Source organism: Arctopsyche grandis, chromosome 7 (genome assembly GCF_051622035.1).
Source record: "Arctopsyche grandis isolate Sample6627 chromosome 7, ASM5162203v2, whole genome shotgun sequence".
NCBI classification, from domain to species: domain Eukaryota; kingdom Metazoa; phylum Arthropoda; class Insecta; order Trichoptera; family Hydropsychidae; genus Arctopsyche; species Arctopsyche grandis.
In genome coordinates, this window is record NC_135361.1 from 6,407,774 (window position 1) to 6,696,131 (window position 288,358).

The window sequence follows — 288,358 nt, forward strand, 5'->3', positions numbered from 1 at the left end:
AATTTATTATTTATTTTAATACATATATACGTATGTATATGGTTTATATTAGAAAAATAATAAAAAAAATCACAACTGCGATACCTAGAGTGTGTGGGCGACTTTCGTCCATAAGAAACGAGTATGTACCTACAATATGGCCGGTCAACGACTTTTAAAATTGCCACAAGTAAAAAATAAGCTTGCAATCCCTGAATATTTTTTTCATATTCCATTTTATATATGTATATTATTGCAGGTTCAAATAATTAAAAAGTGAAACCAGGTTCCATAAATATCAAAATAAATAAATAATAAAATCAAAGATCAAGAAATAACATGCTGATTTAATATAGAAAATATATTTAACAGTCAAAATCAATACAAATACAAATTATAAGTGTCATATAAAACTAAGTCGCTTTAATTGCTTTGTTTTTCTTCTTGTTCCTCTTTTTGATTTTGGTTTTTGTTTTTGTTTTTTGAATTGTAGTCGTCTCAGATTTATTATTATCAATATCTTTGTCCACACTGACTGTTACAAAAGATAGTAATTTATTTTTCTTAGGTTTTGAAACAACACCTTCACGTATTTCCTCAGTAACATTGACTTCTTCGGCATTTTTCCTCTTCTTTTTCTTCTTATTAACTGATTCGCTATCTTCATTGATCAACTCAACCTCAGACTCTCCACCAATTTCCTCATCTTCCTTTTTTACTTCCGTCGCTTTGACCAAAGTGAGGCAAGTTATCCGACATCCGACGTTTACACATTTCTTTTCAATCAACGTCTTCTCGTCTGCATCAAATTCCCAAACTTTAATATCTCCTGAACTGGATGCTGAATACAAATACGGACTATCAAAAGCAATTCCTTTAACTCTTTGATTATGCGCATCGAAATCGTACTTCTTTCCGGTACTTAAATCGAATATGATTATCTGCCCATTTTCCAAGCCAACGGCAGTCAATTCTTCTGTAATCCAAACCATACATACGGTTTTACTTGGACATTTTAAGACACGTTCTACTGCTGCATTAGATATGGTCCACACACTAACGTCGTTATATCCAGTCAGAGAGAAGTGTTCACCTTCCGGACTCCATACAACTGATAGAGGATTAGCAGTGCCTTTACTGTTCAGATTGGTGACGTATGCTTGTCGTCCTTTTATGAGATTCCATGTTCGTAATGTTTTATCATCGCCGATAGTAAGTGCAAGTTTACTACTAGGATGGATAGAAATACACGTTACAGCAGACCCTGGAAATAAATATATTATATGAGTTTTTCACACAAATCACACAATAATATTACTTAGTGAAATAGTACCTTTGTGGGCTTTAGACCAATGTTTTTCAGTTTGCCAGTTCCCAGTTCTAATTGCGCTGAAAACACCATCAAAGCCGCCGGTCAATAGATGAGAGCCGTCTGCGGTGAAAGCCACAGCACTGACGGTTGCTTCATGATGAACTAATACTTTGTTTTCGGTACGCGTTTTCATATCATGGATGACAATTTTATCATCGGCACCACCAGAAGCTAGGTATCGGCCAACCGCTGCAATGCTCTTCACAGATCCGGTGTGAGCTCTCGTTGCAAAACTCTGTACGAGATCGACATCGTCTTTCCCCTATAAATATAAATTGTGTTGTAAAAAAAAATTCTATGATGTTCGATTAATTAAAATTTATGAAACACGAGTTAACGAAGTAAACGTACCAAAATGTGTATTTTATATCCGACGAGGAACTCCTCGTAAGTCCCCACGACTACTTCCGTCTCGTAACTCATGTTGAGAGAAAATAAACCGGCATCACCACGTGCTCCGCGCGACCACACTTCATTGACAGTTGTCTTAATCGCCATATGTACGACCATAAAAAATTAAGTATAAAATTGATGTCAGTAATTTTACATGTTTTAATAATATTTAAAATCAATTGAGACTCGCAACTCTAACATAACTATAGTTAATTTCAAATTATAGCAAGGTATTTGCGATGTAAGTTTGATAGGTACTAGTTAATAAAGACAAAGAACAATTAATATTCACAAATTTTTACATATTGAATACACTTATTGATTGCTCAATACACACACAGCACGAGTTAAATGTTTCATTTTTATCATATTCACCTTAATATAATATTTGGATTTTCTTTTATGAATATTATCATCTATATAGTTGTCATAAAATAAATATTGTGTATGGTACTGAGGGGAACCATCATACAAGTATACAAAGTTATTGGATACTATAAGCTGGTAAACGGACAATTTCGCACACGACAATTGTTGTCACGAAAATCGTGAACACGAAATATCTAGAACTCGAATTTCGCTAGTGTGATAATTGTCGTGGGTGACTATAAAAAAGTACATATTTACTTGTAATCATTGAAAAAATGGAATAAATGTTTAAATTCCGGTAGGGATTTCAGTTCATGAACTCTCTATAAATAAACAATAACTAAACCAGTGAATTATGCTGTGGCTCACACGGTGACCGGAAAAATGCACTCAAGGTATCCAAACTTTCAAAGATGCTCAAGGAGAACTAACCCAATAGAATTCTACAAAAAAGCGTCAAAGGGTATTTGTATGTTATCCGACGGTGCTAACCTGTTTTTGTGGAATTCTATTGCGTAAGTTGTTTTTGAGTTGTAAGTTGTTTAGTAGCGCATCGAAACTGCGCTACTATTCATTAAAATTTAGGGATCACACTTATTAACCCTTTGATGCTGACGTATTTTCTGTTGAAAGCCTGCCACGCTGATAATTTCACCAACATTTCCACTTAGAATTATTTAGAAATCCAATAGAAAGCAGGTATAAAAATTGTAGCTAATCCAAACAAACCCTAGATAACTATCGTCGAGAATTTCGAGTTTTGTAAAGGTGTGTTTAGACTCTCTAATATATCTTGCAACAATATAAAACAAACAAAAGAAGTCTATTAATGAATGTATTTTTGCAAAACTAGTTCCATCTTCTTCATTGTTGTTAAAATGTAATGCTCAAAATCTAAATGCCAAGCCAAAATCTAAAATACTCAGCAGTTAGGGATTTCCATCGGGAAATTCTGCTATGGTTATAGATTCAGAAATTACGGTGTAAACCAGTCTAGATAAACATTGAAAAATTAATAACATGGATTTAGCGAAATCACACAGCGCGGTATGTGAGACGTTCTTTTTAGATAGTTTTATACATATATAAAAAAAACGTGGCATATCTGGCACGTACGCCCCGCCCCTTTAGACCTTTTTATTTATCCTTGCACGACAGTGATCGATAAGAAATATAGGAGAACTTGTCGACATACCACATACCGCATACCATGCTGTGTGATTTCGCCCTTAGGGCTGGGCCGCACCGTGCAACTTTGTCAGCCGACTAGTTGCGCGACACGAAAAAATGTATGGAAATGTGTGTGACAAACAAGTTGACGGGTGTAGCATGTTCCATCTATCTGCATGTATGTATTGGTCTCGTCACTCTTAACCAAGTCGCTCGCAAGTCGCACGGTGCGGCCCGGCCCTTACACGACCCATGTTCAATGCTTTTTTTTTCAATGCTACCTGGAAAGGGTTAGCGGGTAGTATTCTTGTTTACTTTGTACATGCTCAAAATACAACGCCTATCGGCGCTTTTCAGTTCCGAGGATTTGTTGGCAAAACACCGATCAGCATTCGAAGGGTCAATGCAATCTGAATATTTTTTTCACTCGGCATCCCAGAATCCAATTGGAATCCAACTCGCTTATAATCGAAGTATTATTTTGGCTTTAGGTCATACAAAAAACGGGTAATTGGATCTGAAAACATATTTTGAGCAGGAAATAAATGTTGGCATGTTTTTGAAATCGTAAAATAGAGAGGTATAGAGGTTTTATCGTGTGGAAAAGCGGACGAAACAGATGGCCGTGTATGAGAGTGCTAGGTGCTGTCGCCGTGTGGCCGAGTGGAGTTTGCGGCGGCGGCGGTGGCGGTTTGACAGTTGGCGGCGCCGCCCCGCTCTCCTCTCCCTCCACACCCCTCACCCCGCCGCACCCCACCTCAGCCCGGGTCCCCCGATCGCCCCACCCGTCGTTCTCCACCTCACTCGTCGCGCTCGACGCCCCGCACTGGTCAGTATATGTCTTTCTCTCTTGCTCTTTCTCTTTCCCTCCGTCTCTCTGTGTCTCCGTCTCTCTCTCTTCGCCCCCAACCAACCAGCAATCCAAAAATCCAACATGCTGATCCTCGCTCATTTCCACGGCCTCTTTTCACATTCCACATATCCTGCCTTGTTTCATTCAACTCTACAATATTGCAGTGCGTTTTGGGCAAGCAACAGTAATTCCTCCATCCACATTTAGTTCCACTCTAAAACAATCCCTGTCCAATTTTAATTGAATCACTACTTTAAATATACACAAGAAAGTATTGAATGGCTAGCTTATTATTATTTGATTGAACCATTTTTTTTATTTTTTTAGAATTAATTTATATACTAAAAATATAAAAAAATCACATACATACATATACATGTATATAATGAAAAAAAATAGCCTTGAATTTTAAATAATATTCACATATGTACAGTCATGATTATGCGATGAGTTTTTTTTTATTATATACATAAATAACCATTAAAAAATACATAAAAAATTTTAATAATAATCATTCAGTGTCATTTTGAAATATATTCAATACTCAATTGAAATATACATACATACCATATTGTTCAAAATCAAAATTTAAAAACATTCACTGACCCGATATATGTATATATTTTTTATTTTATTTTATCTTTAATTTTATACTAGGAAGGCCTAACAGATAACCCAATGCGCCTTCCTTGCCACAAAAATAGTACATTTGTGACAAATATTATTAGTATTACATATCAATTAATATTCACAGAGACATCTTTTGTCAAATTTGTAAATTTGCAGCATTTTATACAATTCAGCGAAATTAGAGATCGCTGAAAACTCGAGATTTTGCGAGAAAATCGGTAAGGTTGTCAATTTGTTGGAACCGTTTCAATGAAAATCAGATAAATTGGAAAACTCTGATAGGATACGATCTACCTGGAGTCATAAATCCAAGGTCTGGTCAGCAGAAATCAGTGGAATTTGAACCCGTAACCACTCTGTTCAAAGCTAACAACTAGTATATTTTGCTGGTTTATAAGCGTTTGTTTTTTTTTTATTACAGGATTCACAAAAGCCCTCTTATTTGGATGTGTACAAGATGGATCTAGCTGAAACGATGAAGAATGTTTTGTCGAAGAGCGGCACAAACGTCGCGAGTTCAGCTAGTAGCAGTGGCAACGGTGCTGCATCAGGCGCCGAGGGATATGTCACCGAAAAGTTGTACATGCTCCTGCAGCTATACTTGCAAAATAAAGGATGGCACCCCAGCGTCGAGCTGCTGCAATGCTTCACCGAGTTGAAGGAATCCTCGATGCTGCCCAGCGCAGCATACCTACAGTAAATTGAATGACTCGCATTGTATGTAACGTTACTGAAAATGTAATATTTAACTTGGTTTAATACTTTTCAGACTGATGGCGTCGCGGGTGGCTCTCGATACTCAAGGACGATTGATCCTGCGTGAGAATGGGAAGATTATTCTTCCATATGAGCATTTCGCTAATGCTGTGATGTTGAAACATATGAACGGACCTCACGGTCTGCATTTGGGAATCGAAGGAACTGTTCGAGCGGTGCGTAAACGACTCGGTGTAATAGTTTTATTATAATAAGTTAATTGTCAGGCTTGAAATGATTTGTTTTTGTGTTTTGTTTTAGGTCGTTGATTCGTATACAATAGGTCGAGATCAATTCGGAATGGAGAAAGAATTTATAATTGAGGTTGTACAAAATTGTCCCAATCCGGCATGCCGTTATTACAAAAGTCAGTTAGAGATGACTCAAAAGTCTATCCAGCAACATTTATCACAACAGCCCACGTATATTCCAGGTTGACAAGTTGATTTTATTTATATTTTTATAATCTTTTATTATATTAGCCCTTTTTTTATATTTTTGGATGTTACACATCTATGTATGCATAAGGTAATGGTACCGTTTAATGTCTTATATTCAATCTTATGGCGAAATGCTTGGAGCAAAATTTTGGAAAGTTCATGGCATAACCGTGTCGACGAATATACGTCTGGTCCGAGCTTTAGTCTTCCCCGTATTTCTATACGGAGTAGACATGAACAGTGTGAGCTTGAGAAAGGAAGAGAATAGAAACTTTAGGGATGTGGTGCTGAAGACGGATGCTTAGAATCCTCTGGACGACGAGAAGAACCAATGCATCCATTGTGCAAGAGTTGAGGGTTGGCGACAGGCTATCATCCATTTCTCTTAGCCGTCTCCTATAGGTCTTTGGGAACATCACAAGACGAGATCAAGTCAGCCTGGAAAAATTGATCGTTCTGGGAAGTGTTTATGGAAGCAGAGGAAGAGGAAGATCCCAACAAGAAAGTCTTGAAAGCGAGAAGAACCAATGCCTCCATCCTGCAAGAGTTGAGGGTTGGCGAAAGGTTACTATCCATTTGTCTTAGCCATATCCTCCAGTCAGTCTGGGAAAAATGGTCGTTCTGGAAAGCATTGATAGAAGTAGAGGAAGAATCCCCAACAAGATGGAGTGACCAGGTCATGTGGTGTTGGAGACGAATGTTTGAATCTTCTGGATAGCGAGAAGTACCGATGCTTCCATCCTGCTAGAGTTGAGGGTTGGCGACAGGCTATCATCCATTTATGTCAGCCGTATCCTCAGTCTTTGGGCACATCGCGAGGCTAGACCAGGTCAGCCTGGAAAAAAGCGTTGATGGAAGCAGAAGAAGAGTAAGATCCCTAAAGAGATGAAGTGACCAGGTTAGGGCTGCTATTTGGAAAATGGTTGAGAGAGCCAGAGGACCATAACGGGCCGCATTATAGAAGTCAGCAGACTGGAAAGTCACGATCTTCAGATATGAGGAAAGTGACGGGGAAAAAGACTCAATCTTCTGCTTACTATTTTCATTAAAAATCAATTGAAACAATTCGTTGTTAACTATTTTTTTCAAATTTCAAATATCAAAGTTCCTGCCATCTTGTGAGTTGAAACTAATGTTGGTAGTTTCCACTTTACTTCCTTCTTAAATAGTTGTGCATTAAACCACAACATTTCATTCCATTCGCTCCCATAGTACCATTACCTTAGTCAAAAATTTGTATTAGAAAAGAACATGATTGATAAAATAATTTCATCAATTCTGTCTAGGAAGGGTTACTACGAAAGTACAACTAACAATGTAAATATAATTACTAACAAAAATGTTTTAGTCTTGTTCAATTATTGATACTATTTTAGAAGCAGGTGGGGGATCGTTGGCCGACAGTCAAGCAGTTGAACGTTTACTTCGAGGCACTCCGCTGCCTCAAGATTTTCAATTACCTCATTTAGCGGCTTTAGGTATATATTTCATTGCACAAAATAAATCCACATATACATTTATAGACACTGTCTGAATTTCAAAATGTATGAACGTACTGTAACGATGTGTGTATTTAGCCGCGAGCGGTATAGACTTGGGATTGGACTCGTCGAAAACACAAGGAACTTCAGCGCACGCTTCGCAACACTCGGCAGTTCACGCCGCTGCAGCGCTGCTGGACCGAGAAAGAGTACGCGACAAAGGCCAACAGCAGATCCGAGAAGCCATCATTCAACAACAGAATCGGTATGTTGATCACTGTGTCTCCGTCAATGCGGGAATTGGTTTTTATATTTATATTTATAGCCCGCAGCAGTTAGCATATATCCTTTCGAACATACTGATCACTGGTTTGAGTCCCACTGCTGGCCAGACCTTGGTTTATAATTCCAGGTTAATCTTTTCCTATCGTTTTCAAACCGCTTTGACAGCTAAAAGTTTCATACAACATCTGGTGAGTCTATTTGAAGATGACTTTTGACTGTTGGCACTCGAACCATCAGCGTGGACTAGTGATTAGCATATTATGCTATCGAGCTGAGTAGTCACGGTTCGATTCCCACTAGTAGTTGTTGGCCCGACCTGGTTTGTGACTCCAGGTCCTGTGATATCTAGAGCGATATATCGGTATAAGTCGGAATTCTCGATAGGGCGGACCCTCTAGGCTCGGAAGCGAGGCTCCGTCGACCCGCTCCTTCCTATCATTGGTTGCCGTGACAGGAAGGAGATTTTACTATCATTTGGATACACGAAATTATTCTGGTGAACCATTTTTACCGGAATTCGGAATATTTCCGTACGCTGCCCAACCGTCCGAAATTATATGCGAACCAGGCAGTATATGTCGGAGTATTTCATCAGGTAAAAGTCGAGCTATTTCAGGGCACGGCAATACTTAGAGTAGTCGCAAAGAGCAACCAATGACATGAAGGAGCAGGTCGACCGAGCCTCGCGAGAATTCCGACTTTTACCGATACATCAGCTCAACTGGGGTGCTGGTGAAATTGATCTCTTCAATGTAAACTGTGCTAAACTGGTTGAGTGGTTGTTGAGCAACGCCGGTGGCCGATTTTATCAATTATAAATGTCAATGATTTTTCTATCAAGATACAGGTTGTTGGTTTGACGACCGACCGCTCGGAGTGAGTGCCGGCCTTGCACCGAATGGCACCCTCGGGCAATTTTTTCTAAACACCCTTAGAAAAAAATTTCGCCTTTGGCGCTCTAATCTAAAATTTTGTATGGTTTTTGGCGCTCTGATTTTAAAATTGAAAGTGCCTTTGACGCATCGAGTGGCGTCCTAACTTATTTGCCCAACCCAGCCGCCCCCCCCCTTAAAACCGGCACTGCTCGGAGTACATGTCTAACTGCTACTGGCGGTTACATCTCTGTCCCTTTCATCCCGCACCCCACAATCAGTCAAAGCATACTCTTTCTCAGTTTCAGTGTCGTTCAATTCCAACCCTACATGTATGTAAAAGTAATGTAAAGTAAAACAATATGTTCGCATTGTAGTGCCATCGCTCAGCAGAATCTAGAAAAATACGGACTGGCGAATTTGGAAAAACAGCGTGCGATTCAACAGCAGATCGAAACCCTAAACCAACAGACCAAATCGAAATCTACAAGTGGAATATCAACGAATCCGTTGGCACACTATGAAGCGTCCGATCATAAATTGAACGACTTTTTAAGGTATATGTTTATATATATTATATATGTATATATATGATGTGTATTGTTGAATGGTTTGATTGTATTTCGGTTTTCATTGTGTTTCAGAGCAAACCTTGAAACTTTGGAAGGTTTGTCGGCGAGTGGTTTGGCCGGATTGACTTCGGCAGTCGGAGCAAGCACCACGTCTAACAGCAGCAGCAGTGGAGGCGGCCAAGAGCGTGTGGTGCGAGCTTTCGCCGAGTTGGCTCGGAACTTGCACCGCATGCGGCCGTGTGTGCGTCCGGCGATGTGCAAACCGTACGGAAAGCAGAGCGAACAGTTGCAAAAGATCCTCATGGACACCATTCAGTTGGTTCAGTCGTTGAGAAGTTACTTGCCGCCGCCGCACATACAGGTCACGTCGTGGAAAAACGACGACAAGTTAAGGTAAATGCCGCTCCAGTACGTACATTTATGTTTTTTTCCTTTTTTGAAATATATGCACGTCCATCCATTTGTTTGAAACGCGCTTGTTTTTGTGTTTCCAGATCCGGTAGCGTCGAAGACCTGACGGCCGAAAGTAGAAAAATTGTAACGGGAAATTAATGTGTTTAATATCAACAAAAAAAAGAAATTGAATTTGAATAGTAACGACTCAAAGAATTGAGTAACTGGCAATCAGAAGTCGCTGATTATGATCCAAATTTTTTTTATTATTATTTTATTATTATTATATCTCAAACTCGTAACATGTTTTGTGTTATTTGTATATATTCCTTTTCTAATGATCTCTATTTTTTTTTTTGTTCTTTATATTTTTAAGGTTTTCATCATATCAATCTTAATTGGCAGATTTTGAACAGGGATATATAATGTAAATCGATGCGCATTTAATTATCGTTTATCGGTGATCTTACTATATATATACATATAATACATACGTTCGGAGCATTCTAGTCGGAATTGGATTAATTCGTTTATTGATATTAAGAGGATGTGTGCACATTGTCGTATTCTTCCACTTTTCTCAGAAAGAAAAACATTGTAAAAAAGAAAAAAAATAATAAATAAAAAGGTATATCGTCCAGGTTTTATGATTGACAACTGTGATATTGTGAAAAAAAAATCAAAATAAAATTTTGACCTAATTGTTTTTTAGACGAATAATGATGCTAAAACAATCCAGTGTTTTCATTATTGTTAGTAAATAATTCGTAGACATGGAAAGTATGTTGGATAATATTTATTATAATATTTTTTCCCAGTGAAAGAATCTTGTGTGTAGTCAATATTTAATGTTTATATAATGGATATATAAATAATGATAGCGTAAAGGAAGCGAGCGTTAAGGAATAATTGTTTTTTTCGAATGTAGAATAAATAATGTTTTATTTTTTTTTGCATTTTACTTTGGTGCGGTGAAGACACGTTAGTAGAAAATTTTATTTTTATCTGTTTTATAAAACGAAAGAGATCTAACTTGTATTTATTTTTTATTTAAAAAAAAACTGGCCTATTCACATGTATGTACGTCTCATTTACTATACGTAGCTTTATTATAATGTAAACAAATCGTTGCAATATTACTCGTGTGCTATGGATATATCATTTTATTATATATGTTACTGACAAATAATTCTATTTATTATTTATACATATCGTGCATCTATTATTATTATTCAGTTGCAATTCTCATTGTTTTATTATTTGATATTTTAATCTAAATATTTTTTTATACATTCAGAATAGATCTGTTAATATTATTGTATTATTACGTCTTTTTTCAAAATGATGTCTTTTTATAAAAAAAAAAATGTTCATTCTATAATAGAATTGTATTATATTATACCTTTAGAGATACATAGTTGAAATTAGTGAATATGATTGTAAACCTTCTATCGAATCTACATATGACGGTTCGTATTGTTATATTAAGTTTATGATTTTCAATTGTGAAATTACTCAGTGGCAATTTAAATAGTTTTATCTTTCTGTTTTTATTTTTAATATTGTATTTAATAAATTTAGGTTGCTCCCTATTTTTTTTAAATGTTCTACGTATTTATTGATTTTTAATGCAAAAATTAAAATGTATGCTGATTTTTTTAATGAAAACTTTCGAATGTAATCTCAAAGCAACACAGTATTATTATGTTTTATAGGAAGTAGTGTGACTGATATATAAATGTAACAATAAGTTTTTTATAAAAAAACACCAATGTTTAGCTGCACACGCTTTCTTTAATATATATATATATATATATATAAATATATATTTAGCTCAGGATTTAGCTGAAACTAAGCCAGTTACCATCCGAGAGCAACAAGTAGTTTCTAATGTTATCCCAAGACTGTTTATTAGATAGCTTTACTCTTTTTTACTCTCTCTATAAGCTTTAGAGTCTAAAAAGTGAATGCTCGGAGCGCAAGAACGCTCCGAGTGACGTTTATCTTCGTGTAATCAATCGTTTTGCGTAAAACAAATGGAGGGAACAAAAGTCATCCATTGCAACGTTTAAAACCCTAACAACAACAAAAAAAAAAACCACTTGTAAATTGCATGCTTTTCGTTTAGGAAACATCGTAGTATAAACTGCTGTTCGTGAATTGTAATATATATAATATATATATAAATATATAAATTTTTCCTTTTGAAATGAAAACAAACAAAAAAAAGAACAATCATTTGATAAGTGTAATTAAAAAAGATATACACTGAATGTTTAGATGTTAAGTGCTCAATTTTAATCGGCCGATAGTGAAAGGAATCGTCGGATACACTAATAAATGATTGTTCACTATTTATCAAGTGGATTTGCACGGTTTAAATGACAGTCTTCCTTATTTTAACGAGGCTTTGTTAAGAAACTAATTTATAATATTACATTTTTCTTCACCCGTCGTACTATCGGTAAGAGTGCATTAAACGCTCTCGCATCATCGTCATCATCATCGTCGTCCGAACAGCGAGACTAGTTACATATCGCCGTATGTATCTCGATAGAGGATTCTATATTGTATTATAATTGTATGAATTCGTATTGATTTCGTGTGGGACAGTTTCGTTCGGTTAGTAAACGTAATGTGTAAGTGTGTATAAAGTTAATTGTAAATTTACTCGGGAGCGAGCTCGGCAGCAAACTTAGTACAATGGATGTGTAATGTTAATCGTATAAGGTTCGTGTGTAATATGTAGTTACATATGTGTATGATAGTTACGAGATTTTGTCCCGCGGCTCTCGCACCCCTCTTCCTCGTCACTGTCGGCCGATGAAAAATTAAATCTAAGGATATTTTTTATGATCTATCACCAAGTGATATGCCTATATACAACATTTTGTCTATTGTAAGAACTGCTTTTATGTGCAATAAATACTTGAATAATTGATACGCATTTTATTTTATTGTTTATATGTATATAAAACATCACAAGTACGAGTCATACATTATTGTAATTTTCTAAAGATGAAGACGGCATCGTCCAACCAATAGTACGATTGGTTCATGTCTCCCTCGCAGAGGTAGGGCACTTTGGTCCAGGAGACTGTTTCCAGGCCGACGTCTGATCTGGCGTAGCTTATGAATGACTCCACTTGCTCTTCGAAGGTCTCGCCGGAGATGGGGAGGCGCTCCGACGGAGAGTGGTTGCTGGAATCTGCAATGTATGTAATACGTAGGATGATATAGGATTCATTTCTGCAATGTATGTTGAATTTATATATGTATGTGTGTGTGTACATTCTACGTATGGACGGAATGGCAGAACGAGTGCTATTATCAGTAGTCCGTCGTCTTTGAGCGCTTGTCTCGCCGTCATCAGCATGCTGTGTGGCTCCGAGCATCTGTCTAGTAGATTGAGCATGCTGATTACGCTGAAGTCGCCTTGATTCCACCAGTTTTCGGTGTCTAGGATTCTGAAATGTATCGAATGGATGATTGTTTCAGTGAGGGTTTGGAGTAATTGCATTGTAGTGTATTCGGGTTGGTATTTCTTACTTATATTATATGTACTAGATGTATTAACCGGCTTCGCTCGGTATTTGTAATATAAACCGCTTAAACATGACTAATCTAATAGTAAACATTTTATTAAATTTATTTGAATAGTTTTATTTTATATAAATTTATTTGAATACTCATTTGTTTTTTTTTATTAAATTGACTGTCACGAACAAACAAACATATATAGTAAGTCTCTTATAAAAAATTATATGTACTACCCCGGCGTCTGCGCCCCCTAGGGGGCCGAGTCCTAGGGCTTCGCCATCGGCGCCTACGCCCCCGAGAACGAAGGATACATACATACATATATACAAAGTCTCTTTTCATATTATATATTAGATATATTTGGGAACAATTTAAATGCGCATTATATAAAACAAATGCGCATTTATCGTAAGCATTTCGTAAAATTTTGGTGAGTTAAAAAATATATTATAAAGGTTTTTCATTCCAAATTGATCCTATTTCATTTCAAGTTAAACCTTTTTCATTTCAAATTGACCCCTTTTCGATGTCAATTAGAAATGAAAAAGCTTTAATTTGAAATGAAAAAGGGTCAATTTGGAATGAAAAACCTATATCATATTATATATCAACCAGTGGTTAGTATACATATGTAAATATATGCTTTCGAATATAGTTTCCTGTCTTTCCTCGTTATGTATTTTCTTCGTTTCCATTAACTGCTCTCTTTTTAATTGTCAAATGATCGAAACATTTTTTTATTTCATACCACAAATGAAATTTTGCTCAATGTAACAAATTTTTTATTTAACAAATATATCTATTTGATGCGAAATTTTTTTTATTCTAATGCGCAAATGATTCGTTCTAAGGAGCAAAGATATTTTTACAAAGTTAATTTCGCTAATCGGTCATACAATATTCTTACATGCTTCCAATCGTTTTAAAACTTTGCCATTTTGCGAGGTTTGGCCGCCAATAGAGGTTTAAATTGCTTCAGCATTGATTTCGATAGTGAAATATAATTGAAATATAAGTGAAATATAAATTGATAGTGAAATATAAGCATTGAAGTAGAATGGGTAGAAGCGCTCTCAGCTTCCAAAAATGTTGCTACAAAAACTCCGTGCAGATGGAGATTTCGGCTGTTTTGCTCAGTTGTTTGTTAAGCTCTGTAGCAGTAGGATCTCTTTGAAATAGGCTCTACTAGTGAAATTGTGTGGTAGTATTAGTTCGACAAAGTCCGAACATCTGTATGTGCACGTGCTAGATGTTCGGACCAGCCTCACTCATTGAAAAACAGTTATTATTACTAAAGAGCGGACCCAGAGCGCGCTGTTCATTGTTCACATGTTGTAAATGCATTGTTAAAGGTTTGCCGAACCTTTTTTACAAAACATTACAAAAATGGAACAATAGACGGCGCGCTTCCGGTCCTACCTCTAATTATTACTTTATCTACATTGAAGAAGTATGCATAGAATTGCTCTCAGCCCCTAAAAATGTTGCCACAAAAAATCCGTGTGCCCGGAGATGTCAGCTGTTTTGTCCAGTTGTTGTAAGGGACGATCACTTCCACGAATTTTTTTTCCTCACTCTTTTGTCTCTCTTCTGACTTTCCGTCTCTCTCTTCGATGGCTCGCTTTTAAGCGATACTTTTGTTAGGAATGACTATTCTATACATTATACTTCAATGAATATAAGTGATATAAATATGACGGGCCTGAAAACCAGACTGGTACAAGTGCCATTTAAAAAAAAAAAAGCTGATTTAACACGTTCAACCCGGCGTGTTGCACCGGTGGCCACGCGGATAGTGCTATAGCAGACTATAATTTTACGGTTCCACTTCATTGAGCACCCCAACACTAAAATTCCTATAAAGCTCTAAAGATTTAGGGACAACTCATTATATATGTAAAGTGATTTAATGCCGTCACGCGTAATTGGGTGCCGATACGCGTGACAGTGCCGCCACACGGGCAAATGTATGAAATCATGCGCCGGGCTGAATGTGCTAAGTGCTAAAATATTATTTTAGCAATTAAACCAGCTTTTTTTTAAATGTCACTTGTACCAGTCTGGTTTTCAGCCCGTCATATGATAGTGAAATATAATCGTAATAAACACGATTGAGAACCCAAAAACTTCAGAGACGATGACAACTAGCCATTTGCCTCTAGCCTTGCATGTTTGATTTTCCGCCCTTGTCGAACTTTAATGTTTCAAAAGCCTATAAATATAACTTTTCCACACTATATCTTATAAAATTTGAATTATAGGCTCTCATTATCTTTCATATATTTTTAGTTCACTAACTGTAATGCACCGTTAAATTATACCTCTTATATTTCGGTCTGGAACTTTTGGTTTGATTGCTTAAATTTAGTTGTAGACTGTACAAAGTGGTCTAGCGATGTTTTCACAGCAGTTTTGACGGTAGTCGAGGTATTGTCTATCTTTTCGTTGGTAAATGTACCTGAATCCTTTGGAAAGCAGTAGTTTCTTCATGGAGTTGCTCATTTCGGTGGCGTACAACTGTTGAAAGAGTGGTGACCATCTGAGTGTGACTTCTCCGTCTCCAGCTCCGACGTCGACGAGGGCCTCCATCTTGGGTCGGAGATGTCTTGGTGCAGCCACGTTAATTAGTTGCGATAATTGTCCCAGGGAGAGGACGAACATGGAGCCGCGACCCAGCCACCTGAAAAGCGTTCCAGACAAAGTGAATATTTTAGCATATCGCAAAATGGCCGGCGAGAACAATAGAAATTTACATATACTCCACGGAGATAGAAAATCAAACGTCACATTATAAACGCCTAAACGCTGCTTCCAGATCTTATCTTGGGCCGGTGGCCGTGGAAGAGGCTGCACCCGCTTATATATATATATATATATATATATATATATATATATATATATATATGTGTATAATTTAAATTCAATAAACTTTTATTCAGGAGTCAGAAATCGCGCTTAAAATCTCGGCTCTCCGTGAAAAATATACTGCTCTTCTTCGATGCTTTTTATTTTCGTTTTTTTTTTGTTTTTTTTTTGTTTTGCATTATTATTATTTTCTTGGGGAGATTCGTTTCGGCGCGTATAAAAACATTCGTTTCGACGCGTAGTTTATTTTCGGAATAATTTTCTCGGTTACAGCGGAAATTTTATGCCTTTTTGATTTTCGGCGTTATTTGTGAGTATAATATAATAAGGGTTGCGGTTTTTATCATTGGACAGGTGCAGTTTAAGCTTAGTTTAAGTATACTTTTTCTATATATATATGTATGTATATATATATGAAGATTCGTAAACAAGTTCGATATTTTATTACACTGAGCAATATAAAAAAATTACCAGAGCTGAGACTAATCAATCTGTGCTAAGTTTGACCCACTGAATTCGAATGTGATAATGATTTTTGTTGGTTCGCTCTCGTTTATGAGATATGAGCGTTTAAAAAAATGCGTAATTTTTACAGTTTTTTGGCTTTTGCGGTCTTTAACTCAAAGTCTAGTATTGTTGTGTTAAAAATGAGTATTGGAATCTATAGTCAGATGTTTTTCATATTGATTGTGATGTTTCATTGCTTTAAAATACTTATAATTAATTATTTAGCGAATTTTTAAAGTCAAAAATATTTTTTTTTCATGCTATTATGCGTTTACTTCTATGTACATATAAAGCAAGTTATGGTTGGCTGGTTCAATTCAACCCATTGATAACTATCTACATACATAGTTCATTCTTATACTTATATTTATAAAAATATATAATAATATACATATTATATATTTTTTATCTATACCAGGAAGGCCTATCAGGTAACCCAAATGCGCCTTCTTGGCCAAAAACATTGTACATTTGATACAAGTATTATTAGTATTATACAAAGTAAATACATATCAATTAACACCCACAGAGACATCTATGGTCAAATTTGTAAATTTGCAGCATTTTATACAATTCAGCGAAATTCGAGATTGCTGAAAACTCGAGATTTGTGAGAAAATGGGCAAGGTTGCCAATTTGTTGGAACCGTTTCAATGAAAATCAGATAAATTGGCAAGCTCTGATAGGATACGATCGACCTGAGACACAAATCCAAGGTCTGGCCAGCAGAAACCAGTGGGATTTAAGCCCGTGACCACTTTGTTCAAAGCATTATATGCTAACCACTAGTCTATTTTGCTGGTTATGATGATTTTTGAACGCCAGTCTTCGGAAATTTCATGCCGATCTCGACTCTTTGAAATAAAAGGAAAATAAGTCGACGTTTAATGGTGTCGGTTCAAAACTTTCATACTGATTATCCTTATATACGACGAAGAGTCACAAATCCAAGGCTGGCCAGCAGAAACCAGTGGGATTTGAACCCGTGATCAGTGTGTTCAAAGCATATATGCTTTGAACCACTTACTCGCAATAAGCGCACCGGTGCGCGCTATTTCGCGTTTAACCCTTTGAATGCTGACCAACGCCGATCGACGATTTGCTGACAAGTCTATAGGCCTGCAAAACGCTGATGGGCGTTGGTCGGCATTCAAAGGGTTAAGCCCGAAAGAGCGTGCACCGTTGCCCTTACGGCGATTAAGTGGTTAACCCTCCCTCACCGAAGTGGGATATACAAATGCCCTAATTTTTACGTTTTTCGTAATAACTATGTGGTTTTCGAAGTTATACACCCTATATTTCTTGTATTCCTAGAATGAACTACAAAAAAATTATTTTAATAGATTTTGTATGATTTAGAAAAGAGGTACATCGTTAAAAATACATTTATACATTTCTACGTTCCAAAGTATGATTTAAAGGCTGTAGCGATAAGTCATGTTTTTGACTGTTCGCTTGCATATTCTTGTTGATCGATGAATCAATGCGAGAGAAATAGACAGCTATACTTTCGTAAGCTATTGTTTTCGTCGCTTTTGGCGCGTGGCTATTGAGTCATGCAGTCGCCTGTTGGCCTTACCTATGTACGTTTGCGTGTTGATGCTTGTCGCTATTTTTTAATACACAAAATAATCAAAAACATGCTATAGGGCTAAAACTTTTTTATGTTGATGTATAAAATGATTAATAAGATATATGTATTGAACCCATTTGTATTGAGAAAAGCTGTATTTTGATTAAAAAATACTGGGGTCTTACTCGACCCCGGTTCGGGTAGGGTTGCCAGATGATAATTTGATAAAGGAGGGCAGATGGGTCTAAAAAGGAGGATTTTCTGTATAAAAGGAGGACATTCAGAAATTAAACGAATTTTTTATATTATTTTACTATATTTTAATCATATTTAGCTGAGCTGCCAATTTTGGAAAGAAGTTCTTGGTTTTTTAACAAATAATTATAAAAATCTTCACACGTCATGTTTTTAAAGTTGTATTGGGTAAGAATTAAAGATTTAACTGACTGCACACTTAGTCTATTCCTCTCTTTGTTCCACTGAGTATTAATCAGTGAAAAAACTCTTTCCACATTTGCGTTATGTGCGCTTATACGAAAATAAAACTCGCAGATCATGAGCAGTTCTGAGAAACATTCGATGTTTTTAACACTTTTGAAGTATGTAGATTGTCCACTGCTCGTGCAACTTCAAATCATAATAGGCTACATCTTCATCTGATTTTGATTTAAGAAATGAAATCAAGTTACAGAATTGATCGTGTAGCTTAACATCGTCAATCTCTACACCTCTGATGCTCAAGAACTCAATGCATGAAACTAAGCCATCATGCTCTGCCCCCTTTTTCGCCTCCCGCCAGTCCCGCCCGATGTTTAGCCAAACGGAGGACTTACAGTAGGTAAGGGAGGACAAAACATGGAAAAGGAGGACATGTCCTCCTTTTGGATACCATCTGGCAACCCTAGGTTCGGGACACTCGTTCGATCTCGACGCTCCGTCCTTCAAAGGTTAATCTAACCAAACTTTGTTCAATGCATTATATGCCAATTATATTATAGTCTATTCTCCTTGATATATGTACGTATGTTGGTTTTAAAGAGCAGAAAGAAAACTTTCGAAGTGGATCGAAAGCTTCATGTATGTATGTATGTATGGGGAAACGATTCGTGCTGTATGAAGTGCTTGCCAGTAGGGTGGTTGTAAACCTCAACACGTAGAGTGGAGTAACAATGGCGGAATGAAATGTGTTTGTGTGTAATTACTAGTCACCGGAGCCTGAGGGGGCCGTGTATTGTTCAAAGGTTGTAAATGCATTGTTAAAGGTTTGCCGAACAATGGATAGCACTGTGACTATCCTACCTCTAGTAATTACCGTTTGAACCGCAGCTCTCATTACGACAGTTTATGTACTTTGACAGGCGTCACGATACGACAAGACCACAATTTAACCCGTCGGAACGTTACGGGTTAACCCGTTCTATTATACATAAGAGACGCGTCTCTAGTCGCTCTGCTTAATCCTGAAAAGTGCCCATAAAATATCGGCACACTATGTGAAGTATTGTAATTATCGCTCGAAAATTATAATACGTATATATATATTAAAGCGAAACCGCAAGTCCGAGGCAGGAACTTGCTTGCGGTTGGACTTAAATTGATATCGGACGATATAATTGCGCTAAATTGAGAGTTTTTCTCGTCGAGATGAGCCTTTTGTTCGATCCGATTACAGTTCCCATACCCCACAGACAGATTGTTCAAAATGTTTCCCAACAACTAGCCAGTGTGCACTTATTAATGCTGTGTGCAAGTATTTGCTTCGTTGCTAATCGATTTTGAGCGTCTGAGTATGGGTCTAATCCGTCATAATACAGAGCAAGCAGTTTAAAGTACATAGAGAATCAGAATAAAAGCACATATTTTTGTTTTATTTATGTACGTAGTAACAATAGATTAAATCAATATGATGAAAATAAAAAAAAAAATCCACTATCAGAACTGTATATCTTGTTTTTCTCAGAAACCTTTTGGTTTATTGAACTGAAATGTATGTGTGTCTGTGTATTTTGGGGATTTTTTGAACACCGATAGTTTAGTCCTATCGAACTGAAACTTAGTATTGGTTACTGAAATTCTTATGGACACGACGTTAATTTTTTTCAAATTTTTAAGTTGACTGGTGTCCCCTTTTACATAGGTGTCCCCTTTTTTTAAGTTAATTTATCTCCCAAACTGCTAACAAAATCGAACGGAATTTTGTAATAGAAATTATAAATTTTATAACCTAATATTTTTTAAATATTTTTATCTGAACCGGAAGTAGTACTCTTACTCTAGAGAATCTATAATCTATTGCCAGCAGTTTGGCTTAGTGGTAGCGTATATATTTAGCACCACTGAGGTCAAAGGTTCGAGTCCTCGCCATCTGCTGGTTAGATTTGGGGGTTTTGTGACTCCAAATCGATCGTTTCTCTATCAGAGTTTGCCAATTTTATCTGATTATTGCTGAAACGGTTCCTGAAAATTGGTATTAGATCTATTCCTGTTGTCACAAAATCTGCCTGTGTATAATTTGTAATAATTATACACAGTAATCTGAAATCTATATATATATCTCTATAGACATCTCTATAATTTCGTATTTATTATATGTAAAAAAATTGTACACAAAAAAAAAATAATCTATAGATGTCTCTATGATTATTATTTCTGATTAATTGTTATATGCTTTATATTCTGATTGTATATGTATTACTGTATTTCTGATTTCTGATTGTTTATGTATTCTGTATTTCGTTAACGTACACCCGTCGCATTGGAGCAAATCTGTAATGACGAGTGTATATTGATTTGTAGCAATAAAAAAAAAAAAAATCGACCTAACAACACCAAGATATAGAAAAATCGCGCGATTTAAAAAACACATATATCTCCGAATCTCGAGCCAATGAACATTTTTTATTACCAGATTCGCATTCACTGGGCATAAATCTATAAGAAAAGTCATATCTCGTCTCTGAACCAAAAAAAGTCGTCATTTGTCGAACAGTGTTATAAATGCTAACATTTCTCGCTAGAATTTTGTACGAAAAACATCGTAGCAGCAAAGGGTTAGCCCTTTGGTAGGCAGTATAAGGCTCCACGCTATCAGTTAGCATCCCATAACTACCCTTCATACAACTCAAACAACTTCAACAGTTCAACTTAACAACCTTAAACGGACTCCTTTGATTATTTGCAATATACATATGTATATAGTATGTGTTTTATATATCATTCGCTTCGGTTTTTTTTTTACTTGAAAGTTACGCCTCATAAGTCGATCGTCCTACCACATGGAAAGTTAAAACTACCCCATTAATACACGTATGTGTGTGTATATCTCCAGAGATAAAAGTCCGTTTCTTGAAACGAAAGAGTATATAGAATTATATTTGCGTTTGAAGTACATAGTGCAGACAATGGCGCAAGTTGAACGATCGATCGGTACACAAGTAGTTGAAGATTTTCAAACTTTGAATCGCGAAAAATACACACACATACATATATCTACCATATGGGTCGTTATTTACCATTTGCAGGGCGAAAACTCTAAACGTAGGTATATACATATATACCTATCAGCAAATGGAGTTTAGCTGTAAACTAAAACTTATTTCCCTTCCTGTATATATTATATCTACACCAGCATCCATATTCCAAAAGTACAACACCAGCACTTTTGCCCGATACAACTCATATTAATAATACAATAAGAATGCATAGCGGTACTTACTAAGCTCATTTTTTTTTTGTTTTACAATAAGTTTCGTACACTAGTGTTGTGCCTGTTGATATTTAAACGGTGGCTTTGGAAAATAGTTGATTCATTAACCCCACTCGAGGCTAATGCCGCTAGCAGTTTCAGTATGCAGTCAAATTTGCATTCCATCCCCACACTCTCGCCCGGCCGTCCGCATACAAATGAGCATGTGTAGCCACAACGCGATCTATCATGAATATTTTTAAATTTTCATTTCATCCCCGCGACTCGACCGGCCGTTCAAGTACAAATGAGCATGTGCTTTCGTACATGTGTATTCTTGTCAGTGGTCAAGGCGAGATCTCCCTACTTTTCATACAGGGGTTGTATGTATTTTTAAAAACGTTGATTATGATAGAGTTACGTACGCCGCGGATAAAGCGAATAGAATCCCAGAGATTATGTGACCGTTCAAGGGTTATCTGTTATCGGATTAACTAAGTGCTTGCACTTAGACCAACGGATATCTGTTATCGGATTAACTAAGTGCTTGCACTTACTTCCAGGATTATATCTGGACTCTAAGTGCATTTAGGCTAAATAATGACCGTTATTAGGCTTTTTTCAGAATCGGTACGGGGAGACCCAATGTCGTGGAAATACATATCTGAATACGTGACTATACAACAGGTAAACAGATTAGACGTCCTGAGAGATCGACCCTTTATAAGGCGGTACGTAGGCGATATCAGGTCATTTTGGACTGAGCACTGCCAGTGCGTGTATCTCCGTAATCATCAATAAATGCTGTGAAACGACTGTTGGCCTTTTACTTGGATCCTCCACCCACCCGTACGCAACAATAGTGACGATTCAGTCAACATTCTGATCAATTTTAAAGTTCCTTATATTGTGTTTTAAACAATAGCAGGTTTCTAAAAAACAAAACTGTTTCTTTTACTGTTTAATATAAGATTTTGTACCTGCCACAGATGGATTGAATAGTTTACTCAATGTTTGGAGGAATAGATTTGTCTCATTTAGTCTTGAATGCGATTCTAGTTTTAAAACGCTTTTTTGAGCAGCCTTTTGGATACACAGCTCCAACTTTTGTTTACAGTAGTAGACAAAAGCAGTTGCTTGGTTTCGACAGGAAAAACACCGTCTATGGTAAACTGCAAGCTCTGTTTTATCCTCTCAATTTCTTCACATAATAAATAAGACCCTTCTAAATTGTCTATTCATTTTATAAATTTTATGCAAATTTCACTTTTGTTTGTTATTTTAGCATCTATTCGCATATTTTACGAATTTAGCATCTATTCCAAATTTTAGCATCAATTAAGCATTAATAGCAAAATGCCCAAAAAACGTGTCTCTAGTGTATAGCTTTGAAAACCACATTGCCTCACAAAATTGGGGCAATTGCATACCCCACTTCGGTGAGGGTGGGTGTTAAATAGTTAAGCACGCCATTCGCGCTACTGACATTTTACGCATGACGTCTATAGCGGTCATCCGCGGGGTCAAAAGGGTTAAAGATAGAGAAATTCGGCCATATTCGGACCACTTGTATGATGTGAGTCATATCTAATATAGACAGCTTCTGCACCCTGATGCATTCATGTACATTGCAGACGCACTGGCCTACCAATGCGTATATTATATAATTTATAAATAATAATGCAATGCATACTTTTGAGAGGGTCGATTCTCACGGCTGGCCCTCGGGACGATTACCAGCATTAAGGCCGTTTATGAATGCAATTATTCCTCGCAGAATTCTGCGGTTTCCGACGCGGCCAATCTGCAATATGCACGAACTCAACCAATTATTTATCGGCCAATACGTATTATGGCCAACTTGTACACACACACACACACACACACAGCATCACAGAATAATGACCTCACATACACTATTCTCGTCTACAACAATCAATTCATTTCGTTTCGATACGACGACGGATTGTGTGGCTTGTCTGCGACAATAAATACCTGCGATTGTTCACGGCTTGGATTCCTAAAGTGTTGTTTTTTTCCAACGGAGCACATGCGCTCGGTGTATCATCAATTTTGGCCAAAAGTCTCTGTGTAATCTAATATATAATTTCGAAAGAGACTTTGTCTGTATATTGTTGGTAATCGAAAAACAAGTCAAAGTTTCTATGGCGACGATTCGATATTATTATTATTTTTACATAGATATATACCAGGAAGGCTTTACAGGAAGACCCCAGTGCGCAATTAATTACAAAGAATGCAGAATTTTTTTATTACATAAATCACTGTATTTCCAGAAGCTGAAGAACACGAAATAACAATTAATTAATTAATTAATCCATTGAGACATCTATGGATTTAGATTTTGTGCATAATTTTTACAAATTATACACACAATAAATACAGAACATTTGTGACAGCAGGAAAGGTGATTTTTTGCCAATTTTGAGGCACTGTTTCAACAATGATCAGATAATATTGGCAAACTCTGATAAGAAACGATCGACTTGGACTCACAAACACACAAATCTTACCAGCAGTATAGCGGGTCCAAACCTAATAATCACTTGGTGCTTAATATAAACGCATACTGCTGGCTAATGGTATATGTTATATGTACATATGTTACAGTTGAAGTATATCTTCTAGTTGTAATATGTCTAGAGTAGTTGGAATATATTCCATCTATCCTGGCACCAACTATCGTCATAGTTTAAGTGCATTTTCAGTTTTAATATATTTTGACTAGTTGGTATATGTTCTGTCTAACCCACTTAAGTTGATTCATATGGCGGATTACATTCCAACTGGTCAAAATATTTTACAACTGAAAATACAGTTCAACTATAAGTGGGTACCAGGTTAGATGTAGAGGTTAGGTTTTCGTAAAAACGTCACTCGATTAGTAAATTGAGTTGGAAAGTCACTTTTTTGTTTTGAACACACTCTTAGAGTTATCGTAATACGGTACTCATTGTCTTTATTCGTAATATCTATCAAATTTTAACGCATTATTCAATTCTAAAGCATTTATAAAAGCATCTGAGCTGCCAAAACTCAACTGTTATATTACAACTGGCGCACATTGTTGAAAGTGTATTTGCTCTTGTAGGGATTTCATTTACTAGTTGAATTGCATTCGAACATGAATGACCTAAAATGACAGTTATTACAAATGAAAATACACTTCGACTGTAATATGTATATATACCAAACTATCGAATTTACATTTTGATACGTGATCATATAAGCAGTATATTAAAAAATTTTGGCCCAATATTGAAACGACACAAACCAGCGCGCGCGTCGAACGGAAAAAAGAAGTATCGTGAACTTTCTTCGAAGATCGGAAGTTAAATTAAGTTTAACACCTTTGTTATATATAACATGGTCGCGGTGAAATACCGGCGTGAGGCCAATTGCAGGCCACATTCCGAACGAATCGGCTCCGGTGTCTAAAAGGGCGTAAGCGCCTCCCAACAATGCTCTAAGCTCAGGAATGTCGGAGTGCATTCCCCTATGAAATGCACCACCTGTTCACGACGCCATCGAATCCACGTAATATAGCCCCGTTATGCGAAACGAGCGAACAATCAACACCGATATTACATTTCAATAAAAAAAAATCAGATGTGACCAAGCAATGACTTTATCTATGAATTTGAGGATTATAAGAAGGTCACAAAACAAAATTCGATATTGAACCGTATATACACATTCACACATACCGACAGCATTATGAAATACTAATAGCTATAATAGCATTTTTGATACAAAGTGAGCGCAAATGTATGGCAACTTGAACAAGACAAAAGTTCTACTTCCGGTTGTCGAATTTTGTTCAATTTTTTTTTATTACTTAAAGTCACTATCAGTATTATACACAATAAATATCAAGAAGATTAAAATAATTTAAAAGGTCAAAATAATATAATGAAATATTGTTTTAAAAAAAAATACTACTTCCGGTTTACGAATTTTGACCAAAACCTTATCAGCTCTAAGTTAATACATAAAGAATATAAATATAAAGTTTCAGATTGATACGTTCAGGGGTGTTAAAAAAAAGGGGACAAAAGTTAAAAAAAAGGGACACCTACATATAAGAGGAGGTATTTACCATTTCCGGTCAACTTAAAAATTTGAAAAAAAAATTTCCGTCATGTCGATAAGAGTTTCAGTAGCCGATACTAAGTTTCAGTTCGATAGGAATAATGGTGTTCCAAAAACCCCCAAAATACACAGACACACACATTTTTTCTAGATCATGAAAACGTGATCAATGATCGATTCTGAGTTCGAATCAGTCAAAATCTCGAGTTCGAATTTTCGCATGATCATAAAACTTCATATATTGTTACTTACTATGTATATGTAGATAAAGTAAAAAATGACCGACAATTTCGCTGACGTTTTTAATTTCAGATATTGTCTCGGGTAATTTATAGTTACGGACGAGAATAAATGTAATAAAAAAACGTAGGTATATTTGTGGAAATTTATTGCATTTTCAGTTCGGACGTACGGTGAGTGTGTGTGTGTGTGTGTGTGTGTCTTTTGAAAATGGCCAATGGAGAACATTGCCACCCCCTACCCCTATCCCATCTGGATGAGAGATGCACCAGTAAATCACGTCAAATCCTCATACATAAGCAACAAAAGTTTGCAGACCACGTCGTGCTCCTAGTGAGAATAGGGATGTTCTACACTTGCTGCTTTTATTGCCTCTTACCCACCGGTCTTATTTTATTTATTTATTTTATTTTATTTTTTCATTTAATTTACACCAAGAAGGCCTAACAGGTAAACCCAATGCACCTTCCTGGCCAAAGACAATTATATAAACATATATGTATACCATCCATATATACACAAATTCTTACACGTATACACAAATACAGATACATACATTCATAAATATAAAAATACACATATATACATATACATACATACACACCTACATATATATATATACATACACACATACATATACATATATACATATACATACACACATATATATACATATATACATATACATACATATATACATATACATATACATATATATATATATATATATATATATATATATATATATATATATATATACATATATATATATATACACATACACATATATATATATATATATATATATACCCACACATATATACATACATATACATACATACACATATACATATACATATACACATACATTACATACATCCATAAACATACAAACATTATACATGCATATACACATAAACACATCAATACACATAAATAAAGATAAATTACTCATATATATATATATATACATATATATACATATATAAATAAAAAATAGCATACATATATAAATATAGATAAAACCAACATACATACACATTATGCTAAATAATAACATTACAAAATGAAAACAACATGTGTAAATATGTATGTAGCTAGAAGTCATTTAAAATATGCTGCCTGACAGAACTGTATGATGAAGTAAAAACATCAAGGCTCCCAGAAAGCAGGTTAAATAGTCGAATGGCTCTTGAAAGGGGTGAGTCATCAAGCACATTAGTCCTGGCCCGAATAGGTAGGAATAGAGTTCTGGAGCGAGATTCTCTCAGTTTCTCAGGTACTCTAAGTTTAAGATTACACAGAACTTCAGGAAGATGATATTCACCCCTTAGAATTTTTAGAAAAAGCTTACCAAGATGATTGTTTCTACGTGAAGCTAAGGAGTCAAAGCCCAAGGAGCCCATGACAAACTTACTAGGAAATAAGTAGGGATAGCGCCCAAACTCTCTCATGTAGAGATAGCGAAGAAATTTTCTTTGCACCCTCTCCAACATTAGCGTGTACCTTAAATGATTAGGACTCCATATGGCCGAACCAGATTCAAGCAAACTGCGCACCAATGTAGTATACAGTAAACGCGTCACTCTGGTGCTATTAAAGGCGCGTGAGTTTCTGATGACGAAGCCTAAAGTTTTTGTAGCCCTATTGCACACATCTTGGATATGAGAATTAAAATTCCAGATATTTGAAAAAGTAATTCCCAAATCCTTGATATGTGTGTGACGGGCAAGAATAGAGCCATCAATATTGTAACCAAATTCAATTGATGATCGAGATCTGGAAAAAGAGACAATGTGACACTTTTCAACGCTTATCGGAAGACAATTTGAGTGTGACCAAATAACGAGTGAATCTAAATCGCTCTGTAGCAGTAGAGCATCGGAAGAAGATTCAACGCACCTAAAAAGTTTTAGATCATCTGCATATAATAAGAAGTTGCAGTTGTGGAATATTTCCCTAATATCATTAACAAATAAAATGAATAGTAAGGGGCCAAGATTAGAACCCTGTGGAACACCAGAGCAGGTTGGGTATTCAACAGAAGAATAAATTCCATATTTTACAAACTGACGTCGATCCTTGAGATAATTTGTGAATAACTGAGAGAGACCATATGAGAAACCATAACCAATTAGTTTATTGATAAGGATGGAGTGATTTACTTTGTCGAAAGCCTTTTCGAAATCCGTGTAAACAGTATCTGTTTGAATATTAGCATCCAAGGAACCTGTTACAAAACCAGAAAATGACAACAAATTTGTGGTCGTTGAACGTTGTGGACGAAATCCATGTTGCTGATCAATAATCATACTCTGGCAATGATTGAAAATATACCTATGAAGTATAATTTCAAAAAGTTTTGCAGAAGAGGATATTATAGCAACCGGGCGATAGTTTCTAATGGAATACTTATCACCTTTTTTATGGATCGGAGTTACTTTCGAACACTTCCATGATACAGGAAAAACTGAAGTCTTCAGCATTAGATTAAAAATAAAAATCAATGGAGGCGAGAGTCCAGGCTCACTACCCTTTAAAATGAAATCTGGAATGAAATCTGGTCCAAAAGATTTAATATTTTTAATTTTACCAAAACCGTAGCGTAAATCAGATAAATGGAACTTGTCAACAGACAATAATGGAAACATGGAGGAATCTAAACTAGGGGAAGTCATAACAGTAGTCGAATCAAAAACCGAATGAAAATAGTTAGCAAAGGCATTTGCGATGCTGTCATGACCAATAAAGTCCTCATCCATATCGTGCATTTTCGTAAGTTTTGAATCTATAATTCGTTTGCTGTTGATGAAGCTCCAAAAATTTTTCGGATTCTGAGCAATTGAATTTTCACAATTAGTAATGTATTCCTCGTAAGCGGAAGTCGAGATCCGCTTAAAAAGAGTACGCAAGTTACAGAAATCAATAAAAAATGTAGGATCTTTATATTTTTTCCATATTTTATGTGCATTATTTTTCTTGTGCATTAATGAAATTATTCGGGAATTATACCACTTTGGGTAAACCCTTGCTTCATTAATTTGACGCTTTCTCATAAAACATTTATCAAATACAGAGTTAACGATACTATAAAAGGAATCAACGGCAGAATTAACATCAACGCACTCATATAGTTTATCCCAATTACAAGCAAAAAACAAACTATTGAGGATCACGAAATCAACACCATCAAACAACCATCCACCCGGAGCCGGTATATTAGCAGAATGAAAATGAGAGGAAGCCGAAACAAGTGTATTTACTTCTAACTCAAGCGCCGGATGGTATGGATCCTCAGGCAGCAAAGGAAATAGGCTTCTAGATACATTGCAAGAAATAAAATTTAAATTAGTGAAAATTAAATCTAATAAATTATTATTACAATTAGTTATTGAGTTCAATTGACTCATATTAAATAGTTCTGACATAAAAATTAATTCATTAGGAACATAATTCAAACTTCTAGGATTAAAATCACCCAAGATCATGACTTTCCTGCCAGCCAAAACATTAAAATTATTTTGCAAATTTGAAAAAAATGAATTTATAATAAGAGGAGATTCATTCGGAGGAAAATACAGTACACATATTAAAATAGAAAAATTCTTTAAGCGAAGTTCAACCCAAATATGTTCACCGATGGTATTGAGCTGATCAAAAAGGCGAACAGATTGAAAACTAGCAGCTCGTACAGCGAGAAGAACTCCCCCGCCTCTGCTGCAACGATCCCTCCGAAAAACTAAATAGCGGTCATCGAAAAGTTCGCCATTTAAGACAGAATCGCAAATCCAAGTTTCAGAAAAAGCAATTAAGTCATGATCTTGAGCAAGAACAGCAGATAAACAAATGTCTGTCTTTGAATTAAGTCCCCTTACATTTTGGTAGTAAACATTTAAGGACTCACAAAGGCGCGCCCGTTCCTTTCGGGTCTTATTAAATTGCGGCCTTTGTCTTCCGAAAAAGCCACCGACGCAACCCGACTCCCCGCGGCCAAAAAGCAGGATCAAAAACCACAGAAAAATCAGCTGTGCAGACTCCTATTTTGAATGAAGCATAACTGCCCCTAGCTGATAGTGATTGAACTGTGAAGTTCTGATCAATTCGTCCCAACTTCCTACATAAATAATCCTTTATTTGAGTTTCTGTAGACTCACGTTTCAGATAGAATAAATGAATAAAACGTTTATCGGAGACAGCTTTTAGATGCTCATCTTCAATACCCGAGCAACGGATGAAAGACTGCCTCTGAGACCGTTGAGAATGAATTGGAGATTTAGAAACTGCATCTATCAGAGAAGCCTTCCGTGGTGCAGGAGTTGACGCAGGTGATGGATAAGGTATTGGAAGGCTGGCATGCGACGCTCCATTGTGAGTAGCCGAGCAACGGATGAAAGATTGCCTCTGAGACCGTTGAGATTGAATTGGAGACTTAGAAACTGCATCTATCAGAGAAGCCTTCCGAATTGCAGGAGTTGGCGCAGGTGATGGAGAAGGTAATGGAAAGCTGGCATGCGACGCTCCATTGTGAACGGCGGCAGGAACAGCAGTCTTCGGAGAAGCGTCAGCAAGAGAAGCAGCTAAGTCCGGACGGGACAACAAAGCGCTCTTTGACACTTTGTTACGGCGCTTACGTTTGCTTATGCCCTGATCGGCCGGCCGCGCCGCTGCAGGTGGAGCATGGGTTGGAGACAAAGTAGAAACCATCCTTGCAGCCTCCATTTGAGCAGTCAGGGCACGTAAGGAATCTGCGAAGAATATCTTGAACTCACGCGAATCCTCCACCAGACCATCAATTGCTAGCTTGAGGTCAATCAGTCGCTGAGAGTCATGCGCCTCCTCTTCCTCTCGTGCGACCGTGACAATTTGAGAGGTGGCAACCAATATATCAGAAATCCTGGAATTGGAAAGGAGATATCCCCCAGATAGAACGTCTTTGATTGAGTCACACAGTCTGTAAATGCACTCAAAACGAGACATTGTGAAACTATTGATAACCGAAATTATTGAAATCAAACAAAAAACACAACACAAGCACTTTTTCACTATGATTAAACAAAAATATAAATTCAAATTATTTTTATTACACGTCGAAACAAATGACAAAATTTTATTAATTCTTCATGTTGAAAATTCGTCACAATTTTCAGATAAGAAATTAAAACACTTCACTATTATAAACAAGCGGGTTTTTTATCACACTATTAATATTTAATATTTACAATCTTGCAAAACACAGACACTTTAGAAACGGTTAAATTATCGTTAATTTAACCCGATTAACGGAAGACCGACACTGCAACTAGTTATCTGCCTTGCTACTTACTTGCCATACTTACCTAGACAATCTGTATGGTTTGTTGATTTTTTATTATAATATAAAACCTCTTCTATTTAAAATTTAAAAATTGCTATATAAATTTGTATTTTTTTTTCATATAATATATGCCATACTTAAAGGGCTACCATAAATATTGAGATGCCGACTGGGATGTTTGGAAATCTATTTATTTATTTACATATTAGCCACAGTGACATTACAGAATACTCTAACGCGTCCAGACATATCAGCATCATACAAATAATATATATTTATATAAGAAAATAAGCGAGACATCTATGTAATAGATAATAAATGTTTGAAATCATATTCAAATAGTGGTGACATAGTGGATAGGAAGGTTTTTGCCAATTTGATGGAGGAACCGGTGTTACTGGCCAGATCTTGGATATACATATGTATGTATGAATGTATTATTTGTTTATATATTAGCCACAGTGACATTACAGAATACTCTAACGCGTCGCTGTGACTAGACATATCAGCATAATACAAATACTGTATATCTGTATAAGAAAATAAGCGAGACATCTATGTATGTTATAGATAATAAATGTTTGAAATCATATTCAAATAGTGGTGACATAGTGGGTAGGAAGGTTTTTGCCAATTTGATGGAGGAAACGGTGTTACTGGCCAGATCTTGGATATATGTATGTACATATATATGTATTTTTTGTTTATATATTAGCCACAGTGACATTACAGAATACTCTAACGCGTCACTGTGACCAGACATATCAGCATAATATAAATAATATTTATCTATATAAGAAAATAAGCGATACATCTATGTTATAGATAATAAATTTTTGAAATCATATTCAAATAGTGGTGACATAGTGGGTAGGATGTAGTTTGCCAATTTGATGGAGGAACCGCTTCAACAATGAAATCAGATAAATTGGCAAACTCTTACATATGTATGTATGTATTATTTGTTTATATATTAGCCACAGTGACATTACAGAATACTCTAACGCGTCGCTGTGACTAGACATATCAGCATAATACAAAAACTGTATATCTATATAAGAAAATAAGCGAGCCATCTATGTTATAGATAATAAATGTTTGAAATCATATTAAAATAGTGGTGACACAGTGGGTAGGAAGGTTTTTGCCAATTTGATGGAGGAACCGCTTCAACGATGAAATCAGATAAATTTTATTTTTTATTTTATTTATTTATATATATTTTAGCTATCAAGCTAATTTAAAAAAAAATACATCTTAATTATTATACTTAACTCTAAAATTTATAATTAACTTATATGTACTGTCCCTCAATTGGCAAACTCTGATAGGAAACGATCGACTTGGAGTCACAAATATCCTAGTCTGACCGGCAGCATTTAAGATTATAGTCAGAATAAATTCTTTACAATCGAGGTCAGCTCACGGGATCGAACCTGGCATCCTCTTGGCGCTTAATATCATCGCAATCACCGAGTCACGCTGCTGGCTATGATGATAGTCAGCAGCGTGGCTAACAACATAGGAATCAACAAACATGCAGTTTTATTTTAATATTCTTAGCTCGCGAGTATTTAGACTAAACTATTTCTATAATAAAATGCTACAAAAATTTCTCCATTGATGTCACTGTCGAGGATGTTTGTATGAATTCGTATCGTATGAAAATGCTCGTATTAATTGTATTATTGTATTGTATCTGTATTAATACACTCGTCACGTTGAAGCGTTCTGTAAAGGCGAGTGCACACGCTCGATTGAAATAAAATAAAAATATATAATAAATAAAATATTAAAAATTAAATAATTTTCAAGTATCGCCGGGAATGCATTGAATGTGATTTTTTGAACGCAAAGTCAATTTTACGGCGTTCCATTGATCCGATTCACATTTCCCGACACACTGTGGATGAACAAAATGTAAAAGTGTGTAAGATCACACATGCCGGTTCGAAAAAAATGAAAAAGAAGACTTAAGTAGAGGTAATTGAGAGCAGGAATGTAATCTTTGGATTTAATTGTTGCGAGACGAGGCACGCGGGGGCTCCAAATCGGCGGCAACGATCAAAAGCTCTCATCAAAAACGCTCAAATACAAAAACCCTTTCACACGATCGCGGCCGGCGTTTAAGGGGTTATGTTTTGTAACCCTTTCGGTAGCGTTTGACTTTGTGAAATAAAGTAAAAAGCGATTGATCGATTTGTCACACGCCGGCGAAATATCTATGCCGCTCATTAACGCCGGAACGGTCGACCAACCCTTACGCTTTTTAATCACAATAAGAACACTAATCGGGGAAAACTCATTTTCGAATTTAACCATAGCGATTAGGGACGATGTGATGTTCTCTTTTGGTTAAGGCAATGTTCGATAGGTGTTGGAACGAATTTTTAAAAATTAAATTTTTGAAGGGTTTCGCCGAATGCTGTGAATCATCGTATTAACATTTTGATATTCAAGTCCTAAATTTCGACTAATTATAATATATTTATATAGTTTTAGTGCAAAATTTGTGCTATTATATTATTATTATATAAAACATTTGCACACGAATTTGTGAATTAGTCTCAGAGATTGCAATAAACACAAATTTCCAAAACACTACCTGCTTCAGATCGTCAACTTTGAAGAAACTTTAATTCAAAATAATAAATATTGTAAATAGGTTTATGAGCTTTTTTCCTATTATGTCATTAGCACTAATATAATAAGATAATATAAATATTGTGTCAACAAGAAAATTGACGTTTTAAATAGATAATGATGACTGAATCAGTAACTATTAAAATAGACTTAAGATAAATTGTACAAGAACATACATATGTACATATATTGTATGAACAATAAAAAGCTTTTAATAATAAATAAAAGCCTTGTAAAGACAGCAGTATCATAAAATGATAAGTTTATTGAAAACCTTGTTGTAAATTCAAGGTCGTTAAAGCGTTGCCATTTAATAGCTATCATAAAATATAATATATAAAAAAAGATATGTAATATCAAGAGTTGTCTATTTTCAATTCGATGAATTTATTTGATCGACTTAAATGTTTAATTAAATACATAAATTTGATATTTTTAATATGCCCAAATGATATAAATTTATATGATAGTCTTTTCGCAATATCGTCTTAGTGTTATTTGGTAGAATAAAGATTCGTAAATGGATTTATGTATAATATAAGCTTTATAAATAGCTGTGGCTTCCTCTAAGTAATTTCAAACAGGTAATTTGTTTCAGAAATTACATATTATGATCAAATTAATTTATGGGTTTTAAAGTCAACGGTCAATGTTTCGATAATGATGCTTAATGCTCGTGGCACTATTTTTCGAGAGGAAACATTGGTAGCAAACAGTATGTACATAAGTTACAGTGAAAGCATATTTGAAGTGAAAATATATTTTCACTTGTTATAATATATTTTCACAAGATAAGACATTTATGGAAAAATTTGCAGCATTTTTTATACGAATCAGCGAAATTCAAGATGCTGAAAGCTTGAAAATTGCGATAAATGGGTAAAGATTGCCAATTTGTTGGAACCGTTTAATGCTGACTAACGCCGATCGGCGTTTTGCTGACAATTCCATAGGCCTGCAAAACGCGTTGTAAATTTTGCATGTACAAAGTAAACAAGAATACAACCTGCTAAACCTATAAAGGTAGCATTGACAAAAAAATGCATTGAACATGGGTCGTATAATCCGTGTCATTCATTTGTCAACGTTTATAAAGTCTGTTTATAACCATAGCAGAATTACTCGATGGAAATTCCTAACTGTATTTTAGATTGTGATTTTGAATTTAGATTGAGCATTACATTTTAACAATAATGAAGAAGATGGAACTAGTTTTGGAAAAATACATTCATTGATAGACTTTTTTTTGTTTATTTTATATTGTTTTAGATATATTAGAGTCTAAACACATCTTTACAAAACTCGAAATCCTTGGCAGTAGTTATCTAGGGTGTATTTGGATTAGCTACAATTTTTATACCTGCTTTCTATTGGATTTCTAAATAATTCTAGTTGGAAATGTTGGCGAAATTTTCAGCGTGGCGGGCTTTCAACAGAAAAGACTTCAGCAATCAAAGGGTTAAGACTATGACTCGAAATTAATTTTGGTTTCTTCACAGTGACATCTAAAAATATCTTATGATGCTGATGAAATTGAAAAAAGTCAATATTTTTCCTTAGTTTGTTATATATTCAAGTGTCAAGGGTTTTTTTAAATAGGTTTTTGAGGTATTTTTCCTATTATGCTGTATATTAACATTAGAATAATGTAATACTATGATTACTAACAAATTAAAATTGTAAAATAGAAAATGATCAGTAGATCAGTAGCTATTAAAAAAGATACAAGATGAATTGTGAACATAATTTAGTAATAATAAAAAGCATATAAAAATCAAAAGTGTCAAGGGTTGGCACTAAACCCAAACATAAAATAATCGAATCGCTTTCTAAAAACACGAGGCGATTAAGTTTTCATCAGACGACTCCATTTTGTTTTCATTTCATATGAAAAGAAAAAGTAAATTACATTCGTTTGTTTCCGAATTGAATTTGAAAAATTAATTAACATTATTATTGTTCAGTCTTGTTTACGTACGAGAAACCATTTTCCTACTAAAAAAAAAAAAAAATCATAATATAATTTTCTGGGAATTTTCATATCAGTGAATATAAAAAATCCAAAGCATTTTTTTTTCAAAGAGGCTTTGACATGTTTCCCGCAATTCAGCAGACCAAACGATTCGGACGAGAGTTCAAGCGCGAATATTGACCACGAACTAAGGGCAACGGCACATCGGCGACGCTTGATTGGCGCCGCGGGATTAGCACTCTACGTTAGGGGGGCTGGGGGGGGGGTGGTAAGAGGGAGGAGGGGGGGGGGTAAGTAAGGACCCCCATGGAGGGCGCAGCACCCGACCCCCATAATTAAGGGAGCATTCACACGTAACGGCAGGCGAAGAGTCGGGAGGAGGAGTGGGGTCGATGGGGGGGTGGGGGTGAGTGTGAGGAGACACGAGGGGGTGGGGGTGGCGGTAGGTGTGCTCCGGAGTCGCGCGAGAAAAACTACGAGCCGTACATACGTAATATCATGCAAGGTTGTCCCGGGCCGTTGCCATGGCGACGGCGCCCCGAGATGACGTGTGGGTGGGAGGGCCTGTGGGGGCGAGGGGGGCTGCGACTGAGGCTGGGGGGTGTTTAATATGATTTCAACCCCCATTGGTCCCGCCGCCCCCCGCCCTCCCACCTCGAGGCGAGTTTCATTCTCATTTCTGGCGCGGCTCGTGGGGGCGCCGAGGCTTTTGCGCGTGTGTGGGTAAACACGCTCCGTGAGAGCCTCTGATACATATGGATGCGGCACCCGAGGATACTGTCGTTCCCTGGACTACCAGCTCTACCACACCAGCCAACCGTGTCACGGCGAAATCTAATAAATTCGTCACATACCTACCCCCCCCCCCCACACCCCCTTTGCTAAATTGCCTCGTTCGAGTTCAACCTGAAAATTATTCGGATTATAGATCCTAGCATCGTACGTATGTTATGTCTACAGTGGTTGAAAAGCCTTCTTGATTACAGTTGTGACGTAGAGTTATGTCTGACCGAGCTGCCTACGAAATCTGCAGTAGCGCGAAAGGCTACAACAGAAGTGACTTCTTGATTAATTTAAATATAATTTTATTCTAGTCTAGAAATTTGAAAAAATCGATTTTTTTTGCATATTTTAAAAAACTTGTTCTTAAGAGGGCTGTACACCTGAAATCTTAATTTTGTTGCCGTTCCTTTCTTCGATATATATATTGAATGAATGTATATATTGAGTGGATGCGACAATATATATCAATATAAATATTGAGTGAATGCGACAGTTGAGCTTCCACCAGAGAATACGTATTTAAAATCGTCAAGATCGAGGTTTCGTATTCTCCTATTTTCTCCTCCAAAACTGGACCAATTTTTAAAAAGATTTCATCATCGGTATAAGAAAGATATTTTCTGTGCAACTATCGGCGTATTTTTTTTTTAAATCGACCGTTAAATAAGCACGCTGGACTCTTTTCGTGGGTGTAAAAAAGAGGCGATTTTATAGATGTTTGGCGGCTCCTAGCTCCTATAAAAAATAATTAATCAAAAAAATAAAACGATAGATGCACCCCAATGGTGGATATCCATAGCATATTTAAAAATAATTTCTCTAGTGCCATAATTGAGGAAGGGAGAAGTATAGTGCGTTTGTATGGACAAGGCGCTGCTGTCCAGTCCTCTTAAGCCATAATGCTGGCTTTTTTAAATTTTTTTTTTATATATAAGATTACTAGGAGGGTTGCAATCGTGACAACCAGGGCGCGCCATTTTTTTGAGACCCCTCACTTCATCAGTCTGTAGCATTTTGAATTTTGAATTTTTTCCTTTGATTTTTTTTATGTAGTCTTCAAACATTAATGAATATTTGGTTTTATAAATTCCATCATGGATAGTCTAAAAATATTTAAAATATAAAAATAATAATATAACAATAATATATACTTTTATTAAAATTTACTTTCAATACCACAGAACGCAAACGCTAACTGGTGACTAAAAGTCTTTTAACCCTTTGGCTGCTACGAGGTTTTTCAATGTCCAAGCGAAAAATGCTAACATTTGTAATTATTTTGAAAAAAAAAAATATAATATTTTTTTTTTACATACTTACTTCGCCGAACACTCGTAATTTTTATAATACTTTATATACATTTTTAAGAAGCAGTCGTGGACTCGTGCTCTCTCTTTCTGTCTTGCTTTTACATGCGTGCGTGCGAAAGAGATACCTACATATATACACTAAATAAGTTTTGACGATTGTTTTCCGAGGCTTTATTCTTTTCAATAATCTATTTTTAGATATCGATGTATCCTTACAACATGCGATATATTCGAAACAGGTAGCGGTCTCTCTCTCTTTCTTTCTTGGTTTTAATTGTGTACGTATGAGCGAGACACACAAGGATGCGAAGTTTCTAATAATCAAATAATTTTTCAACATGTATCATAAACATTTTGTATGCATTTCAGTTGCATTTGATTGATTGCATGAATTCGTGACGTCTCGTGACCTATATAATTGAAAGCGGATTTCTATTGTTTTTTGCCATTTATTTTAACTCTGCAAAATGATATCGGACAGTGAAAGTGATGAAAGCGAAATAATAGCTCCTCGCCGAGGAACTCGACAAATCAGCAGCTCTACTGATTCTGAAAATGAATTTATCGATAATAATCAATTCCCAAGTAATAACTCCTTATATGACATTGACAACGAACCCGAAATTTACTTTGATGATGAACCCGAAATTGAAGAGCTTTTATTTAAAAAATTGATAAATATTTATAAAGCTTGATTGAAAAATAAATATAAATACGTATATAAAAAAAATGTTTCGTGCCACTGATGCGCTGGTGGCTCAAAGAAAGTATTGAAATACGACAATTAATGACGTCAACAACGATCGTCGTAGCAATCTTCGCCGATTTCAAAACAACGATTTATCGTTGTTGTAGCAGTCAAAGGGTTAAATTGATATTTATTCTATTTAAAAACAATAAATGGAAATTCAATATGCTCTACCACACTCAATTTATTCTTATTTATTACATTACTTTATTATTAATTATTAATTGTTTATTACTATTTATAAACAATTTTTATACATGGTGGGGCTTATTTGAATGGGGGGTTAGTGTATAGGGGGTTTATGGCCGTTGGTATGTATCCGGGGGGTACGTGTCCAGGGGTACTTGTCCGGATACCAACGGTTATTTGATTAAGCACGGTTTTGAATTTTTTTTTTTCATATTATACATTTAAATATAAATATTAAATTAATTATATTTTAAAGGTATTTCAAAAAAATACGGCCGCGATACCGATCAAACCCAGAACCGACAAATTTATTTAAATTTTTTATTATTTAATAACTTAATATGCCATAACCCATGCGATGATATTTCATCGGGCAAAACACTAGTAAATATACATATAAGAATATTGAAAAACATGTAAACTTGAACGTTTTTCATAAAAACCTAAAATTGTCCCGCATATTTACGATTAATGCAAATTTAATTAAATTTTCGATGTGATATTGTATTACATACAATATTGGATAGCTTGATAAAGAGATGGTCAAATAATATTATTTTGCACGTAAGAAAATTTCGCAAAGAGCGACGTAGTACGAAAAAACGCAATATTGCGAACAAAAATATTTATTTTGAATAACAAAAAAATCGCTACGGAACGACAATAGTCGTGCCGGGGGCGAGAAGAGGGGGTGGGTCGGTTTGCGCTCGAGGTGGTGGTTTTTTAGCTCCAGACGCGCGAGAAAAGGGTGGAAATGGGGGATGAAAGATGGGGGGGGGGTCGGAAGAACCGAAATGGAACGGGGATGGAGGAGGCGAGGGGGGCGCGGAGCTAATATTCTCTCTTTTCTCGCGCCCCCTACCCTCCTCTCAACACACCCCGAAGCTGGAGGCGGCCTCTCCCCCCCTCCCTTCTCGGGTTTTCTTACCCCGACGCTCCGGAAAATTGGTGCCGTGAAAATTCGTAATTTTCGCGCGCGAGAATCATACGCGCCATTCTGCGAGGCTTATTGAAATTGTTGTGCGGCTTCGGTGATTCGCGCGATCATCCCCATCGCCTTCTCGTGTCCCCCACCCCTTCGGTCTTCATCCCCCCCGCCCCGTTAGAGTCTTTTTAATAAGTGCGAAACAGGCGGGCGCGGACCACCGTTGAAAAAGCGCGCAAAGAAGCCTCGAAGAAAGCTCAATTCACGTAGAGTTACTCGTACGGTTTCGGGAAAGCGTGATTAATATTCACACAGTGAAATTTTCTTTTCACCGCGTATGCGAGACGTGAAAATCAATTTTCCGACGCGTGGATAAACCCAGTCGAAACTTTTGCGGCTACGGATAGTTTTCTAATCATAAAAATAATCTCGTTCAATATTACATATACATATACATATATAATATAAATACGGTTGATTTACTTTACGAATGTCTTTCACTGTAAAAAGCATGCGTGTGAATTCAAAGGAAATCTCAAGCCAAAGATTAAATACTGGCTGCATAAATGTTTATGGTTTGATCTCAAAGATTGAGGGATCGTAAAATTACATATGTTTGAATGATTGATTTATTGGCGGGTATAAAAATGAATCGTTCCATTCATTGCGATAAAATAACGAAGTAAATAATATATGTATGTATGTAAGACAAACCGCTAAAAGTGCTACAAAAAATGATAGCACGCCTGATCTATGTTATGACGACCTAGGCCAAAACTCATCCCCTGGAGTGTTTTCGGTGATATTTTAACCATGTATTGTCAGTAATGAATAACGGTGATCTCCATATTGAAAAAAATGTGGGAGAAACTTGTCAAAATAATAGGATCGTACGATTTAACAATGACATGAGGATACGTCCGTCACAGCTGGAGTCTACATAGGCAAGGCGTGCCGTGTCGTACGATTCAGTTTGCTTGAGCCTTAAGAGGGCTGTACACCCGAAACCTTAATTTTGTTACAGTTCCTTAGTTCGATATATATATTGAGTGTATGTATATATTGAGTGAATGCGACAATATATATCAATATATATATATTGAGTGAATGCGACAGTTTCGCTTCGACCAGATAAAAGGTATTTTAAATTGTCAAAATCGAGGTTTCGTATTCTACTATTTTCTCCTCCAAAACTGGACCAATTTTTAAAGATATTTTCTGTGCATCTATCGGCGAATTTTTTTTAAAATCGACCGTTAAATAAGCACGCTGGACTCTTTTCGTGGGTGTAAAAAAGAGGCGATTTTATAGATGTTTGGCGGCTCCTAGCTCCTATAAAAAATAATTAATCAAAAAAAGAAAACGATAGATGCACCCCAATGGTGGATATCCATAGCATATTAAAAAATAATTTCTTTAGTGCCATAATTGAGGTAGGGAGAAGTATAGTACGTTTGTATGGACAAGGCGCTGCTGTCCAGCCCTCTTAAGGGTTTGTCGTATGCAAATGATACGTTTGTATGGACAAGGCACTGCTGTCCAGCCCTCTTAAGGGTTTGTCGTATGCAAATGATACTTAAATGAAATTAGCATTAAAAAAAACACCAAGCAACAAAAAAATCATCACTAAATTCGAGCAATTGAATTCAAATATGACAATGATTTTTGCTGCTTTCTTCTCGTGTATGAGATGTGAGCGTTTAAAAAATGCGCAATTTTTACAGATTTTTGGCTTTTCCAATCTTTAACTCAAAATCTACATAGTATTGCTGTGCCAAGAAACAAGAAGAGTATTGCTATCAATAGTCGGATGTTTTTTTTATTAATTGCTTTAAAATAATTATAATTAATTACCTAGCGAATTTTAAAAGTCAAAAATATACTTTTTTCTTACATATTATTTAATTAATTTTTAATTTCGTAATTAATAATTTTTTTGTCGCTCGTTGTACATAATTATATTAGGTAGTGTGAAAAAACTTATACAACTATGTATACCTAGGATACGAATTAAGGCAATCCCAAATAACAATGTATAAAAAAATCTTGTAAATTATAGTTGTTTAAGCAATTAAAATCTGATAAAACCAGTGGGGGGTGGAAAGTCAAACATATAAGGCTACAGAATAGTTTAGGCAAAGGGTTTGCTGTCACGGTCTCCAAAAATTTAAAACGTGTTTATTACGATTATATTCCACCATCGAATTAGTGGAAGCAATTGAAATCGCTATCGGTGGCCAAACCTCGCGAAATAGCATAGTTTCAAAGCGATCGGAAAAATATAGGGAGTTTGTCAGACCGATTGGCGAAGTGAAACTAATAAAAAAGGGTTTTCGGAAAAGAATATTGCCCTGATCAGTATCCGTAGTCTAGTTATAACTATTGAACTATGTAAATATGTAACATTTGAAGTTGTTTGGGGGTGGCGAGAAAGTTGCCTGAAAAGCTAGTTGTCATCACGTCGATCTAACAGAAGATTTTGATGTAATATTTTAAGTTATGTGGGGGTGGCTACAACGCAGTCTTATAAGCTAGTTGTCATCACGTCGATCTTACAGACGATTTTGATGTAACATTTGAAGTTGTGTGGGGCTGGCGAGAACGTAGTCTTATAAGCAAGTTGTCATAACTTCGATCTTACAGACGATTTTGATGTAATATTTTAAATTGTGTTGGGGTGGCTACAACGCAGTCTTATAAGGTAGTTGTCATCACGTCGATCTCACAGACGATTTTGATGTAACATTTGAGGTTGTGTGGGGGTGGCGAGAACGTTGTCTGAACAGCTAGTTGTCATCACGTCAATCTAACAAACGATTTTTATGTAACATTTGAAGTTGTGTGGGGGTGGCGAGAACGTAGTCTTAAAAGCTACATAGTTGTCATCACGTCGATCTAACAGACGATTTAGAAGAAATTTCATTAGGATTAAAATCTTCTAGCGTCATGTTGAAGACATTTGTTTACTTTAATAACAGCTAACCGATGTATATTGGTAAAATATCAAAGCGACCTGAACAGTAAAAGTGGTTCAAAATCAACTCACTACATTTTGCGTTTAATAAAATGAGTATAATCGTAGCGAATTAAAGTTCGTGTTAAATCATGTACGTAATCAAAATGTAAGGGCACATTAAATAAATATCAATCAAAATTCATCACATCCAGGGTATGTTATATACATATATACAATATATGTTAGGGATAGGAGTCGTAATTTTACTTAGTGTGCGTTATTTTGTATATCCAGTTTCTTCGGAGACGGTGAGAAAGTGTTATAGAACAGTGGGAGGATAAGGGGCGAAATAAAAATACAGAACCACCCCCTCACACCCGCGCCGCACCCCCCAACCTCCCCTAAGAATCCACCCAACGTCCCCAACGGAGGCTGGAATGCGGAGATAGGAGGCGGCAGGAAGTTTGCACAATACAACACGGCTATATTATAATCCGGGAACGATACTGTCGCTATGCACGCCACTCGTGCACTTTCACCGACTAATACGTGTTTTACGGCCGCTCCTCGCGGGATTAATTAGACTGTGGTTAGGTTAGGTTCGAGGGGGGGGGAGGGGGTGGTTTATTGTGGTGGATTTGAGACGGGTCGAGAGAGTTAAGCTGTTTCGTCGCTAAGCGGGCACACCTCGGCGATAACGAGCTCTCGTTACAATCCCCTAACGCCGAGCTATCGTTAAGGCGCTTTCACACCGGATACCTACATGCCCACTCGCGTGTCGACTGCTCCAATCTAAAACGCCAATCGACACTTTTCGAGTCTGCTAAATATCTCTGAATGATGTGTAAACTCGGATCGAATATTTGCTCGAGGAGATGGATGGCGCCTTGGGATTTATTTACCTATATATACGGGTTCTAGGACACTTGCCCCCGGTCAAAATCACCCTGGACATTAACCCCCCCCCCCTCGTATATAAAAATGAATGTGGCTCGAATAGGCTCCGAAGCCACTGAACCGATTACTATGGAACTTTTAGGATTTGTTGTATGCATGTCCGGGAAGATTACTGTGAAAAAAAAACGGGAACGGGTGTCATTGCAACGCAATAATTTCAAATGTGTTCGCTGCCTGCGTTTTTCCGCCGAATGACTGACGACACATTTCTTTTAATTTGTTTTTATTTAATAACTTAATATGCCAACACCCATGCGATGATATGTCATCGGGTACAACACTAGTTGATTAATAAAATGGAAAGTCAACATTTTCGAAAAAATGTGCGCAAAATTTAATTTTTGTATATAATTTTTTTTAGCCAGCATTATGGCTTAAGAGGGCTGGACAGCAGCGCCTTGTCCATACAAACGTACTATACTTCTCCCTTCCTCAATTATGGCACTAGAGAAATTATTTTTAAATATTCTATGGATATCTACCATTGGGGTGCATCTATCGTTTTATTTTTTTGATTAATTATTTTTTATAGGAGCTAGGAGCCGCCAAACATATATAAAATCGCCTCTTTTTTACACCCACGAAACGAGTCCAGCGTGCTTATTTAGCGGTCGATTTAAAAAAAAATACGCCGATAGATGCACAGAAAGTATCTTTCTCATACCGATGATGAATTTTTTTTAAAAATTGGTCCAGTTTTGGAGGAGAAAATAGGAGAATACGAAACCTCGATTTTGTCAATTTAAAATACGTTTTATCTGGTCGAAGCGCAACTGTCGCATTCACTCAATATATATATATATATATATATATATATATATATATATATATATATATATATATATATATATATATATATATATATATATATTGATATATATTGTCGCATTCACTCAATATATACATACACTCAATATATATATCGAAGAAAGGAACGGTAACAAAATTAAGGTTTCGGGTGTTCAGCCCTCTTAATGGTAGCGTGTATGTTTAGCACCAAGTGATCAGTGGGTTCGATCCGCCATACTGCTGATTAGATTTGGGGGGTATTTGTGATTCCAAATCGATCATTTCTTATCATAGTTTGCCAGTTTTATCCGATCATTGTTGAAACGGTTCCTCGAAATTGGCAAAAAATGATCTTTCCTGTTGTCACAAATCTTCTGTATTTATTGTGCGTATAATTTGTAAAAATTATGTACAAAATCTAAATCCATAGATGTCTCAATGGATTATTTATGTAATTAATTCTTATTTCGTGTTCTTCAGCTTCTGGAAATACAGTGATTTATGTAATAATAAAATGCTGCATTGTTTGTAATTAATTGTCCAGGAAGGCGCTTTGGAGTCTTCCTGTCAAGCCCTCCTGGTATATATCTATGTAAAAATAAAGGACAGGGCAATGAAATAAACGACTGTCCTCTTAAATAAAGGACGAATAGTCACCGTACTTGTAAGAGACATTACTTTTTAATGGAATCGCGTTTTGACTTAATTCAAAAGATCCGTTTTTCTTCCCGGGGATCGGTGGAGACGCGTGCGATGTTACCTTTACATCGAAAGCTTGGAAATAAGTTGGCGAGAGCATCTACTTACAGAGGAATAAGATCTTTTTGAAGTTTTTAAGTATCGTTCTGTGGATGTCGGCGACGCTGGTGCTTATTGCTGAAGGCGCGGCTGCCCTAAAATACCCACCCCTTTCCACCCCCCACCCCCACTCTGCACCTAAAAGTTTGTTCTTAACGACATCCGAGAATTACGCTCAATACGGCACATTTTACAAAAACGTATAAAAAGAAAGCTGCCGCGTTTTTTATAGCACCTCGCAACTTTCGGATCGCGAATTATGTATACGATCCTTCCCGCTTTCAAACTCCCATATTTATACTATTGTTGGCGATCAATTTTGTAACAGTATGTCAACCCGTCTCCCACTCACCCCCCCACGCATTCCAATTTAATTTTATTCAAATACGTGAACATTCTTTAAATAGACACTTGTATAGACGGGAAAAATGTAAAATGATCTTCCAATATAAGGAATGATATAAATAAAAATTGAATGGAATCTAATATATGGAAACCAAATATGTATAAGAAATAATTCGTTTGTATTCCAGAGCTTAGGAGGCTATTTACGGAGCAATTTATTGTGCTATAAGTTGCTTGCCACGAAACTTTTCATGTCAGGCAATGTTATATGATTTTAGAACAATAAATAACTTCGTTTCTGATAATCTTTTGCCGAGTTATAATCCTTTTTTGGGCAGATATATATAGACTTCGGCTTTTGTTGCTTGTCAAACAACAATAAATATTTCCACCAAGGTAAGAAGCTATTTTGCCAAGTGAATATAATTTATTATTATTTTTTTTATATAATAGCCATTTTCCGACACCTCAATCCAACAAAATTAATGTATGCAGTTTTCAAATTTTATTTTATTGTTACAAATCAATATACACTCGCCATTACAGATTTGCTCCAATGCGATGGGTGTACGTTAATGAAATACAAAATACATAAACAATCAGAAATCAGAAATACAGTAATACATACATATACAATCAGAATATATAGCATGTAACAATTAATCAGAAATAATAATCATAGAGACATCTATGGATTATTTTTAGATTTTTTTTGTATACAATTTTTATACATATAATAAATACGAAATTATAGAGATGTCTATAGAGATATCTATAGATTTCAGATTACTGTGTATAATTATTACAAATTATACACAGGCAGATTTCTGTGAAAACAGGATTAGATCTAATACCAATTTTCAGGAACCGTTTCAGCACTGATCAGATAAAATTGGCAAACTCTGATAGAGAAACGATCGATTCGGAGTCACGAAACCCCCAAATCTAACCAGCAGTGGCGAGGACTCGAACCTTTGACCTCAGTGGTGTTAAATATGTATATACGCTACCACTAAGCCAAACTGCTGGCTATGTATGTATGTATATGTTTTTACAATAATTGACGATAAAAATCTTACTTTTAATTGAAAATTTAAAAAAATATTAACCAGCAGCGTGGTCTAGTGGTGAGTATTGAATTCTTTCGTGCTTGTTGTCACGGGTTCGATTCCCGCTAAGAGTCTCGTTATTAGCCAGACTTTGGTTTGTTGAAGTCCACCGTTTCTTATCAGAATTTGTCAATTTTTCTGATTTTCACTGAAACGGTTCCTGTAAAATTGAATTTTCCTTCCTAATTTTCTGTCGCAAGCCTTGATTTATTGTTATATCTCAGTTTTCGCCAGATTTCTCACCATAGATGTCTCTGTGGTTGTTTATCGAATGTAAAAATTCGTATTGTTACATGAAAAGTGCCGATTAATCGTATTTATACGATATTTGTAATATCTGACCATAGGGGTGACCGTAAAAAAGTCGACAGTGAAAAAGTCGAAAATGTTCGTTTACCATGCATACATATGAAAAACGGTTAGTATATACATATATAACAGTGGCGTGCGGTAAAAGTCTCTCTCCCCCCCGTCGTGCATCAGGATACAACAGGAACAACAGGAATAGGCTTTTCCTCCCGTATCCTGCGCGCGCAAATTAAACAAAGTTGTATGACAAAAAGAGAGATAATTTCACAGCATGCCACTCATATATATTATATATAGATAGTACCGTTTACCATGCACCCTTTTGTTTTGATCTTTCGACTTAAGATCTTTTGATTTTCGATCTTTGCCTTCCGATATTTGCTTTTTCGACCTTTTCACTTTCGGTACCGTGAGGTAGACCCCTGACCATAGATGTCAGGTATTGTTTCAATTAGCATGTGTATGTATGTATGTAATAATTATGTACTTAGATATCTCGTTAATTATTTGAGTTTTCAATGTCTTGTAATAACTTAGCCATAGTAACGACCTGGAGCTAATTTGTAATGTCACTATGGCGAAATTGTAAACAAATAAATAAATAAATAAGACATATTTATCGAAATTTTAAAGAGTATGATTCCATCATAATTGTTAAATGTACATATGTATGTACATATATATATACATACACACGTCAATTTGAAGCCAATAAAATACGTGACTTTCATCGAGTCGATTGTCGTCGCCATTGTTGGGGTTTAATTGTTGGTGCGACGATCGGGACGTTATCTCGCCGACGGTGGCGATTTATACCGCTGAAGACAATGAGATAGAAAGAGACAAAGAGGAGTGTATCCAATGGTTGTCGACCGCCGAGGCAACAATGGGGCGGGCGGTCGCTTTGTCGCCATGGGCATTGCCGGTCATTACCGCGACCGGCCCTCTCCTCGACTCACTTTTATCATTGCGTTAAATCGCCGTGGACCAAATCAAACCAAAGCGCACATTTCAAATACACATACCATACCAGTGGTCTTTGGAACTCTTCTACACATGTACACTAGTGTTGTGCCCGATGAAATATCATCGCATACCCATGCGATGTGTGACGGATCGCTTTACGATTCACTTTTAGAAATTGAACAACTCTATGGGCCGGGCCGCACCGTGCAACTTTGTCGGCCGACTAGTTGCGCGTTACGAAAAAATGTATGGAAATGTGTGCGACAAACAAGTTGACGGGTGTGGTATGTCCCATCTCGGTCTCCGTGACTCGGTCTCGAATTAATGTGCGCGCGCAGAATACGGGAGGAAAAGCCTGTTCTCTTGTTCCTGTTGTACCCTGCTCGCGCAAATTAAGTGAGTATGTACCGTTTACCATGCACCCTTTTTTTTGATCTTTCGATTTTCGATCTTTGCCTTCCGATATTTGTGTTTTCTGTAATTTAACATTCTGGCTCCTCACGTAGACCCATCCCATCTACCTGCATGCATTGGTCTGGTCGCCCTCAACCACGTCGCTCGCAAGTCGCACGGTGCGGCCCGGCCCTATGGGAATTTGTATGGTAGATTTTGAAAAAAAGTTCAAAGTCATTCATATACATATGCATAAATACGTATGCCATATATATATATATATATATATATATATATATATATATATATATATATATATTTTTTTTTTTTTTTTACATATATACCAATGCGCCTTCCTGGCCAATTGCAAACATAGCAATATGGTGATTTACCTCAGCTGAGACACTTTCCTTTGTAAGTATGTGCTTAAGAGAGGACCGTTTTTTAACCAGCTTATATTGAAAAAAGTTGCAATTCGATCTTTTGTCATGGTTAGGTAAAGGTACATAGGTAGATGGAACTCACACTCTGCACTCAGATTGTGAGAAGTGACTCAGTTGATTATATTATATGTAGAGGTAGGACCGGAAGTGCGCCGTCTATTGTTCCATTATTGTAAATGCTTTGTAAAAAAGGTTTGGCAAACCTTTAAAAATGCATTTACAACATGTGAACAATGAACACCGCACTCTGGGTCCGCTCTTTAATTATATGTATGTACATATGTAATGCAAGCTCCAATTCCCAAATTCAAATCAAATCCAATTCCAATTTCCAAATCCCATTCACCAATTTTGAAAACTGCATGAGCAAAGAAGATTACTTATTTATTTATTTTTTACATATATACCAGGAAGGCCTTACAGGTAACCCCAAATGCGCCTTCCTAGCAAATTTCAAACATTGCAGCTTTTTTTTATTATACAAATCGCTGAATTATGAGACACTGAAAAACTCGCAAACTAACGAGACATCTATGAATTGTACATCAATTTTATTGTAAATTAATCAATCTCAAATAGTGGTGACATAGTAGGTAGGAAGGATATTTAGCCAATTTTACCGGGAACCGTTTCAACAATGAAATCAGAGAAAACTGGAAAACTCTGATAGGAAACGATCGACCTGGAGTCACAAATATCCAGTTCTGACCAGCAGCACTACAGATATACTCAGAAAAATTCTATTCAATAGAGGTCAGCTCATGGGATCGAACCCGGCGCCCCTCGGCGCTAAGCAGAAGCTTAATGACAGAGCTATGCTGCTGTATATCAGAGCATCGTAACCTTTGAGGGTTTGGTGCAAACGATCGAAAAGCGCCAGACAGATTAACTGGATGGCTGCTTTAAACGCAATTCTCGACTTCACGAATGAAAAATTGCACATCAGATGACGAGTAACCTTTCGATGTGCATAGATGCAATTATTAAAATGGTAATTATTAAAATTGAGTTGGATCTTTCTGGCGAGTTTTTAATAATTTAATAAGGAAAAATTCGTAACTAAAGTATCAGAAGCACAAAACGTATACAGGGTAGGTGTATGTCGGGACTTCGGGTAGATTTCGCTTAGTGTAAGTGCGAGCAGTGCGCACGCATAAGATACACGTGTCGTTAATCTGCGGTTCAGTCTGTCTGGCGCTTTTCGATCGTTTGCACCGCATCGGTAGATGATATTTTAATAGAAAATTTTTCAGTGCAAGCAGTATGCAGAGCGTTCTTCACCGCCAAAGCCTATCATCCATCTATGGGAAAACGATGATAACTAAAAACTGATTTTTGTATATGGGAATGTTTGAAAATAGTGTGATCGTGATCGGTGTGATTACAGGCGACCGGAGAGGGAGTGTGGAAGCTGCCCTTTCTCCATTGGTTTTTTAATCGGTCCCCGCAGGGCGTTCGCCGGTTTCTCACGACCGCGAAACCGACTCCATTAATCTGCCGCGATCGCGCCGACCCGCCGCTAAATCAATACGAACGAGATGCAAAATCGATTTCATTTTAATCATACCCCTTCGCGTGAACTGAATTGCCTGGATTCCATTCCTGACTATGCACTTCGACCGGAAAGTTGACGTGCAAAGTTTCCGTATAGCCACATACCTATTACATTCGAGAATACCACATACATTCGAGAATACCCCGAGGCATTCAATTAAGTATTTCATTAAGCTTATTTGTTATATAACTAATGGATTGTAAATTAAGTTTTAAGGTGCACGCATATTATATTATTAAAAAATGGCAAAAAAAGTTGCTGTAGGTTAAGAAATTTAATATAATATCCCTATTAATTCAATTCAGATTCGTGTAAATACTAGTACGAGCTTTTAGCTCGCAATTTTACCGATTAAAAATTCAGCACACTTCCAATTAACACTTTTAAAAGAAAACAAAAAATAGTGTGGCCAGAACACTATCCCAAATAAACATGTTTCAATAGAAAAATAGAGTAAAACTACTACTTCCGGTTCAGATAATATTTAAAAAATATAAGGTTATAGAAATTATTATTTCTATTATATGTAAAAAAAATTTAATCCGATTCAGTTAGCGGTTTGGGAGATAAATGAATTCAAAAACATAAAAAAAAGAGGACACCTATAAGGGGAGGTACCATTTCCGGTTAACTTAATAATTTGAAAAATATTCACGTCGTGTCGATAAGAATTTCAGTAACCGATACTAAGTTTCAGTTCGATAGGAGTAACGGTGTTCAAAAAATCCCTAAAATACACAGACACACACACATACACGCATTTTTTCTAGATCATGAAAACGTGATCAGTAATCGATTCTGAGTTCGAATCAGTCAAAATCTCGAGTTCGAATTTTCGCATGATCACAAAACTTCATCTATTGTTACTACGTACATAGATAAAGTAAAAAAGTATTAACAGTGGGAAAAAATCCCAAGTGAAAGTACGTACTTTTGACTTTTGATTTGAACTGGACGACTACTTAGAGAGATTTGAAAGCTGAAAAGTATTACAAATGAAAGATAAAATACCCGACTATAGATTCCAATATTCATTTTGAACAGGAAATTGACAGATTTTGACACATCGACCGAACAACACCAATATATAGAAAAATCGCGCGATTTAAAAACATATAACGTATATCTCCGAATCTCGAGCCAATCAACATTTTTTATTACCAGATTCGTGTTTACTGGGCATAGATCTATAAGAAAAGTCATATCCCGTCTCTGCATTTTGCCAGTGATGACGTACGGATGTGAAACTTGGACACTGAACGCCAAGATGCTACATAAAATCCAATGCACTCAAAGAAGTATGGAACGCTGTATGCTTGGCATAACGAGGACAGACAGAAAGCGGAATACGTGGGTGAGAAGTATGACAAGAGTAGTGGACATAGTGGATAGAGTGAAGAGATTGAAATGGCAATGGGCGGGTCACGTAGCTAGGAGGATGGACGAAAGGTGGACAAAAGAAGTGCTTGAATGGTACCCGAGAGAATGCAAAAGGATAAAAGGAAGACCGCAAGGAAGATGGGTGAACGAAATTAGGAAAATATGCGGGGTGAGATGGATGAGTGTTGCGCAAAACAGAGACGAGTGGAAGCGTGTTCGAGAGAGCCTTCATCCAGCAGTGGATGGCGAATGGCTGTAAATGATGATGATGATGATGACATAGATAATAAAAAAAATTCATCCAAGTGACTATTACGTAAAAATTGAAATTTATATTTATTTTAATAACACTGCCTTGAACGGAAAAAAATTACATGCATATATTGTACATCGGTCTCCGTGACGAGACAGAATGTTAAATTACAGAAAACGCAAATATCGGAAGGCAAAGATCGAAAATCGAAAGATCTTAAGTCGAAAGATCAAAAAAAATATTGCATGGTAAACGTTACATACTCACTTAATTTGCGCGAGCAGGATACAACAGGAACAAGAGGAACAGGCTTTTCCTCCCGTATTAATGTGCGCGTGCAGAATACGGGAGGAAAAGCATGTTCCTCTTGTTCCTGTTGTATCCTGCTCGCGCAAATTAAGTGAGTATGTACCGTTTACCATGCACCATTTTTTTTGATCTTTCGACTTAAGATCTTTCGATTTTCGATCTTTGCCTTTCGATATTTGTGTTTTCTGTAATTTAACATTCTGTCAAGTCACGTAGACCCGAGTAGAACACGCGCCTCATAATTCTAATCGGCGGAAGATCTTAAGTCGAAAGATCAAAAAAAAAGGGTGCATGGTAAACGGTACATACTCATTTAATTTGCGCGAGCAGGATACAACAGGAACAAGAAGAACATGCTTTTCCTCCCGTACTCTGCGCGCGCACATTAATACGGGAGGAAAAGCCTGTTCCTCTTGTTCCTGTTGTATCCTGCTCGCGGAAATCAAGTGAGTATGTACGTGAGTATGTACCGTTTACCATGCACCCTTTTTTTTTTGATCTCTCGACTTAAGATCTGTCGATTTTCGATCTTTGCCTTCCGATATTTGTATTTTCTGTAATTAAACATTCTGTCTCGTCACGTAGACCCATTGTACATATATATAAATTGAAAAAAAAAATGGAAACCCGTTTTCCAAAATTGGGGTGACATCACTGACTGTATTTTATTTAAATTTATTTGAATATTCATTTTTTCGATGACGTCATGGACTACGAACGAAACGAACAAACAAACAATATACAAATATACATAATAGAAAATATAGAAAAAGTGCAAAAAGCATTTCTTCGTTTTCTTTATAAGAAAGAGTATGGGTACTACCCATATCTCTATCCTACTCCTTTCCTTTTGGGCATGCTTGGGTATAATTCCCTTGAACTTCGGAGAAACTTCTCGTTAATTCGTTTCGTTCTCCAGCTATTGCGTGGTAATACGTCATGTCCGTTGTTGCTGGAACAGTTGGGACTTTATGTCCCTAATAATTATGTGCGTGGTAGACATCATCATTTGATGGTTGTACCTGCTGCTCGCACACTTCTTTTTCGAATGGCTCCTATTCCAAGAGCTATTCGACTTCTCAATGAAATCGTTGCTGCTGTCCCTGAATGTGATATTTTCCACCTTGGGGAGCGTAGATTGTCGGATGTTATCTTAACATATTTATCTGGTAACCTGCGCTCATCATTACTTTCTTAATTTTAATGTGATGAATGAGTGGAATCTTAATCTACTCTCTTCCATTTGGGCCTCGCTGTGATTTTATTTTTTATTCATATTTTGTTTTATTTTATTTTACTTTTTCTTTCTCCTTTGTACATTTTTATATACTATTTTAATTTTGCTCAGTGTAAACAAAGAATGGGATTTATGGATTTTATTTTTAATTTTTACACTTTTGTTATTTTTTTTTCTCTCTGAGTGATGTATTATTTTCCTTTTGTTACTTTTTTTTATTATTTTATTTTACCATGTTTTCTGCTTTTGCTTTTTTCCTTTATTTACAGTTTACTTGTTTTTATATCATGTTTTTATATCTTTTTCAAATGTAGGCCATTGTGGCGCATTAGGTTCTTCCTGTAATGCCACAATGGTCCAAAACTATTAAATAAATAAATAAATAAATAATAAATCTCTTTCGAAATTATGTATTAGATTAGATGTAATGTATGTATGTATATATGCACATATGTAGTATAGGGCATGAATGCATAATGTGGTGTTGGTAGTGCAGGTACGACAGTGCAGCGTGCACATCTCGTCTCGGTATCAGTTGGTAAAACAAAAGTGCAGGTGTGGGTGGGGTGGGTGGGGTGGGGGTGATGTGGGCGGGTCAGAGTGGGTGGGGGGGTTTCGCCCGCTGGCCAATCACGAGCCTCCAAAGAGACACGCAGTCTGCTCGGATCCGGATCCGGATCCACACTCTGCGATCGATGCTCGCTGCTCGATCCTATCCTATGCACGTTGCACTTGCACATGCAACATACCCACTCGCCCATGCCCCTACACTACACCACACTGCCTACCAACCTCTAATTGGATGCACTCGTTACTCGCTGCATAACGCATTCGAAGCGAATGCTCAAATGGTTTATCGATTCCGCTTCAAACGGAATGCGGAATGGAGTTGTAATTAATGTATGCCCTCTCACTCTCTCTCTCTAATGTACATAAGATCGGTTTATTTTTTTTAATATTCCTCAACACGCAACATTACAAAAATATCATAATGTATCATTGTGTTCGAATTATAATTTTCTACTATTTGTGATGATATGGTAACACTAACGGAAACATGGTTGACTTCATCATTTTTTGATGCTGAAATTTTTGATTCTTCCTGGAGGGTGCATCGTCGCGATAGAGTAGATCGACGTGGTGGTGGTGTACTATTTGCTTGTCGTGATTGGTTTCGGTCAGTCCGGATGACAAATTTTGAAACTCTATCTGGTGAGGACTTATGGAATTCATAACTTGAAAATCATAATCGAGAAAGAATATTACGAAATACAAAAACCTTGTAAACATAGAATGAATTCAAGACGATAAACGATATATAATAATAATAATTATTATTTTTAGTTGTTTGTGTATATATATGTTTTGTTTTTGTTATGTCTAATTTATTATTTTGTTTCTTGTCTTTTCTGTTATATTTTTGACCATTGTGGCGCATTAGGAATTCCTGTAATGCTACAACGGTCCAAACTTAAATAAATAAATATATAAATATATAAATAAGGGCTCGAATTATAGAGTAAGAAAATGAGGACTATTTATGTATTTTCTACATTAATTGTATACGTAAGAAACCGGTCTCTGTGACGAGACAGAATGTTAAATTACAGAAAACACAAATTATTAAACACATTTCATTATTACATAAATCACTGTATTTCCAGAAGCTGAAGAACACGAAATAACAATTGATTACATAATTAATCCATTGAGACATCTATGGATTTAGATTTTGTACATAATTTTTACAAACTATACACACAATAAATACAGAAGATTTGTGACAACAGGAAAGATGATTTTTTGCCAATTTTGAGGAAGCGTTTCAACAATGATCAGATAAAATTGGCAAACTCTGATAAGAAACGATCGATTTGAGGTCACAAATACCCCCAAATCTAACCAGCAGTATGGCGGATCGAACCCACTGATCACTTGGTGCTAAAAATACACGCTACCATTAAGCCATACTGGTTAACATAGCTGGCTATATATTTTTTTACGGTCTCCGTGACGACCCAGAATGTTAAATTACAAAAAAAAGCAAATATCGGAAGGCAAAGATCGAAAATCGAAAGATCTTAAGTCGAAAGATAAAAAAGGGTGCATGGTAAACGGTACATACTCACGTACATACTCACTTAATTTGCGCGAGCAGGATACAACAGGAACAAGAGGAACGGGCTTTTCCTCCCGTATTAATGTGCGCGCGCAGAATACGGGAGGAAAAGCATTTGGGTGTTTTGTAATTTAACATTCTGGCTCGTCACGTAGACCCATTACAAACATATCATAATTTATTTATTTATTTTATTCTAAACAGACCATTGTGTCATAACAGGAATTCCTAAGCGCCACAATAATAATAATGTATCATTGTGTTCGAATTATAGAGTAAGAAAATGAGGACTATTTATGTACTTTCTACATTAATTGTATACAGCATGTAAGAAACAACCTTGTAAAAATTCATTTAATATTTTATAACTTCCGGATAATGTATGTGGGTATTTTTTTATCACCCCGAATAAATTAATCGTTAATTAATTTTCTCGCGCATGTATAATATGAGGTTTTTCAAAGAGTATTTATATGGTTGACCTTATGCATATGGCATAGTGAAACTGATCAAGCATCATACTTATTTATTTATTTTTTACAATTTCGCCATAGTGACATTACAGATTAGCTCTAGGTCGTCACTATGGCTAATTCTCATAATTAACGAGACATCTAAATACATAATTATTACATACATGCACATATGTAGAGAAACAATATCTGACATCTATGGTCAGATATTACAAACATCGTATAAATACGATTAATGACATTTGTCATGTTACAATCCGATTTTTTACATTCGATAAACAACCACAGAGACATCTATGGTGATAAATCTGGCGAAACCTGAGATATAACAATAAATCCGAAAACAGGAACCGTTTCAATGAAAATCAGAAAAATTGGCAAATTCTGATGAGAAATTATCGACAAACCAAGGTCTAGCCAATAACGAGACTCTTAGTGGGAATCGAACCCGTAACATCAAGCACAAAATAATTCAATACTAGACCACGCTGCAGGTTAATAATATATGTGTGTAAATGTTTATAATATATATATTCATAAAATTGATAATAGAACAAGTAAAAAAAGGTGGATTAAGTTAATAAAGCATAAAACATATAATTTTTACTAGACCCAATTTTTACATAGGTTTCTTAAATCAAAAGAAAAATATACAAAAGAAATCAGTTTTTATGACACAAATTATACTTTGTCATTACCGAAGAAATTTGACAAATATTTTAATTCTGATGTTTTCCTAGAATTGTTCGTTGCTAAATATAATTGGTCAAATAAATTGATATTTGTTAGGACGAGTATAATGTGTTTACGAGTATCTACCCACTTATATCCAGATATGCAATTATATACATATATATACGGAAGGAAAATCTCGAAGCTCGGGAAATTCTAAGAATATGTATCTCGTTAAAAGAGCTACTTAACATTAATGATACCAACAAGCAATCAAACATGCATTGTGTACGATGAGAATATCTAGAGAAAGCTTCGTATTCAGCAGTCAATTAACTATACGAAAATCGAAGCTACATATACATATGTATGTATGTACATATCAGAGCACACACTTATGAAACGTCAAAATTACGAATAATATGATAACAAGAGTTCTCAAAGAGTTTCAAGATTACTGCTTTATAAAACTGTCGACGCTGCGATGAATATTATACTACACACAGTCTAGCTTAGATTAGATTGCAAGCTCCATTTTGAAAATATTCATCTCGTATTATTATTTATGCTGCGAGATACTGTCCCATATCAAAGATAAGACATTATAGTACAGATTTAGGGTCATCGATCTAACATAAGACCCATCTAGCCAGAAAAAAAGCGAGCGTGTCAAAGGACGATAAAATTTTATTACGTTGATAGTTTACGACGCACAGAAAGTTTGATTTTTTTCCCGACAGAAAGATATTATATTATTATATGTATTATACATCGGATGATCGCAAAAGTGTTCGTTATCGAAAATATAATGTACGGAAAAATAAATTCGTCACATTAGTGTATAAATCACGACAGTCATTGTTCAATGTATTGGAAAAGTATATGTGTGTGTGTGTGTGTGTGTGTGTATGTTTCCAGCACTTGTTAGTATGGGAATATTTTTATGGTGTGTTTTACGGGAAACCGAATAGCGAATAACAAATACTCGTAAGAAATGTGTATACAAATGATATAAAATAGGACCCCCCCCCCTCCAACCCCCTTTCTTTTCGAGAATGCAAGCGAGGTTGTTGAGTTACACATCGAGCAAGTAAGTAAGTAAGCAAGCAAAGCGCGCTCGTGCAATATATTTCAATAAAACTTTTATAGTGATGGCACTATAAACTAGTTCTCGTAATAAAGGAGAATGAATTGATGTTATAAGACGTTATCAAGATCGGAAAGAGGAAAAAATACGCGCATGTAAAAGAGAAGCATTCCGCGGAATAGGGAAAAGGCACGGGGAAAACGAAGGTCAGACGGGAAAATATCTCGTCGTATCAGTGCGGCACTTGTTGATTTTACTTATCGGGGAAAATTCGGAAAAGCCTCAGCAGCGAGCGAGATCAACAGTCGCAATAAATAAAGCGATACAAACAGAGTTTAATTGAATGTTTTGCCACTGTAAGTGTTTGCCGTGATCCTTTTAAAATGTAGCCTCTTTATATGGCGACAATTTTTGCATATTACAAAATAAGTTATTCAAAATTTTCGATGAGAATATGATAGCCAATTGTAATTAAATGTCGCATAAAAATGAAAACAATTAAGAATATTTTTAATAATGAATTTCGCGAATGTTTCGGCACGACTTTATCTATGTAAATGAGGAATATAAGAAGGTTACCAAACAAAATTCGATAATTAAACGTATGCACATACACGTATTGGCTATGAGGGTATTTTCGGTACAAATTGAGCACAAATGTAGGGAAACTTACACAAGACAAAAGTTCTACTTCCGGTTCAGGTAAAAATATTTAAAACATATTAGCGTATAAAATTTATAATTTCAATTATATGTGAAAAAAATTCAGTCCGATTCGGTTAGCGGTTTGGGAGATAATTGAATCCAATACTTAAAAATATAGAAGAGGCTTGTGAAAAAAAGTGGACACTTCCGGTGAAGGTAACATTTCCGGTCAACTTAAAAATGAACTTTGGTATCGATAAGAGTTTCATCAACTGATACTATGTAAGTTTCAGTTCGATAGGACGATCGGTGTTCAAAAAATCTCCAAAATACACAGACACACACTAGTTAGATCAGTGATCGATTCTGAGTTCGTATCAGTCAAAATATCGAGTTCGAATTGTCGCATGATTACAAAACTTCATCTATTGTTACTACGTACATAGATATAGTAAAAAGAATGAAATATGAGAATTTTTTACATCTGAGTTTCTTATCTTATGTATCTTATATAAAATTTCCTATTCTAAGATTTTCCAAGACAAACTTTCCGAGATGTCCAACGACAAGCATTACGGCAATTTTAGATTCTTCCCTTAAATAATCATGATGTTGAACTAATAGGTGAAAAATAGACGAATGCAGTTTCTGCAAGTTGCCATTGACCGAAAAAAAATCTAAAAATCCAGAAAGAAGTTTCATTTCGGCGATGAAGGACCACCTTTCATACTCTATGCATATCATTTTTTGTCACTCTGGGTCTAGAAATCACTATGGACATAATAATCACTCTGGACCTTAAAATCAAATTAAATTGATGAGTATTAATTTAATTTAATGGCTCTGAAAATTTCGATCAGAAAATTGAAATAAGTTGAAAAAATAGGTAAACGTTAAAACACTTCCACGGCCTGAGTATAGTCTCGGTTTAAATCAAATTGAAATCTTATTAACGGATTTAAAATATAGAATAAGTAGAAGCAACGTATCTTCTTTTAAATTAGCAAAAGAAACAGTACAAAAAGTGTGATAGTAAGATTTTCCTATCGAAATTTTGAAAACTTCCATAGATTTCATGACTAGCCGAATAAAATCAAAGCCAAACTAACTAACAAAATATAAGTTTCTTCTTTATAATTTGTAAATGATAAAACGAGACTGTAATAAAAGCAAAAAAGTATAAACAAGCTGATGTTTTCGTCTCTAATTTCTCTTCAACCATGAAGTCAACGTTGGTCGTAAAATCTTCAACGATTGGTGTTGATTTTATGTATGACCGAAATTTCATATAAAAATCGCATTTTTATTTGTGTTGCGTTTTATGTGTTGGGTCTTCGGTACTATATAGACTAAAGTAATAGACTATTATATTTAGCAACATATCCGTATCGTTCTGATATATATGTAGTTTTAAAAAGGTTTTACAGATTATAGACTTTGTTTGGGGAGAGGTAAGGAGAGATGTAGCCTGATGTTGAGAGCTTTTTAGTTGAACGTCATTGACTTTCATACATATATTTAATTTAAATATGTAATTGGCTACTGTAGAATTATATAATACTTGTTTGATAATGCTCTTAAGTATGGATGCATGTAAAAAGTAAACGACAAAATTTTTCACACGACAGAGAGAGAGATTCGCAAATTCGGGAATTGCCAAAATCATCCCGTCCCGAGTCTTGCGACGGTTTTAAAGTGTCAGAAATCAGAATAAATACAGTAGTGTGCAATATAATTTGGATCAGGTTAACCGCAAACGACACGACACGAGCGTGTGCAAGTTATTATCACAAGGCGAGTCCATTTGGCGCAGGGGTCGTAAATTAAAGCGCGAAGCGAGAACAAAAATGCGGATCCCAGTCGTCAATTATTGCAGTCCGGCTGTTAAGTTGGCAACATTGTATCGAACAATGGTCTCGCAACGAGTCTCAGACCCATCCTCCTTGTGCTTGCTTGATGGTTTTCCGTAATTAAAGGCCGAAATGAGAGACCACCCCGCTCGGCACTTAAGAACGGTCATAAACGTGTGATTAAAAAATAAAAATAAATAATGATCGGCAGCTCCTACGGGTAATATGTACACTCGTACGATGGATTTTACGGCGGGTTAAGGGTTAGTCGCTGAAGAAGACCACTCGTTTAATATTGCATAACACACACCGGGGGGAAGAGCATGTCTTGCATGCATGGGTAAATTTGAATGTGCGGCCGAATGCACCGTGGACTATGCCCACAGAGTGGAAAGGGGTTAAGAGAACAAATAAAAGTATGCAAGTCGAGAGATGAGTGCGCGGGAAAACGCATTAAGAATATAAATTTGTGCAAGGCAGTTAAATTTGACCGACAGGCAGTCGTAAACGCGGCAGAAAGAGAGGTTGTCGACGTTTAACCCCGAACGATTTTTTTAACACCTCCAGCCAAAAGACGTAAAATTTTTAATTCATATTTCGAAGTTAAGACCCCGTTCTCTGCCATAAGGCCACAACGACCTCAGAGAGCTTTTGTGATTTTTTTTTATTCACTTTTCGGTATGCATATGTGTTCGCGCGAATAGTTTAGTATTTGTTTATTTATTTATTTATTTTCAATCTATGCCAGGAAGGCCTAACAGGTAGACCCAATGCGTCTTCCTGGCCAGAAACATTGTACATTTGATACAAGTATAATATTATTATTAAAGCCCGGACCCAGAGGGTGCCGCGTATTGTTCAAAGGTTGTAAATGCATTGTTAAAGGTTTGCCGAACCTTTTTTACAAAGGATTTACAACAATGGAACAATGGATAGCACTGTGACTATCCTACCTCTACATATAACAAATTCTGAAAGTTGCATCGTAATCGGTTGAGTGGTTTAGTAGCCTATATGTAGTAGCCTACAGACAGTCAAACAGACATTCATTTTTATATTATATATTTATTTAAAAGATTTGGATCATTGTGGTATTACAGGAAGAACCTAATGCCCTAGATAATAAAACAAGAGAGGGACAAAAATAAAAAAACATAAATAGATAGAACAAAAAGCGAAAGCAAAAAATAAGATAAAAAAAACTACAAAAAAGAAGAAAAGATAAATAAAATTCATATCTATGTATATATGTAACAGGTAGCCCCAATGCGTCTTCCTGGCCAGAAACATTGTACATTTGATACAAGTATAATATTATTATTAAAGCCCGGACCCAGAGGGTGCCGCGTATTGTTCAAATGTTGTAAATGCATTGTTAAAGGTTTGCCGAACCTTTTTTACAAAGGATTTACAACAATGGAACAATGAGCGGCACCTTGGCTATCCTACCTCTAATTATTATATAGGTACAAACAGTGGTGTAGTGCTAAATAAAAAAGAACCAGGTAGGTGTTTAATTTTTATGACCCCCCCCCACTTTTTTCCTTACTAAAAAAAATTGTATCCTAATATAGGTAGATGAAATATTTATGAAAAAAAAATCAAATAATAATTAACAAATATTCTTACTTGTTGAAATTATGATGTATTTTTTATATTTTATAAAAACTTCCACAATGCACCCTCTTCAACATCTTTGATTTTGCAAAACCCGTGTTTGTGTGTCAACAGCAACATTTGCTTTTAGCAATGCTAAAACCATGTACATACATATGTATACATACAAACATATGTCAAAAAACTCAAATTTCAACATGTGACTTTAGAGATGACTATTCATTTAAGCTGAGTTCCCTCATTTTATCTATCCTCAAGTGCGTATGGTCAATAGTTCAGAGCATGTTTTCTTTCGAAGTTTTGGGTGGTTTTAGATAAAAAAGTTATTGCATTTTATACAATTCAGCGAAATTCTAGATTGCTGAAAGCTCGAGATTTGCTAGAAAATGGGTAAGGTTGCCAATTTGTTGGAACCGTTTCAATGAAAATCAGATAAATTGGTAAAATCTGATAGGAAAAGATCGACCTGGAGTCACAAAAGTAGGATTTGAACCCGTGACCACTGTGTTCAAAGCATTATATGCTAACCACTAGTCTATTCTTGGTTTAGACTTTTTGTTGTTGATATACATACATATAAGGCCCCTAGTATCAAAGGTTATTTTTTCATAAACGACAAGTTTGATACTAAGAAACTATTCATATGACAGTTTTGATACTATGTAAGTCCTGTTTTTAAAGTTAATTTAGTAAAAAGCTTAGCCGGTTTTGACAGTCATAATTGTTAATTGCGGATTATTAATGAGCAGCAGAATAATTTAGCATTAAAACATAAAAAAAATACCAAAAAGCGCCTTTGTCCATCTTTAATAATAAGGACCTCAAATGTATTTGTGTGAAGTATGGAACAAAAGGAAACGGAATACGTGGGTGAGAAGTATAACAAGGGTAGTGGACATAGTGGATAGGTTAAAGAGATTGAAATGTCAATGAGCGGGCCACGTGGCTAGAAGAATGGACGAAAGGTGGACAAAAGAAGTGCTACAATGGTACCCGAGAGAATGTAAAAGGGTAAAAGAAAGACCAAATGGAAGACGGGTAGACGAAATTAGGAAAATGTGTGGAAGCGTGTTGAAGAGGCCTTCATCTAGCAGTGGATGGTGATGATGATATGTATGGAATAAATCATTTAAATTTAAATAATTTAAACCTTACACACAAAATCATTAAGAAGACATCTCAATCATAGAGTAGAGAGATCGTGGGTTCGATTTCACGCCAAATACGCTGCTGGCCAGATCTTGTGGTTATTAAAAACACAGAGCAACTGTCTCCTATTAGAATTTTCCGATTTTTCTACCTGTATTGTTGTGACAGATCAAATAAATCAGTATCTTCCCCGCCAGTTTCTCACAAATTCGAGCTATTAGCATCTTGAATTTGTCGAATCTTATAAAATGCTACCTATACAATGTATTTCTTGCAAATTTTCTGTGTATCAAAAATTTCTATTGTATTCTATGTCCTGTTATGTTTGAAAAATTGTTAGTATTTATGTACAAAAATAATCTAACCGTATAAATCGCCTTGCGGTAATTCCTATCATTAGGGTTGCCATAATTGTCAAGCTTTGATACGGGACATTTAAGTGCTACATAAATAAAACATGGAAAAGTAGGTAGGTAATAGTTTATTTTAAAAAATTAGTCTTTTTCAGCCCAATCGTATTTTAACCATGATTTAATTTTTTTAATTAAATCGTTTTTCATGATGATAAAATTGGTCATTTTAAAATTATACTGGCAAACCAAAATTGCCTCAACTGTCTCAACTGCCAGTTTATTTCTTTCATCCGACCATTGTGAAAATATTCTCTCCACATTGTCATTTTGGGCTGGAATGGCAAATATATACTCACATAGTTTTATTAAACATGACTTCTGTTCAATATGCTTGGTATCTCTAAAAAACTTCAGCCATGTCTCGTCCATACTCAATTTCAGCGTTGTCTCCCAGTTTTCATTGGTATTATTTTTATTTAAATAATCTTTTAAATATACGAACTGCTTGAAAAGAAACTCATTGTTTCCAACATCGATGTTCCTTACTTGCAAATATTCAACGGTTCGTTCTATTTCCCCCCATTCAGGAACTTGCTTGAGAGTCATCCAATCGAAAGCATTACATTTTTTGAATGATTGGGACCACTTATCAATGTATTCCACAGCTGTGTTAAAGAAATCGACAGTCTGGTTTTGGAGAAAAGTTTAGGGAGAAAACGGGACAAATACGGGACAAATTGTAATACGGGACCGAGTAGTGAAATACGGGACATGTCCCGTATATACGGGACGTATGGCAACCCTACCTATCATGGCACATATGATGTATGTAATAAATAAACTATATTAAAAATGATACTATAAATACTAATAATAATATTGAATTAAAATTCAATATATGTATTTATATATATATATATATATATATATATATATAAGCTCAATAGAGCTTTCTTCACCGGTCAACGACGAGATAAAAACACAACGACACACTTTAAAACCATTGTTACGACACGCAACCGGGAAAATCGATGAAAACTAACCTGTCCCAACGAACGCGTTGCGTTTGAAACGCACCTCATATTTATACGCGCAAAAACGAATTCAAACCATAAACACACCATTACACAACACATAAGTACCTACATATATGTACAATATAAAACCATCTAAAAATACAACTGAATACAGAAAAACATGAGGCAAACGTACAACTATCGATAAATAAATAAAAACAGAAAAATATTCCCAACCTCATCCCTCTCGACACACACACACGCACGTCTATTGGTCATTTCGTCCCTTATCTCAATCAGCAAATACACGAGAAAACCCATCAAGGAAAACCCAAACACATAAACGCACACACACACAGACTCATTTTCCGGGGGAAAAGTCGCCCCCATTTCACCCCGAGAAAACTATTAAGACCTATGGGGAAGGGACACGGAACGCGTGTGGATGTGACACATTAGTAAATGAGCCAACATTCGTTAGGTCCTTTCCGGGAAATTCTACACTCCCTGTCTCCCTCTAGCGCTTTAGAGGTCTGATATATCCGTCTCTCTCCGTCTCACGCTCGCTTTGTCTAAGGGAAATTCTTAATAGAGAGACCGTAGCGTATACGTGCGGTGTATAAAACGAGACGTCTCTAGGAAAACTCAGCTCGCCAATGAGAAAGCTGATGAGATTTTTCTCGCTGTGTTTATATAGAGAGTTTGTTGGCTCACACATACACCCACGTGGGTGTCCTACGAGTCGGAGTTTATATATATATATATATATATATATATATATATATATATATATATATATATATATATATATATATATACATATGTACACGTGTCCGCAGTAAAGCGTCCGGGATATGTGAGACCTTTTACGTAATCAACGACGTCGGAAGCTTTGACTAATTTCTGGGAAAAATTTCTTTGAGAGAGTCGACTTCAAAGCTGCCTAAGTCCTTAATTAAGTTGCGCATGCGAGAAATTCAGCGACTGAATTATTCATTCATTTTTCTTTTTTCGTTCTCGTTTCGATTCAATTTAAAATCAAAGCGAGAAATTCGCTAAATTAGACGCGGAATTAATAATTGAAGAGTTGGCCGGAATTTACTCGGGAGTTGGAACGGAATTTTTATTTGCAATTAAAAAATATATATGGCGTTTGAATTTGACGGTGAATTGTTACTATCGACAAGATCAAATATGGGTCATATTTATTTAACACTAGTTGTTTTACCCAGCTTCGCTCAGTATTTTTAATATAAACAGCTTAAACATGGCGAATCTAATAGTAAATATTCATTTGTTTTTTTTTGATTAAATTTATTTGAATCGAAAAAACTTGTTGACGAAGATCCCAATCAATGTTCCTTACATATAAAGTCTCTTTCGAAATTATGTATTACATAGATAATTGGAGGAGGCGGCAAAGCCGATAGACCCAAGGGGTTTGATTTATACATACATACATATGTATGTATATTAAATGAGAAAATATTAAAATACATTCAAAATGACAATATTAAAATAAAAAAAAGTAAACAATGAACATAAATAAGATATTGGGAAAGAAGAATTACAGAAATCCTTTATGTTTAAGAAATACATCAAGCTTATTCATAAAAATATTAAGGTTATGAGAAATTACAGAAGACTATTCCAAACTGAAACCACTCTGTTTGAAAAGAAGGAATCTCTGATCAATTTATTAGATTTTTACTTTTGGAGTCTAAGCGCGTGACCTCTGAGGTAAGTGTTTTCGTTGAATGTAATAAGATTGGACATATCTATGACATTTATAATGATTATTTAGTATTTTAAAGACTTAGATTAAGTCTCCAGTGTAGTGAGATCTATTCTTTTAGTCGTTTAAATATATTGTTTTTAGGCATAAGCGTGTTTAGGTACAAAAAAAAGGATTGATGACGTATAAAATTGGCATCATATGATACAGTTGATTCTCTTTATATTATTGTGTTTTCTGGTTTAATTTTTATTTTATTTTTTTATAAAATTAATCATGTACACTCGTCTTACAGATCAAGAAACATATTAAAATACTTTTTTACATTATAGACGACATCTATGGTCAAACATTACAAAGTGCATTGCAAGCAGTTTTATATAATCCGATCAATAAGCATTCATACAATAAGATTTTTTTATATGATAATCATCCACAGAGACAAACATATATGGAGACATTTTGCAGCATTTTTTTAAATACAAATCGGCGAATCTTAAGGCGCTGAACAACTAAAGATTTGCGAGAGAAATAGGGGAGGGGATGCCAATTTTACAGGAACCGTTTCAATGAAAATCAGAAAAATTGACAAACTCTGATAAGAAACGATCGACCTCGGGTTACAAACCAGGGTCTGGCCAGCAGCGGGACTCTAGTGGGAATTGAACCCGTGACACTCTGCTCGAAAGCATAATATGCAAACACTAGTCCACGCCGCTAGTTAATGAACTTATAAGAAACTATAAAATTATTTCATTCTAAACTTGTAAGTATGTAGTTTTGTTCAAAAGCCTGAAATAATAGGATATATGTATCTACTGAAAATTTTGATATTTGGGTTGTTATATGTAATAATGATCAAAATTCATCAAAACGAAATTCTAAGAACATGTTAAATTATTCGGTTATGATAATAATGGGAATATACACCGTTATTTTGTTTGGGCCTGCAAAATAATTCGTTATACTGGAAATATCGTTAATACGTTGTTCGTATTTCTATTAAAAGAAATTCTAGGAACTTATTAAATAATTTCGTTGTAATGAAAGTAGAAAAAAATGAGCTGTTTTAATGTGATTTTGTTCGAGACGGCGAAAATAATTCGTTTCGCTGTAAATTTAATTATTTCGTTATATACATTGTATATATGTATGTATATCTAATAAAATAAAAATAATATTTTTTTAAAAGGAAAACTGTATAAAGACCATTCATTGAATTGCAAAGTCTAAAAATGGATTTAAAAGTACATAAGTTTAGATACCATATATGCTATATTTTAATATATATATAATATGATAAATGGTAAGTCAATTCTACAAAGTTTTTTGAATATGAGAAAAAAAATCACTCATACTACGATTATGAAGATTTTCAAACGATTTATTTAAATGTGACGCAATGTACGACAAACCAAACAAAAAATTAATATGTAAGTAGTATTATTATATTCAAAGAAGGTGGGGAGGGTGTGGGTATGTGAGATGAAAGTAAGGGTTGGTCAGGGGTATGTGTGTGTGTGAGAGATGCGGTGGGTTGGTCTTGCGGTGTTTGCTGGGCGTTGTTCCCTTAATTAATCCGAGTCTGTGTTAAGGCGGTCGGTGATTGGCCAGGGCCGTTCTCAGGGGCAGTTCTCGCCCCCTGCGAGGGGGTGGGCGCCTCCACCACCCGCCCCCTTATTTAGCGCCGCAGCCTGATTGCCCAAAGGGAAACTTCGACGAGGTTTCCTCTCTTTCGTGCTCGAGTAATGAAGTCGCTCCAACACACCTACTACCACCTACCCACTACCCAGTACCGTACGTACATACCTTCATACCCGACTCAAACTCGGTTCAATTAACTGATTACGTTTATCGGCTTCTATTTTCAACGAAACGATGCTGTACATTTTAATAATTTTGTTCATAAGAAAGTCCACTGTAAAAATAACGTAATTATCTACGTCATCCTATTCATTGATTATTTCCACAAGGCGTGTTAGTTTAAGTTAGGTTAAACTGAAGTTTCGCCATAAATTAAAAGCTTATTCTACGCACAGGAGGAAACTTTTTAGTAGTAGAAAGTTCGAATCAAAGTTTTTTTTGTGAGAGCCTTCAAAATCATTATTTAGATTGTTGGTAAGATAAATTAAAAGGCATAGAAATCACTACATCAAAATCAGTCTAGGGTTTTTGCCACCCGGGGGGGATCCTTGAGTATTTTTCGTTCCCAATTTTCCGTCTAAACTTGATGATTTTCAATTTACAATAATAATTTTAATCAAAATTGATGATTTTCAATAGGTTAAGGGATTTTGTTAATTACTTATACCTATTTCTTTTAAATAATATATTATTATGAACTATAAGATTGCTCCGCAGGTTATTTTAAAAAGGCAATAAATTTTCTAGGTTAGTTACTATATACAAAAACGGTCAGTAAGATTAACTAAAAAAAAAATCTATTAAATAAAAGTGCGGTTGTTCCTGTGCAATATTGTTGGTCAATTGTTTCGTTCTCCGACCAAAGGGTCTCTCAGACTGTATTCGTTGGGGGGGGGGGAGGGGGCGGCCTCATATTGAGGGATTTAAGGGACGTATTCTTTGACCTTTGAGAAAAAAGCATTTAGCTTTCAGTCGTGAGAAAAAAGCATTACATGCTAAATAAAAAAACAATATACGACCAGTAAAAAATATGAATGGTCAGTAAACAACAATATAGAACTGTTTATGTGAATTTTGAGCTACTGATAATTTAATTGAATTCTTTAAAAAAATAATGACTATTTGAATTAATTACAGACCATTTGATTTAGTTGCTTTTAACCACACACATACTGACTAATACAGAACATTTATAATACAAACTGACCATCTTGATGACACGTTACACATGTAATTTACTGAGTGAATAGGGGAATTCGTAATTGCCCATTTAAATATATCTAAGCTTAACATATAGAGTAGAGCTTGCATAACATATGCATAATTAACTGAATCATTGTTCAGAGTGCATCTCATGAACGAATCATTTTTCCATCTACGAATATCTATATATGTATACCTATCTACGAGTACATTTGACAAAAGATCGAATCGCAATTTTTTTTAATTCAAGTTTGTTAATAAGAAGAGGGTAGTAAAAAACGGCCTTCTCTTATACACACACTAAATCACTACATTACCGTTATAAAAATAAGTCTATTATTGGTTAGAATTATGCACTTTTTTAAAAAGAAAAACGATTTAAATATAATATAGATATAATTTCGAAAAATAACTTGTAAGGTTTGTGTGGTAGTTCAGTTCCGGATCTAGATGCCTTTTTCAGTTCCGGATCCGGATTCCTTTTTCAGTTCCGGATTTAGATGCCTTTTTCATTTCCAGATCCTGAATCCGGATTCCTAGTAGTAGTTTAGTTCCGGATCCCAATTCCTTTTTCAGTTTCGGATCCCGATTACTTTTTCAGTTCCGGATCCCATTTCCTTTTTCAGATCCGGTTTCATTATATGTATTAAAAAAAATCGTTGTGTGTGTAATTCATTTCTGATTAGTTGTCGTTAAATATTTTATTTTTCGGTTCAAATAAATTGAATAAAAATACAAATAAATGTTAACTATTAGATTAACCATTTTTAAGGGGTGTTTATGAGATTACCTAAACACAACCTGCTTTAGAATTTAGTCTTTAGTTAATATTATGTATTAGATGTATTATGAGCATTTATAAGAATTGTAAATAAGTTCTTGAGCTCTTTTTCCTATTATGCTGTACATTAACATTAGAATAATATAATACTATGATTACTAACCAAATTAAATAAAAATTGTAAAATAGAAAATGATCAGTAGATACACCCCACATCGCTTCGCATTTCGCTGCCTCAATGTGAGGTGCCCATCTCATTCTTTTATCGGACGTTACTCCTAAATATTTTATTACTGATTGCCATTTCAGACTTTATCTAGAGGGGATTTTTAAATCTGAACTTGGCTTATGCTTTCTAACACTAAAGAATATCACGTCTGTTTTGGTTTGATTAATTTTAATTTTCCACTTAGTAAAGTGTTCCGTCATTGTTTTAATTGCAAATTCAAGATTTTTACGAATAGTGTCTGGGTTTTGGCTACTTGTGAAGAAAGCGGTGTAATGTTCAATTTCCTCTCTTCATTAGATCAGTAGCTATTAAAAGAGATATAAAATGTATTGTCAACATAATTTCGTAATAATAAAAAGCATTTAAATGAATTGAATGTTCACTTGTGTACTAATTTGCTTCTGCGGTATTCAAATCAAATCATATTCAAAATCAAGCCTTTAGAGAGTCTTTAATTAATATTATGTATTCGATGTATCATGAGCAAAATTCGATGTATCATAAGAATTGTAAATAGGTTTTTGAGCTCTTTTTATTCCCATAGTGCTGCACATTAAATGAAAATTGTAAAATAGAAAATGATCAGTAGATCAGTAGCTATTACAATAGATATAAAATGTATTGCGAATATAATTTAGTATTAATAAAAAGCATTTAAAAATCAAAATCAAAGCGGTGTTTATTAAAAAATACCGAGCGAAGCCGGGTAAAACGACTAGTATTCAATTAAATGTATACAAACCAATTCAGTTACTCAACATTGCACTTAAAACTCAGTACAAGCAATATATGTACTTAGCACATATGTACTAATTAACACAAAAACAATTGGCATACATAATAGTGTGTTAATGAGACGGACCAATTAACATAGGCGAAGTACCAAAGTGGGACGAACCCTTTCTATCCAATGACATTTGTTTTAGCCCGAGGCCACGCCCGTTCCGTTTTAATTACTCTCGGGTGAGAATTACGCAGCCTCCCTTCATTAATTTAACGTCCAATCAAAACGCAGCGTCGCGCGCACAATTTCCGCCAACGCTCATCAACACTTTTAATTGGCGCATTCAAACCGACCAATGGCGACGCGTCAATTAATTAGCCCGATAATGTAATAAGTACCGTACAATTCCATTTAATACGATATATCATACACAAGTAGATATACAGTACACGCAAGTTCATACAAAGTGGCTTTTATTCTTTTTTTTATTACATTTTATACCAGGAGGGCCTTACAGGTCAACCCCAATGCACCTTCCTGGCCAGTTACAAACAATACAGCATTTTTATTATACAAGTCGCTGAATTACGAGACACTGAAAACTCGCAAATTAACGAGACATCTATGAATTGTACAATTGTATAATATTTATTGTCAATAATGCATTAATATTTGCTTAACATTACGAATAAAGGTAATGAGTAAATAGTGGATCAAGTTTTCGCCGTTCATTGTTCATTGTTCGCAGTGCATTGTTCATTTTTATGATGAATCTTTTTTTTAATTTGCACTCTAGCTTTGTAGTTTGCCCTGTTTCCTAGAAAATATACCAAAAACACCCTGTTTCCTGGAAAAAGCACGCTTCCGGTCGTACCACTAGTAATGAGTACCGTATTTCGATAACTCTAAGAATGTGTTCAAAGCAAAAATGTGACTATCCAAGTCAATTTCCCAATCTTGTGACGTTTTCACGAAAATCTAACCTCTCCGTCTAGCCGTGTACCAACTTATAATTGAAATGTATTTTCAGTTGTTATATATTTTGACCAGTTGGAATGTAATTCGCCATATGAATCAACTTACGTGGGTTATACGAAATATATTACAAATAGTCAAAATTTTGTTTTTATTATATACATATGTACATACCAGGAAGGCCTAACAGGTAACCCCAATACGCCTTCCTGGCCAATTAAAAACAATGCAGTATTTTATATTGAACCCTGGAAAAACGAGATATCTATGAATTGTACATAAATTTTATTATACATAAATCAATCTAAAATAGTGGTGACATAGTAGGTAAGAAGGAAGGAACCGTTCTAACAATGAAACCAGGGAAAATTGGCAAACTATGATAGGAAACGATCGACCTGGAGTCACAAATATCCATGTCTAACCAGCAGCACTACAGATATACTCAGAAAAACTGTTTTCAATCGAGGTCAGCTCATGGGATCGAATCCAGCACCTTTCTACGCTAAGCAGAAGCATAATTTATTTATTTATTTTATTCTAAACAGACCATTGTGGCATAACAGGAATTCCTAAAGCGCCACAATGGTCAAAAAATATAACACAAAAAAAAACAAAATAACAATTAAACATAAATTAATACATAACGAAAATAATATACTCATAAATCATACATTTAAAAAAATGCATTTGAACATAAACATAAATACATCCATACATAAACATAAAAAATAGCATTTAATAATAACAGATAAAGTAAAAATATCAAATAAAAAATATAGCATAAGGAATGCCTTGCACCTACAGCCAGTTTCAATAAATATGTAAGAAACAACTACAAATACAAAACATCCCTGTAAGGCCCAAATGGAAGAGAGTTAATCAAATTTTCACTCATAAATCACAATCAATCATGAAAACAATGATGAGCGCAGACTACCAGATAAATGGGTTAGAGTAATTTTCGACAATTTACGCTCACTAAGGTGGAAAATATCACATTCAGTCTCGGCAGCAACGATTTCATTAAGAAGTCGAATAGCTCTTGGAATAGGAGCCATTCGAAAAAGAACTATGCGGGCAGGAGGTACAGCCAGCAAATGATGATGATGCAAACACAAAAATAATGTCTGAGCTATGCAAAAATCGAAACAAATTTTCAACGCAAAGGGTGGTTTTGCAGTGCAGTGGCTAAATATCAAAGAAAATTGATATATACCTGAAGGACTTACATATATAATATGAGTGATGATATCTAATAGAATTTATTTTTAATTGAACATATGTATATATCTATGTATGTATATTTAATAAGACGCTTAATTAAATTTGTTGTTTTATTAACATTTCAGGGGTCTTTCGAAACGCCCTCAGTGCGAGTATGTGGAGAGCCGCACCGAAGGTTGGCCATTGCTGAAGGTTTGATCAGATCGGTCCGATTATTATTATTGGTCCAATGGGATGGCGGTGCGGTGGCTGGTCGGCCGGAATGGAAATGAGTTTTATGTAAAACACAGCGGCATTCCGAGCATCCCTGTTGGTTTTGTATTCACGAAACAATACTCGTCCAATCACTCACCTGGGCCGGTGACGTTGACGGCTGATGGCCTCAGGTGCGCCGACAAACCTCCACAAACCCGCTACCACCGCACTCACTTATCTGGTTAGATATGTATGTGTACAAATCTTCAAAACCACCCCTCTCAGTGCTCGAATTAATAAATACTTCTATGCCCACTCTGATGAAAGTCTCATCAGAATAAAACATACATAAAGATTTGGTCTGTTCAACGGGATCAATTATATTTTAACAAACTTACAAACAGTATATTTGGGATAATAGTGCCAAAATTTGGTAAAAAGCATTTGTAAATTGTCTGGGGATGTTGATTATAGTCGAGCAATTATTGTACATTGCTGTGAAAGAACACTTAATTAAATTGCTTTGATGATGACGTTATCATCATTCTTTTTGAACGCTGAAATATTGCACATACTACCATAAACTACCCCTTCCTACTCTCAACCTGATTTTGTATAAGAAAGTATTACTTCTGTAATGTGAAGTATAAAATGCACGCTCGATTTTGATACCACGAAGGTATATTTTATTTAATTCTATTCAGTAGGTTTAATATGTATTGAAAATACAATTGTGTACAAAAAGATTTATGAAATTATCAATATAAAAAAATAATGATTTGGTTTCATTGGGCAAAACAAGCTACATTTTGTATGTATGTAGATTTAAAACAGTATAAATTTCTACAATGTGATTTTTTAGCTTGCCTTTGATATATCATCATCATTATCATATACATACTTCCATTCGCCATCCACTGCTGGATGAAGGCTTCTCCAACACGCTGCCACTCGTCTCTGTTTTGCGCAACTCTCATCCTCACTCACCCACTCACGTTTTTCAGAAATTTGCACTATTAAACTGCCTTTCAATCGTTCTCTTTGCTTTTATTTTTAGCTAGTGTTTTGCCCATTTACAATTAAATGGGTGGTTTTGGAAAATAATTGATAGGTACATGATTTATAATGAATATTGAAAGTTTTGTAAAATACATTATATCATCATCATCATCTACAGTCATTCACCATCCACTGCTGGATGAAGGTCTCTCTAACACGCTTCCACTCGTCTCTGTTTTGCGCAACTGTCATCCATCTCACTCCACACATTTTCCTAATTTCGTATACCCATATTCCCTGCGGTCTTCCGTTTTACCCTTTTGCATTCTCTCAGGTACCATTCTAGCACTTCTTTTGTGGCCCACCTTTCATCCGTTCTTCCAACCACGTGGCCCACCTATTGCTATTTCAATATCTTTACACTAACCACTATGTCTACTACCCTTGTCACACTTCTTATCCACATATTCCGTTTCCTGTCTTTCCTCGTTATGCCTAGCATACAACGTTCGATACTTCTTTGAGTGCATTGCACTTTGTGTAGCAACTTGGCGTTCAATGTCCAAGTTTCACATCCATACGTCATCACTAAAGAGCGAATCAATTTTGCGCCGTTCATTGCTCATTGTGCTTTGTTCATTTTTATGATGAACCTTTTTTTATGCTCTCTAGCTTTGTAGTTTGCCCTGTTTCCTGGAAAAAGCACGCTTCCGGTCCTACCTCTAGTCATCACTGGCAAAACGCATTGATCGATGATCTTTTTCTTCAGGCATAGTACATATACATATATGAGGTGTTAAAAGGTCAAAGTTTTGTCATCAGGTTGCTCATCTGGGATGACAAAAATAAGCTTCCGAATACAAAGCTTGATTTACAGCAACTATAAATAGCAATAAAGACCTTTTCGGAACCAAACATGTGTAAATTCTCTCCGGTAGGCATTCATACAAAGTGAAGATTGAGAGCGTGTCATAAAACCGACTGGCTTGCCAAAATCGTGAAATTATATACATATATATACATATGATATTGGAGTTTTTCACACTTGTAAAACACGTTTGAATGGAAGCAGTTAAAAGTGAGTCCCGGGCAATAATGTAATGCATTCGGGCGCATCTGTGCGGTGTGCAGTTCGTTTCGAGTGCGAGCACATATAATGCGGTCGTTAAAGGCGAAAATAGGCAGGAATCCCACACACTCGAGTGCAGGTACAGTGCATAAAAGCCACTGCAATATATCCCAGTGTGCAATGATTAGCCGGCCGACTGTATTTTAAGGCCTTCGAGCTGCTTTATCGCACCACCCCAACTGATTGACGTTGAATGAAAGCTGACAGCGTTTCAGCTTATTTGAGCTTCGACTTGTCGACCAGATTTATACGAGCACACCTTATATCTACCTGTACCTAAATGCAGGTGTACGGAGTGGTGCGAAATGCGAAAGTACGCATGTAGAAGATGCTGGGAATATGGCGACGTTTTATATCGTTCAGATTTACAAAACTATTAGGGCGAAATCACACAGCGGTGAATGTGGAACGTGTAGTTTTTTTTAGATAGTTTTAAACATATAGAAAACATGTCGCGTTCGTGGGATGCGTACGTGGTATATATAGTCCTTTGAAAACGATACATTCGACGGTTAGTCGTTGAAATTGTATGGTAGTATTTATCCTTGCTTGACAGTGATCTATACCAAGACGACCCTTTGGACCATTTTCGGTAAAATTGTATCCTGGCATGACAATGATCGATAACAAATATAGGATACACCGTTATCGATCACTGTCAAGCAAGGATATGCTAAGGTTTTCAATTTGTTGGGACCGTTTCAATGGAAATCAGATAAATTGGCAAACGCTGATAGGAAACGATCGACCTGGAGTCACAAATCCGAGTTCAGTGGGATTTGAACCCGTGATCACTCTGTTGAAAGCATTATACGCTAACCACTAGTCTATTCTGATGGTTAAAAGTAAACAAACGACTGTGACGGAAACTAATTAAGTATGGCTGACAGCCATACCGAAATCTTACAATAAATCGTGATCTATAATAATACGACCCTTCGGACCATTTTCGGTAAAATTCGGTCCGAGGGAAAAACAACCGGGTTTTTTTGCTCTTTTACTTTGTACGGTAATGGAAAGGTATATAGATATATTATATCTAGGAGCATCAAGTCTGGTTATAACTGTTTGGTGTGTAAGTTGTGAAGGGGTGGTCTGATCTGACAAAAGATTCCGATGTAAATTTTAATGAGTTCGTTTATGATTTATACTCCTTTAGCTTCATGTCGGAGACATTAACTTACTTCAATGTTACCTAACTTTCCGTATGTCGGTAAGCTATCAAAGCGAGTTGAGAAGAGTAGAAGAAGTTCAAAATCAGATTTTTTGACGGTTAGGATTATCGCTGAACTAACGAGTGAAGTTAATAATAAAAAGCTAGTAAAAAGATAACCTCATATCTCTGCATATCATGTAGAATTGACATGTGAAGAAAAGTTTTGCCTAATTCCTATATCTATTACGAATATGAAAATTCTTAGAATAATATTGAATTATTGAATTATTATCGTTATCCAGATATTTTGAGGTTATTATTCTAACACAGTATCAATCTGTACCGTCGTGATAATATACAGTCAAGTAAATTTCTCGCTTAAGGCTAAATTTGTCAATTTTGACTATATGTACATACATGCCATTGCCAACTTCGTATTTCTTTCTCACACTAAACACTCCCACATATCGGCATGGGCAGTCGTCTTATAATCACTCAAACTTATAAGTTGAGGCCTATATACATACATATGTGTAATACGTAAACAAACCGTTAATAAATTCAAATTTATATTTCAATCCCCATTAAATTTATACAACATACAACTAACCGTGCATAAAATGGATTCGATATAATTTATTTTTTGATAGTGTTAACAGTTTCACGTCCGCTCGCCATCTCTAGGTACAAATGCGTACAATAGGGCAAACATTCCAAGATTGCGTTTGCATATTATTATCCATCGAAAGAGGGACCTTTCTGTACCTATTTGTGGCACTAAATGGCGCAGGCGACCAGCCCGCCTTGTTATATACAGTCCGGCCCGTAAGTCATGCTCGATATTTGCGTAGAGCGGTGTATTTGTTCTCGGTCAGTGCACAAAACGACCCATCATTACCGACCGGTGAATATGGCGATGGGGCAGATTTGTATTCCGAGTAAAACGGGAATGAAAGCGCAATCGTTAAAAGCCTACTTAAAATACGTATACTCCCTCGCAAACAAACGCATTTCAAGATTACAATACCAGACTAAAATTTGAGTTACTACCATATACATACATGTATAGGTTCTCATTATGTATGTAATACAAATATATTACAACATCAACCGTATAATTATAACAAACTAATCCGTTCTGAACGAATGTCTTGCACCTATAGCTAAGAACCAGCCGCAAATACAAAACATCACTGTGAGGCCCAAATGGATGAGAGAAGATCAAAATTCCACCCATACATCACATTCAGTCATGAACATAATAATGAGCGCAGGCTACCATACAAACCAGCAGCGTGGTCTAGTGGTGAGTGTTTTGTTCTTTCGTGCAGGGTGTCACGGGTTCGATTCCCACCAGTCTCGTTGTTGGCCAGACCTCGGTTTGTTGAGGTCGACCGTTTCTAATCAGAATTTGACAATTTTTCTGATTTTCTTTGAAATGGTTCCTGTAAAATTGGCTTTCCCTCTCCAATTTTCTATTGCAAACCTTGAGTTATTGTTTTATCTCAGGTTTCGCCAGATTTCTCTCCATATATGTGTCCGAGCGTAGAGCATAGGTTATCTCTGATAACCTACACTCAATAAGGTGGAGAATATGAAATTCAGGCTCAGCAGAAACTAATAAATTAATAAATAACTATCACAAACCTAACCCCTTTCTTACTAGGCATGTATGTATGTATGTATGGAGATTTTGTGAATAGAAGTTTTGCATTTGGATAGTAAAAGAGGTTGTATGCACGAATTACATAGAATTAATGTGTAAATTTTCAATTGAAGTATGGAACGTTGTATACTTGGCATAATGAGGAAAGACAGGAAGCAGAACACGTGGGTGAGAAGTATGACGAGGGTAGTGGACATTAGTGGATAGAGTAAAGAGATCGAAATGGCGATGGGCGGGCCACGTGGCTAGAAGAATGGACGAAAGGTGGACAAGAGAAGTGCTAGAATGGTACCCGAGAGAATGCAGAATAGACTAGTGATTAGCATATAATGCTTTGAACAAAGTGGTCAAGGGTTCAAATCCCACTGATTTCTGCTGGCGTGACCTTGGACTCCAGGTCGATTGTGTCTAATCAGAGTTTGCCATTTTATCTGATTTTCATTGAAACGGTTCCAACAAATTGGCAACCTTACCCATTCTCTCGCAAATCTTGAGTTTTCAGCAATCTCGAATTTCGCTGAATTGTATAAAAGGCTGCAAATTTACAAATTTGACCATACATGTCTCTATGGATGTTAATTAATGTATTTACTTTGTACATTTGATACAAGTATAATGTTTCTGGCCAGGAAGGCGCGTTGGGGCTACCTGGTATAAATTTATTTAAAATATAAAATGCAAAAGGTTAAAAGAAAGACCGCAGTGAAGATGCGTAGACGAAATTAGGAAAATGTGTGAGAAGAGAGTTGCGCAAAACAGAGACGAATGGAAGCGTGATGGAGAGTCCTTCATCCAGTAGTGGATAGTGAGTGGCTGTAGATGATAATGATGATGAATTTTCAATTAAAAATAAACTATGTATGTATAGTATGATTCGCCGGAACGTTATTGTGAAAGCATACGTTTCAATACCGAACTAGAACGTTTTAGATTTTCTACTAAGAGATCTGTATTATACACAAGAAAAGAACAGAAGTAAAGGGATTTATAAACCTCGGTCTTATATAATTGTTAAATCGTTCATGCGGTTCGATCGATAATTGCGATCGTAAAAATATCGATCCTTTATCGGAACAATGGTCGACCGGCCGGCCGGTGCAATAAACGTCAGTTGCAACGGACGCTTTTAATTTTTACGTCATTTTTAAGTTAAAAGCTCCAAGTATGGGACGCGTCAAAGGCGCCGGCTCCCTTTAAAAGGGGGGGAGTACCTTTTAGAAGATGTCACTCAAATTGCACGGCGACACACACAGATGTACGGCCCGGTCCGTATGAATTATTCGTTGACAACTTGCCCATTTCCTTTTACACGCGATGGCTTCATTTTCATTTTTTCGGCCGATTTTCTCTTTTTTGGATCGGGATCGTTAACTCGGTCCGGTGTGTTGTGCGAAATGGATTTCGAGGCTGTGATTGCGGAATGCAAACGGGCCATGCGAAAGTCATCAAACTAACAATGATCATTCATAATGGCCCTGCTTGGGGTTGATTCGACGCGCTCGGCTTCCATTTATTACCATCTCGTAACGAATCGTGCAAATAAAATAATTAAAAGTTTATTTTTGCATACAATTTATATGCGAAGGACTTTTCAAGCAATACGATTTTATTGCATATATATTTTGATTACTAAGGACAAGTCTCTCAGTGAATATTTCTGAGGACACAGACAAACAGTTGTCTATGCTGTGTAGATATACCTTTTTTTTAATAGATTTGCGAATGTATAAAATTAAAAAAAAAAGTTAAATAGCTTCAACTTACGTTAAAGAGAGCTATCTACTAATATGTACGTGATTATTATTGAAAAGGATATGATAATCGTGGATACCAGTGAGATATTGCACTTTGATTCTATATATGTACATATTTGTGGATATACCTTTATACTTAATAGATATACCTTATTTTTAATAGATTTGCGAATGTATAAATTTTTTTTTGACATTGTTGGAAGTTAAATAGCTTCAAATTACGTTAAAGAGAGCTATCTACTAATATGTACGTGATATTTATTGAAAAGGATATGATAATCGAGGATACCGGTGAGATATTGCACTTTGATTTTATCTATGTACATATTTGTGGATATACCTTTATACTTAATAGATATACCTTTTTTTCAATAGATTTGCGAATGTATAAAAAATCTTTTGACATTGTTGGAAGTTAAATAGCTTCAACTGACGTTAAAGAGAGCTATCTACTAATATGTATGTGATATTTATTGAAAAGGATATGATAATCGGGGATACCGGTGAGATATTGCACTTTGATTATATCTACATATTTGTGGCTTAAGTATTCGTTTTATTTCAGGGATCTGTATTATTATATAAAGCTTTTTTTTATAATTATACATATTTCAACAATAAAAAGGAAAGCGAGGATCACTCAAATCCATAATACAAAAAATATATTTCCTAAAAAATTTCTTAGTATCAATGACCTTTCCTAAATATTAATTTTATGTCACTGCCAATGCGACAAATCTGCTCAATGTAAATAATAACCGGGTAATGTCATTAAAATAGTATTATTTAACCCTTTGGCTGCTACGAGGTTTTTCAATGTCCAAGCGAAAAATGCTAACATTTGTAATTATTTTGAAAAAAAATAAATATAATATTTTTTTTTACATACTTACTTCGCCGAACACTCGTAATTTTTATAATACTTTATATACATTTTTAAGAAGCAGTTGTGGACTCGTGCTCTCTCTTTCTGTCTTGCTTTTACATGCGTGCGTGCGAAAGAGATACCTACATATATACACTAAATAAGTTTTGACGATTGTTTTCCGAGGCTTTATTCTTTTCAATAATCTATTTTTAGATATCGATGTATCCTTACAACATGCGATATATTCGAAACAGGTAGCGGTCTCTCTCTCTTTCTTTCTTGGTTTTAATTGTGTACGTATGAGCGAGACACACAAGGATGCGAAGTTTCTAATAATCAAATAATTTTTCAACATGTATCATAAACATTTTGTATGCATTTCAGTTGCATTTGATTGATTGCATGAATACGTGACGTCTCGTGACCTATATAATTGAAAGCGGATTTCTATTGTTTTTTGCCATTTATTTTAACTCTGCAAAATGATATCGGACAGTGAAAGTGATGAAAGCGAAATAATAGCTCCTCGCCGAGGAACTCGACAAATCAGCAGCTCTACTGATTCTGAAAATGAATTTATCGATAATAATCAATTCCCAAGTAATAACTCCTTATATGACATTGACAACGAACCCGAAATTTACTTTGATGATGAACCCGAAATTGAAGAGCTTTTATTTAAAAAATTGATAAATATTTATAAAGCTTGATTGAAAAATAAATATAAATACGTACACCAGCAGTCACATAAAATGGAACGCTTGTGAATTTTACGACTTCGAGGTCATTAAAGGATAATCCCTTTATGTGTAGGGTTTTTAACGACCAAATATTCTAAATATGATTGTTTTCTAAGATTTGAGTTCAGTTTAGTGTGGGTTTTCGAGGAGAAAGCATCAAATTCGAATTTTAACACGTCAACATGAAAAAACGAGCTCAGTTATCATTGCAGAAGAGTGTAAAAATCGTGACATTGGCGAGTTCAGGATTTTCCTTTCGGTCAATTTCCAAGAAAATGGGATGTTCTATATCGACTGTTTCGAGAATACTGATAAAAAAAAAGAGAATCTGGAAGTTTTGATCGTAAGAAGGGGACCGAACTGAAAAGATGCACATCGGAGAGGCAAGACCGTGTAATAACCAGATTATCTTTACAGCAGCGATTCAAAACTGCTGTAGAAATAAGAACAGATGTATCTTCACAATTTTCCATGGAAATCAGCGACTCAACAGTAAGAAGGCGACTCAGAGAAGCTGGACTGTACGGTCGGAAAGCTGCAAAAAAACCACTACTAACCAAGATAATGAAAAACAATCGATTAGAATGGGCGAAAGCACATGAAAATTGGAGTCCATCAGATTGGCAACGAGTGATACTTTCCGACAAATCAAAGTTTAACCTCTATAGTCCTGATGGTTTTCCGTATGTCCGAAGGAAAGTTGGCGAAAGGTATAATGAAAATTGTACCCTTAAAAATGTTAAGCATCCTCCAAGTCAAATGGTCTGGGGATGCTTTTCGTACCATAGCATTGGACAATTGGAGTTTCTACAAGGTGCCATCGATGGAAAAAAATATAAAAAAATTTTAGAAGAAAGCTTTGTCCCATCGATGGAAAACCACCTTTCATATACCGATGATATAATTTTTCAAGATGACTCTGCCCCTTGTCATCGAGCTAAATTGGTGAGAATTCATTTTATTTGATAGCATTGAATATAAATTATAAAATTTCAATCAAAAAACTGATTTTTTTTTTTTACTTTTTTTTTGGTTCGGGACTATTTACAAGAAATGGGTGTAAAGACACTACCATGGCCTGGCAATGGTCCCGATTTAAATCCAATCGAAAATTTATGGATGGGTATCAAGTACAGGATAAGGAAGAACAATGTTACTACTCTTAAATCGTTGAAAGAAATAATAGAAAAGATATGGTACGAAGACTTCCCAATCGAAAATTTAAAAACTTTAGTAGATTCCATGCCAAACCGAATAAAAGAAGTTATAAAATCGAAAGGAGCCGCTACAAAATATTAATTTCTTTTTTATAAGTTGTAAATAATAATATGTGACTGTAATAAAATTAAAAATGTATATGTATAGTGTTATTTTCATTTCAAATTTCATTTAACCGTGAAGTCAACGCACGGTCGTAAAATCTGCCCTCCATTAAATATCTCCCCAACTCATTTTTGTCAACTTTTTTTTTTCACGTTTGGTATTACACGAATGCACTATGGTACAACCTATCATTTAAATGACTTTCGGTTTTGGTTTTATATAAGATTACCGAAATTTCACGCAAAAACATGTTTCGCTTAAGCGTTCCGTTTTATGTGACTGCTGCTGTATATAAAAAAAATGTTTCGTGCCACTGATGCGCTGGTGGCTCAAAGAAAGTATTGAAATACGACAATTAATGACGTCAACAACGATCGTCGTAGCAATCTTCGCCGATTTCAAAACAACGATTTATCGTTGTTGTAGCAGTCAAAGGGTTAAATTTTTTTACCAATCTAATCCAAGTTCAGAAAAACTATGTAAAACAACTTAACTTACCCACGTTTGAATAAATCACTTTATGTTATTAATAATAGGCAGTTTATCACGTTGAAGGTATGTAGATATGTATTTCAAAAAGTCGGGTATATTTTATGTAAATTCCCGAGAATCTAGAGAGAAGAAACCTGGGATTTACCGGGAAATCTCGACCAGGAACCAGGACCAGTATGTATTATACTTATGAAGATTAAGATATTATTAACAAAAAATTGATAGCATAATTTGAAGCAACAAAATTAATAATCAATTTTTTTCAATAAAAAGTCGCCGGGTTCTGGTATACATATAATTTAGAAAGAGACTTTATATATGTTTGTTTGTTCGTGACAGTCAATTTAATAAAAAAATAAATGAATATTTAAATAAATTTATATAAAATAATGCTATTCAAATAAATTTAATAAAATGTTTACTATAAGATTAGTCATGTTTAAGCGGTTTATATTATAAATACCGAGCGAAGCCGGGTAAAACCAATAGTAAATAATAATAAAAAATAATTTTCAGGTGTTAAATACATAGATTTATGTCTCGTTGATATATTGATAGTTCGATGATTCATTAAAATTTTTTTAGTTAAATTTCAACGTACAAAATGGGCATATGTATGGATGATTCAACGACGGTTTGCGGTGGAAACTATTACATATATACGCGATCGCTTTCCGGGAATTAATTTACGAGACAAAAAAAGGTCGTATCAAACAACAACAATTACCGTACAATTATGTCCAAAAGAATCCGACGTTGGAACGTTCGTCTAATTATACAGCCGGGGACGAAAGTCGCGCAATTAGACGGTTCCATAGTTCGCGGTGTAATGTGAATGCACACACACTCAAAGTCGATCCATAATCGATTCTAAAATTCGTTTTCGTTTTTGTCCGCCGCCGGTTAATATTATCTTGGGGCCGAAGCTGTCGAAACGTTAATTTGTGTAATGACGACAAAGTGTAATTATAGAGGGCGGCCGAAATTACAGACCGCCGTCGTTTTCGACTCTTAATGACTGTTGCATATGTAATTCATAATTGATATCGACATTCGGACGCATGTCTCATGCTAATATTCCTCAACACGAAATCACACATTACAAACATATGTACACATATCATAATGTTTCATTGTGTGAACGCAAGGGCTCGAATTATAGGGTAAGAAAATGAGGACTATTTATGTATTTTCTATATTAATTGTACACAGCACGTAAGAAACAACCTTGTAAAAATTCATTTAATATTTATAACTTCCGGATAATGTATGTGGGTATTTTTTTTATCACCACGAATAAATTAATCATTAATTAATTTTCTCGCGCATGTATATTATGAGGTTTTTCACAGAGTATTTATATGGCTGATCTTATACATAAAGTTTTGAATGACCTTGAATTTATTTCCTTGAAAAGATTAGGTGATTTGTTGTTGCATTAGTTTCATAGTTTCAAGTATATTGTTAATATTTCATAGTTATTACGTATATTGTTATTATTTCATAGTTATTGAGTATATTGTTATTATTTCATAGTTATTAAGTATATTGTTGAATTTCGACTGCCATTTATTCATAAGATTGTTAAAATTTATGGTAATTTAGGTCTGTTTGTTTATATGTGTTTAAATAATTGTATATGACTGTTTTTACCTAAATAAATAAATACTAATCAACATGATACTTATTTATTTATTTTTTACAATTTCGCCATAGTAACATTACATATGAGCTCCAGGTCGTCACTATGGCTAATTTATTACAAGCCATTGAAAACTCTCATAATAAACGAGACATCTAAATACATAATTATTACATACATACATACACATGTAAATCGAAACAATATCTGACATCTATGGACAGATATTACAAACATCGTATAAATATGATTAATACAATTTTTCATTAAACAACCACAGATACATCAATGGTGAGAAATCTGGCGAAACCTCAGATATAACAATAACTCAAGGTTTGCAACGGAAAATTGGGAAAGAAAAGTTAATTTTAAAGGAACGGTTTCAATGAAAATCAGAAAAATTGGCAAATTCTGATAAGAAACTATCGACCTTGACAAACCAAGGTCTGGCCAACAACGAAACTCTTAGTGGGAATCGAACCCGTGACATCAAGCACGAAATAATTCAATACTCACCACTAGACCACGCTGCTGGTTAAATGAATTTGTGTAAATGATAACAAAATAACAGCTAATTATTAGAGATATATAAAAATCTTTTCAAACCGTGAAGAAGAGATGAAACTCAAAATTACACCGCTTGCTTCACAAGTAGCAAAAACCCAGACACAATTCGTAAAACTCTTGAATTTGCAATTAAAACAATGACGGAACACTTTACTAAGTGGAAAATTAAAATTAATCAAACCAAAACAGACGCGATATTCTTTAGTGTTAGTAATTATAGTGTTATATTATTCTAATGTTAATATACAGCATAGTAGGAAAAAGAGCTCAAAAACCTATTTACAATTCTTATAAATGCTCATAATACATCTAATACATAATATTAATTATAGACTCTCTAAAGTCGACGATCTGAAGCAGATTGTGTTTAGGTAATCTGTGTTTATACCTGAAGGGTATTACATTTTGTTGTAATCACAGAGACTTCACAAGTGTGTTAGTATGGTAATTAGTGATTCTGTCATAGAATCTACTGGTTAGTCTGTAACTAACGGAATATTATTTATGGCATGCAGTTTTTTCAAGTTAGTATATATGGGTGTATTATAAATTATTTTTAGCGATTTATTTTGTATTATTTGGAGCTTGGAATGGTTAGTATTCTAGGCGTTGTTCCATACCGGTGAAGCATAGGTTAATAATAGTAATATGAGCGCGCGATATAATTTTATTTAATTTTGAATTGATTAAGAACTATGGCGATTAAATATTGGGTATATTGAGGATATACCCCACCCCGCATAGCCCTTCAACCCTTGAAGGCTTTGCACTTACATATGTAGCTTCAAAACAACCTGTATATTTTACATACATACATATGTATATGTAGGTGCGTATGATTATATACCTACATATATAATGTGTGTATTATTCTGTGTATATTTTTATCTATGTATATATTTATTATATGTAGATATATATTATATTATCTGGTCACAGTGTCATATTGGGATAACCTGTGAACACTATGGTATATGTTTATTAAAAAATAACAATAATATTATTGATGTTATTTTTGATTTTGTCTAATTTTATTTAAAAGCTATATACATTGTATATGAAATGATTATATTAAGGTTTTTTATTTCGAAGATTAATCGTCAAAATTTATATTGAATTGATGATTAAAATAAAAAAAACACAACCGTTCTTTTTTGTTAGTTGAAAAGAAAAATTCGAAAGGATATGCTTGGGGATGGGGAAGGGTGGTCGGTATATTGAAAAAGTTTGCATTTATTTATTATTAATTTTCTCCGGGCCGTGGAATCATTCAAAATTCTCTGTTCGTTATTAAAAAAAGCGGAAAAGTGTTATCGTAAATAAAATATATCGACGACGAGTTTTCCACGCAGAGGCGCCGAGAGTTTATTACGCAAAGTCAAAGGGAATCTGAAATGTTCTTGCGCGAAAATTGAACATAAAAAAGGCTAAATGAAAAAAGTTTTCCCGGCCAAAATAATATATAAACCTAAGTATAAAAAAAAACTTTGCATTCAAACAAAATCGATTTCCCTACACAAAGGACTGATTAATTCCTTATTTGTATCTCGTAAGACTTACAAGTAGGCGCGCGGTCATAAATGAAAAATTGGAAATAAACAAACGTCAATTCGACATTTCCTTCTCTTTATTAGGTACTATATAGAATAAATAAATTTAAACTTATCCAAAGTTAACGCTTTTTACAAGCCTCTTATAAGTTTCGTATCGCTCAATTGGTTTGACAACATATGTATGTATATTATGTATATCCTACATTCTTTCGATAGTTTTGAAACTTTGCCATTTTGCGCGGTTTGGTCAACAATAGATATTTAAATCAATTCCAACAATATGATGGTGAAAAATAATTGTAATAGACACGTTTAAAAAATATAACAATTTTGACCATCTTCTTTCCACACCTCTGAACGTATCAAGCTGAAAATTTATATTTATATTCTTTATGTACTTAGTAACTTAGCTTTGATACGGTTTTGGTCAGAATTCGTAAACCAGAAGTGGTAATTTTTTTTCAAACAATATTTCATTATTTTATTTCGACCTTTTAAGTTATTTTAATCTTCTTCATATATATTGGGTATAATATTTATAGTGATTTTAAGTAATAAAAAAAAATTGAACAATATCCGACAACTGCAAGTAGAACTTTTGTCTTGTGCAAGTCTATTTTAAAACTAGTAACCTATGTCGATTAAAATATATTATATAAAATAGAGATTAATAAAAAAATAAGAAAGACAAAACTTTCAAATCATATGTATTTAGTAAATCGTTGACAATATTTGACATTACAACATTTAAATGCTTTTATCACTATAATAAATTAGTATCTACTATTACATACAAAAGGAAAGGCTTATAAATACGCCATTGGTATTGATTTAAATAATAAATGCGCTTTTATCAGAGTTGGCAGCTATTAAATACAATCAAACAATAACGTCTATATATTTTCTTTACAATATTGATGTTTTTTAAGAATGACTAATGCCAAACTTATTGGAAAGTGGATGTTTGCTTACAAATTAATCAAATAAAGTTGAAGTTGGCGCTTTTAAATAAATTCTGTGGATATTTTGGACTACAAACTGGAAGCCTAATCATTGGTTGGCTGGGCTTGGTAAACAACCTATCGAATAGTTGATTTCTTAAATTAATATATAAAATAAGCTCTGTATCGTTTATTATTACACACATGTGGTTTTCATACTACAATTTTTTAAAACAGTGAAATTGTATTCGTATGATGATTCTGATCGTTACGTTGATGGTTAGTCTTTCTCTATTTTTATACATTTCAGATAATAAGCAATTGGATTGTGTTAATTCAACTAATGCATAGTATCAATTTATTCTAGCATCAAGTTGCCAAATAATCTTTGTCATTCTGAATATTTTGTAACACGGAGTACTCGTCTATGCAGCTCTCAAGGTAGGTATAATTTAATTTTGTATTATAATTATCATTAAAATGTTGTTATTGTTATTGTAGTAATTTTATTTTTCGAAGTCGCGTTCTTTTATATTTCAGAATGCGAAGCTAATGTTGGTTCCTTGGCTGTTATCGTTTAGATTGGGAATTTTATGTATTTTATATTTATTATTACATTGGTTAAAACAAGATATTCCAGCAATGGAAATGGTATTGAGATAATTCATTTTAATAATGTCTGTAAAATATAGTAAATAATATATAAAAAGCGGTAAGCGGTATGTGTAAAATATAGTAAAATAATGTATAAAAAGTTTTCAAGCTATTTATCAAATCGTTATTTTAAGACTTTCCTCGTATTTCTGGCTGTGTGTGTTTAGTTTCTATCAAAAGATCAAAGAAAATGAACGACAAGAATTCTAAGGAATTTCTTCAGCAATAATTTCAGTCGAAATATAACCACCGGATTAAATCGAATTCAATAATATTTCTTCGAATGGACATGAATACCAATGCTAACATGACAATAGCAATAATACTATATAAATTTAATATTTATCATAAATTTGACTTATTAATATAGTGATATTTAAATATGCAATGTACGTTATGTATACTTTAGATTAATTGGGTTGGATGCTGGACAAGAAGAAGTTGGAAAGTCGATTTCTTCTTTAATTCAAATACAACAAAAACTGTTCAAAACGCCCAATATATGCACACATGCGCATATAATGGACATCTAAACTTACAAAATAGTGTATGAGTATGTAAATATTTGTGTGTATTAATGCTTTCAAATATTGTAACTGTACAAAGATTTAAATTTAGATTTAGATTAGACTCAAATGCACTGAATAGTGGTGCAGTCTTGATAAATCCTAATTTTCAAAGGTGCTCAAGAAGAACTATCGCAATATAATTCCACAAAAAAGGATCAGCACCCTCGAATAACATACAAATACCCACCCCTTGATGCTTTTTGTGGAATTCTATTGCGATAGTTCTTCTCGAGCACCTTTGAAAGTTTGGATGTTTCTATAGTTGATATCTAGAGCGCCATCTACATATTACTTTGAAAAATAAAGCGACTTTTTTCAAACTTTAATTGATTTTTATTCCGAGACGAGAGCCAACGAACTCCCAAGTAAATACTGTGTATACATACAATAATGCATAGTTTTAGCGTAAATTTATGACATTATGCAAATATAAACGACACCATTGATGACATCCGTCTTTTTGATAACCAAAAAAGTATATAATTACAATTGTCATGCGCATTCCATTCGCAGGCGTGTTATTAACAAATTTGCATTTATCTTGCGTGGGCAACACGCGACAAGCGTAATTATCGGTAATTATTTACGAAAAAAAAGTATAAGCACTTTCCTACGTTTTTTTTCCCTCGCCGAATGTACGCGTGTAAATTAAATTATACAATATTGTCATCGAGATAATTGTACCTATGCGGAAAAGTACATTTGACTTGTGAATTAAAAAAGTCCGTATCATTTATTAAAACGACCTGTGAGGGCCGTATATACATACATACATACATATGTACCTATATATTAAATAATATTATCACGTAAAACAATTTTTAAGTTGCACGATCTTATTAAGTTTCAATTTTCACTTCTGGATTATTGGAAAACACGACATATTCACTTTTATATACATATATGTACGTAAGTTTAATTTGTTTTCTTCAAATTTGTCCATGTGTCAACATCATCAGACTACTAAATCTCAATCACTTTTATAAAGCAAGTTGATTAGTTACATTTTGAATAGTTGATATTGTAAATATAGCTGTCATTGATGATCCAAAGATTTTGTAAATAAAATTTTACTGTCATCGGATATCCGTATGTATGCAAATTTCAAGATTCTGTGTATGTGGTTTAAAAATTGTTTGCAAGATTCCAACAAAAGTTAAATGAAACCATATAAGAAAAGCTTCTAGTTAATTTTTCGCTTCTTAACTACACTTCTATTTTATATTAAATTTTTCAGTTTAAAAAATAACATTAATTTGTACTTAGTTTATTTTATGGTAAAACCAGTACGAATGGCCACCTTATTATAGTATATTAATAGTCCTTTGTGAATACGTTTCAACAAACAATTTGAATTAATTAGACGTTAAGGAGGGGTGGGGGGCTTTACATAAATTTTGAATGAGGGCCTGAAATTCCTAGCTACGCCACTGTATATTGTTACTACTTATGTAGTATGTACATATGTACATACGTACATGCATACACATATTTCAGACATATATACATATGTAGATGTAGCATAGGAAAAGGAGTAAGACAAGGAGACACCATCTCTCGTAAACTATTCAATGCTTGAGGGCGTTTTAAAAATGGGACACAGCAAAAGTAAGCATCAACAGTCGCTTCTTGAGTCATCGTCGGTTCGCAGAAGATGTACTTTTAATAGACTGACACAACTGGACAGGGAAAGTAGGAAAGTAGGATTAAAAATTAACGTAGATAAGACCAAACTAATGTTCAATACTAATTGCATGATAGCATTTCATTAAATGATAAAATGTTAGAAGTATTATAGTAAATAATTATTTATATTTAGGTCAAATAATAGAGGTCTACCTCACGGGCCGGAATGTGAAATGCCGGAAAACGCAAATATAGGAAGGCAAAGATCGAAAATCGAAAGATCTTAAGTCGAAAGATCAAAAAAAAAGGGTGCATGGTAAACGGTACATACTCACTTAATTTGCGTGAGCAGGATACAACAGGAACATGAGGAACAGACTTTTCCTCCCGTATTAATGTGCGCGCGCAGAATACGGGAGGAAAAGCCTGTTCCTCTTGTTCCTGTTGTATCCTGCTCGCCCAAATTAAGTGAATATGTACATACGTGAGTATGTACCGTTTACCATGCACCCTTTTTTTTTGATCTTTCGACTTCAGATCTTTCGATTTTCGATCTTTGCCTACCTATATTTGCGTTTTCGGGCATTTCATATTCCGGCCCGTCACGGAGACCGAAATAATAGACATGTCCGGTAGTAAAGAAGAAGAAATAAAGAGATGTATGAAATAAGGGTGGAGTGCATTTGGACGAATGAATGCGGTTTTTTTACTAACCTCTTCTTACTTTGACTTATTATATCAAACGTGCCACTTTGCCCGAAGAAAAATATCTCCGATCGATGCGTTTTGCCAGTGACGACGTATGGATGTGAAACTTGGACATTGAACGTCAAGATGCTACACAAAGTCGAATGCACTCAAAGAAGTATGGAGCGTTGTATGCTTGGCATAACGAGGAAAGACAGGAAGCGGAACAGGTGGGTGAGAAGTACATATGACAAGGGTATTGGACATAGAGGATAGAATAAAGAGATTCAAATGGCAATGGGCGGGCCACGTGACTAGAAGAATTGACGAAAGGTGGACAAAATAAGTGCTAGAATAGTACCCGAGAGAATGCAAAAGGGTAAAAGGAAGACCGCAGAGAAGATGGGTAGACGAAATCAGGAAAGTGTGTGGGGTGAGATGGATGAGAGCTACGCAAAACAGAGATGAATGGAAGCTTGTTGGAAAGGCCTTCATCCAGCAGTGTAAATGATGATGATGATGATGCTTAAGTCAAAATCATATAAAAAGCTATGCAATAAATAAAAAGTATTAGAAGTATGTATGTTATATTATATGTATATTAACGATATTGTTAAGGTAATTAAGAAGTGTAAAATACATTTGTTTGCAGATGATACATTGATATATGTAATTGGAAAGAATGTTGATGTAATGTCTGAGATTTTAAATATAGAATTAAATTATGTGAATGACTGACTGGTTGTGTGAAAATAAATTAAAGCTGAATGTGAATAAAACAAAAATGATGTCGTTGAATGGTAAAAATAAAAATATATTGAATGAAATTAGAATTGATGATAAGTTAATTGAAAAAGTTGAAAATATAAAATACTTAAGAGTATACATAGACTCAGGACTAAATTTTAAAATGCACGCTGACTATATAATAAAAAAAATGGCTAGAAAAGTTTGTATATTATGTAGATTAAGAAATATTTTAAGTAAAAAAAGTAAAATTTTAGTGTTTAATTCAATTGTCTTGCCACATGTGGTTTATTGTGCCACTGTGCTTAATTTGTTTAGTGGCCAAGATTTAGAAAAAATGCAAAAAATACAGAATAAAGCTATGAGAGGTATTTTGAATGTGAGTAGATTTAAGAGTATTGGAAGTATGTTAGATGAATTAGGATGGATGATTATTAGAATTAGTCTAAATATTAGTAAATTGTCTTTTGTTTATAAGTTAGATCATAAGTTATTACCTAAGTATTTTGATGATTATATAATAAGGAATAGAGATAAACATAGTTTTTATACTAGAAATAAGGACAAACTATTTGTAAGTAGATTAAGAAAAAAGAAGACAGCTGGGGTGATTTTCACAGGGGTGTGCTCATGTACAATGCCCTCCCCGAGTGCCTCAGGTCTTCTAAGACCGTGGATGCATTCTTGCGAGGTGTTAAGATACACCTCTGTGAAGGACAGTACAATTAAATCAAAAATAAAATTTAGCTAAATAGCTAAATAGCTAAAATTATATAAATAAATAAATAATTTTAAAACTCATGTACATGTATCATGTACAATACATATGTACATTCCCGAGCTTCACCCGAAGTAAACAATCACACGAGCCAGAGTACGCTCGCTGTTTTCTTGGCATTTAACGACAAATGTCACCTTGTCCGCGAGTCCCAGGCTGTGCGTCAGGAATTTGAATTCTGCCCAATGCAAAAAGGTTAATTTTACCCGAAGAGAATGGGGAGAGAGCGAGAGAGGTGGGTGGGATGGAGTGTGATTTACGACCTTCGGGGTTTTTAGGTGTTCTTCCAGTCGATTATTCACGCCGATTTGAACGCGTTTGTTTTCCAATAAACTAACAAGCTGACCACTGACGACTGACATCCAGACGGATAACTCGCGTGCATAATCGATTTTTTTATTACCACTCGAACTCTGCCCTCGTGCATCGATGACGTCACTCTCTCATCTCCAGTCTCAGCTCGTAACCTGAGAACCCAAGTTCTGCATTGTTCGCGTTTTTGAATATTTTTCACCGTTGAACCCATTCGATATAAACAACTATTAAAAAACACAAGCAGAATTTGACTGAAAACGGGGAAAATGTGATTCGAAATCATCCTTATTATCGTATCGAGAATATACAAAATAACGCTTTGAGTGAACGAAAAAAATGGGTCTACGTGACGAGCCAGAATGTTTATTTATTTTTTTACAATTTCGCCATAGTGACATTACAGATTGGCTTCAGGTCGTCACTATGGCTAATTTATTACAAGACATTGAAAACTCTCATAATTAACGAGACATCTAAATATATCATTATTACCGGTCTCCGTGACGAGACAGAAATTACAGAAAACACAAATATCGGAAGGCAAAGATCGAAAATCGAAAGATATTAAGTCGAAAGATAACAAAAAGGGTGCATGGTAAACGTTACATACTCACTTAATTTGCGCGAGCAGGGTACAACAGGAACAAGAGGAACAGGCTTTTCCTCCCGTATTCTGCGCGCACACATTAATACGGGAGGAAAAGCCTGTTCCTCTTGTTCCTATTGTATCCTGCTCGCGCAAATTAAGTGAGTATGTACCGTTTACCATGCACCTTTTTTTTTTGATCTTTCGATTTTCGATCTTTGCCTTCCGATATTTGCGTTTTCTGTAATTTAACATTCTGACTCGTCACGGAGACTGTAAAAATATATATAGCCAGCTATGCTAACCAGTATGGCTTAATGGTAGCGTGTATGTTTAGCACCAAGTGATCAGTGGGTTCGATCCGCCATACTGCTGGTTAGATTTGGGGGTATTTGTGACTTCAAATCGATCGTTTCTTATCAGAGTTTGCCAATTTAATCTGATCATTGTTGAAACGGTTCGTCAAAATTGGCAAAAAATCATCTTTCCCGTTGTCACAAATCTTCTGTATTTATTGTGTGTATAGTTTGTAAAAATTATGTACAAAATCTAAATCCATAGATGTCTCAATGGATTAATTATGTAATTAATTGTTATTTCGTGTTCTTCAGCTTCTGGAAATACAGTGATTTATGTAATAATGAAATGCTGCATTGTTTGTAATTAATTGTCCAGGAAGGCGCATTGGGGTCTTCCTGTCAAGCCTTCCTAGTATATATCTATGTAAAAATAAAAATAAAAAAAATATGAGAGATAATGAGAACCTATAAAGCAAATTTTGTAAGATATGGAGTGAAAAAAGAAAAATTTAAACAATTAAAATCTGATATAGTGAGATGGTGGCGAAAAGGGATATATAAAGTAATAAAAAGAGGCTAGTAAAGTAGAGGATCAATGTGGACGATAGACGTCACCGAGAAATATGATGGAGTATTTTCAAACGTGTCTATTACGATTTTTTTTCACCATCGTAATGGCAGACGTCATTTCCACATATATTGATGACCAAACCGAGCAAAATGGCAAAGTTTGAAAACGATCGGATAACATCGGTAAGAAGAGGCTAGTAATAATAAAAAGGAGCGGATACATATGAGAAGCCTTCGAAGAAATATTATAGAGATCCTGGAAGGTTTCGAAAATTCGAATGAGTCGTGCAAATATGTATCCAAGTTTCGTCTTGGAGAGGCTTTCACGCGTTTCACGAAACACAACGAGTGAGGAAGGTTTCTCGCGTGGTCCGATGGCCGGCAACACTTCATTACTTATTCCATTGTCATCGATTATGTTTCGTGCATCCGATAAAAATACCTCGAGACGTTTTTTCCACGGACATTTTGGGGGAAAGCATCTCAGGAATCTACACGTACCGTTTTGACCAACAATGACGACCCCCAGTCACGACCCGCCACTGAATGGGTCGACAAGTGAGAAATAAAAACCGAACGCAAAAAAGACAACTTCAATTACACTCCGAGTTACTGTCTTACATACCTCCGGCTCGGCTTTTTCAAGCTGAAACCAATTTCGGAACGTTCACATGGTATGATTCCACAAATTCATTTGCAACCATCAACAACGGAAGATGTATGGCAAATACACAAAAATTATCTGAAATTCAATCGTGGAATTATTGACAATCCACTAATTTTCCAAGAATTCAGTTTTTATATATATCTAAAAAATGTCTAGCATTATCTTCAATTCTCCAATAAACATAGGCATGGGGTAATTTAACCATATATCTGATCATATGGATCTTGACATCTTTAATATTGTCAGTTTATTAGCTCTTTACAGCTATATGTTGATAATGTCCTCTTTATTTATTTACATACATACATATGTATATGCCTATATATATATATATATATATATATATATATATATATATATATATATATATATATATATATATATATATATATTTATTTTTTATTTTTTTTTATGTCGTATAACATAAACACTCGCCTTTACAGATCGCTTCAAAGCTACCAGTGCACTTATACAGATAAAATACAATCGATATACATAAGCATTTTATAAAATGCGAATTCATACAAACATCCACAGTGACATCTATGGAGAAATTTTTGCAGCATTTTATAATCAAATTGCCGAACCTCAAGACGCCGAATAACTTGAGATTAGCAAGAGAGATAGGAATGAGAAGCTAATTTTTACAGAGGAAGGTTTCAATGAAAATCAGAAAAACTGGCAAACTGATAAAAAATGATCGACCTGGAGTTTACAACCAAGGTATTGAAATGTAGATTAAATTAAATCGAAAATTCAACATTTTTATAGATTTTGGAAGCTGCTTTAAAGTAGATATTTCATAATTTGAATTTGCGGCAGTCATTTGAATATTCAGATTCCACTAATTATATTTTAGTTAATGCAAAATTCTTTAACACAATTTTAAATGATGATCAGTGAAGTTAATATATTTTTTAATATACCTACATACATGTACTTAGTTGTGGTGTTTTTATCTCGTGGAATATTTTATTTTATTATTTACACAAGAAAAATAATGTTCTGAAAAGAGTCCCTAAATTGGTGTTGTAAAATAAAATACGTCATGGCGGGGATAAAATCTTAATTTTTCATTGTCTCTCAATTTCAAGGTCATTTAAATTCTCATTAATGTTATATATACGAGTCTCAAGTTTGAAAAACTAAATTTGAATATTTGGTAATTTATACATTTTTTCTACACGAAATCCTGATTAGTCGTAGCAAAATACAAATACGTAAACAACCGCACAAATTATAAGAATGGATATTTTTTCATATTTAAAAAATCTAGTTAGATCGAAGTTTCGTGTCTCAATAGAGGATATTTCCCGGAAGAAGAGGATATAAAATACATATACATAATTCAAAGTAATTCTAAGTTAGGATAAGATCCAGTTATTGACAGTCAAATTTCCGATCACACTTTTATGCATACGATATTCACGAGTGATCATTCATTCCCACACTATTTAACCCATAATTACCCGATCGATTCTTCAAGCCTAAAAATCACACGGCGATGGTGATTATCGTCGGATCGTTTGCGGTTGTCGGATCACTTTTGCCGATCGGAAAGTTTGGTAAATGATTATGATAATAATAAATAAACGCACGCGGGGAATTATCTCGCGCAACTGCTAAACACACGCAACGTCGGAGCCGATCGCCGATGATCATGATCATGATGATGATGTACAATGTAATAGCGCATGCTCACAATAAACCGCAATAAAATAATGACCCGTCCGTTTCCGAACGAATTTCACAACCCGGCGTGATTGAAAACTCGGATATCGAAATAAGAAGATTCAGATAATGCGCGTTAGATTCGCTTGCGTCTATCTGTGTACTATGTTGGCCGAGATGCAACGATGCAACTGGACAAAAAAGATGGCCGAGATGATAATTTTGCACCGCAGAATATTGATGCAATTCAGGATGCGGAAATTCTCGATACAAATAATGATGTAAAGAAAAAAACAAAACAAAACAATATGGAAATTGGAAACAATTCAACGCGATTGAATGTTTGCATGATACAATAGTATAGTGAATATAATATGTATAATATTTCTTCAAATGTATATGCCGAAGTGCCATGGCAGGTTATACAGGTTTATTAAGTTTTTAAGTTTAAGGTTTGACTGTTGTAGCATTACAGGAGTCCTTAATGGTCGAAAAAATATAGAGATATGAGAAAAATAAAAATATATACATATATACATAGACGAAAAACACATTTATAGGTAATCATAAAAAAATAGCATTATAATAATAACAGATAAAGTAAAAATATCAAATAATAAAATACAAAGTAGGAAATGTCTTGCAGCTATAGCCAGCACCAATATACATACATGTAAGAACCAGCTGCAAATACAAAACATTCCTGCGAGGCCCAAACTGAAGAGAGAAGATCAAAATTCCATCCATACGTCACATTCAATTATGAAAATAAGAATGAGTGCAGGCTACCAGATAAATAGGTTAACAAAAAAATTACAAACTACAAGCATATGTATGCTTGCAATAATCAACAAGAGCCATACTAGTCGAATTCGAGAGAAAGATGCCGATTGTATTAGATCAGTCAAAGCAATTATGTAAGTTAGTTAAATTGGAAAATTGTAACAGGAGACGGTCGACCATTTAGCGATGAACGTACTCGTAATCGTGAAGAATATATGATAAATTTCTTGACCCCGGCCAGGATTGAATCCATGACCCCTCTACTGGTAAAAATCATTGAACTAGTGAGCTACGCCTTTGTTATAAATCATTTGCTTAAGAATTTATTCTCAAAGGCCATATATAGTCCAGTGGCGTGCGCTGAAATTCTCTCTCTTTTTGTCGTACAGCCTTATTTAATATGCACGAGCAGGATACAAGAGGAACAGGCTGTTCCTCTTGTATCCTGTTCGTGCACATTAAGTAAGGCTGTACGACAAAAAGAGAGAGAATTTCAGCGCACGCCACTGATATATACATACATACATGTAAAATTCGTTCCATTTATAAATACCTACACCCACTTCTTGCAAAAGTTGCGCAAAAACCACGTTCAGTAAACGGATCTGACGTATATTTAAGTCAAAAATATATAAAATTATACTAAGATGGCATTGCAAAATGGCAAAAGCTTAAACTATATTTTGAATAATCTCAAATTTTGAGCTGTGATACAATTTCAAAAGATTTTTTTATAAAGAGTATAGAGGTTTCCGAGAACGGAGTGAAAGACGCAGCATTAGTGGTAAAGTATTGTTTTTGATTCATCAGCCTGCCAGCTCCAAAAGAAAGTACGGAACAAAACCGCTTAATATGTAGTACTCTCAATACAGAGCGGTCATTTTGAGCTGTGATACAATTTCAAAAGATTTTTTTATAAAGAGTATAGAGGTTTCCGAGAACGGAGTGAAAGACGCAGCATTAGTGGTAAAGTATTGTTTTTGATTCATCAGCCTGCCAGCTCCAAAAGAAAGTACGGAACAAAACCGCTTAATATGTAGTACTCTCAATACAGAGCGGTCATTGGTCGATGGGTCGCGAGATCTTATTGGCTGTTGTATACGGCTTGTTCATATGTCGAGGTCTTTTTGCGACATCAGGTGATCAGCGCCTGTAAGCCAGTGGTCGACGAGCGCCAATAACCCAATTAATCCCTACGTTAAAACATTTTTCATGATTTTCATTATAAGATTGAAACGAATGAAAAATAGTATGCCAAATTTGTATGTGATTATTTTTTATTTATTATTTTATTACATTTTATACCAGGAAGACCTACAGGTAAACCCCAATGCCCCTTCCTGGCCAATTACAAACAATACAGCATTTTTATTATACAAGTCGCTGAATTACGAGACACTGAAAACTCGCAAATTAACGAGACATCTATGAATTGTACATACATTTTATTGTACATTAATCAAACTCCAATAGTGGTGATAGTAGGTTGGAAGGTTTTTAGCATTTTTAGAATTTTTAATCGGGAACCGTTTCAACAATGAAGTCAGAGTAAATTGGCAAACTCTAATAGGAAACGATCGACCTGGAGTCACAAATATCCAGGTCTGACCAGTAGCACTACAGATATACTCGGAAAAAAATATTTTCAATCGAGGTCAGCTCATGGGATCGAACCCTGCGCCTCTCGGTGTTAGGCAGAAGCTTAACGACCGAGCTATGCTGCTGGCTAATTTGTAAACATATACTCGAAATATTTGCAGTGGATATAAAAAATGAAGAATTGAACCTTCGACTTTATCACTATAAACAAGCACTTACAACAGTGTCCCGATTGAATGTAAAGTGTGAGTTATTTCAGCAAATTGGTTAATAGCGAACGAGGGTGCATCTGATGCAAGGCACATCCCTGCCCAGCCTGCATTTCATACATACCTACAGAGGTAAAATGATTACGTAATGGTCGCGCGAGGCTAAAATGAGTGAATTGATGACTTGCATTGTAAGTTGTATATAATTTTGAGTCCGTGTCCAATGAGAACGAATCAACAGTTAAATTATTGCGGCGATCCCCAAATTACCGTCAGCGGAAATAAGGCATAAACAAAACCGTCATTACGGTCGGAAAGGGACGCCAATCTGACTACGATCATCGCTCATCGCAAACCAATCACACACAAAAAGGGATATCTATACATACCTACTGCACCGCATTGCACCGAATAATAATACAAATAAATAATAAAAAAAAATTGGAATTATATCAGTCTGAAGGAGAGGAGAGTGCGGGGGAAATTCAATCAACGATGTTATTATTGCCGTGTGATTGATACACCGGCCTTCTCAAGCTTTCTTGTCCATGCGCTATATTTTATTTATTACCTTTCGATAAATAATATATTATGCGTATGTATAGAATGTTAAGCGACGCGTTTGATAATACTAAAATATTGACGAGATCCAATGCGAATGAAAAAAAGTGTGTAAATATTCGGCGTATTAATTTAGAAATTCATCATTTGATTGAATGCACTATGAGCTGTTTAATTTATACAACGGAATTAATTTCGACTCGTTTTTCATTTAATATTTAAATTAGATGCCTACAAAATAGATTAATAGTAATGATGATGTGAAAAATAAAATTAAGCTTTGTTTGTAAAGGTTTCAAAATAGAATACAATTTTGTTTTGATTAATTGAGGTTGTATTTATTCAGATAAATATTAATCGGATTGAAAATAAAAATAAATCTCATTAAGTGTGTCAAAACCGAATTAAAAACAGGAAGAAAAAACAACAGGTACATCTTTTTTATATGGAAATTTATCACTGATCGACATCTATTGTATTATTCTAATTTTGAACAACCGTTTAGTAAAATAGTAAAACAATAAACAAACAAGAATCGTCCTAAATAAATGGTAGCCCCTAATAAGCGATCAAATAAATACATAAGCCTAGATTTAATCGATCAGTAGTACGGATTACAGTTTACCGTCAAATTTAATAAACCGGTAAACGGTAAATGATTTTTCCTACTAGCGGTATACCGGTATTTACCGGTAAATAAAAAAAAATCGTGGATTAGCCGTGAATTGTGAATAATTAAAAATAAATCTCAGGTGAAAAATGTCATATACAAATACATTTAAGTAAATTCGTGATAATAAATAAATTTTATTTTTAAGCAATTATATTTATTTATTTAAATTTGAACCATTTGAAAGTTTGGAACATAATTGGAACAAGCGTCCGATGGCATTTATGTATTTCGATTTGGTTGGTTGGTCTGTGTTGCCAGTGAATTTATCAAGTTGAAAATTCCACAATAAGCCATTTGAATCGATTTTTAATGTAATATTATGACTGTATATGTACTTAATACGCAACAATGTAGTTTCCGGCAATGACTTCGGTATTTACTCTGGTATTTCCGATAAAATAACTTAACGATGGCGGAAATTTTGGCGATTTACCGGTATATCCGTATTGCCATCCCTGATCAGTAGTATGAATGGTCTGTAACAATGATAAATTATCAATTGATAGTATTTTAATTAAATGATTAATATATTTTGAAAGTTCGACCGTGATTTGACATATTGTTATATATGGCATAATGACTGAGCAATTTGATTTAAATTTTACTAAAGAATTTTTATGGCCAAACTGATAAATTACCAAACTAATATATCTACACATATGTACATATGTACATAGTGATAGACCATTTATAATAAAATACATAATTTAAAAGTTTCTGACCAATTGTATTTAATCATATATTACTACTCAAGTATCGACCCAATTTATTGCATAATAATTTCAACGTTCCATAAAATAAGAGTATGTAAAGCAAAGCTTTATTGTAACGCGTATTTTACATATTATTCACACCGAAGAATATCTGAAAGTAAAAGAGAAAGATCAAAAACATCCAGCATATAATCCGTTTAGCGTGTAACATTCATATTGAGACGATAAAATGAAATCGAAAGCTTTGCGCATTGCGAATTCAAAGTCGACAGGGCTAAAAATCGCCAGCAGAATTTTCCGAATCACAACTCGAATTTTCCCATGGCAAATTGATAGATGTGTTATTGTATAATATAACAGACATTAAAGATGGATGGATATCACGTTCGCCTTGAGAGGCGGAAGGCACGAATTTATGCGGTTTTGTTTTGTACCTACCTATCCGTTTTTATTTTGATTACTTATTTATTGTTAATTTTTATTTTTAATACACCGTTGAACCTTTCACGCTCGGATACGATTCATTACATTTCGCTGCTCAAATACCACGCCATCATCATAATAGGAACTTTGATTATATCCACACTAATCCGAGAGTTCTTTCCTTCGCTCACATTTTCATCTTTTTATTTGTATTTTTTGTATTCGAAGTTCGAACCGTGAGATCTCTTTAACGCAGCGTTATTAGACGCCATTATCGTTTTACGTTCGAACAAATGAAAAACGTGCGCGATGGCTCTTTTGAGCCGTAAACGAGAACCACGAAATCCCCGGGACAAAATCGTAGGATAGAAGATCGATAATAATTGGTATTGGTCCATTCATCCGGTGAGTGGGTGTAGGCGATCGTTCCATTGGACGAGTGACGACACTCCCAGAAAACTATGGATAGACGTCAAAATAACGCAAAAAATTAAATAACTCATTATGACATCTCATTCCCATGTTTATTAGCGAGACGAAGGGTTTTGCGAAAATGTATAAAACAAAACCAAAAAGTATTGTGCGAAGCGTGACCAACGGTCCCTGTTTCAATCATGTCGAAAACGTCGACTAACAGAACCGAACCGTGAGGATTTTATTACCGACGCAAATATTAATAATAAAAATACAAAAAGAGTGTTTGGGTGTACGTGCATTTCGGTGGCAATGATTGTGCAATTATCGCGAATTTGTGAAGCTGCTAAAGAGGTCCAAGTAATTGCCTTGTGTGAAGTTTGCGCAAACGCGAATGACTCGGTGCTTAAATCACAGATTTATTTACATATTTAATTTTTTTCCGATAGCAATATTATTTCCCACTTCAAAATATCCCTAAATGTAAAATAAACATTGTTAAAATTAAATTTAATTGAAAAACATTTTTTATTGGTTCACACTATTAATAAAACAAATTAAAAAATTACGTAACTCACGGTCTATCTAGCCTATATGTGTATACTTTTAGTGTGTAATTTCATTGTTCAATAACTTGAACATTCGTTTAATTAGACAAACGATAAGTTATTATAATAATTGATCGGTTATGTATCATATTACACATCGAATGATAAGGATTTGAATTACAATGGATAGACAAAATTTAATTGTGCTGTTGATTCGTGTAATATATGTATGTATGTATATATTTTTATAACCGAAAACACGTGAGTGATTTTATATAATGAACTCATCAAACTAATCAAATTCATATATGTATGTATTTGTACTCTAGTTACTGACTATTTAATCTAAAGTTTACCAACCGTTGACAATTCATAACTCGACGTATGTTTTACAACACTAACTTTGCCTTAATAAAATAAGGTAAAAATAATCATCGGTACTTAAAATGTGGATCGTTTTAGGAAAAAAAACAGTGTCATCTTTAACATCTCACAGGCTTCAATAAAATATAAACCAGGGATGTGGAATAGGAGTCGCGAAGTGGTAGAATTTTGAGCGGAGTCAATAATAAGCTTGTAAAAAAAGTCAACCGACTCCTACTCCTTTTTATTACAAACCTCTTTTACGTTTAGCTTATTACTTTATCTATGTTTTCATTAGTATTACGGTGAATGTGAACTATATTGAAGTAAAAATTAAATTGAAGTAAATCCATTAATATGTAAATTGAAATTTTATAATTTCTTTATAAAAATCACATTATAAAGTCAATGAATATTTTAATGTGTGTGACCAAAACCGATTAATTCCTCTGTCTCCTACTATTTTGTTCCCGTTCTTGCTATCTTTTTTATTTTATTAAACTGTTTGTTTGCGTACTAAAGTCATACACATACACTATGAATGTATTTACTTTTTATTTATACCTATTTCAATACCAATAATTCAATAAATTAGGTTATACATATGTTGATTTTTTTAATTGCTTTAATTTTTTTTATTTTGAAAACGCTATTATTTTTATTACTAGCAATTTCATAGGCTCCCAAGTAAAGTCGATATTATTAAAATTATCCACTAAACAGTAAATACAACCATACTTAATCAATCAACGTTTGGCGAAAAGTTCTTTTCATATGTACAATACAATGTAGGTATGCATATTTTGAGCTTGTATTCACCAGTGAACTTTCGAGATGCAGATGACACAATTATGCATAAGAGATAAGAGATATAAAAAATGACCACTAACACGAAAGCCATGTGAAACGTAAAGGAGGTAAGTAATAAATGCAAGGGCACAGAATTTTCAAGGGTGACCCCTGGACATGTCGAACACGTGTTGTTAAAATCGCCAGCCAGTTGAATCGGTCGAAACTCACAGAAGCTATAAAATTTAAACAAAGGGCAATTTTCGACATACGATCGTGCAAAAGGTGACGCGTCGCGACTTCTGCATTGTACCAAAGTAAAGAAAATATAATTAAGCGATGATTTAGCACCGTCTGACGAAATTTCTTCGGCAAAAAGTTTGAAAGTGGATAATGATGATGATAGCATCCTGCAAAGGTACATATGCACAAATGCACTTTAGCGTGAAAACAGCATTCCTTTCACATTGACAGAGGTGACATTCTGACCTTTCATTTGCAGACGAAAGTCGAATGCGTCAATGGTAATAAAGAACTGCTTGCAAAAACGAAAAATAATTGAGGAGTCGAGGACTCAAGTTACGAAAATAAATTTAGTTATATACACACATATACATTTTTGAGAAAATAACAAAAGTAAGCACTTTTCTATGTACGCAATACTAATGAAGTTCAATTTTTGAATATCATATTATCTTATATTTATATCATTGCACAAAAGATGTAGCTTGTATGTAATTATGTTTTTTATTCATTCAAATTCAATTTCAATTTCTTTCATTCTAATACAAATTAAGTCTAAATTTAATTCAGTCTAATACAAAGTAAGTCTTTCATTCATTCAAATACAATTTTTTTTAAGTATGGATGTACCAATTTTGTATTTCTTTGATTCTACGTTGAAATTAAAGGCATTCTTATTATCAAAGTCATAAACATACATAGATCGCTTAGAGACTATTCAGAAGCGTTTTCTGGGTCATTTATCCCATAAGGCTGGTTTTTTTATGATTTTTGCCAACCTATATAAAGACAGACTCGCTCATTTTAAGATCATAAGTTTGTCTTTGAAAAAGAATTAGAATATTAGGGAAAAGATTCTGATCATTACTCTTATATAAGGTAGTTAATGGTGCATTTTACACATTTTTTTTGGCCTACATTAATTTTAATATCAATACTCGGTTCACCAGATGAACAAATCTTTTTTATCCACCAAATTTTTACAATAATACCGCATTTACGATTATACAGATGATTGCCCTGATTTAATTTGTAACTCTATAAGTACTTTTAAGACAAAGTTGAAGAAGTAGTGGTTGATTCATTGTCATTCATTGTTTTATTTATATTTAACTGTTTTTGTATTTTTTTTATTACCATGCGGTGCTCACTTTAATAGGAATTAAAATATTTTCTTTTATATTTGTGTCTTTTTTTATTTCAGCCTATTTCTCTTTCGTAGTATTTTTATTCTGTATGTGTGCTATTAAATAAAAAAATAAAGCATGGAAGAGACTGGAGTCAATGACAATTCATATCTACAAGTGCTACATCATAATCTTCTGAAAAATATATTCCACAACTCTAAGATCCAAATTTTTGGTCGTTTTTTCCTCACATCATAATTACACACCTCTCGGGTCGATCTTCTCGATTAATTCCACGAAATATTAATTATGCAAGAATCATAATTGATGGTCTCGCTCACCCATTAAGTAATAGACGCAGCTTCTGAACACCGTAAAAGTTGACCAAACCACAATTTCCAAAAGTGAATACGTAATTCGAAATTCCATGCATAATCTAAATTAACGGCAATTATCGATTCGAAGCCGCCCATCAATCAAATCGGAAAGTTCAAAACGATTGACAATGAGCCCGGCTACGTGTTAAATAATAACAAAAACAAAAAAATAAATTAAAAAGTTGACGTAAAGACGGGTTATTTATCGAGTTATGCGAAGGCGAGCTTCCAAATGCCCGAATTACGTATAGATACATTTTTTTTTTAATTACGGGATGTTATTAAAACTTCGTTCCGCATGATTCGTCGTTATCATGAATATTTATTGTGGCAATATACATACATACATTGTATATAGGAGATAGAAGATGGACGTCTCGGTGACGATTCGACACCCTTCGTTCGTTCATAATTCGAACGTTATGACACGTCGGTATTTCGATTAAGTATAAAACGAATTTGAGATGTAACGGGTTTCCGGCAACGCTTCATTAACGTATGAATTATAAACGTGATCCTATTATATGTAACGTACATACATATATGTAAGTTTGTATAGACAGGATGTAGGATTTCGTCTCGTTTATGAAAAGCGATAGTTTTCGATGGGTTTCCGTGTTTTCAAAATGTGTTACAAGTGGGGCGAATGAATCGAAATGTATATAAAAAGAAAAGCAATTTGTCTGACATTCCAAGGCATGTTTGGTGTTATGGTAGTGGAGCGAGTGCTTTGATACGCACGCGAGTTTTCACGTATCTAGGAAAAGCTCGGCGAATGTTTGAATGTGCGTAAGAAATTGTAGGAATTTATAGTATTTATCACTTACACGTATATATGTATGTGTGTTCTTTCAATTAGTTTGATGAATGTTTATTTAAAACAGCCGAGTATATACAGTCGATGGGTTCAAGGGGTTTGTCTCAGCTCAAGAGCTTAACAATAGAACAAAAAATAAAAGTTATATGAATGTATTCGTTGAGGGAATAAATTAAGTTTGTTTGTTGATATTTTTAGAATTTACTATTTCGTTGCAGACAAACTTTTTTCAAATTTTAACCACTAGTAGATATATACCATTATACGAAATAAAATATCTAATTATGTCCATAAATTGAATGACTTTTCTTTTGAGAGTTCAAGACTATGACCTCTTTAGATGAGAGTCACTTAAAATGGATTTTAATAATTTTATAGACTTCAATCAAATTTACAATATTCTCGTCTCTCATTCAAATAATTTTATTTCGTTTCATTGTAAGCTTTTTAATGAAAATGGCAAATTTAATATAAAAATACGAAGTCTTTGTTTGATTGAGATTGATTTAATTAGAGCATCGAGCAATAAGAAATTCAACAAATACAAAAAAAAAACAAATATACATTCTCGATTAAATTAAAATTGTTTTTATTACATTACATAAGATTTATAGTTGAAATTGAACAATTGTCTTCACATCTCATAAACGTTAAATTATACTCACAAATAAGGCAAATAAATATTGAAAATCAGTAATTTTACATTCAAATACGTTCATTAAAATTCACTTGAACAGTTTTTCATATAAGTTCAATATACATAAACTTATATATAATCAAAAAATTACAGGACTGAATTCATTTCATACGGTCAATTATTACATTGAGAAAAGAGCTTTCGAAGAACTTCAGGTACAATTTTGAAATCATTACAAACAGATCAAATATAATAAAAACTGAAAGCAGATGATATACACAAACTTTAATTTTAATTTATATTATTACAGAAGTTCTAGTTAAATTTATAGTAGATACATATATTCCGAAATAGTATTGAGATTACATACATACATATGTATGTATGTAAAATTTTTGAGACTTATATGTACCTACATCTATAATTACATTTACATTTTTTAACAGTCATCATATAAAAATCGAGCGGTCAGTTTTTTACCAGAGATTGCAATACTGGTCGCAATACAAAATCGGAAAAATTTCGGAATCGGTAAATTAAAAAAAAAAAAACGGTATTTACCGTAAACTGTTTTATCGCGAATTAAGTACACATACAGGCATATTATTGCATAATCAATGGAAATTCGCTGCCAACACAGACTAACAAAATCGTTGTAAATGCGATCAAACGGTTGTGTTATTTATGATCGAAGCTTTCTAATGGTTCAAACTTTTAATAAATAAATATGATTGGTTAAAAATAAATTTATTTATTATTATTCACCTGAGACATTATTCAATCTAGCTTAACGTTTTTAGGAAAAGTAAACACATTAGCTAAATCCCCGAAAAAAAAACTATTTCATTTACTAGTAGGAAGTAGGAATTATATAACCAACTAGTGAAGTAAAAATATATATGAGAGCCCATAGTGAAAATTCAATAAGATAATGTGTAAAAATGATAAAATTACATGCATTTAAAAAATTAAAATCTGACAAAAAAGTAAAACAAACAAAGCTACTGGCTATTGGCAGTGGGTGAGCTGTCATCATCTCCAATTTTTTTGGATTCTTAAACGTGTTTTTACGATTATATTTCACCATTGCACTAGCGGACGCAATTGAAATCTCTATCGGCGGCCGAACTTCGCAAAATGGCAATGTTTCAAAACGATCGGAAGAATATAGGAAGCTCATCAGACCGATTGGCAAAGTGAAACTACAAAGTATGTAGTATAAATTTGACGGTAAATTACCTATACAATCCGTACTTAGTATCCAAATTTCCAGTTTACTTTCCAACCGATCAAAAGCGCACAAACTCAAGCACTCAAATACGTGACTCATGCATGTACATCTCATGTCACATTCGATCCCAAAACTTCCCAGCCAGACCCAACAGAATGGAAGGAGGTTGGCCGAGGCATGCTGTGGCGTCAAGTCGAGTTTCCATCGCGTACAAAAAACGTCGGTAGCAATGCAGAGTAATTAAACGGCAGCTACCATAAGCGGCGGGGGCCCCCGGACAAAAAACCGGGCCCCCCGAGCCTCGAAGCAGACTCCGCTCATTAGAGGGGATTTGGGGGAGGGTAGGAGGGAGCCCTCGGCAATTACCGGGGACCTCTGAGGGCCCTCGAAGCGACAATGCGCCCACGGGTGTCCAAACATTCGTGACGAGTGTGTGTTTGCTCATTGTTGTTTGTTTCTTCCGATGTCCTCGTTAGCGCCTCGGGTAAACCGTTGAAGCCCTCGAATCATCGACATAATTGAAACATGACTTAAATGCGTTTTAAATGTCTATACAAATCCGACGCGTAATGACGGTTCAGCGTCACCGATTACGTGTTTGACTTCATATTTTTCAATGACCGTCTACTAACTAAAGTAACGCTCTCCAAACGCGTGAGACTCGGTCCAAATAGTATACCCGACACGTTCGATTTACAGCTGGGATGAGAGGAGAGGTTTATTGGGTATACGTTGAAGAAAAAAATGTCAAATTAAGTGCTAAAGATGACCACCAGTAAGTGGTACGCGCTCAAACATTTAATATTTACTCGCTGTATACATATTTGAGAATTCATATGCATGCATGTATGGAGGTAGATGATAATGTAAAAAAAGATCTACATAATTCATAATAATATATAGGTATAATATAAGTAACTAGCTTATTATTATAAGTAAATAGCTTAATACAGCTGTTACGAATCGTAACAGCTTAACGAGACGAGTAGAATTATGTAAAAATGTAAGTCAATGAAGTGTTTACCCAAACAGTTGTTTAGCTACATATCGATATGTTATGAACTGAATATATATAAACCATATGAACCAACTGTTTGCCTCTTAATGTCTCTAAGTGCAAGGTTATGTGTTACTCCAGATCCAGATCCACCCCCGATCGTACCTTTCCATATCTTGTTGTTAACTTTTTATTGAACTGGATCGATTCAAATGTTGATCTTGGGTATTGCATTCCAGAGTGACCTAAATTTCTCTGTTCATAGCGACTCTGTGTGTTGCTCTGCCTCACGAATGCTTGGGTTTGTCTTTCGTAATTCTCGACACTACCATAATCCCGCTGTTTTGAGATTGCTGTACAATGCTCTAGTTAGGAGTATCTTGGAATACACCTCTATGAACTGGAATCCTTACACTAAGTCTCTATCTGTGAAGCTTGAACTTGTCCAAAGACGATTTCTCAGACTGCTTTATAAGGAGCAATATGGGATTTACCCATACTTATTTCCTTCAAAAGTCGTCATGGGTATGGTCGGCTACACTTCTCTTGACCACAGGAGGAGTGTTGCCCTCATCAAGTTCTTGTTTTCCATATTTAGAGGCTGTATCTCCTGTTCGTCTATCCTGGCTGATTTGGGCCTTCATGCTCCAGACAGTGTGATATGGACCCGCCATCGTCCCTTTTTTCACACTTCTTTGGCTAGAACTGTGGCATTTAGTTATTCTCCCATTCCTCGCGGCCTCCGTTTCTTAAATTCACTGGATGGTGCCATTGACATTTGTCACGTCTCTCTTCATTATCTGCACCACTTCCTAAGTTATGGAGGTCGCGACCATTTAGAAAGTTTGAGTTAGTGTTTTTAATTATGATTTTATTATGATTTCATGTTTTATTTAGTTATCTTTTCCTTATTTAATTTGTATATTTGTATATTTAACTTGTGTTTTTTCCTTTTGTATTTCTTAATCTTTTTAGCACACTCGTTGCTTTGGAGCAATCTGTTAGACGAGTGTGCTTGATTAATTGATTTTGTAAAATAAAATAAAATAAAAATATTATGTTACAATAACAGCGTCAAATCAGTATACAGTGATTGGGGATCTCAAAGATCTCAAATGGAGATCGAACACATTAGACACATTAATGACTGGCGACACGTTTCTTTTAATTTGTTTTTAGTTAATAACTTAATACGCCAACACCCATGCGATGATATGTCATCGGGTACAACAAAATGTGCGCAAAATTTAATGTTTATATATAAACATGAAATGCGTTGTTGTTTTTAAAGCCATATTATCACCAATTAAAAAAAGATTTCCTGTAAAACGAATGCGAAATAACGTGGAGAAAATTACGTGCATGCAATATTTGAATCAAAGGAGGGAGACGAAAGGAGCGAGGATGAAAAGGACGATGATGTGGCGAAGATCATCAGCGAGCTCTGTGAAGGTGTGGTGGATGATTAATGATTTGAGACCTCCACTGCGAGAACGCCACAAAAGGGGACTCATCACCGCGTTTAATTGCATAATTACGATCGGTAATTATTTGAAATTGGTTATTTTTTTCACTCGCCGTGTTGTCCAAATCAAAAACCGGTACGACAGAAGCTGGATCCGGACCGTGAAAAGCAACCAGCATTTTGGAGTCGTAATTAAAAAAAGAAATCTATAATAAGAAAAAAAAAAACGAAATAATAATTACAAAATGTCAGACTACGGCAGTTTGGCGTATTAAAACATTATTACGTTCTTTAATAAACAATGTTCGCACTGTAAAGCTTTTTTTCTAGTCAGACTATGACAGTTGAGTATCCGTATGTGAATGCATGCATATTTTATACCCAAGGTTTTTATATATGTACATATGTATGATAATTGCGGGTATAAATTGCATTTTTAATGAGAATGCGATAATTAAACTTTTGATTATAAAAAAAAACAATAATTGATCATAATTTAGGTAGTGACTTACACGTTATCTGATATCAAGGTAAACTAAATACAAATTAATGCTGTAATTAATGCACAGGCTCCCTACTTTTCATGCCTTTTTTATAATAATCAAGCCACTTACGACTTACGATATGTAAAATTCATGCAAAATCACTCTCGTAGAGATAAGTGGAGGCAAATAGAAGTCAAAAATACTTGCTGTTTAGTACAGCTTCTCTCCTTCTACAGTTCAAAGGGAAGTGATTCAAAATCATTGGCATTGGATTCGATATAGCCAAGTAACGCTTGAACCAATCTTTACTACACGATTTTACAAAAGTAAAGTAAAAACATACGTTAGTACATGAAAAGATGTTTTCCAACTTGCTATATGTATTTTTATTCAATTTATTAAATACAGGTAGGTACATGACATGTAATTGACTTGCTTTTTGGCATCTTTATGCATAACATTCTACATAATTAAGTGGTCAGTGTTCAGCTCGTCATATGATGGTTGATGCTCGAGTATTTTACTTTTACATACATATATTGTTATGCTAGAGAACTGTTTTTTTTATTATCATTTTGCGATAGATGCTACAAACTCTCAACAAAATGTATGTCAATTCCTATTGACATTTCATATACATAATATAACCAGTAGCATATATGAATTGTACGTAAATTTTATTGTACATTAATCATACTCAAATAGTGGTGACATAGTAGGTAGGAAGGTTTTTAGGCAATTTTTAATCGGGAACCGTTTCAACAATGAAATCAGAAAAAAATGGCAAACTCTGATAAGAAACGATAGACCTGGAGTCACAAATATCCAGATCTGACCAGCAGCACTACAGATATACTCAGAAAAATTCTTTTCAATCGAGGACAGCTCATGGGATCGAACCCGGCGCCTTTCGGTGTTAGGCAGAAGCTTAAGAGGGCTGGACAAATGTATTAAACTTGTCCCTTCCTCAATTATAGCACTAGAGAAATTATTTTTTAATAATTGCTATGCTATAAATATGCTATGCATATCCACTATAGGCATGTTTCAATTTTTTTTATTTTTTTGATTATTTATTTTTTATAGGAGCTAGGACCCACCAAACATGAATATGGAGAAAACTGGGGAATACGAAACCTCTTTTGTCGATTTAAAATAGGTATTATCTGGTCGAGGCGCAACTGTCGCATTCACTCAATACACATATTGATATATATTGTCGCATTCACCTAATATATGCATTCACTCAATATATGTATATACATATATATCGAAGAAAGGAACGACAACAAAATTAAGGTTTCGGGTATCCAGCCCCCTTAACGACCGAGCTATACTGCTGGCTTTAATATGTATTTGGATAATATGAGAATATTAAGAGAAAAAATATCTTTAATTAAAAAACGCCTCGTAAAAATAAAGTAAGCCATAAAAGAGCTAAAGCAAAGTAATTTTACAATGAAATGAAATTAAATATCGGACAGGCTATAAAATAAAGCGACATCGAACGTAATTTACGACAGAAACGTAATTGTATATTGTATTATATACATAAATAGGTACATACATACAACACACATGGAAGATAAAGCAGTGCATAAAATATATTCACAACGCCGTAAAATCGATCCCACGTGATTATTCAAAATCAATTTTTCTAATATGAAAAACGAAAAGCGAGAGAGGCAGAGCAGAGCACGGTCCGATTTAATATGCGACTTCCATTCAAATGCGAAAATGAGATTTTCTTTTATTTGGCGTCGTAAAACGCGTTCGACTCGTTTCCATTGTTTCGCGCGCGCGAAAGCGCTCCGTTGTTGGGTCAATTAAAAAAAATCGCACGAAATGAAATAGTAAAAATAAACACACGGACGCGTTTTATAAAGCGACGACCGCAGGTTGAGAGTTAACAACGCCATCCGATATATATAATATATTGAGGCGTGAAAATCGCACTTTTCCCTCTCGCGCGCACAGCCTCTGCACTTGCGTTATCTCGTTCGTACGCTGCGATATAACAGCTACCGGGTTTACGTACAGAAATTATTATTACGTTACCTGGCAACCGGACGCGGTAAACTACACGAAACTTTTCGAATCAGACGCGTTATAAGAGCCAATAAAGGCGACGGAGCTCACATGTATACGTCTCTTCTGCAATGTCTCTCAAAACGTACGCATTGTTAATAAAAGGTTCGGAAAATATCGCAGTTCGGACATAAGACACGCTCTCAGTGCAAAATCAATCCAAAAAGTCGAAATCAGACGATAGTTGAAAACAAAGATATTAATTTATTGAAAAATCAACAGGCCTCACATGTCGAAATTCATGAAAATAAAGAATAAATATAACAAAATAGCATCTGAGCCCAATTATTCATTATGTATGTATGTACATACATATATAAATATATGAGATCTCATATTTATAGAATAGATTTGTTGTTGCATTAGTTTCATAGTTACAAATATATTGTTATTATTTCATAGTTATTAAGTATACTGTTTTATTTCGACTGCCATTTATTCATAAGATTGTTAAAATTTATGGTAATTTAGGTCTGTTTGTTTATATGTGTTTTATTAAATAATTGTATATGACTGTTTTTACCTAAATAAATAAATAAATAAATATTTTTATTTTTACATACATAGATACATATATACCAGGAAGGCTTGACAGGAAGACCTCAATGCGCAAAAAATCGAATCGTTGTCATAGAAATTTTGACTTGTTTACAAAATTCCCAACCAAAGATATACACACATATAAATATATATATATATATATATATATATATATATATATATATATATATATATATATATATATATATATATACATACTTACATACAAAGTCTCTTTCGAAATTATATATAAGATGTTCGCATGCATACAATCAGAAAACAACAACTCAATATGATCACAGGATTAAAAAAAAGTTTAAACAAACAATTAAGAGCAGTAAAAAGATTATGAGCGCGTATACATTAATCGACTAGTTTTTTTTTTGCGTGAGTTTGATTAATGATCACCACTCTGTGGTAGACAATGTTCTATGTACATATGTAGTTTATATTTAACGTTTCATTTAAGTTTTATGTTAAAACTATAAAAACATCATTATAAATGACTTCATTTTATAATGTAAAGGAAGCTTGTGTGATTTTTAGTGTCGTGATAAAATCAATGGTTGAAAAGATTGGATTTATCATCATTTACATCCATTGACAATCAATTGCTGGATGAATGCTTCTCCAACCCGTTTCCACTCATTCATCTCAACCAACACATTTTCTTAATTTCATCTACCCATCTTCCCTGCTCTCTTTTTTTTTACCCTTTTGCATTCTCTCGGGTAAAATTCTAGCAGTTCTTTTGTTCAACTTTCGTCCATTCTTCTAGCCACGTGGCCCAACCATTGCCATTTTAATATCTTCACTCTATTAACTTTATCTATTACCCTTATTATTAGAGCCCGGATAACCAAGGTGCCGTTTATTGTTCAAATGTTGTAAATGCATTGTTAAAGGTTTGCCGAACCTTTTTTACAAAGCATTTGCAACAATTGAACAATAAGCGGCACCTTGGCTATCCGTACTCTACTTATTATACTTCTCGGTTGACGGACGCTTGACCGAATTGACACTCGGCCGACGGACGTTTGACTGAACAGACATTAAGCCGATGGACATTTGGCCGAATGATATTTTAATGATACTTTTGAATAATGTATCTGTTTTCAGTGACTTTTGAGTAATTTTGATACACGATCGGCCAAATAAACGTCCGTCGGCTTAGTGCCCGTTCGGCCAAGTGTCCATTCAGCCAAAAGTCCGTACAAGTACTTCTCACCCACGTATTCAGCTTCCTGTCTTTCCTCGTTATGCCAAGCATACAGCGTACCATACTTATTTGGAAGTAAATATGTAAAAAAAAATACAATAAATGATTGAAAATATTGAAAACGGATTTTTAACATTTTATAGTCAATTCTATTGAACCAATTTTACCATATTTGACAATTGAGAACCCATTATATTGAACCAATTTGGCGCTATGCAACTTTCTAGTAATTTTTTTTATAATTAGTCCGATATTAAATTAAATTCCGGAAATTCAAACGGCCGTGACAAAATGGCTTAAGGCGAGCTTAATTAATCATTTGAATATGATTCATATAACAAGTTTTAAAAAAGGCAAGATAGTCTTATTATATGTGTTTAGATAAGGGTTCATTTTGAAGAAAAATATATTTTATCACATAAATACATATCTATTATATGTATACCTACATACATACATATGTATATAAAATTGCTCATATGTATAAAAATAGGAATTGATACACCCTTACTTTCCATAGTGAGGGCCTAATTTTTGTAAATGCGTTCATGGATCACATAAAAGTAGTAAATATTTATATATGTACATAAGTACTTGTATATAAAAGCCAATGGGAAGCTTTTGATTTTTTGAAAGCTTTTATCTGCATGTAGCTGAATTTGGTTCATATATTTTTATTATTGTATTATTTTAAATCAATAGAATGGAGTAGCGATAGATGCGTAGACTTGTCCGCTAACAAATTCAGATATATTTACATTAATGCGCGAGCTTTTCGCGTCGAAGCCTTATCGGATCGCGCGACCCGCAAAAACCTACGCGCATAATCGAAAACGGTCGCCAATAAATATTCAGATGGACCCCACACGAGAGAAAGAGGGATGCAGGGAAGGGCAGGAAGGGAGAGAAGGCAAAACGCGGAAAAAAAGGATAAGTACCCATACGAAAACGTTCTATATGTATTTACTCATAGTCTGATTACACGGAATAAATACAAGGCATACATACAGAGAGATAATTGAATTGTATAGAAATCATTGAAGATAAAAATATTGGAAAAATGTAGATATATAAATCGTAAACAAACAATTTTTTTTAGTCTAAAGTCTAATATGTATCTACATACATACATATATTAGAAATAGAGAGTCCTAAATAATTGTAAACCTCCGATTTACATAGCGAAAAGACAAACAATTTTAAATACAAATACACATAGATATATATATATATATATATATATATATATATATATATATATATATATATATATATATATATATATATATATATATATATAGCCAGCAGTTTGGCTTAGTGGTAGCGTATATATTTAGCACCACTGAGGTCAAAGGTTCGAGTCCTCGCCATCTGCTGGTTAGATTTGGGGGTTTTGTGACTCCAAATCGATCGTTTCTCTATCAGAGTTTGCCAATTTTATCTGATCATTGCTGAAACGGTTCCTGAAAATTGGTATTAGATCTATTCCTGTTGTCACAAAATCTGCCTGTTTATAATTTGTAATAATTATACACAGTAATTTGAAATCTATAGATATCTCTATAGACATCTCTATAATTTCGTATTTATTATATGTATGTATAAAAATTGTACACAAAAATAAATCTAAAAATAATCCATAGATGTCTCTATGATTATTATTTCTGATTATTTGTTATATGCTATATATTCTGATTGTATATGTATTACTGTATTTCTGATTGTTTATGTATTCTGTATTTCGTTAACGTACACCCGTCGCATTGGAGCAAATCTGTAATGACGAGTGTATATTGATTTGTAACAATAAAAAAATAAAAATAAAAATATGAATCGATATATTTGAAATTGGCGGAAGTCCAATATTCAGTTCCAAAAACACTATTTCAGTTTGACTTAATTAACCAATTGTTATCATTACTTTTAATTCGATACATTCAGAATTTGGGCTAAGTAGAATAAACTTATAACAAACCACCAGTATTTTTAAAAATTGTCAAACACAAAAAAATACATACATATATTCTATGCTTCGCAAGACATTTCTCGAAATGAAGTTAAGTGGACTTATGTCACTTTGAATCATTTCGCTAGTTTATATAACGTGTTATATACACTAGCATTAAAATTTCTACTTTAAAAGAAAATTAAATTACTCCTTTCCTTCTGGGCATGCTCGGTTATAATTCCTTTGAACTTCGGAGAAACTTGTCATTAATTCATTTTGTTCTCCAGCTTCTACGTGGTAATACGTCATGCTAGTCGTTGCTGGAACAGTTGGAACTTTATGTACCTAATAATTATGTACGTGGCAGACATCATCATTTGATGGTTGTACCTCTTGCCCGCACAGTTCTTTATCGAATGGCTCCTATTCCAAGACCAATGAAATCTCGGCTTCTCAATGAAATCGTAGCTCCTGAGCATGAATGTGGTATCTTCCACCTCAGTGAGCGTGGTTTATCGGAGATTATTTTAATCAATTTGTCTGATAGCCTGCGCTCATCATTATGTTCATAATGAGTGGAATTTTGATATTCTCTATTCCATTTGGGCCTCGCAGGGATGTTTTGTATTTGCGGCTAGTTCTTATATGTACATATATTGGTGCTGGCTATATATATGTAGATGGTGCATGAAATTCCTTACTTTTTATTTTATTATTTGATATTTTTACTTTATCTGCTATTATTATAATGCTATTTTTTATGATTATGTATAAATGTATTTTTTGTCTGTGTACATACATATGTATGTATGTATGTGCATATTTTTATTTTCCTCATCTCCCTATATTTTTCGACCATTGTGGTGCATTAGGGACTCCTGTAATGCCACGATGGTTCAAAGTTAAACTTAAATAAATAAATAAAATGAGATAATACTATAAAAACCAACATGAACGATAGATCACTGGATCGGTAGGTATTTAGATGTATTGTGAACACAGTTTAGGAATCAATAAACATAATGGAACTGAATATATTAATAATGAGCTTGGATCGATTGATGCAGAAATACTGAAAAATTAATGAAAAGCTTGGCAAAGTGGTGAAGAAACCTAGCAATAGTTGAAAGAAAAGTTAAGCATGGAAGAGTGAGGAAAATTACTCTGAAATTGCTATGTATTGAATTTTTCGTGTAAAGTTTAGTTTGTTTGTAGTATAAAAAGTAGAGTAGATACAAAATACAAATAGACCATGTATATAATAAACGCAAATTCTTGTTAATACTATTACATATATTATATGCACACATATTTCAAGTTTCATATTATCGATAACCACATTGAAAATTACAATATTTACACGGGTCAATTTCAATTGCAACAAAACGTCGCACGTAGATCATTTTCAATCGCAGATATAAGAACATGTACAAGGATAAGTGCAACTTAACAACCTCAATCGGCAAACATTACGTACAATTTGCTCAAACGCGAAACCTTATCACAGCTCATCATCACGTGCGGAGATCATCTTAAACACATCATCGAAACGAGAGACCGCATTTTCAGCAGGTTTCGGAGGAATCAAATTCGCCTTTGGTCCGTCAATACGTAAACCAAAAAAAAAAAACATTTCTTCAAGGAACCGGTCTCGAGCGAGAGTCGCTGTTTAATTGCTCGTTATTCGCGAACTGCCTATTTGTCGATCTCGTACTGAGCGAGCTCGTAAATAAAAACGAATAAAAAGTGGGGTCGAGTCCGTTGTTCGCGAAACGGTAGCAGTTGTGTCGAATCGGAATCAAATTAAAAATTAAAAACAAAACTCGCCGTGACGGCAGAAACCAATCCTCGAAACTCGACTGACCAAATCAAATTCGCTTGAATATATACAGAGTGTTGTGAAACGAATCGGTCGAAAATTTATCGACATTTCTTATCGGAAGCTTAATTAATTAGATTTTTGTGCGGTAAAACACGGTAACTAACCTAGCTCGTTATGGGGTGTGAGCTGTAATGAAAGATAAGGGTGGATAGGATCGGATATTGAGGTAGGTGCAGGGTAGTTACAAACACATTGACTATCAAAAATCAATATATGAAAACTCAAACGCGAAAAAGGCGTACATCAAAAATATTATATTACAATAGATAATAAAAATTGAATGCTAACTTTTGAGATGTAAATGTAGTAAAGTATAATAAAAATATATACAAAATGTTCAATTCACATCTTTGCGACTCACTAAGCTTAAATTTTTGGTTTCGTATCTGAATAATTAAAATTTAAATCATTAAACTACAAGATGAAGATGTCTTCAATACGTCTCCAATTGTCTCAGTTCTGATCTATATACACTAATTTATCATAACCCACACATTTTCCTTACTTCGTTCACCCATCTAACTTGAGACCTTCTTTGTAACATTTCACTCTTTTGGGTACTATTTGAGCATTTCTTTTGTCCACCTTTCGTTCATTTTTTCAGTTATATGATTTCAATGTAATAATTTGCTACTTAATTCCGCATTAATTTATTATTATTGGCAAAAAATATTGATCAAATACAGGAACGTCATTTCAACTTTTTAAAGAGGGGGGGGGGAAGTTGGCTAGTGTGTGGTTGTTCTTACAAGGCTTTTATTTAGCTTCTGTATGAAACCATTTATTTGGAAGACGCCTTTAATTGACGTGTTTAAACTTTTAGTAATAAATAATCGTATTGATTAGGATTCATAGTACATATTTCAAATGACATGTACATATGTATGTTTCTGGCCTGGCCAAATCTAGGGGGGTAAATACTTTCCTCTGTACCCTAAAATTTCTTCCTTGATCAAAAACTGCATTTTTAAGAAATAATAGCAATTTTAACGATTTTTCTAAAATCACCGAAATTTATTATTGCATCAATTTCTGTCGCAAACTACGAGAGTACATAAAAATAAATACATTTACGAAGACCGATTCCCAAATCACAGAAAATTACGTAGTGATTCTTGTTTTACGCGGGGTATGTATGTACGGTAATTGGATTATTAGTCACATTGCGATCGCACAAAAGACAATTTTTACCATGAAAATCGCGAATATGGAATATTTGGCTCTCGAGTTCTCTTTAGTATGATAGTTATCGTTAGTATGATGTACTTTTCGGCTGACAGATGTTCCGTTATATAGAGATTTTAGTGACATTTGGGCGAGCGCTTTGTGACCAATAATCACCGAACCGTATGTACATATATAATATTTAAATCAGTGAAGATGAAATAACGAATTAGCGAAAACAATTGAAATTTCTATCGGGGGCCAAAAGTTTCAAAGCGATCGGAAGAGTTTAAGAAGGGGTGTCTCGCGAACGTACGAAGTAAAACGTTTAATAAAAATTAGCACAAAAAAGTGATGTCGGCATTATTAAGTTTATTTTTTAAAAGTGATAAAGTGTACGCCCCTGGATTGCAACGACTTGGCGCGAAGACGGCATGACAGGGTAGTTTTGTCGTGTAAATACCGATAAAGGCCAGAATCCATTAAGTAATTAATCGGAGAAACGCGGCCACGCCCGGCGATCTTTCTTCATTTGTAATATACTCCTACCTGTACATACATGCATATACATACATACATATATATGTACATCGGACCCTAATTTAATTGATATTTCCCTCATCGACAGTCTAAACGGGCCGCACCTCCATCTAAGATTTATAGCTCCGAAGGTCCTTTTTAATTATTCACGAGCTAAGAAATTTAGACGATCGTTTGCAGTGAATCTACTGACGAAAATACAGGTCGATGAGATAAACTTGAAAACAATGAAAAAAGTGATCTACTGATCATTTTCTATTTTACATTTTCAATTTAATTTTGTTAGTAATCATAGTATTATATTATTCTAATGTTAATGTACGGTATAATGGGAAAAAGAGCTCAAAAACGACCCTGAATTCAGTATATTCGGAGAAATAAAAAAAAATCCTGGTCAGGCGTTATTGCTTCAGTGCTTTAGGGCGGTTTCAGACTAGCGTTTTTTTCTGCGCGTATACGGTCGTTTCGGCATACGCGCTTACACGCGCGCTACTTTTCGCGCTTCAAAAAACCGAACGCGCGTACACGGGCTTATTCCGGCGTTTTCGCTTGAACCGGTAGTGGTTATTTAGTATCAACATGGATAATACGAGCTTATAGGCGCGTCTACGCTTGTACGAGTTGCGCGTATGGAAAACGAAGCGCCTATACGCGCCTACATGCACTTCAAAAAACGAGATTATACGCGCGTATAAAACGCTAGTCTGAAACCGCCCTTAAGATGCACGGAGATTATATTATTAAAAAAGTTGGTGTACTTTGTAGGTTAAGAAATTTATTAAGTATAAAAATTAAAATATTGATATATACATAATTGTATTGTACGGCCTCATACTGTATATTGCGCTACAGTGATCAATCTATTTAGTGGATTGTGTATTGATAAACTGCAAAAAGTGCAGAATAGAGCAATTCGTGCAATTTTTAATGTGAGGAAACTTAAGAATGTAAGAAGTATTTTAGATGAATTGAAATGGTTGGATATTAGAAATAGTCTTAAATTAAGCATTTTAAAATTTGTATATAAGCTAGATAATAATATATTACCCAAATATTTTAATAATCATATAGTTTGGAATAGAGATATACATAATTATAAAACTAGAAATAGGAATAAATTAATTATAGGTAGAGTTAAGAAAACTAAAACTGCAGGAGGTGTTTTCCAAAGAGGTGTTCAAATATACATCAATGTATAATGCCCTTCCTGAGAGCATTAGAGGTGCTAGTAACATTGGTGCTTTCTTGAGGGGTGTTAATGGATACCTCTGTGGAAGATTACGTAATTATATATGTAAGTTTAATAAAATGTTTGTTAATTTTGTTAACTATGTTATATTATAGTTGTTGGTTTAAGTTTGAAATGGTTAATTTTAAATAATTCATTAGCAATTGCTATTTAATAATAAATAAATAAAATAGTGCGGCAAGCGTTAAATATAATGGAGGACATTATTTTCAAAAATGAGTGGTATAACCATATTTTAAATTTTAAACAAAGAGTTTCCGGAAACCTTCATAAGCCCACTGATTGCCAGACAGCACATTACTCCTGTACAAACAATACTCGGTATAGCCGAGCAAATGGAGAGACCATAAGTGGAATCGACCAGTCGAAGGATCCCTTATCGCCGAGATAAAGATCCAAGATAGAGAGAGAGATAGATGGAAAAGGTTAACGAGATGCAGATAGTGCGATTCGCGAAAGGCGCGTGCTGAGTGTGACCGGGAGATATTCATCTGGTCAGACCGGGCGGTCAATATTCATTAGTAGCCGACATGAGCATGTGGTCAGTGTGAATCGACCACAATTTTGGCTCGTCATCGGCTCACTTGGCACCCGCTTCTACGCCAAACTGGTTCTACGATCGTTTTTATTATTATTTATTATATGCATGTATTTCGTTTCAAACCACATGTTCGGGTCGTTATCAGTCTTGTGATGTTTATAATACGACACGCAAATACAATAAATCAATGGGGAGCCGTTTGGCTGCTAATTGGTTTAACACGGTAGCCGTCGAATGATTTGTCTGATTATATTTGATGAATTTGATATGTTAAATGGATTCAATAGTCAATTTGTCTAGTCGTTTCTGATAAAATTAATCGATAAATAGAAAATCATAACAAAAAAAACTTCATCTATTGTTACATAGATAAAGTAAAGAACATAATAAATCTTAAAAATTCAAAATGAAGCGACTGAAAAAGTCCACATGAAGCAATTGTCTATCAAGGGTCCACCGATGAAGTGATTCGTCTGTCCTAGAGATCAGTCTCGCGGCTTCGGTGATTACTAGAGGTAGGATAGTCACAGTGCTATCCATTGTTCGGCAAACCTTTAACAATGTATTTACAACCTTTGAACAATACACGGCCCCCTCAGGCTCCGGCGACTAGCTGATTACTTCGTTCGCCCAAAAGTCACTTAAATCTCTATAGCGGAACATCTGGCAGCTGAAAAGTCCATCATACTAACGATAACTATCATACTAACGAGAACTCGAGTGCCAAATATTCCGTATTCACCATTTTCACGGTAAAAAAATGTCTTTTGGGCGATTGCAATGTGACTAATAATCCAATTACCGTCTCACGATATTCGTATCGTGGCTAGCAATGTTTACTACAGTTGGATATTTCTTTTTAGGGAATTTTCGACAGTTACATATGTAAAATAATTTAAACTGCATTAAATGAAATATTTATTTATTTTATTTTAAAAATGAATATTTACCATGATACCATTACGAGGTTTGCTCTAAGGCGACACCAAGTTCTTACTTATGTAAATCTGTACTTTATAAATTTATAACAATATTATTTTAATTTCAACTAATACTGACAAATGAGGATAGGTTGCCAATTTGTTTGGAACCATTTCTACAATGAAAACATATAAATTGGCAAAGTCAATTCAGTCGTTATCCGACATATTCTTGTGTCTATAAGCCTTTTATTAAGAATAATCTAATGTATATTAAATTTATTAGTGTATCACGAATATACACATAGCCAAAAGTTTTGTTAAACATTTCATTTAAATATATATATTTATTTTTTATTTAAGATATTTGCAATCGACCCGTCGGTCATAAGCAGATTTTATAACAATTTATTTATCATTTAAATATATGCAATATGTAATTGAACCAATTTTATTTTTCAAACCTTAACAATTATATGTAAATCGGGTGTTAATTGACATTTTATATTCTATATGATTGGGTCCACTTAAATTTCGCGAATGAAGAATATAAAGTGGCACTCTTATGATACACTATGAGTATTAAACAATTTATTTAAATGTTGAATCTTCCATTCAGAGCTTTCAAATCTATTAGACCAAATTGTCAAGACAATGATTGGAATATAAAGACTTTAAACTGTACGCGAAATTGACAACATTTCAACACATCATATATTTATTTATTTACATCGTATATTTCAACACTTTAAATATTCATATGTTTCACATTCGTGAAAAAAATACGTGAAAGACCTTCATGTAAAAGATAAATATCCATCCATACAAATAATGACATTGTATAAATCGTAATTGACACTCTTCGGCCTAGGATGGGGTGAAGGTAAAAAAAAAGAGTAAAAATAAAAATGAAGGTGCAAACAACGCCATAAAACAAATAATGAAGTGTATTGATCGAAGTCGGTAGCATACAACTTTTCCATCTAGTAACGTTCTATCATACATACATAATAAGTGTGGGATGCGCGTGTAAAATAACCCTCAGTTTAGTATGTAAAAGTATAGTATATTGAAAAGATAGGCGGCAGAGAGGAGAGTTTTAAGGATACATACAGGTATAGTACAGGTGCGTGAATACACACACACACACACACATATACAGGTAGGAGAAAATAGTTATTTCCATCGGAAGAAGGGAGTCGTGGTATAAATCATAGTAATTGGACGGCGGCGAGCGAGGGGAGCGATTGTAAAATAAAAATCATTATGTCAGCTCATTATCGGGTCCAGGACAATGGCGAGCGGACATTCAGCGCAGATCCGAGGTCCGGGTCCGGGTCCGGGCCCAGCCTCGCTCGCTTTCGCCCCGAATTACCGGCTAAATAATGGCGAGATGGGCGGCCAGATAGCGGAAATTAGCATTGATCTGGATTCAGCGGCCCTTTGTTTCGCCTCGCCATGTTTATTGCCCCGGAGAAGATAAGCCGCAGCCATGGAGTTGAAGGTTGAGAAGCTCTCTCACCCTTCTCATGATCATGGACGAAAATGTAATTTTTTCGGATCAATACTAAGTATTCTAACAAAAAAATAAATACCGACACTCGTATCTAGCGAAATAAAATTGCTCACTACCAGTAGTACCGGTAGCTGCCAGCAGTATCGGTATTTTATTTATTAGGTCGTCTCGGAATTAATGTCGTTTTTCATAGTAAAATTCAAACTTAATTTTTTTTAATTATTTATAATTCATCAAGATATGTATATATCATCATTATAGAGCGCGGATAGAGACCGTGCTTTTTCCAGGAATCGGGGTGGTTTGGCTATATTTAAAAAGCTAGAGTACAAAAAAAATGGTTCGGTGAACCTTTAACAAAGTATTTACAACAATTGAACAATAAATGGCGCGCTGTGGGTCCGGCCACAGATTGATGATTCATCAAGAGTCAACATTGGATTTGCGATAATTCATCAAGAGTAAAAATTGGATTTGCTTAATCCTCTTGAATAATTAATAATTTGCTTAATCCTCTTAATGCTCTTGATTTGCTTAATCCTCTTAATCCTCTTGTCCACTTCGAGGCTCGTCATCCAAGCTGAGATTGCCCGATTGAAACTTCTTAAACCAACGTTGGCACTTCTTTACATCCAGTATATCGCCGTATATGTCGCAAATGAATTTTGAAGCCTCTACGGCACTTGTTTTCGCATGAAACAACAATAACATACTGTAACATACACGTCTTTATCATTTTTTATGCTAGATACGTGTCCAAAAGGAACGCAACGAATCCAGAAGAAGAAAAAAAAACACAAGACGCGTCTTCACTTGTCAACGAACCGAAAGAGATCGAGTCAAAATTGCATATTACAAAAACGACATTAATTCCGGGAATACCTAATACATACTAGCTGAACCCGACATGCATTGCAATGCCAGAATAAGGGCGAAATTACACAGCATAGGATGTGGGACGTGGGTTTTTTTTAGATGGTTTTGAACGTATAGAAAAAATATGGCGTTCATGGTATCATACCTGGTACCGTCTTTTCAAAACGAAACATTTGAGCTGTTTCGTTGAAATTATATACTAGTGTTTATCCTTACAAATAATGACATTGTATAAATCGTAATTGACCCTCTTCGGCCTCGGATGGGGTGAAGGTAAAAAAAAAAAGAGTAAAAATGAAAATGAAGTAATGCAAGAATAAGGGCGAAATCACACAGCGTGGGATGTGGGACGTGGGATTTTTTTTTAGATAGTTTAAACTTATAGAAAAAATATGGCGTTCATGGTTACATACCTGTTACTGTCTTTTCAAAACGAAACATTTGAGCTGTATGTATAATATTTAAGTGTATTATATAAATGTATGATTTCATAATTTAACTATGGAAGTGTTTTAGAATCAAAACTTTTTGTACAAAATCTACTGCATACATATATTTATGTATGTAGTATAAACTATTAGACTATATAACTAGTATAAACATGATAGATTTGTGAGGAAATTGAAGAAAGGAAGACATATTTTTGAACTGCCAATACTAATACATAGATGTATATGTACATGTATGTACATCAGAATCGTTCATAGAATCGTTTTAATTAAAAATAATGTAAACCAGATCGTTATTCATAATATGACGGTTGTTGTTCAAGCATTCAACATTTAACTGAAAATTTTCCTTGAAACTTAGAAGTACCGGCAGTAAATAATGATTACCAGTAATTATACATAGCCTATATTAGAACCAAATATACATATATTTTCCATACGAAGAATGTAGTGTATCGATAAGGTAAAGAACATGATTATATATCTATGTATTATAATGTGGTAAACTATCTACTTTATATAACTCGTTACCAAATACAAGTTTTCGTGGGTCATCAATAGAAAGATTAGTTTTAATGATAGTAATTTCCACCGAAAAATTATGTATTATATTCAAGGTGATAATACCGCCACACAGTTTGTGAAAAAATGAACTATTTCGTTACGGAGCATTATTTCAGTAGTGAAAATCATTTCCGTTCAGGCAAAAAACCCTTCTCAATGAAATGATATCGAATAAAAACATAGATAATTTGCGTAACTGTTTGATACACACAATAAAATAGTCGCCCTGTTAAATTGTCTATTATAAACCGTGAAAATAAATAAAAATCGATTGACACAAACGCAAAACTAGAATAGGACTCGTGAACGACAAAATGTGCCTCTTTATTTTTTTTTAATCTTATATGACCCATCATTAGGCGCAGTAAAATTTTTACTCGCGAAATTCGCTCATAATGAAAACACGAATAATGCCAATATAATTTATTATATTTAATGTGTTTGCGTTATTGTTTTGGAAGTGAGTCCTCGTTCGGTTTATTGTTTCGGGAAGGATTTTCTGGCTTCCCAAACCTTCAACGCGCAGCATCACACACCATACCGCGAAGAGAACAGTCGAGAAGGGCCACTTTTAGGTCTTTAATCGGTCGCGATCGCATTAGCATCAGCCCTTATACAAATGTCTGTTCGGCGGCTGCTCGCACAGTACGGAATATCACCTTCAACCCTCTATTGACCCTAATCTTAATTACGGTAAGTTTCCTCCACAAAGTATTAGATCGAAGGAGATTTCAATCAAAATTATTCAAAATAAACGTTCGCAATACTTGCATGCCTACTTTTTCAACCACATATAAGCTTATTGTAAAAAACTAAATGTATGTAAGCTTATTGTAAATCATATTAACAATGAGATACAACATAACTTCTTATTGAATACTTATCTCGCATATAAAACTCAGTGAAGAGATATACTTTTAGCAGTGAAATGTCAGATCTGACATATTTGGCCAAAAATCAATATATATATATATCGTGTATTACATTACATGAAGGTAGACGCCAAATTTGAAATTTATATATACATATGAGAGTTAAAACTATAAATATTTATATATTAGAGATAACGAGAAACTATAGAGCAAATTTTATAAAATATAGAGTGAATTATAGGCGTTTAAGCAATTAAAATCTGATATGGCCATATCACGGCGAAAAGGTTGAAGATAGATTATAGTAGCTTGCTAGACGTCACCGTACCCAAAATTGTGGATATTTGATACGCATTGTTTACGATATTTTATCTCCAACGTAATGGCAGACGATACATTAACGTATATTGATGACCAAAATGAGCAATATGGCAAAGTATGAAAACGATCGGATAAGAGGCAAACTTTTTCCTGAATTGTAATCGTAAGTGAAACGTAAAGAAGGTATGTAAAAATAGTTGATAATAATAATATATCTAGGAATCCACATAGACCCAAGACTGAATTTTAAGGTGCACGCTGAATACATCATTAAAAAAATGGCTAGTAAAGTTGGTGGCTTATGTTAAGAAATATTTTAAGTAGAAAAAGTAAAATTTTAGTCTACATATAATACAATTGTCTTGCCACACGTGGTTTATTGTGCCATTGTGCTAAGTAAGTTTAATGGCCAAGATTTAGGGAAAATACAAAAATTACAAAATAAAGCTATGGGAGGTATTTTGAATGTGGGTAGATTAAAAAGTATTAGAAGTACATATATTAGATGAACTGGAATGGATGAGAATTAGAATTAGTTTAAATCTTAGTACATTGTCTTTTGTTTATAAGTTAGATCATAAGTATTACCTATAAGTATTTTAAGGATTATACGATAAGAAATAGAGCTATACATAGTTATTATTAGAGGTAGGACCGGAAGCGTGCTTTTTCCAGGAAACAGGGCGTTTTCGGTCTATTTTCCAAGAAACAGGGCAAACTACAAAGCTAGAGAGCATAACAAAAGGTTCATCATAAAAATGAACAAAGCACGGCGAAGAATGAACAATGAACTGCGCAAAGTTGGTCCGCTCTTTAGTTATTATACTAGAAATCAGAACAATTTAGTTGTTTAGCTGGTGGTATCTTTCACAGGGGCGTGCTCATGTACAATGCCCTCCCTGAGTGCGTCAGGTCTTCTAAGACCGTGGATGCATTCTTGCGAAGTGCGAGGAGACACCTCTGTCAAGCACAGTGCATATAAATTTATACATAAAATTTCGGAGTTAAGTAATTAAGAATGTATTTTTTAAATTAGCTAGATAGTTAAAATTATATAAATAAATAAATATTTGGACTTATCTATAATATATGTATATAAAAAAAAATTCGGATGTGACCAACCCACGACTTAATCTATGTATTTGAAGGATAAATACTAAATTCGATAATTAAGCATACATACACATTCAAATTTCCCGGCTATGAGAGCATTTTTGTTACAAATTGAGCGCAAATGTAGGGAAACTTACACAAGACAAAAGTTCTACTTCCGGCTGTATATTAGAATAATTAACATTAGAATAATATAATACTATGCTTTCTATTCTAAAATAGAAAATGATCAGTAGATCAGTAGCTATTAAAATAGATATAAGATGTATTATAAACATAATTGGGTAATAATAAAAAAGCATTTAAAAATCAAAAGGTCCATCGATGGAAATCCAAAATTCGCGTTTTTCGCTCCAGCTTTAATGTATATACATATGTATGTACATATATGGAGAATTTAGAGAAGGAAAGTTTGTATTTAGACGACAAGTCGCTTACTAGTCGATAATAACGTATGGAGTTGGGAATATTTCGTATTAAGTGCATAAAAAATGCAAGAAATACACAAGAATAATAAGAATGAACATTTGTAAAACAGGAAAATCATTACATGTGGCGACTATACTAGTATGTAGTAAAGCAAGTGCAAAAGTTCTAGTGATTTCAAGTGGAATAAAGATGTAACTGAAGTGTGATAATTGTTTACGGACTAATAAAGGAAATATGTATAAAATTTCAACTATTATAATCGTATAGATATTGGTAAAAACGACGCCATGGCTATTTACAGGTTAAATTCGCAAACACGTTATCGAAACGAAAGAATGCTCGATATTGAATTAATTACGACCGTCCAGAAATACATACTTGCGAGAGAATACACACAATAAACCTGACAAGTGTATCTCGAGAGAGATTTACACACATCCTCAGAGTACATACATATGTACATACATAAACCTAAGCACGTAGAACGATTTTGATTAAACACAAACCCCTTGCATAGAACGAAAAAAGTGCATTTAAAAATAAACCAACGGACAAAAGCACACACACACAATAAACGGATAAAAATCGCAATGGCGTGATTTTTTGCAACGAACGAAAGACTCGGCGCGATAACGAGAGCGAGCCGTAAAATCGCCCGCTAGCAATAAAAATCGATTATTGCGCAATTAACAAATTGATGCAATTATTTAAATGCAACCCCAGACTGCCGTAAAACGCAGTTTTATGTCTTAATAAAGCCAATCACAAGCACACCACCGACAAAAACAATTCACTCTAATTCAAAACGCAAAAATTAATAAGAAAAAGTGCATCCATACACATACATACATATGTATATACAACTGGTCACCTATTTATTTATCCCATATTAATTGTATTGAAAAAAGTCCAACTTAAATTTATTAAATCCTTACGCTACCTTTTTCTTACCTACACCACCCATACTACTGTTCCCGATATTTTAAAAATCCTATCTTTCAACAATCTTTCTGTCAGGCGACGACTCACTGATGCTACTTTCTTCTTTAAGCTCTTAAATGGTTTCCTTGATTGTTCTGATTTACTGAGTAAGGTTGGTTTCAGAGTCACAGTTATGTATTCTAGACACGTTGCACTCTTTTCACTTAATCCTTTAAAAACCAATTCCCTAAAATATTCTTATCTACAGTGTGTTTATCACATGTTTAACGGGGAGCTGAATGAGGTTGATCTGTTCGGCATTTCCTTATATCAATTTAGGACTACCATCAGGAGAATCTTGACATATAACCAGTAGCGTAGTCTAGTGGTGAATGTTGAATTATCTCGTACTTGATATTACGAGTTCGATTCCCGCTAAGTCTCGCTATTGGCCAGACCTTGGTTTGTCAAGGTCGATCGGAATTTGCCAATTTTTCTTATTTTCATTGAAACGATTCCTGTAAAATTGGCGTTTCCTTCCCAATTTTCTGTTGCGAACCTTTAGTTATTGTTATATCTTAGGTTTCGCCATATTGCTCACCATAGATGTCTCTGTGGTTGTTTATCGAATATAAAATTCGTATTGTTACATGAAAGTTATTCATCGTTATTTATCGTATTAATACGATGTTTGTAATATCTATATGTATGTCAGATATTGTTTAGATTTACATGTAGATATCTATGTAATAATTATGTGGACCAGGAAGGCGCATTTGGGGTTTACCTGTTAAGCCTTCCTGGTATATTTGTATATACATATGTATGTAAAAATATGTATGTATGTAAAAAATAAAATAAATAAATAAATTTCTTCTTCTATTATATAAACTTTTTCCAATATTTTAACACTTTAAGTTTAGTTATGCAATGTTCTATTCAGTCATGTTTTAGTTTGTATTCTTTTTTTTTCATTTCTTTATCTCTATGCATCATTTTATGTCATTTGTAAAAATCTGTAAACTCGGATGCTATTTTGTTATATTTACTCTTTATTTTTATGCATTTCTACATCTAGTTGTCTGTTGATTTTTCAATAAATAAAATAAATACATACACAAGTGCATTTGCACAGCCGGAGCTTAAATGCCATAGCTTAAAGCTCGGTGAATTAAAATGAAATTACGCCACAAAGGCATATCGAAAGTAACGTCATTACTATGTAGCTTTTGTGCAGTGTATGTGTATGTGTCTGTGTGTAATTAGCGTCGTATGCCCGATGCATTATGCAGCGGTTGAACTCATTTGCGAAATGCACCAGCGACGGTATGCAATTGTCCGCCGAGACGACATTAGCGCTAAAATGTGACCGACTGCTTCGATGTAATTATAAAACCATCAAGTCGTAACGTATATTTACTGTACACAATGCAAATATGCAATGCACTTTTGTGCACAATTCCGATGAAAAGCTTCATTTGGCTCGACACGCTACGTACATACATACTTTCATATGATAAAAATTTAAACTTAAACCATTATGTTTGTCATATTGAAGATTAGGTGTGTTGAATGGGCCAGAGGGTGCGAACCTTTTAACATTAAGTTTCAGAATAATCTGAAACTTACAAGATTACACATGTAATCATTTATTAATGAGATATTAGGGATATTACCTATATACATATACTAGATAGATACTGTAGTGCTACCAAAATGCTTGGATTTGTTTAGCGCAATGCTCACTACTTCTAAGATCCAAGTGTAGCTTTATTGTTCGCTTATCTTAGAACTATAGTATATAGAGTTTGGGTCTGTAATTTGGAGTCCCACTGAAATTAAAATCTCTCTCTCTCTTGATAGAAAGAGTTCAAAAAAAGTTTCTTAGATGCCTTTATATGAGGAAATATAAATATTACCCCTATTTATTTCCCACTGCCTTTTTACAGGGTATGCTAGACTTTGACTCACTACCTTCGAGAAGAATTATTGCAATTTCGAAATATTTAAAGGGAATATTAAAGGGAGTATTAAAGGGAAGAATTGAAAACCCTTCGATTTTATTGGAATTTAAATTTTTGGCGCCTGAATGTGGTAGAACTTTGCGTCATCGTTTACTTTTCCAACCTATTCCTGCGAAAACTTCTGCTTTCAATAACTCGTTTCTTTTAAAGGCTTTCCAATTACTTAATGTGATTGATGAACATTTGGACCTGTTCAATTGTCATGTTGATGAGCTGGTCAGTTTCATGAGATTCAACACAAGTCGATTTGAATGAGATGAATGATTGGTTATTTTTATTGTTCTTTCCTTTGTTATTTTCTTTTTTTTTGTAAGACTGGTGTGACACTTTGGGGCAACCTGTCAGGTCACACTGGTCATATTATTGTTATTATTATTATAAAAATAATAAATAAATTCATAAGTTATGCATACAACCGGCAAAATTGGAAATTTCAACATCTCGAATTTCACTGATTCGTATAAAAATGCGGCGAATTTGTCCATAAATGTCTCGCAAATATCAAGTTTCTAAGCATCTCGAAATTTAACGATTCATATAAAAAAAAAGCTCCGAAAATGTAAGTTTATCAAAAATTGTCAAAATGGATCCATAGATGTCTCTATCGTGCTTTGTTAAAATTATTCTAAAAATTGTATATCGATGTTTGAAATTGGCCAGGAAGGTGTATTGGGGTTTACCTGTTAGGCCTTCCTGGTGTATATATGTACATACTTATGTATGTAAAAATAAAATCTACTGACAAATTTCTACGCACCTCTAGGGAAAGTCGTCTGAAATTTTTTAAAAATAAGGACACATATATAAATGGTATTTCTGCTCTCTACGATTCCATATTTAGCATGAGAAATGTAGAAATTCAAAATACGTCAGCTCCTAAGAAACAGTAAGCTTCTTCAAAATACCTACATATATACATACATACAGTGACAGTCACAGAAATTGGAACACCGAGATTATGCATGAAATTTCAACATTAAATGTGTCACATACTTAAAACCCACACCCAAAGTCGTTAAAATAGTAGATGATATCGTAGTGCACTATTTAAAAAAGAAAAATATTAAAAATATATTACATATTTGTCTTCCAAATACATTTTCTAAAATGGATAAAAACGTGATCACGATAAGTCGAAATCTCGAGTTCGGAATTTTTTTACGAAAACAATACTTCGTATTACATATATGCGCATATTTATGTAGATATAAGAAAAGCATTATATCTAAGTACATACTAAAATTATATAACATAGCATTATACATATAATATTATACGAACAGCTCTACTAAAATATAATCGATATGCATTCACAAGGCATTAAAACCGTTTCAACGCATCAAAGAAAGCCATACCTCACAATTAGCCCCACCGTTTTGGCTAATAATAACATCGAAAAGTCGTGTTTTAAAAACCGTCAAATACCGTTATTGCCGAAAATGGCAGTCGTCGATCTCGACGGTACATTTGCGCGATTAAACCGCGAAAAAAATATATATCTCCAGCCTCGACGAACTTTCGCACAACACAATAAAGCATCGTTAATAATTAATCATCATACCCGTTAATGTCGGTCTTCGTCATGAACCAACTGAGCACGTTTGTGACCAGCGAGTACCAAATCTGCGTCCAAATCCACGAAGACTTGTCGATCGAATTGGCGATGAAGTTCCTCGTGTCCTCGTCGGGGGAGAGCTGGTGAAAGCGAGACTTGGCATTGTCGCTCATCGCGTCCAAATTGCACAGGTACCACTGCAAAAATGTAAGAATTGGGTTAGTTAGTTTTGTGACGTAATTTTCTACTTCAATCGACCCGCGATGGCCAATACATTTCGTTTCAGTTTCGTATTGCATTTTGGTCAAGAAATACAACATTGTTTGAGCGTAGGGGTTCCAAAAAACCGCCCGAAAGAATAAAAAACCTGTTTTCGGCTTTTTTATAAAAAGCCGGTTGACCGAATTTCACCGGTTTCTGAAAATAAAGATTTTTTGAAGTTTTTTATATCGAATAACAAAATTGTAAAATATATATTATATTATGCAAAACAATAATTGCTTATAAATTAAACTGAGTCATAACCATTATGAACGTTCATAAGATCATTATTACATATATGTATACGTATATTATTATTACAAATATCACAGCCGTAAAATGGCAGATCCTGAATATGCAAAAATAATTAAATGATTTAAATAAGCTACTATCAAGAAAATAAGGCGCAAAAACTAAAAATTGTCGAAAACTCAATTTGCCGAAATTCTGAATGGCCTTGTGGAGGTTATTGAAACTACTTTCAATAATATTTTATTGGTTTATGACCTGGTCTTCGTCCTATACTATACTATATCTCAAAGCTACCGCCGAGTGCCGTGCCTTTTTTTGTTGTTCAAAGAAATATACACGTGTTTTTATTGATCTTTCATAGAAATTTGAAATTCATAATTGTTGAAACCTCAAAAAGCCGGTTTTCGGTGTTTTGAAAGATGGTAAAAAAGCCGGTTTTTCGGTTTCGGTTTAAGCCGGCTTGGAAGCCCTAGTTCGAGCGTACATATACATATATAGCGGTTGGTAGAATTTGACATTTATTTTTTGTAAGTTTTGAGTTCGTGTTTCATATTTTAAAATATTAACATTAATAAAATTTTAATATAAAATAAGTAAGTTGTCGATATTACTAATTTATTTATGGAATACGTTTATAATTCATATTGATGGAAATTTATATTTTTTAGACGATAAAAGTAATTTTCATCTTCATGTTATGGAAAGCAAAACTTACAGTAATATTATTAAAGACCTTGCATTTAATTATATTGTAATAATATTATATAGTTAAATAAGAAATACTTAAAAAAATATATTTTACGTTCTTTCAATGTTACAACACATTGTACGAATGCGACAAATCGACTGTATCGGATCGGATCGACTGCAATGCAAATTTGCAATGATTCCTAATACTGACGTTATCATTAAAGCAAACCACAATACCGTCCGTAAAGAAGTTTAATTAAAAAAAAAAATACACAAACCGAATGAGCAAATTCAATTTATTTGAGGAATGGGACTCGTGTCATACGAATTTGATACAGTTTTTCTCGGCACGTGATTTACACCATCATAGCGGAACATTATACGTATCACGTTTGCTCAACTGTATTATTGTATTATAAAATAAGTATTGAAAAATCGATAATTTCTCACTCGAACTCCAATTTGGAATAAAAAGAAAATGAAAAACTGGGCCGCACGCCGGAATGAGATTATATTAACTGTAAATGATATCGAATACGCACGGTTTTTTTTATTTCAATTTTATTTTATACTATCGTAGAAATCTAAGCAGGATACAAGGTCACTAATAGTAATAATGTAATAATAGAAAAAGTACTCGAGGGGAGGGGATTTTATGCATGAAATCGAAAAAGCTTCTCAGTTACGGTGGATAAGCGAGTTACTCCGGCATACGCGAATCGAGTCCGCCATTGTTGTAAATAATGGATTTCAGGTTTTTACTCGTGTGGTCGTCTTGTAATTAGTTCCACGTTTTTGTCGTAAGACTATGAAAATCAATATACTCGCGGTCATATCGGGTTATTTCACGTTTTTATTTCAAAAAATTTCGATCGACCTGGGTGGTATTTTTCCATCTACGAGATTCTAAGAAGTTTTGGCCAAGTCTATGCATTTGAGTAATTTGATAGTGACGCTGTGTGTACTTACACACATACAAAAAAGTCACATTTAAAAGAAAATATGTACAGGCGACGGATTAAAATGATTGCATTAGAAGACGTGAAAGCGACGAATTAGTTTCAGATTGAATACAAATTTAAAAAGCATTTAATTAATTTTAGCCTTTATTATTGAGTCAATTTGAGGTACATATGTATATATGTATCAAATATATAATTTGGAAAGAGACTTTGTATATATGTATGTATGTATCCTTCGTTCATAGAAATCCGTGAAGTTATCGAACAAATAATTCGCTTTTTTTCCGATTCAAATGATTCGAAGTTCACGGGGGCGTAGGCGCCGAGGGCGAAGCCCTAGGGGGCGCAGACGCCGGGGTGTATGAATATTTTTACTTTATCTATGTACGTAGTAACAATAGATGAAGTTTTGTGATCATACGAAAATTCGAACTCGAGATTTTGACTGATTCGAACTCAGAATCGATTACTGATCACGTTTTAATGATCTAGAAAAAATGTGTGTGTGTCTGTATGTGTGTCTGTGTGTGTGTCTGTGTGTGTGTCTGTGTACTTTGGGGATTTTTTCAACACCGTTAGTCCTATCGAACCGAAACTTAGTATCGGTTAATGAAATTCTTATAGACACTACGCAAATTTTTTTCAATTTTTTAAGTTGACCGGAAATGGTACCTCCCCTTATAGGTGTCCTCTTTTTTTTAAGTTTTTGAATTCGATTTTCTCCCAAACTACTAACTGAATCGGACTGAATTTTTTTTACATGTACTAGAAATAATAATTTTTATAATTTTATATTTTTTAAATATTTTTATCTGAACCGGAAGTAGTACTTTTACTCTAGAGAATCGAGGTTTTTTATGTTTTTCTCAAAAGCCTTTTGATTATTCGAACTGAAATTTCATATCGATCAGTTAAAGCTCAATACCAAGTTATGTATAAAATTTGGTAAGCGTCCGTCGACCGGAAGTGGCAGTTTACTCTTGTTCGATTTTTCTTCCACTATTTTTTTCGACCCCTTAAACATGTGTGGTCTTCACGAAAAAATGCAAGTATAATTCTTGTATCAATGTGATTAAAATAAAAAAAAATCACTAATTTTAATAAACCGGAAGTGGGATTTTTTCCCTTCCGGAAGCATCCGGAAGGAAGGTCAAAATGTTGTCGCCTGGATCCTGACCACACCCCTGAACGTATTAAGCTGAAAATTTATATTTATATTATTTATGTACTAACTTAGATTTGGTAACGTTTTGGTAAGAATTCGTAAACCGGAAGTAGTATTTTTTTTTAAAACAATATTTCATTATTTTTTCATTATTTTATTTTGACCTTTTAAATTATTTTAAGCGTCTTGATATTTATTGTGTATAATAAAGATAGTGATTTTAAGTAAAAATAAAAAATAAAATCACCAAATTTAATGTACCGGAAGAGAGATTTTCTCGTCTTAGAAAGGTCAAAAATGTTGTCGCCTGGATCCTGACGAAACCCCTAAACGTATTAAGCTGAAAATTTATAATTGTATTCTTTATGTATTAACTTAGATTTGGTAACGTTTTGGTCAGAATTCGCAAACCGGAAGTAGTATTTTTTTTTAAAACAATATTTCATTATTTTTTCATTATTTTATTTTGACCTTATAAATTATTTTAAGCGTCTTGATGTTTATTGTGAATAATAAAAATAGTGATTTTAAGTAAAAATAAAAAATAAAATCACCAAATTTAATGAACCGGAAGTAGGATTTTCTCCTATTAAAAAGGATAAAAATGTTGTCGCCTGGATCCTGTCCACACCCCTGAACGTATTAAGCTGAAAATTTATATTTGTATTCTTTGTGTACTAACTTAGATTTGATAACGTTTTGGTCAGAATTTGTAAACCGGAAGTAGTATTTTTTTTTAAAACAATATTTCATTATTTTATTTTGACCTTTTATATTATTTTTATCCTCTTGATATTTAATGTGTCTTATAATTATACTGATTTTAAATAATAAAAAAAATTTGAACAAAATCCGACAACCGAAAGTAGAACTTTTGTCTTGTGCAATTATTTGCATATATTCGCGCTCAATTTGTATCGCTATCATAGTTATTAGTTCAATATTGAATTTTGTTTTGTAACCTTCTTATATTCCTCAAATACATAGATAAAGTCATGGGTTGGTCACACCCGAATTTTTTTATAAGACATTTTTGTTTGTTCGTGACAGTCAATTTATATAAAATAAAACTATTCAAATAAATTTAATAAAATGTTTACTATTAGATTAATCATGTTTAAGCGGTTTATATTATAAATACCGAGCGAAGCCGGGTAATACAGCTAGTGTATAATAATATAAGAAACACAATTCGGTATATTCCGGTTAGTAAATACAATGTCGATTTAAATTTTATTTTATTTTAAGTTTAAGTTTAAACATTGTGTCATTACAGGAGTCCCTGATGCGCCAATATGGTCGAAAAAATACAGTGAGATGAGAAAAATAAAAATATATACATATATACACAGACAAAAAATAAATGTACATATTATCATAAAAAAAACAATAGCAGATAAAGAAAAAATATCAAAAAATAAAATACAAAGTAGGTAATGTCTTGCACCAATAGCCGACACCAATTTATGTACATATCAGCATCATCATCGTCAATCACAGCCATTCGCCATCCAATGCTGGACAAATGTCTCTCCCACACGCTTCCATTCGTTTCTGTTTTGATTTCATCCATCTCAACCCACGTATTTTTTTGATTTCATCTACCCATTTCCCCTGTGGCTTTCTTTTCATATTTTTACATTCTCTCGGGTACCATTCGAGCACTTCTTTCGACCATTCTTCTAGTAACGTGATCCGCTCATTGCCATTTATATCACTTTACTCTCACCGTTACATTAAAAATCTTCCAAAAAGATTTATACTAGATGTGCTCTAATAAATTGAAAGTTAAAAATTATGTTATTTTTAAAATTTCAAGCAACATATGTTCTCTTAAATAGTTATTTATTATTTAAAAATTTTAATATACATTTGCTTAATCTAATTTTTAGTAGAATTACAAATGTTCAAATTACTTGAAATAAAATTATTAACCCGGCAGATGTGGACGGTTTTTAAATTGAATGAAAGTGTGCAAGTGTTTAAAATAAATATATTTTATAATCGTTTCACATCACGAAGGCGTGTTTAAAAAAATGTATTGGGCATGTTTCAAGTGTACGGAAACAAATATGAAACTATCATTCGTGACTAATAATTTTAAATACCTTTAACATATGAGCCGTTATATTTGAAATTGGCGTGAGTCCACTTTGCTTCATTTCGAAAAATATCTCGCAAAACATGTAATGTTTTCCGTTTCACAAAATTTATAAAAAAATACTGGCGGCCTGTAATACGTTTATTCTGCTTTTTCGAGATTCTAGACATATCGAGTAAGTATCATATAAGTGATAACAATTTGTGAATTAAGTCAAACAGAAATATTTTTTTTGGAACAGAAAATTCTCCACTTTCAAATACAACGGCTCATATGTACATACATATGTATATCGAGTACATTTTTGAAGACTATTTTCAAGAGAAAAAAATTCTTCAATGCGATTCGTGATATGAAATATGTCTTCATGAGATAAAATTTGTCTATTAAATGTTAATATTTAAATATTAACCTGTTATTATATTTACCTGGTTCTAAATTGGAAATCGTCTTTCCAGAACTACACAACGTAACGCTCAAACTTTTTCAGAACTTTCACAATACATACAGTATAATTTTATATAATCTAGAGTTGGAAATACGAATATGAAAAATGACAGCATCATGGAAACTTTTGGTCTCACTAACATATCTTTAAACATTTTAATTTAATAAATAGGTTTTTGAGCTCTTTTTCCTATTATGCTGTACATTAACATTAGAATAATATAATACTATGATTATTAACAAAATTAAATTAAAATTGTAAAATAGAAAATGATCAGTAGATCAGTAGCAATTAAAATAAATATAAGATGTATTGTGAACATAATTTAGTAATAATAAAAAGTATTTAAAAATCAAAATCAAAACATTTTGATTGCGTCACTGTTGCAAACGAGCGATATATTCATATCATACGTATGTACGTCTCGAATGCAGACATAGTTTTAAGCTTTCATCGAAGTAAAATCAATAACAGAAAAACACATTATACCATATACGGCCAGAGAGACAATTTTAAATACACACACTCCACCAGATGGGAGTAAAGGTGTTAAATACCTGGCATCTGTTGCCACCTGACACCACAATGACGCTTTCACGCAACACATTCATTCATGCCCCACTCGGAATTTCGATTCGGGACTATCGGAATGCCACTTTTTACCACCTCAAGTACACCGTACTCCTCACATTCCACAAAAAAATAAAATAATATTAATCCCAATCGGTCCTCGGCGGGTTGAAACGGCGAACGGGAGCTGCGAGCAACGCCAGCTCATTATTCACCATTTCATTGTATCAAATAACTTTCGCACTATGTACCGCGGCGGAGAATTTAATTATTTTCTCATTATATTACAGCTCGCTTGTTAATCACGTTTTATCATTATTGTGCATGCACACATTTCAAAAGATGACACGGCGTATTCGCATGGAGATTTTCAATAAGTACGTAGACACGAGAAAAATTATACACCTCGCTTGAAAAGTCGCTTATAAATAGCAGAACATTCGTACACGTATTTACATACAGAGATACTTATTGGTCATACCTACGATTTTCAATGACGTTATAATAGAATGAATATAAAAAAGAGTGTGTACGAATGAAGCGAACAGCATAGCCTGGAGCTTTTTTTTTAGATATATTGTATGTATGTAAGTACGTACATATGTGTGGTTTCATTCATGAAACATTTTAGTGGAGTTTCTTCGACTAAACACGAGTAGCTAGACGTGGGCAAAAAATATATGTAATATATTAAATAATAAAAAAAACCAGAGGTGGTATGTGTAATAAGAGGATACACCAACACGAATTACGCACATTCATACTCATAATAAGATTCGTGCTCGAAGAAAATCCTATTTTTTGCAATGTGTGGCAAACTGACGATGAGCAAACCACCTTTTTTCGGATATCAATGGAGGAAAACCGATTTGTGTTTGACGCTCCCATTATTATATTCAATTTTAATGTTTGTGAAAATTGGATAAACGTTTCGAGGTAGATAATATGCTAAAATAACAAAAACAAAACTTCATCTATAGTTATTACGTACATATGTACATAGATAAAGTAAAAAAGATTAAATATACATACATATATCGCACTAAATTTGATTTAATAGTAGAAGTAGTCGATAATTACTTATATTTAGAAAAAATAATAGACATGTTCGGTAGTAATGAAAAATAAATAAAGAGGCGTATGAAAATAGGATGGAGTGCATTTGTGGCATTTTTAAATCAAAAATGCCACTTTGCCGGAAGAAAAAGATCTTCAATTAATGTGTTTTACCAGTGAAGTTGTATGGATGTGAAACTTGGAGATTGAACGCCAAGTTGATACACAAAGTCCAATTCGCTCAATAAATTATGGAACGTATGAAAGACAGGAAATGTAATACGTGAGTGAATATTATGACAAGGTTAGTGGATATAGTGGATGTAGTGAAGAGATTGAAGTGGCAATGGATGGGCCCACGTGGCTAGAAGAATGGACGAACGGTGGACAAAAAAAGTGCTAGAATGGTACCCGAAAGAATGCAAAAGGGTAAAAGAAAGACCGCAGGGAAGATGGGATCACGTCGATCTGACAGATAATTCCGATGTAATTTGTAATTACTTCGTTAATGATTAAACTCATCTAGCGTCATGTTGGAGACATTCGCATATTTAATTGAAAGTAAGCCCCATATTTATTTTATTTAAAAATTTATATTTTTCTCGTTATGCAATTACCCTGCTTGCCCCCGAGCGACACATACGGTATTAAATTTGTACATGTATAAATACTGAAATCATATTCAAATAGTGGTGGAATAGTGGCATAGTCTAGGATGGTTTTGCTAATTGGATGAGAAACTATTTTACCAGTTACCAGACTATAAGATAAATTGGCGAACTCTGATAGGAAAAGATCGACTTTGAGTCACAAATATCCAAATTTGACTATATAAATACTTTAGAATTTATTCTTTTAAATCGAGGTCAATCCAGGGCTTGAACCCGGAAGCCTTCCGGTGGTTAGCATTAACGCAAACACCCAGCTATACTGCTGGCTCTGTCGGTAAAATATCAAAGCAATCGGAAGAGTGAAAGTGGTTTAAAATCTACTCAAAATGTCGAACCTCATCTAACAGAAGTGAAGCTAATAAAAAGCTTGTAGAATGTGATTTTATTAAGTTACTTGACACAATATGAAAACAGGTACAAAATAACTGCATTAATGACTCAATTTAGCTGAAAGGATGTCATACATATGTACATATATGAAATATTAAAAAAATATATCACATTAATAACATAACGGATTACAGAATGTCGTTTAACGACGACACTGGCAAGCTGTTCAGAGCTCGGAATAAAAAATGAATTGGACGGAAAATTACCACGCGTTCACACATTCTTTTCAGAGGATGGATGCATTAGCACTTTTCACGGTATTTATTCCCGTTTTTATCGGCAAACTGACGACGATCAAAGGGAATTATATCTCTCTTTCATGCATTTCATCCATCATACGATAGCGAAGCGACGCCCCAGTTGGTTAAAAGTGGATGAAGGAGAGATATTTTCGCGGTTTAATGAAGCGTCCATAATCGACGATGGATTTCGTCAATTTCCCTACGTACTACTATGTATGTCGATTATCGCGCCCATCCCTCACGTCTCATTTTTCCCAACGAAAAGAAAACTCTCACCCGAGGGGCAAAAATAGTAAAAAAAAAAATTAAAAAAACTAAATCAGACCATTCGAGACGTATTAATTGGGTTGTATTTAAAATTCCGAAGCATTTGACGATTTTTTCGACGTGATCGTCGGCGTCTCTGTGCACAAGAAGCCACTCCACATTAGCCTTGATGTATCTTTTCATTATTTTTTGCTCGAATTCTTCGGTGTTCATCAACCTTATTCTCGAGCGGTGAGTGCACGGTAGTCGTCGTCGTAATGGTAATGTCTCGAAGAGCTCACCGAAAAAAAATTAATTAATATACATATGTACATTTGTTTATTTTTTCCACGTTGGAACTTGCAGTGATTAGTGCGAAACAGGGGTTGGGGGGAATATGCGTGTGCTAATTAGAAATGGCGATTGTGTGCACTTTGTTGTGAATTAAAAAGTCGTGATTGAGGGAAAACTGGCGGAGAAAGAGTTCGTTTAGTGGTCGCTTTTGTTACTTCCGTTTCTAGAGCCATTCCGTTTTAAATTGATTTTTTTTCGTATGAAAAAAACATTTACAAACCGTTTTCAATACTATCAAGTATTTCGAAACTCAAAAAGAACCATTGAAAGTCAATCAATAAATTTATTTTTTCTATAAAACGATTGTGAAAATTTTCTACAGACCATTAGTATTGTAGGTACATATAATAGGTCATGTATTTTTTACGCCAAAACAATTATATCAAAGTTTGAAAAATAAATTTAATTTAACATACACAATTAAGGAAGAAAATGGAAAAATATGGTTTTATAAAAGGGCATTAGATTAATATATATATGAAAATTAATATAAAAGCAAAAGCGTTCAATCTAAAGCTGTTGAATTCTCAGAATTTTTCACAGTAAAATTGCCTTAATATTTCAGAATGTGTAAAATTTTAAAATCTATGTAAGCACCATTAATTTGGGAAAGATTTCCAAGCCTCAATTGTATTTTGGACCTAATTTTTTTTTAACTTAGTTAATTAAACTAAAAACAATAAAATAAATAAATAAAATTAGGCAGCTTTATATATGTATGTACATATTATTATATTTAAATAAATATTCCACTGATCTTTTTAAACGACTGAGTGAGACAATGAACGACAACTTCATGAATAGAACTACATAATACAATTTGAACCCACTTTTTATACAATTACCAACGATTGATCTTGTGAATATAATTTAACCAGACCTAATCGTGCTATTTTTTCGGACAGTTGTTTTAAAACATATGTAATCGAGGAATAAGTGACTTTTAAAACAGGGGACTAGGTATGGATAAAAAATATATTTTTTTTAATTTTTGAATTATAATTATCTGTCTTACTAATTTTTGTAAACTAATTTTTAATAATCTGTAAACTAATTTTTGAATTATAATAATCTGACATTAGACGATAACATTAAAGTCGCTTGTGAATGATTTTACACCTTAATTCTGATAATTGGCAAGACATATTATTTTTTTAAATACAAAAAAAATATCAGATTTCTCCTACTTGACAAATTTTTGAAACCTTATAGTGCCTCTATTATTTTTTTCTGTTGACACAGATGGTTGTATTTGTTTTTATTTGATTGAATAAACCATTAGACAAATAAAAAAATAATGACCGATCAACATACCACTTTTAACTTGGGCAGTATTAGCTATTGACTGTGAGATTTTGGTGTTTTTACTAAAAATCTTTCAAAATGAAATTACAAAAAAAACCGAAAGACTTTGGACTGAGGTATGTACATACATATATGTGGCTCAAAATGTTCTAAATGATATGAGTTATCAACCCTTTAAGGCTTTGCACTTAGCTACCAAACAGCCTGTATTACGAGTATATGATCATTACAACCGCTTGTAACAACATAATAAAAATAATATAAACACATGCGAAGTTCAATTAAACATTCCTATACAGTAAACACCACACAACGATTCCATTATACAGCGTGTCGTACAATAAATAGACAAGTACACAATATAATCGCACAATAACGCGCCGGGGGACATAAGATAGCACTTCCTCCCCGGTCGGTTTGATGCGCTCGATTGCATTTTCAATATCAAAAGACCAATCAATAATTCGCTTTAAATGCAACGACAATAAATCGAATGCATCTAATCTCGTTTAATTCGAAAGCCGACTCGATACATATGTACATTCATACATATTTATGAAGGAAGACGACGACGTAAAAATGCGAAACCGATTTGTCGAGTTCCGGTAACTTCAGTGTTTAATACCACCCACCACCCACCCCCCTCCTCTTCCCGAGCGTGTCATGTATATCTCGAACGAATGTGTGCGTGTTTTTTGTTTAACAAAAATTTTAATTCGGCCCACCGTGAAATTAACACTGCTGCCGGCCCTTTTGTTACTCGTAGATAGAGGAAGCGTTAGTAAGCACTTCAAATACATATACATACACGTTCCATTCTCGTTTTAGAACTTAATCTCATTCGGATATTAGTATATTATACGCGCATATGTACATAAAGGTATATAAGTGTGATTAATTAATTTTAAATATAAATATATGTATGTAGATCAAAATTTTATGGTATTGCGATCGAGACGTGAAAATTTACGAAGCTTATTTTGATTTTTAAATACTTTTTATTATTACGAAATTATATTCACAATACATCTTATATCTATTTTAATAGCTACCGATCTTCTGATCATTTTCTAATTTACAATTTTAATTTAATTGTGTTAGTAATCATAGTATTATATTATTCTAATGTTAATGTACAGCATAATAGGAAAAATAGCTCAAAAACCTATTTACAATTCTTATAAATGCTCATAATTAAAGCCCAGACTCAGAGGGTGCCGCGTATTGTTCAAATGTTGTAAATGCATTGTTAAAGGTTTGCCGAACCTTTTTTACAAAGGATTTACAACAATTGAACAATGAGCGGCACCTTGGCTATCCTACCTCTACTCATAATACATCTAATACATAATATTAATTAAAGACTCTCTAAAGTCGACGATCTGAAGCAGATTGTGTAGATTTGTATCAAATAAAATATATATTTACATACATACATAGATATACAATATTTTAAGCATCTTTCAGTTGTAATATATTCCAACTGGCGTTTCAGGTCATTCATATTCGAATACAATTCAACTTGTAAATTATATCTCTACAAGCGCAAATACACTGTGCGCCAGTTGTAATATGACAGTTGAGTTTTGACAGCTCTGATGTTTTTACGAAGGCTTTGGAATTTGATAATGCTTTAATATTTGCTTAACATTACGAATAAAGGTAATGAGTACCGTATTACGATAACTCAAAGAATGTGTTCAAAGCAAAAATGTGACTTTCCAAGTTAAATTACTAATCTAGTGACGTTTTCACGAAAATCTAACCTCTCCGTCTAACCGTGTACCAACTTATTTTTGGCCAGTTGGAATGTAATTCGCCATATGAATCAACTTACGTGGGTTATACAGAATATATTCCAAATAGTCAAAATTTTATTACATATGTACATACAGATAAACCCAAATGGGTCTTCCTGGCCAATTACAAACTCCAAATCAATCGTTTCTTATTAGAGTTTGCCAATTTTATCTGATCATTGTTGAAACGGTTCCTCAAAATTGGCAAAAAATCATCTTTCCTGCTGTCACAAATTTTCTGTATTTATTGTAGGTAAAATTTGTAAAAATTATGTACAAATCTAAAATCCATAGATGTCTCAATGGATTAATTCTGTAATTAATTAATCAATTAATTGTTATTTCGTGTTCTTCAGCTTCTGGAAATACAGTGATTTATGTAATAATAAAATGCTGCATTGTATGTAATTAATTGTCCAGGAAGGCGTATTGGGATCTTCCTGTCAAGCTTTCCTGGTATACATATGTATTTAAAAATCAAATTATAATAAATGAACACTTTCTTTAATACGAAATCCTCTTTTTATTGCATTATCTTAAAAAAACTATTTAACACCATTACATTATTGAATGCACTGCCGTTCGACAGCAAGTCATTTAAATATACAAGGAATATCAGGACGCATTGTCATCGTCGGAGTTGCATTATAAAAGCGATGCATCGCAGAGTGCAACAACAACAACAGTCACAGCTGCACACGAAGCAATCACCGGGCTCTTCTATTCATTAGGTGTGCAGATTGCGGTCTTGTTTTGCACTACCTACCCTCTATCCGTCTGTATCTATGGACATGCATACATACTAGAGCACAGAGTCCAGAGCACGGGCTTCACGCAGACTTATTGCCTATTAAATTAAGATTATCTCAAGCCTCATTCGTATGCGGTCGCGGACGTTTGCACACACTTTATTGGCGCGGCGAATGCTCTCGCTTCGACGTTTAATCTAAACAACAATTAAACTGGACCGCTTTATTGATCCGCAGAGTCTAATTGATTCACACGTGCATCGAAAGGGTTAACTCCGCGGTTCAACGAGGACAATCACCCGAAGCGAACAAACGATTCGCGAAACGCTAAAAAAAAAAAAAAAAACAACAACTAAATAAGAAAAGTATTTGACACGTCTCTGAATACGTAATGCAATTAAGTAGTGGACAAAAATCTGATGCAATGCGATGATATGAATATGTATTTTTTCAATTTTGCAATCGTTAGCGCGCTCACATTAATTAATGTTATTGTATAATTTGATACGTCAAAATAGACGTGGAGATTATTATTGCTTGCAAAAAATTTAGAAGAAGCTATGTATGCACGTATGTATGTACATGTTCGGGTTTTGTTGATGGACATGCAGATTGCGCAAAGCATATTCGTCTACAGCTTCTTTTGCGTAGTCGGTGAGACGAGATAATTAGGACGTTTAGCACAACAGAGATAACGAACAATGTCTAAAATGCAGAAGCCGATTGTGGCAGATGTCCGTTCTCGTTAAGAATATTGATGTTATAAAATGATAAATCAGATAGAAGCATGTAATTTACAAAAGCTTATTCGCATTAGTTATTACCGTAATGTACAGGCGAGGAATAAAACAAGTTTCTTTTAACTGGGTATTTGTTCAAATGATTATTAAATTTATTTATTATTTTATAATAATAACAATAATATAACCAATGTGACCTGACAGGTTGCCCCAAAGTGTTACACCAGTCTTACAAAAAAAGAAAAGAACAATTACCAATCATTCATCTCATTCAAATAGACTTGTCTTGAATCTCATGAAACTGACCAGCTCATCAACATGACAATTGAACAGGTCCAAATGTTCATCTATCACATTAAGGAACCGGAAAGCCTTTACAAGAGACTAGTTATTGAAAGCAGACGTTTTCGCAGGAATAGGTTGGAAAAGTAAATGATGACGCAAAGCTCTACCACATTCATGCGCCGAAAATTTTAATTCCAATAAAATCGAAGGGTTGTCAATTCTTCCCTTTAGTACTCCAAAGAAATATTTGGAAATGGCAATAATTATTCTCGAAAATACTGAGTCAAAGCCAAGCATACCTTGTAAAAAGGCAGTGGGAAATAAATAGGGGTAATATTTATATTTCCTCATATAAAGGCATCTATGTATGAATATTTTTTTGAACTTGAAATTGATGAAGCCCTAATAATGCGCCTTCTTGGCCAATTACAAACATTGCAGCATTATTGAATGCATAAATTGCAGAATTTCGTGATGTTGAAAAAATCGAAATGTACTATTAATTTTTTAATTAATTAAACCATAGATAACTTTATGGATTTATACTTGAACATACATTTTATTGTACATAGATCAAATTCAGATAGTGGTGACATAGTGGGTACGATGGTTTTTGCCAATTTTATGGAAAAACCGCTTCAACAATGAAATGAGATAAATTGGTAAACTCCGATAGGAAACGATCGATTCAGAGTCACAAATATCCAAATCTGACCAGCAGCATTAAACATTGGGTCTACTATCAGTTAAATGTCATGCGGTAAGTTTTATGGATTTAATAAATGTGTAAACTGTCAATTTAGCAGACAGTATTCCCTTCTATGAGCGATTGCGTGGGGTTGTTTTTTTATCGGTTTTGTAAATCAGACTTTGATAGTCGCGGCTGAGCTACTGATTTATTTATTTTTGTAGCCAAGATAATGTAAAAGAAGCAAGCCATACGGCTTCAATCCTTGGGTTGAAAAGGTAAGAAAAAATAGTTTTCATAGCAGAGCAGACTTTATCCAAAAGTGGATGCTGCGTGACTGTAATTATGAAATACATATTTAGGGAAGATTTTGTCTAGTGGTTTTAAGCTGCATTGATCTAAACATATGAAGAAAATGATCTACACATATCTTTATTTTATTTTTATTTATATTATACCAGGAAGGCCTGACAGGTAAACCCCAATGCGCCTTCCTGGCCAATTACATACACATTTAAATCGAAACAATACCTGACATCTATGGTCAGATATTACAAACATCGTATAAATATGTTCAATAACATTTTTCATGTAACAATACGAATTTTTACATTCAATAAACAACCACAGAGCCATATGTGATGAGTAGAGGTAGGATAGTCACAGTGCTATCCATTGTTCGGCAAACCTTTAACAATGCATTTACAACCTTTGAACAATACACGGCCCCCTCAGGCTCCGGTGACTAGTGATGAGAAATCAGGCGAAACCTGAGATATAATAATAACTCAAGGTTTGCAAAAGCCAATTTTACAGGAATCGTTTCAATGAAAATCAGAAAAATTGGCAAATTTTGATAAGAACCGATCGACCTCAACAAACCAAGGTCTGGCCAACAACGAGACATTAGTGGGAATTTAACCCGTGACACCTTGCACGAAAGAATACAACACTCAGAACTAGACCACGCTGCTGGTTAATATGTACCTATGTATGTATTTTGATAGTGATAAGCTCCCACTAAATCATCTCAATTGCATCATATAAAATCGGAACATTTATCAAAGCTAAATTGTTAATTAAGAGTAAATTGAATTCTTCGAGATACGATAGAGAACAAATCATTTCGTTTGATATTAAATTGTCACTATTGAACGATATAATGGACATCAGAAGTGCACGTTCAAATATCGAACGAACGCACGTAATAAAAATAATGTACGAGCAATTTAGCCTATGATTTCAATTAAGCAACATTCAGATTTCGATCTCGTATCGAATCGTGACCTTTTCCACGGACTATCATTACTCGTAGAGCGAATGACACACTATTAAGCAGCGCAAGAAAGAGGTGGGTGAAAACGACCGGCAAAAAACAAGTGGAGAGGAAAAAAAAGACCAAAGAGTATTAATAACAATGCGGCGAAACAATGGCTAGCGAAACCGGAGCGCGAGGAAATGTATTAATTAAATATGACTAAAAGGCAGGTAAAGGTAAAGGTAAAGGTGGGTAACGTAGCCGGAGGGGTCGTAGCTTTATGGCTGGAGCGTGTCGTCCGCAAACAATAACAGCCACAATTATTTCAATTATAATTTGTTCTACAGTTAATATAATCAAGTCGTAAATAATCTCGTGGCTGACAACTCGACACGGATAACCTCAGCGAGGGTGGCCTGTTTCGATTGTGCAATCTATTCTGTATGTATGTGTGAATATTGTATTGTGTTACGGTCGCGGTGTTTATTGATTGCCCAGTCTTGATCTGAATTTGCATTGAAGATGATCGAATTTGATTTTGGATGTACCTGCAAGTTCGACTCATAATTGTGACTTTTCGAAGTGTTCAATTCAATTTTGCATTATAATTTGATAGAAGACAGTCTACTTTTAGTAGCTTCTTGGGTAGCTGTGACTACATATGTACTTACATAGATGTGACCCCAGACAACTTCACTAAAGTCGTACGTCAAATTTTGGGGTTTGGTGCATCCGCTCTAAAATCGCCAGACAAACGAACGACAGATTAACCGAACGGCAGCTTTAAACGTAATTCTCGTTTTCTTGAATGATAGATTGCACATCAGATGACGTGTAACCTTTCGATGTGCACAGATGCAATTATTAAAATGGTAATTATTAAAATTGAGTTGGATCTTTCTGGCGAGTTTAATAAGGCAAGATTCGGAACTTATCGAATCTTACCTTATTAAACTCGCCTGAAAGATCCAACTCAATTTTAATAATTGCATCTGTGCACATCGAAAGGTTATCCGTCATCTCATGTGCAATCTATCATTCGAGAAGACGAGAATTGCATTTAAAGCAGCCGTCCGTTAATCTGTCGTTCAATTTGTCTGGCGATTTTAGAGCGGATGCACCGCATCCCAAATTTTGTCTCCAAAAATGAACGATATAATGAAATATATAGATAAAAAGGTATAAAACGTCTAGCTTTAGAGTTGGCATTTGTGTCCTAAAGGTAATTGAGACATTTGTTTGAAATGCTATTTTTTTAATGACATATGTCTAAAATACATAGAAACCTATTACTGAAAATCAAAACTGAAAAACAGTTATCAGATGCATGTAGATTTGAAAGGTGAGATGGTAATTATGTTGTAAAATGAAATTCCCTGAATGAATAATGCTAAAAATTAACAAATGTATGACGTAAAATAATAATCATCTACGTAAAATAGGGAGGTGGCGAAAAATTTAAGTTTAGGTTTGGACCATTGTGGCATTACTAATTCGCCACATTGGTCGAAAAAATACAGAGATGAGAAAAATAAAAATATGTATGTATATAAATATAAATGTACCATTTTTCTATTCTTTCTTCATTTTTTCAAACCATAAGTCTTTAAGGTTGTCAATTTCTTCTTCAATCGAATTTTTAATCTAGTACATTATTTTTTTACAACAATTATTTAAATAAAAAAACAAATGACGCTATTTTAATTATTTTTCCTAGTGAAAATTCCGTATTCATTTTATTCAAGCACACATTTTATCACTGAACTCAAATTAAAAAAGATCATTTTTTATCAGAAGTTAAGCCACACTATTTTACTTTAAGATTTTGCACATCACAGACAGTTATATACGATTTGAACACAGTTAATTTAACCCGAACAATGAACGACCGACAATCCGACCAGCTAATAGTTATGTCACCTAGCAACTAACAATTTCAAATAATCATCAAACATCGCGTAGTTCACTATAAGAAAAATTAAAACATCAGGCTTTGAAGAGTCCACACCCATCCTCGTGCGATTGGATTGAAATCAAAGTGGTTCTTCGAACGAATTGTAAATAGTGCAGTGGTTATTCGAAAGGTAGCGGACGTGGAAGCAATACAGCTGTCGTCCTACTCATTATTTCCCATTTGCAATTCAATGGGGGTGCAACAAAGGGGGTTGGTGGACGATAAAATCCCGTATTGCGGGAATTAAATCCGAGGGTAATTGGTGTGTCATCTCGTGCACCATTCACCCGCCTTTACCTCGCTCTACGATTGAGGCTTCAAAGTGAATTGCATACCAATAAAATGCTTCGAATTCCCCTCTTCAGCTCTTCGGAACTTCATTCAAGTCTTTTTTTTTTCAGCACGATATACGACAAAAGACACGTAATGAGTTTTCGATGCAAGCTCATGCCACGAGATTCAAAGATGCATCGCAATTAAAACGTGTCTATCACTCGACGACTGTCAAATCAGATGACTTTTATGACGGGTTGCATTTTTTAATTGAAATTTTCAATGTAAAAAATGTCGGCACGTTTTAGATTGCAAAAGTGATAGCTTAATAAGACTAAAATTGTTCAGGGTAGGAGATTGCTATAAATACGTTTTAAAGCTACAAATCAGCGGACTGAATATAAAATGATTATATAATATCGCTATTCTGTCTGTGTGTCTGTCTGAGATAACGCTCGCCATACTTGTTTCGATTCGACATATGTACGTTACAACCAAAACGTATACGAAGATATAATAAAAAAAGAAAAAAACTTCTATATATACTAATCGATGCTGATCTTTCCGCTTGGCAGAGAATTTACCACATTTATTGAAAATTTATTTAATTATTTAATTCATTTGTCTATCGGTGTTTGAAAACTCAAAGTTGAATTTGTATGGCGGATGAACAAAAATATGAGGTTTTTCGTCAACTTTTATCCTCCTGAGCAACGCCGGCTCGTTTTTTGCTTTTATTTTCTGGTAGTGTTTTGCTCATTGGTAATTAAATGGGTGGTTTTGGAAAATAATTGATAGGTACATAATTTATAATGATTATTGAAAATTTTGTACAATACATTACATCATCATTATCTACAGTCATTCACCATCCACTGCTGGATGAAAACCTCTCCAACACGCTTCCACTCGCCACTGTTTTGTGCAACTCTCATCAATCTCACCCCACACATTTTCCTAATTTCGTCTACCCATCTTCCCTACGGTCTCTTTTTTACCCTTTTGCATTCACTCGGGTACCTTTCTAGCACTTATTTTGTCCATTCTTCTAGCTACGTGGCCGGCCATTCCAATTTCAATCTCTTCACTCTATCCACCATATCCACTACTCTTTTCATACTTCTCACCCACAAATTCCGTATCCTGTCTTTTATCTTTAATTCAAGCATACAACGTTCCTCACTTAATACATTACATAAGTTTTCAAAATCAAAATAAAATGGGAATATGTATCATAAAATGAATGAAACTGTATTGATGACTCAATTTGGCCGAAGTGTGGAGCTATCTCTTTTGCGTTTTATGCATGTAAGGACGCAATGTGTAAAAGTGTATCGTTTCAATCGCAGTACAGTTACGATTTTCATTGAAAAATGCTCCATTATGAGGATTTATTCAAATGCGGCATTGTGCACGACCCGCATTATTACACATCCGTGAGAACGCTTTCGGAGATTTGAACGATTAATGACTAATTTGTACTAGTTAACTGCTGTGAATCATTGGAGCATCGCTGTACAATGTGGACAATGCGATAATGTGTCAATTAATCGATAAATCAGAATGATTGCAATAAGGAGTGTGACGGCATGTACTCTCGAGTGAGGACTCGTCATGGCTCCAGTACGTATAATTTGATGTAAGCATATTTTTTTTTTTTTTTTTTTTTTTTTTTTTTTTTTTTATTTCATACCAGGAAGGCATTACAGGTAAACCCCAATGCGCCTTCCTGGCCAAATTACAAACAATACAGCATTTTTTTATTATATAAGTCGCTAAATTACGAGACACTGACTTAAACTCGACAATTAACGAGACATCTATGAATTGTACATACATTTTTATTGTAATATTTACATTAATCATACTCAAATAGTGGTGACATAGTGGGTAGGAAGGATTTTTAACCAATTTTTAATCGGGAATCTTTTCAACAATGAAATCAGAGAAAATTGGCAAACTCTGATAGGAAACGATCAACCAGGAGTCACAAATCCTGGTCTGACCAGCAGCATTACAGATATACTCAGAAAAATTCTTTTCAATCGAGGTCAGCTCAAGGGATCGAACTCGGCGCCTCTCAGTGTTAAGCAGAAGCTTAACGACCGAGCCACGCTGCTGGCTGTATTATATTATATGTGTAGTATTCAAAGTAGAGCTATGCAGTTAGGGAAATTTGTCGAATGTCGAATGTGAGAATGCAGTTGCAGATGGACTGTGGTTGCAGTATTGCAGTCGAGTTTGGCGAATGGTAGCGACCAATATTCTGCATGTACTACCCACCTACATACTATGGGTCGGTTATCAACTTGACAAAGGTTAAGTTATTCCCATTCAGGACTCAGGATTTATGGCGCAATCCGATTTGCATGCGGCCACAAACGACCAATCGCCACGTCCGATGTCGCACCCGATCCAATCTCGGATCCTTTTTATTTACACACAATGAGCCTGATCGAAAGAATAGGGGGAGGGGGAGGAGGGGGGGGGGTTTAATCAATTCTCGCTTAAGATGCGGATTTTCAAAGGATCAAACTTAAATGCGGCTCGAGTGGGCCGAACGAGACAATGGGATTGGGTGGAAGTCAACTTTGCTAATGAAAATGTTTTGTTTTGTTTTGGTCATTAGGTGTCAATTTTGATTTTTAAATGCTTTTTATTATTACTAAATTATGTTAACAATACATCTTATATCTTTTTTAATAGCTACTGATCTACTGATCATTTTCTATTTTACGATTTAAATTAAATTTTGTTAGTAATCATAGTATTATATTATGCTAATGTTAATGTACAGCATAATAGGAAAAATAGCTCAAAAACCTATTTAAAATTCTTATAAATGCTCATAATACATCTAATACATAATATTAATTAAAGCTCTCTAAAGTCGATGATCTAAAGCAGATTGTGTTTAGGTAATCTGTGTTTATACCTGAAGGGTTTAGACATTTTGTTGTGATCACCGAGACTCTTCACAAATGTGTTAGTGTCGTTATTAGTGATTCTATCATAGAATCTACTGGTTAGTTTGTTAGTAATGTCTGTAACTAACGGAATATTATTTATGGCTTGCAGTTTTTTCAAGTTATATAAACCGCTGAAACACGGCCAATCTAATAGTAAATGTGTGGGTGTCAATTTGACTGGTAAAGATTGTGGGTATAAAAGAGAACATTTTTATGATTGGGATAATACTTCATTCGAAACATTACCTTATACATATGTACATCAATGTAAATAAAGCTCATTATTAATAAAATTATTTAAAATTTCATTCGTTTCAAACTATAAGATTATAAGATTATAAGTATATACATACATACATATCTATGTAGATTATAGGTTAGTTAAATAAGAATTTTTAAATATCAATTGTGTTTTTATTTAGAATAAATTTAGTTCTATAAATATAGTAAAAGGAACATAATTGTTTTCAGAAATATACTTTATTGAATGTATTCAAAATAGAAATCTGTAAAAAATCACATAAAAAGGATTAAAGAATGAGATGTTATTTGAATAATGATGTACATATATATATAATGAGAGTGCTTGTATAAAATATGATAAAAGCTATAAATATTTGATATAATAACCATCCATGTAAAACGAACAGAATAAGAAAATTTTCAAAAAGAAAAATATGCTTGCAATTATTTAATATATGATAATAACCATCTATATATTATAATTACAAATATATATAATACACAATATATACTAGATATATTATGTATTTTGTAAAAATCTATAAATGGGCTCAGGTGTTATTTTGTTATATTTATTTTTTATTTTTATGAATTTCAACATCTGTTGCCTGTTGATTTTTCAACAGGCAACATTTGATTGCTTTAAATATGATTTCACTTTAGCATATAAAAATAATATACAACACAAATAAAAAATACAACATTAACTACCTCTTATAATTAAAATAAGTTTAAATTTACATAAGCATAGAAGGAATCATTACATAAGTGGTTATTAACATATGCTTCACCTGTATGGAATAACGCCTCGAATACTAACCTTTCCAAGCTCCAAATAATACAAAATAAATCCCTAAAAATAATTTATAACACACCCATATAGTATACTAACTTGAAAAAACTGCATGCCATAAATAATATTCCGTTTGTTACAGACATTACTAACAAACTAACCAGTAGATTCTATGACAGAATCACTAATAACCATACTAACACACTTGTAAGTCTCGGTGATTACAACAAAATGTCAATACCCTTCAGGTATAAACACAGATTATACCTGCTTTAGGTCATCAACTTTAGATAGTCTTTAATTAATATTATGTATGAGCATTTATAAGAATTGTTAATAGGTTTTTTAGTTATTTTTCCTATTAAGCGGTACATTAACATTAGAATAATACAATACGATGATTAATAACAAAATCAAATTAAAATTGTAAAATAGAAAATGATCAGTAGATCAGTAGCTATTAAAATAAATATAAGATGTATTGTGAACATAATTTAGTAATAGTAAAAAGCATTTAAAAATCAAAATCATATTACATAAGTGGTAGAATTGTTGGAAATGGGCTGCCAAGCGATTCAAAAAAGTATGACTGCCGCTGATCTATACAAATCCAATCGAAATAATATATGAATGTATGTACATCATCATCATTTTCGAATATTAAATAGTCGAATTTAATATCGATTTTACACTCATTATTACATGATACATGCATGACAAAAATTCTTCGAAAACGCAAGTAAATTCGACGGTGTGGTACGGTAGCGGCAAACTTAATATTTATACTGGAATTCTAATTACAGTACCCTATCAACTAAATTACTTTTTATTAGTTACGGTCCACAATGCCCAGTGCCGGCTTCTTAATTAGACATTCCTTTTTTTATACCGGCAGGCTGCTGTGTGGTGTCGGGTCGGTGTCTTTTTTATTTTTTACATTTTTTTGTGTATGTTTTGGAGAGGCTGCCGCGGTCCATTGTTCAGGTGATTGTTCAGGCGCTACCGTTTCGCCGCGGACCGTTTCATTACATCTACCGATTGTCTATCTAACACACCTACATGCATATTATACTATTGTACATCTTATAATGTGCCGATGGATATGTGTGTGTATGTCTTACAAAATAGCATTTGTATATTTTGTAATTTGGTTGGATTTTTTTTTTGTTCCGAGCTCCTATTGATGAAATTGTTACGCTCCGAAGCGTTAATTAAAAATTTGTATCTGTATGGGTTTCGTGTTGTTGCTGATGAAAAAATAGCTAATAAAGCGATGACATTTTTTATACGGCTTGGGCGAGAGTTTTTTTTAATTAAAACCGACCTTTTGTTTAGGCTGGCTTGTCTTATGAGAATGCCTTGACGATTGATTGCAAACGTCGTAAAGCAATGTTTATAAATTTGGCTGAAATTAATCGTGTATATGAATACGTATATATCGTTTGAAAAATTAATTAGAAAATAAAACAGCGAAGTAGGTAAGCTTGGTTTGTTTAAACGGAAAACTGCACACTATTGTATATGTATGTACATACATAGGATTTCATATCGAAATAAAAATATCATAGTTGTTTTGTACATTTGTTTTGTCAAAATCATTAGAATTCATAATAGTTTCATTTATTACGATAATTTATTATTCTTATACATTTGATGCAATATTTCACACTGACTTTAAGTCACCAGTTTAACTAATTATTGTTATTTTATTTTATTTCTATCAAACATATACACTTGCCGTTACATATCGCTCCAAAGCGACGAGTGTACTAATATACATATATAGATACAATAATACAATTAATACAATGCGAATTCATACAAACATCATCCACAGTGACGTTTTTGCAGCATTTTATTATAGAAATTGGCAAACCACAAGACGTTGAATAACTTGAGATTGGAAAGGAAATGCCAATTTACAGGAACTGTTTCATTGAAAATCAGAAAAGGCAAATTCTGAAAGGAAACGATCCACCTGGAGTCACAAACCAAGGTCTGACCAGCAGCGGGACTCTAGTAGAACTCAAACCCGTGACCACTCTGCTCGAAACATAATATGGTAACCACTAGTCCACGCCGCTGGTAATAACGCAGTATTCTTGCTCTATTGAATAATATAAGAATTATTACTATACCGAAAGATTATCTCAGATTTATGGCGATCCATAAAATATGATTAAAAAGTCCAGTATTAATTATACTGGACTTTTTAATCAAAAATGTTATTATTTAATGTTTATTTTTGACAATTTATATCAATGCGATAAAAAGAGTATGGACAGTAGTTGTATGTATATATATATATATATATATATATATATATATATATATATATAAACGGACGACCGAGAGAAATCTTGTGAAATAATCAGAAAAGTATTCAAAGTGATTAATAATTAGAAATTGATATTTATAAAATTGAAAATATTACTTTCAATTTTGAAAGTTTATATGAAGTAGGTTGATTCAAAAATGGAATATTGCGTATATCTGTTAAACGGTGTATTAATTTTGCCGTGTAATTAATATTCAAAAAATTTGATTCATATAAATTTAAGTAGATGTTGAAACGTTTACATGTGTATTTCAGATTATTAATTGAACTTTCAAAGCCGTGCAAAATGCGAGACATTTAATCATATGTATGTACGTATGTATAAACACACACATATACAGTGTGGACTATGATGTCGAAATTTCATCGCAATCGAAACTGTATTTATAGACAGTTTAGAAAGTGCCATTTATGAAAATAATCACAGATTACAAAATTGAAATGAATTAAGCGCGCCGACAATGAGAACCGCTTCTCAAAAGGCGGTTGTGTGCGTACTTATTTATACACGTGGAAAAAAAGCGTGTAATAATTCTTTGTCAGTAGGTAGGTAGGTATCGAAAGCTTCGGTGGAGAAGAGATTTATATAAGATTGTTGTCGGATGCCATCGGCCAATCAACGCCGAAAGACAATGGGCCGTCTCGGATGCGAGGGCAAAAAGTTATGAAACCAAAAGTCATCAAACAAAACCAAGGAGAAACGCCGCTAGACGAGGGGGGTCCTGTTGGGGTGGGGGAGGGGCGGAAAAAATATCTGGAAAAATAAACAGAGCAAAAGAAAATTAGCGCGGACGTGGGGCACGCGAGGAATGGCGAGGCGAGGATTTGGCACAGCCGCTTCCAGGTATGTAACATCAGCGACTTTTTACACGCGTAAGATTCATAGCGATCCCGCAAATAAACAACAGTCCGAAAGTGTGGTCAAAATATTATATTTTTCCAAGTCGGAATCGGAAAAGGGTTAAAAAGGAGGCGCGGAAAACGCGGCGAAGAAAAAGTGATGGAAACAATGGAAAGCGCTAGATCATTCGGTCAACCAAATATGGAATATTTCGAGAACATTATAAAATGACCCGTTCTACATCTATTATATTTTATTTTATTTTTTACATAGATATATACCAGGAAGGCTTGACAAGCAGACCCCAATGCGCCTTCCTGGACAATTAATTACAAACAATACAGCCTTCTTGCGTATTCTAAAATAATTTTCAGGTGTATATATGTATGTAGAGTGAATTCGCTAAGAATTAGTGGATTATGAATATTTCCACGAAGAACAAGGAACATGTGTCGTAATAATAAAATATGACGACGAAATTCAAGACTGGCTAAGCCATTGATAAGATCTCAATATATTTTTATTTATTTTACATAGACCAGGAAGGCTCGACAGGAACACCCTAATGCGCCTTCCGGGACAATTAATTACAAACAATACAGAATTTTTATTATTACATAAATCACTGTATTTCCAGAAGCTGAAGAACACGAAACAATAATTAATTACAGAATTAATTCATTGAGACATCTATGGATTTTAGATTTGTACATAATTTTTACAAAAATTATACACACAATAAATACAGAAGATTTGTGACAACAGGAAAGATGATTTTTTTCCAATTTTGAGGAACCGTTTCAACAATGAGCAGATCAAATTGGCAAACTCTGATAAGAAACGATTGATTTGGAGTCACAAATACCCCCAAATCTAATCAGCGGTATTGCAGATCGAACCCACTGATCACTTAGTGCTAAGCATATACGCTACCATTAAGCCACACTGCTGGCTAATATAGTTTCGAAAGAGATTTTGTATATAACTATTGTTGGTTCGTAGAAAAACACATGAATATAAATTTAAATAAAATAAAACTATTCAAATAAATTTAATAAAATGTTTACTATTATATAGATTGGCCATGTTTAAGCGGTTTATATTATAAATACCAAGCGAAGCCGGGTAAAAACACTAGTATAATATAAGGGGTAGAATTTCCTTACGTCAGTATAGTCTGTATAATTAATTGCTTTGATGTGACGTCACGTGTTACGTGACATAGGAAAGTGTTTCGATCTTTTATATAGTTTTGTAAGGTTTTAATTTTGTTCCTGAGACTCAAATCCTCTAAAACCCACCTTGAAATCGGCAGTATATCTGCACATTCCAAAGATTTTAATTAGATAATAATATAATTTATTTACATTGATAAATATTATTTATTTATTTATTTATTTTAAACAGACCATTGTGGCATAACAGGAATTCCTAAAGCGCCACAATGGTCAAAAAATATAGCACAAAAAAGAAAAAAACAAAATAACAATTATAATAATAATACAAAATAATAATAATAATAATAATAATATATGTATGTATATAAAAAAGGATGTGATGTTTGTGGGCCACATATATGTATATGTATATATGTAAGTATGTGGCAATTACAAAAAAAATAATAATAGAATTATCAAGAGTTATTAAATAAATTTCGATTCCGATTCTGGTTCTAGTTCCAGTCACAATTCCGGTTCCGGTACAGATTTTGATTCCGGTTCCAATTTCATTTCCTAATCCCGATTCCTATTCCGGTTCCGGTTTTAATTGCGATTCTTAATCCGGTTCCGGTTTCGATTGCGGTTCTTATTCCGGTGCCGACTTTGGTTCCGGCTTAAGTTACGGTTACGATTACGATAATTTTTGTTGTTTGTTTTTGATATTATAATTAATACATATAAACTATTTTAATGCATGTATCAATTATTTTTCCAAAACCACCCGTTGAAATATCAACGGGCACAGTACTAGTTTTATATATATAAAAACTTCAATTCCTTTCCAAAGCTGTCTGTGGAAATATCAACGGGCACAATATTAGTAATCGTATACATAATTTAGGAATATTATTAATAAAGAGCGGACCCAGAGCGCGCTGTCCATTGTTCACATGTTGTAAATGCACTGTTAAAGGTTTGGCGAACCTTTTTTACAAAGCATTTACAATAATGGAACAATAGACGGTGCGTTTCCGGTCCTACCTCTAATAATTAAATCACTTCTTCCTAATTTGTTTAATAATCTTCTACTACTTACATAATATGTACAGTTGTTTTGGTTAGACTTATTTCAAAATGATGTATCATAATATCTGATTTTAAATTTTTAATTATATCCTTACGAAAAGTAAAATACTACGAAAGAATAATTAATTATATAAAATAGAATTCTGAATTTTGTTTAAAACCAAATATGTAAATACATAATTTGTTTGCATTATATGTATGCTTCTAGGAACATCGTATATTAAAATACAATTTTTTTTATAAATATAAACAAAGATTTATATAATGCAACACGTGCCGCCAATATTGTTCGAATTCGAAACGTCAATGTTCTTGTAAAGAAAAACATTTTCCTTTTGGGGTACACAATAAACATTTTCTGGGATCACAACATATTACGGAGAATTAAGCTAGCATATTTTATTTTTATTCACATAATTCATACCCGAAAACATACATATGTATTATACAATAATATTATTATCGAATATCTACGTCTCGAAAATGTCAAAAGTTAAAACCGAACATTAGGCCGGTTTTATGTTTAACCCTCAGACCAATTTTCTCTAGAGAGGGGTGGTAAAGTGCATTTGGATGCAATTAAAAAACCGGTCCGGTTTTCGGTAGCGCCTCGTAAATCGGTGGGCGACGAACCGAAACCGCAAAAACCGGACGCCGGAATGTGTCGGATGCGGCGGCTATAAACATGCAGTCGAGTCCGGTTTTTTACCCCTGAACTTGGCCCACCACTTTTTTACAACCACTGGATGAAATAGACACCGCAAATCTATCCAAAATCACTAGTCACACTTCGATATGACTGTGGGTCTTCAATTTTCACTCGTAAAATTGTGCAAGTGAGTTCTGGCGTCGAAATTTTTGACGTCGGACGTAAACAATGGCGGTTTTTGGACTCGGTTGCCAAAAATGTCGTTTTGAGAAGTTATTTCCAAGAATTTGAGATCGCCTTCGAAGGCTTTGCAAAAACGGGGTCTCGTTGTGACTTTTGTTCGAATGAAATCAATACGCGAGCGGCGACTGGGTATTAAAGTCGTGTGACATTTCAATTGTAAATGTTCAACTGTCAACATTAATTCAAGTCAAAAGTTAAAGGGTAAAACTACCCTATGCCAAAGTGCAAAAATTTTTAAGCTAACACTATAAATTTACTACCATACAGGAAGTAAATGTATCGGTTTAATATAATCGTTTATAGTATAAATATTTGACGTTTGAATTTTTTTATTTATTTATTTTAATCGTCAGACCATTGTGGCATTGTAGGAATTCCTAATGCGCCACAATGGTCAAAAAATATAACACAAAAACCAAAATAACAACTAATATATAAGTAAAATAATATACTAATCAATTATACATTTAAACATAAATATATTTATACATAAACATAAATACATCCATACATAAACATAAAAAAACAACAAGCATTTATAAAGATCTTTATAATAACCAGCAGCTAGGGATCCCAAATATTCGAATATATTCGAAAATCAAATTGTAGCTTTAAATTGTTTATTTGTAGTTTTAAGAAGTTCAAGATATTATTAAAATTTTAAGAGAATCATTATCCGAAACATCAAATAGAACTAAATGTGCTGTAGATTGAAAATAAAAAGATAAGTTCGTATAAAAAGTATTCGAATATTCGGATTTGGGATCCCTACCAGCAGCATAGATTAGTTGTTAGCATATAATGTTTTCGAACAAAGTGGTCACGGGTTCAATCCCACCGATTGCTGCTGACCATACTTTGGATATGTGACTCCAGGTCGATCGTTTACTATCGGAATTTGCCAATTTATCTGATTTTCATTGAAATGGGAAACCTTTACCGATTTCCACGCAAAATTTCAGCATTTTGAATTTCGTTGATTTGTATAAATGCTGAAAATTTGTCCATATATGTCTCTGTGGGTCGATTTTCAATGTTAAATCGATGTTTGTATTTGCTTCGTATACTACTTAAAATACTTCAGTACAATGTTTGACCATAGATGTCGTGTTTCATGTAAATAAATGGGTGTATGCCTGTATACATATATGTATAATTAATAATTCTTAATCTGTATACCACACTCGTCACTCACTTTGAAGCAATCTGTTAAGACGTGATTGATTGAAATAAAATAATATTTTAAAACAAAATTTATTGTATTGAGATATGCTTATACTATGTACATAGTGGGTATTCTCAGATTATTAAATATTACTAGCATTATGAGGAAATAACTATTATAGTTACACATAACTTGCAGAATCTTATATGTAATGTATTGATTGCAACATGACAGTTGATTACTCATTGAAACGTTGATCAACCTTTATTTTAATTAAGCAATTATATCTAGAATAGTTTAATTTTATATATTTTCAAGAGGAAACAACATATTTCAGATACCTACGGAACGAATGAGAGATCATTCTTTCATCCAGAAATAGATTACTTCAATTTTGTGGCATTCACTTATCATTTAATTTTGACTGGCAATCAAATGAGAAGGAGTTGCAGGAAGATCATTTCTCTTTCAAATTACATAGAATATTGAATCATTTTGACATGTCCAACACTAGAAATTGTTGTGAAGGTTTTCACAACGCCTTAAGTTCATTGTTTCATTGTAGTTTCTCAAGCATTTGGAACCTATGTACATATATAGATATAAGAATGATTAAGATGAGATTTTTACTCCGAATGACCAATATGCAGTGTTTAAAATAACCTCACAGGATTAGGAAATGTGCGAATGTGCATCTTTGGAAAAACCTAAAGTGAGAACAGTGTCTGTCATGTTTCATTAATTTTGGTTAATAAATTTTTTAATGTTCATAATAGTATAATTTTTGTTTTTCAATATATTTTTGTAGTTCAGTGATTATACACATGTGTATAATATGATTATATATTTATTTTATATTTCATTAATAAATATGTACATACATATGTATTGACTGCTCTGCTATAAGTTTTATTTATATGTACCAAATCGGTACCTACGCAAATGGCCCCTTTTGCGTGCTTCCATTGCCTCCACTAATTATCGTCGAAACTCTTATATCGTCAGAGTTTGCCATTTTTTACAATGGCTTAGATGTGAATATGGACCTATTTCACGATAGTTCAATTACTATTAGGAACTTATTTGCAAGATGTTTTTTTTTAACCCGTTATTTCTTTTTTTCGTTTTTTTTTTACCTTAATCCTTTTTGATTAATTTTCTACTGTTATACACCATAATCTATTATTACTTTCTACTATTATTTACAAATTTGTCACTATTTTCTTTTTGTATTGTTATTTTTTTTCTTTTTTATTGGCCTTCATAACAAGTTCCATTTTTCATTTTTATGCTATTTTAAGAAACTTTTAATTGGCTTATGTTGAACTATTTATTTTATTATCTTGGTTTTAGCTGTAAGTTTCTCTCTGTTTATTAAATAAATAAAATAAATAAATATCGAGATATGACAAAAATAAATGTTTTATTTTTAGCTTTTCTTACGAATTTCGAAATAGACTTAGTATATACAATGTTTGTTTGTTCGTGACAGTCAATTTAATAAAAAAACACAAATGAGTATTGAAATAAATTTATATAAAATAAAACTATTCAAATAAATTTATATAAAATAAAACTATTCAAATAAATTTATATAAAATAAAACTATTCAAATAAATGTATATAAAAATGTTTCCTATTATATAAGTCATGTTTAAGCGGTTTATATTACAAATACCGAGCGAAGCCGGGTAAAACCACTAGTAATATACATACATACATAAATTGTAAATGAAAGTTGATTTATTATTATTTTCCCTTACTATTATTCCGAATAGCTTTGTATATGTTAATACGTATGGAAAAATTATCTTGGACGATTTTCAATATATACCAATATAGAGAAGGGTTGGGTCACAGCAGTACGAAGTGGGTATCCTACGAGGACATACATCAATATCCTGACGCGAGGACAAACAAGCGGCTCTTGCAGGGGGCTCGCGTGTGCCTCTCATAAAATCTAATATATAATAATAAATAACGGGAAGAGAAAGTGGCGAAAACGGGCGAGGGGGGGAGAATCATTTGAGAGGAAGGGGGCGTCACCTCACCTGGAAATGGGGCACATCTGGGAACGAAGAAGCCCCCGGAACGCACATTTGCATACGGGGTGAATTGAAAGTGATGTGGCAGTGTCTGCCATTACCTCACACCACCCCATCCACAACCACCCCCCCCACCCTCCCCCTTCGGATGCTGCTTACCTCTGCGGAGCAACATTCGATTCAATATACCTGGATAAATGTAATATTTATTTTTGCACGTGAGGCGAGTACGTCACTGCTATGTTTCTGCGAATATTCTCTCCTTTTGTATTTTTTGCACGGGAATTCATTTGTCACGGATCACCTCTGAGAGAGGGAGAGAACCGACGCGATGATACGACGAAATTCGGCGACGACGATGATGATGATGATGATGATGACGGTTTTAATGGGATCAAAAGTTTTGATTTTTTAAATAAAGCGGCCCGCACCGTTATTTCATTCACAAGCTGTGTCGAAATCCGGAACAACAATAATACATTTAAATATATATATATGTATGTATATGTATATAATATCTGAGATACGTTTATTTCACAGTCGATTTGGAACGCTTCGGATATAAATATGACGTGGCGTCTACTAAAAGTCAATATTTGTGTGCACCTATCATCATATTATACATACTACGTACGATCGAATAAAAACGAAATATAAACGACAATGTGTAGGCACACGCTAAGAAATCGACGATATATTCAAGAGACAAAAAAATACATAGATAGGAAAATTCGTTCGTCGTAATAATAATGTTATTCGAGAACATTGATTCGAAAGTGTAATATCTGTAGATTTGTAAGTACATACGTACGTACTGTTAGCTAGTTCTATTCAATTTTTCTTCTGCGAAAAAATAAGCGTATCGAATTCGAACCGCGTTGCTAATAAGGTCGAATCTTGTTTGATAAAATGTTTGAAGAGCTTTGCTCTATTTGCATATACATATTATGTGTACGAATGAGTGTTTGAATACATTTCAATGTAATGGAATATAATTTTCTGTATATATTGAACCTGTCACAAAGGCTTTTTGATTAGAAGATCATATACCAGCAGCGTGGACTAGTAGTTAGCATATTATGCTTTCGGAGTGGTCATGGTTCGATTCCCACTAGTAGCTGTTGCTGGTTTGCGACTCCAGGTAGATCATTTCCTATCAGAGTTTGCTAATTTTTCTTGAAGTTATTCAACGTCTTGAGGTTCGCCAATTTCTATAATAAAATGCTGCAAAAAATTCTCCATACATGTCACTGTGGATGATGTTTGTATGAATTCACACTGTATAAAATGCTTGTATTGATTGTGTCATTGTATTGTGTCTGTATTAGTATATTCGTCGTTTTGGGGCGATCTATAAAGGCGAGTGTACATGTTTGATTGAAATAAAAAAAAAAAAAAAAAATATATATATATATATATATATATATATATATATATATATATATATATATATATATATATATATATGCATTTTAGCGGTCTCCGTGACGAGACAGAATGATAAATTACAGAAAACGCAAATATCGGAAGGCAAAGATCGAAAATCGAAAGATCTTAAGTCAAAAGATAAAAAAAATGGTGCATGATAAACGGTACATACTCACTTAATTTGCGCGAGCAGGATACAACAGGAACAAGAGGAACAGGCTTTTCCTCCCGTATTAATGTGCGCGCGCAGAATACGGGAGGAAAAGCGAGTATGTACGTGAGTATGTACCGTTTACCATGCATATTTCGACTTACGACCTTTCGATTTTCGATCTTTGCCTTCCGATATTTGTGTTTTCTGTAATTTAACATTTTGTCTCGTCACGTAGACCCGCATTTTAGATATCAATTAACGAAGTACAGAATAGTGTTGTAAATCTGATTCTAACGACATTAAACTTCCCAATATTCCCAGCATCTTCCACATGCGTATTTTCGCATTTAGCATATTATGCTTTCGAGCAGAGTGGCCAGGGTTCGATTCCCACTAATAGCTGTTGGCCAGACCTTTTGTTTGTGACATCAGATCGATCGTTTCTTATCAGAGATTGCCAATTTTTGTGATACTAATTTGAAACAGTTCCTGTAAATTGGCATCTCCTTTCTAATCTCTCTTGCTAATCCCAAGTTATTCAGCGTCTTGAGATTTGCCAGTTTCTATAATATAATGCTGCAAAAATGTCTCCATACATATATGTCACTGTGGATGATGTTTGTATGAATCGCATTGTATAAAATGCTTATATTAATTGTATTATTGTATTGTATCTGTATTAGTCCACTCGTCGCTTTGGAGCGATATGTACATACATACATGTTCGATTGAAATAAAATAAAATAACAACGATAATTAGTTGACCTGGTGACTTAAAGTCAATCTGAAATGTTGCATCAAATGTATACGAATAATAAATTACCGTAATAAATGAAACTATTGTGAATTCTAATGATATTCCCAAAACAAATGTACAAAACAACTATGATATTTTTATTTCGATATGAAATCCTATGTATCATATATAGTATGTAGTTTTCCGTTTAAACAAAACAAGCTTGTCTACTTCGCTGCTTTATTTTCTAATTGATTTTTCAAATGCTATATTCATATACACGCCTAATTTCAGCCAAATTTATAAATATTACTTTACGACGTATGCAATCAATCGTCAAGGCATTCTCATAAGACACGCCTAAACAAAGAGTTTTTGGACTATTTGAGTTGCTTTGGAAATCTTCGGTTACCATACGATCAGACGAATTAATTTAAATAACAATAAACTCTTCTCAATCGCAATCAGCAACCCGGCGTCTCTCGGTGCTTAGTATCAACGCAACCGAATATCGAATATGATCTGCTGTTGTGATGATTCCGAACTCTCATGTGATTGTCTGTATGGTCTTCTACATAGTAAATGAAGTATTAATTAGATAAGAATATGTATATGTAGTTATTGTAACAGCCGCAATTTTGGTTTCTCTATATTAAGTACATATTTATTTTATATTAGAACATTGTAGTATTCTTTTCGATGGTATTGCATGGAACAATATGGAAAATTTTCCAAGACAGGATTGACAGGACAGTATCGTTTATCGTTTGCAGTGGAGAAAAAGCTCAATCGAAATTCTCAGACAGATGTTTGGAATCAATGGTTCGTGTTGAACCGCAAAAGCGTTTAGTTACAAACACGCATTGTTTATTTAATTCGAACAAAATTCCCGATTTTGACGAAACGGGTATTCCGACAAGTTTTTCCACGTTTTCGCACATAAATTTTATACAGCGTACATTTTTATTTACGACCCGACGAAACACAGTCGATTCGCACTTACACACACACACTTGTATACGAAGAAAGTGTCCGTTTTCCAGTAATGGAGCGATTATATTGTCATTTTTGGAGTCGGTCGTTAGACACGTTGATAATTTCACACGAATGTGAGTGTATTTAATACGATTGGTGGAGAAAATTGGTGTTTGTCCTGTTATCGGGGTGCGGTCCAAAAATAATATGGCCTCTCGACACGTTAATCCCCGGACAAACACGTCCAACACCCATTATCCATTCATACACACACACACAAATTACAGACAAATATTTATTCAATCAAACGGCCAAAGTTAAATAATTTGTCAGCGTGTAACTGCGTGACATGTTAACGGGCTACTTCAATAACTACCGAGAATCGTGACAGCTTCAAATTTTATGAATAATAAAAATTCACCTATCTACTTTATTGTCCTTCCAGTTCGTCCTCTTTGGAACAGCATGAATAAGAAGAGGTTAGTAAAAATCGTTAAAAGTAAAAATATATATTTTCTTCAACGACGAAACTTCAAAATTGAAATTGCATACCCGATTTCATGAAGTTACGTTCTGGTTATAATGAAATTGGACAGGAACTTTAAATAGCCAGCAAATAAAATAAATGGTCAGTATATACACACATACATAACCAGCGGCGTGGTCTAGTGGTGAATGTTGAATTATTTCGTACTTGATGTTACATACGAGTTCGATTCCCCGCTAAGTCTCGCCGTCGGCCAGACCTTGATTTGTCTAGGTCGATCGTTTCTTATCAGAATTTGCCAATTTTTCTGATTTTCATTGAAACGATTTCTGTAAAATTGGCGTTTCCTTCCCAATTTTCTGTTGCGAACCTTTAGTTATTGTTATATCTTAGGTTTCGCCATATTGCTCACCATAGATGTCTCTGTGGTTGTTTATCGAATATAAAATTCGTATTGTTACATGAAAGTTATTCATCGTTATTTATCGTATTAATACGATGTTTGTAATATATGTATACTGACCATAGATGTCAGATATTTAGATTTACATGTATCTATGTAATAATTATGTGGACCAGGAAGGCGCATTTGGGGTTCACCTGTTAAGCCTTCCTGGTATATTTGTATATATGTATGTGAAAATATGTATGTATGTATGTATAATATATGTACATATATATTATATAAATCGATTGTTTAATATTGCAATTAATTACACAGTAAGTTTATGAGTATTAAGTATTAACTAATGAAATTAAACGATTAATTTTTCCCTCAATTACAAATTCTCTTTTTACAGAAGTGCAAAAATTTGTAGACTCTCCATTAAAAACCAATTCAATATGAGAAACATGCTATTATAAAATACGATTTTGTATTAATATTGCAACCGAATTAAAAAGAGATGATACATATTTTGATGAATGGTCAAAATGTTCTACAAACATTTATAAGGACTCATTTTTTTTGGATGCTCATTTTAAATTTGACTGTCAATGATGAGATGCACGAGAATTTTAGTTTACGATTTAACTGAACTCAACAGTATTTACATAAATATACATATCAATACATATAGACAGTTATGTATCTGAATATATGTATGTATGTATGTATTCTATCGCATTTCAAGACGAAGCTTATGAAAACATCACAGAGGGCCAACCCCTCAAATGCATTTAATGCACCCGGTATCATTGCAACGATGACGTAATTCGGCAAGGAACGTGCCTTTACAACACTACTGGGACTACTCACAGGGCCGATCGTAAACGGAACGTTTGGTCCCCCCCCATTTTAATCCATTCGTAAGCGGGCATTACGCTAATGACGAAACATACTCGCACACGTACATATGTATGTATATATTACGTTTGAATTGAAACGTTTCTTATATCCCGAAAAGGTGATAGGAATCGCACACGGATAAAAAAGCAAATGAAAAACGTATTACGTATCCGGAATACCGAGCGTTCCGTGTCTTTTTTTTTCTGCGAGGGAATATGGGGATAAACGAGACAAATTTCCCTCGCGAGCGCGGTGCGTCGTCTATTCACCGGAGTTCCACGTAAAATACGCCCAAATGAAACTAATAACGTGTTTACGTCACAGAACAGAACTATCAAAGTGACTAGACAAGAAGAGAATCGGGGAAAAAATATACGCGTATACCGGGAAGACGAAAACGATATGTATTGGAACACGAGCGAACGAATAAATTTAATAGTTTTTTTTTCTGGGTCGTTCTCCCCTTTTCGCCACCAATTTCCCTTTGATATCGAATACCGGGGATCATTATTTGCATAGTTAGGTAAACGATACTCATAGCAATTTGAATAACGACACACGCGCCTCGCGAGGCAGCTGAAGAGCAGAGCCGGAGTGGGGAGAGTCGGAAAATGGGAGGGAAAACCGACGCCGTCCGCGGAAAAATTCCCGAGATGAAAAACTTTCGGTATTCCGGCGTCGTTTTTATTGAAATGCCGAACGTCACGAAAACACTGTGTGTGTGTGTATTTTTTCAGTATTGAGCATTGAGCGAAATGGGCGGGTGAGGCCTGAAAGTGAATGCGCGATAACGTATGTGATTGAATATATGTGCGTATACATATGTACATTATTCTTTTGTACATACTATTATATTTGCATGTCTCAAATTATATTACGGCTCACTCAAACTCGGCTCGTATCGGGATTGGGATTTTGTTCGGGGCTGTCTCATTTCGGGACGATTTATTTGCACGTCTTGTAGAGTATGTATGTTGTTGTTGAAACACTACTGGAGTATTCCCAGAACACTGCTAAGTGAAGCTGAAAATCAAGAGCGTCACTCTGGTGATTTTGCTTCTATGAATACTGATATATTCTAGTGTCAAAAAACGCCTCCAAGGTTGTCTGTCCTCAGTTTCGCAGACGAATGTCGTTAAAATGTCACAAAGTGGGGAAGATAGTACTAGTTTTAATTTATCAGTGTGTTTCTAAAATAATGGTGTAATTTTGGTTGGATGTTTAAGCGTGGTAGAATAGGTATTTGATGTACATACCTATGTGGGCCACTAATTTTTTTTTCTATACACTAATTAGAAAATAGTCCCTATAGTGTCTTCATCGTATATGTACCTATATATATCGTACTGAAATATGTACCAAATAATATATTTTATCATATTTTCAATGTATGTACGTAATTTACTAAAATCAGCACTTTATGGTAGTAAACATTTTCTTATTTAAATTAAAATTGAAAAGGTTCGCGAACTTGAAAATGTTGCCGAACATTGTATTTAACGATATGTATAGGAAAACAGTTAAATTTAAAACAATTTTACAGCCGTTTGGCGCGATAAAATAAGGAGAGTTCGAAAACAATTTATAAAATAATAACTCGTTCAATATCGCGGATGCAAAATATATATACGCATCGGTCGTTTTCGTAGATTTTAGCCACGTTTTCGACAAATAAAATGTACGAATTTGAAAAAAATCGATAGTATCGGTATTACCAAATGTGTATTTTCGGTCAAATATCAATAATGCCGGTATCGATACTCTCGGTATTGCAATCCTTAATCCTGACGCATGTACATATGTACATATATATCGAAATCGATTGAATTGATTTTCATGCTGTTTTTTCCAGTATATCTATTAGGGGTGTTTATTATTTATTATATACTTGTTGGTTGACTATGCAAATCATCATCTTCAAATTATGACCGACAAGTTTGGTAAACTATCAACTATTTTCGGGTGTCGGATGTTCCATGTTCGAGATTGTAGTGACGTTTTCGAGGTCGTTTTTTGCAGAATAATCACCGAACCCTTGTACAGGTATTTAAAATTTCCCGAATGTGGTAGATCTATTGCACATATAGGTCGTGGTTTAAGTCCCGGCCAAATACGCTGCTCATGAGATTTTTTGGTTATAAACACAGATAGACCGTCTTTTGTAAGAATGTTTCAATTTTTTACATACCTCTTATACAGTTCACATGATTTTCGTGTAAGTGGTAATTTTTTATATCTCTTATCCGATCGTTTTCATACTTTGCCATATTGCTCATTTTGGTCATCAATATACGTTATCTAGGTTAATTGTTGATACGGACCTAGGTACCAGTTATAAATTCGAGCTATTAGCATCTCGAATTTGTTGGATCTTACAAAATGCTTCCTACATAATGTGTTTCTCGCAAATTTGCGGTGTATCAAAATATTTGTTCATTGTCCATATTCCATGTCTCTATTGTATTCTATGTACTGTTGCTTGAAAAATTGTTAGTACTTATGTACAAAAATAATGTATCTATAATATGTATGTGTCGTCTTAGGGTAAATCCTCTCATGGCACAAATTATGTATGTATGTAATAAATAAAATAACAAATAAATATGATTTCATGAAATTCTAATATGATTATATTTTCAACCATCATTTGCATGAGCAACGCCAACGCGAAAAATCAGTGTCAGTAAAATGTTTCCAAATGAACCAAAATCAATCGACAATTGACCTGAGTAAAGTTATATATGTAGTAGGTACATTGTACGAATAGTTACGCACATATATATGTATGTATGTAAAAAATCCTATGTAAATAATCTATCTTTCTTTCTTTCGGAATCTTTCGTTTCAAGGAGGGGGTTAGGGATGGGTGTAAGAACTGCAACGATCCATCCGGTGCATCTAGAGCCGGAAAAGTTCGCCGACTGCATCTCGAGCCCAAGGCGCGGCGCGGCGCAAAATAAGACGCGCCGAGAGGAAAAACGCAAGCGGAAAATGTGACATATATCGAAGTAGTAATGCGCGAAAATTGAAAGATATCTCTCAGCTCCTCACCACCCACCCGTCTACCCATCCACAAAACCGTCTCGGAAGGGGCGAGAGGGCTACCCTTCCACCCTCCGGAGAGGGAGGGACTCTAGGGGTCCCGCAGCTAACTTGTGCGGTGCGAAGATATTTCGGCTCTCGAGTGTTTCGCGTCCCCCAGGGGGGGTGGGGGGTGGGAAGGGTAGGGGGCTCCGGGGGGTGAAGCGCCCCGCCGCGGGGGTCACCGAAGATGGGGGTTCGTGTGTGGGTAGGGGGTAATGCGAGAATTGTGCGACGCTTTCCGCGAATATCTCGAGACCTTGAAATAAAGGGAAAAATATAACTAGATACCCCTTGTTGCCTTTCAGGATATGCGCAAACGATTCGTCCGAAAAGGACGAATCTTTAATCTCGGGAATTTTCATTGTTATTTATGTGTCGTATGTGTGACGGATCGCTTCAAAGGAAGGATTCACATTAGAAAGCTATTTTAAAAATTGAACATCTCTATGGCTATTTGTATGGTAGATTTTTAAAAAAACATTCAAAGTTATTCATATATGTACATACATATACATACATACATACATATGCCATATATAAACCAAGATTACAAACAATCATACAGTATCATTGAGTCTGAGTGGGTAGCATTTTATAAAATCGGCAATTTCAAGATGATTAACTCGAATTTGCGAGAAATAAATAAGATAATTATTATGTACATACATATGTATATATTAACCAGCAGCGTGGTCTAGTGGTGAATGTTGAATTATTTCGTACTTGATGTTACGAGTTCGATTCCCACTAAGTCTCGCTGTTGGCCAGACCTCGGTTTGTCAAGGTCGATCGTTTCTTATCAGAATTTGCCAATTTTTCTGATTTTCATTGAAACGATTCCTGTAAAAATTGGCGTTTCCTTCCCAATTTTCTGTTGCGAACCTTTGGCTATTGTTATATCTTAGGTTTCGCCATATTGCTCACCATAGATGTGGTTTTTTATCGAATATAAAAATTCGTATTGTTACATGAAAGTTATTCATTGTTATTTATCGTATTAATACGATGTTTGTAATATCTGACCATAGATGTCAGATATTGTTTAGATTTACATGTATCTATGTAATAATTACGTGGACCAGGAAAGCGCATTTGGGGTCTACCTGTCAAGCCTTCCTGGTATATACATATGTATCTAACTATGTAAAAATAAAATAATCTTCTTTTGCTCATCACCTCTCACCGATCCGCTCAGAATAAATTCCCGATAATCCACTATATAATATAACGGAGTCTTTTGAATCACGCAGATACAATATCAAAGGGTTAAAGCACTGTGAACCGTTGGATATTCAGTTTGTTACGAGATTGAAGAGAACACGAAGCGATGCGTCGATTGGACAACCCCATTGTCCGTCGTCCGCAATCACGGCTATCCATTCGTTAAATTAAACGGTTAATTTGCTTAACTAGTTGTTTCCGTTAATCGTCGGCTCAGACCGACTCGCCCGGCTCGAATCAACCGTAATTGATTAATTTATATACATATATCCACACGACTATATGTACGTATACGTAATTTCGGGTGTCATCCATGGAATGGATGTGTGACAGCACCCTACCGATTGCGTCATCCTCCTACATCAGGGTATATTAACCTTTTTGAGCCGCGGCTCAGTTTAGGGCAAAAGTTTCATTTCGTAACCCAAGAGAAGATAAACACAACGACCTACATACATAATACAAACAACAATTAAATGATTTAAAACATATATAGGTACATATAGCCAGCAGTATGGCTTAACGGTAGCGTGTATGTTTAGCACCAAGTGACCAGTGGGTTCGATCCGCTATACTGCTGGTTAGATTTGGGGGTTATGTGACTCCAAATCAATCGTTTCTTATCAGAGTTTGCCAATTTTATCTGATCATTGTTGAAACGGTTCCTCAAAATTGGCAAAAAATGATCTGTCCTGTTGCCAAAAATCTTCTGTATTTATTGTGTGTATAATTTTTGTAAAAATTATGTACAAAATCTAAATCCATAGATGTCTCAATGTATTAAATCTGTAATTAATTAATTAATTGTTGTTTCGTGTTCTTCAGCTTCTGGAAATACAGTGATTTATGTAATAATAAAATGCTGCATTATTTTTAATTAATTGTCCAGGAAGGCGCATTGGGGTCTTCCTGTCAAGCCTTCCTGGTATATATTTATGTAAAATAAATAAAAATATAAAGATCTTATCAATGGCTTAGCCTGTTTTGAATCTCGTCGTCATATTCTATTATTACTACACATGTTCCTTGTTCTTCGTGCAAATATTCATAATCCACCAATTCTTAGCGAATTCACTTTATATGCACCTGAAAATTATTTTAGAATACGCAAACGTGTTCTGTTTTCGCCAATTTTAGCGAAAACTAACATTCTTTTAAGCGCTCCTATATGCACAGTCATAGGGCTTTTTAACCATTTAGCTGATCAGACGGATATTGACAACTTTAGTGTTACTTTTGGTCGGTTTATAGGATCCATTCAGAATATTGTGTTTCTTTAATTTGTACTATCTTTTCTGATTTTCTTTTATTGTTAATTTTATATTATTAGATTTCATTATATTTAATTTACTTGAATGGGTTTTTACCTGTAAATAAATAAATAAATAAATAATATATAAGCCTTGGCTTTGAGTATGTTTTACATGTCATTGAAATTTTGATGTTATAATATTTTGTACAGGTCGCATCTTTAGGCCCTAGTTGCTTGATAAATTGCTCGTAACATCATCACCTGATACGTTAAAAATCGTAGCAAGCAACTAATCACTTGATAAATTGATCCATAAAGGCGACCTGAAAAATCTACAGAGCAATAAATTGCTTGACTTTTAGGCAATTAGCCTAAAAAATTATTCGGGCAATCGAGCAATTTGTTGGGTGATAAATTGGCAAATTTCTAGGTGAATGGTCGCTTATCTTCACGCTCGTTCAAACATGTATGTATTTAAGATGAAAAAATATCTGAAAGATAAGCTGTTTGGAAACTTACGTCGATATCATAATTTTGTAACCGTTTCAAACATGTTGTTTTGGTCGAAAATGTCAATTGATCGAATTTTGAGTCGCGCCCCATAGGCTAAGAGCCCCTGTTCTACACCTACACAAGCTACGATCATTAACTCGTTTCTAGAGTGGACGGAGGATTTTTCAAAGGTTTTTCTTTTGCCTTATTTTATTTTAATAACGGGGTTCGAGTGCGTGTGTGCCGAGTTTTCGCCGGGAGCGTCTCGCGTTTCAAGGGTTCGGCGGATTCCTGGGACACATTCGCCTTTTTCATTCGTTCTCTTTATTTTGAGATGCAAATAATACCCTCTCGCCTCGGCAGACGTGTGAGAACCGAAACCATTGTTCGCGAAAGCTCCCTCTTCTCATCCCCCGCTTCTCCTCTGTAAGGGTGGCCATCCGACAGCCATGTGAGGTGGGACTGTTCCTCGTCCCCCGGTTCTCGAGAAAAACCCCACCCCCTATTTCCAAGCTCCGTACGGGCACATCTCTCACATGTGTGTAGTAGATTCGCGTTAAAAAGAAAATTTAAATATGGGATTCGTCTGCGTGCAATCGAACGGAGACTTCGGAGTATTGACCGCTTTCCATATTAAAATATATTATTTGAAATAACTATCATACATTTGAAGATCGTATTATGATATATCATCATTACACTTATGAATAATTGATTGTCCTTTACTATTTACGAATCAAAATATTTTACAAAGCGACAAGAATTCACTCGAGATTTCAATTAGGTAAATGTACATACATACATACATACATACATACTATGTATGTATGTCAGAATTTATTTTAATTTTATCTGCATCCTTGATTTTTACTCTTTTAGAGTTAATGACGCGACATAAAATAAACATCTTCCCAATCGAAATTAATTCACTACAAATAATCATTAAGAACCCACTAAATTTGAATATGACAATGGTTTTTGTTGGTTTCTTCTTATTTATGAAATATGAGTGTTAAAAAATGCGCCACTTTTACAGATTTTTGGATTTTGCAAAATCTAGTATTACTGTGCCAAAATTGAGTATTGGAATCTGCAGTCAGATGTTTTGATTGTGATCAGGGCCGACGTATATATATATATATATATATATTTATATATATATATATATATATATATATATATATATATATATATATATATATATATATATATATATAGAGTCTATCTATAGATTCTATAAGCACATACGTATAGACAAATTGATGTGATATGGGAAAGGTAATTGAATGCTAATTATGGCTTAATGGTAGCGTGTGTTTAGCACCAAGTGATCGGTGGGTTCAATCCGCCATACTGCTGGTTAAATTTTGGGGTATTTGTGACTCCAAATCGATCGTTTCTTATCAGAGTTTGCCAATTTTATCCGATCATTGTTGAAGCGGTTCCTCAAAATTGGCAAAAAATCATCTTTCCTGTTGTCACAAATCTTCTGTATTTATTGTGTGTATAATTTGTAAAAATTATGTACAAAATCTAAATCCATAGATGTCTCAGTTGATTAATTATGTCATTAATTAATTTATTAATTGTTATTTCGTATTCTTCAACGTCTGGAAATACAGTGATTTATGTAATAATGAAAATGCCGCATTGTTTATAATTAATTGTACAGGAAGGCGCATTGGGGTCTTCCTGTCAAGCTTTCCTGGTATATACCTATGTAAAGTATAAGAGAGATAAATAGAGCCTATAATGCAAATTTTATAAAATATAGAGCGAAAAAAGAAAAAGTTATAGGCGTTACACAATTAAAATCTGATCGGAAGAGTGTGGATAAATACTAATAGACGTCACCGAGAACGATAATGGAGTATTTTCAAACGTGTCTATTACGTATATTTTTCACCATCGTAATGGCGGATTTGATTTCTATATATATTGATGACCAAAAACCGAGCAAAATGGAAACGTTTGAAAACGATCAGATAAGAACCCAAATTTCGTTAAAATACGATGAAATCGAAAAAATCAACGATAAAATCGAAAGCGAGCTAAGAAAAGGCTAGTAATAGTAAAAGAAAATGCGAACACGTGTTCGTATGTTTGCGTATATAGAAATTTTATATAACATAGATATACGTACGTATATAGTTCAGGTAAATAAAAAAGTAAAAGATGATTTCGGTGGGTGTGCGTAGATAACGGCAATGCCATTAAACGGTATTGAATATCAAATATAGTGGAGATATCCGCAATGGATCCGATAGTGGGTTACAGTAGGCGTCGCGCGGGGATAAAGGTGTTAAAAAAATACATCAGCGCTGAACGGCGATAGATAAGGCTTGCTGTAGACTAGAGCTAGGTACAATATCTATGTGCATACATATTATATTATGTATGCCATATAGTATGTGTGTGTAGGTATGTACATATGTATATACACACGCCCAACCCATATTAGATATACACACACCTCGGATAATGGAGACGTCATAGAAAATGTAAAAGACCAGGGGTAGAAAGAGAAAGATCAGAAAAACGATAGACGGACGAGTTTGAGAAAAAGTGCGGATATAAATAGTGCCAAATCCTTTAACGTCCGCCGAGGGATGACCGGGGGATTTTACGGCGTCGACCAATATAAGATTGAGAAGCGATGATTTACTTTTTCGCATTGTGCTTTATTTTTTCTCTGTGTGGATATATCGTGTCTTCACAGCGCACATAAGATAACTTCACAATACCTAATTATAGTAGGGTAGTGTTTTGATAATTGTGAGTACAATCAAAGGGACTTAATATTGAAATCATATAAATTTATTTATTTAATATACTTGGGGGAGGCGGCAAAGCCGATAGACCCAAGGGGTTTGATCAAACATATTTTAACAAATTATACATATATGCAAATAAAATGAGAAAAATTAAAATATATTAAAAAAAAAATATGTATAAACAAAAAAAAACCCAGAAAATACGATTATGGGAAAGAAGAATTACAGAAATCCTTTAGTTTTAAAAGAGGTATCAAGCTTATTCTTAAAAATATTAACTTTATCAGAGGTTACTATATTATTGGGAAGACTATTCCAAACTAAAACCACTCTGTTTGAAAATAATGTAAAGAATTATTAAGTATTTTATAGACTTCGATTAAGTCACCTCTAGTTCTTCTCGTCTCCAATGTAGTGAGATTCATTCTTTTCAATCTTTCGTTATAAGAAAGTGATTTGAGTTCAGAAGGATTCTTTGTAATTCTCATTTGAACCCTTTCAATACATGTAATATCCTTTTTAAAATGAGGATTCCATATGTTAAAAGCGTATTCTAGTCTAGGTCTGATGAAAGTTTTATATATTTTTGATAAAATAGTTAAATTTAGAAAATTGAGTATACGCTTTATAACATACAAAAATTAGTAACTTTTGTTGACTACATATATGGTTAATATGAGAGGACCATTTTAGGTACGACCTATTATATTAAAGGTGATGATACCTAGAACTTATATAAATGTTTCATATTTCAGTACAGTTTTCAATTGTAGATTCATTTTGATTTTGCTTCATACTAAACGGTGGTGCCTAGCGTTGCTCGGGTGGATGAAAGTAGGAACAAAACCTTCAAAATGCTTTTTTGTTTACGTGACATTGATAAAAAGATTATAGTGGAATTTTTCCGTAAATAGCACACATATTTAACCCTCCCTCGCCGAAGTGGGTTATGCAAGTGCCCCAAATTTTACGTTTTTCGTAATAACTGTGATTTTCAAAGCTATACAACCTATATTTCTTGTATTCCTAGAGAATTAACTAAAAGAAATTTATTTTAATAGATTTTGTATGATTTAGAAAAGAGATTTAGAAATTTCTACGTTCCAAAGTATGATTTAAAGGCGGTAGCAATAGTCATGTCTTTGACTGTTCGTTTGCATATTCTTGTTAATCGATGAATCAATGCGAGAGAAAGAGACAGCTATTCTTTTCGTTGCTTTTGGCACGTGGCCATTGAGTCATGCAGTCGCCTGTTGACCTTACCTATGTGCGTTTGCGTGTTGATGCTTGATCGAAAAATCGAACAAGGGTAAACTGCCACCACCGGTTGACGGATCCTCACTAAATTGTATACGTTACTTGGTATTAAACTTAAGCTTATATACGTACATGCTAGTTGCTTTACCCGGCTTTGCTCAGTGTTCGTAATATAAATAGTTTAAACATGGCGAATCTAATAATAAATATTCATTTGTTTTTTATTAAATTTATTTGAATCGAAAAAATTAAATATTTAACCATATCGAATCATCGTCATATAAACTTTTATTTGTTTTCGAAGCTCCCAATAAACCTTATCTACAAAGTCTCTTTCGAAATTATATATTGGATATGCAATAGCAATTTCAATACAACTAAACGTTTCTGAGAAAAAATAATAAAAAAACACTTTGATTATCTAGAGTAAAAGTACTACTTCCGGTTTAGATAAAAATATTCGTATATGAAATTTTATTATTGCTATTACATGTGAAAAAGTTTCAATCTGATCTGTTGAGCGGCTTAGAAGATAATTGAATCCAAAAACTTGCATACATGTATAGATTGACTAGCTGGTGATGCTCGGCGTTGCTCGGATGAATTAAAGTTGATAAAAAACATACAATATGCTTCGATCTCGTCTAAAACCCGTCGACGTTAGGCTACCATGATAAATATCAAATTTATGTATAAGTCCCCAGTTGAAAACTGTGGATTTGCATTTTGGACAAACTTACATATATGAATACAAACAAGCAAACAGACAAAACATTCAGTTTTATATAGAAGTAAATAATAGCCGTTGTTGTCGGCGATGTCAGGCATTTCTCGGGCAAATAAAAGTTGAAAAAATATCATTGAAAAGCAGCTCAAAGCCTGTCTACGATTCAAATCAGGGGTGGTTTTGGAAAGGAATTGATACAACATGTGTACATTTTATTGCCAAAAAATGGAAATTATATTGAAACGTTACAAATATGCTCTGAAAGGATATAAAAACAGGTTCAAAGCTGCATTTAATAACTCAATTTATCCAAATTATGTAGATATCATCGTATCGTACATGCGTTTTCGGTTCGTGGAGCTGAGCAGAGCCGAGTAACGATTACACCGTCCAATTAGGACCAATTCAGAATTAAAGGTCTCTGGACATGACAATTGGCTCGGGCTCTTTATTGGCATCGTGACAGTCATTCCGTCGCCGCGGTCCTTATTGATGACGATCCTCCACATGACGATCATTGTATGCAAACTGACAATAACCTCTACGCGCACACTCTATTCAGAGTATGCGCAAATACAATGCGAACTGATTTACTGCCACTGTATAATTTGACGATTTTATGAATCTCAATTTATACGGCTGTCTTAAGACAGCGGCATCTTGTCATCAGATCGGCATCAAATTTTCAACATCCACCACTGGATCTTTCAAATCTTCTACACCTACAATTGTAGATATACATGTGTATATGTATATTTTGACTATTTATTTTTTAATATTCAATCACTACTGTATTCTACATATGTATATATTTTCATCATTTGATCTGTCATCTTCCTCTTCGATTTATTTACTACATTTTCAACAACATATGTACATATATCTGATATATAATTTCGAAAGAGACTTTGTAAGTATTGTTGGTTGGGATTTGGTCGGGAGCTTCGAAAGTCAAAATTTCCACGACGACATGGGGACGGGGGATGGGACTTGTTTCCAACAAATTAGAAACCCTGTCCTATTTTTTGCAAAATTCGAGTTTTCAGCATCTCGAATTCGCTGATTTATAAAATGCTTGTCGAATTTATCCACAGATGTCACTATAATGCTTTTTAAAATTGTTAAACAATAAAGTTTGTAAAGTTTGTTGGTAATCGAAAAACAAATCAAAGTTTCTATGACGACGATTCGATATGGTTCAGTATTATTTTTTTTTTCGATTCAAATAAATTTATTTAAAAAAAAGAAATGAATATTTACTATTAGATTCACCATGTTTAAGCTGTTTATAATACAAATACTGAGCGAAGCCGGGTAAAACAACTAGTATTATATGTAGTACATAATGCTTTTCATCCCTTAATTCCATTTTAAATCCCTTGTAGTTTTTCCGTATTCCGTTTAATGGACTTTATGTAAGATTCTATTCTGAGCTTCTAGCAACGTATTTGAAGATTAGAATTTCATTTGAAATACATATGTATATGTTACAGTCGAAGTGTATTTTCAGTTGTAATATATTTCAACTGGCGTTTTAGGTCATTCATATTCAAATACAATTCAACTAGTAAATTATATCTTTACAAGCGCAAATACACTTTCAACAATGTGCGCCAGTTGTAATATACATAATAGTTGAGTTTTGACAGCTCTGATGTTTTTACGAATGCTTTATGCAATTCAATATTTGCGAATATTTGCGAAATATTACAAATAAAGGTAATGAGTACTATATTACGATAACTCTAAGAATGTGACTTTCCAAGTCAATTCACTAGTAATCTAGTGACGTTTTCACGGAAATCTAAACTCTCCGTCTAACCGAGTACCAACTGTATTTTCAGTTGTAATATATTTTGAGCAGTTGAAATGTAATTCGCCATATGTATCAACTTACGTGGGTTTGACGGAATATATTCCAACTAGGCAAAATATATTACGACAAAAATACACTTCAACTAAAACGGTAGTTGGTACCAGGTTAGATGGAATATATTCCAACTAGTCAAAATATATTATAACTGGAAGATACACTTTAACTGTAAAATATACATACATAGCTTAAAATGAGGGTAATTTCCAAGGAGAATCTCTTTTTTCGAAACATTTAGCCGGCCAATTTGTGTTAAGATAAGTTAAGAATAATCTGTACTGAAGTATTATTAAATATGTACATACATTCATATATATTTTATTCACGTCTTTTTCTTATTCAATTCTATATTTAAACTGTGTCTCAAATTATTCCCCAACCCGACCGAATAATCGAGAATATGATGTAATCTGATTTTATTAAGATTTTCCATTCTCGTGGAGAGATAGATCGAGATAAAGAGCGAGGGAAAGCGACAACAATAAAAAGCATTTGCCCTCTCCAACTCCCAGTTTCCCTTTGCCATACGACACCGAATAGACTTTACATTTTCAATAAACTATCGAAATTTGAGTATATGTCTTTTATCATGTTATTATACTTGGATTCGTCGAACATTCTCGCACGTACATACATATATAGAGACGTAAAAGAAAAATTTCCATCATGTAAGATACTCAAGTAAGCATTATGAAAATGTAGGCAAATCTACACACACCGACATGGGGGAGAATGGAATGAAAGATTCGACGTGGGAAAGAAAATTGGGGAAATCAAACAGGCAGAGGCAAACGATAGAGAAATTCCACCACGATATACTACACCTACACTACATTATACCTACATATGTATACTACTAACAATAAGTCTGAATCTATCCCTAGTATAATATATGTAGTACGTACTGCTTCTCCAACTACATACATATGTATAGCGATCGATTCCCCACCTCGGTCGTATAATAAAACCAGTAACGTTTATTTAACCACGTCTGGATGCACCTCAAGGATCCGTCGCAGATTCAACGTAATTATGCCGAGTTGATACTTGGAACCGTTTGAGTCTAATTGAAGACTTGGATAAGAGAAGGGCGTAATTGCTAAATCGTATGCTTTGGGGAATAACGACTTTATAAATGTGAAGCGCTTCTAGTCAATTTTACTTTATATGTATTTCGAATTTCTATGGAAATATGTATGTACATACATTTTTGCATATTTTCTTTACAAAACACCAACCCCCGCAAACATTTAAACCTTTTCCATCTGGAGACGTGGGCGACTTTATCTGGAATCTTATTAATATCTTCTTATCTTATCGTCCGGGTGTAAACTTCAAATCCTCTTCAGTTTCTATCTATCTTCAAACTGTCTAAATTTATATATGTATATAATATATTCTACAAATTTTCCCTAGTTCATACATCTCGGCCGATTTTTCTTGAAAGATAACGGTAACATTTGCAACCATTAAAATGCAATTTGATCAATTTTTCAATGAAAAGCAAATAAAACTATTATTTCAAATATCAAAGCATTAGTTTCTAGGTCTCACACCAAAATACCAAAAAGAGGATTTCTAATATTTTCATCTTAATTGTATGCCAAGTTCAACATTTTTGACATCATCCTTCACCGTTTGATTCTTATGCATTTTAAAATATGGTTGCGCGATGAGCACCATGTCGTTCCAGCACCACTAATCTTGCATGCTTTATAAATTTGATCCCGTCTAAAGTTGACGTTGGTGAACAAGTGGATGTGCCTACATACTTTGGCTTTCGCAAAGCCTTTGATCGTGTCAGTAATGACGTTCTTCTGATCAGGTAAGTCTTCTTAAACTCTTTGCTTCTTATCTTAGTAATAGTGATTATATATCTAATGATTGAGAAAATGCACTGATTGAAAAGCATGTCTTCATTTCCTACATAGGAAAGAGTATGGGCATTACACATATCTCTACCCTACTCCTTTCCATTTGGGCATGCTTGGGTATTATTCCCTTGGACTTCATCGAAACTTCTCATTAATTCGTTTTGTTCTTCAGCTTCTACGCGGTAATACGTCATGTCCGTCGTCGCTGGAATAGTTGGAACTTTATGTCCCTAATAATTATGTACGTGGCAGACATCATCATTTGATGGTTGTAACTCCTACTCGCACAGTTCTTTTTTTCGAATGGCTCCTATTCCAAGAGCTATCCGACTTCAATGAAATCGTTGCTGCTGGGCCTGAATGTGATATTTCCCAACTTAGCGAATATACATAGGTTATCGCAGATTATTTTAACCTATTTGCCTGGTAGCCTGCGCTAATCATTATTTTCATCATTTTAAGTGATGTATTATTGGAATTTTCATCTTTTCTCTTCCATTTGAGCCTCGCAGAGTTGTTTTGTATTTGCGGCTAGTTCTTATATATGTATGTACATATATATAGGTGTTTGCTATAGATACAAGACATTCCCTACTTTGTATTTTATTATCTGCTATTATTATAATGCTATTGTTTTTATGATTATGTATAAATGTATTTTTGTCTGTGTATGTATATACATATGTAGTTTTATTTTTCTCATATTTCAATATTTTTTCGAACATTGTGGGACATTAGTAACTTATGTAATGCCACAATGGTCCAAACTTTAACTTGAATAAATTATAATAGGAATATCGCAGTGTCCATAAGCCAGCAGTGTGGCTTAATGGTAGCGTGTATGTTTAGCACCAAGTGATCGGTGGGTTCGCTCAGCTATACTGCTGGTTAGATTTGTGGGTATTTGTGACTTCAAATCGATCGTTTCTTATCAGAGTTTGCCAATTTTATCTGATCATTGTTAAAACGGTTCCTCAAAATTGGAAAAAAATCATCTTTCCTGTTGTCACAAATCTTCTGTATTTATTGGGTATAATTTGTAAAAATTATGTACAAATCTAAAATCCATAGATGTCTCAATGGATTAATAATGTAATTAATTAATTAATTAATTGTTATTTCGTGCTCTTCAGCTTCTGGAAATACAGTGATTTATGTAATGCTGCATTGTTTGTAATTAATTGTCCAGAAAGGCGCATTGGAGTCTTCCTGTCAAGCCTTCCTGGTATATATCTATGTAAAAATAAAAAAAATATTCAGCTATGGCCTTCTGTCTATGTACATACATAATATCATCAATTTCGAAACGTCCTCGCGTCTCGTGTAGTATGTAAAGTCGATTGGTGAACAAAGAGCATGTCGGGTGAAGATAAGTCGGGTCGGGTCTCCTCGACCAATTAAGTGGAATAATCGAAGTGATTATCGAGTTAAAGCGGTCGAGAGTGTTAAACGGGTAGGTAGCCGAGATTCGAGGCCTTAATGGAGAGTGGGGTCACTCGGTTTCGTTACTCATTGTATAATTGCTGCCAATCACTGCTCATTCACTCATACATACACGTATACCTAGTAGTCACAGTGTGATTTAGCCAGTTAGCTTGAATTATGCTCTTTAGATTGCGCCCTTCCGGCTTCACTCCACTTCACTAAACGCACCCAACTGAATTTACTCCACCGACCAAGCCCGCATTTCGACCAATTGACGCTTATCGATGTATGCGAAACTTTTTTCAATTCTGTGTATATCTCTATGTATATATGCATCACAGATGCATCGTACGTATGTACGTACATACATGGGACCGTTTGAAAGAGACTGGAGAGGTTGAAATGTAATAAATCAAACGACGGTTGTAAAAGCGTACGACGAAAATTTATCAGATGCAGACGAACCGTCCATTGCTACGTTGAAACTATGAGGGTTCAATTATCGTGAAAGTAAATGTAATGGACGTGCAAGGATTTGAACAGATTCATTTTGATAATAAATTGGAGATGTAAATATTAAGGTGGTAGGGTAATGAAGTCAATTTTTTTCCAAATTTATTTTATTGAAGGTGAACAGTCACCATAGTAAGAATTTCATATGTATTTATAGATTCGGTGATTATTGGTCACAAAGCGCTCGCCCAAAAGTCACTAAAAACTCTATAACGGAACATCTGGCAGCCTAAAAGTCCATCATACTAACGAGAACTCGAGTGCCAAATATTCCATATTCGCGATTTTCATAGCGAAAATCGTCTTTTGGGCGATCGTGATGTGACTAGTAAATAATCCAATTACCGTATGTATGTATGATTCATGAATTTAATACAATTGGATGATTTATTTAATATATGTAGGTAATTTGGTTCATTTGTGGCTCATTTTGCGTCTTTATCTTCTCGTGGGTACTATTTGAGTAAATCTGCTTCGTTTATCTTCAAATAACAACCCCTTCCCATTGAAATTATGATCTATTCACTTGTTTCATAATGTCTGCTAATTTATCATACTTCCACCCGAATAGTCTGATTTCTGCTTCTACTCTAAATATGGACAATTGTCTCGTTCTCCGACGGAAAGGTTTATCAGGCTGTTTTCGTCGAGGGATGTTGCCATGTGATAAGTTTTATAGCTCATGAAAACGGCCTAAATTGAATTAATTACTTTTCTGTTTATACTGTAACGTAGATATTAGGTGATCGTCCTTTTACAGCGCTAATTACAACCAACAAGGCCTTGCTAAATTTGTTGATATTTAAAATTATCTCTATGCTTTTTAATCGATGTTTACAATTGGCATTAAACAATACTTACAATACTATGTACAAGATTTGATCTAATGTGCAAAATATAAATGGGCGTATACCAATATAAAAAAATAAATAAATAAAGTATTATATTTTCTTGTTTTGAAAAAACAACTGCTTTGTTTTTTGGTAAAATCGGTCCAATTTTAAAACGAACATTAAAAGATTTGAGTTCTACGTCAATTAAATCTTTAGATAACGGTGTTTTCCACATAGCAATAGATGAATACACACGTTTCGCGAGCAAAAGTTTTCATTTGAATGTTTATCAGATAATTGGTTTAAGTTTGAATCTTATGAACGCACGAAGTTCATTAAGTATATATACATAGGTAAAAGGTTGAGTTAATATTGTTGTAATTGAAAATTGTCGAAAAAATATTTTAAAATATATTTGATATAATTTATAAAAAAAAAAACAAACTGAACAGCAAAATCCTATTTAATAATATAATAAACGTAGGAAATCGTTTAAAAGTCGATGTAAGAAGAAGGAAAAAAATAAAAACACCGATCACACGTGATCCTTTGATCACACGCGAGTCACATACACGCGTCCGCCATTTAAAAGGGCAAATCGTCAAATAAAGACGAGATTAATCAAAATCCAATTTCGCAGAGAGCGACCTCTCAATCAGCGTTTTATATATATATATATATATATATATATATATATATATATATATATATATATATATATATATATATATATATATATATATATATATATATATATATATATATGTATATATGTATATATATATATATATATATATATATATATATATATATATATATATATATATATATATATATATATATATATCATCATCATTTACAGCTATTCGCCATCCACTGCTGGATGAAGGCCTCTCCAACACGCTTCCACTCGTCTCTGTTTTGCGCAACACTCATCCATCTCATTCCGCACATTTTCCTAATTTCGTTCACCCATCTTCCTTGCGGTCTTCCTTTTACTCTTTTGCCTTCTCTTGGGTACCATTCAAGCACTTCTTTTGTCCACCTTTCGTCCATCCTCCTAGCTACGTGACCCGCCCATTGCCATTTCAATCTCTTCACTCTATCCACTATGTCCACTACCCTTGTCATATTTCTCACCCACGTGTTCCGCTTCCTGTCTTTCCTCGTTATGCCAAGCATACAGCGTTCCATACTTCTTTGAGTGCATTGGATTTTATTTTGCATCTTGGCGTTCAGTGTCCAAGTTTCACATCCATACGTCATCACTGGCAAAACGCATTGATCAAAGATCCTTTTCTTCAGGCAGAGTGGCATTTTTGATTTAAAAACAGCATTCATCCGTCCAAATGCACTCCACCCCAATTTCATACGTCTCTTTATCTCTTCATTTTTACTACCAGACATGTCAATTATTTGACCTAAATATAAATAATTATTTACTACTTCTACTGGTTTATCATCTAAGGGGATGCTATCAGGCATGCAATAACTATTGAACATTAGTTTAGTCTTATCTACGTTAATTTTTAATCCTACTTTTCTACTTTCCCTGTCCAGCTGTGTTAGTCTGATAAGTAGGTCAGCTGAATCACGAGCTACTAAAACTATATCGTCTGCGAACCGAAGGTGACTCAAAAAGCGACCATTGATGCTTACTCCGGCTGTATCCCAATCCAATTTCCTGAAAACTCCCTCAAGCACCGCATTGAATAACTTGGGCGAGATTGTATCTCCTTGTCTTACTCCTTTTCCTATGCTAAATCTATCTGTACCTGAAAAAATTTTAACTGAAGCTGTGGCATTCTTATATATTGCAGCTAACAGTCCCACATAGGGTTCCGGCACTCCCTGTGTTTTTAGAGCGTTAAGTACTGCATTATGACTAACTGTATCGAAGGCTTTCTCATAATCGACGAAACCTAGGCACAGTGGCCGTTGATATTCGTTGGCGCGCTCGATTAGTTCGCCAACTACTTGGAGGTGGTCCATTGTGCTGAAATTTGCCCTAAACCCTGCCTGCTCTATAGGTTGGTTCTCGTCGAGGATATTCTTCAGCCTTTCTGTAATAACCTTCGTGAAGAGCTTGTAGACCGCTGAAAGTAGACTAATGGGTCGGTAGTTCTTGATATCGCTTTTGTCGCCTTTTTTGTGTATTAAAATGATAGTTGCGTTATTCCATCCTTCTGGTATAGCTTGGTTCTGGATGCATTTGCTGAAAAGCCTAGCTAAGATATTAATTAGGGGGGGGCCGCCACATTTTAGTAAGTCGATGGGAATATTATCTTCCCCTGGGGTTTTACCATTCTTTGCAGTTCTTAGCGCGGCCTCTACTTCGCTAGGCAATACTGCAGGAACCCTTTGGCCGTGTGTCGATTCCAGAGTGGGGAATTGGCCGTTGTCGTTCTCGTATAGTTTTGCATAGAACGTGTAAACTCTGTCTATGATTTCTTCTCTATTCCTAATTATTACTCCGCTCTCTGATCTGATTGCGATCATTTGGTTTTTGCCTAAGAAAAGATCCTGTTTGCACTTTTTCAGGCTACGGTTATTCTTAATGGTATTTTCTATTAGCTTGCTGTTAAAATCCCTGACATCCCTGACTATTCTCTTCTTGATTTCCTTATTTACTAGATTGTATTCTTGCTTATTATTATCCCTATCTAAATTCCTTTTATGCTTAATTAGGTTTTTTGTTTCCGCTGAAATTTTGCTTAATTTAATCTGTTTCCTGAATCCACCTAATTTCTTACCTGTTGAGGTTAGAACCGAACTAATTACAGTGTTCAATTCCTCGATGTCTGCTTCTGGGTTTAATTTCCCGTATCGATTTCCAAGTTCGAGTTCGAATTCCTTTTTCCTAGACCTTAGTTGAGCGAAATCTGGAGAGTTACTGCATCCTTTTATTAATTTCCTACGTTCGCAATTTATATTAATGGCCATCTTGGCACGGACTAATCTGTGATCGCTACCTATATCTACTTTACTTAAAACACTAACGTCTTTAACGGAGTGCAGGGCATTATATATATATATATATATATATATATATATATATATATATATATATATAAAAAAAAATAATAATGATAAAGCGGCCGAGTGAAAAGGCGAAACAAGCGCAGAGAACCGAAGGAGTCCCGGTTAATTGAATCCGAAGCCGGGCCTGTCGAACTGCCGAATCTCTCGTATCAAGCGCGCACACACATTATAGGCGTATAAATAAAAGAATCAATATCGTATTAGCATAGGCGGGGCTGCGGGGGGAGGCTGGGGTGGAATGAGACGCGAGGGTGTGAGGCTGGGGGTGGGTTGCACGCCCTCCCCCTAGCCGGGGGCGGCGGCAGATAGGAAGACGGCACATATTTGAATTTCGTTTCGTCTGCTCGCATGGCTCCCCTACACGTACGAGATTGTCAACCTAGAGGACCCCCTACACCCCCCCCCCCACCTCTTCTTTCACTCCTTTCTTCTCCTCACCCCCTCTTCCCCTGCCGAGTCGTGTCTCGTTATATTATTTTTACATGGCGTACTACGTAAGGAGAAAAAAAAAACCAGCGTCGTTACACGTAAAAATAACACCTATTTACCATATATGTATGTATGTATGTATGTATGTAGATGGCGATACAAAATATATTTTTTAATATATTTATTATAGAAATTTGGACTTCAAATGCTGTTTAATACTATGGAGTATGCTTAGACATGAGTTTGAAGTACATACATATCATAAAAGTATTAAACATATAAGCCCACTTTAAAGGCTAATGAAGTCGACTAATAAAGCCCTCTACATATGGCCGCTACCCCCCACCCTTCCTAAAAGAATATAGTCAGAGAATCGGTTGATTAGCAATGTAGCACTGGAAAAACCTCATATCACTGCTATATTAAAATAAACGCAATTTACCTACCAGTGCAAAACAACCACAGCGCATAGTAAATAAATAAATCATAAAACTATAACATACTAGCTGTATTACCCGGCTTCGCTCGGTATTTGTAATATAAACCGCTTAAACATGACTAATCTAATAGTAAACATATTAGACTAATCTAATAGTAAACAATTTATATAAAATAGTTTTATTTTATATAAATTTATTTGAATACTCATTTGTTGCAAACATACATATATAGTAAGTCCCTTATAAAAAATGATATGTATATGAAATTATATGTATACCAGAATAAGGCGCCTGCGCCCACGCGGCTCCCCGGAGGCTCCGCTCCCTAGGGCTTTGCCCCCGGGGACTTCGAATCCTTTGAATCGAAAAAAATCGAATCATTTGTTCGATGACGTCACGGATTTACGAACCAAAAATGCATATATATATATATATATATATATATATATATATATATATATATATATATATATATATATATATATATATATATATATATATATATATTTTTTTTTTTTATTTTTTATTTTTTTTATTTTACATATATACCAGGAAGGCCTTACAGGTAAATCCCAATGCGCCTTCCTGGCCAATTACAAATACAAATGCAGCATTTTTATTATAAGTCGTTGAATTGCGAGACACTGAAAAAACTTGCAAATTAACGAGACATCTATGAATTGTACATAAATTTTTATTGTACATCAATCAAATTTCAAATAGTGGTGACATAGTAGGTAGGAAGGATTTTTTAGCCAATTTTTTTTTCCGGGAACCGTTTCAACAATGAAATCAGAGAAAATTGGCAAACTCTAATAAGAAACGATCGATTTGGAGTCACAAATACCCCCAAATCTAGCCAGTAGTATAGCGGATCGAACCCACTGATCACTTGGTGCTAAACACACGCTACCATTAAGCCATAATTAGCATTCAATTACCTTTCCCATATCACATAAATTTGTCTATACGTATGTGCTTATAGAATCTATAGATAAACTCTAAAATATAGAGTCTATCTATAGGCACATATGTATGTGTAGAAAACCCTGACCATGCTCCACACTCATGTGCTCCTTTTCGACTCCTTAATCTGTATATACGACATAAATTTTTTTAGAGATGGCCATTCCAGGATTTTTTTTATTAATTTTCAACCTCATTCTTATTATATTATACATATGTACATAGTAATAAAACTTCCTTGTAACTGCATAACATAAAAGCAACACTAAAGTAGACCGCAAGCACACGAAGTTAGGTAGACTTGCGGTTTTGAAGGTCGTCTAGGTCAATTGGTCACAAAAGAATACATCTCGACCCTGTACATATATGTATAGGTATATGCATAAGTATTTGTGCAGTAAAAATATATGCAAATTGCAGAGTGTGTATGGGTGCGGTGTGGTGTCGCTTGCGCGCGCGTAATATGTCGTCGTCGCGCGGAGGCTTCGATTGAAATCGAATGCTTTTTACTGGTGTATCTTGCGATGGGGTGGATCGGGGGGTGACAGTGGGTGGTAGCATCCACCCGTCGCTCACCCCTATCCTCCCGAAACAACCCCCCGACGACCCGGACCCGCGCGCCATGTTTATGCCCCGACGCTCCTAATACAGACACATGATCGGTTACATTTTGAGTTGATCTTATCGTCAAAGCAAACCTTCAAAACGGCGTGTCTCACCCCGTGCCTACGTATTACGTAAGTGTGTCCTTTGATCCTTGCCTCCTTTTGGAACGTGGGAGATGCTGCTCCAATTTACAGCGGGCGAGGATATGCCTTGGGCTAGGTTAGGTTACCTTTCCGGAGCAGATAGATAGATATTGGCCAATATGATGTTGCATTTTTATAATGCATAAGTTTCTAAGGGATTTGGATGTTTTAAATTGTATCCGATCTCGGTTTATAAAAAAATGCGATACCTATACAACCAATGGGAATGGAGAACTAGAGTTTGCCTACTTCTAAGTGAACTGAAATGAGGCAAAATACAGTTCTTTGACGAAGTGCTATTAAAGGTGTGGATTCAAGTTCATGAATTTTTTATTAACATTTATCTTCTTAATATTTGAGTTAAAACACAGATTGATTTTTACTGTCGAATTTTCCTGTCATTTTTTATTTTTATAGCAATAATCCTGCGGATTTCTATATAACATACAACTTCGAGACGATTTTTATATTAATTTTCTTTGGTGGTAGGCAAATTTGTAAAACATAAGCTGATCGATAGGAATTCTAAATTTTTATTTCTATTACAAAACCGAATGAAACGAACTATAAATAGGTATGTTTTGTGGTGTCACGACGAAACGTCTACGGACAAAATGTCAAATGACACAACGTCTACGACAAAATGACTACGCGACTGGTTGACTGACTGACTACTGCATGGTTACGGACAAAATTTTTATGCGGCATAATGTTTATCGACAAATTGATTACGCGACATAATGCTCAAGGACAAAATGATTACGCAACATAATGTTCTAAAACTCGATATAAAAAAAAAAAATCGATATCAATTTCATTTGACGATTGCGATTTCTTATCAGTACGAAGAATTTTAAAATTCTTATGATAAAGTTTTTTTATTTATTATTAAATTTCGATTGGGCTGACTTTTATGATATATTTCTTTATTAATTAATCTGGAAAAGATATATTTATTTATTTATAATTCATCACCACACGTTATATTGAATTTTTGTACGTTTTTTTCGTTAAAAAAAATCGATTTTGAACGTATCAATGTTCTGTGTATGAACATTATGTCGCGCACTCATTTTGTCCGTGAGGGTTATGTCGCGTTGGAATTTTTTTCGTAACCATTTACTCGCAGTCATTTTGACGTCTCGTAGACATTTTGTCATTAGACGTTTCGTCGTGGAACTATTTTTTGTACATTAACTTATGCATGTTGGTTCCAGATTAGATTGATCAATTATTAAAGTACAATCCCAAAAGGATGATTCAAATATGTAATATTATCATCATTTTTATACTTATTGATTTACTATCAAATAACAACTTGCTGCTATCATTCTTGAATTAAATATCTCACAATTAAATACTGCATTAAACACAGAATTATCTTATTGTATAATGATTTAGATCTTGAAAAAATCCGAAAAATATTCAATCCAAATTCATTATTTATATTTCAAGAGTCGACAAAAATAGCTCCAAAAGTTCAAACAAGCCAAAGATTAGTACCGACTGTTACAAAAAAAAATTAACTCTCAAAAATAATATCATAAACTGTCCAAGAATGTGTCTCGGTAGGTATGTACACGTATTCTTCTGGCGATATATTCCTCTGTCTCATAACGAGAACATATTTGCGTACGCCCCAACCCCTTGAGTGCCGCCCTTACTACCCCGCGAGGCGTTCCCACTCCACATATACCTACCCAAATATACACACATGCTCGGATATACACATATGTATGTATACACATACGCGTCAAGCGCATATTTTACGCCTGTGTGTCCTTAAATACGAAAACGTACACTTAAGGCGTGAGCGAAGAGAACTACATACATCCATATGTATGTATGTATGTACATACATACGAGAATATGGCCGCTTCCAAATTATACGACATAAATTATTATTATCTCGGTAGAAAAATAAATTCGAGAAGGCAAAATGTGACGTGAGTGCGTTCAATTAAATTCAAACTAATTTATAATTTGATTGGGAGGATTTCTTCATGACAAAGTCGTCAAACTTTAGAATCATGTAACGGTAAAATAATAATAGTATTTTAGTATAATATGTATGTATGTATATTAAACCTTCGTTAACTGGGGTCAAAAAGAAATTAAAAATTTATATTCCACTTAGCAACAGCATTGATCACGCGACTATTGGTCATCATTCACTCTCACACTTACAGAGCAATTTGTCAATTTATCGCCGAGAATATTGCTTGATTGCTTCAGCAATTTGCTGGGCAATTAGATGCCCGTAGACCCATTAAGCGAAGAGCAACTTGTTTCCAAACTGATATGGCGTTTTTTTCACAACCAATACAATCAGTCAGTTGACAATAAAATCTGTCACATGTCTAAATATTAAGAAAAGCTTCAATCTTCAAGAATAGAGGATTCAAAAGAGGCGATTTATAAACTAAATTCAAATTGAAATAAAATAAAATCTATTCCGAATTATTTCTCTTTCTTTCATTTATCGGATTTTATTTATATAGTTTATGATTCAGAGCTTAGATTTGAAATTAAATACTCGGATACGTACAAATAAGTTTGTTTTACATCTTGTATTACCCTACATACATATATACTGCCTTAAAATATGTACACTTATTTATTTAATTTGAAAGATTTTCATTTTTAAGTAATTTAATAGTGTCGTAAGATTGGATAAAAGTGTTTCGCATGAATAATCTCATAATTTTTGCAAAAATGGCTGCGGATTACAGTTTAGCTGTCATCGATGGGCAAGACTGGGCGATGATGCTGACCAGAACAGGCAGCCAGATGCTTTATTATTGTCAATGAATCGTTTACAATTGTCAATGAATGGTTTATTATTGTCAATCTCTATTGTTCTACAAAGCAAGAGAGCAAAAAAAAATTGACAAATAGTCATTGACAATTAGGAAGATGAACAACTAAATATGGAGTTGCTAATGCGACTTTTTCAGTTGAAGAGTTGAGTGGCAGGGGTAGTCGCACGGTGTTTTCAACTCATATTTTCTTGTATAATCATTAGAGGTAGGACCGGAAGCGCGCCATCTATTGTTTCATTATTGTAAATGCTTTGTAAAAAAGGTTTGGCAAACCTTTAACAATGCATTTACAACATGTGAACAATGAACAGCGCACTCTGGGTCCGCTCTTTATGATTATTAATCATTATATATAACTAGTGTTGTGTCCGTTGATTTCAACGGGTGGCTTTGGAAGGGATTTGATACACGAATTAAAATAAAGTTATATGTTATATATGTATAAATATAATGTAAGGTAATTTATAGGCGCGCGCACGTATAAATAGTAAAAAGTTGAGTGCGCACATTACACGCTCGCCGATCAAACCCGTTCACCTGTTCGAAATGATGAATGGATGTTAAATGAATGTGTATGTGTGTACGCTCTCGCGCAGCGCATCTAACCCTGACCCCACCCGTTCCAACTCGCTCAATATCAGGAGCACATGTCATGCTCTTCACACCCCCCACTTCCCCGCGTCTCCTCGACACGATCGGTCGTCGCATCACATACCTATGCATAACGTACATATACTCTGGCATAATAAAATTGTTTTTTTAGAAATCTCCATACTTGTCCACGTGTCCGCCACATACATACCCACATATGTACATCGCGTCCGTTTTTATATATATTATGATGGTATTTGTTACTTTTGTACCAAAGTTTGATCATAGATGCCGCCTTGGGCAACCTTTAGTTGCCTCTATGGTCGGAGTTAATATATAATGGATAAATAAATATGTAGACACTTTTTTAGTATCAATGTTTTTTAAAAATACTGTACATATGTTCCTGTTATAATAAATAATAAAAAATACTACTAAACTTAATCAGATCATCTCCTCCTTGACAAAATAAATTTTTGCACACTTTAAATTAAATTTTTATACTATACATTTCTTTAGAAAACAATTACTAGTCTTATTTTAAAGAAAATTCTCTATAAAAGAAGCTCATATGAGGAATGATTACTCACTCGCAAGGAAATGGAGCGGATTTCCAAGAAAATTAATATATAAGGAGGTGCTTCAAAATACAGAGCATAGGATAAAGTTTTGTTTGAGATATGATTTGCTTGTAAAATTAAGTAGAAGCGATGAAGTGATTTAAAGTTCCTTTCACAACACTTTATTAGTAGAGTATTTTCCTAGCACCGTCACGACTCAAATCAAATGTGAATAAAATTCTTTAGTTTCCAACTTTGGCTTCAAATATCAAATCTTTGGCTTCAGGACCTCATTCTTAAACAGGCTACAATAAGCAGGAAGTAAGAGTAATCGGCATCTGATGTACATATATATGTTTACACGTACCCAAATACCGATTACTTCCAATACCCAATTTGTATCATACTTAGTTTGAAATTAAAGTTCAAGAGTTCAAGCTTTGATATATTTATTCTAGTATTAAGTTCAGAAGGGTATCAATGTGACAAATTTCAGATCTGCTATCCACTGCTATCTACTGGTGGGTGCAAAATTAATATTTCGATCACTATTTGCTTTATTTGTATAGTTCTGATTTCATTGGTTGACTTATATAACACTACAATGGATTTATTACATATTTGAAACAATTCCAGGATTGTATTGTGACGGTGAATGGTACAGTTACTGAGTGGGAAATCATCATACGAAATACAAGAAGAACTGTCAAACCGAGGCGACTTCCATTCTCCTACAAGCGTGCATAAAAAGGACAATTCCGGTAATTTGGCACCGACGAGGACTAGATAAATTTCCACGTAAATATACGCGGTAGTAGAGCGATGTCGGGAAAGCCTATTTACATCCGCTCCAGGAGCAGGTTCCCACAGGAGAGACACTGGAGAGGAGCGAGCGCGAACCCGACGCGAGGTTAAAATTTGACACGGTTCTCCTTTTATGTAAATTCGATGCATTATCCCTCGGTATACGCGCAAGTGTGTCGGCTTATCCCCGAGACAACGCGAGGGGGTGGCTGGGAGTCTTCCACGCTCCCCTGCACATTTTTAAGCCTTTGTAGACAAAATGGGAGGAAGGAGAGGGGTCACATGGGGACTAAGCCCATCCCCCGTCTCTAACCAAGAAAACCACACTGGTTCAACTTCCAATACAAATCCAATACGATTCGAGTCACTCTGGCACTACTAAAACCACCTATGTACATATGTAAGTACATATGAATGATCACTAAAAATCAATTTTTGAGCCGACACCTTCTAGACCAGGCGTTCTCAAATATCGTTGATAGATATGTATAGTCAATTATTTATTTAAGTTTAAGTTTGGACCACTGTGACATTACAGGAGTCCAAATGCGCCACAATGGTCGAAAAAATACAGAGGAAAATAAAAATATGTAAGTGCATGTACACAGACAAGAAATACATTTATACATAAATAATCATGAAAAAAAGTAAACATATATAAAATACAAAGTAGGGAAGGTCTTGCACCTTTAGCCAGCACCAATCTAACATATAATTTCGAAAGAGACTTTGTATATGTATTATATATATTTTGTATATATATTTTCAATTGTCGTTGGGAACTTTGTAAACAGGTAAGTTACTATGACGATATATTTTCATTTCGATTGAAATAAATTCGCCCCCGGCTCCGGGGGGCACCGAAGGCTTCAAGGGCGCAGCCGCCGGATTCTGGTATACATATAATTTCGAAAGAGATTTTATATATGTTTGTTTGCTCGTGATAGTCAATTTAATAAAAAAAAAACAAATGAATATTCAAATAAATTTAATAAAATGTTTACTATAAGATTAGTCATGTTTAAGCGGTATATATTACAAATACCGAGCGAAGCCGGGTAAAACCATTAGTATATTATATAAGAACCAGCCGCAAACACAAAACATATCTGCGAGGCATAAATGGAAGAGGGAAGATCACAATACCACTCATACATCACATTCAATTGTTAAAACAATGATAAGCGCAGGCTACCAGACAAATACAAGTTTAAAATAATCTCCAATAACCTACGCTCACTGAGGTGGAAAATATCACATTCAGGCTTAGCAGCAACGATTTCAAGTCGGATAGCTATTGGAATATGAGCCATTTAATAAAGAACTGTGCGAGCAGGAGGTACAACCATCAAATGGTGATATCTACCACGCACATTATTATTAGGGACATAAAGTCTCAACTGTTCCAGCAACGATGGGCATGACGTATTACCACGTAGAAGTTGGAGAACAAAACGAAGTAATGAGAAGTTTCTCCGAAGTTCAAGGGAATTATACCCAAGCATGCCCAAAAATTAAAGGAGTATGGTAGAGATATGAGTAATACACACACTCTTTCCTATATAGGAAACGAAGAAATGCTTACCGGTTTACCAATTTACCGGTAAATCGCCGAAATTTCTCAGTACTGTCTAATTACCGGGGGTGAATATTGTAAGATAGGAGTTATGTAAGCCAATAAACTCATCACATTTATCTTTTGTTATAGGTCTTGAAATTTTGTGCGGTGTATTTAGTAATAGTGAAATTTAGTAATAGTTAGAGGTAGGATAGCCAAGGGGCCGCTCATTGTTCCATTGTTGTAAATCCTTTGTAAAAAAGGTTCGGCAAACCTTTAACAATGCATTTACAACATTTGAACAATACGCGGCACCTTCTGGGTCCGGGCTTTAGTAATAGTAACTCTGTAATAAGTAAAGAGCGGACCCAGAGCGCGCTGTTCATTGTTCACATGTTGTAAATGCATTGTTAAAGGTTAACCGAACCTTTTTTACAAAGCATTTACAATAATGTAACAATAGACGGCGCGCTTCCGGTCCTACCTCTAGTAATAAGTAGTAGCGACCCTTCTGCCATTTTTTAAGTTCTATTGTAGCATGGTTGATGCATTCGCAAGAGTGGCTACACTGACATATGTATGCTTAAGAGTGGCAACACAGACCAACCAAGTCGTAATAAATGCGATTAGATGACTGTTTCAACTATGATTATTCATTATTACGAATGGACTTATGACATTACATATACACCCGAGATTTATTATTAATAATTTAAGGTTCAATCTAGGTTAACGTTTTTATTAGAAGTAGTCACATACAAGTTATATACATAATCCACGTCATTTTTTTTCTCACTTATCGGTCAAAACTGGTAAACCGGTAATGGGAAGAAATTATTTAAATTTTACCGGTAAATTAAATTTGACGGTAAATTACAATCTCTAGTATGTGATATGTACATATGTATGTACATAGGTATAGAATAAATTTTGTCCCAACAAAACCGCGCGGGGCAAAATGGCTTGGACGAAACCACACGGCGACAAAATCGCGCAGCGCTTATAAATATAAACAAATACAAGTAAGAAAATAAATACAAAAACAATTAATATGAATATTAAAAAACGGTTTAATGTATAATAAAAATCCGATAGAACACAGTGACGATAAAATAGGAATCGTTTCTTTATTTTGAATTTGTGCTGATCCTTCGATAATATATGTAATTATATTTAATATGTCTATTCTTATTTCAGTTTCAATAAAGTGTGACTAAATTCAAAAGTACACTTTCAACGATTTTTATTTTATTATTATTACTGTGTTTTATCGGAATTGTTTTATACATTCGACCTGTTTTTTATATTCATATTATTTGTTTTATATTTATTTTCTTATTTATATATGCCACGCTATTTTAGTTTGCGCAATTTTGTGGCTGCGTGGTTTCGTCCGCGCGATTTTGTCCCACGCGGTTTTGTGCGAGTATATATAAATACATACATCTCAAGTAACAAAAAAAAGCATTAGAGTGGTTAAAGGGTGGTTAATTAATGTTGTGTCGTTTTGTCGCTAGAAGGAAAAGGTTAAGAGCTTCTGAACCAAGTAAATTGTCCTGTTAATTGATAACATGTTAAGATACCTCCGTCGCTGAGTCCTTTTAGAATATTAATCGATTCTACCTGTATTGCGGTGTAAATTTACTTTCCCGATAGAGGAAAAACTAGCGACAAAGTGAATTGGAAACGAGGATTTTCCAGCGATACGATAATTACAGAGGCGACACACATTAATTATGGAAATTGGTACGCGGTTCGAAGGAAAAATTATACGCTTATATAGTTATATTATATCGTCGAAAAGGCAATTTTAAATGGAAAGCGTTCATTGCGCTCCAATTAGACGAGTACGATGTCTTGTTTTTTTTTTGTTATTCCAATTGACATGTCTTGTCATACTTATGTCAGCTCTTTTATTTAATTTTTCACTGACACGTATTCAATCATTTGCTCGTGACGAGTGTAATTACAGTATTGACGACTCATTATGTATTAACTGATAGACGAAGACATTTACCATTGTATGAAATGATTAAAAAAAATTCGGATTTGACCAACCCATGACTTTATCTATGTATTTGTATAATATAAGAAGGTCACAAAACAAAATTCGATATTGAAGAGTACAGACACATTCATACATACCGGCAGCATTGTGAAATACTAATAGCTATGACAGTATTTTCGATACAAACTGAGCGCAAATGTATGGAAACTTGCACAAGACAAGTTCTACTTCCGGCTGTCGGATTTTGTTCAAATTTTTTTTATTACTTAAAATTACTATCAGTACTATACGAAATAAATATCAAGAATATTAAAATAATTTAAAAGGTCAAAATAAAATAATTAATTGTTTTAAAAAAATATATTCGGGCCAAAATTTTATAAGTTAGTACATAAAGAATACAAATATAAATTTTCAGCTTAATACGTTCAGGGGTGTGTACAGAATAGTGGCCACAACATTTTTGACCTTTCTAAGAGGAAAAAATCCCACTTCCGGTATATTAAATTTGGTGATTTTTTTTTTATTTTCATCACATTGATACAAGAATCATACTTGAATTTTTTCGTGAAGAGTACGCATGTTAAAGGGGTCGAAAATAATAGTGGAAGAAAAATCTAACAAGAGTAAACTGCCACTTTCGATTAACGGATGCTTACAAAATTTTATACATAACTTGATATTACGCGTTAACTTCTAGATATGAAATTTAGGTTCAATAAACCAAAGGGTTTCCGAGTAAAACATAAAAAACCTTGATTCTCTAGAGTAAAAGTACTACATCCGGTTCAGATAAAAATATTTAAAAAATATAAGGTTATAAAGATTATTATTTCTATTACATGTAAAAAATATTCAGTCCGATTCAATTAGCGGTTTGGGAGATAATTGAATTCAAAAACTTAATAAAAAGAGGACACCTATAAGGGGAGATACCATTTCCGGTCAACTTAAAAATTTGAAAAAAATTTACGTCGTATCGATAAGAATTTCAGTAACCGATACTAAGTTTTAGTTCGATAGGACTAACGGTGTTCAAAAAATCCCCAAAATACACAGACACACACACACACATTTTTTCTAGATCATACAAACGTGATCAGTGATCGATTCTGAGTTCGAATCAGTCAAAATCTCGAGTTCGAATTATCGCATGATCACAAAACTTCATCTATTGTTACTACGTACATAGATAAAGTAAAAATATGTCAAATAATTTTTAAAAATTAATACAATATAAAGTACTTACATCCATTTTGTTTATTTCTCTCAATTTGCAATCGTTTTGATGTTTGTCGTACAGGGTCCTGGCCAGTGCTCCTCTAGGGCGAAACACTCCTCCGTTCAAGCTAGTGGTGCTCATTTTTTTACAGAACAAATTTTCTGAGTCAAAGGTATTGTTGACCGACGTGGAATATTTACTATTCAATACATCGATCGAAGAAATTTGCGAAAACGAATCGATGTCACAATATGAGTTCACGGATGTGAAGACGTCAAAATTTAAACAAACGTCATTAAAGTTGTCGAATATTAGCGTCATTTAACGCGACAATTGTTCGAGTTTGGGAAAGGTAAACGTCAAAAGTAGAACATAACCTCTACCGGTATTGCTAGTAAACAACATTGAAAAATTGCACAGTTTCGAGAAAATAGCGTTTTAAATGCGGCAAACGGGTTGCTAATGTATTAAATAGTGGAAAATAATATTATTTTAAGTGATAATCGCGTTGGGAATGTGTAAAAACGGCCCGAAACGAAACTTTGACACGACCGACAAATGTCAGGTTGTTTCAGTTCGCGGCCGCTAGAGTCCGCTGGAGGGCTATTTCATCGTAACAGGCATAATCACGGCCAGTCAAATTTATCGTAAACGTCAGATTTTTTCATAAATTGAGTTGTTTATACCTTTTAATATGTAAAATAATGTTTTAACCATTGTTTTGCTGATCAATCTAAGTGATTAAAGTCGAATCACGGTCGTTTGATACAATCATTTTTTTTATAAAGATTGAAACTTAATACACTCTTTGTGACGTATTGTGTGCAGTAACATTATTTATTAATCGATAATATCGTTGTGCAGTCATTTAAAGTTGATGGATTGTGTAAGTTCAAGTGCCGAATAATAACTATATGTACATCAGCCTACAGTATTGCACCCAGGATTTAACATTTAATTAAAGGGGGTTAAATCCAACAGATAAAATATTATGTATATTGCAAATGCTTCTTATTATTCTAGTTTATTTCTTCTTTTGTTTGGAGAGGAAGGGGTGGGGAAATAGCTATAGGATTAAATTTTTATTACATATATTTATATATAATACATAAATATATGTAATAACATTTACATAGTAACCAGGGCTATGGAGTTGTTACAAAATTTAGTAACTTCGATTTCTTTTGCCAACGTATAGAATCATCAGTAATAAAATAAATCAATTTAATAAAAAAAATGAGAGAAAAAGAAAAGTATGAGACGAAGACAAACAATCAGTTTTGGCCACAACACATCAAAATACGTGCATTGCAATGATTTGATTTATAATGTAATTAAAATTCATGATTTTTATTAAATTACAGTTATTTAGTGGATGTACTTCAAAAAAATTGGGGACTCTAGTTGATATACATACATATGTATGTATACCGTAACGATACATACTATTAATTAATGAAAATAATAAAAAGGAGTCTGAATCGGTTTATTTTTTTTAAGACTACGACTCCACTTAAAATGCTACGACCCTGCGACTCCGACTCCACAACTTTGATAGTAAAATAGATAAAATTTTGTGATCATACGAAAATTCGACTTCGAAATTTTTACTGATTTGAATTCGGAATCAATCACCAGTCACTTTTTCATGATTTGTGTGTCTGTTTATTTTAGAGATAATTTGAATGCCGTCAATCCTATCACACCAAAACTTAGTATCAGTTACTTAAATGCTTATCGTTACGATTTTTTTTTAAATTTTTAGTTTGACCGGAAGTGGTACCTTCCTTCATAGGTCTTTTCTTTTTATAAATTTTTGGATTGAATTATTTCTTAAATTGCGCAAAAAATTGAGCCGAAACTTTTTTACATGTACCTAATGGATATAATGAATTTCATACACTAGTACTATTACGGTCTGACTTGACTCAGTGACAGTAAAGTAGGAGTATTAATAGAAAAATACTTGCTCTTTAAAACGAACAATTTATATTACTTGCAGAAAGAAAATCAATTTCGTGTAGGTATTTAAATTGATCCGACGTTTTATACAAATAATATATGTGAAAAATTTGTGAATGAATTAAATCAAACCGGGTGTTTGAGAGACTCGTGCATTTCAATATAACATATTAAGCAAGTGCAATAAGAAAAGGAACGGAAGTGATCTGAGACGGTTCCGTAATTGATTTTCCGGGGAAGCCGATGACGCAATGGCACAACACAATCTTGGCCATCCAGTAATCACTTTTTTGCCGCCAAAACGAATTCGAAACCTCGACAAGAGTAATTACGCCCATTGTCGTCAGTTTAATTATAAATATACGATTAAAGCGCGCACAAAGAAACAAGAAAAACCAAAAAAAGACCACCTCTGAATACCGCAAGCGCATTGTTTGCCATCATTTGATGTTCCACACATTGATTAAAAGCATCTCCAAATCAAAGTTTTTTCATCGTATCTTATCTTTCTATGTAACTAGTGTGTTGCTGATTTTATATTATGAATGATATCGATGAATACAAACACATACAAAACGGACTTACCTTACGGAAATACATACATAGGTTTGCTTGTATTCTTACCACTTGAACTAATGATGTGTACATTTAAATAATATATTGCTATGATTTATTAGTTAGAAACAGTAACACAGAGAGTACAAAATGTTTTACTGCAACAGGTATCGTCAACCTATAACCCGCGGGTCAACAAGTGACTCATTTGACATTTTCAAGTGACCCACTTAAACTAGCAGGTTAAAGGCTAGAGGTTTATTTATCATTTTTTTCATAATTGAATTTGGGCCTCGCAGAGATATTTTGTATTTGCGGCTGGTTCTTATATATTGGTGCTGGCTATAGCTGCAAGACATTCCCTACTTTGTATTTTATTATTTGATATTTTTACTTTTTGTCTGCTATTATTATAATGCGATTGTTTTTTTTTATGATTATGTATAGATGTATTTTTTGTCTGTGTATGTATATATTGTTATTTTTCGCATCTCTCTTTAATTTTTCGAACATTGTGGCGCATTAGGGACTCATTTAATGCTACAATGGTTAAACTTAAACTTAAATAAATAAATAAATTGTGAATAACAATTAGTAATGAATGTTGTCAACAAACGACTCCAAGGAAATAGCCACACAATTTTCAGAATGGACCGGGAATTGAGCATTGATTTTTGATTGAATTTGTTTTTACAAAAAACGGAAGATCTGATTTAATGATAGTCAAATTTTTTCAATGAAATTTATTTTATTATTCACTAAAAGACTGTTTTAAAATGAAAATAAAAACATTTTCTTGATAGTCAAATTTGCTTAATTTCGACCCGCAGCCAAAAAAGGTTGCCGAAACTTAATGTCATAGGATTATTTACTTTACTAGAATGTCATCGGATTATTTACTTTACTAGAATGTCATTGGATTATTTTTTAGCATCACAATACGTGTCAATGTGTGTAGGTAGCATTTCCAAATGATAGGCCAACAAACTATAGCATTTTCTCTATCCATTGAATGTTTTCTTTTTTTTTTCTTCAATTTAGTAATATAAATAAATCTGTATACTTGTGTGGTAGAATGTCATGGTTTCGTTTTTATATATTGAATGGCACTTTTTTGAAATTCGAAAACGTATGTGTGGATTCAAATCAAATTATTTCGAATGGAAAAAGCTACAATACCTACGCGTACAAGCCGCTATTCCGATCGAATTAACCGTAACCGTTCTAAAGATCAAATTTTGTATAATAGCCCCCCTCCCCCCTATCACCTCCATTTCCCCTGGAAACTATTAAGATTCATATTATAGAAGTTTTGATAATAAAACGACGCATTGCTCTGGTACGTACGTGACCGTCCGAAATTGGGCATTCGTCCATTGGCGCCACTGAATTTATTCAGATAACTGTTTTGATATTTCAGATTTAATTTGTTTTTGTTCAGCGAATACATCTACAGTTGAATTTTAAAGGGGCTTTTGTGAAAACATCGATTCGCATTTGCAATTCAGATATTTTTTGACCAAGATTCAAAACATCGAACGGATTCAACGACACGGTGATAGAATCGAAATGATTTTTTTGTATCAAATAAGGTATAATTATATCGATGATTTAGAAAAAAAAATAATTAACCGTTTCGCAAACTGTGTCGTATCACGAAATAGGAATTATCGTGATATTGCCGAATATTAGAGCGTGTATAATGATCGGCAATAGATTTTTCGCGTAAAAACATGTACTTGTAACGGATTTTTTATCGAGCTTAAAAATCTGCAAAGGTTATCGAATAATTTGGGTTGAAGATCATACGTGGATCAAACGAGTTTTTTTTTAAGTTTAAAAATAAGGATTGAGTATGCGAAATTCACCCCTGCTAAATGGTAAACAGTGAAAATGCGGTACGTGTCCAATCAATACCAGTACCAAGCTCACCCGCTTTTTACATTTTAAATGAGCAAAGAAAGAGTCCCTCCGTGGAAAAGGTTAAAGGAAGTCCAAGTACATAGTTTGTTAACAGGGAAAAAAGTAAGAATGTAAATGGAAGGAAAACTTTCGCATCAATTTTAATTTCATTCGACTCCAACGGGGAGAATTTACAATACACATACTAGACAATCTAATATATGTATGTAGGTACTCGTATATGTACCTCGTATATACATGTACAAATAATATGTGCATTTATTTAAATTTTGGTTAAATTAAATATTCCTTTGAAAGATTGTATCTAAGACATTGTATCATGTAATGCATAAAATATATATTATATACATATTAATTGAATGCACACATGTAGTGGAAATATGATCTAATATATAATTTGGAAAGAGACTTGTATGTATGTAACCTTCGTTCGTTGTTCGTTGGTTCGTAGTTCGTAGACAAATTTGATTTTTTTTTTTCCGATTCATAGGCGCCGATTCGATTTTTTTCTATTCAAAGGATTCGGAGTCCCCGGGGGAGCAAGCGCCAGTGGTGCAGCAGCCGGGGGCGAAGCCCTAGGGGACGCAGGCGCCACTGGGGGTGGAGCTTCTGGTGGCGAAGGCTCCGGGGGCGCAGGCTCCGGGGACGCAAGCGACGGATTCTGGTATACATATAATTTCGAAAGAGAGATGTTTGTTTGTTCGTGACAGTCAATTTAATAAAAAAAGGAAATGAGTATTCAAATAAATTTATCTATGTACATATATATATATATATATATATATATATATATATATATATATATATATATATATATATATATATATATATATAAAAATGAATGTCTGTGTGTGTGTGTGTGTGTCTCGAATAGGCTGCTAAACCACCGAACCGATTACGATGAAACTTTCAGGATTTGTTGTGTGCATGTCCGGAAAGATTACTGTGAAAAAAAACGGGAATGAGTGTCATTGCAACGCAATAATTTCAAATGTGTTCGCTACCTGCGTTTTTCCGACAAATGGGAACGGGAACGGGAACGGGAATTGCATGCGTTATTATTGCATTGCAACGCATGCCGGGGTTCAGCTAGTATAAAATAAAACTATTCAAATAAATTTAATAAAATGTTTACTATTACATAGATTAATCATGTTTAAGCGGTTTATATTGCAAATACCGAGCAAAGCCGGGTAAAACCACTAGTTAATTATAAATATGTAGTGCAAATTACATAAATGTACACATTTTTTACAAGCTTTTTATTAGCTTCATTCTGTTAGTTCAGTGACATTCCTGTCCGTCAAAAAATTGTGATCTAATTTTGAACCGCTTCCAATCTTCCGGTTGCTTTGATATCTTATTAATATACGGGGGCTATCTAACATTAAAGTAAGCTAATGTATCCAGCATGAACCTAGAGTTCATTAAAATTTACGTCAGATTGTAATCTTACGTCAGATCGGAGCAATGACAGCCAACTATCCATACATGGCTTTCTACCACCCCTTTGCAACTCATGTAAATAGTGGTAAATCTACTTTTTTCATTTACTGTCATCTTATATAAACTTAATATTACAAGATTTTATCCATTCTTTTTTTTAATTCGCGAATTCAAAAGTATTATAAAATCATGTATTCGAATGTATTATATATGTAAAAATCATATTTTATCCAAGTTTTTTACTTGATATTATTGTAGATATCTTGATATTATTGTAGAGTACAATTTAAATTATAAAGACTTTTCTTAATAAGAAAATTTTAATAAAATAGTATAAGCAAAAGTTCATGCCCGTTTATTTGTAAAAAACAAATACAAAAGTCGGGCATGAACTTATGCAAACATCTAATATAGAGACGGTAAATGTATTGTATAGTACATGGTTTAAATGTTTAATAATATTTTTCTTTCATTACTTTTAGCTTTTAGTATTTGTAAAAATAATATTGATTCATAAAAACAATATTCTGCAAACTAAAGTCATTTTTAGTATCAAAAAAAAATCAACAATTTTTTTTGGGTTTCAGGTTTTTATGAAAGAATCGAGTCTCCTTTAGAATGTTGTTTATGTTCTTTAAAAACCCACATAAAAAATGTTTGAATTCAAAATTACGTTAACCTACATATCTACATAAATTGGTATCTGCTTTATTTATATATGTATTGTTATTATAATTCTTGTCTTTCATTCTAAAAGACAATTGAATAGTATTCTTCTTTGAAGACATCAATCAACACGTAGCAAAAAATATTCGTTATGGTAAATTTCTAGTCTAAATCGAATGTGATTTTTTAAGAGGATGACGAACACTTAATTCCTGTTATTAAAAAAATCCATCGATTTGGAACCCTTCGGCCTAATTAAGCGGCAGCTTCAATTATGCAAAGCTTCAAAATTGGCCCTAATAAGCGACTGCACTGATTAATCGATATTGACGTTGGCGTATTTTTATTATTTACATAAAGGTACGTTTTCACAGAACTTTGAGGTAGCGTTTTGGGCACTAAAAAATAGCATAGGCATTCGAAGCGCTTAATTATTTCATCTTGTCAACACATTACGAATTCAATAGAGACGATGTAACACTGCGACGTGTTTCCTGGAGCGTTTTTGCAATTTGAATACACACTTACAATATATCAGGCGTGTGTGCAGGTACCATTGAGATAATGTCGAGGCATAGGTATCCGATGCGACGAGGTGTATTATTAAAAAATACAACATAAACACATGGACATAATATGGCTGGGGCAAGTCTACTTTTTATGCATGCATTAACACAGACATCACCCATTACCGAGGGGAGCTATTTTATGGGTCGATTAAGATTCGATGAACCCAAAACAAAACCGCCCGGAGATATATTAACCACGCAATTAACTAATACTCTCGAGTGTGTATGTACGTGGCGTTGGGTCCTCATCGAGAATTATTATTTTTCCATATTCATGAGCGGACCCGATGGATGGCTCGTCTCTCGCACAAGACAATTCTTATTATCACGTACCAATTGTACGAAAATGATTCCATGTAATTTGAAAATACCACGCGGCTCTTTTTTTCTCTCGTGTTTTTGATCCGCGAGGTGCTCGATAGGTACCTCATCTCGCCTATCCGCCGGCTAACAGTGCCGTTCGATCGGCTTTATTGAAAAAGTCGTTATCGTTTATTAATATTTGCCTATTATATGCAGACCGTTCGAAAAGTTCACGGAAAGTGCTATATTTGTAATTATCTAATTGCAAATATAGATAAAAACTCAAAAAAAAAAAAAACCCGTCTACGTTCCATCATATTTCCAACGTTCCATCATATTTCCAACGTTCCATCATAGTGTTGAGTAGGGGTGGGTGGAGGATCCAAGTAAAAGGCCAAAGTCGTGTCACAGTATTTATTGGTGATTAAGGAGATCCACGCACCGCCAGTGCTCCGTCCAGAATGTCTTGATCTGGTCTAAGTACCTCCTTATAAAGGACAGGTCGCTTAGGGCATCTTCGACGTCTGGTTACTTCCCTATTGTTTAGGCATATACCCGGATATGTATTCCCACGACACTCAGTCCCACGCTATCGCTGTCACTTCTGAGAAGGCACTGGGTGCCGTTACTACGCCAATTCGGTGGCCATTGTTTAGCCTACTTGCACTTAGTCTGGAGATAATCCTCGAAACCAATTATAACGGTAGCACAGTGTCAGGGATGCGCCTCGGCCTAATCCGATTGCACTTAACCGGCGGTTCCTTTTAGCATACGCTACAATAGTTTTAACTAGCAGCGTGGTTTAATGGTGAGTATTGAATTCTTTCGTGCTTGATGTCACGGGTTCGATTCCCACTAAGAGTCTCGTTGTTAGCCAGACCTTGGTTTGTCGAGGTTGATAGTTTCTTATCAGAATTTTTCTGATTTTCATCGAAACGGTTCATGCAAAATTGGCTTTTCCTTACCAATTTTCACCATAGAAGTCATTCATAAGTTGTTTATCGAATGTAAAAATTCGTATTGTCACGTAAATTCGATTTTAGGTTTTGTTTCGATTTACATGTGTACGTATGTAATAATCACGTTTTTATATCTCGTTAATTATAAGTTTTCAATGTCTTGTAAATGTCGTTGCAAGAAATGGAATCAACGAAAACTGATTTCCATCTTAAATGTTGAGTTTTTGTTTTCGTTTTTCGGGAACTTTTTGATCGGTCTCCCATACATACATTTTGAATTCGCGAAAATCATAGCCGGTCCGTTCTCATAAGACGGGTTTTTCATCTATTAATTATAATAATCGACCCAGTTTGCGGCGCGCATTGCAATAATTGATAACTAAATTAATTCGACTTAATAACTCTCATCCGTTTCGGGAACATGAAATATTGAAATGTTTATAATAAGCGTCTTCGAAATGTTTATGGTGGAGTGTTTCCGATTTTGTACACTGTATAATATTATACAAACGACTGTACACGGTAATTATTTGTTGAAATTATGCGAAATTTTACAGTGGGGTACAATTATCTGACGATTTTTAAATCGCTATTGTGCAATTTGTGTGAAAGATTACATGTGTTTATAATATTATGTATGTGAGATCGTAGGGTGTTGATAGAGTAATATAATATTACGTTTAACATTTTAACCTCAGCTTGTAATGTAATTTATTTCATAAAACGCACTTCACACATTCAATAGTTGATATGAATAATAAACTTTTTTAGTCAAAAATCAAAAATTGGGTTAAATTTTGGGCTAATTTCTACACATTGAAAATTCTATAATTATCTTTGAAGTATTCTTAATTAGTTTTAGTACAAATAAAATTAATTTCTAATTATGTCATATTTTTAAATAAATTTTCTTTGGTTTAATTCGCCAGTTTGTAAAACTTTATGCCATGTTAATTTTATGCTGATTATAATACTAATTAGATACTGACCATATTACCTAGTATTAGTATGACTGATGGACTTTCCATATCACAATAATACGATGACGATGATAATATTATATCAGAATAATATGATTTTTTATTTATTTACAATACCTTCAATTTCAATATAATAGAAAAAATACTCGTGTAAGTAAAAATGTATTGTAGTCATTTCATACTAAACGCTGAACAAAATTATAACTACAGAAATATACCTACACATGTACATATAATATTCATAAATACATATGTATATATATTATATACATATATATATATATATATATATATATATATATATATATATATATATATATATATATATATATATATATAAATATATATATATATATATATATATATATATATATATATATATATATATATATATATATATATATATATATATATATATATATATATATATTATATACGTATATATTATATACATATAATATTTTGTAAATATAATATTCGAACTTAATCAACTAAGTACTATTTTGGTGCACCTCATTGTATCAACTTGCAATATCTCGAGACTCGTTTTCTAAACCTTTCGACTGTTTAAACAGAGTTTGTATGTAGTATAAAAAAATGTTTTTTGTATACATGTATGTAATATCCTTAATATACGAGACATGTTGTGATCATTCATAAATTTGTAAGCTTTGTAAGCACCTTTAAAATATAAAAAAAAACTAATTCTTTCTATATTTTTATTAATAATTATTGTTAAATAAGTCTCTTAAAATAAGCATTTCACCATTTTAAACATTTTCGCGTATGTGTTTTGTATATATGTATGTATATGTTACAGTGAAAGCATATTTAAAATGTATGAAAATGTATCAAACAATGAATTTACAACGTTTAACTCTATACATTTAACCTAAACAATCCAATCTTAAATGAATAGGGCCAACCCTTACTTAACCTAACCTATCCTTACCCTTAAATAATACCAACCCTAAAAATCTAATCTTAAATGAATATAAACAAACCTTGAAAATGTAACTGGCTATGATTTCAATGAAACGTCAGTGAAAATATATTTTCACTGTGACATATGTATGTACAAACTCGACGATGAAATTCATCGAAAAAGTTGGGAAAACGAGTCTTGATATATTGCAAGTTGGTGGAACGAGGTAGACTCGTATTATTTTATACCAATATTTAAATGATTATTATTATTCATGGACCCGATTGAAACAAATCGAAAAAAAATGTGTATGGTTTATTTGACGTTACCGCGAGCCAGGGCCGTATCGGCGAGCATTTAAAATAATTATAAGGGATCAAAATCGAAGCAACGAGGTTTGAAAATTTTCAAGATTTAATGTGATCGTAATTGGCTGACGGCCGGCACAGCATCGGGCCACAGGGCCGGTCACGCTCAATCAACACGAGGATGAGTCAATAACTGTGCCAGCCCTGACCATATGCATCATACATTCTCAATTTACCATAAGTCACACCGTACATTCTTACTCTCGATACAAATCAAAATTTTTAGATTTTATATGATATATCATACATACGTAACTATCAGAATATGTACCTAGCCATCCATATTATACATTCGTGTGAAATTTGCTCTTGAGCAGTGTCTTAAGTAATAGGTGAAAGATTTTGCGAGCTGTTTGTGTTGATGGATATACATATGTATTGTATGTACTGGACTATTGACCGTCTAGCTAGCAGTCAAATAGTCTAATGGTGTGTTGACTTGAATTCTTATGATATATTGTGATGGTACATATGTATGATAGTAATTTATGTGAATCAGTTGTAGTCATTGAATTATCAACTGTGCTAGTAGGAAATTATTTGATCACACATTAAAAATTTGAACATTTTTTAATAAATACTGTCATATGTACAATAACAAAAAGACAAAAATAACTTCCAAATGCTCGTTGCATATATGTACATATGCTATTCCAGATTTCTTCACAATTATCATTTTGTATTCTTATGTACAATCTAGGAGGAAAATTTATGATTTATATTTTTTGTTTAAGCATTTTAATTACATATATGTATGTATAATAACCTATGTATTCTTTTTTTATTAAGTAAGATCCTATTTCAATTTTCAATCAGATCCCTTCGTAATACTTCATCATTTCACATTAATCCCTTCTTCTGCCATTTATTCCTGCAATCCCTTTTTATATAGATCTTACTCTTCTTTCAACAATTATTCCCCCTCATATTGATCTTTTTTTTGTTGTTCCTTTTCTTAATTCAAATTTCTATTATTCGATCATCTTTCTTAGTAATACATTGTATGTACATACATAGGTACATATTTATATCTCATATCTACCATTATTCAATGCTTTTCTGGTTTGTTTGCTTTTATTTTTATTTTCATTGTTGCTGTTAATCTTTAGAGACTTTTTTGGTATCGTTGTTATGCTGTTGATTTCAGTTTTTTTTTAGTAAATAATTAAATATTCTTGGAGAAACACAAGAAAGAAAAAAATATTTAAAAATAAAAATTATCCTTACTTATAGACATTGGGTCACTGACTTAAAAGAGTCTTTAGTAAAAAATAGTATGAATGTATAAAATTTATTATGAATATTTATAAAAATTGTACATAAATAGGTTTTTGAGATTTTATTCCTATTATGCTGTATAACTTAAATTAAAATAAGATAATATTATAAATGATAACAAGAAAAATAATGTGTATCATGTCGTGATGATCACTGGATCAGTAGCTAATTATGTACATATAGAATAGACTAAATATGTATTATGAACAATAAAAAGCATTTCAAAATCAATCTTCTTGCACTCCCGGAACATTTTTTGCACTGCGAAAGCTTCTTCATTATACATATCTGATTTTCTTTTATCTTTTATTTTTAATTTTATAATATAAGATTTCATTATATGTTTTTATTATGTAATTTACTTAAATGGGTTTTTACCTGCATAAAATAATAAATAAATAAATATGTACACATTCTGATATGTGACATTACATATGTCATAATATCGACCTGTAATTCTACACTTCTAAATATTCACAATAGAAATATTATAGCAATGCAAAAAAAAAGTTACGTAAAATATTAGTAAAACAAACCCAGAAATATCAGATCAATTGCATTGGAAGCTCATATTTATCTATTGTTAAATTTATGTGTTACCAAGCTAGAATTCCAAACATTCAACATTTTATAAACCTTCTGATTCCGAGTTGTTTCATTACCAGACGATGAATATGGTACTGAAACAATGGTAATAAAACAACATGACGATGGTAATGAAACAACTCGGAATCAGAATTTGTATAAAATGTTGAATGTTTGGAATTCTAACTTGGTAACACATAAATTTATCAATAGATAAAGATGAGCTTCCAATGCAATTAATCTGATATTTCTGGGTTTGTTTTACTAATCTTTTAGCTTTACGTAAAATTTTTTTTGCAATGCTATAATATTTTTATTGTAAATATTTGGAATTGTAGAATTACAGGTCGATATTATGACATATGTAATTTCACATATCAGAATGTGTACATATTTATATATTTATTTTTTTATGCAGGTAAAAACCCATTTAAGTAAATTACATAATAAAAACATTTAGCTTGAAACAATGACAAAATTTAGCTTGAAATGTTTTAAAAGCTTAAAATGTTTACAAGACTCTACAGGAATTTTGCACATTTCCCGAAAAATGTATGTAGGAAACGTGCATTCAACACACCGGGGAATATGAATATTTGAAAGTTCTATGGTAACCTATGAGGTCGCACGCCCAAAAATCGCCATCTCCTCCCCCTGCTGCATGTCGTCGTAAAAATGCTTGAGGTTTATTTATGGGCTATGGAAATGTATTTAGTGTCGATAATTTGGCCGCACGTGATGGCACAATGCGATCATTACGATATGGTGAGTCGGTATCGATCTGGAGAGAGAGACGGCCCCTATAAATCACACGGTGTATGAAATAATACCCACACGCGCGCTTCTCACATGTAGAAGCGCTGGAGAGCCATTTTCGTGGCCGTTTTAACCCTTTCTGTGCGCCAATTACGACGATTAAACATTAACGCTCAACCTTAGCTGGAAAGCTCGCGGGTCTCAAGTTGTCTGTTTGACCCAATTTCTTTTAATCAATAAGGAACTTGGGTAGATAATACACGGCGAAGCTCACTGATTATTTACCAGTAGTTTATATTCACCAGGTCGTTTGCTGCTGGCAAGATCTTGATGGTTTTCGTTAAATCCAGATCAATTGTCTCCTGTTTTCCAATTTATCTTACTCAATTGCTGTGATGATTCTAATAAAATCATCATCCCCTGCCTTTCTTGCCTTTAGAGAGTCTTTAATAAATATTATAATCGCCATAGTTCTTTATCAACTCAAAATAAAATAAAATTATATGGCGCGCTCATATTACCACAACCTATGCTTCACCTGTATGGAATAACGCCTCGAATACTAACCTTTCCAAGCTCCAAGTAATACAAAATTAATCCCTAAAAATAATTTATAATACACCCACATATACTAACTTGAAAAAACTGCATGCTATATATAATATTCCGTTTGTTACAGACATTACTAACAAACTAACCAGTAGATTCTATGACAGAATCACTAATAACCATACTAACACACTTGTGAAGAGTCTCGGTGATTACAACAAAATTTCTATACCCTTCAGGTATAAACACAGATTACCCAAACACAATCTGCTTTAGGTCATCGACTTTAAAGAGTCTTTAATTAATATTATGTATTATATGCATTATGAGCATATATAAGAATATTGTAAATAGGTTTTTGAGATATTTTTCCGAAGATGTATTGTAAAATATATTTTTGAGAAGATGTATTGTAAAATGTAAAACAAATAAAGCTGGTTGGTTTGATGATATAAATACTCGTGTATATTTGGTGTATTTTCTATAGATATTTAAAATTTCTATCTAAAAAAATCTATTTATATATTTAGAAGTAAAACTGTAGTCGAATATTTAACTGGAAACATCATTTCAAAGTAAAAAGATCCTGCAGGAGACAATTTGAAAACATTTGCTCTTTTGATCCTTTTTTTACTGAAGCAAAATTGGAAAAAATGGTTTCATATTCTCCTCACCTGAGGCAAGTACCAATTTGATAGTTTCGTCGCCTGTTGCCAGGGGCATCAAGCTCCTCAACCAGTATTTCTATTAGTTTAGATTTGTTCAATATAAATTATACTGATCTGGTTGAGGGATTGTTTAATTTGGGATCGTAACATGTTCTTTTATTTTATTTGTTTTATTTTATTTTTATCTTATGGTATACTTTTTTCTTTTTTTGTTTGGCCATAGTGGCGACTTGGAACTATTCTGTAATGTCACTATGGCAAAATTGTAATAAATAAATAAATAAACAAATATATGAGATTTTACAGGAAATGTATTACGTTTAATATCAAGTTATCGGTATTGTTTCTGCCTTCTCAATGTTGTCTGATTCGTTGAATTCCAATATCTACCAGTTTGGATCACTGTATGCGTAATAATACATGAAATTCAAGTTCACATCGAGCAGTTCGATGATTATTGAGAAAACGAGCCGAGATGTGCTCAATCAGCAAATCGATTTCCGACTGATTCCTAATCATTACGCCAAACATTGTCGGCGAAAATTTACTTTGCTAACGAGCAACGCACGAGTGATTATTGCGTCGCTTTTTTTTGCTTTTTAACACTAAAAAAATTAACTTACCAGATCTTTTTAATTTTTTTAAAATACTACACAATATGACGATTAAAATTATGCAAAAATCGTGTCACATCGCAGTATGAAACAAATTCGAAAAACGGTTCCGAAAGTCACTTCTGCGCGCAAATCCAGGCCTGGAGAACGCAGAGTAGAGCCGTAATAAAATCACGAAAGCTATTTTCGTTGCAATTCAATGTGACCGTGCCCGCATGTGAAATGGAAAATTTTGCAGTTGGGGCTTTGGTTTCGTGCTCGGCTTTAATTTGTAACGTTTGGAAAAGTGCATTCGAGGTTTTAAAAACTAACGTGTCGTGTTCGAAGAAAATCCATAAATCTATCCCGACTCCGCTCAATCACAGACGTCTCCGAAAACGAAATTGTGAAAATGTGCTCTCACGAAAATGAAACGACCTTCGAACGTTGCATTTTCCAATTCAATCGTGTTTTTAAATTTAAAATTCGATGTCATTGTATTTATTATGAGTGGACCGATTGACACATACACGTGGGCCTTGACTTCAAAGAGACCTTCGAGAAGCTTTCCGAACAATAATTTATATTTTATACAGCAAAATTACATACATATTGCATTGTTTCATAAAATTACCTTTACGACACTATTTCTCATTAAAATCATTTACACACATGGAAGTAATAAAAATGACCACCATACAATGAAAATGTGCAGCGATGAGATTGGCGGCCATTTTAGTACTGCATGATTTAAATTATAAAATATTATATAATGGGTTGATATAAAAATATTTTAAAAGGATCATCGTGTTCGGTTAAAGGTCAACGATGGTTTTATTTATAGTAATAACCAATAAGTAATTTTTTTTCAACAATTTTCTATATCATAAATAAGTGAGTATGATTGCGCCTCATTGATGTATTTCAATTACATGGATGTAACGTTTTATTACGACATTATTTTAATTTGGCGTAACTGAGCAATAACATAAAAATTACTCGCGTGTTTAAATTACTATAAAATCATTCGAAATTACGTTTAATGAGAGTGAATTTATTCGATTCTATGCAATGAAAAAATTGATTCGATTTAATGTGATGGTTCTTGAACTTTTTGTAGAACCGATTTAAACCTGAAAATCGTATTTTAGAGACCAGACTGAATCTCTCTAAACGTATTCGAACTTATTGAGTTCGCATGCATAATATGAAATTGATTAAGCATAGCTCTTTGAAAGGATTTTTTTTATGATTTGAAAATTTAAGCGTCCTGGAAAAGGTTATACCTACATATAATTAATTTGACGATTTTCAATCGCTTTCTTAAAAGGAAAAGAAAAAAAAATAGAAAGTGGAAAGCTTTAATATGACAGAAAAAGTGAAGATTTCAGAGGATAATTTCAAAATGAATAATCTTAAAAATTCAATTTCCATTGTTAAAGTTTTCATACAGTTTATTAAATTACCTCAGATAATCTACCAAAAAAAAAACATATCACATAATTTGTATTATAATACATATCTTATATCTTTCATTTCTTCAAAATGAACTTGCATATTTACTTTTTATAATATTGCTGAAAGATTTCTTTATGATTATATTTCTGAGCTTAATTTTTTGACAATTATTCTTATAAGAATAGGTTTTTGAACTGTGCAACCTAATATTTCTGTAGATATAAACACTAACATTAAGTCCTATTTTAAATTTGTGCAAGATTCGATATACGCTTTTAGTATATCGAAAGGGTACAAAGGAAAATTACAAAGGTACCTTTTAAACTTTAATCACTTTCTTATAACGAGAGGTTGAAAAGAATGACTCTCACTACATTGGAGACGAGAAGAATATGAGCCGGCTTAGTCGAAGTCTTTATAATGATAAATAATCGTTATAATTGTCCTATGTCCAAACTCATTACGTTCAATGAAAACACTCATCTTAGAGGTCACACTTTCAGACTCCAAAAAGAAAAAAATCGAATAAATTGATCAGAGATTAATTCTTTTCAAATAGTGCGAAATAGTCTTCTTGGAAGAATTGTTAAATAATAGTCAGAGTGGAATACTCAAAGCTTGGAATAGTCTTCTCAACAATGTAGTAAATTCTGAAAATCTTAATATTTTTAAAATCAAATTAGATGTCTTTCTTAAACTCAAAGGATTTTTGAAATTATTCTTTTTCAATATCTTTTCTATATTTTTTCTTTCTTTTAATTATTATGGTACCGTTTCAGATATTTTGTTTTAATCTTTTGGTATTTTATCTTATTTCGTATTTTTTTCATGTTTAATTTTTTTCTTTTATTTTATTATTGTTATGAATATTTTTGTTTTATTTTATTACTAGCGGTTTTACTCGGCTTCGCTTGGTATTTGTAATATAAACCGCTTAAACATGACTAATCCAATAGTAAACATTTTATTAAATAGTTTTATTTTATGTAAATTTATTTGAATACTCATTTGTTTTTTTTATTAAATTGATTGTCACGAACAAACAACTGTCTCTTTCGAAATTATATGTATACCAGAATCCGGCGGCTGCGCCCCCGGTGGTGCCTGCGCCCTCAGCGCCTTCGCCCCCGGGGACATCGAATCCATTGAATCGAAAAAAATCTAATCAGCGCATATAAATCGAAAAAAAAATCGAATGTTTCGTCTACGACCCAACGAACGAAGGTTACATATATACATATGTACATACATACATACACATATGCAAAGTCTCTATCGAAATTATACATATATTAGATGTATATTAAGTCAAGCCCCGTGGGTCTATCGGCTTTGTAGCCTTCCTCATGTACATATTTTTAATTGCTGAGTGAGGTTGATCTGTTCTGTATTTCCTTACATCAATTCAGGACTAACATCAAGAGAATCTTGACTGATTGATCCATTTCTTCTTCTATTCTATTTTATAACCTTTTTCCAATATTTTAACACTTTAGTTTAGTTATGCAATGTGCTATTTAGTCATGTTAAAGCTTTTATTCTTTTCCTTTTCATTTGTTTATCTTGTATTTATCTTTTTATTTGTTTATCTTTGTAAAAATCTGTAATTGGACTCGGATGTTATATATATTATATATTTACTCTTTATTTTTATGCATTTCTACATCTTGTTATCAGTTGATTTTTCAATAAATAAAATAAAATAAAATACATAAATAAATAATTGTTTTAGCGTTAGAAATCTTGGTGACACGTTTAGCCGCATAAACACAATTCATATTACCCTCTGTATTATGAGCATTTTTAAGAATTGTAAATAGGTTTTTGAGCTATTTTTCCTATTATGCTGTACATTAACATTATAATAATAAAATACTATGATTACTAACCAAATTAAATTAAATTGTAAAATAGAAAATGATCAGTAGATCAGAAGCTATTAAAATAGATATAAGATGTATTGTGAACATAATTTCGTAATAGTAAAAAGAATTTGAAAATCAAAAATCAAGCTACCCTCTGTATAGAAGTATTACTCAAAAAGTCCATGTTTCTTAATAAGCGCACTCTAAAAATTATAATTCAGCATAATTTCCGTGGAATGCATACATGCATTTTCAGCAATATATGCGAAGTGGATGATTTAGGGTGGAATTTTGCGAAAATTTCGCCATATTTTCGCCCGGTGCGGCGGTTATATACGGCTTGTGTGCGCGCATTAATTTCCTTCGATTCGATTCAACGTGGTTTTAGAAATAGCGTCGGGGCTATATAATGCGATCGAAGGCGACTTTCGGGATTGCATGTGATAAAAATTCAGAATAAATCAGTTGGCATTTATTCTGTGAAGGCGCTCTTCCCACCATATACATTTGTGTACCAAGGCACTAACTGCAAATCGATGTCGAACCAATGATAAAAACTTTGATACCGACACGACCCGATCCCTCGAATACATTACCTGACTTATTGACGTCTTCAGGGTTGTATCGAATGTTCGATACGTTTACATTTTTAATTTAACACAGATTTTTCCAGACAGAAAAATACGACGCAATTGATTTTTTTTTTTTTTATTAGTCCCGAATGTTTATGTATCGTTTCCCGGAATGCTTTTCGAATGTTCGTTCGTGTGCACATAACAGGTAAATACTTATCATGCTAATCGTCCATTTGAAAGTTAAATGTATTTGATTTACGTTCAATGTTGAAGAGGAAAAAAAATCACATGCTTATTTTTTTCGCATTTTGGTGTAAACGATCGATTTTCGACGTGTCAACAAGGTCATGCAATTTTTAGATGAGTGTTTTACATGCATTTAAAATTTATTTCAATGACTGGTAATTTTATAGAAACGTATTTTCAAACATTTAATATAAATTTAATGTCACTAAAATGAAATAATACTTGTTTTCGCCTACAATTTCTAAATAAGGAACTACTTTAGAAGTAAAATTACATATGTTTAAGGTAAAATTTTGATATAAACTAATGTAAAATATACAGTTATCTTTAGAATAATAACCATTAGATTACATACTATGTATAAAGTAACGTTATGGATGTATTGTATATGTTAAATTGAAAGCATATTTCAAGTGAAAATATATTTTCACCAATTCAAGTAGTGAAAATGTATCAAACAATGAATTTAAAACGTTTAACTCTATAAGATTAACTCTAATAACCCTATTTTAAATGAATAGGGCCAACCCTTACTTAACCTAACCTATCCTAACCCTTAAATAATACCAACCCTAAGAATCTAATCTTAAATGAATAAAACCAACCCTGAAACCATAACTGGTTATGATTTCACTGAAACGTCAGTGAAAATATATTTTCACTTGAAATATAATTTCACTGGGACATACATATATACAATAAGAATGTTCTATTATATATTTATTTATTTGTTAAAAACAAAAAACAGAAACATACAGTATTACAACGTATATAACATTGATACCAAATAAGTGTTTAAAAATTAATAGCAATAATGAAATAAAATGAAAAGAAAGAAGAAAAGCATTGGATAGTGGTAGATATTGAATATACATACATATGTATGTATGTACATATGTTATACTAAGAAAAATGATACAAAATATAAATTTAAAACAAGAAAAAGAACAACAAAAACGATCAATATGAGGGGAATATTGTTAATATTAATATGAAGAATAATGTATTTTTTTTAGTTGTTTATTGCTTACCGAGAAAATCTAACATAACAGTTTCATCCGCCGAGCAACGTCAGTATTTAATAAAAGGCCACAAAAATAATAATTAAAATAAAAACTAACGCCTTTAGTGAGGTCTAAAGATATGTAAATTGTTATCGAAGGGGTCACGGAATTAAAATTCTATCTAATTTCATGGATGTACATTATAGGTATATTGTATGACTCCAAGGTCTTAAAAAATGAAAAAAGAAAGTAAATTGGTGTTATTTATACGAAATTGATAGGAAAAAACACTTTTATGTGAAAAACACCATTGAATCGAACAATTTACACATTTGGAAAAAAATTAGAAAGTTCTGTTTCAGATGATTTTAAATGACCTAATAATTTAGGAATAGATTTGGCATTGATTTTTAAAGATCAGACACAATACCAATTTTCAACAATGATCGAAATTTGTATAAAGGTTATATCCTAGATTATTTTCACTGTTATTTTGAAACTAATGTAAAAATACCGGATTGTAGAAATATTAATCAAAGACATCGTTTTGGACTCTTCAAGTTACTTTATCTTTGAACCCGTGTGATTCAATTTACCATATTGTATAAAATCAGATTTGACAAGTTCTGTTTGTGGTCTTTTTTTAAATATGGTTGGTAGAAAGCTATGAGGAAGTCGAAGACTTTTTTTGCCTACACAGGTGCTTTGATCTCAACGAAAGGAGGATGCCAATCGGAAATCCGCAGAAGATTAGCATGGTCAGTGTAATAAAAATATGGAAGAACCGCTTTATTTGATATTTTTACGTTATCTGCTATTATTAAATGCTATTGATTTTTATGATTATGTATAAATGTATTTTTGTGTGTTTATACACATATGTATATATGTGTATAAACGTGTATGTTTTTTATAATTTGTAATTATTGTTGTACGCTATTTTATTGCTTATTATTTTTTATGATTATGTAAAACGTGTTGTTTGTGTATAAGGTATAAGTATATGTTTTGTTTTTGTCATATCTAATTTCTATAGTTATTATTTTGTTTCTTTTCTGTTATATTTTGACCATTGTGGCACATTAGGCATTCTTGTAATGCTTCAATGGTCCAAACTTTAAATAAATAAATTACGAATAGAAAGAAAATCCATCTAGTGCGGTGTCTGGTGTTCGCCATTGCATTGTATAGAGTCGAGACGTCTATATACCTTGAAAAACAGAGAAAGGGACATACTAGATGCATTCGAAATGTGGTTTTGGAGACGGATGCTGTGGATACCATGAACCGTAAAACGCACGTACAATGTACATATGTAGTATGTACCCATCATCAAAGAGCTGGCAGTTTCAAAGAGACTCTATCATATTGTAGCATATGCTAAAAGAAGCCGCCGTTATAATTGGTTTTCAATGATTATCTCCAGGCTTAAGTGCTGTCGGCTAACAATGGAGATCCCCGAATGGACTTAACTTAACTTAGTGGTCGGTAACGGCACCCAGCCACTTTCCGCTAAAGTTCTCAGAACTGACAGCGCGAGACCGTGGGACTGCATAACTGGTACGTGACTATAACAATAGGTAAACAAACGTTTCGAGCAGTTACTTAGGTAAACAAGCAGGTACTTAGGCCATACCGTCATCAAGTACGAAATGATTCAACATTCACCACTAGACCACGCTGCTGGTTATAATTGGTTTCGAGGATTATCTCCAGACTACGTGCAAGTAGGCTAAACAATGGCCACCGAATTGGCGTAGTAACGGCACCCAGTCCCTTTTCAGAAGTGACAGCGATAGCGTGGGACTGAGTGTCGTGGGAATACATATCCGGGTATATGCCTAAACAATAAGGAAGTAACCAGACGTCGAAGATGCCCTGAGCGACCTGTCCTTTATAAGGAGGTACTTAGGCCATACCAAGGCATTCTGGACGGAGCACTGGCGGTGCGTGGATCTCCTTAATGAAGAAATGCTGTGAAGCGACTTTGGCCTTTTATTTGGATCCTCCACCCACTCCTACGCAATAATATGTAAGAGAAAGGTTATTTTCTTCTTTGGCCATATTGCCAGGAAGAATCCGGAGGCTTGAGAATATAAACGAGAGACAGTCTCCCAAGAGATGGTCAGACCAAATCAATGGACTTCAAGTTGGCACAGAACTGGGAGAAGTGGAGGCGGATCGTACATACATCAATGACTCAGCATTGAACAAATGAGGAAGAACTAGAAGAAGAAGAAGTAGATAGCTTTTTTTTGGTTGGAAGTCGATATTATAAATATTAAAGGATGTGTCGATGGATTAGTTCAGATATATGTAGGCCTAGACGAGGAGGTTTCAGAGAATTTTCAGCATGGGGCAGGCTCGTCAGTTTGCATAGGGCTCCCCACGTGGACCTGTTCCCCGATACCCGGTGGGATGTACTTAAAGGAATTGTGTTTGAACAGTGAAATGGGATGGAACCTCTCTGGCGCTCTCTTTGTCGATGGAAATTCGGGGTCACAATGTTATTACGGCATTCAATATATTTTTGACGCCTTTGTTTTTATAGTTTCTTGTTACACACACCCACCCACCCACCCCGTTCCTGGCCTGTCAGACGGCCGGAGACGTGTGTTTGTCTTTTTTACGCTGAATTTTTATGAGGCGCTTACCGAATATTATCTTTGTCGGCTCCTCTACTTTACTTTAGACAAGCGAAATGCCTATCCATTGTGTTATGTGTGTACTTGGCGCTGGCTTACTAAGTTTACTCGTTTTCCAAAAATGACCCTTTCGTATACTGTACGCACTACGGAGGGATCAAATTGATTATCGACCTGCAAAATACGGATAAGTCAAAACAGTAAAAAAACTGTTTCAATCAATAAAGTCAACTTTTTTACTAAGGATAATCCCATATTGTACGTACGTACATAAAAGGACCGATTATTTAAACATTGCTTCTACCGGCAATCGGTTAAAAGTCGACCGTGTGTTTAACACTAACCAGCAGCGTGGACTAATCGTTAAAATATTATGCTTTCGAGCGGAGTGGTCACGGTTCGATTCTCACTAGTAGCTGTTGTTGGCCAGACCTTGGTTTGTGTCTCCAGGTCGATCTTTTCCTTTCAGAGTTTGCCAATTTTTCATTGAAACAGTTCCTGTAAATTGGCATTTCATTTCCAATCTCTCTTACAAATCCCAAGTTATTCAGCGTCTTGAGGTTTGCCAGTTTCTATAATATAATGCTGCGAAAATGTCTCCATAGATGTCACTGTGGATGATGTTTGTATGAATCGCATTGTATAAAAATGCCTGTATTAATTGTATTATTGTATTGTATCTATATATTGTACACGTTCGATTGAAATAAAATGAAAATTATACCTATATATTTTTAGTACGACACATTATACACACAGAGTTGGAAAATAAAAAGGGGGAGTTTAAAGGCGCAGACTTACAGAATCGTACGGAACAGCATGCCCTGGTAGACTTCAGCTGTGAATGGGCGTGCCTTCATGTCATTGTTAACACTTGCCGCACGTGATAGATAGCAACTAGGGCTCATATTATACACTTTCAAAATGAATAAACGATTCTTATTTTGTCATTACTGTGTTCTATTATCGGATTTTTCAGGCAATATTCCTACATTCTTCCGATCGGGTTCAAACTTTGCCATTTTTTGCGGTTTAGTCATTGATATGTATATTACTTGTTTTTATATTTATTTTCTTGTTTGTATATGCGTTACGTGATTTTTTCGCCGCGCTACTTTGGTTTGTTTAGTTTGCCCGTTCCCGTTTGCGAAAACATTTGAAATTATTGCGTTGCAATGCCACTCATTCCCGTTTTTCCCGTTACCGTTTTTGAGCGATTTTTTTTTACAGTAAGCTTCCCGGACATGCATTTAAAAATCCTGAAAGTTGCATCGTAATCGGTTGAGTGGTTTAGTAGCCTATATGAGACAGACAGTCAAACAGACATTCATTTTTATTTATTTATATATATACCAGGAAGGCCTTACAGGTAAATCCCAATGCGCCTTCCTGGCCAATTACAAATACAAATGCAGCATTTTTTTTTTATTACAAGTCGTTGAATTGCGAAAAACTGAAAAACTCGCAAATTAACGAGACATCTATGAATTGTACATAAATTTTATTGTACATCAATCAAACTTCAAATAGTAGTGACATAGTAGGTAGGAAGGATTTTTAGCCAATTTTTTTTCCGGGAACCGTTTCAACAATGAAATCAGAGAAAATTGGCAAACTCTGATTGGAAACGATCAACCTGGAGTCACAAATCCAGGTCTGACCAAGAGCATACTCTGAAATATTCATTTTCATTCAGGGATTGAATCCGGCACCTTCTTGACGCTAAGCTGAAACTTAACGACCGAGCTATGTTGCTGGCTAATTTATATATTTATTTAAAAGATTTGGACCATTGTGGCATTACAGGAAGAACCTAATGCGCCACAATGGCCTAGAGAATAAAACAAGAGAGGGAGAAAAATAAAAAGCGAAAGCAAAAAATAAGATAAATACAAACTACAAAAAAAGAAAAGATAAAAAAAAATCATATCTAAATATGTATGTGTATATAGATATGAATTTTATGAGTTTTTGGAGGAAATATTTTGAAACTACATACATGTGTATATAATGATTCGCAATACGTGTACTTATAAATGCGCTTGTGGCGGGACTAAAACTTTGATAATTACTAATAGTGTTTCAGTAGACCGTAGAGATCATTCAAGTTTAATTCAACAGTAAAAAAAAGGAAATCGATTTAAACGGATAAGGTTCGATAACAACAGATCGATCGAGTTAAACAGGCGTAATTAAACTTCCGGTGCAAGAAAAACAACAAGATCGTAGATACTCGTACAACTGTGACTTACAACCGCTCAAATCGGATTATACACCATCGTAATTAATTCAATGGATCGGAACAGACCTGTGTCCGACGCCGAGAGCGTAAGACAAAGGGTTAACGAAAACAATAAAAAAAAAGCTAATTTAGTTTTTGGGAGATTCGGAAAAAGCGCAGAACGGCGGCACACCGAGGAGACAGCCAGAGCGACACAAAGGGTATTGTGCATTGGAAAAAGGGTTCGTCAAACAACAAAGAAACACAATAGATACAATAAGAAATAATAGAGGCGGGGGGAGGAGAGGTCCATGGCCATCTTGCTTGATTACAATTCGAATTCGGAACGTGATCGGTCGCCGCGGAACGGGTAAAAAACGCGGATCCGAACATACATACACAAGTCACAAAAACCGGGAGCCAAACTCCACACCATCTCTTTTATAGAAACACATGAATAGATCTCTTTTAATTATTCTCGAGATCCCGGGATGGAATTCGCAGGTAAGCGTCTGCTAAGCGCTAAAATCGTCGGCATTCGAAATGGGCAGGAATGCTGTTCTGCTAAAGTTGATTTGTTTTAACCCTCTCTCCCACTCTCTTGTGACTTGTTGGACTTAATATAATATAATAAAATACGTCACATTCGAGCTTCAAATATTTTGGACAATTAAAAATATGCATTTCATCAAACATTTAAGACATATATAATATGTTTTTTATGGCAAAATGATCAACGTTTCAACTTTTAATGGATCGTTAAAAGTTTTTATCACCTCATGGTCATTTGAGTATGAGTTAAATACCTAATTTATTCATTTTGATGTATCCATAATATTAAAGAGGGTATATTTGATTAAAATTTTGCATTGAAAGCAGAAAAAAATTGGATATCCATTTCGTTACCATACTCAAGATAGCTTTTAACGTATATTGACACGTCTAGGGCTCTCCTTAGCTAGTCAATTAATACTTACTTATTTCACTAATTCGTAATGTATTCCCGAGTCAGTTGAATTGCGACCTTTTAATGATATGAGATAATGAAAAATAATCAAGTATGTGTTAGAAACATTTGCAAGTGTTGTGTGTAAGAAAAAATCTTTATGGCATTTACATATTTCGTTGTTTGAATTTCGATGTTGTGTTTTGGTTAACATGAAAGGAAAATTTAGCATAGTCCTTGAAAATATTCGGATAATATTCAAAAGGCCTTTAAAGGGTTGAGTCTCTCAACGAGGACAAAATATTTAATACGCAGCTCTCAAAAAAATAAAAACAGCCCAAAACACCACCAGTGTTAAAAGCTCACACTGATACATCTATGCAACTATTTAATACGTCAGATCGATTCATAGCATAACGTCTAGAAAAAAATGCATTCTAAAATACGCCCGATCTTCGAGACTGGAAAATAATATACCCATTCCCATTCTTCGCCGACGTTCGATCATCATAATTTTTTGCAGTGCGAAAATTCATATCGAAATCTAACGAGCCGTGGACGCGCATAGCGAACACGTTGCGCACGAAAACGAATAATTTGGTTAGGCTAATTAATGAATTAATTTTTGATTTTTGGCAGGATGATAGGTGTGGATGTGCAGTTTGGACTGGTAGTTGTTGGCCGGTGATATACGGTGTGATGATTTTATTTATGACATTTGCATTTCGCCTCGCACCGTACGGCGCCGGACGAATTGATTAATACCGGTCGTTACGTATGTTTCGCTCTCGAAATAAGGAGTGCGAAGCCCACGCGTTGCTTCAGCGAAGACCAGAGACCAGAGACCAGAGACCAGGGACTACAAATCACAGGTCCTGCACGACCGGGCTTGAACCCATGGCTTCGGGCTACTATAAGTCAACGCCGAAACGGCTCAACAGCGTGCGCTGCCGATAACGACAACTCAACCAAAAAAAAAAAATATATATATACATATATATCTTAAATATAAATCGGGTATTTATATTGAAAAAGATTCTCGTGGTCTTCAGATTAGATCCAGTTGTCCGAGCGAATTATGTACGTTCCTGGTTTTTTTGTATTTCATTTAATTTGAGATGGTCGTGTTGTGGCCGTTCGTCATTGTCCGATCGAATGCGTTTGCGCAATGTTTCCCAATTACACGCGATATCAAGACGTTGCTGTTGTTGTGTGCAAGGAAATAATTGAATATAATGATCTCTTAACCTTTTAAGATAGGATGTGTAAGCGCAGGTTTTTCTCAAGTCGCACATCTTCGTAAAAAATTGCAATGGAAGCGATCGAAATTGAAATTACTGGAATTAAAAAAGTATGTAGATATGATAATGTCAAATTGTGAGATCTTAATGCAAAAACCTTTAATTTTTTTCATGTTTCAAAACATTTATAAAAAACAAGTGTTTGTATCAAGGATTATTCCTTTTTTTTAAGGAATGAATATCAAAAATTGATCCCAGAGTTATGAAGTCGTAGTCAGATTTGTATTATGGGAAAATGTTGAAGTTTGAGTCGCGTTTTTTTACTAACCTCTTATACGTTTCACATGGTTTTTTAACGACTACACAGTTCTGCCATTGACCAACATATATAATAAATTAAAAATCAATAGCGCGCATATTGAAATCTTTATATTATTTAAATAAATATGATGTTAAGAATGTTAGGCTAAGATGAATTTGTCTAGCGCAATAAATGAAAAAGTACCTATGTATGTATATACATATATAAAAAATTATATCGTTTATTTTAAAATTATAAAATAGATTTATTCTGAACTACAACCGTAAGTATATAATGTATGTATTATATTTTAAAACAATATATGTAATACATTGAAAGCTTACTTTATTTGGTGTGATCCTTCTGCCAGATGACAACTAGTAAGTTTATTTATTTTTTGAGTGACAAACGAAAATCGCCTCTATTGACAGTATTAAAACACTTACGACGTGTTTTGAAGAAGACAAATAACCCAAATTAATTCAGATTCAGCGAGATGCGATGAAATATAAACTTACCCTCTCCCAAGGCTTTCAGTACTTATCCAGAAATGATCTTTATTTAGTTTAAATCTATTTATTATTTTATTCCGAATGTGGTTGCTAGAGTATGCCTTCTTAAAAATTGATTTTTGGCTTTTTTCTCGCTTGAAATGTTCTGGGGCTCCGAAAGGGCCACGTGGACTATGGTTGAGAGACCCTGGGGTAGTGTATTTTTATGTTTAAAATTGAAATATACTGACTATATTTTATATTGAAATTGAAGCTTATTTTTACATATCTAAAACTGCCTTAAAATTTGTATCAAATCAGAGAAAATTCAATTGAATTGTTTAAGCATTGAAAAATGGTATATTTTTTGACAAACTTCACAGAGGATATTTTCAGATAAGTATTTTAAATTTATAGGAAATTTTTATACTTAAAAAAGACATTTAAATAAAAATGTTCTTTTGTCTTAATAATAGTAGGTAGCCCGGAGACTGATTAAAAGATTCGCCCGAGATTCTATCGATATGCTATTAAAAGTAATAGCGCTCACACCAATTTCCTCGTTGATTTATCGAGAAAAACGACAAACTTTATTACAATATAATGGATTGTTTAGGGCCGGGTTCGTTAGCATGGCGCGTAATTAAAAATTCTAATTTAAACAGAACACAGCGATGAAAAGTTGCCAGGTGTGTGCGAGTTATGGGTCGGTAGTAGCTTTGAGCGACCGGCGATAATGTATGAGTGTTGCCACCACTGCGAAATTAACCGCCAAATAAAGTATGGCAACACGCGCCACTCGGAATTAAATTAAAAAGTATTGTTGAACAGAGAAAGAGCGACTGTGAATATAATATATTGTGAACGACGTGATATTCTCAACTTAAATATATGCCGTATAATTAAGGCTACTACTACTGCTTTGGAAATAAAACCATGTGCTTGTATTTCCAAATCAATTTGTCTGCCAAAAACAAATATTATTATGTAAATATACATTTACGTACAATATATTCATTTTTAAATGATTAATTTAACAAGTTTTTGACAAAAAAAATCGCTTTGTGCTATTATTTTCATCATAATTATTTTTAAATACGTATACAAAACAATATTATATGATATTTAATTTAATTTTCTTCTATTAAAGAAGTGTACGTTCTGGAAAAATTACACATACTTATTACTTAACAAAAGAAGAAATGAAAAACCTAAATTTTCAGTCGCACAAACATATGTACATACATAATTTTTGCAATTAAAAGAAACCGAGAGTATCTTATTGGAAAATTTACACGATTAAAATAATATAATATAATTCCAAACATAGCATTTTATTAAACTAACATATATAATTACGTAATCTTCCACAGAGGTATCCATTAACACCCCTCAAGAAAGCACCAATGTTACTAGCACCTCTAATTCTCTCAGGAAGGGCATTGTACAATATTTGAATATCTCTGTGGTAAATACCCCCTGCAGTTGTTGCTTTCTTAATTCTACCCAAAGTTAATTTATTGATATTTCTAGTTTTATAATTATGTATATCTCTATTCCTAATATGTATATGATTATTAAAATATTTGTGCAATAGATTCTTATCTAGCTTATATACAAATTTTAAAGTGCTTAATTTAAGACTATTTCTAATATCCAACCATTTCAATTCATCTAACATTCTTACGTTTCCTCACATTCCAAAATGCACGCATTGCTCTATTCTGCACTTTCTGCAGTTTATCAATACACAATCCACTTAATAGATTGAGCACTGTAGCGCAATATCGTTACGCTTATTCATATATTATACCGTTAAGCCAGCAGTATGGCTTAACGATAGCATAGCATGTTTAGCACCAAGTGATCAGTGGGTTCTATACTGCCGGTTAGATTTGAGGGTTTTGTGACTCCAAATCGATCGTTTCTTATCAGAGTTTGCCAATTTTATCTGATCATTGTTGAAACGGTTCCTTAAATTGGCAAAAAATCATCTTTCCTGTTGTCACAAATCTTCTATTTATTGTATGTACAATTAGGGTTTGGTGCATCCGCTCTAAAATCGCCAGATTAACAGAACGGCAGCTTTAAACGTAATTCTCGTTTTCTCGAATGATAGATTGCACATCAGATGACGAGTAACCTTTCGATGTGCACAGATGCAATTATTAAAATTGAGTTAGATCTTTCTGGTGAGTTTAATAAGGCAAGATTCGGAACTTATCGAATCTTGCCTTATGAAACTCGCATGAAAGATCCAACTCAATTTTAATAATTACCATTTTAATAATTGCATCTGTGCACATCGAAAGGTTACCCGTCATCTGATGTGCAATCTATCATTCGAGAAGATGAGAATTGCATTTAAAGCAGCCGTCCGTTAATCTGTCGTTCAATTTGTCTGGCGATTTTAGAGCGGATGCACCGCATCCGTACAATTAGTAAAAATTATGTACAGAAATTTTAATCCATAGATGTCTCAATGGATTAATTCTGTAATTAATTCATTAATTGTTATTTCGTGTTCTTCAACTTCTGGAAATACAGTGATTTATGTAATAATAAAATGCTGCATTGTTTGTAATTAATTGTCCAGGAAGGCGCATTGGGGTCTTCCTGTCAAGCATTCCTGGTATATACATATCTATGTAAAATAAAATATATAATTATACATGTAAGTAATAAATTATTTAACATTAGTCGCTTTACCTGGCGTTGCTCAGTATTTGTAATATAAACAGCTTAAACATGGCGATTCTAATAGTAAATATTCATTGGTTTTTTTTTATTTAATTTATTTGAAGCGAAAAAAAATAATTTATTCCTATTTCTAGTATAATTATTTATATCTCTATTCATAACTATATGATTATTAAAATATTTGGGTAATAGATTGTTATCTAGCTTATACTAGTACTAGTACTGTATATATACATAAATGGAGTGAACAGTATATGGATAGTGTGGAGTGTATGAACGAACGTACACGATGGGAAGTGAGTGAGTCGGACTTGCGCTAATTGCTGTGGCAATTTGCGAGGCTCTCGGAGTTATGGCGCTATTGGTTTTTGAGGTTTCAGATGGTTGTTTTTGGTTTGTTCGGAGTGCGAAGGCAAAACCAATCCAATTATGAGCGATGAAAATTATTATAATGAGTGGTGGTGGTGGGCGCGAGTCTCGCCAATAATTAAAGCTGGCTCGCAGGACCACTCCGGGGGACAGCTCGGCGATTGTACACCGACACTGGAGAGTACCGAGGACCAAGGACCCATTCTTTTCAGGGTAATTGCAACAGCCATACTACCACTACAAATCAACGTGAAGCTTTTATGAAATACTAAATTCGCGTAGTCTTACACTTATGTAAGTCTTACCTCGAGTATTAAACTTGCTACAAATGTAAGCGATCCCTGTAGTTTTACTTGAGGAACTAACTTAAGAGGGCTGTACACCCGAAACCTTAATTTTATTGCCGTTCCTTTCTTCGATATATACATATATTGATTGAATGTATATATTGAGTGAATGTGACAATATATATCAATATATATATATTGAGTGAATGCGACAGTTTCGCTTCAACCAGATAATACGTATTTTAAATCGACAAAATCGAGGTTTCGTATTCTCCTATTTTCTCCTCCAAAACTGGACCAATTTAAAAAAAAAATTGATCATCGGTATGAGAAAGATATTTTCTTTGCAACTATGCGCGTATTTTTTTAAAAATCGACCGTTAAATAAGCGCGCTGGACTCTTTTCGTGGGTGTAAAAAAGAGGCGATTTTATAGATGTTTGGCGGCTCCTAGCTCCTATAAAAAATAACTAATCAAAAAAATAAAACGATAGATGCATCCCAATGGTGGATATCCATAGCAATTATTAAAAAATAATTTCTCTAGTGCCATAATTGAGGAAGGGAGAAGTGTAATACGTTTGTATGGACAAGGCACTTGTTGTCCAGCCCTCTTAATGAATGAGTTTTTTGACTTTGCAGGCTTGTCGAGACGTACTTGAGTTGGAATCGTTAAAAAATCGAATATACATATGTGAATTACTAAGGAAAGCAGGGCTCATGTTTGCGACAAGATTGATTCACTGATACCTAGGGATTGCAATACCAATAGGCAGTGATGTAGTCGGGCCAGGTCGCCGCCCTGGTACTTCTTTTTGAGCCAAGTCACCGCCCTGACATTTGGATTGATATGAAAATTGTTTTTCAAGTACAATTAAAAAACATTTCGGCCAATATTTCAAATAAAATTTTTTATACCAAATATTGTGAGCAGACTCTCGTTCTACCATTAAGTGATCATAACCAAATAGTAATCTGAGCATATTCAAAACTTAAAAGACGTTTCGATGAAATTTATGGGCACTTTTTTTATCAAAATCCACCCAAAATTTCGAAAGAAAATATTCTTTGCACATGAGGATAGATAAAATAAGGAAACTCAGCTAAAATAAATAGTCATCTCTAAATTCCCATGTTAAAATTTGATAGTTTTTTGACATATAAGTATATGGTTTTAGCATTGCTAAAAGCAAATTTTGTTGTTGACACACATACACGGTTTTGAAGAATCTAAGACGTTGAAGAAGATGCAGTATGGAAATTCTTATAAAATATAAAAAAAAAAAACATAATTTCAACAAATAAGAATATTTGTTAATTAGAATTTGATTTCTTTTATGAATATTTGAACTACCAATATTAGGATACATATTTTTTAAGTTACGTGAAAAAGTGGAAGGGGGGGGGGGAGGGTTATAAAAATTAAACACCGCCCTGGTTCTTCTTTATTTAGCACTACACCTATGCCGGTATATCGATTTACCGGTAAATCGTAAGAATTTCGCCATGGGTAAATCAATCGGTCAGTTTTAAAATTTACCGGCAATTACCGGAAACTATTTTATCGCAAATTAATTGCATATACAGGTATATAATTTTGATCTTCTCTCTTCCATTTGGGCCTCGCAGGGATGTTTTGTATTTGCAGCTGGTGCTTATACCTATGTAGGTATACATATATTGGTTCTGGCTATATATAGAAGACATTCCCTACTTTGTATTTTATGATTTGATATTTTTACTTTATTTGTTATTGTTTTTTTATGAATATGTATAAATGTATTTTTTGTCTGTGTATATACATACATATGTATGTATATATTTTTTAATTTTCTTATCTCTCCGTATTTTTTCGAAAATTTTGGCGCATTAGGAACTCTTGTAATGCCACAATAGTCCAAACTTAAACTTAAAATAAATGTTAAATAAATAAATAAAATAATTGCATAATATTAGATTAAATTCGATGCAAATTGCGTATTGTGGACTAGGTTGTCTGGAATTTGTTTATTTTCAGTATTAAGTGTGGCTTAATTTCAAATTGATAAATTCACTGGCAACACAGACTATAATAACCACAGATTACTGATCAGACGGTTATTTTAAATGTGATCGAAACTTTTAAGGTCTAAACTTTAAATAATATGATTGGTTTAAAATAAAAATAATAAAACTTATTTATCATTACGAATTTACTTTAATGGTATATGACATTATTCACCTGAGATTTATTTTTTAGTATGTATGATTCCATTTAAGTTAACGTTTTAAGGAAAAATAACGACATTCAATTATCTAATCCATGAAAAAAACTTTTTTTCATTTACCATTTACCGGTTTATGAAATTTGAAGGTAAATTGTAGACCCTAACGATTCCTAATTTATGCAAATTTGAAACGCATTGTTTCTATATTGTTCGTTTTCTCATTACTGACATTAGAGGTGATATTTTAACAAGCCAAGAACTGAAATCCTAATAAGCGTGATGGAAAATACATTCTAATGAGCCTGACAAGTTGAAATTGAAAATGGTGGATATACAATGCATGAGGCTTTTATATATGCATATGTATGAACTTATCGTAATAAGCAAAATTAAAACGACATACCAATATATGTATATATGTATGTATGTATGTATATAAAGATATATTATTAGATTTTTTCATTAAGTTTTTAATTTGAAAACCAAATCGATTTGTACAATGTTTTTTTACGTGCATGCATAATTTCACAACGTGTAATCTTATTAAATTTTTTCAACACGATTTACTTTTTTAAATGCGTCAGATATAAATGCCACACCTGTACGTACGCAGAAGATAAATTAAAATGATCTAGAATCGAAATGATACAATATTACACTCATCGAATGTAGTATGTATAAGATTAATGGGTTCCGAATTCGATTTATCGATATTACGAATAATTATCGAGTATTAGACCGCAAAGTTCAACTCAGAAACATTGTAATGCATTGTTCGTGATCGTTCCGAGATTGCGGCGACCGACGACCGAATATTATCATCATTCTCGAAAATTGATTTCGAATGTAATCGCCGTATATAAAACCTTTCTTTCAGTTTTAATTTCGTAATATTTCAATTTTGTAACGCAAACGTGTCGACAGTCGTACATCCCTCGCGCGCGCAGGTAACGGACGCGCGAGAGCACTGCGACGACTCGACAATTATTTTTTCAACATTTTTATAAGAACTCAATACTATTTTTTGTAATTTTTATATAGTACATAGTATAATACTTTATTTTGAATATAAAAATTAATTGAAAAATATTTATTTTATATTAAAAAAACGTGTTTGAACACGACTATACGCTCGGTAGTGTGATATGGCATATGATGAGCTTTAGACGCTCTTGGTGGCTTTTATATTGAATTTAATGTTGTAAAATATTGCTTAGTGAAATTTTAAACCTTTTGAGCCTTTGCAGTGTTCAACCTTTACGTCAATTAAGTACTGTGTGGGAGGATCAAGACAATTAGTCCGCGGAGGGCGCGCCCTGTGATTATGGACCGCAGCCGATCTCTCTCCTTCTCTCTTCGACGCATTCGTCCTAGATTCAAATTATCGTTACATATTTGTAACTAAGTCTCATTATGATCTAAAAAAAAATTGAAACAACACGCAGACATGAAACGCTTTTCGAAAAGCGATTATATATCCGACGTGATATATATATATAGTCTTGGTAAGTTTTAATGCGAAAAAGTTCAATAGAAACTGCCGGTGAACCCTTCAGTGTTGCAAGTTTTAAGCGTGTCATTTCACGTGTTTTGCGGCACGAAAGTGATATTGCAATTGTCGGTGTTTAGATGGTATAATATGTACCTTTGATGTGTTATACGTATGTGTATAAAAGTGCAACTTTTTCGTTTTCGTATCGGCACGAAACGATTTGACGTGGTGTCGTGCGCTGAAATTATCGGTTTTACAATAAACGCTTTTTACAGTTTACACGAAATCTCACCGGGGAACGTCTGAATTGCATACAACAGCTCTGAAGGGAAAAATGACAAATTTGACAGTTGGGTGTCAAAAAATAAAACTAATAATAATACATATCTACATGCATTTTTAGTTTGCTTCTATGGCTTGCGTGATTGCCACATTGCATTTCGGATAGAAATAGAAAAAATGGTCTGTAGAATGTGTACCTACATTTCTCGTACTTAGAACCCAACCTTTACAATACCTAATGATTAGGCCAGCATTTAAAGATATAATTATTATATAACCGCTGTGACGCATTGGGGTATCCTGTCAGGTCACAGCGGTCTTTAATTATTGTTATTATTATTATTATTGTAATTGTAATAAATAAATATATCAGGCGGACTATGAATACAATTGATAAATTTTCATTATACACTCCAGTCAATTGTCTTTCAATCGTGAATTCCATTTGCTTTTATTTTCTACTGTAGTCGACCTGACTTACGAGAACAGAGTATGCTGTCGCATTCGTGCAATGTGTTGTAATATTGTAAGGACGTAAAATAATTTCTATATATTTTTTTAATTATTTCTTTATTTAACTATATAATACTGTTGCGTAGAGGTGAGTTCAGGATCCAATTAAAAGGCCAAAGTTGCTTCACAGCACTTATTCAACGATTACATAGGTCCACATGGATCTACCGCTCACTCCAGAATAATCTGATCTACCGTGTGTACAAAGGACAAGGACGTATTATAAAGGACAAGTTGCCCAGTACAGCTTCCCCGATCCATTAATGTGTATATTGTCTGCGTATTCTTTGTTCGGGCACTTACTGAGTCCCGTCTATTGTTCACCCACGAATTCACTTAGACAGTGGATATTCTCTCTCATGCTCCCACATTACAATATTATTACTAGTCTTCGGTGGTGGAGTGTGCTTTTGGAACAAAAAATGGGAGTTTTGGGGCTATTTTCCAGGAAAGAGGGCAAATTACAAAGCTATACAGCAAAATAAAAAAAGGTTCGCCATAAAAATGAACAATGGTGCGCAGGATCGCGCCGAAGCTTAATTATTACAATATAAATCAATGCAAGGTCTTTCATAATACTACTGTAAGTTTTACTGCCCATAACATGACATTGACAATTACTTTCATCATCTACAAAATATAATTTTACATTCATATAAAATATATACGTATTCCATAAATAAATTATTAATATCAACAACTTGCGTATTTTATTTATGTAAATATTCAAAGTACGAAACATGAACTCAAAAATAAGAAAAAAAATAAAAGTCAAATTCTACCGACCTCTATACGCACGAACAATGTTGTATTTCTTAATCAAAATGTAATGCGAAACTGAAACGAAATGAAGTGATAGATGGTTTGTAATTAAAGTGATAGATAGAAGTGATGGATGGTTTGTAATTAAAGTTAAAACTTATTGTTATTGATACTAAAAAAGTGAATTTTTTGGACCAGTTTCCGTTAAGCTCTGATGGAATTAAGCAGGAACAAAACTTAATTCAGCTGAATTTTTCATTTATCAGCTTTGCGCTCTAAGAATGCGATATATACATACAGAGGTATAAGTATGCACATACATATGTGCATATGTGTACATATATAACCCATCGTATAAAAGAAGTTTCGGTATAAATAGAATTAGAAATAATTTACTTTCAAAATAGACGGATATTATGTTTTGGATACAATTTGTAGGTAAAGTTAGAGCCTTGATATTGCACGATAGCACAAGCTTTAATACTTGCATATAATATAAAGATAATTTGAAGTTTAATATATAATATAAAAATGTTAATAATGTATGCTTTCATATTGTATATATCATAATATAGTAGGTATTAAAAATATGTAAACGAAAAGTATGCTTGCGTCATGCTATTTAAAACTTATGTGTTTTGTTTATGTTTCGTTTAAATAAGTTAAATATTCAACAAAAGATAAGTATTAATACGATGTGAATGGAAAAGTGTAAAAACGCTTAAAAAGTGACTTATGAATCGTTCAAAGAAATAAATAATTACTGTATCATCACGAAAGGATTACACAAAGATGTATCGAGTATATCATACATGTATATGTATATTGTATAATAATACATTATTAGACTAGGATGTGTGTATACAAACATAGAGCAATAAAACAAACCGCATTAAGCAAATTTGCGAACGCGATAACACCCCGACAGGATAATTTAAAAAACGTCCCTCAATGTCTTATCCTGACACGGAAAGTTCTTAGTTTAGACGGCTTGGAATGTTCACACCAGCCATTCCATACCATACCATACCACCAGACGGGGATAACTCCTGATAAACTGTAGCCTAAAACCATTTTCAATCACGAGTCGTGAGCGGGAGAGAAACGCGCGTTAACTCGACCGGATCATTTAAAATTCACATTATAATTCACATAAAATCCACGTCGCTTGCCATTGCGTTCAATTTCTATAATGTTTGCTTCGAAAGGATCAAATTGAGGCTTCGTATAAATTAAAAGCGTCTGATGCAGACTTTATCATATCATATTTAAAATTATCATTTAAAAAATTATTACAGCCAGCAGTATGACTTAATGGTAGCGTGTATGTTTAGCACCAAGTGATTAGTGGATTCAATCCGCCATACTGCTGGTTAGATTTGGGGGTATTTGTGGCTCTAAATTGATCGTTTCTTATCAGAGTTTGCCAATTTTATCTGATCATTGTTGAAACGGTTTCTCAAAATTGGCAAAAAATCATCTTTCCTGTTGTCACAAATCTTCTGTATTTATTGTGTGTATAATTTGTACAAAATTATGTACAAAACCTAAATCCATTGATGTCTCAACGGATTTTTTCTGTAATTAATTAATTAATTAATTGTTATTTCATGTTCTTCAGCTTCTGGAAATACAGTGATTTATATATTGCGTCTTCCTGTCAAAGCTTTTATTTTATTTTATATATCTATGTAAAAATAAAATAAAAAATGTGTATACGTACATATGCCAAAAACGTCAGGAAATCCACACATATCTATTTATGTACATATAATACTACGTAGTTAATGAAATTGAGTTCACGTTGAAATTTGATTTGTTTGATAATTTAATTTAATAAATGAAAGTAAATGAGCGTTGAATGAGTCTGGAATTGTACGCGTGAAATAATAATCGAGAATTTATATAATACGTTCAAATTATACTGTATAAAATAGTTTACGAAATTGAAATTAACATTTTACTTGTTTAATTATTTAAATTTAAAATGGGCGTTGCATACGTATAAAGGTCTGTTCATACCTAGTCGGCACGTATCGGCAGCAACAATCGTACAAGCAACCTGCAAGTACGGACAGTATTCTTTGGTACAAAAGTAAACACTTTTGACAGTTGACATTTGTCAATAGCTGAAGACTGCAATGTTTCCACTTTTTGTATCAATTCCAATGCTAAAATCTATTTTTTCGAATGATCGTTTTCATATTTTTTAATGGTCACTTTATAATGCCAAAATATTTTATTCGATGCACAACATGAGATTAATGCACCGAAAATAGTGCAAAATTTTATTGCACAAACATTTTTTTCAATATACAAAGTATTTTTCTCAATGCACAGTTAAATCGCACCCAAAATGTTAAGTATAATAGGTAAGTTAAGTAAAATATGTAAGTTGAAACATACTGTTATCAACTCATTTGCGATAACATTGCTTCAAGTGAGCAATACCTACATACAAACGGTAATTGGATTATTATTCACATCACGATCGCCCAAGAGACAATTTTTGTCATGAAAATCGTGAATACGGAATATTTGGCACTCTGTGGACTTTTCGCCTGCCAGATGTTCCATTATACAGATTTTAATGACTTTTGGGTGAGCGCTTTGTGACCAATAATTACCGAACCACATACAAACATATGTATATACAGTGGTGTAGTCGGGCCAGGTCGGGGAAGGTCGCCGCCCTGGTTCTTCTTTTTGAGTAAGGTCACCGCCCTGGCACTTTTATTGATACAAACACTGTTTTTTCGAGTACAATTAAAAAATTTTTTGTCTAAAAGTTTGCATTCCAAATATTGTGTGCAGAATCTCGTTCTAACACTCGATGACCACAATCGAAAAGTAATCTGAGCACATTTAAAACTTAAAGGATGAAATTTAATGGTTTTTTTTATCTAAAACCACCCAATATTTCGAAATAAAACATTATTTGAACTATTGAACATACGCACTTGAGGATATATGTACATATATGTAAAATGAGTAGGGTTGCCATAATTGTCAAGCATTGATACGGGACATTTAAGTGCTACATAAATAAAACATGGAAAAGTAGATAGGTAATAGTTTATTTTAAAAAATTTGTCTTTTTTAGCCCAATCGTATTTTAACGATGATTTAACTTTTTTAATTAAATCGTTTTCCTCTTTTACATGATGATAAAATTGGGCGCGAGTCATTTTAAAATTATACTGGCAAACCAAAATTGCCTCAACTGTCTCAACTGCCAGCTTATTTCTTTCATCCAACCATTGTGTTGACATCAGGGAAAATATTCTCTCCACATTGGCATTGTGGGCTAGAATGGCAAATATATACTCACATAGTTTTATTAAACATGACTTCAATTCTGTTCAATATGCTTGGTATCTCTAAAAAACTTCAGCCATTTCTCTTCCATACTCAATTTCAGCGTTGTCTCCCAGTTTTCGTTGGTGTTATTTTTATTTAAATAATCTTTTAAATATACGAACTGGTTGAAAAGAAGCTCATTGTTTCCAACATCGATGTTCCTTACTTGCAAATATTCAACGGTTCGTTCTATTTCCCCCCATTCAGGAACTTGCTTGAGAGTCATCCAATCGAAAGCATTAAAATTTTTGAATGATTGGGACCGCTTATCAATGTCCACAGCAGTGTTAAAGAAATCAACAGTCTGTTTTTGGAGAAAAGTTTAAGGAGAAAACGGGACAAATACGGGAAAAATTGTAATACGGGACATGTCCCGTATATACGGGACGTATGGCAGCCCTAAAAATGAGGTAACTCAGCTTAAATAAATAGTAATCTCTAAAACCATGACATACATATGTACATAGTTTTAGCATTGCTCAAAGCAAATGTTGCTGCTGACAAAAAACACGGATTTTGCAAAATCAATGGTGAGGAGGATGCATTATGGAAGTTTTTATAAAATATAAAAAATACATAATTTAAAACAAGTAAGAATATTTGTTAATTATTATTTGATTTTGTTGGACTACCAATATTAGGACACCTTTTTTTTAGTAAGGATAAAGGCGAGGGGGGGTCGTATAAATTAAACACCGACCTGGTTCTTTTTATTTAGTACTACACCACTACATATATACATACATACATAAAAAAACGATTTCTAACTGTATAAATAGCATTTCTTTAAATGCACTAATATATAAAGTAGAATATAATAGTGAGGGCGCGTCAAAGGAGCTTTTGAGATGGTTTCGCGTGCTCGTTGGCTACATTGTGGTACACGGTATGCCATTTTATTGTTAATATTGTGGCTCGTGAGTCGTTAAAACCTCTCTCTGTGGGTATATCTCTCGTCTCGAGGGTGATTATTATCTTTGGAAATTGTGATCCTCCGGTTTGCACAGCAAACTATGCGACCCGAGCTTTCGCGCTCTAGGCCTCCAACCCATCGCCTTCGTCGTCGTGATGATGCGGTCGAAGTATCCTCGCCGCGGAGCCTGACGATGATCAGCACTTTGGACGATAATTACCAGTTTATTATTAAGATGACCACGCTCGTGTCTCCTCGGGCCGGGCCTAATTGGCGGTTGGCAACTTTTCAGCTAATTGCCTCTGCCGAAGAATCGAAAAAAATCATATAAAAGTATAACGTTCAGTATCTGTATTGCAAACTATCGACACGTTGCTTTCGAAAATATGCTTAAATGTGTTGTTGTTGATTTTGAAATTGGTGATAATTATGTAACGCGGTTGACTTGTAAACTTGTAATAATTTACATAATAAATGTACATACATATATTAAGTCTCATCTATAGTGATGCTTATATGTAAGTGTGTAGATTGATAGTTACGGTTTTCTTAATGAGTGATCAATTGATCATATCTTACTGATTAAATAGATGAAGATTTCTTATGAAGAATCTTCGACTTACATACAATATCTTCTGTAAATAATATATCTAATATATAATTTCGAAAGAGACTTTATATGTATGTATGTATGTAAGGTTTGTTAGTAATCGAAAAACAAATCAAAGTTTCTATAATGACGAAATTTCTATATTCGCCATGTTTAAGCTGTTTTTATTACAAATACTGAGCGAAGCCGGGTAAAACAACTAGTATAAAATAAATATAGAGTATAAGTTAGGGCAAATTCGAACGGATTATATACATACATACATATTTTTAAAACAAATACCTAATAAAAATGATTTTTTTTTTGTTTTAAGCTTATTCTTTCTGTTTATTTATATCTTAGGTCTGTTTTTTTCATAAATATCTATGTATCTTTGTATAATACATACATGTATAGTTTAAAACTTATCTAATATATACATATGCTATGCTTAAATGCGACAACCTGTTGTGCATTGTGTTAATACAAAAATACAAAGAACTATATTTTTTAAGATTTAAATTCTAATTTTTGATTTTTAAATGCTTTTTATTATTACTAAATTATGTTCACAATACATCTTATATCTATTTTAATACCTACTGATCTACTGATCATTTTCTACATTACAATTTTAAATTAATTTTGTTAGTAATCATAGTATTATATTATTCTAATTTTAATGTACAGAATAATAGAAAAAAGAGCTCAAAAATCTATTTCCAATTCTTATAAATGCTCAGAATACATCTAATACATAATATTAATTAAATAATCTCTAAAGTCGACGATCTGAAGCAGATTGTGTAGATTTGTATCATCAATTTAAAGAACTTGATGTACATATGTACATACAATTAATTATCTTTCAGTTTACAGGTATTTTAAAAAAATATTTAAACGCAATCTGATCTTCACTTATTCATTTAACTATTAAAAAATCGGAGAGGTTTTTTGTAATTTTTCTACAGACTTAAAAAAATGTAATTTCAATAACGACTTGAATGCCGTGAAGAAATTAAAAATTTAAAAAGCAACTTAAATTCTACAATCTATATTTTTTTGAAATTGTACCATTTTTATTATTAATTAAAATTATTCTATTGAAAGTTCAATGTTATAATAAGCCTATTATAATAATGAAACTAATTTGTATTCAAAAATGAGATTATATCGTTAGATATTCGTACATGTTTTAATCAAAAAGATAAAACAACCCGTTTCGTAAGTCTGCGTGCAATTTTGATCAATGCGAGACGATTTCTAGTAAAAAAAGTTTGATATTTTTAATGAGCTCTATTATTAGGATATTAATACTTCATAGAGCTGAGATTCGTAGAATGAAAAGTTGGATGTATGTAATTTGAAGCTCACCGGCGCGGATAGAAGAAGCGAACCAAAAATCGAACAACAGGTACAAAGTAATTATATAATTAGGTTGGCGTCACTGTGTGTAGAGTACCTGAGACGAAAAGTTGGGGTTTGGGATGCTGAAGGCGGCCCTTTTTAATAACGCAATACCAATTATGTCCGTCTGCGCCCTCGAAATCGACGGTTGATAATCGCTGCCGCCGCTAAGAGGTCTGTCTGTCGGTCGCGCCATCTAATCGGTTAATATCCGTAATGGATTTATGTTTCTCTGAATGTAATACAACAGCTTGGGAAATGTGTACATCTTACAGCCCATATATGCCTCTCTATAATACACGTGCAGTAGTTATGACTTGATGTTTGCTCTTTTGCTACTTACCTCTAACCATTTATGATTAAGTTGGATACCAGAAGCATCGCGATAATGTAGGGGATTCTTACATGGACACTAAAAAACTATGGTCGTTACAGCTTTGGTTTTATAATTGGACATGTTTTCTCGGCCTTTTATTATCATTTAATTATTTATAGTTGGTATTACATATGATTTTTAACAGCTTCCGATTATTATCAAGTAGGAGGAAGAAAATATGGCCTTTGAGGCTAAACATACATACATACATACATGTTAATATGGACAATATCATTTTTATAGATAGTACATACTTTGGTATAATTTATGGCTTCTTAAAATCACTAAATTTAATGAACCGGAAGTGGGATTTTTTTCCTCTTAGAAAGGTAAAAAATGTTGTGCCCACTAACTACTCTGTCCACACCCCTGAACGTATCAAGCTGAAATTTTTAATTTGTATTCATTATGTACTAACTTAGAGCTGATAAGGTTTTGGTCAGAATTCGTAAACCGGAAGTAGTATTTTTTTTTAAACAAAATTTCATTATTTTATTTTGACCTTTTAAATTATTTTTATTTTCTTGATATTTAATGTGTATAATACTGGTAGTGATTTTAAATAATAAAAAAAATTGAAGAAAATCCGAAAACCGGAAGTAGAACTTTTGTCTTGTGCAAGTTTCCATTACTTTGGGCTCAAATTGTATCGAAAATGCTGTCATAGTTATTAGTATTTCATAATCTGTCTGTACGGTTCAATATCAAATTTTGTTTTGTTACCTTCTTATATTCCTCAAATACATAGATAAAGTCATGGGTTGGTCACACCCGAATTTTTTTCTAATGTTATCCACACATCCTCCTCGCAGGCTTCCTTTCATCCTTTTACATTCTCTCGGGTACCTTTTAGCACTTCTCTTGTCCATCTTTCGTCCATTCTTCTAGCCTAGATAATCTCTTCAATCTCTTCATTCTCTCCACTAATAATCTCTTCATTCTCTCCAATTTGTCAACTACCCACGTATTTAGTTTAATCTCATGTTGGCATACAAGTGGAAAATAGTATAGGTAGACATGTTTGTATTGAGAAAGTTGGCATATGATTGCATATGTTAGCATAAATTTATTCAAATAATAATTTCCAAAGGAATTTTGAGAAATTTCGTGATCCAATATGCGTGGTGATTTGCCAAATATCACTTGAATCGGTCAACCTTTTCAAGTATTAAAATTTGTGTGTATGAACTAATTTTTTTGCTGGCAAAGATGTTTCACAACTACTGTTATTTTTAGAATTGTTCTTTTCAATTAGAAGTTTTTACATTTTTGCATATATTTCCAAAATATTGTTCAATACATCAAAAAAGTGAGCTCGTTATATTTTATTTTACATATGTATGTACATACATATAGTACTAAAAACCAAACTATAGTAACCAGCAACATATGTAGATCAGAGGTTAGTGTGTAATGCTTTCAACTGAGTAGTTATGGCTTGAATCCAGACCATGGATATGTGACTCCGGGTCGATCGATTCCTATCAGAGTTTGCTAATTTATCTGATTTCATTCAAAAAGTTCCAACAAATTGGAAACCCTGTTCTATTATTTGCAAAATTCAGAGAGTTTTCAGCATCTGGAGTTTGCTGATTTATTAAATGCTGCAAAAATTCACTCGACCATGACGACAATTCGATATGGTCGAGTATTATTTTTATTTTCGATTCAAATAAATTTAATAAAAACACAAATGAATATTTACTATTAGATTCGCCGTGTTTAAGCTGTTTATATTACAAATACTGAGCAAAGCCGGGTAAAACAACTAGTATGTGTATAAAATAAAACAGAGGATTTGACATAATTCGTTGCTGTATTATCATTGGATATTAACCTTTGAAGGACGGAGCGTCGAGATCGAAAGTGTGTTCCTAACCGGGTCGAGTAAGACCCCAGTATTTTTAATTCAAAATACAGCTTTTCTCAATACAAATGGGTTCAACATATATCTTATTAAACATTTTATACATCAACATAAAAAGTTTTAGTCCTATAGCATGTTTTTGACTATTTTGGCATTAAAAAATAACGACAAATATCGACATGCAACATAGGTAATGTCAACAGGCGACTGCATGACTCAATAGCTACGCGCCAAAAGCGACGAAAACAATAGTTTACGAAAATATAGCTGTCTCTTTCTCTCGCATTGATTCATCGATCAACAAGAATATGCAAGCGAACAGTCAAAAACACGACTTATCGCTACCGCCTTTAAATCATACTTTGGAACGTAGAAATGTATAAATGTATTTTTTTACGATGTACCCCTTTTCTAAATCATCCAAAATCTATTAAAATAAATTTCTTGTAGTTCATTCTAAGAATACAAGAAATATAGGGTGTATCGCTTTGAAAACCACATAGTTATTACGAAAAAAGTAAAAATTGGGGCACTTGCATACCCCACTTCGGTGAGGGAGGGTTAATCTACTAATTGAAAAATGTATATTTTAATGTTCTGCTATGCAAATCTACGGCTTTAAATTTAGAAACACCAAATTTATAAAATATCTCTATGTAATATATAAAACCGTAGAAGTTTTTTGAAGGGGTTGGAGCTCCAGGTTGTACATACATAATACATCATAAAGATAGGGAGTGTTTTCAATAAAAATATTCGACATCCCATTTTCTACCAACCCAATTCTTCAAATACAAGCATTTACCAACACGATCCGAAATCAAAGTTTGGTCCTTCGCCACGGAAAGCCACAAAATATAATCTTGTGGTCATACAGTCTGGAGGCTCGTGAATTTGAAGACACCGTTGGTGATATAATGGGGCCCCCGTGAGCAAGGAGGGGGGCGGAGGCTCCGACCGAGGCACGTATTTAATTACGGGCGCGGCTCGTGGCCGGGGCGCTAATGGGGGCGTTATTGCACCATCCATAACCCTGCCGCGACCATGGGGGGCTTCTGCATCCCCCCCCCAGCCTCATCTCACCTCGGCAGCATCCAGAAAACTCCACCCCACCCCACACCCATCTGCGCTCACAATTATCTAAATATTTTATTTCTTTTGAAGACCCCCGCGGAAAAGAACACCTGCGACTAAAAGAGCAATTTTACTACTGAAATTGCAACCTACGTCATTTTTCTTCGTTTAATTTTGAATATATGTACAAATATACACTACTAGTGTTGTGTCCGATGAAATATCATCGCATGGGCTATGGCATATTAAGTTATTAAATAAAAAAATAAAAATAATATATGTCGGTCCTGTGTTCGCACGCGGTTGTATTTTTTGTAATTTTTACATATGTACCTCCTTTGCATTTCACATGGCTTTTGTGTTAGTGGTCATTTTTTATATCTCTTATCTCTTATCCGATCGTTTTCATACTTTGCCATATTGCTCATTTTGGTCATCAATATACGTTAATGTGTCGTCTGCCATTACGTTGGAGATAAAATATCGTATACAACGCGTTTTAAAAACGGGGCGCGTAGACCTTCCTGACGTTTAACAAGCGTTCGTCCCTCTATATTTTATAAAATTTGCTCTATAGGTTCTCGTTATCTCTAATATATAAATATTTATAGTTTTAACTCTCATATGTATATATAAATTTCAAATTTGGCGTGTAGCTTCTTGTAAGGTAGTACACGATATATATTGATTTTTGGCCAAATATGTCAGATCTGACATTTCACGACTAAAAGTATATCTCTTCACTGGGTTTTATCTGCGAGATAAGTATTCAATAAGAAGTTATGTTGTATCTAATTGTAATTATGATTTACAATAAGCTTACATACATTTAGTTTTTTACAATAAGCTTACATACATACATCACATACAATTATTTTTAGTTATCAGCTGATTTTTTCAAATACCTTTTAAATATATTTAATTTAATATTTATGTTTAACTAGCTGAACTCGGCATGCGTTGCAATGCCAAAATAACGCATGCAATTCCCGTTCCCGTTCCCGTTCCCGTTCCCATTTGTCGGAAGAACGCAGGCAGTGAAGACATTTGAAATAATTCAATTGTTTATTTATGTTACCTAACAACGCAGGTCGCGACACGAAAACATTTGAAATTATTGAGTTGCAATGACACTCATTCCCGTTTTTCCCGTTTCCGTTTCCGTTTTTGGGCGATTTTTTTTCACAATAATCTTTCCGGATATGCATACAGGAAATTCTGAAAGTTCCATCGTAATTGGTTCAGTGGCTTAGGAGCCTATACGAGACACACACGGACATTCAATTTTATATACATACATATATAGAATATAGATATAGATTTAGATAGATTGTTTAATATGAAAAAAAATGGTAAAAACTATCTACCTATGTACATATAAACAATATAAAACACCAATACATTAAATAAATTATCAATAAATGGCGCTAAATTCTATTAGAGACTATTGTCCTACAGGAAACATTGGTAGCAAATGTTATCGCAGACAAACAGAATAGCGTTATTATATATAAGCTATACCATTAAACGAGCAATTGTGATATTTCTTAAATGCTTTTTCCGGTAAAAATAAGTTATTAGAGTAGGTCTCAATTTTAGAAAAAAGCTCATTTATAGACTCGTTAAATAAAGAATTTATTCCGAGTATTATCTGTAGTGCTGCTGGTCATTTTCTATAAGAGTTTGCCAATTTTTCACATCAAATTGGTAAAAACTATCCTACCCACTATGTTCCCACTATTTGAATAAGATTTCAAAATTTATAATCATTAAAAAAGTATATATAATTTAATAGCAAAGATGTCGCTCAGGGGCAAGCCGATGACGGCATCGTAAGAATATAACATGAGAACATTGGCTATGTGCCACCTTCCCCAAAGTTAAAATAAATAAAATCACAAATATATATATGAATGTTTGCAATAATTAAAAAATTCAGACTAGCTGAATTTGCGTCAGAAGGAGGTATATCAATTTTATTGGATACATCTCAACAATTGGGTTACATACATAGATCAATTGGCAAACTGTGACAGCACATTGTGTTGATCTGGATTTGATTACCATCCAGGTCAAAATATAAATTTTGTTATCGGTAAAAAGTTATTTGAAAATAAACGGATGACTCATTTGCAATTGAATATTATACAAAATTGTTCAAAACTTTAATGAAATAAGAAATGAACTCAAGAATATTTATTTAAGGCCACAAAATGAACACCACGCTTTGGTGCAAATTTATGGTCAAAAGTATCAGCAGACCTCGAAGTCAAATGAACTCATACGTGACTGACGAAAATGCTGTTTATTTACGAAAGTGCCGAAGAAAGTCTGCAGTCAATAAGTATGTACATTGTAAAAACAACTTGAATAAAAAAAAATAGTCAAGGAAGCGGTAATAATACATGTCGAATCTATGTATGCAAATAGTCTGTACCAATCTGAACTGTCATAAACAGAATATTGAATATAAAACTGATGAATTTGTAATAAGTTGGTTTGGTTTAACTATAATAAAATGGTAGTCGTTGTATGAAATATTATTTCATCGATATTTTGTACGTTTTAATAGGGAGCGAGTCGTGGTTGATCACCCCTGCGAATCCGCCCCGCACGTGAGCCCCGGCTATGCTTTATGACTATCTCATAAAATGTGTTAAATTATTAATGGCAGCCACTATGTTCATTTATTAGCACTCTTATTGGACCCACATGTGCTTCCTTATTGTCAGCCCTACAATACACCCCCTTCCCTTTCGCACACCCACCAGCCGCCCGCAAGGTTGTTTTATTCCTTGGGAACGTGTCTTGGGGGGGTGGAAAGGGGGTTGTCTATTTATTGGGACATTGAATGGATTGGTAGACATGTTTGTGCGACTTTTATGCGTGCTACACATAATTTTATCGTTCGGGTTGATCGAATTAGACTTTGAATTATTCCTATTATGATTATATTATTACCAACTCCAATTAAATGTTATTGTATCGTAGGGTGTTTTGGAAGTGATTTCTTCTATTTTGTTGATCTTAGTTGTATGAAAAATGCGTATGTTTGATTTAGGAAACATTTTCTATTCAATAAGTACCCACTTATAAAGAAATTCGTGAGGAATTTCGGCTTTAAGATTTTAGATGCTTTGTATCCAGCTTAATTAATTCATGATCGCATTTTTGTGCTTAATTAATCCATGATCGTATTATTATTTAACTAATCATAACTTTGAATATTTTTTTCAACATTTATTATATACTTGTAATTATATACGTAAGTTTAATAAAATTCCTGAATTATATGTTGAAAATGTTGAATTATATTATATTATTTTAGGTTTACTAATTATAGTTTTGTTAATTTTGTTAACTATGTTATATTCTAGTTATTAGTTTAAGTTGGAAATTGTTAATTGTGAAATAATTCATTAGCAATTTGATTTTTAAATAATAAATAAATAAATTTACGCTCAACCGAAAGTTGTACCCTTTCTTATAGGTATCTTGTATTTTTTTTATCCTTAGCCGCTGAATGGATTGATCCGAAACTTCGTACTAATAATAGTCATAGATAGTTTCAGATAATAATATTTTTTTAATATTATATTTTTTAACTGGAAGTATTGCTATTACTCTTGAACTTCGAGGCTTCTTTGTGTGTTGTTTTGTGGCATCGAATTTGATTCTTTGAAATCTTTAATTGATTTCAATTCTTTTTATATAAATTTGATGGACAATAACTTATTCATTTTAAACATAATCTTATTTAAAACATTAAGATCTTATTTGTCTTAAAACATTTAAAAAATGCCTTTCAAAACATGACTAGGTACATACATACATACATAATGTGTTATTCATGATGAAACATTTTTGTTAAATATTAATTTTAATTATTTCCCCTATTTTTTACCGAATTACTATTGAATATTTATTCCTGATGATGTCAAAAATATAATATATAGAAATAAATATACTATACATATTTCATTCCTGTATAAATTTCCAATTAAATACAACAATGAACGTGCGAGCTTTTAGTACGTATTTCAAGTTGATTTTTGTGTGAAGTTATTTGTTCGATTTTTCGCACGTATATTTTTTCATTTTAGCACGAAATCTGTTTGTCGTATATTTGTGTGTTATTATGTAGAAGGAAATTCTATTATGTGCTTTCATTTTAATAAAAATTGAGCATTTGAAAATGTTGTGTAATCACTTTCGAGTGTTGCTTGTTATGTTTTTGCGTTACATTCGACGAAGAGGCGAAGATATTATACGTACAAATATATATTAGGAGATTTTTGGAGTGGGATTTTCAGGTACCGAATTTCCATTTCCCTAATCAGTATAATGGAAAACATGCTTTTTTTGTAAAAGGTTTTCATTACGTATCACGGGAGCCTTTTTGAAAAAAAAAAACACGGCGTAATATATTTATGCTTCGATAAATATGAGCAAAGCTAATCTCTCTCCCCCTTCAAACGTGGATGTGAAGCAATTTTCGCGTAAGTGCAAAAGCAACTTTTTCATATCATGAAAATGTATCGGCAGTGTATTTATACATAAAAGTACTATTCAATTTTTTTTAAATAAATTATTTTAGAAAATTAGCTCTAATTAGTTTGAAAACAAAAGGCAAATAAAAAATTTGCCCTTTATGGCGGATGTTGCCCTAATTTGCTAATTGAGTTTGGACAAAAAAAATAGGGCGCATCCCTTTTTTTTGATAAAAATGCGTTAATTATGTATACAAAACCTTTTGATTGTTTGATGTGTTCAATCGCAATAAAATAAATAATGTGCGATTTAATCACTTGTGAATCATTCTTTTTAATGGGCTGAATTTATATTTATTTCTTTAAATATTTCATATTTAATTAATTGAAAGGTTAACTTAACAGATGTGACACGCACACAGGCACGAGACCTGGGACAAATAGAGGCCCAAAAATATAAATATGTGATGTTTTTCCACTAAATTAATAATATATATTCACTTTATCTATGTACGTAGTAACAATAGATGAAGTTTTGTGATCATGCGAAAATTCGAACTCGAGATTTTTACTGATTCGAACTCAGAATCGATTACTGATTACGTTTTCATGATCTAAAATAGAAAAAATGTGTGTGTGTGTGTGTCTGTGTATTTTGGGGATTTTTTGTACACCGTTAGTCCTATCGAACTGAAATTCGGTTATTGAAATTCTTATTCACACGACGTAAATTTTTTTCATATTTTTAAGTTGACCGGAAATGGTACCTCCCCTTATAGGTGTCCCCTTTTATTAAGTTTTTGAATTCAATTATCTCCCAAACCACTAACTGAATCGAACTGAAATTTTTTAACATGTAATATAAATCATAAATTTTATAACTTGATATTTTTTAAATATTTTTATCTGAACCGGAAGTAGTACTTTTACTCTAGAGAATCGAGGATTTTTATATTTTTCTAAAAAACCATTTGGTTTATTGAACTGAAATTTCATATCTAGAAGTTTAAGTTTAATACCAAGTTATTTTTAAAATTTGGTAAGCATCCGTCAACCGGAAGTGGCAGTTTATTTTTTTATGTTTACGTACTATATTGTTACGTATACTAAAAAGAGCCGCCGAGTAATTGCGATCGGATTAGGCCGGGTAGCGTCCTGAGAGACCGTGTGACCGGTGTAAGTGGTTTTAAGGATTACCGACAAGCTAATTGCATGTAGGCTAAACAATGGCGACCGAGTTGGCTGGTATTGGTCCTTTCGCAGAATTGACCTGTACCGTGGGAGCGAATGTCAGGGGAAGACATATCCGTACGTGACCATAACAATAGGTAAACAAATTAGACGTTGAAGATGTCCTGAGAGATCTATCCCTTATAAAGCGATACTTAGGCGATATCATATCATTCTGGACTGAGCACTGCCAGTGCGTGTATCTCCTTAATCATCAATAAATGCTGTGACACGACTGTTGGCCTTTTACTTGGATCCTCCACCCACCCCTACGCAAAAATATTAAGGTGAATGTTTGCTTGTTATTCCGCAATGTAAATCTACAATTTTTAATTTAAGACTATCTAATCGAGTATTTAAGACTATTTCATGGCAATTTTGAATTATTAAACTGAATTTGCTGCTTTTATACTTGAAAACTGTAGATTTACAAAGCGAACATTCAGATAAAGCATTCCTCTTTACATGGCAGATATTATTTTTTATCGATAATAGTAAATGTTAGTGCATTAAAGCTCGAATGAAGTAGTGCGTGGGTGGATTTCGGTAAATTAATCACCGACTGATGGACGGACGGACAGACAGCGTTTCCTAAAATCATTTCTGTAATCGACAGACGGAAGCCACCTGGTAATGCGGTCCACAGACAGGTGAGGTCGAACAGGAGGCGCCTTCAAACACAAACAATTAGAGACGCGTCGTGTCTCGAATTAGTAAAAAATAAACACAAACTTATATTGAACATCATCGTCATTAATTACGCGAGACGACACAAGTTCTAAATATTTACATTGCATTGATTAAAATTCCAACAAAGCGTAATCAATCTTCAACATTTTGACGTCCATTAGTTAATTTCATCCTGCGTGACATTCCCACGAAACTGTGGCAATCAAATAATCTTCGTCCAATATTTATACAGAGAGCCGCTGTAATTATAACTGACACACTGATGCCGAACAAGTCTTTTTTCCCAGCCGGCGACTAAATTTCGACCCGAGTTTGTCGTAGAATTCGTATTGAAAACGTTGGGGGAATTTTAGTGCGGTGTGTGTTTCGTGATGGGTCTGCTTAGTAAGTTTTTCCATTTGATGTGCTGTATTCAGGTTGGATTATGGGTTGAAACTTGTGCTAGTGAATTGTTCGAATGCTACTATTTTTTAATTCGGATTTTTTTTTTTGGTCGAAGCGGTCCTAATTCAAACATTGTCGGCTTCTGTCATTACTAGTGTAACTTAGCTCGGTTGTATAGGTATAAGGACTTATATAAATTATGTATAAGTGTTAAAATTTTAGATGAATCTATGATGGATCATTTTTTTTTTGTCAATTGAACTTGGAACGTTTTGGCTTAATAAATATGCACTTTACATCATTCTTTTACCAATATATGTATGTATTTCTTAAATACATAGACGCTAATTTTAAATAATCATATCACTCGAGGCATATCTTATGTATAGGTATGTTGGCGAAAGCTTAGCTAAACTTTATTCCTGTATTTTTAGTAAATTCTGTATATATGAGAGATATTGTATTAAAAAAAGAAAAATTTCAATCCAAATTCGTGAAATTTCAATTAATGATTAAATCTCTATTGTATTAGAAAATATTAATTGCATTAACCGATTATATTTCATCATCTTTTTACTACTGAAAGTTTATGTCTACAGCACTTTTTGATGTTTTCAATATAAAATACTATCATATGCAAGTTTTACAGGCAAATATTATTTTTAAATGCAATTTATATATATATTTATATTAAAAATTTGGGATATATCGAATAATTAGTAGGTTCAGATAAATATAATTAGATTAAAAACCAATCCTTGTAAACGAAGTAGAATATAAATCTGGCTTAAGGATACATACTATCTTGAGAAAAAAATGTGTAAAAAATATTTACATATTTTTGACTTTAAAAATTTTCTAGATAATTAATAATACGTATTTTTAAACAATAAAAAATCATAATCAATGAAAAAACATCCAAATATTAATTCGAATACTCACTTTTGGCACAGTAATACTAGATATTGAGTTAAAGACTACAAAAGCTAAAAATCTGTAAAAATTGCGCATTTCTTTAAACGCTTATATCTCATAAATGAAAACAAACAACAAAAATCATTATCATGTTTCAATTCAGTATGTCTAATTTAATAAAGATTGATTGATCTCCGTTCCGGTAAGTAAGAAACATGATTTTTTGTTGTCCAGTGGTATTAATTAGCATTTGTAGTAAGTAAATACAAGTTGATGTTTTAGACTAGTTCCAAATTTGTATCCGTTTTAATTAATTTGTATCATTATAAAGCTGTATTTTAATTGATCAGTATTCTTAAAGTGATTATTTTAACATGAAATTATGACAGTGAAATTGAATAGTTTTGTAGTAGAATTCAATGATGTATTGAAGTAGAATCCAGTTGGAAGCAAAACATCAATATTGGAATTTTATTTGCTACGTTCAAATTTGTAAGTTTCTACTACATAATTTATTTCAAAGTAAAAGTTAATTTACCCCCTTGTAGAATTGTGACAGGCGGGAATTGTGAGTCGACAGACAGCCGCAATTAATATCAAATTATGTTTGGGAAGGTTTAATTTACTTTCATTTCGGTCCGAGTCGACTGTCACGTTTGTCAAGGCTTTGATTTTTTCGTCCTTATCGTCATTAGCTAGAAAATTACACATTTCGAGCGGGAGAAAATTATTGGGATACGGCAACAATTACCGACAACACGAATTAGTACACGCGACAAAATTTACATGGACAAATTACAATTTCAAATTCGACACCGGTACACATGTATGTAATTACACCTTGCGCAGGTAATATGACCGAAATTTGATCACGTAGGTTAAATGTATAATGTTGTATGATGGAGCTTTCGCTGAAGCGCGGGTTTTAAGGTGGGTGATTTGTACAACAATGGCGGTCATCGATGGTGGTTGTTGAGGACGTGTTGTGATAATGTTGGAATGATTTGATTATTGTGGGTGTGGGCAGGAGTGAAGACCGGGGACCCATGGGTTCAATGGGTGCATTGTTATTACGGTAATGGTGTTGGTGGTCGCTCAAGGACCTTCCTGCCCCAGGGACATCGCAATCAGCTCAGACTCCTCGGTTGCAGATGATCTCAACCGGAGGTCGAGCGAATTTTCAACGGTAATTGTACGTGTGTTCGATGTGTTATGAATTATTTAAAAAAAAAAGATTTCACGACAGATTTAGTATGTCCTTCTTCATACTCTATGCTTCACCTGGTGTATTCATGATCTTGATAAATAGTGAGCTATGTACATATGTTTAAAGAACTTTCAGTTGATAGTCAAGGCGATGCGGGGTATATCCTCAATATACCCAATATTTAATCGCCATAGTTCTTTATCAACTCAAAATAAAATAAAATTATATCGCGCGCTCATATTATCTCTATATTAACCTATGCTTCAACTTTATGGAATAACGCCTCGAATACTAACCTTTCCAAGCTCCAAATAATACAAAATAATTTACAGCACACCCATATATACTAACTTGAAAAAACTGCATGCCATATATAATATTCCGTTTGTTACAGACATTACTAACAAACTAATCAGTAGATTCTATGACAGAATCACTAATAACCATACTAACACACTTGTGAAGAGTCTCGGTGATTACAACAAAATGTCTATACCCTTCAGGTATAACATACAGATTACCTAAACAAAATCTGTTTACATCTTCGACTTTAGATAATCTTTAATTAATACTATGTATTAGATGTATTATGAGCATTTATAAGAATATTGTAAATAGGTTTTTGATATATTTTTCCTATTATTCTGTACATTAACATCAGAATAATATAATACTATGATTACCAACAAAATTAAATTAAAATTGTAAAATAGAAAATGATCAGTAGATGAGTAGGTTTTTGAGCTCTTTTTTCTATTATGCTGTACATTAACATTAGAATAATATAATACTATGATTACTAATACAATTAAATTAAAATTGTAAAATAGAAAATTATCAGTAGATCAGTAGCTATTAAAATAAATATAAGATGTATCGTGAACATAATTTAGTAATAATAAAAAGCATTTAAAAATCGAAATCAAGGGGTTCGTATTACAAATACCGAACGCAGCCGGGTAAAACCACTAGTAGATACATCATATACATATATAAAGACGGTAATCTGTGTGTGTGTGTGTGTGTGTGTGTGTGTGTGCGTGTATACTTATACTTACATACAATAAATACAGAAGATTTGTGACGACAGGAAAGACGATTTTTTTCCAATTTTCAGGAACCGTTTCAACAATGATCAGATAAAATTGGCAAACTCTGATAAGAAACGATCGATTTGGAGTCACAAATATCCCCAAATCTAACCAGCAGTATAGCGGATCGAACCCACTGATCATACACGCTACCATTAAGCCACACTGCTGGTTATGTACATACGTAAGTATAAGTATATGGGGAATATTTAACAGTCCAATTATTTTTTAATATGAATGTATGTAGGATTAGTATTATGAATCTACAAATTTATGTATTCAATTAGCATATATTTATTTATTTATTTATTTTATTTTATTTCATACCAGGAAGGCATTACAGGTAAACCCCAATGCGCCTTCCTGGCCAAATTACAAACAATACAGCATTTTTTATTATATATAACCCTTCTAGTAAATTATGCTATCATATTGCATATACATATTTAATTTCTAATGATGAACGTATTGTTAATGATACGGGTTTTGTTTGATTGAACTATACCTACATATGTATTCATTTTAAAATACAAGCTGTAATCGTTTAATTTTATATTGGACTTGTATGTAGTAAAATGGAAAATCATGGGAGCCTTACAAGTGTACACATCTACAATATAAATCGCACATAATGAGGTGTAATACTGTTCTGTTCACACCGTGTCACCGTCGGTTTATTCTAATTGGTTTTAGCGAACAGCACATTAACCCACACCTGGAAACATGCCACAGCAATTGATGCTCCCTATAACTACTCTGAGAGTCTTGTCATTCTGCAGTTTCCCTTCATCTGTTTAAATTTACGGAAGCTTCAAAGCTTTAAATTTAATTTTTATTATAAATATATACACTTTCAATTGTCAGCAATGTTTTTTGGGGTTTCTAGATATTTAAAAATCACATGTTAATGTATTGCATTTGAAATAAGTTGTCCTATATCCATTTATTTAAAACTCTAATTTACAACATATGTAATTTAAATCAGTGGCTATTCAAATATTTTTTTAAATATTGTGCAATTTAAAAAGCCATAATATGTACGTAACTTCTAATCTAATTGCATGCCTTCATGTGTTCAGCTTTAATACATATGTACATATATGGATGTTCAGAACATGGAGACGTGGATATGTAGACGGATTTAGAGGGATGTAGAGGGATAAAAGACGCAGTAGTAGTAGTGGAAAGAGGTAGTTTATTGTTCTTGATCCGTCAACCTGCCAGCTCCAAATGAAGCAAGACTAAATCTGCCGAATATTTATACCCATCGGGTACTATCCACAATGAGAGATCATTGGTCAATGGATCGCGAGACCTTATTGGCAATAAACAGTTTGTTCATACGTCGAGGCTTTTTGAGGTGAACGCCAGATCAGGTGATCAGTAGAGGTAGGATAGTCACAGTGCTATCCACTGTTCCATTGTTGTAAATCCTTTGTAAAAAAGGTTCGGCAAACCTTTAACAATGCATTTACAACCTTTGAACAATACGCGGCACCTTCTGGGTCCGGTGACTAGTGATCAGTGCTAGTAAACCATTGGGCCAATTATCCAATCCCAAAATTTTTCGGGTGGCGACTCCTTTTTACAAGCTTTTTACTAGCTTCACTCTGATATGTAGTTCTATGACATTCCTGTCGTCAAAAAAATGTGATCTGAATTTGAACCAACCACTTCCACTCTTCAGATTGATATCTTACCGATATACTGGGGTTAGCTAGTATTGAGTTAAGTCAATGTCTCCGTCATGAAGCTAATTGCGTTTAATTAATTATTAACGAAATCATTCAAATTTACATCGGAATTTTGTCTCAGATTGGAGCTATGACAGCTAGCTATCAATACGTGCCATTCTTCCACCCTTTGCAACAAATTTAAACAGTGGTAAAGCTAATTTTTATTTCATTCTCATTTACTCTCATCTCATGTAAACTTATTATAAAAGTCAAGTCAAAACATCTGAAAGAGTCGTTTCTGATGTACATAGATCATTTATTTTAATTAAAACATATTTAAAATATTATGCAAACATCTAAACATATGTACACACAAAATTAAAATTATATTATAATCAATATTTTTCATTGATTAATTGACTCAGCTGGTGACCGACCCTACATAAAGTTGAGGTCGAAATTCATATATTGGGAGTCCGTGTTGTTGAGATTCAATTAAAAAGCATTTATATTCCCAATTTCAATTGAATCCCATATAAAAAGCAGAGTTTATTTTATCACTAAGTTTGAAGAGCCCTGGTTTAAGCCATTCTTTATTGACTAAGCATCTTTCCATAGGACTTCCCGATACAAACTGATGTACCAACAGCCACTGGCGTTTGGGCAGGCTCCCTATCAACCTAAGCATACTAATCAAACCATTCACAATTTCACATTCTTTTTGCTGTGGAAATTGAATGCCACCACTGCTTACCGATCCGTATTTAAATTTCAACAGAAAAGTATATCGATCTGCCATCTACGAACTTTATTTATAATGCTCGTGGCGAGAAACGCTCATAAGCACACGAGAGGATATAGATTGCGGTCATTATAATACATTATCCGAGAGTACACACCCGGTATAATTGCATTTGCGGCCCAATCGGTTACCATGAAGAGGAACAAGAAGAAGTGTGGGCCGCAAAACGTGTCGGTGTGTCTTAATAACGAACGCACACTAGCGAGATCACTTCTATACGTATAATAAAATCGAAACGAGTCGACTCGTTCGGCTTTAATTCACCCCGAGGCCAAAATAAACTTTATATCATCCCCTCTTCGTGATGGTGGAATTCTCAATGTGTTTATGTGTTTTTTTCCATAAGAACCTGAACTCGAAACATCTCTGTATGGGGGGCATTTAAATGCGGCTACGAGCTCCGAATTAAAGCCGTCCGTTCATTATGGGGCTATTTAACGTTCCCGATCGGGTCGTTATGATATTGACGGTTCAATGTGTTGTACGTATCCTTGTGAGGTTTATATTAGTACTTGTTTATATTAATTGTTAATTGTTTTTTTTTCGTGGGGTTTTTTTGGTGTGTGCGTGTGCGGTTGTGGGTTGGAGTGTTTTTGTCGATCGAACGATCGATCGATCGGTATCTGCGCTAGAATTACGAGCAACGTTATCATCAAATGTTAATTTAATTATACGTGTGGCCGTAATTCAAAAATATTGTCTTTATATTAGACATTATTGTCTTCGTAACGATCTCTTATTAAAAAGAGCGTTTATTTAATTATTGTTTGTGCCCTGGTCCGCTTCAGGCTGAAACGTGCCCGAGATAGGGTTGCGTCAAGCGTTGATTTGGTTATTATTATAGTTATTATTTGATCGACTTAGCTTTTATATGAGTTAGAATGATATTGTGTGATCAACTTTATTCCGATTATATTATACATACATATACCAACCATATAAAAAATACGAAGGATTCAAGTAATTGTTTAAAGAAAGTAAATAAGGACGATATTATCTCACTCCGCTCCCTTTCCCTTCTTGCAGTGGCGGATTATACTTTGATTAATGTACCTATGTGTAAATTTTCACAAATATTAATATACATATACATATTTACGACTTATTTATTTTATTTTAAGCTTAAGTTTGGACCATTGTGGCATAACAGGAGTCTCTAATGCGCCACAGTGGTCGAAAAAATACAGAGATATGATGAAAAATAAAAATATATACATATATACACATACAAAAAATACGTTTATACATAATTATAAAACAAAACAATAGGATTATAATTAAAACATCATATAATAAAATATAAAGTGGGGAATACATTCCTGCGAGGCCCAAATGGGAAAGAGAAGATCAAAATTCCACTTCAACATCACATTCAATTATGAAAATAATGATGAGCGCAGGTTACCAGAAGAACAGGTTAAAATAATCTCCGATAACCTCAGCAGCAGCAACGATTTCATTGAGAAATCGGATAGAATAGCACAACTTTGTAAAAATTCGGCACATAATTTTCGTAAAGAATGTCCGATTTTAGCTGATTTTATTCAGTTTATTTTCAAGTATCTTTCACGGACTGTCAGTAACCAAATGAAGACGAAAGCCGTGCATAATGCATTTTTGAAAATGCATGCGTGTGCGCAGAAACGCCCAATTGACTTTTTTTATCGTCTGCGATATTTTTTGAAAACAATAAAAGTAAAACGTTATTTGGACACTTGCACACGGTTCAAGGCCAGGATTCTGTAAGTTCTGAAAGTTCTGGTTTAATAGCAAGTTCTGGGATAAAAGTGCAAACATGCAGCTTCTCGGAAATGTGTTGCAATTAGTAAAATAATAGAAGTTCTCAATTTCAAAAACTCCCAATCACAAAAGTTTCTAATAAGAAAAACTCCCAATTTTAAAAGCTACCAATTTTAAAATCTCCCAATATTAAAAAGCTCAATTTCAAAGACTCAAAAGCTCCTAATATCAAAAGCTTCTAATTTCAAATGCTGCTAATTTCAAAACCTTAAATGTTATTGATTTCTTGAAAGCTCTTAGACAAACAACGAATGCTTTTTTTCTTCGGAAATTGATTCAACTTTCATAATTAACTTCTTATTGGGTTGGTGTAGAAAAACTATAATAATTCACAACATTTTTATTAAAAAAAATGCTAGAAGTCTTGAGGCAAGTGCCTCTTTCGTCTGTTTCTAAATCTGTCACTGCCTTTCTAAGAAATTCTTCAGAAGTCTAGCGTGTTGCAGATTTTTCATAAGGAAGTTTTACTTTTATAGTGTGCAGGGTTAAATCATACGTTCGATTTTTTTGCTGATTCCTGATAATTATTAACTAAATATATTTATTTCTGTATGTATGTATGATCAACAATAAACTGTACATTTCTTTGGCATAGAAATTTAAATTTATTAAATAAATTGTCGGCAGCCCTAACAGAAAGCGGTAATTGTCGAAGGAATGTACATTTTTCTACGACGATCGGTGTAAATGAACTGTTTCATATAATCAAAGTCACGATATTAGGAGTGTATCATTACGCAATTAGACGCGATATCTCGTTGCTTACATAAATTAGAAGGAACTGTGAGGGTGCGTTGACCGAACCGACTCGCACTTTTTCAATACAAATTTCGATATTTTTTTTAATTGTTGGGATAGTGGATAGAGGTCGTTTGAGGAAAGTGCAGCGTCGACTTGCGCATTCTTGCGTGCATCACGATTCAACACTCAATAATTACGTACGGGCCCGGTCGTGGATCACTAATCAATCAGTGACACACCTGGGATCATAAAATTAATTTTAAAATGGAAAATCTTATGCCGTTTCCTCAACTGCTGACTCCTTCAAGCTAGAATTTTAAGTTTTTTTATAAACTATTCAACTATTATACCATTGGATTCATATTTGGCTCTAAATTCTGTGTCCACCGGTGGATTATTATTTAAGACTAGGAGTTTTATGAAAGGTTGTAGTCGAAAATTTTTTTCATCGTATTGGAAAATACCAGTGAATTTCCATCTTTCAAGCAGTCTCAATTATTAGTATTATGAACTGTATTTAAAAAAACATACACCTGAATACTTTTCATAAAAAGCAATGGAATGCTGTCCAGAGTTAAATTTAATCAATTAAAATAAGTTGAATTTACAAACCTGTCTATCTTGTAGTGTATCAAATAAACACGAGTTAATATTAAGCTCCACTTTTAGTACTAGAATGATCTTCAATTGTCTGAAAATTTTTGGTTTTCCATTGATTAAGAGTTTCTTAATGAAGTTCATACTATCTCATTCTTTTCAGTTAGATTAAACAAAACTTAAAAATTATATTTATTGAAGCTTGGATGAATATTATTGGCGAATCAGATGAAAAGAAACGGACTAAGATTAGAACTCTGTGGGATTTCACAACACAGTATACACATGAAAAGTATGTTTTGTATTTAACAAACTGTCCTTGATATTTTTTATATATAATATTATTAACAAATATAATATACGTATTGCTGGAAATATATTTTTTAAGGTTTTTTGAAGTTAACGGATATATGTATATGTTATTTCTGAACGAAGGTACGGTTTTTAATTCCAAATTGACCCTTTTTCAGTCAAAAGAGTCAATTTGAAATGAATAATGGTCAATTCGAAAGGAAAAAGTGTCAATTTGGAATGAAAAACCTATATATGCCGTAGAATAATAAGATGAAAAGAAACTGTCCAAGATTAGGATCCTGTGGGATTCCATAGGATACTTCACAATCATCTGAAAGGCTTTTTAAACTAACAAGCGTATAATACAGCTAAAAAAAAATTAAATATGTTTTGAAGTTAACGAATAGATACGCCAAACGAAGCAGTAAAATGAAAAGCAACGGTCCAAGATTTGAACCCTATGGGATTCCACACATTCATCCGAAAAGCATGTTCTGTATTCAACAATCTGGTGACAATCTTTATAACCAATATTAACCGATAAATAACAAGCGTATAAAAATGCTGGAAAAACTTAATGAATGATCAAGATATTTTCGGATGAAAGAGATATATAATGAGAATCGTCCAGCATGCATGGACTCGGGCGACTGTCATATCCGTATAATATATTTTTCGTGCAGAATGTATTGTTCAGTCCGCTGATTATTTTACGTTTATGACGAAAAAGTGATACAAAATTGTATCATCGGCCACAAACGATTGACGAAAACGTGATATAAAAACATATCAGCGGACTGAAACAGTTCGCGCAGTCGTAAATTATATGTATATGTACCAGCGGCCACTAAGCGTTGTGCACCCAACATTATACAAATATGAGTCAGCGGCCGCCATAGTGTTAATTGAAATATGTTCTCTAGATGCAGATACGTCAATACTACTTATTTGAAAGTTTGGGGAAACGCTGTGCGAGCCATTATTATAATGATAACAATAGGCGAATCGAGCCAGCCAATAAATTAAAATCTTAGCGAAAACGGCCAGGGCCTTTGCACGACATTATCCTTGTGCTATGGAGTCCTGGATATACACAATATAATAGCGTCGGGTACGCCACTGGCGATCGGAGCGTGCTAGAGCGAGACGCGGCTATAGGTGAGAGCGAGAAACGCATAGGCGTCGCGCGAAAGAGGCATATAGCACTCGCGCGCGCGTAATGGGACGAAATTATCATAATGGCATAACGAGAGATGCAAAGCAGATATTATTCGATAATTATCCCAGATAAATCAAATTCTCGCGGGGCCTTTCTCTGGTCTTCTGGCTTGTGTTGCGTGGCGTTGTTGCCCTCTCGTTGCCGGGGGCCATCGGGAAATTACGATTTTACACCGTTAACTGGAACGATCGGACCGATGCTTCCTCTCCTTCCCTTCCTCGCTCTCTTCACTTCTCGCTCTGGTCTCCGATCCGGCGAATAATTATCCCTAAGTATAAACAAAGGCCTCAAGCTCTTTATGGCTGTGTGTCTGTATTTGAGAGATCTCAAAGGTGCACTCTCTTTTCGATCTAAACCGGTGATAGGTTATAAATTAAATATTATGTAAATGTTTTTTTTTATATTTTTCTTAATCTATTTTAAATCCTATTGGCATTTTATAGAATATCGATCGTAACAGATCGATTCTGGAAAGAGATAATCGTTTCTTCATTATACATACATATAATATATACACGTTGTATATATTCGTTGAACATTGATAAAAGTAATTTCATAAGTTCAAATAATAATAAAGATCTTTATATGATACTCTTTTGGATTTTGCTTATTTAAGATCAGATTATGATTTTATGTACATGTGTATTTTTGTAAGCTTTAAAATTCAAACTAATTAGTAAAAAGGTGCCAAATTCCTCTCGATCCTTTTTTTATTTGACTTTTTTGGTGCTTCTTTTCAAATATGTAGAGTGGTTACAATATGGAATAGTTTACCAAATTAATCGGTAGCTTCTAGTAACCTAAGCTTATTTTTACTGTATTAATAACAGGTTCCTGGAAAGATGCACTAAATTGCGCAGTTTCGAGAAGTCGTAATTTGCAAAGGCGCTCAAAAAGAACCTACGCAATAGAATTCCACAGAAAAAGGGTACCCTTGGATAACATTCAAATACCCCTTGACGCTTTTTTGTGGAACTCTATTGCGTTAGTTTTCCTTGAGCATCTTTGAAAGTTTGGATATCTCGAGAGTGCAATTGTCTCGAGTGCATTTTTCCGGTCACCGTAGTAACAATATGTAGATGAAGTTTTGTAATCATGCGAAAATTCGAACTCCAGATTTTGACTGATTAGAACTCAATGGATTACAGATCCCGTTTTCATGATGAACTTATTTTATTTTATATACTTATAATTGACACACCTTGGGTCCATCAATTATGCCGCCTTTTCGAAGCATCTTTTGAGTAAAACTACATAAATAAATGTTATAAATATGTACTTAATTCAATTAAAGTATTACCGTATTCAATTATAGACTTACTAGCTTTATTACCAGGCTTCGCTCGGTATTTGTAATATAAACCAGTTAAACATGACTAATCTAATAGTAAACATTTTATTAAATTTATTTGAATAGTTTTATTTTATATAAATTTATTTTTTATAAAATACTCATTTGTTTTTTTTATTAAATTGACTGTCAAGTATATAAAGTCTCTTATAAAAAATTAAATGTACACCCCCGGGGTCTGCGCCCCCGGGAACTTCGAATCCTTTGAATCAGAATTATTAAAGCGAATTATTTGTTCGATGACGTCAGAACAATAGACTCGACTATTAATTAAATTGACGAAAAATACGTAGGTATATACATACATAGGTACATACAAACATGCGAACAAACTTTAGTGTTTTATATGTAAGATTGAATCAGCGGAAAATGTTACCTCATATTAAAATTTTCATTTCTTTAACATTAAATCTAATATGAAGTTTTTAAGTTTATGAAGAACTAAGTTTGTTTTCCATTCAAATTTACCGATGAATATCGAATTCGAACAAGACATCTTTTGATTTGCACTCGCTATAAGGTTTTATATATTCATAAAGTTATTTATCAATTGAAATGACTACGAGAATTGCCGTAGAATACGCTACGAAAGACTCTACGAGAGGCAAATTGCTAGACCACAGGCTTTCGTGTGGCTGTACATTTTTATAAAAACTAAGTGACCCACCATTCCAATACATTTGATCACATACTTTTATTTAAAAAATTATAAAATAGCATTCAAGCGTGGATAAAAAATTATATTGGTCAATTTACTGATACGGTTGGCGGCTCTATAGAAAACTCTTCGCCAGCTGTATAATAACTATCTTACTAATGGCTCGGTGTAATGTCTGGCATCAATTGCATGTCTATAAGAAACTGCTACAGCAGATCGAACTGCAACAAACTTGTATGCCAATTTGTTTCTAAGTTAACAGATACCTTTAAAACTACGTATAACCAATAAGGGGAGGGGGGAGATAGTGCAAATTTTGAGGCGCAGTCCGAAGCCTGTAAATTTCTGTTTGCCTAACGGTGACGAATTCGTTGACAAAATTTGTCATAAACAGTCAATTACTTATTAACCCTCCCTCACCGAATTGGGGTATACAAGTGCCCCAATTTTTACGTTTTTCGTAATAACTATGTGGTTGTAAAGCTAATAAAAAATACACTCTATATTTCTTGTATTCTTAGAATGAACTGCAAGAAATTTATTTTAATAGATTTTGTATGATTTAGAAAAGGGGTACATCGTAAAAAAATGCATTTATACATTTCTACGTTCCAAAGTATGATTTAAGGGCGGTAGCGATGATTCATGTTTTTGACTGTTCGCTTGCATATTCTTGATTATCGATGAATTAATGCGAGAGGAAGAGACAGCTATATTTTCGTAAGCTATTGTTTTCGTCGCTTTTGGCGCGTGGCTATTGAGTCATGCAGTCACATGTTGGCCTTACCTATTTACGTTTGCATGCCGATGGTTGTCGTTATTTTTTAATACAAAAATAGTCAAAAACATGCTATAGGACTAAAACTTTTTTATTGTGATGTATGAAATGTTTAATAAGATATACATATATTGAACCCATTCGTATTGAGAAAAGCTGTATTTTGATTAAAAAATACTGGGGTTTTACTCGACCCCGGTTCGGGACACTCGTTCGATCTCGACGCTCCGTCCTTCAAAGGTTAATCACTAAATTAAATTTCACTAAGTTAATTTTTAATCACCAAATTAAATTTCACCCTGGGCCTGTATTTTCTCTCGACGCCTATGCATCTACGCTTGCGTCGTCACACGGTTTTCGCGGTGGAATATGAGGAATTTCAAGCTTTCACACAAATATTTCGATTGTGGCACGTCGCCAGTGGTCATCGGCATCGTGAGCGTGTAATTTGACGTCAGTGTCGAGCGATGATTAGCCGGCATTAACGACAATAAGTAAGGGCCCGTCGATTGTGTCCAGGGCCGTGTCCCCGGAGCGAAACACGCCGCGGCCAAATTACACGACTTGATGAAATTTTATTAGGTAACGTTTCTCTCTCTTTCTCGGTGAAATTTATTACGAATTATGTATACCTAAATATATAATATCTGTGTGTGATGTATGCGTTGGAAACGCGCCATTACGCGCGTCCGCTGCACCCACCGCACCATTATTGGAATTATTATTATATATTTATATGCAGCCTCGCTATTGTGATCGCTTTGGAAATTTACTCGGAACAAATCGATCGGAAGACTATCATCTGTCGGTCTCTAAGTTCTCCCCGACTTCTATCATAATTTAAATTATTTATAAATAAAATTCGAATCTGCGTGATGACCTTTGCGCGCGCGCGCGCGCCCCAGGCTTGTGTGTGAGCTTTTTCAATGAAAAATATTATATGTAAATTAAGAATTAATTTTAATGACTTTATTATAGGTTGATGTAGGAGGATATCAAGTTTGCCTACACGGTATTTAAAGTAATAATAAAAATAAGGGCACAATATATGTACATACATACATATATTCGGTTTGAAATCAAAAAAAAACTTCAAAAGCAATGAGTGGTTTCATCGATGATGGATATATTAAAATTAATTATTAACGTAATTATTTAATCATTTTAATTGAATATTTATTCCAAATTTTTTTTTAAATTTTATTATATAAATATACATATTTGCATAGAATTATAGTCAATGGCACATAAAACGATTTTCGCGTGCTTTAGATGTTTCTTATTTTTCTCTTTAATAATTAGCACTTTATGGATATGATTACAGATATGCCAAAATAGAGATGAATCAGCATCTGTTAATTTGATTAATTTAAATAAAATAGCATTTGGAATACATAATTAAGTTTTAAAAATAATATAATCACTGAGTAGTACTTTATGTGTAGGTACCTTGCCAATAGTTTGTATTTCAAATCTTGCGTATGTTTGATTTGTCCATATTGCTTGAATTGCTATTTTATACATTTTTGTTACAGTTATACAGTTTTGGATCTTTTTTTTCTACTATGCCTTACTGTGCTAAAAATTGTGTATTAAACATCGAATAATATAAAATAAGTGTTAATGAAAAAAAATGACGGCTAAAGAGTGAGGCACGTATGCAAGGGGTTCCCCACGAAAATAATTAATCAATGTTTTAAAATTTTAGTGTCATAATTCGAATCATTGAGGTTTTGACGAGGAATACATAAAATATGAAGACCCTGCATTCAGTATATTTGGATAAATAACATAAAATATAATTCTTAGTCATTACAGTGTTCAGCACTAACATTAAAAGAGGTAATATGAACAATATAATAGTAAAATAAATAATGATAAATGGAGCAGTAGCTCTTAAAGTGGATTTGAGATGAACAATAAAAAGCTTATATATAATCAAATAAATCACTATTTTACGATATTTTGAATTATTGTTAATAAGTTTTACTCTTGAGACTACCTTGGAAGTATTTCGAATCAAAAATTTAAACACAAAGCCTTCGAAAGCTGAGAAAATCGCAACGGCTCGAAGTTGACCACGTCGTTGGTACGAACTCATTTTAAATTTATACGCCGCGGTGATTTATGGATCAAATCGACAATTTCGCAATGCCATAATAATGGCAAGAGTGAAACAATGCAAATCGAACGAGACAAAAAAAAAACAAAAAGGAAAAAACAAGACGAATTAGTCGAGAAACGGAGTCGTTGAACCGACTGCCGCACCTTGATTCATCATCATCATCAACATCGCGTCGAATTCGTACGATCGTTAATTGCTCGTCATTATCGATTGTATTTGTACGGCGCATTTCGAATTATACAATTAGCGTTCATTTCGAAATGAAAAAAATATTCAACACGACGCAATTAAACCCGCTTATTTGCCTCGGAGGCTCGCGCGCCATTATATTATATTATATTATACTATGGGTGCGGATTCACGGTTAGAAAGCGGACTATCGCCAGGAAGGTTTCGGTTGAATCTGCCCACGCGAAATGTGTCCAAAATTACAGCTAAAACTATCGGGTACATCGAGACAAATGATAAAAACGTTTCGTTAATTTAGCGCCGTTGTTCGACGATGTGACACATTACCATTTATCTTGGCTGTGTACTGTGTAATCTAATGATCGGCGCGCGGATCTGTCCAATCTGGCGTTATTTAGTGTCGTAACTAATACAATAAACCAGTTTAATATTTCTACACAACTGCCATAAATGTTTACAACTTAATTACCGGATAATTGTACACCGTTTTCCTTCAATATTTAGTATTTAATTGAACCTCCCCGCCCGCGTCGTGCCCGTCGAAACATCTCGGCTTTTGGACAGAAAGCTTTTCGATCATTCGAATGTGATAATGCGCGTTTTAATCTGTCGATTGTATATTTCATGCTCGAAATGAATATAATTTAATATAAACGTGATTGAAATCTTAAAAATTAATCTATTAGTGAAAGGAATGTTAGAAAGTATAAAAGATTCTAATAAAAATGGAATATAAACTTAATATTAAGTTTACATTTTATAAATACTAACCTTTTCTTAGTTCAGAATCGATTTTGTCGTGTGACGAAGTTTGGGTTCTTATCCGATCGTTTTCAAACTTTGTCATTTTGCTCGGTTTAGTCATCATTGTCATCAATATACGTGGAAATGACGTCCGCCATTACCATGGTGAAAAATAATCGTAATAGACACGTTTGAAAATACTGCATCTTCGTTCAAGGTTACGTCTATCATCCACACTGTCCTATTTGTCCACATTGATCGTTTTTTCCCTTTTTGCCCCCCTGTCGCTATGAAAAATTGAGCACTTTGCCATACTCATGATCAAAGCTTACGGAGATAATTGGTGATTTCTTTATTAGGTTTTTTATTTATTTATTTATTTACAAATTTGCCATAGTGACAGATCAACTCCAAATCGTCACTATGGCTTTATATATTGTCTTAATTTTATAAACAAAATATGGAAGAGGTTTGTTTTTAAAAAACATTTTTTTAATATATATTTTTAAGATTTTTTCAGTACATCGTATAATATACTAAATAATATTATTAACCTGCGGCGTGGACTAGTTATTAGCATATTATGCTTTCGAGCAAAGTGGTCACGGGTTCGAGTCCCATTAGAGTCCCGCTACTAGCCTGACCTTAGTTTGTGACTCCAGGTCGATCATTTCTTATCAGAGTTTGTCAATTATTCTGATTTTCATTGAAACGGGTCCTGTAGAATTGGCATCCCCTTTCCTATCTCTCTTGCTAATCTCAAGTTATTCAGCGTCTTGAGGTTCGCCAATTTGATTATAAAATGCTGCAAAAATTTCTCCATAGATGTCACTATGAATGTTTGTATGGATTCGCATTTGTATAAATGTTTATGTACAATGTATTGTATTGATTGATTGATTGAATTGTATTTGTACACTCGTCGCTTTGGAGCGATCTGTGAAGGCGAGTGTAGATATTCGATGACATAAATAAATATAACAAAAGAAAATAATATCCATAGACAAAAGTAACACAGAATAATATGCCGTTAATCATATGACATAGGTATATTGCAAAACCATAGAAATGAAAAAAAATAGTAAAAATACAATGGATAAGATGAAATAAGAGGACATTAATAAATATAGGAAAAATAATATTAAGGAAAAACAATATTCTGAATAAATCTAATAAACTGACCAAAAGTCAAACTAAATATGTCGATGTCCATATGAACAACTATTACATACATACATACATACATACATATATGGTTCAATAACGCATATAAGAGTATTGAAAAAAAATTAGATTTCGCAATAGTAGGCGAAAATAGAACATGCTTACGTACTCTAAAAAAATTTTTAGGTGCATAAAAATTGAATTCACTGAGAATCGGTGGATTATAAATAATTCCACAAAGAATAAAGAACGTGTGTCGTAATAATAATACAACGATTTATGTAATAAAAAATGCTGCAATGTTTGTAAGTAACTGTCAGGGGTTTTCCTGTTAGGCCTTCCTGGTATATATGTATGTATCTATGTAAAATTAAATTAAATACAAATAAAATATCATTAGATTTTTTTTGTATGTAAGTACTAAAAATTTTTCAAATATAACATGACCTAGAATACAATAGAGGCATCTATGGACATTTAACAAAATTTTTGATATACTTTGAATTTGCGATAAATAAATTATGTAGGTAGCATTTTATAAGATTCAACAAATTTGAGTAGCTGATAACTCGAATTTGCGAGAAACTTTAGGTGAGTACACCGATTAATTGGATCTCTCACAACAATTAAGCTAGAAAAATATCGAAAAATTCTAACAGGAGACCGTCAATCTGTGTCTTAATAACCACAAGATCTCGTGCATTTATACATATTATGTATATTTGCATCTACATATAAAATGGTTTTAATTTCTCTATCAAACTGAAGGTATATGTATAATAATTAATTTCGTATAACCTATGGAGCCTTTATTGTATATTTATAGGTAATATTTTATATTAGTTTAATAATTTGAAACACGACGTCAGTAGCTTTCAAATCAATCATTATCTACGTTTATTATCATTTCAGCTAAAAGCTTTTCAAATACACGGGCAGGTCTGCTTTTACACTTTTATTACACATATTATTTAATTGACTTCGATTATAATATGTATAGGTATATAAGCTGACTGAATTATTCATAAATATACGACTACATTCACGAACAAAATGTGGTCACACTTACCTTACCCAACTCAACATTGCATTGCCCTCAAATTCTTATACGAAAGCATACATTCCGCTATTTGGGCGAATGATAATAATTCATATCCACGTCGTAATTTATCTACCATAATAGTTCAAATTACAGTCGAAACTTTCATCATAATAAGCCATCGTTTGAAGACATGCATCCATATAGTACCACAAGCTATACACATGTACATAATCGTTTCGAAGCGAACAATCAAACTCACATACATATATTTATTGTACAGTATGTTGTATATATATATATATATATGAGTACTTACGATTATCTTTCATCGTGTAATCAGTCATTTATTATACGATGAAGTTGCAAGTCTCAGGGTAAGGATCGATCGATTGATCGTGACGCAACATTGTCTCGACTTAATTAAAGAAGAATAGGCCGAGAGCTCGCGCACATCACTTAATGGCAAAATATGGCCGACTTCATAATCGACCATTATTTCGTAAATTATCACCTGGGAAATGTTGTGGCGGAGATCGACATTTGCGGCTACGGATCATGACGGATATACCATGTATGTATATGGTGTGTATAAACGTTTGCGATGTACGTATGTGCATACAATATATGTATGTATGTATGTAATTACTGCACAGTACAGGTGAGGCTCGGAAACTTGATGATTTTCAAATTTACATAATATCATGTCTTTTTTCATGTTTTATTTAGAAATTCTTGAGAAATTATATAAAATACCTTCTTAATTGTCTGAGGACGTGTTACTTAAAGGTGGAGTGGTTCTGCTGTATGTATAAAATATTTTCAAAGTGTTGTAGAAACTTAAGTACATACATATAATACAATATATATAGACTGGAAATTACGACAATCTCATTTATTTTAATATGAGTACTATTGAACTCTCTGCTAATAATATGTATTTGTCAGTATTGTAATATGATGATTCCACAATGCAATGATCGACATCTTCTAAAAGCAAGAACATAAGAATAGCATTTTTTACATCATGGATGTACATATGTATTTATATTAAAAACAGCTAAAGAAAATAAAAAATAATAAAATCTATGTGTTTTTCTTAATTATATTTTCTTAATTATAAAATCCATTTGTTTAAATAATTATTTGTATGAAATTGACTGTATAATTATTCAATCTTTATAATAACTGTAATTAATTTTCAACGTAAATTGTATCGAGAATATAATCAAAAAAACAAAAGAAACAAAAAAAAACTTAATAAAGTACGGAAAATTTAAGTAATAAATCTCTTTAAATATATCTAAGGTCTAACGAGTAGTAAAAAATACCAGAAAATTAAAAAAAATATATATATATATGAAGATGTTTTTTAGTTCTTTTTAAAACTATGTATGTATGTAAGCCAAATCTACATTCTATATTCTTCGTTTCTGTGAATTTGTAGTACATATATTTTATATAAATATCATAAACTTTCAGTTGGTAAAAAGTTTGGAAGTTGTTTATTGAATACTTATTTGGGCTTATTTATCTAAACCCAAATTATATTATTAACAACGGTTAAAACTAGGAATTTATTTGTATTCATCATCATCATCATTGTTCACAGCCATTCGCTATCTACTGACGAATGAAGACCTCTCCAACACGCTTCCATTCGTCTCTGTTTTGAGCAACTCTCATCCATTTCATTCCACATATATTTTTATTTAATCCACCCATCTCCCCTGTGGCCTTCATTGCATCCTTTTTTTTACATTCTCTCGGGTGCCATTCGAGTACTTCTTTCGTCCATCTACATGACCCACACATTACCATTTAAATTTTGCTAGTCTCACAAGTACATTAGCCACCTTTGTCATACTTATAACCCACGTATTCATGAGAAGAAATTATGAAAAATCACCCAATCGGTTTGTAATGATGAAGTTTTCTATACGAGCTTCAAGGATAAAATGGTTTATCTATTGCAAATATTAAACTTAAATACAGCATAATACTAAGTCTGCCTTCCCTGCCTCATCCTTTCAACTTTTTTGAGTACAAACTTCACCCCTTATCGACACATGTGAGATGCGTCCTCCCGTGCGTTAGCGGCCATCTTATTTCAATTCCATATTTCCACCCCACCCCCAACTCCCCACCCACACCCCTTCTGTGTATTTATTTTCATCTCGCATGACTCACGACCCGGTCGGTCGGAATTCGATTCGATTAAAAAATTGGATCCCCCAGCATCCCCATTTTTTTCCGCGCTTAACCTACGTCTTCCCAAGCCGCCACCCCCCAATGCCACTTCTCCGGTTACCCCTTCTTGGTCCATTGAAGTTTAAGCCCTTAAAATACGCGACAGGCTTAATTCGCCCCCTGTCACAAAAATGTGCTACCCACCCATTCCCAATATAATCAATAACGTACACAAATCGCACGCCGCCTGCTCCAACATGTGTGACTCCGTTCTACCATATTAAAAAAATATACCATTTTTCCGATATTATATTTTTCATATTAAAATACTCTTTTATTAAAATTTTATTCTTGAAATTGATACCTATAAATGTCTTTTTAAAGGTATATGAACAAAATTAATTCACATTGTAATAAAAAAATTGCAAAATATAAAATTTGGAAATGTGCACTTTTATAGATGAATTTTTTGAATTGTATTTCATGCAGAAGAAAATATGATCAATTCGATTTAAAATAAATTTTAGAAAATATTATAAGCTGATGGTGTGGAAATCATAATTAAGTACAGTCGAATTGCCACGCGTTGCTCGGGCGGATGAAAGTTGCAAATAAAATGTAAAAACTGTACTTTTCAGAAAATTTGATCGAATACGGTGAAGTCTAGATAGTACATATAGCAAAATGTATGTTCTAAATTGAGAACTGTAGATTTGCACATCAGATGAACAATGTTTTTTTTACAAATTTAAAACATGCTTTTCCTATATGACGTTTTGACGAAAAAAGTTGTGCACCAATAAAAATTGCTTATATGTAATCGTATTCTTCCTTGAGAAAATGATATTTTGCTCAATGTTTTTGTTTTAATCATACTTTTCGTCTTTCTAAATGATTTTTAGAATCTCTATCACAGTTCCTCAATTCATTTTTACTTTATCTATGTACGTAGTAACAATAGATTAAGTTTTGTTTTAAATTTTTTGCTTTTTTTATGATTAATTATATATGTATATTTGTGTATGTGAATATTTAGGATGGGAAAAGGTATGTGTACTATTTAAATTCAATTGTGACTTTATGAAATCAAACACAGTGTTTTATTTTCTGATAAACTAGCATTGAGTTTATTTCACCAATTACACTTGACAATGTAGTAAAATTAATTCTCAAATTGTCATCTTTCAATCAGTTTATTGTATCCTTTGAAAGTGAGCTGCTCCATGATGGTAACATACTGCCAAACTGATGACACCGAGAGGAAAATGCGTCATTTTTATTATTCATATTTTATATTCAAATAATAGCCGTAAATAAACCTAACATTAAACAAACAATAATATATAAAAAACAAATAATATCGTACATTAAAAATGATATTTTCACAATATATGATCATTTTTTTACAATTATTTGGAATTAAATTATCATTTGCTGTACTATAATAAAAACTAAACGTACAATAAAAATTATACAACTTAAGTAGACAATAATTGAAAATTATATACAATACAATCAATATCAATTAAGTGTATAGTACAATGTTAAATTAAATAGTATATTGCCACTGTATTTGAAAATGTGCAAATTTAATATCTAATATTTTTTTGTTAAATCAAAAATTGTTAATTAACATTAACCGACTACGCTATTATTAGTACGATTTTTTGCATGAAATGAAAATGTGACTATTATTTTTTTTTAATTTTTAAATAGTAAAATTTTATTTAAACGCAGTCCCTCAGGGTGCAATTGCTATACAAGCGATCCTCACTAAAAAACACGAATTATTAAGAAAATATTTTCAACAAATATTATCGATTAAAAACAGTTTGGCTAAATATATAATCAGGTGATTGAAACTTCATAGAAAAATTGCCAAACAGAGAAAAGTTATAGAGATATGAAATTTACATAGGAACCATTATCGGCCAACACACACACTGGCCTTGTTTTCGTCTCAACGATTCAGCATTTTTTCACAACACAAAATAAAATTATTACATCACTTCTTTCAAATATATATATCATATATATAAATATAAATATATATCAATAAAGATTCAGCTAAATTGCAACATAGAGTACACGCGAAACATTTAAACAAATTGTTTGAATTTAATTACGGGTTAGTGCATTTTTTTTTTGAGAATGACAAAAATGGATTTTTTATTATTATTATATTATTGAAAGTCATTTCAGTTGCTGAAAATTGGTCTGAATCTAAGTCATGTATGTTGCAATATAAAATCATAACGAAATCAATTGAAAGTAAGCTTAATATGTATAATAAATTAAAATATCAACATTGAATAGTAAAATATGCTATTATATTTTATTGGCTATTAGTCTACTTTTTTAATAATTGATTTAATAAAAGCATCAAATCATCAGTTTTGAAAAGTGTTGTAGTAGAATCTATATAATAATAAAAATACAATAATAATAGTGTAATAGGAAAACAAATTGAAACAATCCATCAATAAAAACGAAAGTAATTCCGCTCCGTGAAATTTTTAATGACACTTTTTCATTTAATTTATTTTTATTTAATATATAATAATAATGTAATAATATCAATAATAAACTCCACACACATACACCGACTACACAAAAGTATATATGTGATTGATTTTTAATGTTGTAATAGTTTTTTATTATTATTTTTAACTGCATCTATTTAGTTAACCTGTTGGCGTCCGACGTCTTCGGGCGAGAAACAAAATAAAAAAAACCCGGCAATTTCGAGCGCTAAATTACCGCGAATTACGCTCATACAGCAGGTCGTTATCGTTTCGGTTCTCATTGATAACCCATTAAGTCCGGTTTTCGATTGCAAGAATGTATTTTCAATTTATTTCCACCGACGGACGTCGAGCCGCACTTTGTTTTGGGGTCTAAGCTTAGTACTTAACTAAAAATATCTTCATTTATATAATAATAATTAATAATGAGAATAATAATAATAATAATCATAATAATAATGATAATAATAATAATAATAAAAATCCAAGAATCACACTTAGTTCCAAAATAAACTCACTTGTTTGCGAGGTAGGCCCGGCGAGGTGCAGGGCCCAAGTTTCGAGTTCGTTCGTTTTGGAATATAACTACGATATAATAATAGTAATTATTATTTCTACTTGTTTTTTTTCTCAATTATTATCATTACATCTACAAATACGTTACGTACAATAATACAGATTAAAACCGCTTCTCCAACGTGTCTCCTTTACGTTTTAAACGAGTCCAAAATGTAAGCGGAGACAGAGAGAGGATCGGCGATTTATTGTTGTTAATTTTTTTCACATTTAACCTCTTAAAACATCGTAATTTAGTGTGTATTATTTCATTTTTCATTAAATACCTAAAAATTCTGCAGTTAGTTTAATATTCATTTTTTTATTCACTTTATAATAATATGTCAATAGTTAAGTTATTAATAATTATTAGGAACCAATTTTTTTCATTTTTTCTGGCGAACGACCAGTGAGTATTGGGTATAAAATATTTCAATTTTACTGCTTATAAAACACTTCACAAAAATTATACAATAAAATGACAAAACACTTGTTTTTTTCTGTTTTGACACAAGCATGCAACACTATCACACTAATTTATTGCATTTTTTTTTTTTGAAACAGTGAATAATAATAATAAGTATTCATTGATTAGAAGTGACTACTAAAATAAGCATCTTCTCTAAAATGTGAGCACAATACTTTTTATTAATAATTTATCAAATAAATAAAAGGATGCGTTGAAAGTGTTGTACGATGTCAAAACATTTACAATAAAAACATATGCTAAAATCAATAAAAATCATTTAAAACAAAAATGATATATTGATCGTATTATTCATTCATAAGAATCAATCATAAACAAACAATATATATTTTATATTGAACGTTATATTTTTTTTTTGACATCTCGACTTTTCTATATATATAAATGTTTAATCAATACATTTCATATATAGCTACTTCGGATGCTCCAGGAACTTCTTACAAGAACATTATAAACTATCGTTAGTTTTGATTAAATATGTATTACATAGTCATTATTATAAATTATAATATTATATGCTATAAAGATAGGAACTTGCTTTCCTGGGGGTTGATGTTATTTTTTGAGTTTCAATTACTCCGTGCTCTCGATGGACGCAACTTGGGTGTTTTTATTTTTATTTCATCTCCTATAGGCAAAAAATCAAGTATCATCACTCTTACCGCACACACAAGTCCTTCATATTTATATATGAAATACCCCACAATTCCGCACGCACACCGACGAGGAAAAAATTAATTAAAATATTGCAAAATATACAATATTACAATGATATGATCAGGATCAGTAGAGAGTGATAATTGTCTCTCGATTCGACCCACAAAAGGGTCAATTTAGAGATTTTAAGGTTTTTTTAAGTTAAAATGCGAGAGAGCAGGTAACCACCACGCCACCCCCCAGTGCGCGGCGCGGCTTTTTAATTTATTTTAAATATTTTATTTATATTTAATTTTAAACATTTTCGTCTTCTTTTGCAAAAAATGTTATCTAACCCAACGCCTAAATCAGGGGCTGTTGAGTTGTTTGGTCAAATTTCATTTTACATAACACCGTCAATTTTGTGTTTATTTTTTTGCTCGTCAAACGCTTCCAAAGCAAATCAAAAGCTTTTGTGAAGACGTTTCCTCTGTTTTTTTTATCTACATATGATATCTCACACTTATTCGCTACATGGCTCAAAGATTGACAGTTATAAGCTTTTTTGTCTTAATATTTTGCGGAAGATTATATATTTTTTTGATATTAATTCAGCATCAACATCTACCATTCAAAACACATTGAAAAATCACAATTTAAAAAGGAAGAAAAGTCACACTCTACCTAAAATTCCATGTAGGAATAAGTAGGCTAGGAACATGTTTTCATTTCTTTGAGATTCAAAACCTTTTTATTAATTAATAAATGTAAATATTTATTTTCTCACGCTTGCGAGTGTCTCTCATTATTTTCAAATTTTCCGATCGCGTTTTCTTTTTTAATCATCTCCACTTCAAATAGGAATTTCGAACCAGGAACTCTCGAGAGGGTGATGCATTTTACAATATATATATAATATATAAACTACACAAACAACTATGCGTTTAATCAACAATAATAATAATTAAAATTAAATTGAAAAAAAGTCATCTACCCCCGTTTAAATCTAAGTACACAAACGAATCAATCAGATTTTGCAAAGTTTTAAATCTAAATGTTATTAAGTTTTTTTATTACACCGATATATTTACAAATCTTAATACAATACTGAAAATCGACTATTTTCACAAGATTCGAAAAAAGCGCAATCCAAAATAATAGTATGTAAGTATTTAGCAATTCATAAATCGAAAGTATAGGAATTATTCACTTACAGTTTTTGATGCGAAAGCTGTTTTTCTATGTATTTTATATAAATAGTACTAATAATAATATTAGAATAATATAATAGGAAACTTGATGAGTCACATTCATAATAATAGTAATAGGAATTTTGTTTTAAATTAAATTGCAATAATTGCATTTTTTCCAATAGAATACATATAAGAAAAGATATGAATATAAATAATGATATACTTATATACCTCAATCTTTTTTATAAACAACAAATATTTAAAAGGTAATTTGTGCAACATGAACTTCTTTTTCAAAACTCCTATTTTTTCAATACCAATCGGAATACGTTGCTTGATTCAAGTGTGCAAATGAACAATGCTAAGTCCCAAACATTTATTTTATACAACAACTTAACGTTTTTTTTTAATTTGACGTTTAGGAACTTTATCTTTAGGATGATTCTCGTACCAATTTGAACTTTTCGTCACGTACATTTTTGATATGATATATACATATGTATGTTACATACAATCAAAAGATCTTGCGTCAAAATGGCGATAGGAACATTCGAACTTACAGTTCGGGACTTGGCATTTTCATTTGGACATGTTCAATTTTATTCGTTGGTACAGTGTTAATTGTTAGTGACCGGCGCTGGCCTGCTGCAGGAGCTCGCCTGGAAGAGGAAATCTCGGTTTGGCGGAACTCGGAGAGCAAAATTCTCTTTGAATATTGGCATTCGAGTCCTTGCCTCCGGACGAAGGCGACTCTTGAGCTGCCCTGGCTGCCAGAAGGGTTATCTGATTGACGACATCTTCCATCTCATGGCTGAGAGGTGATTCAGGGGGCGGTAGACCAACTTTGGGCGGGATTGGCATGTGATTCCGTTGATGGGATTCGGTTTCCGTGTGCTTTCTGAATTCTTGTAAAGTTTTGAATTTTTCAGCGTTGGGACACGCCCTGCACTCCAAGCCGGTCTGGACCACCCTTATGACGCCTCTTTCGTTCTCCCTTCCTGCGTAGCAAATTTGACGCTGGTGTGCCAATAGTGCGTGGTCTGTCAAGAAGGCCACTTTGCAGTGTTTGCAGACGAAGCACACTTCCAGGTCCACGTCTCTGGATGGTGGAGGAGCTGATGAAGGCGCTCTGGGAAGACGCAGAGTTGACAGACCAGGGTCTACTGCGATGTGACGGACTTGTTCCAGTGATGTTCCAGGAAGGTCCAAGAGTGCTGCTCCTGATCCGGTCTCTACTACCAGGCCGGCTCCTGGTGATGTGCCACTGTTTACTGTAACAAATAAAGAAAAATCGACTTCAATTGCTTGTTTTATAAACATTGGAGGAAGTATTGAACCGCTTTGTAAAAACTGAAATTCAGTTCCAAAATTAAGTGAATCCATTGAATGGTTGACTATTGACGTTGACATTTTGAGAGAGATATCCCTAACTTGTCGAAAGATTATGATCGTTTTGGTTTTTTAATAAGTTCAAGTCTTCATTTTTTAAAAAGTACTTATGTACCTACATACATATGTAGGTACCTACATAGCATAGAATGTTTTAACATATTTGAATAACGATTTTCATATAAAAGTTAATCTTTTTGAAGTAAAATTCATTGCGGTAGAATTAATCGATAAACGTACATGTATCTTTTTTAATATTTTTTTGTAATTTAGTGTTACATAAATGGTCTAACTCAAACCATTTCCCAACTTAAATATTGAAATCGAATTAGACAAAGCCCGCTCTATAATTAGATATATCGTCGGCTTAGTGGCAGGAAGATTTAAGTCAAAAGTCCTTGTTCTGAGAAAATCGACTTTTTCGAAAATCAAAATGTTTGGAGTTATTTTTTTTTTTACCTAAATCGTTATTCATTAAACTAACCACTATATGAAATGTGTTAATCAATGACGTATTCGATTAAAGTATTAAGAAGTATTTTTTAGTACAAGCAAGGACATAACTTAATTCGTATCGAAATTTTTAAATCACGTTAAAAATAAATTGGATAAAATGAATCAGGTTGTTTTTTCAAACGGATTCGCATTGAAGGTTAATAAAACAGCCAATTTTTTTTTTACCTGAGGCTTTCTGCCACTAAGCCGGCGAATACATATATAAATACTTATTTAGGAATATCAATCATGATGACATTATCTATATTAAGAATATAAAAAATATTTTTTTATACACTCAATGATTCATACATTAAAAATTCATTCAAAATATGCCTGTTTACGCACACTAACATTAAAATAAGATAATACTGTGAATAAGAACAAGAAAAATAATGTGTAAAGTAGACAATGATCACAGGATGAGTATCTATTAGAATAGACCAAAAATATCTTGTGGACATATTTTATGAGCAATAAAATGGATTTAAAAATGTGCCTTTGTATTTGTGTGTACATATGCATATACATATAGTGACGAAAAAATTTATGAAAATCCTATAATCAAAAGTTCGTCAAGGTCTACATATGTACAATATTTCATTTTCAATTTTACTGTTTTTCATTTCTTTAAATATTTTGGGTAGCATGTGAAGACTGTTATCAATGATTGTTAAATAAAATGAAATGTGTTTTTAATATATTTTATATTTACGTATGATTGTATTTAATGTGTGTATATTCTTGTCTATGTATATATTATATTATCTGACCACAATGTAATATTGGGGAAAAATGTGAAGACACTGTGGTATATGTTTATTAAAATAAATTATATTAAAAAATTTTTGATCAATTGGAAGTTTGATCAATTTTCCATCGCAAATAGTTTGAGAGCGTCCAGTAATAGCGTAAAAATGAATCACGTCAATTCCATAGTTAATAATAACTAACACATCGAACGTCCCCACTCAACTATTGGACGGACTGCTGGTAAGGCTTCTTAATCCTCGGATTTGAACCCCGTTATATGTATATTATACAATATATTATTACTATTATGAGGCGCCCGAAGTGCCGCATTGCCGATGGATTAAAATTAATTTCCATCTCATTAGACATTAATAGACGCGAGCGAACATTCGAGATTTGAAGTGGCGGTCAAGCGGAGGTCGGTCCATTAAAATTCCGGGATCTCATTGTGTTGCATCTGGCGACATTAAATGCAAAGTGCATTCAGCGTCGGGGGCCCCCGTTTGATTGAAGGACCCGTTCGCTTCACACGACATTATTCAAATAATATACCCCCGGCAAATTTCCATACAAAATCATTTGGATAACAAACCTCACTCACTCTCCGTGCTGCGGCGCTCTCAATTATTTGTTTGTGTGTCCGACATATTCTGTTTATGGCGAGACCGGTCGACTTCATTAAATTGCATCTTTGAACTTTGACGACGATGCTTTTGCTCTCTAACGAGGCCCCCGTCCGTTGCATGCGCCAAATCATATGCACTCGCGTGTCTGCATTTCTGCACTACTCCTCTCATAATCTCCGTCGTGCAAATGCACTTCGTACGCTCGCTCTCTACCGTTAATTGAGAATTAACTCATAGAATGGGACACAAAGGATCATATTCGTGAAAATCCAATGCCGGCACGACTTTAATGCCTTAAATGTCGACTTATCGAGATGAAACCGTCTAGTGTCAACATTGCTAATGTTTATTACGCAAACTATTCCATTTTATTTATTTATATAATTTTATCTATCTAGCTAATTTAAAAATACATTCTTAATTACTTAACTCTAAAACTTTACGTATAAATTTATATGCACTGTCCTTCACAGAGGTGTCTCCTCGCACCAAAATATGGTAATTGGACTATTCATCACATTGTGGTGGTCACAAAGACAATTTTTGCCATGAAAATCGCGAATACACAATATTTGGCACTCAAGTTCTCGTTAATATGATAGTTATCGTTAGTATGATGGACTTTTCGGCTGCTAGATGTTCCGTTCTAGAGATTTTAGTGACTTTGTGACCAGTAATCACTAAACCCCAAAATGCATTTTGTATAAAAAATTAAAGGTAAGGTGCTAATTACCTCATACATCGCTTGTTTGTTTGTTTGATGCAATCACTTTCTTGAATTTTTATATTAAAAAAGGCAGCCTTCTTTATCAGATTCATCCCCAAAATAATTAAACTATCAAACTATGTATCATAAAAAAAAATCTCCGAACATGTTTGAAATCGTCTAATGCTTATAAGTTTTCGGTTTTATAACAGTCAATTTTTATTATTTAGCAGTATGTCACAACGATTTTGATTGAATTTTTTTTATATATATGTAATACTGATTTTAAAATCCGATGCCAAAATCTTTGACCTAAATTATTACCAATTAAAATTGAATCAAAAACCTATTTTTTCAAAATTTTCATCGAAATAAAACGATTAGTTGGAGGCACAGGACATTGTTTAAAATGAGATGAATTTTTTTATTTAACGTTCCCTTGATACGACAAAAGTATTCCACTAGGTCCATTGATGACAATCCAAAATTCGCATTTTTAATGTATGAATGTACATATGAAAAAAAATGAGTCTGTTTTATAAAATATAAAAAAGTACATATTTGACAATAATATACGCTTCAAAGTTTATTTATAGATTAAATAAAGAAATTATATAGTAAAATTTATATAAATTTGTGATTTTGTTATAATTTCGCAATACTATCTCGTATAATTTGATAAAATAAAGACATTGTAATATAATCAAACGCCTTATGGATAGCTGTGACTAGCTGCATATACAGAAACTTTTTGAAGCATTTTGAGCTGTGATATTATTGTTGCAAATGTGCGATATGTAATTGAATTATATATACATAGCTTAATGCATCCAAATATACAGTTAGATTTTTTTCTAAAAAATATCTACTCATAATTGTGTATGCATAAAAAAGTGATACCGTAATTTGAAACGCCAAAAAGCTCAATTAAATTTTCAAAGGATGATTTATTTATTATATAGGTAAGTCACGTCAATTCAACCGAAACATATTATATCTTAGTAATATGGTTGTATTGATAAACGACACGTATTCGAAATGTGGTAATTTCAATTCGATCAAAATATTATAGGAACATTACTCTTATGTATCTATGTACAGAGGCCTTTCGCCTTTACGT

At 33.7% G+C, this 288,358-nt stretch overlaps 3 protein-coding genes across 6 annotated transcripts; 1 reads left to right on the forward strand and 2 right to left on the reverse strand.

The window, feature by feature from the left end:
- Positions 1 to 304: 304 nt before the first annotated feature.
- Positions 305 to 1,849, reverse strand: LOC143914173 (p21-activated protein kinase-interacting protein 1-like). The gene is made up of 3 exons (XM_077434279.1): positions 1,703 to 1,849; positions 1,313 to 1,613; positions 305 to 1,243 (listed from the first exon to the last, which is right to left on the reverse strand). Exons 1-3 carry the CDS (start codon positions 1,847 to 1,849, stop codon positions 393 to 395), a joined length of 1,299 nt encoding a protein of 432 aa, XP_077290405.1. The 3' UTR covers positions 305 to 392.
- Positions 1,850 to 3,906: 2,057 nt separating this feature from the next.
- Positions 3,907 to 10,512, forward strand: LOC143914172 (uncharacterized). 4 transcript variants are annotated; one of them, XM_077434275.1, is made up of 9 exons: positions 3,907 to 4,112; positions 5,188 to 5,462; positions 5,536 to 5,698; positions 5,784 to 5,955; positions 7,339 to 7,440; positions 7,540 to 7,708; positions 8,978 to 9,157; positions 9,245 to 9,565; positions 9,667 to 10,512. In XM_077434275.1, the coding sequence occupies exons 2-9, from the start codon at positions 5,224 to 5,226 to the stop codon at positions 9,722 to 9,724; spliced, it is 1,404 nt and encodes a 467-aa protein (XP_077290401.1). In that variant the 5' UTR covers positions 3,907 to 4,112; positions 5,188 to 5,223; the 3' UTR covers positions 9,725 to 10,512. The 4 variants fall into 4 exon arrangements, with proteins under 4 accessions (XP_077290401.1, XP_077290403.1, XP_077290402.1 ...); XM_077434277.1 differs by having other exon boundaries at positions 3,921 to 4,112; positions 9,245 to 9,580; positions 9,667 to 10,235; XM_077434276.1 differs by having other exon boundaries at positions 3,930 to 4,112; positions 7,345 to 7,440; positions 9,667 to 10,235.
- A 1,283-nt stretch (positions 10,513 to 11,795) lies between these two features.
- LOC143914001 (protein-L-histidine N-pros-methyltransferase) lies at positions 11,796 to 204,844 on the reverse strand. The gene is made up of 5 exons (XM_077434072.1): positions 204,252 to 204,844; positions 134,656 to 134,846; positions 15,564 to 15,785; positions 12,857 to 13,032; positions 11,796 to 12,773 (listed from the first exon to the last, which is right to left on the reverse strand). Exons 1-5 carry the CDS (start codon positions 204,543 to 204,545, stop codon positions 12,565 to 12,567), a joined length of 1,092 nt encoding a protein of 363 aa, XP_077290198.1. The 5' UTR covers positions 204,546 to 204,844; the 3' UTR covers positions 11,796 to 12,564.
- Positions 204,845 to 288,358: the final 83,514 nt, after the last annotated feature.

Bases quoted from the DNA above. Each gene is read 5' to 3' on its own strand.
- LOC143914173 (XM_077434279.1), bottom strand. From the start codon at position 1,849: ATGGCGATTAAGACAACTGTCAATGAAGTGTGGTCGCGCGGAGCACGT. The intron at 1,614-1,702 runs GTACGTTTACTT...TTATATTTATAG, and splicing joins GATATAAAATACACATTTTG to GGGAAAGACGATGTCGATCT. The intron at 1,244-1,312 runs GTACTATTTCAC...ATTTATTTCCAG, and splicing joins TTGGTCTAAAGCCCACAAAG to GGTCTGCTGTAACGTGTATT.
- LOC143914172 (XM_077434275.1), top strand. From the start codon at position 5,224: ATGGATCTAGCTGAAACGATGAAGAATGTTTTGTCGAAGAGCGGCACA. The intron at 5,956-7,338 runs GTTGACAAGTTG...ATACTATTTTAG, and splicing joins ACAGCCCACGTATATTCCAG to AAGCAGGTGGGGGATCGTTG. The intron at 7,709-8,977 runs GTATGTTGATCA...TTCGCATTGTAG, and splicing joins ATCATTCAACAACAGAATCG to TGCCATCGCTCAGCAGAATC.
- LOC143914001 (XM_077434072.1), bottom strand. From the start codon at position 204,545: ATGACGCTAATATTCGACAACTTTAATGACGTTTGTTTAAATTTTGAC. The intron at 15,786-134,655 runs GTATGATGATTA...AACGCTTTTCAG, and splicing joins ACGAAGACCGACATTAACGG to GTGGCTGGGTCGCGGCTCCA. The intron at 13,033-15,563 runs GTACATTTACCA...GATACATTTCAG, and splicing joins CTGCTTTCCAAAGGATTCAG to AATCCTAGACACCGAAAACT.